We start from the raw sequence: 282976 nt of genomic DNA, 5'->3' as shown, positions 1-282976 counted from the left end.
ACAGTTGATGGACTGCAGTGACTTTTTATTATTATTATTTTCCATACTATGGAAGTCAACGGGGCCCATCAATTGTTTTGGTTACTGACATTATTCAAAATATCTTATTTTGTGTTCAGTAGAACATTGGGACGTGATACCCATTTAAATAAAAACATAGAAAAAGTAAAACAAGAAAAATAAAAGAAAAATGCTTAGTAATACAGACTTGTTTATCTGCGGTTTCATGTTCAACTTATGAATAAATTAAAGATAGCATTTTGAGAAATTTGAAAAAAAATTTGTTATATCATATCATATGATAATATCATGATTAGATCGTTGGTTAATGTAGCTATTGTAAATATTGTGAAACTCTTAAATCATATATGTCCATATATTTTCTCACATTTACATGTAAATAATATACTGTAGTTATTTAACATGCTATGCTATTATATTAAATATTATATTATATTATATTATCATACATCATCGTAACATTCTAAGAGGTTTATTTAGTTATCAAAATGATTCTCCATTTATGATAATATAATATAATATAATATAATATAATATAATATAATAATTATAGCAACATCACTAGCATAAATACGCAAACTCTTAACCATAATAGGATTCGTAAACACGCTTCCCTGCTTTTCCCAAAACTCAGCGGGAGGTGAAACCGCTGCACTTCCTGTCGCTAGTAACGTTAGTTGAGCTGTGAGGGCGGACGCGCGCGTGGAGTGAGTGAGTGAGTGAGTGAGTGAGTGAGATAGAGATGTAAAGATGGCGGAGCTGCAGATGCTGCTGGAAGAGGAAATTCCAGCGGGTCGCAGAGCGTTACTGGACAGTTTCACCAACCTCGACAGAGTCGCCGAATACTGCGAAAGTAATTACGTACAGGTGAGCGGGCGAAGCGTTGCGAAGGAATGCTGATACGCGCTGTTTTTGGAGTTGATGTGTGCTGAAGTGTCTGCGGTGGCTGTTGGTCATCTGTTGAAGCTGAGCACAAACTACTAAATACGTACACGCAACTGCGGCTTCTCATGGTTGAGAAATGCCGTAAAAGTTTATAGCACTCGTAGCTGAGGCTGTAAACCAAGCGAGTGCTACTTTTGCAAGAGATGCGCTCAGCTTTGCAGTGATTGCAGCGCGTTGGTAGTAATGATTACATGATTGTAATGACTGACGCACTGGAAAAAAACTTTGTTCTGTCTCTACGCGAGTAAAACATGCTGACAATTACAGTTCTAAACAACTCAAATGGAGTTTGTCACATACATTTTGACTTAATGGACAGATGACATTTGATGTTAGTCATGATCATCATAGCGACCGGACAAACAAGTGGTGGAGGAATCTGACAGACTGCTAGATGCTTACTGGATGGTTCCATACTGATTTGATTTATGTGATAGGTTTGTGATTTCTAAAAAAAAAAAATTATTCAGCGTTAAGCCTCAATGAGTAATTACCTCAAGGATTTGAATTGAGCTTGAACACAATTGATAATAAATTCTTGAGATTCTTATTATTTACTATCATATCTGGTCCTGGGTCGGTGCATAAATGTTGCTGTAACGATGTCATTGACGTAGTGTCATGTTTTAGGACAGTGCTGCATAGGGTCAGTTTTGGTCGTCGACCATTATGGATTTTTTGGGGGCCAATATTTTAGCAGGGGTTACCGATGGCTGATATGAAGCTGATTTATATATCTCACTATTTTCTTTAAAAATTGGAGATAACACTTGCTGCATTTTTTATTTTATTTTTCATAACATTTACTAAATTTGACAAGTAATTTGAAAATCAATCAATTTGAAAAGAAAAAACCTTTAAAAAAACTTTAAAATAAACAGATGTCATCCTCGATTCTGTAATCATTATAGTATTTTTCAGAAATCAGAAATGGTTAAACATAAATAAAAGGAGGTAAACACTGTTACAAACAGTGCATTCTGCAGACTGGCTATAGTCTGTGTGCACTGGAAATCATATTTTCTCTAATAGAGACCAGGTAACCCTGAGAATATAGGGGAAATGTCATATCTAGCCACTGAAGTGAAGAAAAAAGTAATATTTATAAAATTAATTTTGTCGTTATGTTTAGATCTTTATTATTTCTTCTTTTATAAATTACTACGTGTGAGTGTAATATTTTGGTTATACAGTATACACATCTGCATACAATTGCATGTAATCAGTTTATTTGCTTAAGAAAGTCGATTTGCTTAGTTTGCACTGTTGAAATAGAACAGAAGAATTGTAAAATCCAAAGACTTCAAGATGCGTTTAAAGGGCTAGTCTAGTGTTCAGAATGTTTCATTTTTTCTTTATCTGCAATGCATTCCTGAAGCTGTTTGCACGTATGCTCGATAACCTAAAGCAGTGTTTTTGTGATTCTCACTGCTGATATATCACTAAGCAGTTCATGGCAATATTTTCTTAGTAGCAAGGTCCAGTTTTAAATATTTAGATTCTTGGCTTTTAGAACAGAGATGTGAATGAAATGAGGGTACTGTTCCTGAATGCCGTTTAAATGGACATCTGTTGTATTTTCTGTTTTACTTTCTGATCTTATAAACTAACTGTGTTTTTGGATATTATAGACTTGAAATTGTTATTAGTGATCAGTGACCATCTAGCTTGGCAAGCCAGACCTATCAAGATGTTAGGTAGGGCTTGGGCGGTATGGATTTTTTCTAACCGCGGTTGAAAAGCAGGATTTTCCCGCGGTATGGCGGTAAACCGCTTTAAATAAGGAGCAAATATAGCAGACATATAATCAGGAGGACGTGGAAGCGCGGGTGCGATCTCTTGCGAGTGAACTGGAGCTTGTCTCAAATGAACCGAAACCCGGCGTAGGCTAGGCCTAAATGTCTACTTCTAAACAAAATTCAAAACGAAATGATAAAATTTTAGTCTACAGTAGCCTAGTCAGGTAAGGTCAGGTTTGCCGATGTGCATTATAGGCTATTTACTTATTTATATTTATCCCTGTGCGCCGATCGGAGACAGAGTTCACTGCTGATATTCTGGGGATACAAAATAGCCAATATACTAGGGGCTTTATCCTTTAAATATCTTTGCTGCATTGGATCAGTGTTCTTTCTAGAACAGCCAAGAGCTTTCTAGCTTTCTAGGAGGCAGCAGCTCCTCGCATCGCTCATAGACCATAAAACAGTCAGCGCCGCGAATGCGGTTTCTAAAATTGATCAAAAAAAGTTGGTGCGGGTGGATGGTGGACAGATAAGTTTTGTGATGCGGTTGCGGATGAAATAATAGCCCATCCGCGCATCTCTAATACGAATAGAATGTTATTATGTGTCATGGAACATTGCACTCCTCAACTCGCGAAAGATCGGATTTGATCCACCTTTGATGATAAGCTTTGTTTAGAAAACCTTGAATCCATGTAAGCCACTATATAATTAGACATAATCCATGTCATTAGAATCAACGAATCCATGTCATTAGAATCAATGAATCCATGTCATTAGACACAACGTGCACACATGTGCAGGCCAATGGAAATTATTATTATTATTTTTTTTTTTTTTTGATGACGGTGACGAGCTCAGACCCACGATTGGAGTCACGTGACCGCGGTAATGCGGTCACCGTCCCAGTCCCAATGTTAGGTCTGGGAACTCACAATTAGCATACCTCAATCCGAGGGGCGGGATAAATGGTTGTCTTTCAAATTCCCTCTGCACGCAATAGGACAGCGCTACAACCAACCAGAGCAACGAACGGCTGTGGCTGAGTGAGTCCCATGCGTTTTTCCACCAGCGAGCTAGTTGATATATATTAAACTTTTGCCGTATCCGGTCGTCAAAACTCCGAACACATCTTCCTTTTTTAAGAATGACTTAAGTGACGTTCTCTTAACTCCAAGTCATCCAGAGTCGCGGCCAGAGCCGATTCGAAAGACCGCTGTTCGCCAGCAGCAGCATCTTTGTTTTCAAGTAGCAGGGAAATCACGCGGAACTATGCGCGGAACCGTCACAACTCTGCCGTCATTATGTTAAGCCCGCCCACCAACTCTATACACGATGTGATTGGCCTGACCACAGTTTGGTTTTTCCAGCTCAAAAGTCTATGGAGAGTTGCTAGACCACCCTTTCTGCAAAATAATTTTTGCTGGCGCTAGGGTGCGTCTAGATTTCTAGGCTAGTGACCATCTATTCTACATGAGTAACTGAACTCATAAGCCTAACTAAAATGCCACGTTATAAGTGACCATTTGGAGCAATTCCGTGCGTCCACAGTCCACAAACAAAACACACTTGAAAGACTAGACTACTTACTGATTTCAGTAGTGTTTGCTGTTAGCATGTTGCTAAGCTAATTATGTTTTTCTAAGGATGTTTTTTTTCGTCTAAAAAACAACCATAAAACTGTATACCGATATTACGTATAAGTACATTTATTCTGCAGTTTATAATTTGGGTTGTGTAATATATTTTAACGTTTTAATCTCTCAAGACCACATATATTTTAAAATGTCATTTATTTCTGTGATGGTAAAGCTGAATTTTCAGCATCATTAGGCCAGTCTTCAGTCACATTCTTCAGAAATCATTCTAATTTGCGGCTCAAGAAACTTTTGTGCTGCCTAGCCTAATATTTTAGTGGAAAATGGGATACATTTGCATTTGATGAAAAGAAAGTTATAAAGAGCTTTCCACTAAGTGCGTTCTGGAACTGGCTTCTTTTTAAACAATATATGCAGTGCTGTCTTTGAATTTGGCTAAACAAAGCAGCATGATTTAGCTGCCTTCGGGAACAGCCTTTGAGTTGGGAGCAATCCTAATGCTGCCTATTAGAACAGGCAACAAGTCACTTTTTTATTTGTCTGATCTTGCCTTGGTTTCAAAAGCATATTTTATGTATTTTATGCCATCTTCGTGTAGTCATATTAGAAAATGTCCATGAGATAGGCTAAAGATTAGAGCTAAGCCTGGTTCACACTGGACGATTTTAAAATTGTCGGCCGATTTTCCAAACCTGAGAGACCCCACACACTGCGATAAAGAATTACGAGTCTAACAGTTTTGGTCGTACAGTGTGTGGTGCGCAGCCACACGGCAAAATCAACACATCACACACGAACCGATTTGACTCCCGAGCATTCCCAGGTCAGACGGAAAATCTTGCGAAATCCCTCGAGATCAAACGTGACTTCAGAGTAAACAATCATGGCGGACGAAGAGGATGCAGTGGCAATAGTTTGTTTTTAACCGAATCCATCTCCGACGTCCACCGGATTTTCTGTGCCACCGGCTGTTTTGATTTTGTTTCCCGGTGCTTCCTCTGTGCCTCGTCACCTCGCTTTCTGATTGGCTACACGGCACAGTCCACAGGCTGCGTGGCCAAAAAAATACAACATGTTGGATATCCCCGATTTGAGATCGGAGCGGTCCCGACGTCCTTCCGAGCAGACGAGAGCAGTCTTAACGCACCACACACGGCAGGAATATCTGATCAGATTATTTTACGATAATCGGATCATCCTTAAGATTGTCGGAAGGGGTAAATCGGGGCTAAAATCGGCCTAATTATCCTGTTGTGTGAACCAGGCTTTAAGTAGCCCTAGATGTAAATTGAACTTGAACATTGAACATAGCATAGTCTTTGTAACGAGTGTTACTCTCTTACTTTTCAGAATAGTTTGCATTGGGAACAAGCCTATGATGCCTAAAAATGCTGTCCTAGGTTGCTCATAGGTTTTGTAAAAGAACTAGAGAGAGAAGGATAGGTTGTGAAAAAGGAGTCAGGGTTACGTGCTTGTACAGATTATTAGCTCTGTTAATTACCTAGATATCAGATTGTTTGGCTACATCACATCAGTTGCTTATCTTTATAAGACCAATCATATGCTTGATTTCATTCCCTCAATGACGGTTTCTGGGCCTGCATGTCTGTGAACATCAGCCGTTGGCTGTGAAGTGTGAAGTTTCAGTACTTGGATTATCAGAGAAAGATAAAAGGCCTGTGGGCAAATTTTTATGTATTTAAGTTATTTGTGGTGGGGTGTCGTATCCATTCCAGGTTGTTCCAGCTTGTTTCGATTATCTCTTGCGATATTAAGAGTCCCATTTTAATTGGATCCATGTTTTTATGATGTGAGATGGCTCAATGGTCCACTCTGAACCCTAATGGAATATTGGAAGGTGGGGACGCCCTTCCAAAATGTTTGTTTTAATGGCTGCCATGGAGATAATGTAACACACTTTTCTTTGGGTTTCTTTTCCAAGTTGAGAAGGCACTTGAAAAATAGCAGTTTTTTTTATATTCCCCTAAGGAGAAGGGTTAGCAAATTACAGAATTTATTTATTTGGAGGAAATCATTCGATTTAGGTTGATTCATTGAGCTAAAGAGCACAGTGCTTCAACACCACATTCTTGAATATTTCACAGTATATGAAGACAAGGGCAAATGAAGCCAATACTTGCTTGCAGGTCAACTAGGCCCCTTGCTGTTGCTTCCAAAATTATGCTGTGAAGCAGACTGGGTTATTCGCTCACACGGCTCCAGACTTCTTTTCCACTGGTTGCACTGGTGCTACCAACTTTCTCAGTTGGTCGCACATGATTTGGTAGCACCAAGTCTTGCCGGTGTTTAAACTGCTCTCCCTAGAAATGGTGTGCTCATGCACATTCAAAGCGAGAACACATAAAACTGCTTGCGAATAAATTGCCCTTAAATGGTCAAAATACACACAGATGTATGTACAAAATTTTGTCTTAAGTGAACGTAAACGGTTAAAGAAAATTAATGTGTAACATTATATTGGATGCATGCATTCAGTCTTAAAGTGACAGCAGCCTAATAACCCCCATTTTTAAAAAAATTAATTTCTGGCCCTGAATTAATGTCTGTAAAAATCCTGATTGGAGCATCCCTATAAATAATTCTACATGATAAAAAGAAGGCTTCAAATATATCATTGTCAGTATTAACAGATTCTGCCTTCTTTGATCGACAATCGGTGATCGGCTCCAAATATCCTGATTGGAGCACCCTTTAATATCAGCCCATGCTCACTCTAGAGGGGACGTAGAAGTTAAAATTGTCTGTAATGAACCCCCGTGTTTATCTTCTCCGAGTGTGTGATTGATTTGTTATTATTGAAAGAATGGGTTTGTATGTGTTGAACTGCACTGGATGTACTCTGTATTCTGACCAGGACATTATCCCAAAGGAAAGTTTGTAAAGTCGTTGTCAGTGTGAGTCTTCATGAAGTAGTATGCTTCTCCTTTTATGGACAGGATGGCAGTTTGTTTTTCATCTCCTGGCACCAGGACTCTTTTCTGTGAGGGCAAACTCTAAGACTACTTACTGGAGAAGAACAAATATTTGCTTGTTGCTCTGCTTACTTTCTTCTCCTTGTATTGTTTTTCTGTGTCTATGTGCGTTGTTGTGGGCCAGAGTGTATCAAATCAGTCCATATGTTATGTAAGGGATAATATTCATTCCATCATTAAAGAGGATATGCATTGACGTCATTTTCCCGCCGGAACAGTGGCAAAAGGGCTGCTGCATGACTGGATTTAATAGGGGAAACTAAACTGTGAAAACACAAAGATTATCAGTTTAAACTAAAGGTTGGACTCTATAGGCTGCACGATATTGGCAAAAAATGACATTGCGATATTTTATTTTTCTGCGATATATATTGCGATATAAAAACAATTTCACCAGATGAATTGAATAGCTCTATTTGGAAAGAATAAATCATTCTAGAATGATGGGGTGGTTTTGTCATGGAGTAAATCCGCATAGAAACTAATATTAATAGAATGTTAACCAATGTAGTTTACTAGAGTTTAATAAATGGAACCTTATTGTAAAGTGTTTCCGATTTTTTTTTTATGTCACTTGAGTTCAGTGTTGGACAGATCCATTGTTTTAACCATTCATTAAAGTGAATCGGTTAAAATGAGTCATTAGTTCGCGAATTGGACGTGTCATTAACGGACCACGGCACACGTTGTGTGATTATCCCGGCAGTTTAGGACAAGATTTGTCTCAACACAGAAAACATTTCATCACTGGTCAAAAGTGTTTGTTTTGACAAAATATATTTGTTTTGTTTATTGAAAGTGTGTTTTATGTCATCTGAATGTGTGAATGCTTTTCAGAGAAGATAAGGCAACGCTATTTTAGCACAATTCACAACCAGCGGTAGTTCAGAAAAAGAAAAAGAAAACTTTGGTCTTCCGACCTTTCACCATTGTGTATTCTCAAAGATATTCAGTCAACTCAATTCATTAATATGCACGAGGGAGGGAGAGAGAGCAAGACAGTTTGAAGACGGTGAGAGTGCGCGCGCGACCAGGGCTTTCACTCTCTCTGCTCGTTAGGGCTGGGTATCGTAACCAAATTTTCGATACCGGTTCCTGAACGATACTTTTTTCGATACCAATTTTATGAAAGTTTTAACAATATAACATTACCTAAATTTTATTTTTATTTTTTCAGTTTGTTGACTTTTTTACATTCATATTTTGAGTCTGTAAAAAAGCACCAATGCTAAAGTTTTCTATGCTTCCTAATAATTTAACGACATGTATTCTTTACTTCAATGAGCTCATTGTTTCTGCCTTAACTTAATGCATTGTTTAACATTGAAACTGAATGAAAATTTATTGAAATGCATTACACACAGTCACCTCTGATAACAGATCACTCTAAATTGTAATTTAGACACATGCATTTTCTGTAAAGCTGCTTTGTGCAATGTGAATTGAATTAAATATAGGCTACTGGAGTGCGGGATATATGCCTAGCGCTCAGCACACATGAAGCTTGCCGCAAAGCACTGGCAGAAGTAGCCTAATGATTATGGATGTGTCGGGAAACAATAGCAAGGTGATATTTTAATTGTTTATTAATGAACAAGTGTTTACTGAGTGTGTTGTCTGCAAAGATGATTATAGCGATGCTGACTCGTCATTCCTGCAGTAACGTTAGTGAACGCGCACGCGCCTATGGATTAGGTAATCAAATGATTTATTTCTAATTGTTTCGTTTAATAGTAGACATATTTTGACCGTATATAGGACTATTTCTCATGCCTGTGAGGCAAGTATCCTATACGCTGAGTTTTCGACGGTTCATACGGTTCATTTGTGACGCGCTCCAGTTCTTGCAGTCGAAGACGGATAAACTTTCTACTCTCAAGTATATTCTGTGCGCTTTTAAGTGCCTTATCAGATTTACCGTGTTGCCAGTCTTGGCAGCAATTATCTTGTCGAAAATATTGCATCGCGTGCTTCTGGCATAGGTAGGTACACTTTTGATCATTTCCACATATTTTCTATCTATCTGGGTTGGGACGCTTACACACACACACACACACACACACACACACACACACTACAGCCCCACGTGCGACGAGCCACGTCTCTGGGCAGCCGCGTAAACTAGTGTTTTTCCGCCACAGCCAATCATGCTGCATGCTTATTGTTTCACTGACGTTGACGAGATTAACCACTTAGGTGCCGAAACTTGGTAACGAAAAACAAGACATTAGGGGTGTCGAAATTAATCGTTTCTACGATGCATCGCGATGCAGACGAGGACGATTCGGTTATCGGTTCAGTAATAGACCATAACCGGTTATAATGTACTGATGCTTTTCTGACGTCATTTGTCACGTATGTGCTTTGTTGTGATACCATACACTGGCAGAGGGAGGCGAGATGTGTGCGTATAATTAAAATGCTCCAGCTACTTTAAAAGCCTACATCTGGACACATTTCGGCTTTTATGAACAACCTGGTAAGCACGACCTGGAGAAGACACGCGCTGTGTACGCTCATGTCACGCACAAATAGAATAGGCAGGAGGTAATAGCTATATTAACTTGATAAACAATGTTAGCCGTATTCCCCCCGAGCTGTTACGCCTGGCAGAGCCGGTGTTCTGGCGATTTGTGCTGCCTTGTCGAAAAATGCTACCGTAGCGCGAATCGATAGCAGAGTCTGTCGATTTGTGCTGCCTTTGCAAAAAAATGCTACCCAAGGGCGAATCGATCACAGAGAATGTTGATTCATTCTCTATTGTTTCCATAATTGTGTAAATCTCACAATAATATGACATCGTTATTTAATTTAAATCAGGGTAAGTGTATGGGGAGCATATTTTGATATTTTAAATTAACTAGCAATTATCACATTTGATATAACAAGTAAAAATGACATTATTATATGAAATACAATTATAATAAAATTCGATGGTAAGAGTACAGTATACTGTACTGTTTTTATTTTTAAAAAGTAAAAAATTATCATCAAATATTCATCTTTGACCTGTCAAAATTTTCTGCAAGTCTCCACAGAAAGGATGCATAGATTTATGGGCGTGGTAAGCAGAAGAAAAATGAGTCTGCACATGCGCATAACCAGTAAGTAGCACATTTCGATGGGTAGCATGAATCGTCAGAACACCGGACTGCTTTAGAGTAAGAGAATGGGCTTCAACGTCACCCGAATCCGCAGCCAAAACAAATAATCCACCCGCCTCAATATTGTTCTCTGATTTAAGTATTCGCTGCCAGCCGATGGTGAAATTACAATTATTCTGTGATGTTACGGGTGATTATGAATGATCGTCATCTTCAACAGTGAACTCTCGACGGTTGATGCGCGCGCCTCTAGTGCTGACATAATATGTCATATATTATACACTGATGAATGAGCGCTGCTTTTAAATAAACATTTCTTTAAAACAAAATTGATTTGATAAAATTTTATTTTCTTAATGGCATAAACAGGCCTTTGAAATTCAAACTGGAATGTCACTGTTTCTGTCACTGCGACTTCCCGAACAGACGAACACACACGCACGCTCACGGATCACTTTTAAAGTACATTTGAAAATTGAGGATGCGGTGCATCGAAATGCATTGTGATACCGAATTTAACTGAATCGATGACATGATAATCGTAACCGAACCGTGAGACCAGTGTAGGTTCACAGCCCTACAAGACATGTTTCGATACTCGGTAGTATCGAGGCAATTCGGTCGGTACCTAAAAAGTACTGAACTCGGTACCCAGCCCTACTGCTCGTTCTCAGTTAAACAAGCGCAGCAGTCAGTCATCTACATCACTCACCGGTCAAACTTGTTGTTTAACCTGACGGGACTTGCAACTTGATAAACTCTCACTCTATGATGGTTAAACTTTGCAATTAAACCGCGAATAACAAGCGTTATGGGCCGGGGAACTGATGGCCCATAGCCTACTGATCATGAATCACGGATCAGCTATGATCCCTACTTGACATCGCACATCCTGCGATGTGACTATCGTGGATGCGCACATCGCGGTATCGATGCTAAAATTATATATATCGTGCAGCCCAATAGTGTTCCTTACAACTTACCAAAGATCCATGGATATTGACATGCAGCCAGGATTCGTGTTTCCTAAGTCCTGACATTTATATGTGCCTGATTTCGACGCCAGGAAAATACAAAAAGCAAATTTGCCTGTGAACGCTTTATAGAAATACAATATAGGTAGGTCTAAATCCAGGTGATCACTTATATCAATGTCTTATATATTTATAAATATATATATATATATATATATATACACACTCACCTAAAGGATTATTAGGAACACCTGTTCAATTTCTCATTAATGCAATTATCTAATCAACCAATCACATGGCAGTTGCTTCAATGCATTTAGGGGTGTGGTCCTGGTCAATATAATCTCCTGAACTCCAAACTGAATGTCAGAATGGGAAAGAAAGGAGATTTAAGCAATTTTGAGCGTGGCATGGTTGTTGGTGCCAGAAGGGCCGGTCTGAGTATTTCACAATCTGCTCAGTTACTGGGATTTTCACGCACAACCATTTCTAGGGTTTACAAAGAATGGTGTGAAAAGGGAAAAACATCCAGTATGCGGCAGTCCTGTGGGCGAAAATGCCTTGTTGATGCTAGAGGTCAGAGGAGAATGAACCGACTGATTCAAGCTGATAGAAGAGCAACTTTGACTGAAATAACCACTCGTTACAACTGAGGTATGCAGCAAAGCATTTGTGAAGCCACAACACGCACAACCTTGAGGCGGATGGGCTACAACAGCAGAAGACCCCACCTGGTACCACTCATCTCCACTACAAATAGGAAAAAGAGGCTACAATTTGCTAGAGCTCACCAAAATTGGACAGTTGAAGACTGGAAAAATGTTGCCTGGTCTGATGAGTCTAGATTTCTGTTGAGACATTCAGATGGTAGAGTCAGAATTTGGCGTAAACAGAATGAGAACATGGATCCATCATGCCTTGTTACCACTGTGCAGGCTGGTGGTGATGGTGTAATGGTGTGGGGGATGTTTTCTTGGCACACTTTAGGCCCCTTAGTGCCAATTGGTCATCGTTTAAATGCCACGGCCTACCTGAGCATTGTTGTTTCTGACCATGTCCATCCCTTTATGGCCACCATGTACCCATCCTCTGATGGCTACATCCAGCAGGATAATGCACCATGTCACAAAGCTCAAATCATTTCAAATTGGTTTCTTGAACATGACAATGAGTTCACTGTACTAAAATCGCCCCCACAGTCACCAGATCTCAACCCAATAGAGCATCTTTGGGATGTGGTGGAACGGGAGCTTCGTGCCCTGGATGCGCATCCCACAAATCTCCATCAACTGCAAGATGCTATCCTATCAATATGGGCCAACATTTCTAAAGAACGCTTTCAGCACCTTGTTGAATCAATGCCTCGTAGAATTAAGGCAGTTCTGAAGGCGAAAGGGGGTCAAACAGTATTAGTATGGTGTTCCTAATAATCCTTTAGGTGAGTGTATATTTATATATTATAATCGGCATTTAAAGCTTGTATAGTTTTTGTCAGAGTTGATTATTGAATAGATGAGCTGTCAACACAATAACAATACAATATATAGGGTATGATTTTACCCCCAAATTCAACAGATTGACACAAAATGATAACTATGATGATGATGACGTTTCGCACCCTGGAGTCCAGTTGTTTCTAAGAATTGCAGTGATGCATTGGCTTCTCTGTTCTGTAGCTTTCAGGAGTCTGTAAAAATATAGCCTACCTCAGATTTCTTGTCAAATCTATTTGTACAGTCGATCTCAAAGCTTTTTCCCGTTTTAGATGCGTTTTTTGTGTTTTTCGCTGCATTCAAGCTGAAAGGTCTATTCAACAAAGATTGCTAAAGTCAACCGATTTTACTAATAGACCTACCAATTCCCTCTATATAATGGCCAAATATTTTCAGCGGCCAAAATTTTAATGCATCACTACTGGTTTCATGTCTCTGCTATCACTCCTATGTTTTGTGTTTTCCCACAATAAATGTATTTGATTTTAGGCGTCAGAACATAATTAGTATAATTTTTTTTGATTAGCCAAAGATTACTTTTAACAGTATTTTTAAATTATTCATGTTTTTAAAGATTAACTTTATATTAGTGTTAGACGGCAAAGGTCATTTAGCTGAGCTTGTCATGGCTATTTTTATTTTTATATATTTTTGGCTGTGATTTCTTCTGTGTTTCGAAGTCTGAATTATTATTGTTATTTTTTATTTGTAAGTAGTGCTACTTCACCTTTGTTTTTATTTAATTAATTACTGCTAAAACAATCCAGTGTGAATTATATTTTTCTCACATACTAGAGTAAGTTTTTTTTTTAATGGCTTCTCAGACATGCTTTTTAGTGCTTAGTCATCTTGATGCCCATGTTTCACATTTCACTGTGCAGTAATTCACCATCTGAGAGCGATTACAGCATATTAGGAGATTTTTGCATCCAGACTCAGCAGTCAGGTCTTACTGTCTCGTCCTTCTCCACACACTGTCCATCACCCCTCTCGGGAACTTAGTGAGACGTAAAAGAGGCAAGCAGGCGTTTTTTTTGTGAATTGTATCCAGCTTCATGGTGCAGTACTGCCCTCTCCTCAAGCCAGAGAAACCAGACAACCAACTAGGTCAGAGTGTCAGGAACAGGCAGGCAAAACACTGGCTAAGAGAGCAACACACACACACACACACCCCGAAAGAACTGACAGAGATGGTAAGAAGGAGAAAAAGAGAGGGGGATGGAGGGAGTTTGTAAGAGTCGACAGTCAAGACAATTCAAACTATTTATAGAGCAGAATTTTACACAATCTTACAGTGAGAAATATAAGATATTTTTGTTTGACGCTTGACCTGTTATACAGCTTGCACTAGAGCCACACAATTCTGGATAAATTGAGAATTGACTTCAGTAGTATGGGGGAAAAAATACTATTGAAGTCAATGCCACTGCCATCAACTGTTTGTTCCCCAACATTCTTTAAAATATCTTCTGTGTTATATTTTGTGATTAGACAAAATGTTAAATAACACTGTCATTTTGTAAAAATGAAATCCAAATTAATGCTTACAAAAGTTATTCTGTCAAGAGCAGAGAGTGATTTTCTTTGATTTATATTCTTTGATTAACAGACAGCAGCAGGAATATTAGACTGCTGTCACTTTAAGAGCTTAATTTATGCATGGATACAATATACTGTTACACATCTTGCGTTATCTTTCTCAGGTTCAAAACTGACTGTGTTTAACTGAATACTTGCCAAGGTGGGCGTTTTGACAATTTTGTGTGTGTTAACTTTGGCCGTTTAAGCACAGTAAGCCACTCATTTTGGTACTTGCGACTCATAAACTGCTTGAGTGCCCTATGAGGCGGCTTATGAGCGCCACTTATATAGATCAGTGGTGTGAGCACAAAACCTGCGGGAATTACTCAAATAATGCGCTATAGTGAGAGGAGACGGCTCTGTGTCACTTCGCCATCAGAGAGAAGAGAGCAAGAACGCGGAGCTGACGTTATTGCCTGTGCTGCTGGCAACAAAATGGATAGGCTTGAAATCGATAAGACGCGAGACTGACAGGCCTGTTACCGATTCGAGCCGTTCATGTGGAAAATCGTCCTATTTCATCTCTACATATTAGAATGATTTCTGAAGGATCATGTGACACTGAAGACTGGAGTAATGATGCTGAAAATTCAGCTTTACCATCATAGTAATAAATTGCATTTTAAAATGTATTGAAAACAGTTATTTTAAATCAGAAACATTTAAATCCTTAAACACAAAACTTTTTTTAAGGTAGGGTACACATGCAAGATAATGATTGGTTTTGTTAAAATGTATGTATTGTGCATCCCTAGTTTTTATTTCTTAAAGAAATGTATTGAAAATGGTGTGTGTGCGCAGTGCCATATATCCTTTACTTTTAGCATGGCCAGTCTGTCTACTGTCAGGTACATTATCTGTGCTTAATGTTGGGTTCATTAAATCTTTGTTTCCCTGACAACAGATGCAGTAATTACACTCAGATGGCCATTCATATTTGGGGCATTGAAACCATATACCAAAAATAACCTGTAGTACTGTACATATATTTAAATCCATGTGCTGTTCAGGTCTCTTCTGTCTCTGAACTCATGCTGGGTATAACAATAACAGTCATATAAAAATGACACCGATCACCTATAAACTCTGCTGAAGCCACACACTTGCTTTCCACATTTGGTTGCTGCTTCTCTCTCTCTGTGCGAGTTTGTCATCATTACCGGCTCTAGTCTTGTATGTGGCTGATATACTGACAGGCAGCAGTTATAGTGACATGGACCATAATTCTCTTGCAGTGCTGAGAGAACATCGTGCTGGGGGACAGATGCTTATATTAATTTGGCCAGTTCTGGGTTCATCTGGTGAAGTTGAAAAAGAGATGAGTCTGTGTGTGTGTAGGAGGAGAGACAGTGTGGGCTGCTTTGAGTCTCAGTTTAGTCTTCCACATCTGTGATACATCCTCAACTGCACGTTCACATGACTACGCATCAGTGTTGTGGGTGCTGCTTTCAAACTCACAATTCATGCAGTCAAGCTTTCCATTTGAAGCAGTTATGTAAACTCTTATCTTTTTAATTATACAGTTAACAAGATTTCATTTAACACACACACACACACACACACACACACACACACATATATATATATATATATATATATATATATATATATATATATATATATATATATATATGCAGGTCCTTCTCAAAAAATAGCATATTGTGATAAAGTTCATTATTTTCCATAATGTAATGATAAAAATTAAATTTTCATATATTTTAGATTCATTGCACACCAACTGAAATATTGCAGGACTTTTATTGTTTTAATACTGATGATTTTGGCATACAGCTCATGAAAACCCAAAATTCCTATCTCAAAAAATTAGCATATTTCATCCGACCAATAAAAGAAGTGTTTTTAATACAAAAAAAGTCAACCTTCAAATAATTATGTTCAGTTATGCACTCAATACTTGGTCGGGAATCCTTTTGCAGAAATGACTGCTTCAATGCGGCGTGGCATGGAGGCAATCAGCCTGTGGCACTGCTGAGGTGTTATGGAGGCCAAGGATGCTTCGATAGCGGCCTTAAGCTCATCCAGAGTGTTGGGTCTTGCGTCTCTCAACTTTCTCTTCACAACATCCCACAGATTCTCTATGGGGTTCAGGTCAGGAGAGTTGGCAGGCCAATTGAGCACTAATACCATGGTCAGTAAACCATTTACCAGTGGTTTTGGAACTGTGAGCAGGTGCCAGGTCGTGCTGAAAAATGAAATCATCTCCATAAAGCTTTTCAGCAGATGGAAGCATGAAGTGCTCCAAAATCTTCTGATAGCTAGCTGCATTGACCCTGCCCTTGATAAGGACCAACACCAGCAGCTGACATGGCACCCCAGACCATCACTGACTGTGGGTACTTGACACTGGACTTCAGGCATTTTGGCATTTCCTTCTCCCCAGTCTTCCTCCAGACTCTGGCACCTTGATATCTGAATGACATGCAAAATTTGCTTTCATCCGAAAAAAGTACTTTGGACCACTGAGCAACAGTCCAGGTCAGGCGCTTCTGCCGCTGTTTCTGGTTCAAAAGTGGCTTGACCTGGGGAATGCGGCACCGGTAGCCCATTTCCTGCACACGCCTGTGCACGGTGGCTCTGGATGTTTCTACTCCAGACTCAGTCCATTGCTTCCGCAACTCCCCCAAGGTCTGGAATCGGTCCTTCTCCACAATCTTCCTAAGGGTCCGGTCACCTCTTCTCGTTGTGCAGCGTTTTTTTGCCACACTTTTTCCTTCCCACAGACTTCCCACTGAGGTGCCTTGATACAGCACTCTGGGAACAGCCTATTTGTTCAGAAATTTCTTTCTGTGTCTTACCCTCTTGCTTGAGGGTGTCAATGATGGCCTTCTGGACAGCAGTCAGGTCGGCAGTCTTACCCATGATTGCGGATTTTGAATAATGAAACAGGCTGGAAGTTTTTAAAAGCCTCAGGAATTCTTTTGCAGCTGTTTAGAATTAATTAGTTGATTCAGATGATTAGGTTAATAGCTTGTTTAGAGACCCTTTTCATGATATGCTAATTTTTTGAGATAGGAATTTTGGGTTTTCATGAGCTGTATGCCAAAATCATCAGTATTAAAACAATAAAAGACCTGAAATATTTCAGTTGGTGTGCAATGAATCTAAAATATATGAAAGTTTAATTTTTATCATTACATTATGGAAAATAAGGAACCTTATCACAATATGCTAATTTTTTGAGAAGGACCTATATATATATATATATATATATATATATATATATATATATATATATATATGTGTATGTGTATATATATATATATATATATATATATATATATATATATAAATGAAGATGGATTAGTATTCATTCATTAACCATTTCAGTCGTATCTGCAATACGAGAGAGACTGTCCACTCGTTTTCTTGGCAATGATTTTTCCGGAGTATAGGTCGCCATGTCTTTCTTCAACCTTTCGCATTACATGGCTTGGGACTCGCACGCACACAATTTTTTCCCGTCTATACTCGCACCTATACTGCATTCATGTGTTTGGCTGCTAATAATCTTTGCAGGAGTTCAAATTCAAAGTTTACCCAGCCCAATGATCTATAATGAATAGGCTAGCTGCTAGTTGATGCTTAAAAGAGATGTTCAGTGCAGGGATTTCTGGGTACACTATTGAGCACTAATTTATGGCTGCCCAATATACATTCTTGAATGGCTGGTAATATAAAAAGCAGTAGGTGAATGCAAAGTGATGCCTAATATATAGTGCCTAATATTATACACACATAATTTACTTAGACACGCATCTTGCTGAAATGAGTCTTGTTGAAAGCTTTATTGAAAAGAACCCTCTGAATGAACAGATTTGCTCAGTTGAGTTGTACAGCACTACTTGAGACATCCTCTGACAGTGTGATTATTGCTTCAGCTCATTTGTAAGGTTCATTTCTTTCATTTGCGCTGAGCTACAGTAACACTTCTGAAAGCTAAGGCAGTAATGTCACCAGCAGTCTGACAACCTGTTTGAAAGGCTCTTGCTGTTGAAAGAGGTCTCTGATGAGGTGAAAAGAGCTTTGAGCACTGTGCATTACCATGAGGAACAAAAGTGTCATCAGTGTCTTTTGTTCTACCCACCTGTTCATTTTCAGTGTAATTATTTGAGTCATCACTGAAAAATCAGTGTCCTTCTGCTTTGGCCAGTGCTGTGAGCATACATTGAGCACACTACCGTGCAATTACCCACGAGCCCTGCCTCCATTTGTGTGCGATTGAAACAGAGATGTACTGTGTTGTTGGGCTGAGCAGTAAATGACTCCTGTTGTACCTACTCTCTTTTCCAGTGCTGTTCATATCAAATAAAAGCAGCTGAAACAACGAGCAGACGTTCATCACCTCTCCCAGATCTGCCCTTCAGACCCACATTAGTGCAGGGGTCACATATTTTTTTAAGACTACTCCTGGTTAAGTAATGTCTATCACTTTTTATATTATTTGCTCCTCACAGGTAATTGCAAGAGTTTAGATTTTGAGAACTATTTGTATTGAGAGTTTCCAAATCCCAGATATATTTGCAGTTATTTGGGATTAATTATTTCTTTTTAGGTATGATGTTTCCCAGCCTGACAATACCCAACTTTGGTTAAAAAATGGTTTTAGTTGGAACTTGTTCAGAGATATTTCGATTTTTCTCTTTGTGTTCCTGTACTGTATCTTCAGTGTGCTTTTAATAGGTTTCCCAGATCTCTACTGAAAAGTGTAGGTGTGATAATATATTCAGAAGTTGTCCTCCATGTCTCTTTGTCCACCTGAGCGTCTCTACATGAGCGGTGCTTTACAGCGTTTGTGAGGGATGTGATTCCGCTCCAGATGCGGCTTCTCGTAGTCTTGAAGGTTCAGCTCTGTGTAGGAGGGTCTCTCCGCCCCCGCTCCCTCTGCTCAGATGTCATCAGCGTGGGTCAGCGCACTGCGTCTGCATATTAGTGTCAGTGTGTTGTTGTGTGTCCTGGGGGAAAACGGGCCTTCCTGTCCTACATGCCTGTCCACTGTAAAGCCCACAGCTTCTTCAGGGCCTGCAGTGTTTCAGTGCAGTAAATGTATGCAGTGGTGCAAATCTTTATGAAAATAAGTTAATCCATGCGAATGAATGATTTATTTTTCGTGTCATGCGTTTGGCTGCTTGTTAACTGCTCTGCTATGGTGCAGCACAAGAGATTAATGTAAGGGCTGGTACACATAGAATGCGCGGGACGCAGGACTACAAGGTCTTGAGAAGTTTTTTGTAAAAGTTCAACTTTTAACTTGAGCGCCGCGTATTTAGAAAGCCGTGTTATGAACAAGACGCTGCAAAAGACACGAGCGCGACGGTTAAAGTTGTCTGTCTAGCTCGTTCACATTGGAAAACAATGGAAAATGGGGAGTTTTTTGATTAGTTGGCCGATATTTAATCATTTTGATATTGCATCCGCTGATAATCATGCCCCCACTCTCTTTTAAATTTCGTGAATGTTAAAAAAAGTTCATTTAATTCAATCTGTTGGCTAATTTGCTATTAGTAATTTGTATTTTATTTTTAAATTTAGAGTTCTGACTTTAAATTGTGATTTAGATATCTTTATTATTATTGAATAACTTATAAACTAATAATTATTTATTACTATTTAGCATTGATGTCTATCATATTGCTGTAGTCACAATCTTTAAAGCATATTTTAATGGACTGGGATGGTTTTAACTCCTAGGACTGAAACTTTTATTTATTTTTTATAATATATTTTTTTTACATTTCAACCATTTTCTCGACATCATATTAGTCATGGTAGCTGGCATGGCATTAAATTACACTGTGAAATAACTGGTTAATCCTGCTAATATACATATATAACGGCATTAGGAACACTGCTCTCTAGATCTCTTTTCTGGCACTGAAAACACTTTATTAGTCAACCTAATAATTGTGTGCTTGTTTGGGGTAGGTTGGGTGCCACAGTGGTCTCTCGTCGAGTGGTCTGTTACATCTAATACATATCTGGTCTATAATATAGAGCACAGTCAAAAGTATGTGTGGTGAATGTTCCCTCCTGGTACCGTCCTGGGACAAAGACAGGAATTGTTTAGAGACACACTCACGTACGCTTTCTCTCTGTCAGGCTTGGGATCAAAGCCCGGGTCATGTGACTGCAGCTTGATGTCACAGAAGAACTGCTTAGATCCTGACATTCCACACCAGGGGCGTCGCTAGACCCTTTTTACTGGGGCATGAGTCCCAGTAACATACCACTGGCACTGTGTCCACTGGGTGTACACAGAATTATTACTGATAAATCCTTGTTTGACGGTGGGGATTACTGTTTACTGACCTGGAAATAATATTTCAGCAGTCATCTCGTGTGTTTTCTATCAGCTGCTTAGAATTAGAACCAGAATTGCAAAATTCGTAAATTGGTACTTGATGTAATTGATCAAACTGTTTTGCAAAAAGCTCTGGAAATGTTCGCAATTTTTCCGGACAGTTTACTTAAGCACTGATAAGGTAGATAAATTAAACCATTGTAAGAAACGAAACTTGCAAACCATTTGTCAGCAATAAAACAGTTATTTATTGTGCTTACAGCTTGTGAACAAATCCTTTTTTTTAATCCTTTTGATTTTGCTTAATTCTGACTTGCAAGGTCCCATTGTGATTCTGATTTGGTTTCATTAAACATCAATTCAGTAAAGAATATTTTAGTCGCAACAGCAATTTTGCTTTGTCGGGTTTTTGGATAACTATGTTGAAAACAGCTCCTGCCAATTGTTCATTCATTTGTTCAAAAGAAAAGCTTCAGCAAAGTGCAGTTCAAGTTAATCCACAGGAATGGAGGCATGCTAAGTCAGTCACAGATCCACTGAAGTAAGACTTTCAGACTAATTGTTGAGCACAAATCACTTCAGGTTCTCCAGTGACACAGTTTGACTCTAAAAACTGTTTTAATGGCTGAACAAATTTAATGGCATACTGACTGTTACTCTTTTGTTTCTCCGTCAGTCTCCAAACAAGCATGTCGCTCTAGAGGAAACCAAGAACTACACCACTCAGTCCCTGGCCAGCGTAGCCTACCTGATTAACACGCTTGCCAACAATGTGCTCCAAATGCTCGACATTCAGGCGTCCCAGCTGCGCCGCATGGAATCCTCCATCAACCACATCTCTCAGGTAACCTAGCGACACACCACACCCCCTTCTTACAGTCTCACACTCTGGGCTATTTTTACTGATGAAAGACTGAAGGCTCTAAGAGGTTTAGAAGTAAATGGCTGTTACCATAGTCTCAGCCTCAGACTACCCTGAGACAATGCCCACGGACTGTTGGCTGAATGTCTAATGCATAAGGCACACAAAATGGGAAACACTTTGAGAATTTAGAAGTCGTCATCTGATTGGTTGAGTTCTCCAGGAGTTCCAGAATACGTGTGTTGCATTCTTAACAGTCCGCCTTGAAACAAAGCCGTCCTGATGCCAAACCCCCTCATGGAAGAAGAAAGCCGTGGTGTTTACAACCGTGACAATGAGCGCTTATCAGAATAAGCTAAACGCTGGATTTTCAAAAGCATGCGAAGTTCACAGTGCCATTGTTGCAGTAAACTTGCACGACGTTCTTGAATTTATCATTTATTAGATGCATATCAGTTTATTATCGTAGGGACATCGACTTTACATTTTCACGCCCCTAAACATGATGCGGAACCAAGCGAACTGTGATTGGTTGCTTTACATGTCAGTCAGACGTCCTCTTGGCCGGTCCTTGGCCAATGAAAGCTGCGATGTAATCCAGACCTTCTGCCGTCAGTCTGAAGGTCTGGCTACGCAAGACTAGGTGAAAGAGAAACTATAAAACGCTCTGTTATAAATGGTTCTGTCACTAAAATAAGTGTAGTAATCTTCAGACTGTGGTAAATCCACTTCATGTTGTGCAAATCACACCTGTTCACGGTAGTTAAATCACTGTAAAGTTGCCTATTGCTTTGATCAAACATTGTTTTCAGGAATGACCACACATTTAATGTACAGATACTAATGATTGTCTTGTTTTTGTTTGTCTTTGGTTTGCTGAACAAACAGCACCCGTGTCCAGTTAGTTTTCGGTCAATCTCATTGATTCTGTAATTAAACAGCATCCCACAGACTCACGGTCTGTAATTGTACTGTAATTCAGCTGCAGTGTTACTGCAAGGGTCTAGTGAAACTGCAGGGGTCTAGTGGGACTGCTGTAGCGTTTTGTTCCTACCAAAGTTATAAGCGAATGTTTGAAAGATATGAACTTAAGTTTTTCCCTCTTTTGCACCTCGGTTTTAAATCACACACAGCCGCACAGGCATTCATAACGGTGCAGAGCGAGCGTTGAGCTTCCATAGGATTGAACTGAAAACACTCTCTTTGCTCCACTCGCTCCGTGCCAGTAGACTACTTTCACTTTCAAATTAGCCCCAATTCGGAGCTGGCAATTGCTTGAATGGTGGGTTCATTATTCTTAATGAGCAACACAACAACAACACAGTACAATGACAAACTTGCTTAAATAGGCATTTTTACATATGGTTTTGAAACCAAATCTTCTGTCATCGTCTTGTCAGTCAGTGAGGTGAAATCTGAATTGAGCTCATGCTGAATTAAGGCAGACACCGTTCAGTTTTTAATTGTAGTGTCTGTTCTCTAACTGAACTAAATTATTTTTATTACTATAAAAATCAAAACTGCGGTGGGCAAGTGATGTTAAGCGGTGTTGTGGCTGAACACCGGTAACACTGACTATCGCAGCGGGCCTAGGAACCAGATACATGCACCTCAAATATGGATAAAGGATATAAAAAAAACACACCCATTTGATAATATTTAATACTTTTTTTTAAAGAAATTAATACTTTAAGCAAGGATTTGTTATATTGATAATGTACATTATAAATGTAAAATTGCCCGTTTGTAAAAACAAGAATTGCGTGATCACACTTCTATACAGGGCTCGAAATTAACTTTTTTACTTGCTAGCACTGCACAGTTGCGGGGTCCACTTTTTTTTTAAGCAGCGATGGATGCGAAACAGATCAGACATTTGTTAAATTTACATTTCTCATGGATGATTTCTCTCTTCCACTTTTCATGCTTGCTTTCTTTGTCTCTATTTCTCTGATCTGTCTTCTCTCCACTGCCCTCATCTATGGACTCAGCTGCTTCTCTGGACTCAAGCCCTATTTACCATATCACTGTCACTTAATGCTGAAAATCATTTAGCTGTGTTTGAGATGCCAGCAGCAGAGGTTTATCCCCCTGTGTTTCGTCTTTTTTTATTTATGTATCTAACAGCTGTCAACAGCATGGGCTCTAAAGCGATTAAACACTGCGCCACAACATCTAATGCAGCTCATCTCATGAAGTGCTTTTGACACGATCCTCTCCCAAAATCGCCATGAGAAATGAAACCCTACTCTGCCGAAAGAGATTTCAGGCCTCTCACAACCGCACGCTTTAATATTTTGGCCTTAGACATTGTGTTTTGTGACCTGCTTTCACAAATATGAAGTTTAAAGAGACCAAACTCAGACCATCCTTTTTCCTCAAGTTGTTTCCTGCTCCAATGCCGTAATTAAATTTTTGCCACTGTAGCTTAAAAATTTCGGAATATGTAAATGACCTCTATTATGATTGGCTTTGGCATGTGAATATGGTTGTAGTTGTGAATCACGTCAAACCTGATTTCTGAATGATCCAGTTTAGTTTTAGTAGATTTGAAATCTCTTCAAACTTTTCAAATGTTTTTCTTTGTTCTTCTACTATTCAGACAGTGGACATCCATAAAGAAAAGGTGGCGAGGCGGGAGATCGGCATCCTCACCACCAATAAGAACACCTCCCGCACGCATAAAATCATTGCTCCAGCCAATCCCGAAAGGCCGGTGCGGTACATTCGCAAACCTATCGATTACAGCGCGCTGGACGATATTGGTCATGGTGTGAAGGTAGGACACAAGCTCACCAGCCTCTGGAGAAAACCTTTTTCTGACTAACATGTTTGTTTTGAACTAACAAATGTCAATATCTAACGTGGGTTTTCTTTGTGTCTGAGATGTGTCACTAACCTCTCTGTGCTTCCTCTCACCTCTGCTCTCTGCTTCGCTCTTGGTTTAAGTGGTTGCTTAAGTTCAAGGTAAGGGCTTTAACAGCTGTCCTACGATCAGGTGACATGAATGGAGAAGGAATAAGGTTTGATTCCTTAGTTCATACTTCTGACCTAAATACAGACTGAGAACACTGACATTCTGTATTTGATCTGTTTTAGGTATTAAGCCGTCATGAAATACAAAAATACTAGTCAATAGTGATTTAGGAGGTCCTGTAATCTTTTTTGTAGGTACATTAAAGGAGAACTCCGGGCAATTTTTAAGTTAATCTTGATCGTTAGACCTTTGTGAGTACTGACTATAGAAAAAAAAACGAACCGGATTGGTGCTTGCTACGCGGAGCTGCGACCGCGAATGCCCAGAGCTCCCACCCAGCTAAAACGGCAGTTATGGGGGCATCGACATAAAGAGCGTTTTTGAGCCTCTTAACAGACACAAAATGCAATTAAAATGTCTGTCCAACATGAACAGGGACCCTTCATGTGAACAATATGCGTTTAGCAACTTAGCCATTGTTTCAACTCACCTAAATAGTCTTTTAGACGGCAAGCTGTAGTCTCGCGCTGCAGTCCCGTGCTGTAGCCGGAAAAGGTAAACAATGTCCAGGTGGGAGGAGCGTTGATCATGTGCGACGAGTCTTCGTACATGGAATGGCATTTTTCTTCAAACGGCCCCGCTGTGTTGAGTGTGTGTAGTCATCCTTGTCAAAGTGTTCACTGCAAATGCGGTAATCTTTAGCGCGTAGTACTTCTACGGGAGTTTGCACATCAAGTTGAAATACAACTAGCCACAAACTGCAGAATCTCGAGGTCATGGAAAGGAAGACGATGAAAATATAAGCTCTTATATTTTCGCATTCTGTTGTCACAATTCGGAAAGGCACAAACACGAACCATTTCTTCTTCACTTGTAAGCAACTCTGATCATAACTCGTCGCACATGATCAACGCTCCTCCCACCTGGACATTGTTTACCTTTTCCGGCTACAGCACGGGACTGCAGCGCGAGACTACAGCTTGCCGTCTAAAAGACTATTTAGGTGAGTTGAAACAATGGCTAAGTTGCTAAACGCATATTGTTCACATGAAGGGTCCCTGTTCATGTTGGACAGACATTTTAATTGCATTTTGTGTCTGTTAAGAGGTTCAAAAACGTTCTTTATGTCCATGCCCCCATAACTGCTGTTTTAGCTGGGTGGGAGCTCTGGGCATTCGCGGTCGCAGCTCCGCGTAGCAAGCACCAATCCGGTTCGTTTTTTTTTCTATAGTCAGTACTCACAAAGGTCTAACGATCAAGATTAACTTAAAAATTGCCCGGAGTTCTCCTTTAATGAGAAATTGAGGAGTAGTAAATAATATTTGAGTTTGACTTAGCACATTTTGCAGGTCCGAAATTGAACCACCATTTGGCAATCATCCCTATTTCTTCTTTCATCCTCACCATTTTATAATTGTTGCATGTGGCTCAGAAGTTGGTCTGTTTAATTGTTCTGTTTGAGCTTTTCTTTGTTTTCTCTAAAAACTAAATAAGATAACTCTATCGCTGTCTTTCTCTCTGTAGCTGTTTTTTACGGCTGTACTAAACCATTGTCACCTTTGATGCAGCTTTTCTTCCTGTACCGTGAAACTGAGATGTTATCTTTCACAGCTAAAGGCTGTTTATGATGTTGATTTTTCATAGGTCAACACCCAGAACATGAAGATGGGCAGCCTTCTTCGCACCACACCTCCCACACAGAAACCACCCAGCCCGCCGATGTCAGGCAAAGGCACCATAGGGTATGTATACAGACCATAGCTAGGGGTCACGACTGAAAGAATCAGCCACTGAGATTGGGGTGGTGAACCACTCATTTGAAGAATTTGTTTAAATATAATTTATACTCAGATCTCTGAGGTCCTTCTGATCAGATCGTTTAGTGTTTTTCATAACCATTTTTCTAGAGCAACATCAATGAGGCTTTCATTTCCTAGTGAAAGGCTGTTTTTCAGTGTAGGTCACACACAGCATGATGTGACGTGTCTCTAGTCGAGTTGTGTAGGTCATGTCTTTTGTTTTGTCCTCAGGGAAAACTCAGTCTCATCCCCACAGATGACATTATCCTTCACATCCCTTGTTTACTTGTATGCCAGTGAACAGCCAGATTTACATTTGGCCCAGTAAAAAAGCGTGTTAAATGTGCTTTGGCATCTAAAATTGAGAAACTGTGAAACTGATTATGAAACAGATCAGATATGCTCAATCTTTAAAGAGTGTTCATTAAGCCGGAGCTCAGAGGACAGACGGTGTTTTCTGAACACTAGCTGTGCAGATTGGTGCTCTTTTGGTTTCCTGTGTAGCCCCATGATGGCTGGTCATTGCAGGCCAGATTGTGTACTGCTTTACGGCTCATTGGCAGAACTGTCACTGTCCCATTCAGACCAGTGCTGAGTCGTCATGAGTTTAGCATGTACTGTGAAGAAGACTGCAGTGTTATTTTACATTTGATTAGGCTACTTTATTCAATTTCTGTCCTTAATCCACCTAATCTGTGTCTAACTGTTTGGTCTACATGTAAAACCTGAAAAGCACTGTTTAATTAATTTGCATCTTTGTTCTATTGTTTATTTGTGCTATTGCTTATAATTTGATTATTCGTTCTTATTTTATTACAGACTGTTTACTTGACTTTAATAGTGTTTGAAATTTCTATTTTGTGTTACGCATTCCATGTAAAACAAATGTTTTTTTTCCCTTTTTGCTAGCCAATGGCAACTCAAGGTTCAGTGTGTCAGTAGAGGGTTGTGACTAAGCACATTACTGACTGGATAATTGTATTGTGTGGAGAAAAAAGTATTAATTGTTATACATATTTTAATTTATGCTGATTAAAACAATTACAGTAATTAGTCTGTAGTATTGTAGTACAGAAAAAAAAGATCTATTACAATTGTGCAAATGTCATTATGAATTATGATTACGTTACAATTACACTAAAACGACTGCACACATAACGGTAATTTGAATCTGGTGGTGAGATTACATTTATGGTGAAAATGTCACCATGCAAAAGGGCAAATTTTATTAATATATATGTTATGAGGAATTCTTTTGAGATTGTGAGTGTATTTATTTGTTTGTCTTCTGTTGCTACTGTCTTATGTATCATGCTCCGTCTCTGATTCTTTCTTATTTCATTTTTTTAAGTTATGTATTTCAGAAATGTACATATACAAAATCACAATTACCGGAAAAGGTATTCATTTAAACAATGTAATAATTTAATGCAGAAACAATGAGCTCATTGAAGTAATGAATACTTGTTTGTTAACTTTACTTTCTTAGTTTAATTTTTTTTATATGACATAAAAATGTAGCATTGGTGCATGTCTTCTGAAGTCTTTGCAGTAATACTCTAGCTTGGTTATTTAATTAAATAGGCACATTTTTGCCTTAAATAGGCAAAAAAGATTTATGTATGGCAGCAAATATTTAAGTTTTCTATGCTAGTAATGTGTCTGATCAAGTTTCCTTAAGGTTGATAAACTGCTGTCTCTCTTGACAGGAGACACTCCCCCTACAGGACACTTGAGCCAGTGAGGCCTCCTGTGGTGCCTAATGACTACGTCCCGAGCCCCACACGCAATACAGTGCCCATCCTGCAGCAAAGTCCTGTACGCACAGCATCTGTTAATCACAGGAACCGCACTTACAGGTACCATTATCTCTCCGTCAAAGCAGATCTCATGCTTCTCTAGCACTGCTCTCCATCTGCATGCATGTCTCTCCATCCACTGACTTATAGTCACTGTATGTACATGTATTTATTAGCTAGCATTGGTTGGTTTTGCTGAGAAACATTGCTTCTCCCCAGCACTTCTAAAACAAGCATCGCTGATTGTCTGCACAATTACATAATCTGAAACCTTGGCAACCGGTTGCTAGTGATGTTAGCAGTGCTCACATAAACGCATCATCAGTCATGGAGGATAAAGACGCCTGAAGATGCTCTCAAATGACCGAAGAGCCTCGCTTTCTTCGAGACGTCTCCCATCTTAAACTTTACTTTCTTCGTTTTATTTTTCCTGAGTATTTTTCAGATCAAGTCCAGTACATTGCAGAACAAGGTCTTTGAAGCTCCGACCTTTTCTTCTGTGTCTGAAATGATGTAACCGCTCTCACTTGTTCTCTTTTGATCTCTGTGCCATCTGCAGGGATGCCTGTAAAATCTTCATTTATGTTTTTGGCTGACACTTTTAGCCAAAGTGTTTTTTTTATAGTGGCGCTTCCTGGGAATCAAACCCCTGCCGTTGTTGTTGTTGTTGTTGTTAGCGGCCCATTTTTTACTAGCTACAGTACATTTTTGAAAATATTTTTGAGCTACAGGAACACCTCTTAATACACTCCTAAGCATTTCTCCGGTTTTCATCCTGAGCAGTGAGTGTATGCTGAAGTCCTCCCACATGCTCTGGATCACTGCTTGTCACTCAGTGCAGCATCAGAAGAAAAGCATTTGGTGCCGTTTCTGCCAGCACTCTCCCATCTGTCAGCTAGTTGGAAATGTTATTGAACATCTTGACTATGACATAAATGACAATGGTTGTTCCCTCCTAAAGTTTAGAGGGGCTGATCATTTGTATCATATACATTTAAATTTGAGAACATTTTAATATCATCAGATAAGTTAATAAACATTTAGAGTTCAGCATTAATCTTGCATAGGCTACAGACAGTTTGGAGTTTTCAGAGCCTTGTACACTCTGGATCTGCTCTGACACATTAGAGCTGTAGCACTTCAAGGATGGAGGTTTTGAGTCCAGCCTTTGTTGTGATCCTAATCCCATTTCCCCTCATTTTTATAGGAATGCACTGAAAACCTATTGAAAAAATTCAGGCGAAACTGCTATTTTTGGTTTTGGAGGGCCGAAATCAGTGATTAGCGCGATGGCACGATTTGACTGTTCAGCGTCTATTTTGTGCACACAATGTGGATAAGCTACAACAGTGAACTTTTCTGGCTGGTAAACCCTTTCGAACTACCATTTGTCCATGGCGATTACGTAATGTGTAGATGGGCTCTGGGACTCTGCCGTCTTTGTCGTGGAAATCTTCTCCGATTAGTTTTTTTCTGTTCAGTCCGTTAATGTCAGACGTGACTAAAAACATGAACTCACTGGAGAGCTGCTTTATGGTAGAAATTGAAGTTGTTTTTCACATTGAATCTTTAAAGTCGTCATGAAATCAAATTTAACCATTCGTATTTTTATATGTAATATTGTAGTGTTTATTATAAATGATTTATCTGTGCACTTCATTTTTTTTTATTTTATTCATGTACCCTTATAATCTTTAATCAAATACGTTACCCTTCCCTCCCCCCTCGAAACAACTTCTCTTCTGGTCAAAATCTATTACTAGAGGGCGTGGCTATCAGCCGCCTCATCTTGGTTCATATAAATATAAACTGGCATTCAAATCTGCCTCCATTTTGTTAGCAACGCCCAACCTCCAACGATCCAATCAATTCCCGAAGGACGAAATCAAGCCCCGCCCTACATTTTCTTTATAATTTCAGAAGCCGTTTCACTCGGATATACGTCACAATAAGGAAAAAAGCACAATCTCAACTTCCGTTTCATGACGACTTTAAAGACATTGTCTTTACATTGTCAAGACATTGTCTTGACTGGTGCGCTGAATTGCAGAGCTGATGCAAACATATCCACATTGCTATGATCAGATGCTTTCTTAACTATGGTTTTGTCACTGCTGTCATTTTTGTTTATTTTGTTATTGAACATGCAGCACATATTTACATAATCATCTAAACGCTGCTTTCAGCCGTGTAGGTGGCTTCGGGATGTTTACTAACAGTATACCAGGTATTTCCAGCTTCTTTTTACCTCCAGGCTAGTGTTGTTTTTAATCCTGGTGCTGGGGATCCACCGCTTTGCACATTTTGTATGTCTCCCTTATTTACACTTTATTTAGATCATCAGCTCATTAGTTGAGAGCTCCATGAACTGAACTAAGTGTGTCATATAAGAGAGACATACAAAATGTGCAGAGCAGTGTGTTTCCAGGACCACGATTGAAAACCACTGCTCTAAGCAAAGAACGTAAAAGAACTTTGCCCTGAGTATATCAGAATCTTAAGAAATGGGGATTTAGGAGGATTAAAGATTGGAGAAGTCCGACATACATTACCTGAGAAAAGTCAGTTGTTTCACCGAAAGATCAAGTCATGAAATTTTGATAAATAATAATTCAGTTAGCAGTCAGAACAATAATATGCATTTCAAAAATGGATGGATGAATTTCCATTTCATGCCAGCATTTAACAAAATAATTATTGCTGCTAGACGCAATTCATTCTTTTCTTCAGCCATGTAACACGTGTCTTGCTCCTTTTCTTCAGCTCTATCACCTGGCATTGCTTTTCATCTCTCTTACAAAATATTTCATGCAGTCTGTGTGCTCAGCTTTTGCCTTTTCAGTGTTGAGCGCAGGCTAGTGAGTGCTCTTCTTTCCGGCCACGAAGTCTCTGCTGTTGCTTCTCTGTTAATTCTGTTTCACAAATGCTGCCATCTCATGCTCTATATGTCATAGCAACATAGTATAGGCTGGTTCATTGTCCATGTGTGTTTTTATCATGTGTGAGCTCAGATGTTGGTCCATGTATGTTGGTCTCTCTCTCTCTGTGTCAATGTATGTGTATTTGAGAGTGCTTACATGACATGAGTGTGTATAACATATGAGGCACATGTACACGAGGTGTGTAATCTGTTCAGCAGTGGGAGCAGTGGCGGCAGTTATCCCAGCAGCCGCAGTAGCAGTCGTGAAAACAGCGGGAGCGGAAGTGTGGGTGTTCCCATCGCTGTGCCCACACCCTCTCCACCCAGCGCCTTCCCAGGTGACATCATCTCCTCACTACTTCACATGTATACCACATACATTTTCTGGCTGCAGTCATTTCTTTTTTGATAATTTAGAATAAGTTCTTGCTTAAGAAGTGTGATATGATCTTGATAACATCTGACTTTATATCCAAGATTAAATGCTACAAAAAAACAACAACTGTTCATTCAAAAGATAATGTGTCCATCCATTTACCCTCATGTTGTTCCAAACTTTATGGATTTTTTGTGTGGAATACAAAAGGAGTTTAGTTATATTTTCCACTGAAAAAATTGCATTCAAAATCCAGTCTGTTGATATTACAAGCAATAACTAATGAAATTGCAGTTCTTGTTCTGTTATGTGTCGACTGATATACTTTTTTTCATAAATCATAAATACAATCGTTTTCAATGGAAATATTGGTCTTATCACAAAACTATCAAATGTCTTTAGATGTAGAATATAACACATATGTTAGTAGAATAACGTAAAATAGACTTCTTTTCACTTTATTATTCACTTCCAGTTATGGAAAAAGCAGCTTGGATGACAGGTTGAATTCCTTCTTTTGGGGGTGGGAATTGGTGTATTTCAACAGTTTCTATTGTATTTCCACTCAAAAGACTGAAACAATGAATTTTCTGAATAAGGCTATAAATGAACATTACAAAAAATTCAACAGTAACAAGGTTGTTCAATCCTGCTCCTGAAGTGCCACTGTCCTGCAGACTTTAAACTGTCACTGCCACTGTCCTGCTGTAACACACCTGTCTGGGTGTTTCTAGTGATCATGAACTCCTTGAGTAACTGGTTAAAGTGTTTAATTGGGTCTGGAACTAAAATGTGCTGGAAGGTGGCCCTCAAGGAGCAGGATTGGACACCCCTGATATAAATAGTCTTCAGAAAAGCAGAATTGTGATTTTATGCTCAGCTTCGTAAATCATGCCCCCACATTACCTCCCTTTGTCAAATGCAAACGCATTTCTCATTTGGTTTCCTTCCTCTCTCCTCATTTTACCCTCAAGCTGTTAGTGCCAGCACACCTTCAGCTCCAACTAACTCCACTCAGCCTTCTTTCACTTCCTCTAACTTAACCCCCACACAACCCTCAATCCCTGAATCTCTCGACTCCACTGAGAGCTCTCTGACCCCAGATAAAGGCTCTCCTACCTCCCAGCCACCCCTCACTACAGCTGCAGCTAGTGCTACATCCAACACCGACCCTGGGACAGGTGAGTCCGCCACTGTCCGCATCATCTCCAGTCCATCAGTCACACCTTCTACCCTCGTGTCATTCCACACCTGCTGAGACCTCATGCTATTCTGTGGTGAATTTCTGGTCTTTGTGTCCTGCTTGTATTGTTTCCTCACGAGTCTCTCAAGCTGTTTTCATTGTTTGTTTGTTACAATTTTAACTTGGTACATTTGAGTCATCAACAAAAGTACCAATGTGACTTCTACTAGCAGCATGTTTCTCTGTTGCTTGATGACCCACAAAGTTATCGACTGTGGGATCTTTTTGGACTATTTTTGCTGACAGAGAAGGGTTAAAGAACTGTTGTATACAAGTTAAAATTTAGCATCTTTTGCGTTAAAAATCTGGAAACTCTGTTGTGGTGGGGGTCAGTTGGTTGTGGTGGACCCTCACTGGTTTCCCTGCAATTTGGCGAGAAGTAACAATTTATGTAAAAAAGAATAATAATAATTCTTTCACAGATTTTTTTTTTTTGACTTAAACTAGAAAAATAAACATCATACATTTTTCTTCTGAAGTTCTCATACATTTCATATTTTAGTGTTTGACAAGCTACAATAAATGTTTGTGTTTTTACCTTGCTGTCGATTTGACCCCTAACACAATCAGTGTAACCAATATTTGTATAGCATTTCCAAAAAGTATAAATAATGATTGTGAGCTGTCCTTGTGAAACTGTACTCCAGGGCCCATTGTCAAGCAGGAAATGTCTTTCACACCAACCAAATAAATCCAATTTTGGTCCACACCAAGATGATGTAGGCCTGGTTTCACAGACGGCGCTTTAGCCAGTATAAGGCCCTAGTTTAATTAGGATATTTAAGTACCTTTTTATAAACATGCGTTAGAAAAAAAAAATGTATGTTAAAACATCCTTTCAAAGAAAGCTGGTGTGCACCTTGAGTCAAAACACTGGCATATTTTAAGAAATGTCTGTGCAAGTTTCTTTCAGTTATAACTGCTCAAACATGCATTTTAATCTGGGGCTACTAGGCTTAAGCCTTGTCTGTGAAACCAGTGGCTAGTGTGAAAACCTCCTTAGCCCAGATCAGTTTAGATCATGACGTTTTTCATGACATTCATGCTTGCTTTTGTACCATTGATCCATTTGATCTCTATGGAAAAATACTTGTCCTTAAAAGGTCTGACTGTAGACCTCTAACATTCTTCTCCTTGATTTTTAACTCTTTTAAGGAATTATGGTGGTGTGTTTCTCAGAAATGAACATGATCAGTCTGTGGTAATTCTTTTGTCTCATGACTGTGTGTTGTTCGTGCAGGTGTTCCTCAGTTCTACAGCATGAACAGGCCCGTCCCCAGACAGATCTCACCCACAGTGGGAGGTTCACTGCCGTATCGCCGGCCGCCCTCAATCATGGGTCAGACGTCCATGCCCTCCAGCCAGCAGAATGGAGGGCCCTATTACAATCAGAACCAAGGTACCGCTCTCACTATTAATACCTCACGTCCCAGAAAGGATCAAAACACCCAGTTCTGCTTATTCGTCAAAGGCAGTTTGATTTTTTCTTTGATATTATGAATTCCTCATAGTCCCGTCCCCCCGCCTGCATTTTACTTTCTTTTAAAATTTGAATTTGACACCATTTATTTCTGTAGTAATATTTGTCATTGTTTTTAAAGGTAAAGCATGTATGATTTTTCTCAGTTAAATTACATTCTCGTATCCCAGTTTAGTTCATTGACTACTATTAGTAAGCCAATCATAGGTTTAAATCTCCCCCAAAAGTGTAAACATTGAGCCTATCAGGCACTATCTAACCAATAAGAGCGGTTCACTCAGATCTGTCAATCTCTTTCCAGCTCAACCTATAGCAAGAGTTTAGGTTGTGGGATCATGGATGATGCGTTACGTAGGAAAAGACATTCAGTTATAGAAGTTATAGAAGTATCAGGGCATTGTGATGCAACACTACAATGGACACTTCAATACCACACATCATCATGCTGATTGACAAATGTACCAGTTTATAATATTTTCTTTAATGTTTCAAGTGTTGTAGTCTTATACAGTTGTGGCACATGTCAAAAACAGCACGCAGTGAAGATGTGTTGGATGAGTTTATTATAAGCGAGACGCTTAAAGGGTTAGTTCACCCGAAAATGAAAATTCTGTCAGTATTTACTCACCCTCATGTTGTTCCAACCCCGCAAGACCTTCTTCGTTCATCTTCGGAACGCCAATTAAGATATTTTTGATGAAATCTGAAAGCTGGATCACTCCTCCATACTAATCCATAGGCTTCTTCAGGGATTGAACTTGCAGGCCTCAAAGTTATTAAAAACATCGTTAAAATAGTCCAAGTGACTACAGTGGCTCAATATTAAGTTCAAACGACGAGAATACTTTTTGTTGGCAAAAAAACAATGACTTTATTTCAACTATTCATTTCCTTCTCTGTGGGCCTTGAGTCAGTTCACTAGTTTAACAGTGTAGTGCTTCTGTTGTTGTACGTCACACGCATCACACACATGACCAGCGTCGGCCAATAGTGAGCCTACGTGTGACGTAGCTCTACGCAATCATACTAAGTTAACTGACTAGAGGCCCAAAGAGAAGGAAATGAATAGTTGAAATAAAGTAGTTATTTTTGTTTGTTTTTGCGCACAAAAAGTATTCTAGTCGCTTGATAAACTTAAGATTGAGCCACTGTAGTCACTTGGATTATTTTAACAATGTCTTTAATAACTTTTCGAGGCTGGCAAGTTTCAATCCCTGAAGAAGCCTATGGACTAGTATGGAGGAGTGATCCAGCTCTCAGATTTCATCAAAAATATCTTAATTGGTGTTCCGAAGATGAACGAAGGTCTTACGGGGTTGGAACAACATGAGGGCGAGTAAATACTGACAGAATTTTCATTTTTAGGTGAACTATCCCTTTAAGTTTGCTATAGACAGTTTTAATCTAAATTGCTTACTCATGACACACCGCAACATATCTAAAAGTATTCCTAATATGCTGGAAAGTATTGAAATAGCCTACACTTACCTGTTGAGACATCACAAGCACCCTTATGAGCTGTATTTGTGATTTGAGTTGGGTGAGGCGCAACTGGCCAAAGAGGCGTTTGCAAGGTTGTTTGAAACGACATACTTCACCTTTAATGATACATTGTTGCATTAACATCGTCAGAGTGTTACTTTAATGTATAAATGGGTTAGTGTTTGAACCTCTCTAGCTGGTGTAGATCCACCCTTCATCCTTTCTGCTATGAGGTAACTACTTCCTGTTTGTCAGACAGTGTTTGCACACTCAACTATCTACTGTCTTCTGTTTTTCCCTTACACATTCACTTTCTTTATCTTGGTTCGTTGCTCACCCCTCCCCCCTCCCCTTCCTCCCTCTTTGCTTTTTTGTGGTCTTGTGGACTAGCCTCTGTGGCCCCCCCTCCCCCCTCCATACTGCAGATCACACCCCAGCTTCCACTGACGGGTTTTGTGGCTCGCGTACAGGAAACCAGTAAGTGGCTTTGAGCTTCTCCAATGAGACCCTCCAGCATTCAGAGACACACACATACACACATTCAGATCAAAGCAGCTTGTCTAAAAGCACAAGAGCTGCTGTTGAAAGCATGGAAATATACCTATAATACTAGTTTTAGGTTAGTCAATTGATTACAAATCTACATTTTATTAAATTAATATCAATATTTCCAAAGAAAAAGTCAGATGAGTAAATCACTGAATACAGGTGCATTCATGTGTGTATGCATCTGTCTATCTGAGAATATTAGGAGAGTAACTTTCATCACTGTTTCTTTTTCACAGTAAACCATCCATATCATAACTGACTTCTTGCTCTCTCTTCATGGATCCATGAGCTTGCATGGCCTTCTCATCTGGAGTTGTGTGTATCCTGTTCATTTCTCTACTCTCTCACTCAGTTACAGATGCGCCTCCCCCACCTCCCCCTTCAGAAGAGCCGGTGTTTGAGGAGACACAAAATCCAGCTCCTCCTGAAGACTATGAGGAAGGAGAGTCTTCTGTGGTGGAGTACAGTGACCCTTACGCTGAAGAAGACCCACCCTGGGCTCCACAAACTTATCTGGAGAAAGGTACACTAAAAATATTTTGAAGATGCTGGTTAGATTAATCTCACAATATTATTGGCTAACTAGGGCATAACAGCATAGTTCAGTGATGTTCATGAGGACATTTTTAATGTGCTCGGTTAAACTTTATATTTGGTGTCTTTTGTGCTTGCATTAAAACAAAAAGAAATTGTTAGGTAAAATGTACTTATTGTGTTCATGTTATATTGCAAAAAACTTGTGCTGCTGCTGAGGGTGTAGTGGGTAAGTAAAGGAAGGGTGTGCAGTCGAATTATAGATGTAATTACAGAAATGAATTACAGCTGTAATGCCAAGCAGGTATTTTTTAAATAGAAGTACAAAACACTATGTGCATTGTAACAAATTATTAATTTAAATGTTAGTACATGCTATTCAAAGACACTTGTTATAAAGAGGGACCTTCTCAGTGTTGACATCATTACCATGATTTGTAAAAGGCAGGAGTTAAATGGTACTGATAGAGTATTATCTTCTTCAAAACTGAAAGCATCATTAAATTAGCAAAAAATATATAATAAACGCACTAGTATTAATTTCGTTAATGAAATCTATGATAAAAAAAGCTTGTTGACGACCTTTTTTTCTATGACTAAGACTGCGGAAGAAGCGCAGATGATCTGAAAACACCAACAAACGAGTAAGCTGGAGTTCAGCGATCTCCATTTTAGATATTCTGTCATACAGCTAGTCTGTTTCTCTTCACGAGCCACTTGTGCTGTTTGCTGCGACTAAATCTGTGATCAAACCTTCTCAGTGATTAACTGATAAATCCAAACATGGATCTTGACTATATTTGTGTAATAACTGCACCTTTTGCTATTGTTTTAATAGAAAAACAATTTAGTTTGGAATTATTGGATTACTAAAAAATTATTTCTGAGATAAGTTTCTTGTTTGACTAATTTTCATAATGTAGACCGTGTTAATTTATGGCAAATGTATCAGGAAACTAGACGAGTAAAATAAACCATGCATATGGGTTGACATTCTCTTGATTTGTGCCTACAGGTGAAAGTGCAGTAATCCTGATGAAATGTAAAAATAGATTTCTCAAATTAAAACAATCGTCGTGATTCTAATGTGAAGTTTTTATCAAACTAAAATACTCCCGATATTTCCTTGACTAAACATAACTAAAAAGCTGACAAAATGAACACAAACACACAAGTGGTGGGAATGTGTAGAACTGTGAATGATGGGCACTCAAATTTCTGCATGGATCATTGGTAACTTGCCGGTCTCTGTTTTTCCTGCTTTTAGTGGTGGCAATCTATGACTACATGCAAGACAAGGAAGATGAATTGTCTTTCCATGAGGGGTCCATCATCTATGTGATTAAAAAGAATGATGACGGTTGGTATGAAGGCGTGATGAGCGGCACTACGGGACTCTTCCCAGGAAACTACGTTGAGTCCATCATGCACTACACTGAGTGAGCGATTCCTCTGTCTGCCTCTCCTCCACCAAGCGCTAATCTTACACTGCAGAAGAGTGCACGTGTGCATACAAACCGTGCTAATAACAGGCCGTGCTCAAGGACGAGTGGTGCGACAGAAAAAAGGATGCAATATAAAGATGAACATCCAGATGTTACAGACCACATTTTTGCACCAAGGACTGGGAAAACTATTAGAGAACTAAAATTATATAAATAAAAGCCAATAACATGTTTACTTTTACCTTGAATGAAGGATACAGCGTTTGAAGTTGTGGATATGCATAGGCTAGATTTGGAGTGGGTACATTGTTGTCTGTATTTCTATATTTCATAACCTTGTCTATTCCATAGCATTTCTGTAGGCAGCACTGGGGCTGACTGATGTCTCTGAAACAGATTTATTTGAGCAGCCTGAGGTGGGTTCATCGTGTTTTACAGTGAGGTCACGTTCAAAAAGGGAATTCATTACAATCGTATTTTGAGAAAAAAAAAGAAAAAAAAGAATAAAAAGTGTGGCACTGAACAGAGTGAAAAATGAATAGTTGCTTTGTATTTATTTAATGTGACCGTTTAAGGTAATTTTTAATTTGTGCGAGTCTCTGTAAAGTGTTTATTTTATTTACTCTCCCATCTTAGAGAATCCGTTTCAGCCGGTTTGTTGAAGTAGTAAATATTTGTGCGACCAAAGTATAATTCATGGTGTCTTTGCAGGGTCTGACTCAATTGTATAAAGGTCGTACCTAGGTTTAACTTTACTCTTTTTTTTTCAAACCATCATTAAATACATTTATGGATTACTTTTGTTTATATATTTTTCCCTATGAGAATCAGTCAGCCCTTGACACACATGCAGTACTAGACATATCTAATAACCTCATGAACAGTTTGACTTTTTTTTGTTTGATTTAAATTTTGTGTAGTGAATGATGCTAACCAATTGGTTATTATTTGTTAAGTGTATGTAGTGCTTCATAGACTGCATGCTTAATAAAAATAAAACAAACATTTTTACATTTCATTTTTTCCTTATTTTATTTACAAGGTTCCCACAATAATGGAAAGCCTGAAATATCAGGAAATTTGAAAGTTGTGATTTCCAGTCCTGAAAAAATATGGCAATTATTAAAATGTAGTCATGTGAAATAAAATATTTCACCAGTATGGTTGAGGGACATTTGCATAATTTAAAGGGTTAGTTCACCCAAAAATTTAATTTGTCATTAATTACTCACCCTGATGTCATTCCAAACCAATAAGACCAGTTCATCTTCGTAACACAAATGAAGATCTTTTTGATGAAATCAGAGATTTCTCTCCCTCCATTGACAGCTACACAACTACTACTTTGATGCTTCATAAAAAGTGTTTAAATTTTCTAAAGTTACTCAATCAGATTTAATTTAAGCTTCTATTCCCATTTGAACATTGATCAGTGAACATAAATTGAGGCTCAACCGAACCTGCTTGACACACAAGAACAAACCTCATTGGTTCTTGCAGAAGCTCGAATGTGCAGCGTAACTTTGGTTCTTGCACGTGAAGTACACATGCTTGAGCTTCCATTTACCACAACTGATGTGTGAGTTGATGAAGGTTTATGTGAACAAAAGCCTCAATTCTTATGGATTAGTTTTACGATCTCTTTACATAGCTGTCTATGAAGGGACAGAATATCGCAGATTTCATCAAAAATATCTTCATTTTTGTTACAAGGATGAACGAGTCTTACGGGTTTGGAACGACATGAGGGTGAGTAATTAAGAATTTCCATTTTTGGGTGAACTATCCCTTTAAGTATGTTAGTACCTGAAACATCCAAAAAATGTGGGAACCTTGTATTTAATTAGTTCCTCATTCCGCTTTAGTTATTGATCCTTCTTATACCCAGTTTAAGACTTTCATATGACATGGACAATGTCCAAACATTATAGTATTAATCTGGGTGCTCTATAAATGTTTATGCTAAATATATTGTGCCATTTTGTAATGTTATTCGAAATGTGTATAAGCTACTATTTGACAATCACTGATCTTTTTTCTCTCCTGCTACTAAAACAGTTTTCCATTTTGCAGGACCTAAAGTCATTGACTCCATTGTGATACCTCCACGAAATTGAATCTGAATGTTATGTAAAGAACAGATGGAAGCTCTTTAAAGCAGGGTAGAGCCAGGTGAGCGAATCCCTCACTCTGCCCTACAATAAATACCTGGGAAAATGTGACGCTTAGAAGGCTTAGTTTAAAAGCACTGTCTGAAAGCACATCACTGCAAACAGCACAGAGAGAGATGACAAATATTTCTATTTTAACATAAATAGAGTGATTTTTGTAATCGATTAAAGCCCATTAACTCAATATTCTTGTGTGCCAATATATGTGTATATAACTAAATAAAAGTATGAACATCAGTATTTCCATGTGTGAGGATGAAACTGAATGTGCAAAATCTCTAAATGTGAACCTTTTCCTTCCCGTCATTAATCATTTGCATGTAAATTGCGCCTGATCGCTCTAAAACTGCACATTTTCAGTGCTTCCTTAAAAGACAGCCGCATGAATCCACATACAAAAATGAAAATTGTGTTGACCATAAGCTTTGTTTTTGACTTCTTTCCATACTGCTATTGATGAATGTGCTAAGGGGAGTTTCTAGTGAAATGTCATCTCAGATGGAGTTGAGCTCAGTGTTTGGGATACACGCCCATGTTCTTTTTCAGACTTACGTAACTTGGCAGTGAACGGGTCCAGATGGCTTGAGACGTACGTAAGAGTGCTGGAGGTTTGCACACTCAGACGCCCACGGGCTGTTCGCTGCAGAGACAGAGAAGAAGAGCAGTTATTCTGTTGCGACGCTACAACCACTATATCTTTAACATATGTATATCTCCTGTGGATTTACTCCACATCTTTATAAAGTGTTATATCATTTTTTAGCTGTAAGGATACCGTAGATATATATATATATAGCAAAAATTGCAACAACACAAGAAAAAAAGTGAATGTATGTGAGAACTGTGCAAACAAAAGCTCAGTTCTGTGAAAAGTGTCCCTGCTGTGAGAACAAGATATCAAAAGAGCAGTGCTGTTCATCAGAAGTTTGGGGAGAAAATGCTTGTCAGTATACTTGTGTTTCTCTAACAGTGGTTTTGTGTGGTTTTATTTTTTATTCAGGATAATGTTAAAATTATTTACATTGTCGTCATATTTTTGCTATAACTTGGGTAACAAGTGGGAATCAACTGATTAAAAAGTGTGGGCACGTTGTATTTAATTAGTTCCTCATTACGCTTTTGTTCTTGATCCCTCTTATACCCAGTTTCAGACATGGACAATGTCCAAACATTACAGTATTAACAAGTGGAAACAATAAAACGACACTAGCATGCATTCAGATAAGAGTTTACTATACTAGAAAAACAGTTCCTAGAATAAGGGTTTTATTCATAAACATAAGGTTGGCACATGCTGTAATGTGTTTTATGTTTTAATTTCACACAAGTGATTAATTATATGCCACCCAAAACAATTACCTTTAACATTCATTTTAGGATCTGTTTTGTATATATTTTATATAGGCTATGCTAGTCCATTTTCTTTCTTTTTTTTAGGTGCTAGGCTAGCACTTAATACTTGGGTCACTTTTCAAAACACTTCACACAACATCAGTCTATGTGGGCTAAACTGTGGATCATTTATCACTGCTTTGGCATAAAATACATTCAATGACTATCATTGACATTACAAAATTTATTTTAAAGTTCAAATCCTAACAAAAGTGAATGAGATAATAATTTGCCACATTGATACAGTTATACCAAATCTAAAAAATGAAATGCTTTTAAAACAATCAGATTTAACTGAACACCTGCACAGTTTGATTATAAACTATACAATTCAGGAATAATTTTGTACTGTAATGTAAACATGGACCATGTAATATACGGCAGTGAATGCTAAACAGAGAGCTGTCATTTCTTTTTGGAAAGAAATTTAAAAGAAGAAATAATTGTTGAATGCATTTTGGATGGGAAATGTACTGTTGTGCCAAGTTCAATGTTGGTAAGAACTGTGTGAAGGGATTTTTAAAAAAGTATTGAGAAACATATTCTAGGCTAGCAATTGTTAAAATAAATAAATTGTAATGGTAGGTTCCGCTGTGATAAACTCACCCATATACAGTGGTGTGAATAAGTTAGGCCCCCCATGCTAAAGTTGCCTAAAAAGAGGAATAAAAAATCATAAGTCATTGCCCCCCTATGTTAAATTCCCATAGAGGCAGGCAGATTTTTATTTTTAAAGGCCAGTTATTTCATGGATCCAGGATACTATGCATCCTGATAAAGTTCCCTTGGCCTTTCACATACCCTTCACCATACCTAGAGATCGGCATGGGGTACTTTCCATAAGATCATCTTTCAATGCAAATCAAACCAGCTATTAGGCTAACTGAAATAAAACCATAACAATCTCTAGATATGGTGAAGGGTGTGTGATGATGTGGGGATATTTTAATTCCAAAGGCCAAGGGAACTTTATCAGGATGCATAGTATCCTGGATCCATGAAACAACTGGCCTTTAAAAATAAAAATCTGCCTGCCTCTATGGGAATTTAACATAGGGGGGCAATGACTTATGCACCCTGTATTTTAAGGAAGAACATTTATTTATTTATGATACATTATTCATACACAAAGAAAATTGGTGTCCTTAAAGGTTGGATGTTTCCTCATTTTTCCAATTAAGCCATTAAGATCAATTTCCAAAAGATGCTTTTTTATTCCTCTTTTTAGGCAACTTTAGCATGGGGGGCCTAACTTATTCACATCACTGTATAGTGTGAAAACATGTTTTTTTTGTACCAAAGACATTAAAGAATGTGCATACTGAAATTTACACTCAAGAGAAGTAGAGAAATTAGGAGTGTATCAATTTCATATCACGGAGAACCAAAGATATACCAAGGATGACATATAATAGTGCTTAAAAACAAACAAAAAAGCCCATTCACAGACATTTTGTTGGGATGGGTGCTCAAAGAGGGAGAAATTACACACTATAAAACTGCACACACAAAAAATGAAGTACATACACTGTAGAGCAGTGAGCAGGCGTAGAGCAGAGGAGCTGGGTTAAGGGCGCTCTCACACTTTGTTCGATTGCCTGTTCCGAACCTGAGTTCGATTGCTCCCCCTGCCCCCGATGGACTGTGTTCACATTATATTTTGTATCCGAACCCAAGGGGGTAATCCATCAGCCGGAAGTTGAAGCCTCGCGGGAGCCGCCATTGTAGCAGAACTTCACCTGCTGTTAGCATTCCATTGACTCCCATTCATTTTGGGGTCACTTTGACAGTGAATAACTTTACATCTGAGGCGTCCAAAGACTTCATTTGTCCATTATATATTTCTAAATAAACACGACAATGTATAAAAGGCTCCATTACTTTGTATCTTACGTTATGGCCCCGTAGAAGCCGTTTTTGTTAAAAACAGGCTAACGATTGCGTCATAACCACGCGACTTTTTGTCGCACAATAGAGACATTACCGTATAGACAGGAGGAGAAGCTCGCAGGCAATCGGGGGGACGTCCCGTCAAGGGAGAAGCCCATAGATAATGAGTCCATAAAAGCAACGGGACAAAATATTTCAACAACGTTTTTGGGGAATTGGAAATAATTCGGTATGTGGCAAGTGAATACATATGAAGTGATTAACGTTGGCAATTTTCACGCACAGCTACTAGAAGATTTGCTTACAGGTTGCTTACATCATCAAGCTTAGTTTGAGTCGGTTTGAGTCTGCGCGTCAGGAACGGAAGTGCTAAAAAATCGCTAAAAATGGGCTTCAACTGTCTCAACTGAGTTCCAATGAGATGGCTCTGTCCACTTCTTATACTGTCTATGTCCGAACCGCGGCACGCTTGCGTCATCAAGCTGCAGCTGGCGCATAATCGTGTTGCTTGGTAACCAGCGCCGCTTTGAAGGAAAAGGCGTCAAAATGGATAGAATTGCTCGCGTCACATTTGTTGTTCTTTTTTTTTAACCTTTGTTTTTGTTTTCAAAGAAACGATACAGAAACACACTTGCGTTTGTCAGCTGCAAAAGTACTAAAATCGTTCCAAAGACAGCGGGCTGTCCGCCGAAGACAATTTTTGCGAAGGCAAGCAGAAATCATCTCTCTGCTTGCAGTGCGTCAATCCCGCTTTTCGTCAAGATAAGTGTATACACACAGACACACACACATTCGCTCACTCATTTTCGTTCACTCTTCTCTGATGTAGTGCACTCAACTGCCATTCACTATATAGGGATTAGTGAAGGAGTGAACAAGTGAGCGGTTTCAAACACCCAGGGTGCTTTCACACTTTGTTCGATTGCCTGTTCCGAACCCGAGTTCGATTGCTCCCCCCTCCCCCGATGGACTGTGTTCACATTATATTATTTGTATCCGAACCGTGGTACACCGTGGTGCATCAAGCTGCAGCTGGCGCATAATCGTGTTGCTTGGTAACCGGCGCCGCTATGAATTAAAAAGCATCAAAATGGATAGAATTGCTCGCTTCACATTCGTTATTCTTTTTTTTAACCTTTGTTTTTGTTTTCAAAGAAAAGATACAAAAACAAACTTGCGTCTGTCTGCCACAAAAGTATTAAAATCGTTCCAAAGACAGCTGGCTGTCAGCACAAGACAATTTTTGCGGCAAGCATAAATCATCTCTCTGCTTGCTGTGCGTCAATCCCGCTTTTCCTAAGTGTATAGGCTACATACACGCACTGGCGACTGTTCTGTCGACCACATTATACATCATCAATAGCGGTTCACTTCCACGGTTTGGTTCGATTGTGTCAGAGCCATCTACGGAGAGCCTGTTCACTCCCTATTAAGCCCTATTGTACCGAATTTTGGTTGTAGTTCCACCAGAGTTCCACTGGGGGGCGATCGCCCTGAGTGCAAAATGAATGGGAGTCAAGACGGCTAAATTTGTCTCTTTCACCCGATTGCCGCTGAGATATCACAGATTTGATTGTAGGTTTTGCAAGTTCAACATGGGTTATAGGTCGAAAGTTGAATGAACGAATACTTATGTCCTTTCGATGTCTTACAGGTTGAGTTGTTGTTGCCCATTACACGCTAGCATTCTGCTAATGAACGCTGATTGCTAGGTGAAGGACTAATTACGTCCAGAGATACCGCTTGATGGCATCGTGGCATCCGAAGCGGGACCATGTGTGTGTATTTTCGGCGTGGTCTTTTAAAACAACAAAACAAAAACTCTTCTAGCAAGTGTATTTACCTGTGTCAGCTGTGTTGTCGATGCCTCGAGAGAAAAGAAAGTGCAGATCGCGAAAGCACCAAAGTGACTGAAGGATTGCCGTAAAGCAGTATCTTTGGCCGCACGATGTGTATGACGTCATTGACATTTTAAAAGACTTTTTAAAGCCAATAAGTGACTCTAAAAATCTAACACCCAGCAATGATTGATTTCTTTGCATCTCCTTTCGTATACAACATTCAAATTACTAGACAAAAAATTACATCCTGAGAAAAGTGGATTTTGAGGGGTATAGCTCCATTGACCTCCATTCATTCTCCACTCGTCCTGTGAGCGCCCTCATATGGAACCAGAGTGGAACTGCAGTTCAGAAGCCGGAAGTTTACTGAGTGACAGTTCTCCCCTTATTAGACATTCTCTGATTGCGTTCATATCAGCAGCGAACCGTACTGGAGTTCACATGAACCGAAGCGGACCCGAGTACGGTTCGCGGGTGCGCACCCGAGTTCGGAAGACAGCGTTCACATCATCCAGACGAACCGAACTCTGACGTCATTCGAACCCGAGTGCGCACCAAAAGTGCTAGTGTGAAAGACTAAATGACTTGCATATGTATTTACCATACCCATACACTCATGGAGATGTTTAATACTCTAGATTCCCAGTTCACAAGAGAGAATGATATTTTAGCATCAACTAAAATATCATTAGCACAGGCAACAAGCACAATGAAATTGAGCATGCATTTACACTCCAATTACAGTCGCATGAATAATGGTACGAGATTCGTGTTTTAAATTTATCTTTCTGAATAAAGAAATGTGAAATGGAAAAAAAAATACAATTTTATGATAATTTTCTATATGAAACCAACACCGCCAGTAGATAGCGGCAAGTCTTAATAAGTGAGTCAAATATTCCATCATTCTCTGATTCGTTCAAACTGGCTGACTGATTCATTAAGACGATACACCACAGGGAGACCCAATTGTTCTGATTTTGTCGTGGAAGAAATTGAGCAAAAATCCTTACAACTGACATTAATGTGTTATATCAGCTCACGGTTTATTGAACTGTTGTGTTAAAACATTTGCAATCGTCCTGATATTCGGGGAAACAGCACTTTTGCTCGAGAGATAATTTTAGTCGGGTGGCGTTTCCGAACTTGCACGTGTGCGACGCCCACGCCATATAGTCGCTTGCTTGTTGTCAGGCTATTGCTTAAGTTAGACTGGCTCTATGTAGATATTTAATAGTGGTTTAATTTGACAGCAGTGCAAAACAATCCGGAAACTTAAGATAAACAACACTATCGTTACCTTGCTGTCACCTATGAATGCCGCTCCGCTCGATTTGTGTTGTGGCCATGAGGGATGCGCACTGCGTAGGGACAGGTGCTGCGAGAGCCAATGGGTGGAGCTTGACGTCCACACCCCCCTCGTGGACGTAATGGGTGGGGCTTAAAGGTCCAGCCACACCCATATAACCATAGGTCAAGAGATGGGAAGATGTCATAATCAGTGTGTTCGATATGAATCGGCGCTGCGCAGCGTATTTTTATAGTCATGATTATTATTGCACATTCGAACAGTAATGTCTTAAATATAATGCACAGATTGATATTTTGATATTTGCAATGTACAGTAGCTCTGGGGTTAGTATATTTATTTATTTTTGAAGACGAAATGAATAGCCGTCTTTTAGTATAGATTAATTAAATTGATCAAAAGTGACAAAAATGTTATCAAATATTTTTTTTCCAAATAAATACTGTACTTTTAAATATTATTTTTGTATCAGTTAATCCTGAAAAAAATGTATCATGGTTTCCTCTATAATATTAAGCTGCACATTGATCATTTCAACTGATATAATAATAAGAAATGTTACTTGAGCAGCAATTCACCTTTTGATTGATTTCTGAAGGATCATGTGACTGAAGACTGGAGTAATGATGCTGAAAATTCAGCTTTGCCATCACAAAATAAATGACAATTTAATTTAAATAGAAAATAATTATTTGAAATTGTAATAATATTTCACATGTCAGTAATGTGTTTACTACATTTTAAAGATTTATTACGTAATTAACGAACAGAATGCATTAGTGAATGTTGATGGTGTGTCATTTTACTTTTATTAAACAGAACAGATTTTGTTAAGATATAACCTCTGGCTGACCTGGCATTGAAGGTTTCTGTTGATGAAGTCAACAGGCAGTCAGGCAATTTTAACCTGCACAGGACAAATAGCAGAGTCATCCGTCAGGTTATACTATACAAAAAAAATGTAAAGGGAAAAAAAAGTATATTTATGTGTAGGCTAATGCAGCCTCAGGAATCCACTCAGATTAAGTATCAAGCATTTTCACATAGTAACCTACCGCCCTCTAGTGGTTATATTAATATAATTATAGTCAACAAAGCCAAGGTGATCGGTAATCGGTAAATCGGTAGTTCACAGAAAAATCTGTCATTATTTACTCTCACTCACATGTCATTCCAAACCTGTATGACTTTCTTCATTCTGTGGAACATAAAATATATTTTGAAGAATGTCACTAAATAGTTTGGGTTCTCATAGAATTCCATTGTATTTGTTGCCCATGGAAGTCAATGGGAATAGGATACTCACTATTCACAAATACGATCATTCTGTCATTATTTACTCACCCTTGTGAGGTTGCAAATCCATATCTCTATTAAGAATACAAAAGAAGTGTAAAGAGGAATGGTCACACATTTTTCCTTGCACACTCAACAACAGCTCTAGTAACATCTGTCAAGCTCCGACGTTCATGCACCAATTTGTAATAATTACTTATTATTTATTTATTTTACACAAAGAATATCTGGCAAGGAATATCTCAAATAATTTTATCTTCAACTTTGTTACAAATGTATAGCCCACTGTTTGAGTTTGTCACTTCTGACAAACAATTTTGTATTCTTATTTTATTTTGCGAGCCAGGCATAATGAAAATACATATTTTTTTCATAAATTCAAAGCGCGGATTGTATTATGGCTAATGACTAAATCAATTATTAACCATAATTTATTTGAAAGCCACTGCAGAGTAACTTTCGAGTAATTACAATCATTCTAAAATAAATTTTTAAATGTTTGATAATATTTTTTATTTAACCAACATATCAATAAAACAAAATTAGTCTTCCAATGTTTGCTAATGTACTAATTGTTAAGTGTTGACAGCTGTGTAATTAAACATGAATGGATTAATAAACAGACTCTTTTGATCTTTGTCCTCTAAGATCACGCTGGTATGTGATAATACGTATCCTGCTTAATTTCTGAATAAAATAGTTTGTCAGAAACACACCAGGAGAACATGGATGCTAATCGCCTTTTCAAACGCGGATGTTTTGCGGTAAGACAAATCTTAAGTCTGTAGGCTAGCCTACTGTCTCCCTGTGGTTGTTGCCGGTCAGGCATACCCTTCACAGCTTCAATATCTAATACTAAGATATATCTCACCTGTTCTTCACTTTCTCGAGTCTAAGGAATCCTCTCGAGTCCTGTGTATGTTGGCAGCATGTCTGTAGCTCCTCTGGGCATCAGTTGTATTTGCTGATTCATCTTCACTTCGGTCCAGCTCTCCATTATCCGGGACACGCGGCCTCCACTGGGCTCTTTCTCTCCAGGGATCATTCTATGTCAAGGAGCCTTAGATCGTTCCAGATTACTGCTTTGATTTCACAAAATGTGATTAAAACAAATGAACCGACTGACCTCTAGTTAATGCTTCAAATAAAGATGCATTTTCAATCAGGAAAATAATAAAGGGCCTAATCAAAAAATCGACTCCTTATTTCTCTGCACATTTCTGTGGTAAACTCACATGGACTGCCTGTTATGAAATTTAAATGTTTTAGTAGTTAATTGCTGTGGTACCGGAACATTCCTTTACAGTTTAATAACTCACAAAAACTTAAGTTTATATTTGTACATTTTAAAACTGTATGCATGTATTATAAAAAGTCTAAATGACTATCATTGTTAGTCATCGTAAATCAGAGGATTTACCATAATAAGCTTTTAATTGTATGATAAAGAACCATCAAAATAACAAGAACTTCGACAACATTGTGTGATTTACACATTTATATTGTTCATTTTAAATGTAACAGACATTTACTTCCCCATTTTTTTTTAACTAAAGGTTCCTGACTTTAAGAAACAGCATTAGCTCTGTACTCCTACCTGTAAAGTGATCTGTTCCTACTTCCTATATTTAATTGCTCAGACTTTCAAAAGCAAAGGATTTTTTGGAGATGCTAAACCAACAGGTACACATTTTCTCAACGTGCGCATTCAAGTTTGCTAGATGGATGAGAATGAGAGTAGGCACACAGTGTTTTTTTTGTTTTGTTTTTTGCATTGAAATTCAAGCAAACTTGACATGACACCTTTTATTGTAAATAAACATTACTGTAGGCTATGATCCTAAAACCCAACAAAGTGTGCAATCTTAGGCAACCATACAAAGGAAGCATGCATGCTAGATTAATGTCAGTACATTTTGACATTCCCGTGACATGAGAGAAAGAGGTTTCAGATATGTGACACATTACAGCACTGTGTAGACAGATGTCGAAATAAGGAGAACGACATCACTTCCTATTGTGTGTTTCACCCATGCAGAGCTAACGCAGATTGATAAAGTCAGGAACTGCAGCTGTATGTACAGATAGATAGCAATGTAACCAAGATAAACAGACAGCACATCCGATTCCAGACACAGACCAGTTACTCAAGTGGTAACCGGCTCATTTTCATCCTCGTCTAACATTTGGACATCTTCATGAAAAGCAAGGGTCCATATCGACACAACATAACAAATTTATCAACAATGATAGTTGTTTTTTTCTTTCTTTTGACATTTTAGTGGAAGGTTCAAAACCATTTAAATTAAACATGGACATTTTGGTAGAATACTTCATTTTGTATGTATGCTACACCAATGCAATTCCCACATCGGGATTTGCACATCTAATGGCAAGCAAGGGTGGCGTTATTACCAGGCCCTCACTATTTTTCTGAGAGTGGATCAACCAAATCGCTCAGACAAAATGCGCGCACGCACACACACAAGCATCGGTTCAACAACCCTCATTTTCTATTCACGTTTAACGTTTACAGTCAAGGGTTTCAAAACTAAACTTTAAAATAAGAATATATTTCAGGTATTAAATAATTTCATATAAAAAAGTACAAGTTCCCTCCCACCCCAGAGTTCCACATATATATTTTATCATACATATACATTATCCCCTTTCCTCACAGCAGTGTCCATGCAGTACCTATAATAACGTCAGTCTCTTTTTCTCAGAATTTTTGTATATCTGCTACACTCAATAGCAAAGCGACACAAACACGCAGAGAAGCTTATGTTATAGATGGTTTGGCTTTTTCATATTGTGGTTATAATCTGGGGTTAAAATGAGTATTATTTTAATGCAGACGTTTCAGCCGTTGAAGATAAACGGAGTGGAAAAGGAGAGTAGCATATCTGTACTCAGCATATGTCCCAACTACCAATCGCTTGTCAGTTTAGTGTTTTGGTCCCGTTTGGGTGGAGCCGGCGGAGGACCCCGCCGTAATGTTGCATAGCCTGAGATGTTGGCGCTCATGTATCCGCCTTTTTTCTGCTGGCCCAGCAGCAGCTCTGGAGGAGGGGGCGGAAGGGCCATATCGTCCATGGTGGCTACTGGCTCCAGCTTGGCTGAGATTCGTGAGGAGGTGAGGGAGCCATGTCGAGTCATGGACTTCCTTTTGAGAGTTCTGTTGAGGTCTTCCAGGAAGTTGGGCTGGATGGACAGATTGGCCTTGGGCGAAGTTGGTGGGATCTGAGAGTTAAAAGAGGACAGTGGCATCTGTTGAGGAGGTGGGGAAAGGACAAGTGGTTCGGGGGGGCCACTGCTGCGGCGGTGCATAGTCAGAGGTGTTGCTTTCTTCAAGGAGCTCTGTTTCCATGAGGATGTGGAGGAGTTTTGGGGTTGAGGGTTTACCACAGCCACTTTGGGAGCCCCAGTGTGCAGTTCTGATGGGAGAGGTGGAGGAGGCAGGAGTTCAGAGTCTGGCGGCGGAGGGGGAAATTCACACTCCGGAGGAGGAGAGGGGAAGTCTGAGCTGGACTGGAGATATTGACCTTGCTTCCCCTGGAGAGCCAGAGGCAGATTAGCCAAGTTGATCTTGCCTGGTTTTTGTGGTGCCCGAGCTACTGCAGAAGAGTCCTTGGAAGGTGATCCTGTCGTAGAGGATGGAGTTGAAAAGGAACTGGGTGGGGCTTGACTAGTTTGGGCAAACATGCTGACCAGATCCTCCACTTTCTTGGACTCCTGGTACTCAACAGAAGAGGAGGCCTTCACGCTGGAGTTGCGCTGTGGGGTTGGAGGGGGCTTCTTACCTCCTGAACCAGTAGAAGAATTTGATGATGTTGATGGGGACTTCTTGATTGGTGATCCCAGCTTGCTAGAAGGCTGAGGGGCAGGAGGCGGGCTTGGAGCAGGAGGTGGAGGGAATTCAAGGGTACTCTCTGGTGGAGGTGGAGGAAATTCAGGAGATTGTGGTTGAGCCTGTCCTCCTGGCTGCCATTTTGGTTTGTTTTTTACCACGGGAGGAGATATGGGACATTTGGATCCATCAAGAGTGTCAGGGAATTGGTTTACAATCTGCTTTACAAGCAATTGGGTGGGAGAGATGGGGGCAGATACAGATGAAGCTTTGGAAGAAAGGCTATATTGCTTGGGAAGGGTTGGTGGAGGTTGATTGGGACTGTGACCACTGGACAAGCTCTGCTGTTTCCTCATGGTGGCCGGAGGAGTTGGAGACAGAGACGGTGGCAATGGGGAAACGGGGGAAATGCCATGGCCAGGTTTTGGAGCCGTTTGGGGTGGAAACACACCAGTGAAGGTTTTAGGTGGGGCAAGTGGACCTGACTGCTGTGGCGGCGGAGAAAAACACACTGGAGGAGGTGGTGGAGGCTCTTCATCTTGCTGGACAGATGAGAAGTCATAGGCCATGTTAGGGAACTTCTGAGCTAAGAACTGCTGGAGCCCATTGGTGCTGAGGGGAGGTGGGTATTTTAACTGTTCTGGGGGAGGTGGTGGAGGCAAGTGGCCATTACTGTGTAAGTGAGATGGTGGCAGCTGGTCTTCCTCTGGAGGTGGAGGGGGAACGTAGTGGGGGCTGAGAGGGGCATGCTTCAACACTGCCATGGCTGACCCTGGCACTGGCATCTCTGGAGGAGGTGGTGGTGGTGGGGGTGGAGGAGGACTGCTGGCAGTTTCTGCCAAATTATTCATACCAGGTTTGAGAAACTGTGGCGGTGGCGTAGGGAGATTAGGTTGCTGCTGTACTACCAATAAGGGGGTCTGTTTGTAATGATTTTGAGCCTGGGAGATGTTTTGCAGCCTAGCAATGGTGCTGTATTTAGTGAACTTAATCGGGGTGGAGTGGTACGTGGGGTTGGGGAGCGGGGGAGGTGGTGGAGGCGGGGGTGGTGGAGATAGGGGTGAGGAAGGAGACACTGGGGACACACCGCTGTAGCTACTACGAGACTGGATAGACTGGTGTAGTTGAGGAAGTTGTAGAGGGTAAGAGGCTCTAGTAGGGTGTGTTGGTGGGCCATCTATTCTCATCTGTGGATATGACAAAAAAAACATTCAATTAGAACAGGAGTATGAATGAGATATTTTGACATTGATTTAAAAAAATGTAATGATACGTAGGTATTAGTAGTGTGCAAGAAGATATTCAGCAGACAGTGCAATTAAAAGAGTGAAATGACATGAAATGTTACAGGAAATGTTATGAAGTCTTATGGGAGGAACCAAGAACTGTTAATATTAAGATCTGCTCTTCCAAATTCAGACTCTTTTGTCCTTACAAAATCGGTTGATTGAGATGTAGAGCTTAATCTAAAAAAACACCAATTATGACAACAGCAATTCAGTGTGTGCATAACAAAACAGGAGTTTATCCTGTTTCATGTTGTGCTTACCTTCTCTGAGAATATCTCCCATTGATAACACACATCAAACCAAAACACTCCAACGATTAAGTAACAGGTTATTCAAAATACAACACCAGTGCATTGTCTGTTAAGAGTTAACACAAACTATTACAACAGGTGTCTCACACCAGTCCCCAAATACCCAACATTCACAAAAACTATTAAAATGAACCACCCGCCACACACATCATATCAGTGGTTAGTTGCTTTAGAGGTTCACTTGTGAGGATAATATAAAATATAAAGGGCTAGAGTGTGAGGTTTTACAACACACCTAACCTCAATCCCCACCATTCTTTCCAGACTTGACATTCTCATCCTGGGTAGATAAACAGAGAGGGGACCAGTTAATCAATATAACTGGGGACAGTGTGACATGAGTTCGATGTCCCACTTTCACGCAAAGGGTCTTTATTGTGACTCATATTGCCCATGCCCTCTGAGTAATGAAATTTGAAACCTGAAAGTAGCTGACAATATGATGTCATATCCAAATTTAACAAATTCCACTAGCATCGTTTTATTTAAATCTGAGTAAATTGGAACTCTAATTAAAACACTGACACCCTCAAACCTCCTTGTTTTCTCATTGTTTGGTATATGCGTTTGTTCTTTCAGGTTTTTATTGTTCCTATATATATACATAAACAAATATACTTTGCATCGTTCCTAACAATGACATTCAGCCATGACTGAATTCAATGCAGTGATGCACAATGGCCTCTGGTACCTAATAGCTTACATGATGTATAATATTGCAAATATTTTTTCTAATGGATTAGGATATAACAATGACACCATGATGAAGAACCAGAAGTGGAACGAAGCAGAGCAAGTAAAGATTTAAAATAAAGTTCTTCAATGGTCACCTTGGGTTCATCTGCCTGATTGCCTCTCTTCCAAGCCTCAGAGAAGATGGAGCTGACCACACTCTGAGAGCGCACATGACCAGAGGATGTAGTCTCCGACACGCCACTGTCTGATTGGCTAGAGTGGTTGGACTGAGATTCTGTAGGCATGAAAGAATAAATGAATCAAAAGTTGAGTAAAAGAGGTGAAACCTGATAATCTGTCTAATAGACATTGCACAAGCCTGTTAAATATGAAGCACTGTCTCATATCTCAGGTTACCTGTATTTCTGCTGAACTCACCTGGTAGACTGGAGGAGCTGGAACCAGACTTGATACTGGAGCTGGACAAGGAGGACCAATCATGAGCAGCCTCTGTGCGTCTCATAGCTTCCTGATAGTTCACATAAAGCTGCTTTCCATACTGCATTAGAAATCACATAGATTCAGCCACAAAACTAGCATTAAACACATATTATACATACATATTACATTATACACCAAGCGGGGTAATGTCATAAGATATTACCTTAGCAATGCGTATTCCGTTGACCCACTGATGCAGAGTTCTGACGTCATCACAGCACAGATACTTGATGTACTGAGATTTCTTCTGAATCTGAGGGTGCTGTGTGAGGAAATCAGAGACATTGAATTGTATTGTCTTTGTGTCAAGCATATAGCAATAATTTCATATCATCATATAAGTTATATACACATGATTTTCTATACTGTTAGTGGCTGACAGATGCTGTGCTATATTTTGAATGTGATTTTGCATGCTGGTGTATTATTGTGCTATCAACCATTTTGGATAAACCTATCTTTAAATATAAGTAAAAACAACAAAAATTGTATATGGTCATTTGTCAGACAGACTCTTCTTGTCTAAATAGGCAGGTCTTCACAAGAATAAAATGCAATGTGGTAAACCCTTTATGTTGTACTCAAAAATCTGTCTACATGAGACTAAGGCCAGACAAGTTATAGTGGATAAATGTTACATTAAAAGAAAGCCAAACACATGGTCAGTGTTTGGCTGAAAAAACATCTATATTTATGTTTGTCTCACTTCTGATTTCCCTCTGAGGGTGTCTACACAAACTGAACAAAATATGTTGTTTTGTAAATTGTAATGCAGACTGAGATCTGTCTTTTACAGATCCCAGCACTTTAAATGTCTTTATGCTTCAACCATACAGACAAATGGGAATCTGGAAAGTAGCTTATAATAAAGTCTAGAAATATGCAAGGGCAAAAGTGTTTTGTTTTTTTACCACTTTCACTACTCGCAAATGACTCTTTAGTCATTTAAGTAAATGCATTTTTAAGAACACACGGCTTTAAAAGATCCTCTTCCTTTCAAAGAACAAAACAACATCTGATAATAGACCATTTGGGTCTTTACAGCGATGATGTTTTTTGTTGGCGAAGCCTACCTGGTGACAGAAAATGTTAGTTCTGCAGTAGCAATCTATAGAAGCCATGGAATAAAATAATAAAAAAGGTAATCTCACAATTCTGACTTTTATTTTTCTCCACAATTCTGAGAATAAAAATCAGAATGGCAAAATATTAACCCAACCCCCCCCCCCCCCCCCCCCCCTCAAAATTGTGACATAAACTTGCAATGTGCAAGAAAAAAAATCTGAATTGTGAGATAAAATTATTATATGTTTAAATGTTATCCATGTAAAATGTTATAGATTTAAATATTATTTCATGCTGTAACTCTAGGGCTAATACATTAGGTCCCCAAAGAACAGCTTATGTGAATATTATGTAGACCTATTGTTTGAATCTAATTCATACTTTAAAAGTAGACTTTGAAGTAGATTATGAAAAATCACAGGTTTCATCAGTTCAGTCGGTGGCTTGCAACCATAAACTTCTGTGTTTAGTTTCAAAGAGCGGTTTCAACCACATATTCTATAAAAAATGAAGATTTTTTTTTGCATTCTGATTCTGACATCCAAAGGGACAAGACACTTTTTTCTCTTATTCTGTGGATTTTGCCCACTTTCCTACAATTGTTACAACTGTTTTTCTGACAACACAATGTATGCGCAACTGCAGTGACAAAACTGTAACGTCCTCTCCCAAATTGTCTATAAGGGGTGAACGTGATTCACCAAGTACCAGATGTTCCTGGATCAACATCTTAGTTGATCCTGGAACAACTTTCAGATCAACCAATCAGATTTGAGGGACAAGTTTACAGTTTATGTCAAGTTTAGGCTTCAACATCAGTGTTATTCACCTATCATTTCCCTCTGGTTTTAGGGAAAAGTTATGGGTAGGATTAGGTTTAAGGGTAGGGTTAGCGATAGGGTAAGGACTAAATTTTGGGACAGGAGTGTTATACCAGGATCAACAAAATATCTTGATCCAGGAACATGTCTTACTTGGCAAAATCACGGTGACCGTCTATGAGGAACGAAAACTTTCATGCTTTTTAGACGGTTTATAACTGCTTACAATAGAATGTCTGATGCAATGTACAAGGTTGATTGCTGTAACTCACCTTCAGGACCATGCAGTAGTCAGTTGGGGCTTTATACTTGCTGCGGTAGTCCTGACCCAAGTAAATATTAACATGATCCAGCTGCAGGAAGCAAACCAGGTCTCTAGAGGCCTACAGGTGACACCAGAAAACAGGCAAAAAAAATAAAATAAAAATTGCATGTTAGAACATAAAGGATTTTGGGTAACTGAACCTGTAGTAGGGAATGCAGGTAATAGCCCTACTACAAACTATGTATTGTCTTCATTCAAATGCTTGAATCTTATTCTCTAAAATATTATAAGAATGATTAATTATTTATTTTAAAATTATTTTAAAAACATGCCACACAGTTGACCTGCTGTCTAATTCATTCCTTTGTTTATACTGTGTCAATGAAATTTTGCTTTTAAAATAGAAAAATACCTTTTAGGACAAATAGACCTAAATTGACCTTCACTGTAGAATCCACTAGGGGGAGCACTCCATTTGCAGAAAGTTACATTGAATTAGTGCATAGAAACAGGAAAAATAGGTTTAATTGCATGAAATTTGCAGTCCTGAATGTTCTTTTTTGAAGCACTGAGATTCTGTACTTAGTCTTTCGAAGAGTCAGACAGGCATGCGTGTTAAGCATCAGAGTTAAGTATGAAACAGGATGCATATGTTAGTGATGCAGATGGGCAGCAGCTGTCAAACCCAGAGTGATGACCTGAGGATGTACAGCAGCTGCTCTTTTATCTCTCTCTCGATCACCCTCTTCCTCCCTGTGGTTTGTGGATAATAAGCAGTCACTGGCCTATGTCTACTCTGAACTTGACCTCATTAGCTGATCTCAAACATGGAAGAGACAGTCAATTGGCCCTTTATCTCCTGAAAAGCAAATTAATTATGAAATGTGACTGACAGCAAGTGTGTTCATGCTTTAGCACTACAATCTCATTCCTGATGTGTTTATTCATTTACGGTCCATCAAGATGTGCTTGTGTCAGGTTTGACATCAGTGATGTCTGGTACCGAATCACGATTCCCTTAATGTGAATATGTACTTTCACAGCAGCACAAAATGATACTATTTTAGTATCATGTATATACTATTATACTATTCACTAATATTTTCATTTTATTTGTATATTATCAGATTGTTTTATTTTAATTTGAGTTTGCTTTAATGATTTTGTTAAATATTTGTGTAATTTTTATCACATTTTTTTGTATTTCTATATTGCTTTCATTAAAAAGCAATTCAGTTTTATTTTCAGCAATTTTAGTACCGATCTTTTGATTTTAGTAGCGATTGTGTATTATCATTGCTGACAAGCTTTATAGTCTGAGTGTATCTACACATACATGTGACACATACACACACACTTAAGAGCAAGCATAAAACCAACATATGTGCACATAATCCTACATCTCTGCCATATGTATACATAATCTTAATTCCATTCTACTAGGAGATCTAACAACATAAAGAGATATTCTGGGATTATGGAGCATATGAGCATTTCGCTTTGGGAGAGAATCCTCAATGTTAAACTAAAATCAAGCACACATCACACACATGACCAGTGTCGGCCAATAGTGAGCCTACATGTGACGTACAACACAGAAGCACTACGCTATGACACTACGTCAACTGACCCGAGGCCCACAGAGAAGGAAATGAATAGTTGAAATAAAGTCGTTACTTTTGTTTTTTTTGCGCACAAAAAGTATTCTCGTCCCTTTATAAACTTAAGATTGAGCCACTGTAGTCACTTGGACTATTTTAACGATGTTTTTAATAACTTTTCGGGGCTGGCAAGTTTCAATCCCTGAAGAAGCCTATGGAGAAGTGATCCAGCTCTCAGATTTAATAAAAAATATCTTAATTCGTGTTCCGAAGACGAACAAAGGTCTTACAGGGTTGGAACAACATGAGGGTGAGTAAATACTGACAGAATTTTCATATTTGGGTGAACTATCCCTTTAATACCAGGTGGAAGCAGGGTCATAGTATAAGAGTGCTTGTGTGTCAATCAGCAAGTTTGTGAAGGTTTATCAGTTATCAAGTTGTGGAAGTGAAAAGATAATGAATTTCCGACTGAATGACCGACCCACAACTGACCTTGGCTTTACCCTTTGGCACGTAATATAACCCAGAGGCTCGTAACAGGAAGTACCGCTTCTTCCAGGATTTCTTGCCGTCATCTTTGAGCCAGAGCACCCCTTCCATCTCAGGAACACTGATGGAGCTTCCACAAAAACACTCCTGCTCAAAAACACACACACACCTTTATCAGCGAGTAAAACATATCTGACATGACCTAAATAAGTCATACTGTTTAAAGCACGAGAGAGAGGTTCACAGTCTTCCTCACCTCCAGCAGAGCCTCTTTATTTCTGTCTGCCATTTCACACGTCTCCTTACGCCCCAGCAAATAGTTCTGAGGAAACAAGATGATTCAGGGAGATGTTAAAGTGGCTAAGAAAATTATCAGTCTGTGTGATTTACAGGTATTGCACACTAGAGCATTAGCCAAAACAAATCTTTAGATATTTGAATGTGTTATTTGAGAGGGCATTCAACAAAGTGCAACGCAAGTAAACAAAGCGGTTAAACACATGGATTGACATCTTGTATTCAGGGTCGCAGCCAGAGACTGGGCAGTGAACACACTTTAACCAGCCTCTGCTGAGATCAATTATTCATTATAGTTCAGCATTTATATGACATTGACCTACATCAACTACATATGCCGATAAAACAACTGATCCATAGAGCACTGATGAACTAACCTCTATATGACTAATACACTCTTTGGTGACAGAACTGCACAAATCAATTTCAAGAATCATTTAAACATCAACCTACTTCAGTGCATGGCTTTAAGGGACAATTCACTCAAAAATGAAAATGCTTTAATTCTGAAAAAATTAAGGCACTCTTTTTGAAAATGTTGACTTTCACTGAAGCCTTCACTCATCATTAGACACACAACACCAGTGAATAACTAACTTACACTATGATTTAAAAGATTGAGGTTAGAAAGATTTTTTTTAAAGAAAATAAAACTTTTATTGAGCAAGGATGCATTAAATTGATCAAAAGTGACAGTAAAGACATTCTATTTAAAGTAAAGACTTCTATTTCAGATGATGTTCTTTTTATATTATATAAATATAACAAATATAATATAAATATGCTTTTTATTTTATATTATATTATCTATATCAAGCAGCAATGTTTGAACATTGATAATCATGGGAAATGTTTTTTTTTTATCAGCATATTAGAATGATTTCTGAAGGATCATGTGACACTGAAGACTGGAGTAATGATGCTGAAAATTCAGCTTTACCATCACAGGGATAACATACATTTTAAAATATATCCAAATATATATTTAATTTATTCTAAATTGTAATATTATTTCACCATTTCACAGTTTATACTGTATTTTTGATCAAATAAATGCAGCCTTGGTGAGCATAAGAGCATAAGTGCATTAAAAAACAATCTTAAAGGCAGCAAACTTTTGAACAGTAGTGTATAATACTGTATGTTTAAAATGTACTGCACAAGGACCCATTTTTTGCTGCTTTTTGGAGCTAAACAGATATGGTTACTATTGACAGATGGAGTATTACCTGAGGGTTCTTGAAAAGCGCGTATTTCTCAATGCGTTCGATGAACATAAGTCTGTTGGTGCTGTCCCTGGTCCAGTTTAGCAAGTTCTCCACCAGGTTCTCATGATCCTCGAAGATTCTCTCTGGAAAAACAAAGTGTGAACATTATAGAGATGAAGAGACTGTAAAATAAAAAATATATATGACTTGCTGTTCTTAAATCAACGAGATCAACTTCAGATTCTTTGACCAGTTATTACAGCGTAAGTACTTCCACTTCTCCTTGAAAAATTATCCTGATATAGAAAAAAATGATTGTAAACCAAAGATAGTCTAAATCATGCAGGAAACAGGCCTACAAGAGAGGTCAGTAAGGAAATGTGACATTTATCTAAATTATTATAAGTCTTCCTGGCACTGTCCTGCTCTCTATATAGAAAGAAAGTATGTAGCATAGGACAAGATGTAGCAAATTGCATGCAATAGACAAATTTGAAACAGGTCAAAACTTTAAAAACCCACTGAGGTAAATCAAATCCATACATTAATAACAATTTCTACATGGGTACTGCAAGTTCCATGAAATCCAACGTATTATTTAAACAAAACTTTATAATATATGATAATGTTTTATATATAGGCCATTATGCTGAGCCTAAGTTTGCCTTGTGCATTAAAAAGTATCCTGTCAGACATGAGATTCAGAAGTTTAGAAACCTCTGCCACAAAAGATTAACACAGTTCATTAAAGATGATACAAAATGAAAAGAGTGAAATCACTAATCTGACAGATTAGAGGTCTGTCCGTTAGGAAATTAAAGCTACTTGCGGAATAAATGATACCGTATACTCCTCCTGATCCTACTAGCTGGATTAAGCCAGATTTCCTCACACCTCAATGCTAAATGAGTGACTTTTAACCTCAAGATGCTCAACCCACAACAACAATGAGCCAATAAATACACCTGCCACAACAGTTGGACTATGTGCTGATAGCATGACAAAAATAATTCAAGAACAATATCAAAATTAAAACATGTTTAAGGTATGAACATACATTTATGTATCTATTTCCTCATGAATATGAGTGTGCACATGCACTCACTCACAAAATACCTCTAGAAAAGTCCTCTGCTGCTCTTTCTATTAAAGGGACTTTAGCATTGACCATCTGGTTGATATTTTACACACGACCACTGTATATCCTTGCCTTCCTCTCTCTGCCTTTTCTCCTTCCACTGAAAGAGCAGAGAGTGGAAAAACAGAAGCCCTGGAGATGTAGGCTACGGACACACGCATGATCGCTCAGGACCTACATAGAGAGAAGCCCAGCACAAGAGGCCTGTGACTCACACACACACATGTTCCGGGTTCAATACAACTCTATCAACAACATACCAGATACCACAGGAAATAAATTTGATTTGTCACTCAGAAAAAAGCAAAAAAAAAAAAAAAATACTGTTTACAGTAATGCCTTTACAATGGAAGTGTATGGGGCAGCGCATTCACCAGTGTGAAAGTACATAAAAATATGCATGGTTTGAAAGTATAATCTCAGGAATACCTGTATTAACATGCAAAGTAACATTACCGTTTAAAAGTTTGGGGTCAGTAAGATTTATTTTTAAATAATTAAAAATACTCACAATAATACTCTATACTAATATTCAGCGAGGATTCATTAATTAACTTGATCAAAAGTGCCAGGAAGGATAATTATAACATTATAAAAGATTTATATTTCAAATAAATTATGTTCTTTTGAACTTTCTATTTGTTTCATGAATTGTGAAAAAAAGTTCCAATCACAGTTTCCACAAAAATATTAAGCAGCACAGCTGTTTTCAACATTGATAATAATAAGAAATCATGGTAACACTTTAGTTTGTGGACCAATTCTCACTATTAACTAGTTGCTTTTTAGCATGCATATTACATGCATATTGGCGGTTTAAGTCAAGTCAAGTCAATCAGGTGAGTCAAGACAATCAAGTGAGATTGTGGTTGGGTCTCAGCAGCAGGAGGGATGTAGAGGTCAGTAAGCAGGGCTGAGTTGAGCGGGGGACGGAGGGGGGTGACTCTGGGACGCAAGAATCACTGTCTTGATGTTTTTTATCATTTACGCCCGTGTTATGGAAATCATTATGAACAGCAGCTACGCAAATTATTTTCCCTTTTTGCTTTTCTGCTGTTATCTCGGGACGCGAGTCCCGAGAAAAACGGTGTTCGTCAGCTACAGTTTGTATCCAGCCTATCACGGAGACTTCAGATACCCCAATCACAAAGCCTGTGAAGAGACGACTCAACACCGGCGATGTGGACCCTCTATGGTGGACGGCACTGATCCTCAACAACTCGTCTCAACACCGGCGTGATTACTTGGACTTCCAAAAGATGGAAATGGATAAATATTCTAAATGTTCCGATCCAATCTGCCTTGTAATGCTGCCCGAATCATAAATCATGCACTGTTCCTTCGTTGGCCAGAGGAGAACTGGCCCTCCGACTGAGTCTGGTTTCTCCCAAGGTTTTTTTCTCCATTCTGTCACCTGATGGAGTTTTGGTTCCTTGCCACTGTTGCTTTGGCTTTTGGCTTGCTTAGTTGGGGACATTTAATATTCAATAATATTATTGATCTGCCTTACTTAAGGTGGACGTTGACTCAATTTTCTTTTAGAAACAAACTCTGTTATATTATTTTCATGTTATCACTGTGAAGCTGCTTTGATACAATCTGTATTGTAAAAAGCGCTATATAAATAAAGGTGACTTGACTTGACTTGACCTTTATTTATATAGCGCTTTTTACAATACATATTGTTTCAAAGTAGCTTTTCAGTGATAACAGGAAAATAAAGCAACAAAGTTTGTTTTGGCTGTACAGCAGCTCTAGAAGAAAATAGCGTCATAGTCCAGCTTAAGTAAGGTCAGTGATGGTTCATTTTTATTGTAAAAAAGTTATTAATTTAGTTAACTTATATATATATATATAGCCACTCTGGAGAAAACAGTGATTATTCATCCAGCTCAGTTCAGTTCTCATATAATGGTGGCAATGCAGGCAGATAATTTCCTTATGCCTTCCACAACTCTTCTGACCATCATCAATTCTACTGCCTAAAATAACAACTTCTAGTATTACTATTATGAAATTAGTGGAACTAGTTATAGTAATATTTACCTAGTCTAGTGCTACCCCTCCCACAGAACGCACATGATTGTATGGGATAATTCTATTGGGATTTTAGACATAGATTTTGCTAATCTATACTCGCTGCTAATCTGCACCGATCAAATAAATTAAATAGGACTGTTGTTATGTTTTTGAAGACCTACGAAAAATGAAAAAAATGAAAGAAAATTGTGTTTGCAGCTGAATTATCATCCAGCTGTCGTTGTGCTCGATCTGGGGCAAGCCTGACCACATGACTTTAATCCCTTTTTTCATTTGTCTTTATTGATTCAATCTCTCTTTGGATGATACTTCAGACTAGTCAGTGAAGGAATGGTCTACCACGCAACATACCACAGCATGAGCACTACCTGCCAGACCAATGCTGTGCAGATTCAATGATGCACAGGTTTTTATCATTTTTCCTTGTTTACAAGGGTCTTAAATACATACATAAATGATACAGGGTCTTAAAATTCTATTTTTCGGTTTTCTTTAGCAATTAGCATCAAGTAATCAAGATATCCACAAACACAATTGTATATTCTGCTTTGTTTGAAGAGTTGTGCTAGTTAAGCTTTTGAACAGAAACAAAATTGTTTGCTTAAAAATACAGTAAAAACGGTAATATTGTGAAATATTATTACATTTTAAAATAACTGTTTTCTATTTTAATATATTTCAAAGTGCAATTTATTCCTGTGATGGCAATTACTGTCATTAGTCTTCAATGTCACATGAACCTTCAGAAATCATTCTGATATGCTGCTTTGATGCTCTTGAAACATTTCTTATTATTATCAATGTTGGAAGCAGTACAGCTGCTTAATTGTTTTCTGAAAAGGATACATAAAAAACAGCATTACAAATAACACTACAAATGTCCTTATTGTCAATTTAATGCATCTATGCAAAATAAAAGTATTAATTTCTTTATTATTTTTCTTTAAAAATCGCACTGACTCCAAACTTTTGAAATGGTAGTGTATAGATCTACACATTTTCCACTAATTTCTTCGGTGTAGCATATAAAATCTTTAGCAGAGATTTTTGTGCCACAAAGAAAGACCAGTTTGCTCCATGTTGGTCTATTACTGTGGTACGCATTCCAAATGAAAAACTACCGTACAAAAAATCCCATGGTTGGTCCATTTTCATGTCAATTACTGGGCTGTTCTTGGCCAGATCAAGTCCCAATTAGGACCACACAGGGGTCTTACCCGTCTGGAGTTCAGTGATGATTTCCACCAGAGACCAGTCCAGGCTATACCCGCAGTGAGATTTGTCCAGCAGGTTGTCCAGCACCTGACGCACAGTCTGTCTCTCATCCACCATCATAGTTTTTGAGCTTTCATCTGATAGGTGCACTCGGATTACCAACTGAGGGGAGAGACAGGACATGACAACAGTTATGCATGTTCAGGAGCACCACTAGGGTTTCTGAGCCCCCCTAGCTAACTTTCTGCATGCAAGAGTTACAAACATTTGTTTCTTTTCTATGTGCGCTTCCCAAAAATGCACTTCACTCGAACGATATTGTTAATGAAGTGCTGAAATGTCAATCACTCATCACTGTAACCTCATTTACGTTCTATAACTTTTGGTCGTAATGTTCATTTTTTTTTATTTACCTGATCATAAGATGATTAGGGGTTATTTACCTAAATATTCAAGGTAATTATCTAAATTTGGGTCTTATCGGGTCCAATCGGTAAAAGCACTTTTTTTTTGAATGACCCGAGACCCAAGGACGCTAATGTAAGACTCAACCCGACACTCATGAAAGTTTTGCACCGGAACCCACTCGAGTCTTGGGTTGGACCTTGGGTTTTCGGATCCAGGTGGACATGTGAAGACCTTTACCGGGGCCCTTTGAATCATCCTATTCTTCCACCCCTTTGACATTTTATTGGGGGATTTGGCCTTTTGTAAGCACTTCAGGCAAACATTCACCTTAGCTCTGAGAAAAACAGCAACAACATCAACTGCACACAAACAAGATTAAATGAAATAACCCTTCCACATACATATACCCATTTTAGTACAAAAAAAAATATTTCAGCAACAACAAAAAGCCTGTGAACATATAAACCACATAAGAATCCTCTCTCTCTCTCTCTCTCTCTCTCTCTCTCTCTCTCTCTCTCTCTCTCTCTCTCTCTCTCTCTCTATGACATTACACATATTATCGCAACTAAGCCACATATACAGTCATGTGAAAAAGAAAGTACACCCTTTTGGATTCAATGGTTTTACATATTAGGACATAATAAAAATGATCTGGTCATTAGCAGGTCTTAAAATTAAAAAGATACAACCTCAGATGATCAACAACACATGACATATTACACTGTGACATTATTCATTCAACAAAAGTAAGGCCCAAATGGAGAAACCATGGGTGGTAAACTAAGTACACCGTATGACTCAGTTGCTTGTAGAGCCGCCTTTAACAGTAATAACTCGAAGGAATCATTTTCTATATGACTTTATCAGTCTCTCACATCATTGTGGGAGGAATTTTGGCTCACTCTTCTTTACAACGTTGCATCAGTTCATTGAGGTTTGCAGGCCTTTGTTTATGCACAGCTCTCTTAAGGCACAGCATTTCAATCGGGTTGAGGTCTGGACTTTTACTGGGCCAGTGCAACACCTTGAATATTTTCTTTTTCAGGCATTCTGGTGTAGATTTGCTGGTGTTCTTAGGATTATTGTTGAATGGCCAAATTTCGGCCAAGCCTTAGCTGTCGAACAGATGGCTTCACTTTTGACTCTAGAATACTTTGGTATACAGAGTTCATGTTCGACAAGTACCCAGGTCCAGTAGCTTCTAAACAAGCCCAAATCATCACCCCTCCACCACCGTGCTTGACCGTTGGTATGAGGTGTTTGTGCTGATTTGCTTTTCTTGGTTTTCTCCAAACAAGGCGCTGTGCATTATGGCCAAACATCTCCACTTCGGTTTCTCTGTCCAAACAGTTTCTCTGTTAAGTCATGCTGCCATGCTATTTTTAGAGAAGAGGCTTTCTCCTGGCAACCATTCAAATCAAACCATACTTGTTCAGTCTTTTTCTAATTGCACTGTCATGAACTTTAACATTTAACATGTTAACTGAGGCCCGTAGAGTCTGAGATGTGGCTCTTGGGGTTTTTGCGATTTCTCTTATCAGTGCACGATCTGACTTTGAGGTGAATCTGCTGGGACGTCCACTCCTGGGAATAGGCAACTGTCTTGAATGTTTTGCACTTGAGAATAAACTTCCTTAATGTATAATCAAATTGTTAAAATAGTTCGAAAATAGCCATATAACCATTCCTAGATTGATGGCAGCAACACTGTTCTCTAAGATCATTGTTGATGTCTTTCCTCCTTGGCATTGTGTTAACAAACACACAACTGAATGCTCTAGAGTCTAGACTAGCTAACTTTTATTGAAATGATCACACTTGCTGATGATCAGTTAAGCAAAGACGCCTGACTGCTACTTACCCTCTAAATTCCTATGAAAGCAGTAAGGATGTACTTAGTTTGTCCCCCATGGCTTCTTCATTTTATTTTGTTAAATAAACCATGACACTGTGTAATAGGTCATGTGTTGTTGTTCATCTGAGGTTGTATTTACCTCATTTTAAGATCTGCTAAGGACCAGATTATTTTTATTATGCCCTAATATATATAACCATAGAATTCAATAGGGTGTGCTGTCTTTTTTACGTGACTGTATATGCTGATATTGTTGATAAAATGTATTTCTTTTTTTCTAACTGTCATTTCAGCAGACCTGATTTAACAATCAATTTCCGTCATTGCTCAAACATATACATACATATTTATCAGATCATAATTAGTGAGATCCTTTGAGCAATATCTGAGTGACAGCTTCCTCCTTGAGCACCACCGCAAATCCAGCAGCTTGTTACATTTCTACAAGCTTTTATTTCAGATTAACTGTGGATTTTAGGGGCGTATTTATAGTGGTTTCACTGTGAGAGAGCAGCATTTAAAGAGACACAGGCTCAGATTTTGCACTGTGACAGTGACCTGACCCAGAAAACATTCCATCAGGGCTGCTGCTGACCCACACACACATTCAGATAACAGACACGGAGGGACAGTAAGGCCACGCGGATGCACGTGCACAGACACTAACCCCCTCAATGTGTTTAAGTTGTCTTGATTATCTGGTCTTGGCTGTTTGCATCAACACAGCCCTGTTTCACCTCCTCAGATAACAACACATAACCCTCAGGAAGTCCTGACACAGGACATCAATTTATGACTGCACTTATATCGATTTGTATACTTGCCAACATAGACAGACGAGTCCAATATTATTCTTAAGTCCAATATTATTTTTAACGACCATTTCCAATACTGATTATTATTGATTGTATTGTCTAGGAAATTATATGCAGAATTTAAATTATAAACAATATTATTATTATTTTTATTTTTGGACAGCAACTAAATAATCATTATAAAACGGATAGTTCTGGTCCTTTATAATGATTGACTGAGCCATGCTCGAAGCCGTTGTAAAATACTCTATAAAAGCACACACCTGTGACCTCACTGCATCAGTATAACTGCGCTGCTGCGTCTCTGTGTCATTGCTGAAGAACAACTTTGGTAGAACATTTTTTGAATTATAACTTGCTTAATGCATAGCTGTTCTAAAACCACTGTAAACCATGGCTTCTTGAGACTTATTTCTTTTTTTGAAAACAAAAATAAAACTTTATTATTATTACTATTATTATTATGAAAGAACCATTAACCAAAATAGAAAGCGTGACTTTCGGTAAGAAATATTGGAGATCGTTTTGAATGATTAAAAAACAACAATGAATCATATTTATATTTAAATAATAAAAAATAAATATTATTATTATCCTTAATTATAATTAATAAGTATTATGTTGTATTATTATTATTATTATGAAAGAACCATTAACCAAAGAAGAAAGTGTGACTTTCAGTGAAAAAATTGGGGACATCTTTTTGGGTAATAATTAGAAAACAACAATAAATCATATAAAACAATTAATCTTATTTTTCATTATTATTAATAATAATGTTATTTTTATTATTTTATCATCATCATCAAAAATAATAATAATTGTTATTATTATATAATTTCAATTATTATTATTGAAGCATTAACCAAAGTAAACTATCAGTAAAAAATATTGGTCAACTAGTAGAGATTGGTTAATCTCTACCAGTGGTAACACAGCCCCTCTAAAGCCAAATAACTTGAATAATTCTGTGAATGTGTGCTATAAAATCATTTCCCAGGTCCCACGAGGGCCTGATTTAGCTGTGTAAGTGCGCTGCATTACACTGCGATGACCCACTTCTACACTACACCACTGCACATGCTGAAGCTGATATGAAAACTACTGTAGAGCACAGAAGTATGAGCAGTATAGGCTGTTAAACTGGAAATATTTGTGACCGGGCTTGTGTCAGTTCAGTTAAGATCTATTTATATGTAAACAAAAATCCGCTGATCATCTCACCTTTTTAACCTGAGCTTCCTTTATCTTCTCCAGAGCTACTCGGATCTTCTCAGCTTTTTGTTTGGCAGCTTGTTCCTCCTTAACGACATACAAGACATAAAAACACAGTCACCAAATGGAAATACATTCTGAATTATTGTACTGGTATGTGGGGTTCCTCACGACTACTATTATGGTTAAACATTTGGACATTTAATGAGCTATAAGACCAAGAGTGCACAATCCTCACATTTACCTGACTTTTCCAGCAAGACGCCATTGTAAAAAGGGTTATTTTGACCTTGAAGAACAGTTTATACTAAGTATAAAGAGGAAAATAAAGGCTTAAAAAAAGCAGCACTAAGACATCTGTTGGTAAATACAATCCGAGCGCTCTTCTCCTGGCATTTGCATCTAGTAGCCCTTTAGCAATCCCTAATACAGATTCACCTCAACAGATTACAGAAAGCTGCTTTTCAATAGACACATTTAGATTTATAGGTCCAGTCGAACAGAAAAATATCCCATTGCAGCAAGTCTGAAGCTAGTCCACATCTATTCCTGACTGTTCTGGCCATTGCTGAGGTGTGCAGATCCATACTCGAGGCAGTTTAATGTCCATGTAAATCCGTAATGGTCATCGGTGAGATTACTGAAGAATAAATTATTGGAATCTTTTTCCAACAGCATAATGATTCCCAGAGAGAAGCTCTTCTGCCCAAGAGCATAAAACGCATCTAATACAACCAGCGGAGAGGTGGAGGATGGGCAGATCTAGCTACACTCTACTACCTCTCGTCTACAGGCTAATCTCTCTCTCTCTCTAAAACAAAGAGATGATCCCTCCCCTTTTACTGTCAGATACACTTCTATCAAGCCCCCCCCTCCCTCCTCTGTTTCTGTGTGTGTGTATTTGTGTGTAGTTGCTTTAGTCTGGGTTTAGGATTGTGCCGAATCACAGTGTATTATCCTCTCACACTGAATAACACAAATACACATGAGAAAACAGCCACAGAAGTGCACATAAAAACTGACTGCAGCTACAGAATCATCATAAAACCTGGACACACACATGCCTCCTCATTTTAACTAACAAAATGGCAAATGAGGGAATTACAGCTCAAGCCTCTTAACAGTACACATCCTCCCCTGACTAATGCTGAGCACAGCGGCTACAGGAATATTAAACATGCAAATAGCATCATATTCATAATCAGAGCCATATACATTTACTTTTGCTTATTTTGATCAGATTAAGATAGTTTTTAGTTAATAGTGTGTTTTCTTCATGTTTCTGTGGCATGAGCTCACCGACTCATAGACGGCATGTGGAAATAGGACATAGCTGACACAGAAGCACGCATATTCAAAAGAAGCATGTCCCAACATATTCTTCTACAAGAATGGCCTGATCTGATGTTCAGATTCCAGATATTAGTATTGGCTTACGGTGATACCACTATTGAATTTCAAGGCCTTAATGCCAAAACTGAATGACCCTTTGTTTAAGAAGAAGAAGAAAAAACACTTGTGCTAAAGCATCAGCAGAAACTGGCCAGCAGCTGTTTTCCTGACCCATAATTCTACATCACCAACCACCTGGCAGCAGAAACTACAATTATCTGTATTAGATCAATATCAAGGCTTGTACAGGATCCAAGGTTTTTCGGAAATTAGGAGACCAGTGCAGCTTCTGTAGTGCGAGGAGAGAAAAAGACATCTCTTTGAACAGGTGTGTCCCCTGAGGGCAGACTTGGTTAATAAAAGTGGAGAGGATGAATATGATGAGAGACATGAACACAGGAGCTGTAAGTTTTAGAACCTCACAGACATTATGTGACGTCAGCATAGTGCGTATAGCGGTGAGTCACAAATAACAGCTGAATCTGAATACTTTTTCACAAGACTGTGAAGTTTGTTTACTTAAGGATAAAGTCAAGCAATAAACTTGACAAGAACTGAGTATTAATTTGCACCACCTTGTGAAAAAGTTTGCTTAATGTGCACTTCAAAACTTAAGAGTGTATTTAAAAAAAACTTGCAGATAATAATATTAAAGAAATAAAAGGCCACTTTCATGTCTGTTTCTTAATACACTTAAGTACTTTTTAAAAGTGCACCTTTTAAAAAAACGTTAAATTTTTTTTTACTTTAAAGTAGATTTAAAATTATTGTTATAATAATCTTTTTTCATGCATTGAAGTACATTTATTTTGATGTGTTGACTAACATGTAACATGCACATGTAAAGCAATTGATTATAACTTTAACTGTAGTGTGATATTTTATATTATTTTTAAAGTTCAATCATGAAAACTCTCGAAATAGATTTAGCATGTTATTAAATATGGCAATGTTAATGTATTTGGCCTAGGTGGACTAGATCCGTTACGCTGCTGCTGCAGAGCAAGTATGTACTTACTGCTAATGAATACACAGACAAGATGCTGTGAGCATTTAAGATCTGCTGCTGCTGCTTGAATAGACACATACATCCCGAAGCAGATCTAGGCAGGTGGAGCTGGGGGAGGTAGAGGGTTTCAGAAGAACTCTGATGGCAAGCTGTAGGACCAGTCTACAGCAAACACTGAACCAGACTATTTAAATGTTGAGCAAGCAATCTCATTGGCTGAAAGATCTATCTTAAGCAGAGGCCAATCAGCTTGTGCCATGTGATAATGATGTGATTGCTTGCAGATCAGCCCACACCCTCTAGAGTTTCATCACTGAAATAGATATTTAATATAATTTAAATTGCAGCTCCTTAACAAATTTGTACATGACATGACATACAATTTTGAATAAAAATTCAATTAAAGTATTTTTTTGTTTACCATAAATATTTGTCAGAATATTCAACAGTACACTTTAACTATCAAAGACAACAGAATTATGAAATTACACAAAGATGTACTGAAATCCTCCGTAAATAGTTCAAAAAGGCACTCAAGTTCAACTAATTACATTTAATATAAATTTAAACTATATTACATTTATTTAATTGTAGTAAATATGTAATTAACATGACATTCAGATAGCACTTATGTATATTTTCTCCGTTTTACTCTTTTTAAAAGTATGCTAAAGTATACTTCTTTTTTCACAAGGGCAGTGATGAACAGACAGTGTCAGAATAAGGACTGAAAATCTAGGTAATGAAACCTCCCGAGTGCAAAAAGGATTAAAGGCACGTTCACTCAACTCCCGCAACCAATCAGATCATCCCAACCGACTCCAAGCCTTGCTAATGCCGCCACAACACAGCTGACACACTTTAGATAGTGTCCACAGCAAAACAGAAAAGAACAACACAAGAAATGACAGTGAAACTTCACTTTCAGCACATTCGTAAACAAATGTCTCACAGATGATTCGCCAAAATGTAAAATATAGTTAACCATGAGGTTGTGTTGGGCTTAACACATTATAGATGTGGTTATCAGCAGTGGACGGCACTGGTTAGGCTTCCATGGTTCGATACGCCACATTACAGTTTAACAGGATGAGCTGATCTGAGCTAAGAAAGCTTAAATCCTGCAAACTTTTTAATGGAGGTTTGGTTTACAAACATCTTTTGTTGAGCAGGTAAATCCTCAAAAAAAGTGTAAACAAACACTGGTTGCTTATGGGAGCGCAACACTTCTGTGTGATGGGGCTGCAGCCTGCTGTTTCTGAAGAAACTCAATCTCGACCTAGAATCCATCTGTTGTGCTGATCATTGTCACTCGCTACCTTGCGGGTCTGTCTGCCACCTGTCCACAGCTGAACTATCTTAGGGTGTACCTATCTAAAAAAACAGGTACAATCAAACCCTGAGGGAGCACACAGTCATCACTTACATTCATTATCACAGATGTTGTGTTACATAAGCAGTGACGAAAACAAAGTTTCCTTCCATAATAGCAGAAGCAATGATGCTGATCTAACAGCAATTATAAATGATCCATTTCCAGTTTTCAACCTCATGTCCTTGTATAATACTTTTTCTCAGATGTCCAAATGTTTAACCTCTAAATGGAATGAGCTCCCCAAAATCCTTTAAACATCTTCATGCATATTTAATGATTTGATTTGGACACTTCGCAGTGCTGAAGAGCTGCCGATAACACACAGCTCAAAACGTGTTTCAAAAAATGCACGCATGAACATGCTCTCCAGATACACTTTAAGTAAGATAACAGTCATAGTGCAAAACAATTTGTTTTCACGAGGATATCTCAGATGCTACAGAGCCCCTAAGGAGACATGGTGATAAAAAAACTGAGATGGAGTAAAAATGATATTGCAATGCTTTTGCGTTCCCCCTAGAAAACTTGCACTTTGCTTGCTAAAACTATAACATTATCTTGCAAAAGAAATTTGTTCCTTCGAAAGCTATTAAAATACAAATTTTCCTCCCATTTCACATAATTTCCAAGCAAACGCAAAAGCATTACATTTTATCTTCCCAGCTTCCCTCCGTGCCCTGTAGGGGCTCAGAACAGAAATATCATTATGTGATTTAAACAACCCTCACTAATATGACAAATTAGTGGATTGATACAGTAAAGGTCATGCGTAAATGAACATGATAAAAACTAAAGATCTACTTACACCAAGATGAACATGCACAACAAGATTTTAAAATGAATCCATGAACCTCTTTACACCAAATTCTATGATTTCTGAAATATTATACTTTTTAATTCTGTCAGGTCAGTTTCCCCCCCCCCCTGATGATTTTGAAAAATTAATTAGCATTTATGCATTTGGCAGATGCCTTGATCCAGCACATTTGAGGACATTGTTAACTTTGGCTGGAATTAAACATGTGACTTTGGCATTTATTAAGAGAATTTTGTGCAGACAAATGTTCATGAATAGTTTAGCATTTGTGTTGTTTACTTGTCAGACTTGTTGTGAATAGGCCTTAAAAAGTAGTGCACTATGACTATATCAACAATACAAAAATGGATAGTTTGAGTTAATAGAGGCCCGAACATTCTTGTTTTGTAATAGAACAACACAAACATTGTATGTGATGTGAAGTATCCATGCACATCATTTCGCATCAACCATTTATTCTGATTAATCTAATGAACTTTGATTTACTGAACTGACTAGGTACAGATGAGGAATCAGCATGACACCTTTGTTTCATTAGAAGAGCTTCCTTTTGTTTTAACATAAAGAAAACTGATGGAAGAAAAATGGGTGAAAATGAATCATGCTAGCATGCATAGAGGGGTTAGGAAGCCACTAGGAGAAACTCAATATATCCAGAGGTGGAAAGAGGGCGTCACCTTGGTCAGCAAGTGAGAGGGCTTTCCTGCAATGCTTTTCAGAATGAGAGAGGTCTCCCTGTCCAGATACGAGTGCTTTGTGCAGAGAGAGAGAGGAGAGACAAGAGTCATTAGTGCTTTGATTAATAAACATTAATCATTGTTCATAGTGTGAAAGCATAGGGGAAAATTGTGAGCAATAATCACTGCAACTAGATAGAAAATGGTCCTATCAAACAATTGCATGTCTCATTACATATGATTTATTTCTCTATGGACAATCACTGTGGTTAGGTATAAGATGCCATAAGCATTTTATTTTGCTTGTTTTTTGTTGTTGTTGTTTTATAATAATACATTGAAATTGATGTCAAAAGAATCTGCTAAATTATTAAAATATAATAAAATACCTAATATTTTTTTTGTGTGTGTAATTTTATGTAAAGCTGTATATCAATAATTGCACATTTAAAGTACTTTATATGTATCTGTCATTTCAGTTGATCTTGAAAAGAGACTCTCGTTGACTGGGCCCTTTCAGCCAATCAGAAAACCTCAGAGAAGTTATACCAATAACAAAACACTGTGTTTTACATTTTCAGGTTTGTTTATATGACTTTGGAGGGTTTGGGAAAAATATATGTGGTTGGGGCAGGGTGTCCAGGTTTAGCAAAAGTTTGCAAACGACTGAATCACTTATCTATCATCAATCATCTGTAGGTCAATCATGTTTGTCAGTAAAAATCTGTGGGATAGAAGGATAGATTAGTGAAAACCCTCCACATCAATCTTCTCTGTTCAACCACAGCGCCAAAGGAAGCATGCAACTCATTGACTGCATCCAGACAGCTTTAAATAGCTTCCTAAATATTTCATCTGTGATCACACACTCATTCTGTTCAACAGACTAATTCACAAAAGCTGCCCGGACAAACAGCAACAGGGACAAAAATCTAATCGCCCAACAAGAAGCTGGCGTTTGTTGGCAATGTGAACTAGCCTTAATGAAACGAAATGGTGCGTGACGGCTTTCATTTAATTTAAGAAATAAAATGTAACTGATGCATTTATTTAACCATACCAACACAATGGGTTGAAAGTTAAACCTTTAAATATTTGGGTTAGACTACTATCAGCAAATAAATACAACCCAAACTGCTGCAAAATCACTTATCTGTGTAATTAAGTCTGCAGTGAGGGTAAAAGCCGCTTTTATTTGTTTTTTCAGTCAGGGATAGAAACAACTAATTTTAATGCTCAATCTGCTCTGCTAGAGGCCTGACGAACTCGGTTCCCTTCCAAAACCTACATAGGCAGCTTTTTAAGCACCCCAGAGACTGTTGCAACAGGTAGACAGCATAATCAAAGTCAATAATAATCAATATTCTCAACCCTTTTGTTCTCCAAGATCCTCTACTGCACTCAAAGAATATTCAAAGTCTTCTTCCAGTTTTTCATCGTTTACTGGATAAGGATTATGGATTTTTTTATTTCTACCACATAAAATATTTTAGAACGTATCATAACTAGAAAGATGTGTCATTATACAAATGCCCACAGAAACTTAATAAAATAAGATTTCACTGTAGTTCTAGAAATTACACTTTTAAAGATAAAGCTCCTATATATAGGTTTTTCAAAACAGTGGGAACACTGTTCCTTCAAAGAACAAAAATGTTGAAGGGGTGAATAATTAAGAAAAATCCTGATTTTTAGATTTGATTTTTATCTTATTTTAAATAACTGCATGTATCCTTCAAAGAGGTCCCATGTCTCCATTAGAGATTCTGAACAATACGAAGCATTGTTTACCTCTGAACTCGGCTGGTCATGTCCGTCCTGTAACCCGTCCTGATCAGACATGGGTTTATCGATGTCCAGCGAGTCCATGCTGGACGCAGAAGCAGAGTTAATACTAGAGCGAGAGGAATGGGCAAAGGGCCGCACCTCATGCTCTGTGACCGTACCCACGGACCCTGTCCTGCGATGATGATGATGATGGGAGGGCGGCCGCCTCACAGTGGAGGAAGAGTACGGTGCTGAGATCGTAGAGCCCAAGGATGTGGAGCTCTGCCTGGCTGCTTCGTCCATGCTTTGGGAGGCTTTTTCCAGCTGGGCAGTGATGTCATCCAGAGAGAAGTTGGATGCCAGCGAGGGTCTGCTGGTGGCGCTGCCCACTCTGACCGTAGATGCGGGCGAGGCACGGGTACTGCTGCTGGTGCTGCCGCCACTGCTACTCGCCCCTCCGCTGCTGCTGCCCGTGTGCTTAGTGCTGTGACTGCGGCCGGCGGGGGGCTTCTGCCGGACTTTGGGGTCGCCGGCCAGTCCGAGGCGAGAGGAAGCGCTGCTGGGCTTACCGATGGTGCTGAGCTCCTGCTCGATGGAACAGAGGTCTGCCATCAGAGCATCTAGATCCACTGCGTCACCCTGGTTCAGTGCCTCTGTAAGGAAACAAACATACACACATAAACAAACAAACAAACATGTAAACAGACCAGCTAATTTAAGCATGCCAATATATATTATGACTAAGGTAAGATGTATATGTCTAAAGAGTTTATTGTGTATGCAAATATCCCAGCCAAACTGGCAGAGTCTGTGCTAGTGAGGTTTCCATTTTTGTGAATTAAGTAAACTCCTTAGCAAACCCTGTCTGTTTTTGCAGAGTTCTGGGACTATTTTGTATATTCCTAAAAGAACATCACTTAATCATCATGACTTCTAAAGGGGAACATTTATTCTGAAATGATTATTAATTCATTGTGAGTTCGTGTTGAATACACTACCGTTCCAATATTTGATTGGTCAGTGAGATTTAGTTTTTTGGATGAAATTAACACTTTTATTCATCAAGGACACATTAAATTGACCAAAAGTGACAGTAAAGAAATGTATAATGTTACAAAAGATTTGTATTTCAAATAAATGTTGTTCTTTTAAACTTTCTATTAATCAAGTAACACACCAAATGTATCACGGTTTCTAATAAAATATTAAGCAGCACAACTGTATTCAACATTTATAATGTTAATGAGTAATGATGCTGAAAATTCAGCTTAGCCATAAAGGAATTAATTACATCTTAAAATAAATTTAAATAGAAAACATAATAACATTAGAATTTAAAGCCCCCAATGAAGTCAGTGATTGGAGAATATGTAGGCCCTTCTTCATGAGATCATAATGATTTTTAGGGAGACAATACCCAATGATCCTTGTGTAGTCAAAAATGACATCAATAATTTTGGAATCTAGAGCCCCCGCCTGAGGTCATACTGATATTAGAATATTAACAATATAACATTATCAATAATAATAGAATATTTTGTAATGTAGAGTGTATCCTGTGTATACCGTTGATGTTATAAACAGAAAAGCGGTAGGCCATGTTGGCCATGTTTGTCTCTTGTCTGAGAGGTGCTTTCTGCACCTTCTCTGGTCTCCCATCATCTAGACTCTAAAGATGACAAGACAGAAAAAAAAAAGAGCGATTAGACTTCACATATACAGTAGCTTCACCTGTGTCAGTACTGTTAATAAAACTGTAGAGGGATTTCAGGACTGTCTGATTAATTTAGAAAAATACAGATTATCACTGATGCAATTCCGAAAAATCCAGATTATCACTTATGTCATCCATTCCTTAATACATTTTTGTTGTATAACATTAAAAACTAATAAAAAAAAGCTTAAATAGTAAACCAAAATGCATCTATGAGGATACTGCACAAAACAAGTTAACTGTAAGATCGACAGATTCTTCACGCTGCTTAAAGCCTCATGAGTTGTGACATCAGAGATGTAATCTATACTGACAACCATGACATGTATGCAATTATTAGAATCACTGCACCTACAGGATACAAATTTACAGGTTTCTCAGCCTCACCTTTGTGAGTTTGTCGAGCTCTCCGAGCCATGCTCCAAACATTTTGTCCAGGTCCTGGTCCTCTTTATCGCTGTCCTCCTCCGCAGCGTGATCTAGCTCATCATCTGAAAACTGCTCCATCTGAAACAGAGCACAGGACTGCTCAGAATTCAGGGGAAATTAGACTTTCAAAAGGTGATTTACTCTAATTTAATCGCTTCCGTAGACATCAGCGTTTATCCAAACTAATTGTTCTGTGATAATATTAATATTTGTAATACAGAAATAATGATACTGTGATGTTGAAAAGACATTTTCATGTTTAAAACATACATTAGGGACGTTTTCTACGGGGAGGCAAGGGAGGCAGTGCCTCCTTAAAAGATTGGATGAGAAATAATCCATATAAAAAATAAACTATTACAAAATATGAAATTAAGTAAATTAACAGTGTCCAACAGTGACAGCAGCAGGTAGAGTTACAGCGGGAGTCCGCGTCTCTCTCCCCTGAGCCCATTGATTTTTAACAGACCCCCTAAAGCAGGGGTGCCCAATACTGCTCCAGCCAATCGAATGTCCTGCACAGTTTATCTTCAACCCTAATCAAACACACCTGAGGCAACCAATTAAGGTCTTTAGGATCACTTGAAAATTAAAGGCACCTTTAGTGTTAGTGTTTGATTGGGGTTGGAGATGAACTCTACAGGACAGATTGGGCACCCCTGCCCTAAAGCATGTGGTGAGTTTGGTGGGGGGGGTAATTGAGAATGAATGGGGGAAAGTCATGTGAGAGTCATGTGACCTCCATAGCGCTGATTGGATATGACTGGTTAGTGTGATAAATCCCGCCTCTTGTTTTCGTGCGTGTTAGCGAATGAACAAAATGATGCCATTAATGGGAGGACTAATAAAAAAGTAAACAAACAACTCGGCCACTTTAAATCAAACTTGAAATGGCTGTTAACATGATGACTGGGGGTTTTAGTGAGCAACCAGCTTGGTGAAAGCTGTACATGTTTCTAAAAAAAGGAAAATAAAAGCACTGTTTATCAATGAACATTTGACACTCGTAAATTTGACATATGAACCTAAACCATGCCTTATTCGTCAGGCTCTAATGCACATGCATACTAAAGCCTCAGATTTCATGATCAGCCACTGGCCTGAAATTTGAAATCACACACTGCCCTCTGCTGGCCATGAGGACACATACAGCCTGATAATGCATGACAGATTGCACAAATTAATGTTACTCAAGGCCAATGTTGTCACTACTGTAAATTATGAAGTTCTGATGAACATCACAAGCCCGAGTTTTCTTTGATCCAGGCACTCAAAGTATGAAAGATTTATCGATAACAAGAATCCCATTCTGTAGAATCTAACACTAAGCAGGACAGATGGAAACCTCGTGTGTGATGTACACATCTGAATATATCTGTGTCTTATCATCGTGTTTATATCAGATGGGTTGGAAATCATCCTCTCCTGTTGTAAATGGTTTTGGCAAGCTTAGCAGCAACACATTTCAATGGCTGTTATTACACAGAGCCAGTAAAACTCTACAGTGTCTGTACCACACATCAATCCTGATATGATAACACACACTTTAATAAGTAGTTTCACGTTTATCTGCTAGCCTCAATGAACAAAATAAGCACTGTTACACTGTGCGTAACAGAATGAGAGTAATCCTCTTACGTTATTAAAATTCCTCTCAGGTACTTTGGTCTGAAAACTTCCCGTCACTGGTGAGGAAACCTCGTGGACCGAATGTACCAGGGCACAGAAATCTCCAATGTAACAATGTTACGGGGGGAAAAAATTAGACATGGGCTATTTACATTAGTTTTGTTGGAACAGTTTCCAAGCCAGTCGTTCTGAAGCCAGCATTACATAGGTTATGTATGATATGCAGGGGGGGTCATTTGCAATCTGGCAACCCTGTAATTGTGGGTCAGTTGTTTTCAAACATGCAGAAGGAAACCAGCCAGTGGGATGATGAAGTGCGAGCCAGATGTTCCAGAATTTAGATCTTCATCAGAACAGCCGGCAAGATCATTAGAGATGGGGACCAGAGACCACCGCAAATGCCTTAAACACACCAGCACAGCTGGTATTGTAGATAATAATTATCAACATCACTACAGGACCAAAGACCACAAAAAAATGACTATATTTTGATGCTATCATTGTACAGTGATGATATCATAAATCATAATACCATGGTACTTTGATGTACATCACGGTTCAAAAGTTTGGGATTGATAAAATTTTACGTTTTTGAAAAAAGTCAAAATATTCACCATGGCTGCATTTGTTTGATCAAAAGTACAGTGAAGAAAAATATTACAATTTAAAAGAACTGCTGTGCATTTAAATATATTTTAAAATGTAATTTATTCCTGTGATGGCAAAGCTGAATTTTCATCATCATTACTCCAGTCTTCAGTGTCACATAATTCTAATACCGTATACTGATTTTCTGGTCAAGAAACATTTATTATTATTATTATTATTATCAATGTTGAAAACACTTGTGCTGCTTCATATTGTTGTTTCCAATAGAGCAGTATTTATTTGAAATATAAATATTTTGTAACATTATAAATATCTTTACTGTTATTTTTGGTACAGTAAATCTACATTTACATTTAATCATTTAGCAGATGATTTTATCCAAAGTGACTTACAAATGAGGAAAGCAATAGAAGCAGTTAAAATAACAATTTAACATCAATATGTAAGTGCTGTGACCCTTCCCAGTTTGGTCTAATGCAGCATATGTAATTTTTTTTTATTCGTTTTTTTATTTTTATTAAATAGATATAGAGTAGAAGAGAAGAGAAAGGAAAGTGTTAGTATTAATGGATCATGTGTTGCAGAAAAAGATGTGTCTTCAGTCGGTTCTTAAAAATGGCTACGGACTCAGCAGCTCTGGTTGAGTTAGGCAGCTCATTCCACCAGTTGAACAGTCAAGGTACAGTTCTGAGAAAGATATTTGAGCCTCTTTGAGATGGCACCACGAGGCGACATCTCCATTAAATTTTTAAAAAAAAAATTACAAGTCCAAAATTTGTTAATCTTATACAGTATAATAACTGTCAGCTCATGGGGATCGGGGGTTTATTTCGTCCTGGGTCAAATCACAACCCTATTCCTCCTCTCGTCCAGTCTCTACTTTTCTGTAAATACAGTCTAAAAAGCTCTCTATAGCCTCAAATATAGAGTAAGTGGTTCATGCTAAATTCTTAACTCATCAGTCTCGAGTTTCTGGAAAGTTTTCAGATTCAGATTCCACTTCTCGCATGTCCTCTTGGCTCATTTCCGCGGACCAGATCTTCCGAGCTACAGTATATCAGCAATTGTTTATGTTTAATGTGTGGAGAGAGAGTGAGCGAAACCAGGGAGAGAATTAAAGGGAAGCGTTTCGAGGAGCTGTGCTACAATTAGCTCCCTGCGGTTAGCAGCCCTGTGATTTGGGCCTGGACTGGCGGGCCTGGGGTGTGGGCCGCTCTGCGTACAGTACAGACACCCAAACTGTGGTCCCTGCTGACACACACTGGAAGAAGAGCGAGTGAGTATGCGTGTGTACATGTGACAACAACAACATCACCAGAAGGTCTATGATCGCACATGCTGCGAAGTCATGCCACGGTAGTCTAGTCTATTAGATGCTGGACCGGATTGCTTGGCTCGCATCTTGTCCGTTTTATGCAGATCCCGTCTGGAGAGACAGTGGCCACGTGTAGCGTCAAGCCTGCAGAGGAGGCATCTGTTTCCCATCACTGCCTTACACATTCCACACACAGCAAGCTCTTCGTCTTCGCTCTGATGGAGTAAAGCAGGCGCTCCTGTTGCCTCCTGCACGGGAGAGCTAGCAGCGTTAATACTTATTAAAAACAGCAACATGTGTCCTACCAACACTGTCACGCTCTCGCTGGGTTCACATTCTGTGAGCTTCTTGATTCCTGTTTCAGATTCCTTCAACATAATTATCATCAAAAGGGATTTTAAAACAAGCTACTGCAAGTGCACCATTACCTTGATGCGTCAACTAGAAACAATGATGATTTCAGGGTGCTGCCGTATTTTCCGGAAAATAAGCCACACTGGGTCAAAATGTTGAGAGAGAAAAAACCAAGACGAATAAGTCACATTATATTCAGAAAAATGTGTAAACAGAACACTATAAACATGTATTATAGTTCCCACTACTCCACAACAAATCCTTTCAATTTAACAGTATTCAGAACAGAACAGGAATGAAAAACATAAGGATAAAACAAACACGAATTATAGTTACATTGATCATAAACAACATTTATTATAAACGCCAAACCTAAACTGGAACTACCAGTGTGTGGGAAAATATCTTTGGCTCATTCGGCATGAATCCAAATGTGCACGTTTTATGTGCTTAATTGCATTATACAAGTTGCTTTAGAATGCAAGTCACAGCATGTTTCGGATGATTATTTTTTTACTTATATTGCGGAAAATACTGTACTTGATGGGTTGCTGTCGAGGAGTATCTAGTTCAGGGGTGTCCAATCCTGGTCCTGGAGGCCCAAGGTTCTGCAGAGTTTATCTTCAACTTGTCCCAACGCACCTGCCTGAAGGTTTCTAGTAATCCTAAAGAGTTGCTGATTCAAGTGCATTTAATTGACCCTTCGCTAAGCCACGCCCGAAAACTGCCACTGGCCAATCGTGTCTTAGCAACCGTAACTAGGCGCGGGAGGTCTGGCAAGCTTTCGAGCGAGGGAAACATGCCGAAGCGTTGTGCGTATGGATTGTGCTAATCTGATACCCGGTATCCTAAAATTTTGGACGGGGGAGTGGAATTTTTTCCTTCCCTAAATCTAAAAGCCAAGGGGAGAAATGATGTGCGTGGATCAAGCAGTGTGGGAGAGTCCATTCACAACTACATGTCCATAGGATTAACAAAAACACCTATTGCTTGGAAATAATGACAGTTCTTTGTTCATAACGCATATATTTTAACGTAAAATAAGACAAGACGGAAGCTCACTGACATACTTTAAAATATTTTTTTTGCATTTTGTTAATCGACGGCCTACTACCCCTGACTAACTTTAACCCAATCCGATCGCGCCTCTCCCGGTGTTAGTGTTATTCCACAAGATGTATGGATAAACTGTTTGATTTATAATAATTAGATTATTTTCACATTTCACTTACCCTGCTGTGCACGGACATAGCTGTTCCTCAATTTGTGTGTTTCCCATTTGAATGGTCAGCGTATGAGACGGCTGCTGCGTGCGCTGGGACTATAGGCTTTAGCTTAAATTTTTATGAAATTATTCTCTAATCGGTTGCATATTATGTCGTGGATATATCCCTCGAATGCATACTGCAGTCCCTTTTGTCTTGCTCTCTCCGATATTTCACATGTTCGCCAAAAATTACTAATTATCTCATTGGGAATGTCTGACACCGGTGGATACACACTGTAATAGACATGCCAGGCGCGAAAGCTTGTCAGGCGTAGCAACAGTAACTAGGGAGGGCTGGGCTTAGCAAAGGGTCAATTGGGTTTGGAACTGAACTATGCAGGATAGTGGCCCTCCAGAAGCAGGATTGGACACCCCTGGTTTAGTAACGAAGAGGGTTACCGATACCACAAGGGTGTCAGATGTTGTACTGTCATCTACTGACATGGATCAGCATGATCATCTCTGAGTTTAATGTCAATTACACTGATACTAGTGAGTTTTAGAGTTTTAGTTTTATCGGTCCAACAATAACAAAAAGCAACTTGGGCATCACCACTTAAGATTTTCACTATCATCAAATCTTTCCACCTTGTGTATGTCGTACCAATGTTTACACTCGTTTTGTTTTTGTCTTTGTTGGTCTTTCTCTCTAGCTTCAGATATTTTCTATTTCTTCGGCCATACAGGTACTGATTTTCCATTGGTAAAGCACTATAATAAGTGTCTATATAATAAGTCTAATTTTAGCTCTTCGCATAACCAAACAACACAGCATTACTAGCGTGTCTATAGAGTGCAAGGATTCTCTATGACGTTTAGTGGAGCACCGCACTATACATAATTAAAATAGAATAACAGTTTTGGAATAATAAAAAAAATAATCTACATAATATATATCAGTACAGTCTTTATCTCATGTGAGTGTCACCATTTAGATGACGGAACACAAAAACACAATTTAAATACTAAATTTCTACAACTTTTTAAATTTGCACCAAACTACTGAAATTACGAGCAGTATTATTAGTGTTACCAGCTTACCAAACATATTTAGCTAAGTGGAAAAAATAAAATAAGTAATTATAATGAATGGCAGTTTAGAAGTTACACATCATTTAAATTTGAACTGATAACAAATCATAAACAGCAATGGAAACATTAAATCTGAGGGCATTTAGCTGTGCATGTGTGTAGGAGGACAGTCTGATGTGAACAGGAAGTGTGCAGGATGTAATGGATTCCTCATCCCCCTCGTGGCTTGTTGTGTAAGCCATCCCTCAAGATGAGAGCCACGCCAAACTTCTACCATGTCACAACAAACACACACTCCCTAAAGCAGTTAATCAAAATTTGTGATTCATTGCGCTCAATGACATTTTAGATTATGTAACTAACAGCCCATCAAATTCTTAACTGATCCTAGGTCAAAAAACCGCATCGCAATCTAGAACACGCACAAATCTCCACCCAAAGCTGCCATTTCATAATAAACTAACCTGCCAGAGTGCCATAGGAATCCAACATCTATCTAAGATGTGGATTTCATAAGAACCCTGATAAAATGAGCAGCTAAATCCTAAAGAATACATTTAATGGTGAAAACTGTTGGGCAGCTCCACTGATGTGCTGCAACGCGCTGGAAATACCAGTGTATTTACTCAGTGATGCAGTCTGACACCAATGGATGGCAGGAAATCGGATGACCCTCGACAGACCAATCAGACCATCACAGTTGCTTGTTTTTTGACTCAAAGGCCGCTCAGTGTCCAATACAATATCTGAAGGTCCTCTATATAACATAATATTAACAAAACTAGAACAGTCATATGTATTAACTATATTGTTAACAGAAACTGGAAGTGTCGTTATAGGTAAATTAACCACAACTCATTTTCTGATTTCGGAGGATTCATTAATAACCATAGTCACTAAGGGAAAACAAAAATATACTGTATATATATATATATATTGTGAGTGATATTTTCTTAAGACCTAAGTGGCGCCTAAGGAGTCCACAAGGGCACGCGAGAGTGTATTTTGCAGACCTAAGGGGTACCAAAGGAGTCCATGAGGGTACGTGAGTGTGTACTTTGGGACAGGCTTGATGACATCATGCCACCGAAAGTCAAACAGCCACGAAACTCCTCCCCTCATTTACCTGATTGGACGTTTGCAATGATTCCTGGGTAGGTAACTCGTGTGGAGGGTGTAGGCTTCGCCGAAGTACGCATCGAGGGCACAAAGATGGCGCACACTTCTGAGCGCTAAAATGCCGAATGGGAGACCCTACGGACTCGTACACTTGGCGAGCACGCGCAATTTCAGGCCACGAGACCGCGAGTCCACATGAAGTATGCCATTTGGGATTCAGCCAATGTATTTATTTTTTATAATGAGTAACGTAAGATTGTTTTTTTTAGTACATTTCTCAACACTTACAACAGCCAGATATGCTTCTATTCTCAGATGATCTGTCTTTCCCATGATCCTAACTTCACGCTGTTTGCAAATGGACAACAACTGTGTGAATTGTGCTTCCTACTCCCTGACCTTATAATCTTTGATCTCTGGGTCAGAGGTCAGTATGTGTGATAAAAGTGGCACATGCCATGAAACCCTGGTGTCTGGTATAACTTTTAAACTGGGAATGCTAAAGACACCAAGCATCAATTTACGCCATTATCAAGCCCAACAGTGAAAGCATAATAATGTAATTTAAAGTGTATTGCTGGGGAGTTTGGGCCTATCAGAGGCTTTATGATCAGAGTTATTCTACTCTAAAGCAGCCTGTAAAAATGGATGCAAGGAGGCTTTGAAGTGGGGTTGTGACCCCTGTACATTCTTCCCACAACACATGGCGGGTCTCATAGAAAGTGTGTGTGTGTGTGTGTGTGTGTGTGTGTGTGTGTGTGTGTGTGTGTGTGTGTGTGTGTGTGTGTGTGTGTGTGTGTGTGTGTGTGTGTGTGTGTGTTATTATTGGGGGTATGGTAAAACCAGGAAAAGCACAGATACACTGACATAAACCATAGACCTGCAGCTCACCAATGCATCAACACATTCAAACAACTCTTTTAAACATTGATAATAATAAGAAATGTTTCTTGAGCAGCAAGTCAACATATTAGAATGATTTCAGAAGGATCATGTGACTCTAAAGACTGGAGTATTGATGCTGAAAATTTAGCTTTACATCATAGGAATAAATTACATTTTAAAATATATTAAAATAGAAAAGGTGTTATTTTAAAATGTAATTATATTTAATAGCAGTACAGTTGTTTTACTGTATTTTTAATCATATAAATGCAGCCTTGGTAAACATAAGAGATTTCTTTCAAAAATAGTAACCAATCTGACATAGATTTGGTTTCAATCATGTTGAAGGCGTTTCCTACAATTCCATGACCAGAACATTATAACCAAATTAATTCCAAATGACTGGCACTACTTGTACCTACTTGTTTGTATCAAACATCACACAGTGAAAATGGGAAATTAATTATTATTAGCATTAACTTATGCAAAAGAAATTTTAACTTACTGTAACTGTTATAAGCATGCATTTGCTGCCATGTTAAAATAAATTGGCAGCGACTTCCAATTAGTCAGTTCTACCCTGCACTTCAGAGTGCTCATTTCTTAGTGAGTATGGCCTCACTCTCAAGTGTAATTTCCCCCAAAATTGTGGGTTTATTTGATTAAAAGCATTCCTCTAAAATCATCAACACTACCTCATGTAACATTTGGAGGCAACAAACCGCTTTAACAACAAGTCTGTATGAAAGCTTCCAATTATACACCAACATCCAATGAATTTCCTGAAACATGACCTATGTCTTGGAAGGAACTGCTGAAACGTGGCTCAATCCAAGCAATCCTTGCCCTTTTGCATCCATGCAAACCTTATCCAACCCCAACTACTGAAACAATGAGCTAGCAGAGGTGAAATTTACATGGGAAGCCAAACCCATATAAAAAGAAAGAAAAAATGAAGGGAGACAACTAAAGGACGGATACAGAAGTGCCAAAAGCTAATAGGATTGTGCTTTTGAAAATAATTATATTTCGTTCGGTCACGCATATAATGTAGAAACGCACAGTTTACCATGGAGACTGAAGTATGTATAGCAAGTTTGAACTGTGATGGTAAAACCATTAAATTCTTTAGAAACCATTAGAGGATCACAATGCTACATTGGCTAGTTCCCCCTTACCTGGGTTTCAGCAGATCGGTTAGAACTTTCAGGATAACTTTACATCACCTAATTAATATTCATGAGCCAAGCTGATGGTTTATATTAAATCCCTATACATTTATGTTCTTAAAAAAACAGTCAGAAACGTTATGAAAGTAGAAAAACCTATAATCAGTGCATTTAGAGAGTATTTTCCATTCACAGGTCCAGCATTCATCTGATATAGACGTGGTTTATTCCAAAAGCTCAGAGCTCTGTGTCCTTGGGGGCTGCTTTAGTTTTCAGATCTCTGGTTTATTCACTCCAACTTCAGGAGCAATAAAGAGACAGAGATGGATTTGGTTTGGTTTGTTGTTGGGCTAAAGTACAGTAACCCATAAAGTACAGTAATTATGCCTGGGCATAATTTCAAAGTAGCATCCACTTTCCTTGTGGAGCACAAGTGGAAATGTTCCTCCAACCACTCCACCAACTCAAGTTCAGTGACTCTCAGTAAAACATAGAGGAACATTGAAGAGCGTTTTCCCACGACTACGACTACGGCACAGCTGTCATCCTCAGGGATGGGTGACTCGGGACACGACCGCAGTAAGCTCCTCGCACGAGGCAGATTCCAGCTGAGCTGTGGTGAGGATACAAGCAGAACGTCAACGTCAACAAACTCCTTCAAATAAGATCCAGATTTTCCTTTATTTCCTCTGCCTTCATCGCAAAGAGAAAAACAAATGTACTCGTGGTAAGGACGAGCTGGCCTCAGTCATCGTAGGAAAAAATGAAAATCAATCAACAAGAGAGTCCAACTCTCAGCTTAGTATTCCAGATGTGAATGAGGCAGCATGGAGACACACAAACACAACACATTTTCTCGCATGCGTACAAAACCACACTCAAAAATAGACCAAAAACATCAAACTGGGGGGTAAAATGTTTGACGAGTGAGGTTATTGGTTACACATTCAAAGTTTGGAAATATTAAGCTTTTCCTCCCTGCATTCCTCAAATTTCCTGCCTGTTTATCTCTGTTCTTTCTTGCGATTCGTGATTACTCCCGAGAGAAAGCGAGGAGTGTCAAAGGCAATGAGCCCAAGACAGTCTTCTGCGTAGTCAACATAAACATTACCAGGGCGATGTTTAGACTGAAGTTAAGGGCACAGTAGATTTGCGATTAAACTGTCTGTGAGTAGGCTCTTTGTAAATGTTCAAAACAAAAACAGAAAGAAAGACACGGGGGAGAGAGAATCCGAGGAAAAGAAAGGAGTTTTATCTTTTTTCAGTATCAAAAGGTAGGTCCCCTGGCAAATTCACTGTGTGTGGACACCACACACACACTTACACACACACACAGACACACTTACACACAAACACACACCCGCATCTAGATGGGGACCAAAATAGAAAAGCAAATCTTAAGAGAGGTTTGTGGTTCTCACGGGCAAATAAAAGCAAGTGACAGCACTATAAAGGTCATCACCAGAGATAAAGGATAGGTTGACTAAATAAACATTGGAGAACATTCACAAATTTTAACCAAAAATACTAGTAGGGTCAATGACAAGAGTGTTCATAGTGAAATAATACAAATCTTAGGAAACTTTAAAGAAAATTAGAATGTTTTCTTGGCAACTAAATGAAGTTACAAAAAGGTACTAAAAAAAACTAAGCATAACAAAATAGCAAACTAATAATAAAAAAAAACAATACTATAAATAGTATAGTAAATATAGTATATAATAAAATAAATAATGCTAAAATAACACTGACCTTGACACATTTTTATGAGGGTCTGCAGGCGGTCCTCTCTATGATGTCACTTCCTGTTTTAGGTTTTTGCATGCTGGTCGCACAACATGACTTTGATTTGGTGGACAATAGTTCTTCAAATACTAATAATCTGTGAAGAAGTTTTCTTAAAATTCATTATTTCCTCTAAGAAATAATAATAATAAAAGATTGTGCAATCTTTACACCAGACTTCCATGAAAAGGTTTTATTTTTCAGAATTTCATTCTTTGGCAAGCCTTCTTTCCTTCATTCAAATTTATCACCCTGACATTTTTTTACTTGATGCCCCCCAAAAATATCAGAATTACCTTCCCATCACAGAAGAGCTGTATTCAAGATATTGTATGTATAAAATTAACGTTATGGTATTTTTAAATAAATTAATAGATTTAGAAAAACAACAGCACACTAATGAGACCAGACGTAACAGCTTTCAAATGGTAAGTTGGATAAAGTGCATGACACATGGTGTCCTGTTAGTGCGAAAATCAGTCTCCTGCTCAACAGATGGTCTAGTTGTATAACGTAAACCATCTAAATCAAGTCAGCACAGGTTGTCAGAAACCACATACAACAGACACACTGAGGTGCAGGGATGCTGGTACTCAGCCAATGTCACTGTTTCTGGCACCATCCCTACATATGGGAACGATCATAGGCTGTATTCCCACTGATCCCACAGCACTGCTATGGCACTGAGATCCTTTAGCATTATTAAAGCAGCCATCTATCTACAAGACGGCCTGAAAAACAAAAGTGTCCGTGTGACTGAGTGCCACGTTGTGTTCGGGGAAAAACAGATTGAAATGTGAAAGAAGAGACTGAAAAAAAAAAGAGCAAGAATCCAGTTGAGGATGTGTGGTGGAAATGTTTAAGACCTCTCCAGCGGGAGCATTTTATCCAAGACTGGAATATGTCCTACTGAACAGGTCTGACAAACAAAGTCATGATTGCCTTTCCATTTACTGCACGGGGCCTGAATGGTTATTTCCACTACATTTTTTTTTTTTCACTCTCAGCAAAAGTTTACATTCGATGCCTCGTTCTTGTGAGCTCTACAATCCAGTCTATGAGATCAGCTGCTCCAAGGTCCAGTAACACGCTAGATAGATAGCTAACTTTAGTGTGTCTTTAGTAACACATGATGCTCTTTCACACAGGCCTATAGATCTTTGTCAAAATCTATCATGTCAATGCAATGTCAATTTGTCATCAATGTAATAACTTGCATTTTAAGACTAAGAAAAAAAGCAATGAATCTGACTTTTAGCCTCCATGGCCTGCTTAAAAAGCCTCCTGAAAGACATCTAGAGGTCTCATTCAGATCTGGCTCTATTCTAGTTCGGAACATCCACTTTTTTCACTGATCCACTGATCCAATCATCCACTGATCCAATCAATTCCTGATGAGTTCTGCCCTACACCTTTTTTTTTTTTTCAAATGAAATATTCAATTTCATTCTAAATTGGATTATTATGGATGCAAAACGAATGCCTAAGAAAGTTACCACTAAAATTCAATCAAATCAACCCTGAATGGTTACTAAAAGTCTTGAAGTGGAAAATGTTTTTTCAGAAAAGATTTGAAAAAGTTGGGACAGAGTGATTTTAAAGACTCTTTTCAAAGGTGCAAGGCTCAAATCTGGACCAAGGACCAAGTGTACAACCTTTTTCACTGGGCTATTCATATTTCATGACCAATGACAAACAAATAGTTGAACTAATGATTCGCTATCTGCTACTGCTAGTCAGAGACAGCTGGTGTTAGCAGACAGGACTTTCTTACTTTAGAGACCATCTATTTGGGTAAACTTTTCAGAAATTGAAAAGTTTTGTTCATAAAATCAATGAAATCACAGCCAGAGTAAAAATAACACTGGAAATCCACTGTAGGAAGACAGATGAGGTACATAAAACTGGCCATTGCTCTGGGCGGCTCTGAAAACACACTCATGCCGTTACGTAACCATTCGCTGTAATTGCTGTGTTCAATTGCTGTGTAATGTACCAGCCCTGTGTAAAAACAGTAGCCAGTCTACATGACCTTTCTGAGCTAAAGACAGAACCTGAAAACTGTCTCGCTCTACACCCATCACATATCACTGGACCGCACTTTTCCATTAAATAGTTCCTGGACAGAAGTACACTGAGGACTCAGTGTTTCTCAAGCAAATTCTGGAAAACACTTCAAAGGGTTGTGTGATTATTCATGGCTACTATAGAGTGTGTGGAGGATGTTTTTAAATACTCCATGACATCAATATTTTGTGGCTTTTACTCCATATGTGCTAGCTTTGAGGTCATCTGTATACTTGTGTACTCCTTAAAGTTGATCAAATTCATGTTTGTCTATTTACAGTTAACCAATACTTTTTATTTCAGGAAAGCAGACCAAAAATATTGATGATTTACATTATAACTGTGAACACAGGCTATAAATCAACCAATCAATCAATCAACCAACCAACCAATCACCTAGGCATTTAATCAGCCTAATATGCCCAGCTCACACCTTTTGTTTCAATTGGAAATATATCAACACAGGAAGAAAAAAAGTTTTTTTTTAATACACACAAGCTCAATATCTGTAAACAAAATTAAGTGCCACATCAACTGAACTCTTTGATCATACATTAATTCAGTATGTTAATCAGGATTCAGTAAAAGAAAAACATATCCTCTTTGAAGATGTGGAGTTTATTTTCCGACGGAATGCACTGGATTAGATGTTTATAAAATTAAAGTCAGAGTCAAATAATATCTCAGCGGCACCACAAAGTCTCCATTGTTTATTGCATCCAGAACCAAGTCTTCCAATCACAAAGCAACATCTAGAGCTCAACACAAAACCTTGTAGTGACCAGACAGATAGTGGAGCTGACAAGGAAGAATGTGAAAAAAATCAATCAATTTGTCACACAATACATGTTAAAATGTTTTTTACGCTAAGTGCAAAACTTGCAGTGCAAAGCAGAAATCTGTGATGTCGCCGCTTTCACAATGAAGGGATAAAGAAACCCATGATGTGTCAATTAATTCGGTCCAGGACTTTGACTCTTAACTAGTTACATGTTTAGATTTGTTGCAGACTTGCACAGATGGCACTATTTGCTCCATAAAAGCAAGAATTTCAGTGCTCCTTTCCTGGAATGAAGAACACTAAATCCTCAGTGCAGTTCCCTTTTCACTGCTCTCATTATTGTGAAACTATCGTCAATGTTTCCCAACTTGATGCCACTGCAGCGTTCCAGAGTCTGTACTAAAATAACCTTGTGAGTTAATAGTAGGAGATGTGTTTTTTCTCAGTCAGATCTGCCATTCTTCTGTTGCCTGTCATTTCCACATCCCAGACCAGGATAAACAAAGAGCCATCCAATACTTTCCCTGGTCAAACGCCTCTGTGAGGCTCATGGGAGACCATGGTCCAACCTCATGAAGTCATAAACACACACATATCATTTAACAGCATCTTCACATGCAAACGAACAGAAACAAAACTTGACATGAGGCTATCATTTGGTTTAAAAGACAATAGATCCATGATATTTTACAGATGATTAATGTCCATTAATTTGCTTTGTTTGGGTGGGAGCATGTTCAAGTGGTTCATTTGCCAAAAAAAAAAAGATGATAACAATGAAAAGAGGACGATCCTTTCAAACAGAAGCTAGGGAGAGATGAAAAGAGGTTGTTTCCCGTGTCTCCACAAGCAGGATGCTGGTCATTAATCAATGGTGTGTGTGTGTGTGTGTGTGTGTGTGTGTGTGTGTGTGTGTGTGTGTGTGTGTGTGTGTGTGTGTGTGTGTGTGTGTTGTGTGTTGTGTGTTGTGTGTTGTGTGTGTGTGTGTGTGTGTGTGTGTGATACTGTTGATTTGTAGATAGTCTCAATAGCCTATTTTTGCCTGTACCGAGAACAATTTTACTTCACCAGAAAATCAATACAGTGATAGCTATATAGAAATTTGTTCATAATGCTTCAACTTATGGCTGCATGATACTGAATAAAAATGTGATATGCGATAACTTGTTAAATGTGATATCCGATATGCGATACGATGTTGCTTTAAGTGTGTAAAATCTATTTAAATTGGATTTTAAAATATTTTAAACTGAAAATGATATAACAAATATATATGTTTCACATTCTTTCTGGGAAAAGAAACCATCACAACAATTTCTGAAAGTGAACAGCGGTGTTTTAGCATTACATAATAAGTAATGTCACAAATCTGAAATATCAACAACTGTTTACTCAACTTGGTAATATATTATATCAACCTGAAAATTTGACATCAAGAACATCCAGGTAAACAAAAACACCTGAAAACAGGGGTGGACGATTACTTATTTTTGTTATTTTAATTTATCTCTGTTATTAAAAATAAGAACAAAGAGGCAAATTACAAACAATAGAACAAATACAATAAAACAAAGATACAAATTAAATACACAGTGGTTTAAGTTTTTCAGGTAGGCCTACGTTAGATCTAACAGTAGCAAACAATACAGAAACTAAAAAATCAAATGTAACTAAAACACTGCATAGTCGACCTAAAACTGACTTTTCACAATGTTTTGAAGTAGCCTATTAAAATCATTCAGATACCGCAAGCCATTGTGATATGCACATTTGTGATATTTAGATATTTCCGATATATCATGCATCCCTACTTCAAATCATGAAAAAGAAGACAGAATGGAAAAAAAGGAAGCATGCATAAATATCAAATTAAATGTAAAATCATGGTATCAAACAAAACAAACGTGAAAGATGACGAATGACCAAACACTACATTTTAACTACACACAAAACATCTTTGTTTATGGTGGTAGGGTTGACAACCAATTATTATTGAGCCATAGATGCAATTTATTCCTGTGATGGCAAAGCTGAATTTTCAGCATCAATACATTATTCAGTGTCACATGATCCTTCAGAAATCATTCTAATATGCTGATTTCCTTCTCAAGTAACATTTCTTCTTCTTATTAATGTTGAAAGCGGTTGTGTAAAAAAAAAATCAACAAAGTTCAAAAGAACAGCATGTGAAATAGAAAGCTTTTGTAACATTATTAATGTGTTTACTGTCACTTTTCATAAATTTAATGCATCCTTGATGAATAAAAAAATGTTAAAGTATTAAAAATACATAAGTATAAAAAAATTCTTCCTGACCCCAATCTTTTGAACGATAGTGTATAATGTTACAAAAGCTTTCTATTTCAGAAAAATGCGGTTATTTTGAACTTTCTATAATTCAAAGAATCCTGAGAGCAAGAAAGAAAATTGTACACAACTGTTTTCAACATTGATAATAATAATAAATGTTTCTTGAGCACCAAATCAGCATATTAAAATGATTTCTGAAGGATCATGTGACATGTTTTGCCAATAAATTGCGTAAATAGTTTATGTGTTAATTTTACTTTGTATATACATTTTGCTGTGTTTCCAAATTGCACATCGTATTCACGATCCTATTAATTTTTAATCATAGTTCCGCCCCTATGATCTCACCTAGGGACCCACAAACCCATGGGCAGAACCTATTCTAATCAATATTCACAGCAACAACAACCCTTATAACAGAAATATTAATCCCACCTTATTGAAATAAACAAAAAATCCAGCAAAACAAATGGTGTAGATACAAAATATGGGAATCCACTGGACTGGGGATAGTTTGCGGTGACTGGCTGTAGGACAGCTGCTTGCCCATGACCAAATTAAACACTGGAACCAAAGCTAGGCTAAGTTTTCCAACCATTTGTCTCGTCAATCACGTGGTCAGTTCACATTAGTAAGAGAGCTCAGGGTTAAGAGGAGGAGGGAAAAGAAAAAAGGTCCTAACATCCTGCAACAGAGTGACAAAGCATCACTAATGTCATCATTCACGCACAACTGAGTGCTGTAAACGGGAGACTCCCTACGTGGGCTTGGCAACACTCACAATGGGACAGTCTTCACACACAGTTCTGCCAATTAGAAGCAGGAGGGAAAAGAGCAGAGGATCCTAAACAAACACCAAATGAACAAATTAGTTTGCAGATTAGATCAGCAATCGCAATATAGAGGTTAGATGCACAGGCAAGCTCAAACTGATCACTACTCGCTAAAATCATAGCCAAAAGCGCCATGCAAGATCTTTAGAAAGGATGCAATTTGAAATAATAAATGGAACTCTTTATGAGAGCATTATGCAAGACATGCAGCATCATAGCCCTACGTTCATGTCTAGAAGCCCCTTTATACATCTCAAGACCCAGAAGTGTGTGGCGTCTGCCAACGACACATACGGGCGATTCCCCAGACGTCACAACCAGCACAGATGCTCCAGTTTTCCAATCCCAGCTGCACAGTAACAGTGTCACACCTGAAAATGCACACGAAATACAAACAAGTGCTTCAAACCTTACCAAACCGAAACACAGGAAGTCACTCTTTTGGTTCACTAGCTATAAAGTCACAAATTGTCCAACACAAAGTGAAGCAGGAGCCATACCAAACCCATAGCTAAGCCTCTCTAATGTCAAGGCCATATATTTAACCTCTGGGTTCTGGCTAAGGCATAAACTCTAGCTGAGATAAAAGGGGGCAACACTGTCTGCCTCGGGGCACTTAGAGATACGAGGGGCTCTAATTCACTGAGGGTACAGAGACAGATCAGAGGCTGATACTACCATTAAATTTAATGAGTAAGAAGAAAGAGGAGTTTCCGCAGTGGACAGTGAATAAAATTATAGATGACAATTCTGGTGCAGGACAGTCCAGCTGAGACTCCATTTACACACAGCAGGGGGGTTCGTGTTCATCCACAGAGACATAATGTGCCACACTATGAATCAATACTGTTGCCCATTCTCTTTTCAAGTAAACCCACAGGCATTGAACATGGGCCAAGCTGGCAGAAGTGCCCATGTACACATTACAATGACCTGCAGTTCATCGACAGCAACGCTGAGCCTAATTTTAAGTTCATGCAAAAATGGCCCAGAGCTGGTCAGAACTGTTTTCAAATGTAGATCACTTGCCATGGTACGCTGGACACATTTAATACGGTTAAAGGATGTAGAGGGCTTTCATTTGTAGCAAGAAAGCAACCGGAACAGTGTAAATGTATACATTTATTGGACAAAATAATATAATATAATATAATACAATATAAACAATGCACAGGAAGGTGAGAGACATTGAGTTGAAAGATAAAAGCACACCGCAATCCTCCATTACGTGCTTTCCTGTGGGTGTAGTGACATCATTCCATCACATCCTGTACCCACTTGCTCTTTTCTTATCTCCAAGAATCCAGTACAATCAGAGCAGTCAGTTTGTATGGTGCTGAAAGGTCAAGGTGGAACAGAATTCAGTAGAATAAGTCTGCTAAGGTTAACAGCACTTCAGGATCTACATTTGAAAGAGCGCCTGAGTCAGCCAAAGGCCATTCTTCCACATAAAAACAAAGATCCTGGTCTGTACACGTTATGAATAGATCAAAAATATCACACCCTCTCCAGAGAGCTGCATAATAGGTAGACACACCGAGACTGGCCCTTGAAAATGAGACATTTGGATAGACTGACCACAATTTAGCCTAGAGATCCTGGAGATCCTCCATTGTTTCAGCCCTTAGTGCCCCATAAATGGCACATGGCACATTCAAAAATGGGTTTGTGAAAAGAGGTAATTCAATCAAATTCAGGAAGTCAAACTAAATAGCTTTTTATCTATTTTATATGGTAATTCTATGGGGTAAAAAAGTTCCAGATTTAGCCTAAATGAAGCTGTCACTCAGTAGAGAGAAGCTAGTATGGGAACCTGTCTTGGTTTATTACAGTTAAATTTATAAACATACATAAATTATAAGAAAAATATTTTTGGTCTTTGGTATTCTTGGTATTTTTTCTGCTTACATTAACTTTGCAACAAGGTTCAATTTGGATAAAATATATTTTCTACAATGAACTGATTGTCAATTCAACAAATTATGTAAAAAACATGACAATGTTTATTTGAACTGTTAAATCAACAAAGAAAGAGCAAGACTTCTTAAGATGAGAAAGGTTAAAAAAAATCACAATCTTAAGAGGTTCCAGAAAGATTTATGTTAATTGTGAATTTGTGTATTGATTTGTGACGTGCATTTGATCTAAGATATCTAAGGTCCTTTTCCAAAGTTTTCATGCATTTGTTGCATAAAAAAAGTCAGGTAACACTTTACAACAAGGTTTCATTTGTTAACATTAGTTAATGCATTACCTATACAATTATATACAACTATACATTTGTACAGCATTTATTTGTTAATATTACTTAAAATATATATCTTTTCATGTTAGTTCACAGAGCATTAACTCATGTTAACCAATACAATTTTTTATACTTAAAATGTATTAGTAAATGTTGAGATAAATGTTGTAAAATTTTGTTCTTTTTTAGTTCATGTTGACTAATGTAGTTAACTAATGTTAATAAATGAAACCCTGTAAAGTTTTAACAAAATGTAGTTCCAGAAAGAGCGATCCACGCGACGTGTCGGCGTTACGTAACAGCTGAACTCAAGGGCTGCTCTAACAGACGCCAGAAACAGCACACAGTAGGACAGTACGGCAGCCCGGGAGCAACACATACTTTCAGATTCTATTTCCATCTAAACCTAAACAATTAGAAATGTAACACCTTTGCACAAGCTGTGTGGGAAGCTGCTTCTTCGGCATCTGAGGAACTAAAAACATCTCAGCTTTTCTTCAAGGCTACTGACATTGATTTCGTACTCCTCTGACAGCCTTTACCAGTGAGTCATATCATTCCCCCCCCAAAAAAAATAAAAATAATTATAATAATATTAAAATATCTTTCTACATTATGGAAAAGTGCAGTTTAAGTCTGATCATTTAACATAATTTTCACTAGGCACGATACATCTTGTTCCTCAGACAACTGGTCCAGACACCTAACACAACTCCAACACTCTTTCCCTCCACCTCACTGATGGGGAAAACGACACTTTGTGTAATTATTGAAACATGAGACTGTAAAGTCTTTGCTAGTGCAGTGGTGGGGCCCCGGGGGCCCGAGGTCCTCTCCCACTGTCCTCTCTCATTAGCCCTGAGCTAAAGCAGGCGCTCTGAGGAGATGACCACACTTCAGCGACTCCCTCTGAGATCAGACATGAAGAGGGTGGATGGAGAAAAGAAGCACTGAGGTTTGCTCAAGGCGGGGTTCGAGGGGTTAATGATAGCGTGTGGAATGTACGGCAGGCGGCAGGTCTCAGACCTGATAACAGGGCGGACGACACACAGGGATGTAATTCAGGAACATCAGAGTCCCAGAGGAGAGACTGTGTCTACTGTCTCCATATATCCCCACATGCTTTCACTTTTCAAATGGAATTAGCAATGCAGACAGACTCTGTGGTGAGCACACTGGAGGATCCGAGGCTTAAAGCAGCGATATTTGAGATTTCGCTAACTTCTGGGAGGTTTTAAGGGTTGAGTCTGTCCACGGACGTTATGTTCCTTTAAAAACACGCATTGCATGTCTATGGAAATATTCAGAGTGTTATTGAAAAGTACAAGGAATGTTTAAAGAAAAAGTCAGTCACACACGGGGGATGAGAAAGATCACAACTTTGTCAAGTTCGTTGTTACAACCCAATTTCCAGAAAAGTTGGGATATTTCGTAAAATGCAATAAAAAAAAAGAATCTGTGATTTGGATTGGCTATTTTGGAGCGTGTTTCAGCCATCAAAATTTGCTTTTATGTACAAAACACAGAGTAAGTTGGTCAGTGAATATATTGGAAATCTTTTCTTTGTACTTTTGTCAGTTAAATAAAGGTTCAAGAGAATTAACCAACCACAGATTCTTGATTTTATTGCATTTCACAACATGTCAAAACTTTTCTCGGAATGGAATATAATATTCTACTTCTGATTCAAAAAGAAAATGTAAGTTAAAGATCAAGTGTGACAGTTTAAAATGCTTTGAATTTAGGCAGCATAAAAAAGGATGAAACATGGAAAAAAGAATGAAAAATGGATATTCATTTGAGACATGGAGCCAAAAACAATGTTAATGTAGGTAGGTAGGTAGGTAGGTCGATAGATCGATAGATAGATAGATTTTTATTTTTAAAAATAAAAATCTGCCTGACTCTATGGGAATTTAACATAGGGGTGTCGTGACTTATGCACCCTGTATTTACATTTATTCATTTAGCTGACGCTTTTATCCAAAGCGACCTACAATTGCTATGTCAGAGGTCGCAGGCCTCTGGAACAACTAGGGGTTAAGTGTCTTGCTCAGGGACACATTGGCGTCTCACAGTGGATTCGAACCCGGGTCTCTCACAGCAAAGGTGTGTCTTATCCATTGCGCCATCACCACCCCTTATTTTAGGGGTATAGTTTATATAGAGGTATAGTTTATATATACAGTTGTAATCGAAATTTCTCAACCCCCATTGCAAATCAGGATTATTGGCAAAATAGGGAAACTACTTGAAAGATTTGTGGTGTTAAAGTATTTCATTTTCATTTATTAGTACTTAATTTATAGTACTTCATTTATTTTTCAGTTAATTGTTTGATTTGTTCATAGCAAACAGCTGAAAGTCTGTAAATGTTTCCAATAAACCTGATTTGCAGTGGGGGTTGAATAATATATATACACAGTACAAGATTGGAAATAAATCTCTCACATATGTTGATAACCACATAATAATCGTGCATCCTTACATACAGCAGTCCATCACTTGAGATAGATTATAACAGCTAAACATAATACACATTTATAAAATATTTTGGCAAACAAACAAAATCATTCGATCAGTCAGCTGCTTTTATTGCCATAAGCTTACCTTTGGTTCTATGGTAGTGCCAAGCTGATTTCTGAAGAGAAAAGGTCCTCGATCAATCTGTGAAACAGAGAAGACTAATTAATTTGTATTCTTAATTAATTATAAAGTTGCCCTGGCCCATTATTCACTTACATCAAATAACTAAAAACCAGTCCACTTTAACCATCAGATGTGCAGGTTAAGAATACATTATGCAGTGCAGTACCTGGAGTGACAATGCAGCCCTGGCAACATTGAAAAGTCAAAGGGATGCATAAATGCAGCCAAGCAATCTGATATGACCACAAAGAACTGGCAAAAAGGTTGTTTATTGCAATATGGCGCTTGTGGTCGTGAAAGAACCTGAGCTGTTCAGAATGCTTCAATATTACAAACCCAAGATTCAATTAATGCATAATGCACATATAATGCAAGCGGAGTAGTTGTAGTACCATAGGATAAAAGCTCTTACAGAATAAAATTTCAAGCAAATTGAAATCAACTGATTGATCCCGTTAAAGTCTACACATAAGTCTATGGGATCACACGATGATGCTGACATGGGGATGGTTTCTAATTTAAAGCAGAAAAACACATAACATGTCATTAACTCTTTTCATCATCAGGATTTAAGTTAAAAATGATGTATTTTGCTGTATGCATAAGGGAAAGATTATATTTAAGATGACAAAATAGTTATGGTTTTAAATGTAATGGTTTTAATAGAAAAAATGTTTACTGTAGTCTCCCAAATAAAGGGATAGTTCACCCAAAAATGAAAATTCTCTCATTGTTTAATCCCCCTCATGCTATCCATGATATATATGACTTTTAGCAAGATTTTTAGGAAAATAATCACTCTGGAGTCCATATGTCATGAATGGGTGCCGCTCTGTTGATGCTGTGCCTGTGACGTTAATCCATACGACCCAGTGGATGAACCAATGTCTTCTGAAGCAAATTGATAAATGTGAAAAATACTAATATAAATCAATGCTTGCGGTCTTACCGTCATGCGAGCAATCGTGAGAGGGACGTTGTGTCCCTTGACGTAATTGTATAGTGACGCTTCAGAAGACATTGATTCATCCATTGGGGTCATATGGATTACAGTCACTATTGCTGTGTGTGGTTTTTCAAGAGTCAACAGAGCGGCACCCATTCAATGGCATTATAGGGACTCACAAAGAGTGATTATTTTCCTAAAAATATGTTTATCTGAAAGAAAGTAATGTGTGAGTAAACAATAAGATCATTTTTATTTTGGGCGATCTCTCCCTTTAACATTGCGCAATAAAACAAACTATATGTATAATAAGAATAGCAGCACTCAACAATTCCAATCTATTACACCCCATGTGTTCAAAAGGTAACAACAATTTGTGCCAAATAAATGTCGAAATGAATAAATGAATACGATTTATTGTTGCAGACTAATGCTAATTTTGTGAAAAAAGCATAAAAAAATCTATGTGGCATCTCATTATTTGACACTTTAAATATAGAGGAACATGTGAGTTATAAAGGAAGTATAGCATGTCACACTGCTGTCATTGCTTGGCATTTCATGTCAACAACCCAATTATTGTAAGTAGGGCTGAGGAGCTAAGGCACAGACTGTATACAACACCTCAGCTATGTTTTAAAAAATCCTGTATATTCCCTATAAGGTATACCAATGGCTAAATATTATTAAAAAATAATAACATATTAAATGGTGCAAGAGACCATAATGACCCTAAAAGGTCATTGTTACCATTAGGTTAAGCTTAAGTGCCTCACATTCTCCAGAAATGAAGTTGAGTCAAATCAACACCACTCCACTATAAATAAACAGTCAACTGTAGTGGTGTGTGTGGGTCAGTGGGTTAGGCTATTTATACATATGCTTTGATAGACTCTCACACAACCTTCTTCATCTACTACACAGCTGTTGACTAGACAACTGTTCTGGTTGAACTAAAAAAAAGACTAGCTGCCTCTGTTAACTTCCCAGAGTATTTATGCATTCATCTTCCAAAAAAAAACCCTAAACATAATGAAATATTCCACCAAATCTTAAATTAAGCCAATCTAAACCACTCACCAATTCACAAACACACTTTCTGCGCACCCAGTGAAGAAAATCACAACCATTTGCAATTCAAATTCAAGGATCCGCTCTCAGCGGCAGGAAGCCACATAAAGCCACATAAAGCCTAATGTTATGAGCTTGTTACATCTCGTTCATACTGATGGCAAGAGAAACAAAAGAGCGATTATTATCACTGTGACCTCCTCCACCAGTGGCCCGCATCCTTCTGTCCATGCAGATGAAAACTGATACACTTCCCTTTTCTAATGATTAACAGCTGAGCAAGAGAGAGAAATGATGATGCCAGGAGGACAAGAGCTGCAGAGCACTATTGCAGTACAGTTGCAGGTTGCTGGTCTGACTGGCACAGGGATGAAGGGTTGTGCCACAGGACATCAGAGAGGAGCAACAGAGCTGTCGTACAGCATCAACACAAGCAGTGAATACACACTGACCTAATACTGCCTCACCATTTACACACGACAGCACTAGTGAAAGGATGTCGTGCCATAGGCTGGTTTCATTCTGAAAAAGAGAAAGACAAGCGATATATCGGCCACAATATATCGGCCTATACCGATATGTTCATTTTTGATTGTTATCGATATCGGCCTGATAAGAAATTTGGGAGATATATTAAAGCCGATTAATAATGGATTATTTTCTTTCAGCTAAGACGCTTCTGATGAGCACTGTTCAACATGATGGTTTTGAATTGCTTGAAATATGATTGTAATCACATCAAAAAAGAAAAATACAGTGTGCAGCGCAAGTCTGTCTAATAGGCTACATAAAATTATAATGAGAACATTATAATAGTGTGCTTGGGACATGGCTTTTAATGGTGAGACTTTTGTAATAAAGCTCTCAAAAATTACATAAAAATTTGGATTTAGATTTATCGGCCAATATATCGGTTATCGGCTTTCAAATATAAAGAATTATCGGTTGTCGATATCGACCAAAATGTTCATATCGGTCTATCCCTAAAACTCATGCTTTTGATATAAAATATAAATAAATATAAAAATATAAAATAAATAGCTGTTTTTTCCAGTGAGTAGAAGTGTAATGCTATCCCATCTTTAATGTAGAGCAGCAAGATTCTGGATAAATTGAGAATCATGATTTTGTTTTATTAAACAGAGATCACGATTATCCCACGATTCTTAACACACAACTAAACAAAATAACATGTGATTTACTAAAGGTTCTGACAAATGTTAATTTCTGCATTCTATTTAAAATGTTTAATGAATCTGAATGAATTACTTAAAATCGGCTTGAATGAATGGTGGTGGCGACAAGTGTATCGCTATTTGACAAATCGCTATTTGAAGCGCTGTACATCAAAAGTTGATTTGCTATTTTGATCGTTACCATTGACATCAGCGTTTAGCCTATATCTGAACTATAAAACTTTTATCCAAGTTCTTCAGCGACGAATATTTGTAACACAGAAATAACAATACTGTGTGGTTGAAAAGACTGTTTGTGAAGCTGTTTCATACTACATGACAACTGCTCTCTCTGGATCAGTGACAGCGCCAATGCAGATCTGAACGTTTGCTGTGATCGTATCGTACGAATGATTGTTATTTAGGAATGAGATCGCATGTGTGTTTAAATCGAGATTGCACTCTTTTAACAATTAATCGTGCAGCTCTATTTTATTGTAAAATACATATTGCGCATAATGCTATAAAAAGTATCAAATAAATGAAAGTAGTGATGTTACTCCATTTACAAACCATAATTTTGATATACACAGTTTAAACAGAAGTCACTTTCAAACCAAGAAGCTTTCTGTTGGTCAACACTGCAAATTCGCATGGCCAACAAATTGGTGTGTGGAAATCTTTCCCTCTCATCTGAAATTCCAAATTGTGCAGGTTCCAATTGAAATTACTCGATTTTAACCATGAAAACCATCTTCAACTATCTAGCATAAGTATTGCTGCTCCCATGATACGACCTGTCCATGTAAAATAACACTGCTTTTATTAGGCTACTGCTATGACCGAGTCTTCACCTCATGCAAGTGTATATCATTTAAAAAAAAAATTTAAATAAAAGGTAGTATTCGTTTAATACCCAACACACCTCATGGCAATACGTAAGTCTTTTAGGTTTTGGCAAATTCTTATGAATTCGTACAAAAATGTAAAATTTTCTCATGAAATCCACGTTGCTGATTATTAATGAGTAAAAAACACGACAGCAACAGACCGATGTTTAATAAACAGTCACAGCAGCTTATGCCAGGTCATGCTGTCCAGTTTTCTTCCACAGATGAAGCAGGCAGCTGTGTGTATTTGTTGTATTAATGCTTTTGTGTATCTGCATACACGTCTCTGGCCCTACAGCTCTCATTTCAAAGTCAGGGCTGTGAAGAAGAAGCCCTGCTCCCCCCTCCGGACAGACACGGATTAAAAGAGGAACGGAGGGAGCTACTGACAGCCTCTGACTGCAGCGCCAGGGGCTTTAGTGTGTCACCTGCCTCTTCAACCTCCAGGCCTACGTCTGGAATTGAAATAATTAGCCTGGCAGAGCCTGTGAGCTGCTGGTGGTGTGGAGGGATGCAGCGGAGACCGAGAGTCATTATTAGGTCAATAGGACTCGTAGAAGGAATGGACCAGAGGCCATACTATGGCTTTGATGGGTGTTTAAACGATGAAAGCCACATGCACGCTCTCCCTCTCTCTCTCTCTGAAGCCTCTGAGAAGAATTACCATCACCCATTCAAGAAAACACTCTTAAGCATCATAGCTAGGGGTGGTAATTAGAACTCAAGCAGTTCACAAGAGAGAAAATAGAGCACTGTAAGTAGTAGGCAATCCACTGCTTTTCCATGTACAATCTATGGCATTTCAGCAAGCAATGTTTAAAAACAGAGGATTGTACGCAATCCCAAAAACCATTTCCATGAGACAAAATGTAAACTGTATTTTAAGTGCTTCAAGCGATCCCACCTTTAGGGAGTTCTGTTATAAAGTTCTTGTTTTTTAAATCTAAGCAGATTCTTAGATAGGTCACTCTATGACAAAACAGAGGGCAGAATAACTCATTAGCGCTATTTGCTAAGGCAATTACTCATACTTATTTTTGGAAACCCCAAACTCTAGGCTACTTATAAACACAAAATGTCTGACCTAGTTTGCGTTCAGTACTATTTTTTATCACTGAAAAAAAAGAATACTTTAATTCAGCAAAGATGGCTTCCACAAAAATATTAAGCAGAACAACTGTTTTCAGAATCGATAATATTAAGAAATGTTTCTTGAGCAGCAAATCAGCATATATGAATGATTTCTGAAGGATGATGTGACACTGAAGAATTGAGCAATGACGCTGAAAATTCAACTTTGCCATCACAGGAATAAATTACATTTTAAAATATATTCAAAAAGAAAAGAGTATTTTGAAATTATAATAATATTTCACAATATTGCTGTTTTTACTGTATTTTTCATCAAATAAATGCAGCCTTGGTGACTGGTGAGCATAACAGAATTCTTTCAAAAACATCTTATCGACCCAAACTTTTGAACAGTAGTGTATATACTTTTTCTTAAATGGTCAGACTTATTGTTTTATTCTGGCGGCCGATCGGTAAAATCAGTTTAAATGAATGCAAGTATCTTACATTAGCCACTGACTGAACACATTATGTGAACATGTGACTCTTATAAAGGGTGTGAAAAGGCTCTAGTCTCATATGAAAGACAAAGTAAAAAGGAAAGAACATGGTACATCTAGACTCTGCAATTTCTCTGGCCAGTGACATAGATGAACATACACGCAAAAATATGACTCAACCACCACCCACTACGACCTCCAAACAAGTCTCACACAAAAGCCTCTCTGTGTGCTTGTCTTTTATGGGAGAGTTATGCTTTGAGTGGCCCAACTCCCATGACCACATTTCAGACTTTCCTACCCAGAGTGTCCTAAACTGGGCCACATGGACAGAAAGACAGTCACACCTTCCCTGAGAGTTAGCAAAACTGGGGCGTGCTTTGCGTTAGTGTGGCCAATGATGAAAATAGCAGCAGTAAATAAGGATACACAAGAGACAATAGCTTATACATTAGATCATAGAAGGACAACACAACAACAAGAATGACCAGTGTAAAAATGGAGCTGGTAGAGAAACGACACAAAGCAGGAACAATACTGGTTGCAGCCATTTCCTCCAATACTAAAATAGAACCGTATCCGGAGGTTCGAAGTGATGCTATAGACTAGAAGAAAGTAGTCAGCATGTACAAACGGGAAGATTTTCTAATGTGCATCAGCAGAATGTTTTGGTATCAAAGTAAAAAGATTTCAACATAAATGTCATAAATGTAAAGACTCATAACCAACAGCGATTACTTCCTATTTTTCCCTCTGGGTGGGAGAGAAAGCATGAGAAGATACCTCATCCATATCGATCCTTCTGCAGGCCGTTGGCCTTTCCTGGAAATGCACAGTGATCTCAGTGCACTGGGATCTGCCGGTAGACATGGGATGGCGGTGTGTGTGAGGCATTATTCCAAAGCATCTCTCAGATTTAGTCAGCTACATAGTAGGTAACTTACAAACATGTCCACATTTAAACTATGCACCAAGAGATCTGCAGATAATGTAGCTGCATTTGTCATTGACATTAAGAACGTCCATTACGGCCCCGCGGTCAGCCGTCGGGCAAAGTCGGGACATTTTTGAACGTCAGGTTGGCTTGGGTTTTTCGGTGTGTTCCATACCGTTGGCTCCAGTCGGACACCGTCTGGGTTTTTTGGGCCGATTCAGCATGTTGAATAATTGGCGTCGGGCCATCGGTGAGAGAGAGAACTCTGATTGGCTGTTCAGCTTAGCGAACGAGCCAGTGAACGAGAATAAAAGCAAAAGTGAGCAAAGCGAGCAAAGAGGTCAAGCGGTACAGACATCATCTTACCTGAGCATTTGAATGCATGAATATTTTCATAATAACATGAGCCGACTGGAATAAAGAAAGTGATCAGCATGATTTTCAAAATGTTAAGCAAGCGTTGCTTTGTTTACGATTTGTAGGTATATCTGCAGTCCTAGCTCCATTTTGAATGACAAAAACAGACTATTGATACCTGCTGAAATAGAGAGGTATTTACTTGCTCGCATGCGCAGAACGCATGTGCTAGTTGACCGTCGCCTTTAGTCCTTTTGGTGTGTTCAAGCACAGCTTTTGGCCGAGACGCAGTCGACGAGACGCGACAACAGTCAGCTTTCATTGCCATTAGTTCTTTGACGTTGGCTTGGTGTGTCCCGGGCTTTAGAGTTTTTTTTTTATAAAAAAAAATAAATAATCAATTGTGCATGCATGCTCATTCTCATGTTTTTATATTTAGATTACCTTTAGCATCATCAAACCAGTGTTGCTTTTGTAAATTAAAACTATTAAAAAAATTAAAAGTGTATTTTATGATTTTTGAGCAAATAGTCATTTCAGGCGATGTCAGCCAATTCAACAACAAATGCGTCTAAAGTTGGTGTCGTCGTCGTAGGATGTCTGTGTATATAATTCAAACCTTGTTTGTATAGTGTGTAACCACACGTTTATAAATATATTTTTTAAAGATATTGTATTAAAAACTGTGCATGGTTCCTGTAAAGAGCAGACATCAAAATTTCTATGTTTATACAAAGGCCAGCACATCGACACGAAGCTGTAGAACGAGGGATATTGGCGTGCAGACAGAAACATCACATAAATGTAATTTCGTTTGTACGTAGCAAACGTTATCACAGTATTTGTTTTTGTAGTTTAAAAATATTGCGCCAACGTTATCACAGTTTGTGTGTGTCTGTGTGTGTGTGTTGCACATCCATAATTGCAAAGGGGGCGCGATTACAACTCTATAAGTACATACATGTATCAAATAACCATTCTGAGACGTCCTGGTCCATTCTCATTTGTGTTTCTTCTGCCGGAGTCTCTTCATCATCTGGGTCTGATTCCGGTTCAAACATGTACGGCTGAATTCCATACAAAACAGCGGGTCTCTCACTCTCAGCCATTCTGCTTCTACCCAGGGTATCTGGACACTTTTTAAAGTCAAATTTAAGGCTTTTTAAGACCTCTTTAAGACCTGAAGAAATCAAAATTAATACCTTACATTAGGTAAGACACAAAAATATGTCTCAATATTTTCAACGTTTTGTTGATAATTAGATGATATTTATATTGTGTTTGTGTACTGGTACCATGGCTGGTTTAGGCCTGTTGTTGACAGCTGACTCACAAAAATATATATATTTTTCATATTCTATGCAGTGGTCAGTTCACAGCAGTGAAAGAAATTAACATTTTGTATTAAAGTACAATATTTGCAACCTTAAATTGAGTTCCAGGGGCATTTTCACCCATATATGGACTTTTTTTTTTACTTAGAGGTATCCATCACCTTTTATGTCAAATTCTAACATTCAAATTAAATTATATTACAATAATAACACAATACCACTGTTGCCAGTTAAATTAAATCATTAAATCAAAATCCAGTGCAGAGAAGACACAGAAGCAGCATCAGAACTGGCATTAATATATTTACACTCCATTTACAATTGCATAAATAAAGCTATGAGATATTCAATTCTTTCAATTCTTCAATTCTTAATTCAATATTTAAATATGAACTGATTTCTAATTGTAACATTTTAATTACAGGATACTTTAAATGTGAAACTAAACCCGCCAGTAGGCGGCGGCAAGTCTCAGGGAGTCATTCATTCAACGGATTTGTTTAAACGGCTGATTCATTCAGGAAGTGCAAGTGATTGTTCATTGAAGCGTTAAAATTATTCATTCAAAACGCGGATTTCAGTCAAGAAATCATCACTGTCTTTTGCATTAAGACTTTGCTACAGTTTCATTTTGAAATTCTCGTCAGCGAAATAAAGGGAAAATAAACAATATTGACAATATTGTTTATAAAATGTAACTCACAATGTTAATTTAAGTTAACTGTTATATAAAATAAATATCATATTTGCTATTGTGCACGGGAAAACAGCCCTCTTGCTGATGTAACAATGATGTATGCTGATGTTGTATGATAACAACATATGATAAAATACAAAAACTTTATACGTCTATTAGGGAAAATATCTATAACATGCACTGACACATCACGCAGTGAAAGCAAGCAGAGACAATGCGATGTCAGCTCGCAGTGCACCCTCGTACATAGTTAACGTTACAATAAAACAATGACTACAATATCATAATAGACAATACAAATCGCACACCACTACACACATAATGAACTTATAATTGAACTGAAAATAACCAGCTTTCTTCTCCTTCTCTCCTGCTGTTTCGCGTAATGCTGCCATAAATGTGACGCTAAATGTCACGTGAACAAGCAAATCCACAAAGAACGAATAATAAATAAAAAAGTACGCTAATTAGATAGTTTTAATTTGGAAAACATTTAGATATGTCTAAGTCAAATTGCCATCGAAAATTTAAGACCTTTCAAAAGTAAAAATAAGACTTTTTAAGACTTTTTATGGCCTTAAATTTGTAAAATCTAATTTAAGACTTTTTACGACTTTTTAAGGACCCGCGGACACCCTGCTACCGACTGTTTATTGCCATAGGTATGCAAGTTACACCCTCATCCAAAGGCTGGGCGGGGATATGCAGTTCATTTACATTTAAGGTGGTACACACCAAAACTATGGAAGCTTATGTGTAGCAATATTCAATTTGAAATGTAATATGCAAAATGATGATGTAATATGTAAAATGACAATGCAATATGTAAAATGGCAATGCATTTCTCTATTTAAATTTACATTTTCCATTACATTTGTGCAATGTTTGGTGCAAAATGAAAATGATAATTCAATTATATAATTTACATTTGCCATTTCATACATATGTTTAAAATATGTAAATTGAATACATATTTTAACGCTTTATAAGTTGCAAAATTAAAATTAAAATGTATTCAAGAAATTATTAGATCTGTTTAAAATGTTCAAGCAAAAACTGTAGCAAAATGATAATTTAAATGTTATTTTTCTTAATTGCATTTACACTCACAGTTAAGACACTTGCGATTGCATTTTCATTAAATGTCCCGCAATGAATGTAGCAAAATTCAATGTGCAATTTGAAAATGCATTCCGAGCCGATCACGCCCCTGCCCCGCCCCCTCCCTCCCTCCCGCTCTTGTCAATCACTGCATCAGGGCGGGGCTCGGCAACATTTTGAGGTGTTGGAAGGAAACATGGCGGCGGCAGGGCTGATACGAGCGTACATTTACTGGCAGATGAAGGGGATCGTGAACAGAGAAATTGTAGTGTTTCCGAAGATTATTACGCGGCGTCTGCAGGTGATAGAACCAGTGCGTTGTTGGACCGCCTGGGAGAATGTTCTGCCTCATCACCCGTTTGATGTCAACATTATGCTGCGCTGTTGTTGTGTGATGCAGGACTCTGTTAATGATTGTTTCGTTTTGAATTAAATATCCTCATTGTCTGATACATATGCTTAACTTTATTCTTATTACTATTAACTATAATTACCAAATAATGTTGGAGATCCTATAGGTTTTCTTTACACATGCATTGGCCTAATACTCTGAGATCACAGAATATGATGGGTCAAATTCATAGCTACCGTTACCAAAAAATTTGACCACTCTTTATTTCTTCATAACTGACTGTAATGTTCAATAAAGTGACTCATGTGATGTACGACCATCTCCCATTTATATTTTATTAAGCATATTGATTAGATATATTGATAAATATACTAGATGTGTCGCGGAATCTGACGGGTCATATTCATACCGGAAAATGTGGCCGCTCTTTATTTCACCATATCTGAATGTAATCTTCAATAAAGTGACTCATTTGATGTTTAACCATCTCCCTTTTCTATTTTATAAAGCATATTGATCAGATATTTATAAATATATAGGGCCATCACGGAATCAGATGGGTTTCGATGCCATCCTCTATAATTGGTCTAAATATTTTAAAAAAACGAAGCTGCACAAACAAAACTTTAACAGGCACAAACGAACGAGACTATTTTATTTGGAGGATGTGGGGGGCTGGGTGACATCAGAATGACCTGTAAATATTCTTTAAATATCTAAAAAATTGAAGCAGCACAAACAATAAAGCAAAGTAACAGCACAAATGAAGTAAGTAAGGGGGCGGGGCAGGGGCGTGATCGGCTCGGAATGCATTTTCAAATTGCACATTGAATTTTGCTACATTCATTGCGGGACATTTAATGAAAATGCAATCGCAAGTGTCTTAACTGTGAGTGTAAATGCAATTAAGAAAAATAACATTTAAAATATCATTTTGCTACAGTTTTTGCTTGAACATTTTAAACAGATCTAATAATTTCTTGAATACATTTTCATTTTAATTTTGCAACTTATAAAGCGTTAAAATATGTATTCAATTTACATATTAAAACATATGTATGAAATGGCAAATGTAAATTATATAGTTGAATTATCATTTTCATTTTGCACCAAACGTTGCACAAATGTAATGGAAAATGTAAATTTAAATACAGAAATGCATTGCCATTTTACATATTGCATTGTCATTTTACATATTGCATTATCATTTTGCATATTACATTTCAAATTGAATATTGCTACACATAAGCTTCCATACAAAACAGCTCTTTTTAAAACAGGCCCCAAAAATGACATTTTCAAATGGTTATTATAAATTAACTATGGGGTATTTTGTGCTGAAACTTCACAAATACATTCTGGGGACACCCGAGACCAATATTACATCTTGTAAAAAGGGGCATAATAGGTGCCCTTTAAATTGTATGTGAAAATTTTAAATGAAAACTTAAAAAATAAAAAAGATAACACTAATAATTTAATAATACTTGTACGTTTACTAATAATTTTCAGTGTTTTCTTTTTCTTTTTTAGACAAAATAAAAATAATGATCAGCTTATTTGTATCGGACAGAATTAAAAAATTGCTACGCCTTAGGCAGGAGTGCTGAAGACCCATCATAACTTCACCAGACCTGCTTTGAAATTCTATCCCACAAATCCATGAACCATCTCTACTTTCACACCGCAGTCTTTATCACATTCATACACACAATGGTGTGTGTATGTCTGGGTTTAATCGCAGAGGAGCTGATTAGTTTCTGCGCACCACGGTTGGCGCCACTGGAGGGTCAGAGCGATCTGATTCAGAACACACACATGCTGAGCATTAAGAAGCACGCAATAGTGGAAATGTTTCAATGCTGACATGGTATCCATGAGCCAAATGACAACAGCACAAAGGCTTTGTTGTTGCTATGCATTCTGGGATTGATATATCTGCAAAAGGCATGCAAAAGGCATGCAAATGTACTCAAAATTTACATTGGGAAGTTGGGAACACACCCATGATACCCTAAAATGCTGCCTACACAGGCAGCTCACTTGGTGTGATAGAGGATTAAAGAACCTTTTCATTGGGCAGCCATCCCACTCGCATTAAAGCGGCACGTAGGTGATTCTCTGCAGAAAAAAATTTTTACGCTGGTTGAAAGTCTCCTCATATCCTGATAGCAATCACTCTGTTAAGCGGTCTAAATATATTTTAGACCATAGGATGTTCGTTCAATCGTTGCGTTCGGTCCGAACGGTCCTATGGCATGTCTTCCAAAGTGTGTTTGCATACCACTGCGCAGCCTGTTTACGCAGACATAATAAGTCATCAGTGCTTTCACATACACAGTGCAGACTGAGCGAGAATGGCAGGCATGCAGCAACAACAACCAGACTCTCATCGTGGAACCCCTGGCATGCAAGAAATATTATTACACACTGACAAGTTTTGCTAGCTAAACAAACCGAAAACTTGCTGCATCTAAGTCCGTTCTTAAGAATCTGTTTACGTTTGGTATTGTAGCTGTTACTAACTACTATAAAGTTTTCTCTAAAATTATAAATATGTCTATGGCAGGGAGGGTGGGATGTACGCTTTTAGTGCTATCAGGCTAAAGTAAGCATTTTCCCAGATGTCCTATGGCACCTTTAAGTTTAATAGTAAATTACTAGGTTTGCTGCTGACCTATTGTACGACTGAAACTGAACTCTCATCATTACATTTAGGTATCTACAACAGGATAACCAATGCTACACATGCTGCTACATGAGTTGGACAACCCCAAGAACAGGATGTTTTATCTAAAAGGCCAGTCGAGTGGATCATATCCATTACACAGATTCAATATCACATACACATGATTAACTCTTCATTTGTACTTTGTCTCATGAAATTCCCATACAGTAACAAGCCAAGAAGTGATGGCAAGAGATGTTTTTTACTGTTTAAAAATTCTTAGCCTAATGTAAATTATATGGAAGTGGCTTGGGTTTCTTAAAAGCAATGAAGTGCAGATTAGGGGCCGGTTAACACAGAACGCATATTTGTGGGTAAATGCACAAGATGATCATCAATGAATAATAAAAAAAAAATAAATAAATAAATAAAATAAATAAATAAAATAAAATAGTGAACTTTTATGTATAGGTTGTGCCTCTTCAAATATTAGGTTTCTCCAAGCTTCAGTCATTGTCGGGATACTCTTCAATCTGGTAGTATTATCAAAATATACTGTATACGGTGATGAATATATATATATATATATATATATATATATATTGATCAATATGGAAAATAATATTGTGTTCATATTTGATGCCATATCACCCAGCCCTAATTGCACCCTTTCGGACTCTGAGGACACAATGCGCATGATGCCCCTCTTCAGCCACCCAATGAGATTCTGTCTCTGGGATGGTGTTAGGAGGGTCTAGGCCATGACGTCACAAACGAGGTAAACCCTCAAAACACACACACACACACAGACAGACAGAGAAAGAGAGAAAGAGAGAGGGAAAGAGAGGGGAGAGAGAGAGAGAGAGAGAGAGAGAGAGAGAGAGAGAGAGAGAGAGAGAGAGAGAGAGAGAGAGAGAGAGAGAGAGAGAGCAGGGGCTTTGAGAGATAGTGTATAGTGAAGTTGTAAAGACTGACAAATGAATAATATATTTCAATATTTAATGTTAACAATAATTATAATTAAATATTTTTAAATATTCAGTTTAAAAATAGTGGGGTAAAATTTTACCTATTAAATGTAAGTGTACCCACCAAGGACTAGGTTTTTTTCATAGATAATTATTGACAGTTTATAAGAAAAATCATTAGTTAAAATGCAAGATTTATCTCTCATTTGAAAATGTGTTAATTGGTTGATGTACATTTTAGAATATAAAATTAAGATAATTTAGGAATAAAGTCATAAGTCTGGCATGGGCTTAATTGGTACTTTTGAAAGTGGGCGTAAAGGGTACATGGGCTTAATGGGTACACTTACCCTAACAGGTAACAATATGCTTAATCCAACTTTATGTGTGTGGGCTTGTGTGTGCACACACTTTTAGTGTCTAATACACGCTCCCTTTCCTTACTAAACATATAAAGACTTTCTGCCCCAACATCTAATTTCTCCTTTACAACTTTCAGAGAGTTGGAAAATTTCTTCTGAACTTTGGCCTAAATCTTGAACTTTTCTGACAATTTCCAGAAAGCTTCCACAGAATGACACTTCTGACTGAAAAGAACAGACAAAACCTATTTTTCAGTCAATAAACAAGTTAAACAAAATAAAGGTGTCAATCTGAACAAACTTCAACAATTTCCTATGAACATCCAGAAACATTTGTCTCTCCTTTACATCAGAGCTGGACGTGTTAGAGGGAAAAACAGCTGGGATGTAATTATGTCTCTCCTTGCATTACCACAGCTGTTCCAGACATGTCAAAACACGATCAAATGATTTTCTGTGTAAGGAGTTCACTCTTAGACCTGGATATATAGAGGATACTGTTACTCCCAGTGCTGAAACTAACTTTGAATTATGAGAGTAGATTGTGGATTGGGAAGCTAAAGTTTCAAATTAGTCAAGCTACCCTTTTGTAACAGTGGTTGCAATAAAAGTTAATACAAAAAAGTAGCTAACTGGTACATTACATTTGTTAAGAGGGGAAAAATGTCTTCTAATATAACAGATTTCACACATAGATTTCGTAATTAATGAAACTAGAAAACAATTTAAATAACAGTGAAAAGAGCAGTAAAATTTCTCCACTCATAACTCAAATGAATCATTTTGAACGTGTTGACTAACATGTATTGTCCGAACGGATCCACTAAAATGAATCACACCGAACTCTTTTCTTTTAAATTAAAATGATACTGCCAACATCTCTACATTTCTCATTCACCTTGAACAAGAGTTTGACCTTAACCAGCTGACACTGCTCACAGTCAGATACCTAGCTAGTAAAATAAACGTCGCAATGAATCAATAAACAGAGAGGGAAGAAGACCATAAACCTGCATCCTGATCTCCATCCTCTCATTCTTCCCCCGGTCCACCACACAGGGAACAGAGGAGAAAGCTTGGCACGACGGGAAACAACAACATTAGACGAGTGAACCAAAAGCAAATGAGGTTAGATTTTCCAAGCACGGATTTCAACATTATCAACACGCCAGAAAGTTTCTTCTATTCATACTCTCTCTTTTTACGATCTGGCCTTCTGGCAAGCCTACAATTTTGCTGCTTTTTATGAATCCTCTATAAAACCAATAACAAAATGGGTTGCGTGGTTACATCAAGGTAAGATCTCAGCGATTCAACCATTTACAGGTCAAGACAGAACAACTTGTGCCGCTCGGATTGCACCGACAAGGCCAAGCAGAAATTTGTTCAAGCTGAGATTTGGGAACACAGATAACTCTGTAGTTATCATGCAGTCAGAGACACGTCTGCCACTATTTGAGCTGACAGAGACAGCACAAGCAGTGATGGTTGATGCTCTATCATGCGAACTCTACCCCCATTGTCACTCTCTCACAATCTCGTCCCAGAACACACTTGGCTGCCTTACAAGATTAGGTCAGGACTGAAACAGTGGGTCGCTAGCATTAACAGCCGACCGCTACTAGGTCGCTTCTTTGGTCATGCTGAACAAAAATAACACAGTACCACTTGCAAATATCTAAAATATCCTTTAAAAAAACAACCCACTCTCCAACAACCCCCTAGAGTCTGACACTTACTAACTACTATCTCTTTGATTGTTATTTGTGCTGCTTTACATTTGATTAAATAACAAATCTAGGCTAGAGAGAGAAAATACATCAAATAAATACCAGAATGAGAGACTTTGCTTATTGAAATGTTAATGTATCATTTTTTATTTATTAAAGCAGCAGTAGGGAGTTTTGAGAAAATGTTACTTAGCCTGAAAATTTGAACAAGCACAACTTACAGGTCCAACCCCGTTTCTCTCTGCTATGCTACAGCCCTCCCTCCACAGCTCCTCCCACACAGCGGAGCCTGCCGTGAACGCGCAGGCTAGTAAACAGGACCACCGATGACGGCGGATTATAAACAGTTATGGAACATTCACTAATAGGGACGAAACATCAACAATATGCTTTACATTGACTATGGCCTGTCCATACTTTGACTACAAACTTTGTCCTCAAATCATTATGTATTTTGCAATACATGTAGCAGCTAACTTTCTAAAGTTGCACTCTTTCTATAAGTTATAAATAGCTAGTAAGATAACGTTAAAGGATTAGTTCACTTTTAAAAAAACTTTTGCTGATAATTTACTCACCCTCATGTCACCCAAGATGTCCATGTCTTTCTTTCTTCAGTCGAAAAGAAATTAAGGTTTTTTTTAAAAACATTCCAGGGCTTTTCTCCATATAATGCACTTCAATAGGACACAAACGTTTCAAGGACCAAATGACAGTTTCAGTGCAGCTTCAAAGGCCTTTAAACGATACCAGACGATGAATAAGGGTCTTATCTAGCGAAACGATCGGTCATTTCAAAAATAAATAAAAAAGTTGAAGTTTTATAAGCACAAATGCTCGCCTTGCTCTGTTCTGTGATGCACGTTCGTGATCCTGTTCGAACTCGTTCATCAAAATGAACAAATCTTTTTTCGAGTCATTTCGTTCGTTGAATGAACGAAATGACTCGAAAAAGGATTCGTTCATTTGGATGAACGAGTTCGAACAGAAGAGTCACGAACGACGGTACGCGCTCGCGCTGTGCAAGAGAGGGGTGATCAGCGCGTACACGAGCGTGATTGACACTGCTAAGACATTCCTCCTGGCTCTGATTGGTTGTTTCTGACCAGGAGCGGTGTATTTCTGCAAATGGCTATAGGACCACAGGGAGGAGCCAGAGGAGCTTGATTTTTTCACAGATTATCTGTCTGATATTCTACTGTCAGGACATAATGACAGTTTTAACAAATATTTGTTTACAAAAGCTACTTACTGGAGCTTTAAAGGGGACATGAACAACAACAAAAAAAATAATGAAGCGAATAAATGGACAGGCAGTGTCTTACTGATGCGATCTGACTAGAAATTTGTTAAAAATAAAGTTCATCCACTCTTCATCCACTTAATGTTAGGATCACAAAGACGGCAATAAAAAGACTGCGTTTTCTCACAACTTGGCACTTCAAAACATCTTGTAATCCTCAGAAGCATCTCTATTGTTTTGTTGCGAGAGTAATGACACGCACAAATAGGTGGGCGGGGCTAAAGAGGCAATGATGTAAAAAGTAGGTGTTTATCTTCTTCGGCAAAGGCAGTCTTTCGTCACACATGACGTAATAATGTGACAAAATCCGAAACGAGACGTTTTCTGAGCTTGGTATCAATAAAAGCGGTTTAGACTAACGATAAAGTTTTGGGTTCTGAAACTCTGAAAAGGATATTTTTATAGTACAATGACCAAAGAATGTCAAAAGATCCAGGAAATTTTTATTTCTCAATGCATGAACCCTTTAAGACATGATAAGACAATTTAAGACAAATTGTTAAGGTTTTGTTTTTTTAAAGAAATTAATCATTTTATTCAGCAAGAATGGATGTATTAAGTTAATCACGTAACATTAAAGAGATTTATGTTACAAAAGATTTTAATTTCAAATAAATTATTTTCCTTTGAAGTTTATTCATCAAAGAATCCTCAAAAAAAAAACTATCATTGCTTCCACAAAAATATTAAGCTGCACATCTGTTTTCAACATTGATAATAATTTGAAATGTTCCTTGAGTGACTTAATGATTTCTGAAGGATCACGTTGAGGCACTGAAGACTGAAAATGCTGAAAATCCAGCTTTGCCATCACAGGAATAAATTACATTTCAACATACATTCAAACACAAAAATGTTATTTTAAATTATAATATTTCACAATGTTACTGTTTTCACTGTATTTTTGATCAAGGAAAGGCACCCTTGGTGAACATAAGAAACTTCTTGGTTTAAATGAACAGTTAGTCCCATTCCAAACTCACATCATTGGTGCCAAATGTTGCCAAGTTGGGACCCTCAAACAAGCAGATTAGACCATGTGATGCCACAGTAAAGACCAGACAGTAAACAGGGTTCCCACACCTTGCCTTGGTTAACTTCAAATTCAAGGACTTTCCAGGTACCATCAAATTCAAGGACTTAACATTTCAAGTGACAGCAAGGTTGCATCGTGTAAGATACATTGTTACAGTTTTTTTCATCTGTCAAATAACTATGCAAAAAGCTTTTTTTTGCACTTATTTTTGGCCATATGACAGAGATCTGATATTCTATTTGTTGTATTTATGTTTTGCATGAAACTGAAGAATATTTTGTATATCCTATGAAAAAAATTATGATAATAATCAAATCAAATATTAAATAAAATAAAAATGTCAAGGTCTTGGAACTGATTATTTCAACATGACAACTTGACAGCTCAACAATAAACCATGAGAAAACATGAGATCAAGTATGTAAACTTGCAACAGAACGCATATTATTATTTTACATTATTTTACTAACCCCAACTCTTCAGTGTATGTTGGTGTGCCTTAAGCAGTCATTCTGAACCAGTAATCTTGTTTTTGACAATTCTGCAGGGATGGGATAATTTTTTTCATTTTAAATGTATTTAATACTTAAATTATGAGTACATTATTCTGTATTAATTTTTGTCCCATTTTTATTTAAATAATTTAGCACTTTTTAAAACTTTTTTAAATGCCATAAATTGTGTATGACAGATAGGATCAACATTTATTAAGCATATGATTTATATTTATAAACGATACATTAATAAATAACATTATAATCTATTAATTAATCTGTCAAATAACGTCTACAAAGATAAACGTTACATGTCTACCAAGCTCTGACAATGTATGGAATATTATATTATATTATATTAATCCAAATTTAAAAACAAAAAACCAATAGCCCTATATCTTTAAAAGCACGGATTTGTCTGCCACGGTATATTGCTTTAAGACAGAAGTCCAACTTTGCGTATGCAAATTAAACTTTGCAGTACGCTGTACGTTCATCATTAGTTACTGGACAGACATTGATACCTATTTTCAGATCTGAAGAGGACGTTAGCTCAAAATGGTTTTAAAAAAACCGCGCATAAGTAACGTTACGCCCGTTTACGGCGCATGTTCTCTAGACTCCGTCGTACTATGGAAACAAACATGCTAACATGCAATCACCCGGAAATGAATGGGTGGGTCTATGTAAAATAAGGGACAAATCGTATCACTCATTGATTTGATACGGGACACATCATTTTACCTTTAAATAGTAAAAATTTGGTATATTACGGGACGGGTGTCAACCCTACTGGCAAGCCATTCTTTGTAATCTTCTTTAGTGAGCCAAATATCTTGAAACTTGCATTATCCAGGCATCATGTTTCTGCGGTTTCAGCCTTTTCTTGCAATGTTTCACTGTGTCTGTGATACGTTGAGATACCATCGTAGTAGTTTTGTGCGTGTGTGAACGTCATGGCAATGTACAACACTAAGTACCTCACGCGGGAAACACAGCTAGTATGCATAGGCCACGAAGTGTTGGTGAAATAACACATTAGCGGACCGGATAGAATAATATGGATTTTTTTTCCAGAAAACTTCTTGTACAAAATAAATTCAAGCACTTTCACAAGGGCCTTGAATTTTTTTTTTCAGATTCATAAACTTTCAAGGATTTCAAGGACCCATGGGAACCCTGTAGAAATTAAACACTATATCTTACTAAATTGTTCCTTACCTCTTACTGAAACCATATCTGCACACTGCCAGAGGAGGAGAGCTGATTGGCTGGAACATCTTGAAATACTGAAATACATATGGCTGAAATACACCCACTTGTATTTACATTGGGTGAGGCATTGTTCCACCTATCTACCGAAACAAAAGCTCCTCAGGTGGCAACAGTATGAATCAGCAAAATATCATGACAAACAAACTACTTAGATGTTGATATACCACCTTTCATCAACAAATGCAACTGCTGACAACTTCATCACAATTTGGTGATCTACAGCACTGACAGACAGACAGACAGAAACTTCTCCTCGAACACAACAATATCAGAAAGCGCCGAAGGCAAATCTGCCTCACCACAAACACATTTAAAGCTCTCTATCAGCTCTGAACATCAATAATGTGGAACAACAATTAAAAAAAACGTATTACATGGAATACTTGATTCCGGTTTCTCAATCATTCTGCTGTCAACGTAATTTGGTGTAATCTGACCACTAAACTGCATAACACACCTAAAATGGGGGTTTTACAGTATTAAAGTGACATGTAAAGGCCAAGTATGGTAACCCATACTCAGAACCGAAACTGCATTTAACCCATTCAAGTTACACACGTTGGGAGCAGTAAGTAGTGAACACACACGCACACTGCAAACCATGGATACACATAACCGAACCAGTGGGCAGACATTTTTGCAGCGGCGCCCAGGGAGCGATTGGGGAATAGGTGCGTTGCTCAGTCACTTCCTGCAAGTATTGAGAAACAGATTACCAGTCTGACTCTCTAACCATTGGGCCACAACTGCCCCTACAAATATCATCAATATATGTCTAATTAAAAGAAATATTACGTCTACCCTACCATAAGGTCCACTGACTTATATCCCAGCTGTGCTTTCAGTTCTTGTATCAGTCGACAAGTCTCTTTCTTTTCACATAATGAAACAATATAACTCAAATCAATATTTAATTTAAATATTTATTTGGTAAGTGGCCATGTAATAGGCCAAGCAGGATAATATACAATCAGCAGGTCGTTACCACTCCAACCCATTTGGGGTGTTACAACAAGACACCTTTCCTTCGCATTGGGGTCCTGATTATTCCATCTGGTTTACTTTGTAATGAGCAGTTGACTGTACATTATCCCTTAATACGGTGCCTTATAATAAGAATGCAAGGGCAGAGAAACTTTTGTCAGTTATGCACAAAAGGAGGACAAACAGTACACATTGAGAGTGTCACTTCACACTCGGCTGATGGTAGTCCTTGAGCACAACTGATAGAACTCTGGTTATTCATTCCTTCTCTCCCTTTAGCCCGTGTCCTGTGGGAAACAGCCACTCCTCTCAGAGGGACGTGGGGATGAAGGCTGCCAAGGTCAACTGTGTCCATAAAATCTTGGCAGCAGTATAATGTGACACTTAATCTCATTGACTGTCAGTGGCTAAAGGAGCTCAAATGAAGGCTGCAGCCCGTCAAAAAGAACCACTCCACTATCTGTGGTCTTAAAGGATTAGTTAACCCCAAAATCTAAATCTGTCATCGTTTACTCACCTTTATGTTACACAAACGACTTTCTTGCCAAGTCATACAGGTTTGCAACAGCATGAGGGTGAGTGAAATTCTTCGCCCTCGTGTGAAATTTTCAATTCCGCGGATTCCTATTGAAATAAACCGTTTTTGTCTGACAAAATCTGTATGGTAAATGTGAACACACCTAAAGAGTTTGTCAAAGAAGGCGAAATAAATAAGTGAATTGTATAACACACAAGTAAAACATTGAGGTGTGGATCATATTGTTTATAAAAATGCTGTTCATAACAGATCATTGGGCACAGCCTCTAATAATGGCAATTCATTTAACTCAAAAACTAAGGCTATGTTCACACTGCCAGTCCAAATCCGATTATATGTGTATCCGATTGGAATCTGATCTAAAATTGACATCCACATTGTGTATCGCAACTGTTCAGATCTGATTTGTGTCCATGCCGCTCTTTCGGTTTCCGGAATATCCGTATTGGATTTTATGGCAGTGATGCAGCGTTGGCAGGTATACGCCAAAAACAACAACAGCAACATGGTGGGGTTTGCAATGTGTATCGCCGCGCTGGAGGCTGTTACACGTGGCTTTATTAAATGCTGTTGTGGCGGCAAAACCATAACCTTGTTGTTCCTATAACAACATCTGATGTTTACATTTTACGTGCCGTTAGAAAGTCACATAAACTACGCGAAATCCGATCAGAGCAGTCAGTCTGAAATAGATTTCAAGAAATGCGATTTGAATAGCATTTCAAACCACATATGAATGTAGCTCAAAACAGATTTGTAAACATTGCATTTGATGTGATTTTATTGCCTTGCTTAATCTGATCGGATTTCAATCGGATATGCACTGACAGTTGGATATGCAGTGATTTAGACTGACAGCCTAAATTATCAGGGCATTATTTTCCAACAATATGTCTTAAGTGACAGCATTTCATGGGGTAGAAAGCATGACAAAGAAGCTTTTGGGAGTTTGTAATTTGTGTCTCCAAATGGAATTGCAAATATTATGCTTGTTTTCAAACAAGCTTTTTCCAACCCCATGTACCATTGGTCAATCAGATAGTCCTGCCCCCAAACTCACACCATTGGCTGGGCTCATGTTGCTGTGCTGGTCGAGATACTCAATCAGACAGAGCAATGTTTTAAAGGACCACAGAACCACAATACTTCCTCTTTTCAGGGGAAACAAACAATCTACAAATGGCTTATTTTAGTGCACCGCGAATTACAGTAAAACAGGTCAAATTATTGTAACACTGAAAACCTACACTTCATCTTAAAGTCGGCATGACGTGAAAATTCATCTATTTTCTAAATGCATGTTATAGATCTTATTGTGATCAATTCTTCCATGCATGCGTTTGACCTCGTAAATTAAAAAATATCATTAACAGATCTTGCTTTGTAATGACTTCTCTCTGGTGCCGTATGCCTTCTCCAATCATTGCTTAAACTCTTTCTTACAATCGACTGAAAGCTCACATTCAGATCTGCCTCCATCTAATCAACAACTGATGCACAGAACCAAGTCCTTGACTGGCATTGTGACGAAAAGATCTGTTGCTAATTCAGTTTTGGTCATTGTAAATAATTCATGCATTTTGATAGCAAATTGAGTTCATGAACGCAATGAATCTCCCTCTCCAGCAGTTTACCTCTCACACACACAGATGAAGCCGTGTCACCGCCAGTGGCAGCTGCCAATGTTTTTTTAAAACAACACTGGTTGAGAGGCTGTAAACACTTTTAATCTTTTACCCAATATAGGCAGGTTACAATATAGGCAGTGCTGTTAGAAGGGAAGCCAATGCAAGGAGGGCAAAATCTGACATTGTTGTAAGACAGTTCACATTGATGTGAACATAATACAGAACCAAACACGCCTAAATAAAACATTGAATCACAATGCAAAGCTCAACAGGCCATGTGTACAAACACTCTGACATGAGTCACCTCGTTCCACCTCTACAGGTTACAATGTTATGGAGACGGGGGGGGATTATATGACAAATCATTCTGATGACAAATCAGGCTCTGGTCTTATATCTGTTACATCCAAGGGAGCAAACATCTGCATAGACTCAGAAAAGTGCCATTCATGAGCGATACTAAGCCGATGACAGATCCCACACACCTGACAACAATACATTCGGGCTGCTATACAGCAGATGTCACTTAAATGAGCTGATTCAAATTGGCACAAAGTCCTCCCTCCCTCACGAAACATTAGCAATATTGCACTTGTGCTGCACTGAAGATTGATGCGCATGGTTGACCTGCTCCTGCCCCAACAAAGGACGTCCTTTCGTCCGAGACTCGTGGGACGCTATTAATTGAAATCGCTTCACTCCCTTTCATCCTAGCTGGCCGCTTCCTCTTCGTCTGCTCTTTTCCTACGTCCTCAAGAGCCCCGCAGTCGTCTCCAGTTTCAGTACTGAGAGTGGGCGCAGTGCGAGCCGTCAGATATAAGCTCATGCTGCAAAGGTCAGCAACACAGAGAACCTACTGGATCTTTATCAGGACTCATTTACGATCACTTGGAACAAAGAATCTGTCAAGCAGAAAAAGATCCAGGCCGCTAGACTCTCTGCATTTTGGTCCACACTGCCAGCATCCACCCTAGTTTCACAATCACTTGACGTCATTCGGGTATAGTAGGCCAGCTCTAGAAAGAGGAATCCAGTGGGAATGGACCACTGGCTTGCTGCTGCACATATGGTGAGAGGTAATGAGAATTATTTCTGCACATACCACTAACAATGCATTTTAGGGGCCTCATACTATTACTAACAATGCATTTTGGGAACCTTTTAGCAACACTGAAGAAAAAATCCCCATTGTAATTCCTATATAAAAAGAAAAACAATTTCATTGTTTTACATCCCTCTCAGCACATATTCTACTGCTCCCACTGGATTAGACTGAAGCAACAGCAGTCTGTGCAGGAGAAATACATCTCAAGTTTAATGCATTACCAGCAGCAAGCGCAGTAAAGCTTCCAAAATCTGAAGCAAAGAGATTGCTTTTAGTTCTATACCAATGCAATGATACACATTTCAGATCTGAGCTCTTCCAGTCTGCCTCTAGCCTCTATACTGAAGTCATCAAAGATGCATAATTATGAAAGATGATAGTACATTCTTATATGACAGTCATCTGCAATCTACTGTAAAGTAGCATTAAAAAAGCCATAAAGACATGATTTTGGACTTGTGACCACTAGTACACATACCACTCTTTGGGGGTCTGTATTTTTTGTTTTTTGTCTCTTTTGCTCACCAACGCTGCATTTATTTAATCAAAAATACAGAAAACTATAATATTATGAAATAGTTTTACAATTTAAAATAACTTTTCTATTTTAATATATTGTTTAAATGTAATTTATTCATGTTATGGCAAATCTGAGCATTTTCAGCATTATTACTGCAGTCTTCAGTGTAACATGATCCTTCAGAAATCATTCTAATATGCTGATTTTGCTGCTCAAGAATTTTTTTTAATTCATTATAAATGTTGAAAATTATTAATATTTTTGAAGAAACCATAATACAGTTTTTCAGGATTCTTTGATGAATAGAAAGTTCAAAAGAACAAGATTATTTTGAAACAGAAATGCTGTGTAACAATGTAAAAGTGACCATTTTATCAATTAATAAATCCTTGCTGAATAAAAGTATTAGTCTAAAGTATTGTTTGTTCTTGATGTAAATGTATTTTTTTTTTTTTACATTTACATACATACATTTTTACATTGTTGGCCAAAAACGGTTTGATCATGCATGCTACATTTTTGTTGTTATGTGATCTGTTATGTGAACTGTTTTAGTGCTTACATGCTGAAAAACTAACTGGCAGGATTAATTGTGACAGCATACCTCATATAATGTTACCTTTCGTTTAAAGGAAACTTTCCGAAATAAAGCCTGTAAAATAAATATTGGCTGAAGTAAAAGTATACACAATCTCAGACAAGCTGGACAAATATGTGTGAAAATAGTCCTCCACTGCACGGGCACCAAGACTGGCACTAAACTCACAGCTGTCATGGCAAAGGGTGGAGCCTGAAGTGTGTGTGTGTGTGTGTGTGTGTGTGTGTGTGTGTGTAGGGGAGGTCCAATTTGGCAACAGCTCATCTGTGTGCAGTATGTGTTACTGCAGAACACACTCCACCAGCTACAATGAGGGTGAAAAAAAAACACCAATAACAGCAGAAACGAGACCAAGAAGGCTTATAGCGAAGGTTTAACATCTCAACCAGCCTCAAGATCCGGAACAACAGCAGATGTAGGCTATTCAGATAGATGGAGATGCACCCCATCCTCTATTTGACAGACTGATTAATCTCGCCTCATTATTCCAGATTCTTTATTCTATAGTGCAAAAACTGACAAATCAGCTAAATGTAGGCTACCATTAATCGTTTCAGTATTTTAATATCGAATACAACGTTTTTTTGTTTTTTTTTTACAGGGAGCAGCCCTGATATTCAGACATGAAGGCACTGCACAGCTGTCTGAATTTCAGGGCTGTTCCCTGGATTTTCCTCTGTGTATCCCTAGATACTAATGAGCTAATAATACACAGCCAGTGTGAAATACACAAGCCAATGCTCGTGCTCGGTTAATTAATGTCTTTGTTTCAAAAACAGGTCGCATGCAGCAGCGAGTATAAATAAAGAGTAACTAGGCGCTTACTGTCGCAAAGCAGCCGACGGTTCTGCGGCTTGTCTTGTCCGAAGGAAACGGTAACAATGGAAAAAAGCCGCTGATGTGTTGCGCAAATCCAGCGACAGAATCCCAGGTCCTGCACTTAAATCGAGGTTTCGTTGCCAGTGCCGACCGACCGCTTATATTTGAGGATGAGGATGGTGGTGATGATGATGAGACGAGCGAGCCTCCCGTTTCTCTCCCGCTTCCATTCCCGTTCTGAGCTGCGGACCGATGCGCGTTCCTGGCGTCTCCGCTTCCTGTCCAGCCCCGAAATCCATGTGATTGAGCCCTACCCGTTGTGACGTCATGCAAGGCATGGAAATACGACTCACTGGCGTTTTGACACAATGGCTTTCCCATAAAAAAATAATGCATATGTAGGCTACCCTGTACGAAATGTGCATTGCATTAGGCCGCATTTTCAATAGGCTATAGGACATTTTCGGAGCCCAATATATTATTTTTCTTGCATAGTATGACATATTGGCGTCCCTGACCCTGACGATTACCATATATTACAAGCAAAACACTTAAGTTGGTAACACTTTACAATAAGGTTTCATTAGATAACATAAGTTAAATACATTACATGGACTAATAATGAACTGCACTTCTACAAGGCAAGGCAAGTTTATTTATATAGCACATTTCATACACTATGGCAATTCAAAGTGCTTTACAGAAAGGAATTAAAATAATCACAAAATAAAAGCAAGGGAAATTAAAACAGTTATTAAAGAAATTATATGATACAGTTATAAAATGAATTAGAAAGTAAAAGAGTACAACATAAATGAATATAAATTTATTAATCTTTGTTAATGTAAATTTCAATATTTAGGCCACTATACATTATTAAAATCAAAAGTTCAAAGCTCAAATTTGTTAACATTAGTTAATGCACTGTATTTTTTATTAACTAGCGTTAACCAAGATTAACAGATACAGTAACAATGTACAATGTATTGCTAATGGTTAGTTTATGCTATTAAATAACTAATGTAAACAAATTAAACCTTATTGTAAAGTGTAACCGTAACTTTTTTATTAGGCTATGTTGTAATATTTACATTTAGCCTATAGTTGAGTGGTACAAAATAAAACTGGGCATATTTGAAATTAAATAACCTAGTGAAATTAATAGCAGTGCTATTGTTGCTTAAGTAAAAAAAATAAAATTGTCAGCAATATTTTTGGTAACACTTAAGTTTAGGTTCCAGTTCTCTAGTTGCTTATTAGCATGCATATTACTAGGATATTGGCTGTTTATTAGAACTCATAAAGCACATATTAATACCTTATTCTGCATGACCATACTCTACATCCCATAATACTGGTATACCCAATACCTAAACGTAACAACTACCTTAATAATCAGTAATTATAGGAGTTTATTTAGGCAAAAGTCATTAATAGTTGGTTAACAGTGAGAACCCTAATCTAAAGTGTGACAAACAAAAATTAAAAACAAAACCTTTATTCAACAAGGACGCATTTAAATTATTAAATGTAACAGTAAAGAAATTTAGAATGTTACAAAATATTTCTGTATCAAATCATTTTTGAACTCTTTTTGAATAAGAAAATGATTCTTGAGCACCAAATCATCATATTATAATGATTTCTGAAGGAAAATCAGCTTTGCTATAGCAGACATAAATGGCATTTTAAAATAAAGACCTGTTCAAAAAGAGAATAGTATTTCAAAACATTCGTTTTTACTGTATTTTTGATCAAATAGCCTAAATGCAGCCTTTGTGAGAATAAGAAACTACTTTCAAAAAAAATTAACTCTTACTGACCTCAAACGTTTGAATGCATATCTTTGTGACACCTTTATTAGCTTCATTAACTTACCTTAATGCCTCCACACACAAGTGTGTAGGTGATGCCACAGGTGGGACGTATAGATAAGGGGGGGGGGGGGGGGGGGGGTTCAAAGGGGTATGAAATAATAGTAGATGAGTATCAAGACAAGACGGCCTGCAGCCTAACCACATCACACAAGTGTGACTCATCAAAGCTATGTGAAACTGAGACCACTACAATCTCAGCATGACCATATTTCTGTGGTCTACATTCTTAATGCATGGTCTCGATTCTTAGTGAAGATGTATGTGCTCTGCATTCAGTAAAGGAACGGAGCGAAGATTAGAATGCCATTTAAAAACGGAAAATGTTAAAAATTAGATTTAAAAAAAAAAAATATATATATATAAAGAAAAGTGTTATATGTGTGTGGAAAAGTGGTATATAGAAAGTGCCATTTAATGGTTACATCTGTAAATGCAAGTGATTTTCAAATCTGGTTTAAAGGGTTAGTTCTCCCAAAAATGAAAATTATCCGATAATTTACTTACTCTTAAGCTAGGTGTATGAATTTCTTCTTTCAGCCAAACACTATCAGAATGATATTTAAAAATTTCCTGGTTCTTCCAGACTTTATATGGGAGTGAATAGTAACTGAGATTTTGAAGCCCAAAAAAGTGCATCCATCCATCATAAAGGTAATCCATATTCATAATTTCATGAACTATAATCACTGGCTTTGCAGTAATGGCCGTACACGAGTCTAGTTCCAGCGGAAGAGTGACCTCTGACCCGACGCATGACGTATTGATGAATGCGGAAGAGCAGAGGATAGAGCAAAACAAAAACACCGGTCACGAATCAGAATTCTAAAATGAGAATTTTAAAAGAGAAATGTGGGTTTGATACCCAGCCCTATTTGTTTAAACCGTTTAAAATTTGTTCTATTCTTATCCAAGTTTATACTTCCTGCCTGCATCCTACGTCATGCGTCAGGTCAGAGGTCACTGCATTACCGGAAGCAGTGATTATAGTTTATAAAGTTATAAATATGGATCATTTTCATAAATATGGATCATTTTCATACACAAATGCACCACTTTGCTTCAGAAGGCCTTTATTAACCACATTTAGCTGTACGGATTACTTTTATGATGGATGGATACACTTTTTTGGGCTATTTTAGTTACGACTCACTCCCATTATAAAGCTTTGAAGAGCCAGGTTTTTTTTTTTTTTTTTTTTTTTTTACAATATAACTGTGTTTGGCTGAACGAAGAAAGTCCAACCCGATCTCACAGCAATTCGTATGAATTTTACGAGTTGGCTAATTTGTACGAATGACCTACCCCTGACCCCGCCCCTAAACCTACCCATCACTGGGGTTTAGACAAATCGTACGAATTCATACGAGTGAGGTCGTACGAATTTAGCCATCTTTTACTCACTTGTACGAATTGGGCGTGAGATAGCGTTGTCATATACACCTAGGATGGCTTGTGGGTGACTAAATTATTAATAAATAATTAAATAATTAAATTAATTTCACTTTTGGAAGACTAATTGAAAGAAAAATGTGTATTGTTGATAATCAAGGCATAATTTTCCTTAGACATACTGATTTGGTTAAACAATTAGTAATTATTTCCTACTTGGAGATTTTGTTTGGATTTTACAAACATTACTGATCACTTTTTTTTTTTAAACAGTATATGTACATTATTTTAATCAGCTTACAGAGAATCAACACTGCATTCAGAGATAGAGAAACGTTTGCTTGCTCGTAAATGCAGTCAACAGTAGCAGAATGTTACAGAATGCTGATGGTAAAATGTACTTAACCACAAATGTAAAATGTAACCACAACACTGCAGGCGACACCTCTTCTTTCCTTTTGTTATCGTTCACTTCCTCTGAAATGCTGCATTGCAGACAGTGGATTTGTGTGTGACAGGTGTCACTTGCAGAAGAGTGCCGAGAAGTTTCGATGCTAAAAAGTGAAGAAAAAAAATGAATAAATCTCATTATGTAAAAATACGCAACCGTTAAAATGACTCACTTCATGAATAACCATTTCATCCTTTAAAGATCCTACACATGAAGGTTAGAAAATATCTATTGTGTGTTTATTGTATCAGTTAGTTTTCTTCTTTATCTCCCGCAAGTCTATGGCAGCTCATAGAACCGTTTGCGGGAAAAATATGAAATTTGGCACACAGACAGAGGACAGTCGAAACATTAACCACTGCAATTTTGGAGTCTCAAATTCAATCCCTCTAACTCAAGTTACCACCCACTGTCCAAATTTCCACTCTTGTTTATAATAACTTTTGAACCGCAAGGGCTTTTCCTCTGATTCTTGGCATAAGACGATTTGAATGCATTTTCTGTCATAAAGATGTTCCTGCCATTTTGAGTTGTTCGAAAAAAAACTAATTTTCAAACTGCTCCTAGACTGTTTGTCCGATTTTCAACAGAATTGGCTCAGATCATCTTAAGCAAAACGTTTTTTTGATAGATTTTGAAAGAGTTTTGATAGACAAAACCTTTCTTGTATGGCACATAAACAAATTTGTGGAGGGGTACGCCAAAATAGACGTGAGGCTGTATCTCTGCAACGCTTTAGTGTATTCAGACTAAACTTAGACCTGAAGCTGAAGCATGACCTTGTAGCATTTTGGCACAGTGCCACCTAGTGGTCAGGAGATATTAATATTTTATTACTGATAATAAATTATTTTTTGCTGATAACTTTGAACAGTTTGGAGTGTCTTTTGATTTGGTGTACCAGTCGAATGGTACCCGATTTTTCCATGTCGAACATTTTAGGTGTCGGCCTTTTTGAATTTTGTTGTTAAATGCTATATTTTATTAAAGCACTAGCATATCGTTACGGAAATTGGTGACCATGACTTGAAGGTAGGTACTCAAAAAGTCTAGAGACACCGGTCAAAATGTATAATGAAATTTCAAAAAAATGCTAATAGCTTTAAAATAACTTTACCTATTGGTCATAACTTTAACTGGTCATGATAGATTCCTCGAGTCATACCGAGAACATTGATACCACTTACGCCATGCATAGTCTGTCACATTTGCTGTCCGCCATTTTGAATTTTTTTGTTTAAAAACCTACTTTTTCGAACTCCTCCTAGTCCTAGACCATTGATCTGATTTTCACCAAATTCCAATCAGATCATCTTCAGACTATGCCGGCAAAAAAGTTATTAAAAGTTTTTTGATTGACCAAACCATTGAATAACACGACATGATGCCGAAATCATTCTGCGGCTGTAACTGCAATATTTTGGCATACTGACTGTCACCTCACACTGACCATACCAAATAAATTTGGTGACAGCGCCACTTATTGGTCAAAAGTTATGAGCAATTAAATCACGTTACAAAACAATTGTATCTGTGATTTTTTTTAAACTATTTAGACTAAAATCATCTAAAAATGTCAAAAACTTGCATTTGGTCTGATGCTCTCAGCCATGCTTGGAGAACTCATTATGGCTTTTTGGTGCTTGGCCCCTTTATGTTATCCTTTGTTTCTTCTTTTATGCTGAAATATAAAGTGAAATATAATTCAAATCATGGAAGTATTGCCAATTTTCACCTCATACTCACTGTTTTTATTACATTAAGAACAAAAGAAGGTAACCACAAGTGAACGAAATTTTTCACACAAAACAAAACTGTAAAAAAAATTATGAAAGATCAGCAATTTAAGAAGCCTTTCAAATGTTTTGCTGCTTTCCTCAGTCCTCTGTAGCGTTAAATTGTGACGCAGGTAGGAAGCCCCCACCCCCTCAGCCCGTCTGACTCGTGCATCTGTCTGTAAAATTACAGAAGTCATATTTCCCTGTTTTCACGTGCTAGGAGCAGCAGTGCAGAAATGCTTGAGCAGTGGATCATTGCAATGGCTGTTCTCCTTACCCTCTTCCATCCTGAACTTACTGAATCCTCCTCAAACTGCTGTCTCGACAAAGGTTGGAGAATTTCTGTTGCTTCTTAATTCGGTTGTGCAAGTTGATTTACGTGGTGTGCAGAATGTGTCCTTGTGGATATTCATAACTGAGTGAACTGAGCATGTCCAGAATATGAATCATAAAGAGAGGTTTTATAATATATAGCGAAATTAATATTACAAAATAAAACTTTGCATCAAAGAAACAAATCAGCAGTGGAGGAACCCGCCGACTCCACTCCCTGCGCACTGCACCACATCCTCAATCTTCGTCTTTCAAAAATAAAATGTGCATATATTTTTCCTTTCAGGCAGTAAAAGAGAAATAAAAATAGTGGATGAAAATGCAACAGCATTTGTGTCCTGCCCTGAGGTTGCAGAGGATAAACTCATATCCATCAGTCTACACAAGGGAGATAAACCAGATTTGCACACAGCAAATATGAAAAACAACACTCATCAATCAAGTCAGCAGTTTCAGGTGTCCAAACAAAACTCCTCTGTCTCATATAAGATTCTAAGGACTGAAGCCAATGACACAGGACTCTACTGCTGCACAATCCACACTGGCCACGGCGTACACACGACATCCCAGACTATACTGCTCATCAAAGGTAAAACAAGATACAATGAAATCATTTTAATTGACATTATGCCATGATTAGTGACACAACTCAGCAGTCATTGGTCACGTCCGCTGCTTAAACCAACCTAATATATTCTGCTGGTTTCCCACCCTGGTCAGATCTTAAACCAGCTAAGACAGCAATGCAGTCTTTTGGTTCATTAGTATAATGCATTGCAGATTATGGCATAAGATGTACTGTTATATTATACTGAAACAATACAGAAAGTGTAAAGTATGAATATATTTGGTTAATTCAATATTATGTATATGATTTCAGATGCTCAACAGCCCACAGAACTATCTTGTCCCACTGAGCATATGCCACTGCTACTTTCTATTAGCTATGGGGTCATGATTCTTTACAACCTGTTCATCTCAGTCTTCGGCTGTTACTTCGCAGTGAGTATCTATGTCATTCTGCAACCACACGCTTACTTGCATATGCAGTTCTTTGCAGATAAACCCATAACCAACGCTAAAGAGTCATATTTCGAACCCCACGAAATCAAGATTTAAAAATTGCTTGATTCGCTAGCTCTATGAAATTGCTGATATGCTGTTTTTATTTCAGCGTAAACTGAAGAACGCCGAGCCACCTGAGAACCCCTATATAAACACGAGACCAGGAGAATTCAGATGACGCTGATGAGCTCAGCATCCAGCAAATATCACCAATGTAGCACTAGCAATATGACATCTTCCATTGACTGTTACATTTGTACCTCCAGTCAGCTGTGCAGTACGGCCAGTCAAACAAGACAGTGTATTTAACAGATCTTGTTCTTGTATCTATTGCTGTATGTTCATATATGTATATATATTTACACTGGAACACTATAAAGCCCTGACTTTAATGGAAACCTGTGTTTCGTTGTTGCAAACATCTTAAACTCTGGCATTTTTTCCATGTGACTTGAATAGGATTTGAATTTATTTAGAGAAGCAATACAATCAAATCTTTTGCACAAGACAATAAATGAATTGTGTGTTGTTTTTTCAAATGCATTACAAGTATAGAATAGCCCACTTTATTTTTAGTGTCTGTAACTTTATCTGTAATTACACTATTGCACTTACTATTAGAAATATGCAAACCTGCACTAGTGTCAATAGCAACATGTAATATTATGTCAGTATAATTTGTTAGTGACAGCAGAGACAGGAAATGACAGGAAAAAGAGAAGGGTGGTGGGTGGCGGTAACCAGTGTTCTGCAAAATGTCTTGTGAGATTCACATGCAGGATCTGTAACGTGTGTTTATGTTAACGATAACAATAACCTTTGTAGCCAATGCAAATCTTAGTTTCACAGAACAGCATGCACAGTATGTGCAAAAATGAATGCGTCAATTGTAATGTAAGTACAAAGTAGGTAAAACCCCTTAAAAGTGTGAAACTTTGATACAATAATAAAATTCAAATTAAACGAAACAATATTTGATCATCCTTACATTTTATGTCTCTAATGAACAACGCCCCTAAGAGACATTCTAAATTGAATGTATTACATCGAATGCTTCAAATTGTAATGTACATAGTAGGCATACCCAACATTTTGACCCAACAGAATAAAATGAAACTTTGATACAATATAATTTTTTTTATTAAACTTAATATTTCATCCTTCAATTTTATGTCTTTAATGAACAGCGCTCCCAATAGAGATTATAAGTTGAATGTATTACATCAAATGCTTTAAATTGTAATGTAGGCCTACATAGTAAGTATACCCAACATTTTGACCCGACAGAATAAAATGAAACTTTGATACAATACAATTTTTTTTAATTAAACTTTGCATTTTATGTCTTTAATGAACAGCGCTCCCAAGAGACATAAGTTTCCAACACTCCTTATAATCTGATATGATGCAATAATGAGCAAGAGATCAGCTAATTCAGTATTCTGACCAGTTTATTGTACTAATTTGGAAAGTGCTGAATCTGTTTTCAAGTGTATATCTGATTTTAATATTTTCCACAAATTTAGTCAAATAATCTCTTGACCACTTGGCTTTATGATAGGCTGAGAGTCAAACCACACCCTTAACCAAATGTTCCATTTCCACTGCTATTGTACTGTTTTTGCTCGAGTCTCATTCTGCTCGTTGATTTTTTTTTTTCCCCTTGATTACACATATTGTGCAAATTGGCTACATTACTTGCAAAATTTTGAGCACTTTACGGGCATTTGCAGTCAGCTTGAGGTTTCCTGCCACGTTACTGATGTCACAAAGCTTTCCAGAACTCACTCAAGTATAAAGAGACAGGGGGGATATACCTCCACAGTTATTATAACATGCCACAATGATTATCACACTTATTATAACCGTTATAATATATATCCCGCTGGGATTCGGTAAGTACCTGCTGGGCTTCAAATGTTTGTTGTTGTGTCTTTGCTTTTCAGGCACAGATAGTAACAGCTTTACCCCTGTGGGCAGTGTGGCAAGGCAGCTTGAATAGTGATAGTACATTTTATTAATATTTTTTAATATATTTTTTTTTATTATTAGGATCTTATCTACTATCTTTTGTTATTTGACAGTTACAATGTTGCTATTTGCAAAATTGAAGTGCAGTGGGTCAAACTTTGGCCTATATTTACAACTTCCAACATGATCCGGATCCTCATCTTCAGCAAGAATTCCTGTTGGAATATAATTCAGTTAATTCAGATTAAAATCTTAATTCAGATTAAAAATCTAAACTGTTCTGTACTTAAAAAATGTAATGTTATTAAGTTCAAATTTTTAAAAATTAAGTTCAAAAGTTCAACAACAACAACAAAAAAGTAGCCTAAGTATATATATTGAGAATTCAGGCAACATCTGAGGTTTCATTCATCTTTTGTTTTGTTTCCAGCTCTACGCGTGTCTCAGCCTTATCGCGAGGAAGGAAAAGAGGGAGAAGTTCAACTCCACTGCTCCTTTAGTATAAAGTTAAGGCCAGAGGAAATGCAAGTATCCCTGTATAAAGGTTTACACGGCCAAGAGAAGATCTGCAGCAGTTTTGTCAACCTCTCTGAGCCCTACTTTACAACAGATGGCACAGTTAACTGCAGAGGGAATATTAGCTCTGGAAGAGTGGATATGATCATCACTGGTCTCCGAGGGGAAGACACAGACCTGTATCGCTGTGAGATCGAGATTCTTTTCCCACCTCCATATCTCAGAGGGGTTGGGAACGGCACCGTTGTTTACATACAAGGTTAGTGATAGTCTTGTTTTCAGTCTCTTGCATGTGGTTTTCTCAGTTTCACCTTTTTTTTTGTACGCAGTTGTTGATGTAGAGGTCTGTGTCTGTAACAATAAATAATTTTTGCATTATTACTTATAGTAATTATTGACGTTGCATTGACAAACAATCGAAGCCACTTTTTAGAAGCCACTTAAGTGTTATACTTTTTTTTTTATCCCAATATGTTTCCAACATGCATTTTAATAGCAAAATGTATGTAATGTTCACAGACCCTTAGCCGTAGTTCATTGTTAACGCTCTAGAGGGAGCCAGAGAGTAGGCTATAAAATCGTGAAGAAGGAAATGTTGCGGTTACCTGAAGACACATGGGTGGAAATGGGGCCTCCCCGCGTTCAATTTTACAGCGCTTTGTGCTACACATTTTGATATCAGCCATGGAAACTTTGACTTTACGTGTGAATGATGTTTTTCTTTGAAAATGTAGATTTCTTTATGACAAAAGGGTGCTAACGTAATATCCTAAAGACTAAAAGGACTGAGAAAAACAATCACCAAAGATGAGAAGGTAGCAGTTATATGACACCGGCTTCCTGTTTTCAACAAGTACAAGGCCTCATAAAAATTCCGATCATTGTATAAAAGATTTAAATGAGTAAATGATTCACATAGGCCTGTATATTGTAAGGGCAATGAAAGGGATGGGGTAGGGTGCCATCCAGAGGGCAAATTCAGTAATCACTCGTCTTCTTTTCTAGAAACCCCAAACTGTCCCACTGCATCCACCGTGAGCCAGAGTCAAAGCCAGAGGCAGACATCCGAGTGGGAAGCTGTCAAAAATGATGTGGGACCACTTCCACTCCTATATGCCATTCTAATCATCACTTCCTGCAGCTTTATTCTACAGGTGAGAAATATGTCTATTTTAATAATTTTCTTTTAAAGACTCCCCCTGCTGAAAAGATCAGCATGGCAGAACACCAGTAGGACATATGCTGAGTTTTTGGATAGATTTACTCAAATTTAGAGTTTGAAAACAATGTGAATAGATGTCACTAAGATGTCACTCATTTCTAACACAGATGGTCATCTGCAAATGGAGGGATTCTTCATCTATGACACCTATGCTTTCCCAAAAAGAGAGCTATATGAAATTCTAAGGGGGGAAATCTCCCCGTTTGCATGTACTCACATGTAGTATTCTCACCTGCATGTACCTGCATGTCATTTTCTCCTGCATGTATTTACATGTAATATTTTCCTGCATGTATTGACATGTTTTACAGTTGCATGTAATCACATGTATTCTCACCTGCATGTATTCACATGTATTTACATAACATTTCATTGTTCTTTTTTGTTTCGTTTTCTTTCAATATTATTAATTAAATAATAAATATATGTTTTTATGTTGGATCAGCTGTTGTTTCGAGGTTAAATAATGGGAATGAATAAAGAATCATTTTTTAACGTATTTCTAGATGGTGTCATAATTTGTTTTCTAGAAGAATACTTTGTGGTTATGATACTGTAAACCTCATTAGTAAATGTGGCTAGAAAACAAAAACTCCACACACCACTTTAAAAATTGATATTTTACCAGCTTTAGTGTGATTTTTAAACCAACAAACCTCATGTAACAAACAAATAAATACCTTTAAGGAAAAAATAAGAAACAACGCCTAAAATGAGCTGGTTGTATAAATGTGCACACCCTTTTAATAAGACATGTTGCTCTGTTTGGAATTAACCAAACCCATTCAAACCCGTACTGAAAAAGCAAGTATAATCCCCAAGTCGCTATTTGACATGAGTCTTATTCAAAAACACTGGCTGCTGTATTAAAAGCAAAAGGTGCTTCAATCCAGTTTTAAATGAGTGGTGTGTACATTTGTACAACCAGGTTATAGTAAGTCTTTTTGTTTTTCCTTGGGTTTCAATATCACATCAGAGGTCAGAAAACCTTGGATACTTGGTAATAGTAATAAGTAATGCAACAAATAGTAATGGCTTTTTTTTTCAAGTAAAAACAAGTTGAACAAGTCCACCATCAGTATCAATCATCTTTATTTTTTAAGTCGCCAAGGCATGAGGAAGACAAAATGATAAAGTCATCACAAATGTGTCACAGTTCTGTGAACCTCAGCTATCAATCACATAAACAGGACATGAGTACTTGATAACTTGCTTTGCTTTCAGATGTGATAGAGCTTCAACAGGATGTGGAACTGAAAAAAATATTGATTTACAAAAAAATAGGTCTGAATCGGAAACAACCATAACCACAACTAGGACATTAACATGCATAATGCATTTATTCGACTTATTAGTAGTGAAGAAAATAAAACCTGTTGAAATCATCTATCCGTTCTCTGGCTGATGTAAAATCACCTTCACAAACAATTAGCTGAACATTTGATCTTGACATATATATATAGAGTATATACAGATATACGATATAGCCTATTTCATATTAAACTAAAATTTCTAAGTATTTAATAAATTTTTTTTTTTAAATCAAAGCATTTTAAAAGTAAGCGGATCGAGATTGCTCATTCAGTAGGATATGGGTTTTTCCTAACATAGTTGTGCATCAAACATTTTCCTTTCAACAACTTTATGTTACAAGAAAGCTGCCCACTCATTTCCTCACTCACAGACGCGTTTCTCGGCTGGGACACCTAAGCACCTTAAGTAAAAACTCAATCACACTTTTTAAATAATATCCCACAATATGATTCATTTCACAATAATGATTCTTCAACTTGAGTGTTAAATGTTAAATCTTCTCTCATCACTCAATTAACTATACACAATAAGTGACAACTATAATGTTTCTGGGTGATATTGATCACCTCACCCACATACTTCCTGTTTTCTTACTCCAGTAAAAACAAACTGAAGAGCCTTGGCCACCATCACTGTCAAACTGAAGAGGAACGTTAACATGCCTGACAGGTTTACTCTGCTCGCTCTCAGCTTTTCTCTGATCCTTCACAATGGTAAGAGGCTAACCTTTCTCATTACTGTTCTGTTTACTTTCATTCCAGACTTGCTGAAAGAAATACATATAGTTTGGACCAGCTTAAATTCCAAAATTCAAGCATCACTAAAACCAGCATTAAGGTAGACAGAATATACATTATGCTGGTAACCAGCAATAAGTTAGTTTTAACTGGTCATTTTTTTGGTAATTTAAGCTTGTCATATTAGTTTAATTCAACAGGTGTAACATGTATGTTCAGTTTGTTTCTATTTGCCTATGTTCTCTGCCATTAGTTCACTTGTTTGTTCCAATAGTTGCTGATTTCGTGTCACCCGTTGTTTAATTAGTATTCTCATTACTCCCCATGTATTTAAAGGGATAGTTCACCCAATTTTTTTTTTTTTAAATTTGTTGTAATTTACTCACCCTCAAGTTGTTTCAAACCTGTATGAATTTCATTCTTCCGCTGAACACAAAAGATGTAATTTTGAAGAATATGAGAAAACAAGCAGTTGATGGACCCCATTGACTTCCATAGAATAGAAAAAAGAAACACCATGGATTCAATGGGGCCCATCAACTGTTTGGTAACCTATATTTTTCAAAATATCTTCTTTTGTGTTCAGCAGAAGAATGAAATTCATACAGATTTAGAGCAACTTGACTTGAGGGCGAGTAAATGATGACAAAATGTTCATTTTTTGGGTGAACTATCCCTTTAAGTTCTCCTTAGTTCTTTGTCCTGTATCGTTTATGGAAGAGTGTTGTGTTACTCCCTGATTTCTTGTGTACTCATTCGTGTTTTCTTTTATAATTAAGTGTTTCTTTTGGATTCTCCGTCATTGTGCGATTCATACACCCAGCATTGCTTAACAACCGGACAATATAGATGTATTGAAATAAAATTTGTATTTCCATTTATTAATTAGAATATGGTCGTACTCTGGTTTTGGCTGTCAGGACTTTTACATAACCAGATTAAGCCAATGTTCTGGTTTCTGGAGATCTGAATAGGACAGCTGTCATTTGCCTGTTTTCATTTTGAATCATGTAAAGACCTTATTCTAAATATCCACCATAGCTGAATATTCATTTATACAAACACATGACCCAAAGAAGCTAATTCTGGGTTATATTAGATTTGAAATTTGTGCAGGTTGTCACATTGTTGTGTGCAATTGAAATGACATGAATGAGAAATTACCGGAATTATAATAAATAGCAAGAGCATTTTTAAGAGGAGAATTTCAGCAAAATAATGTGCATGTAAACTGGCTATACGAATATATTGCCAAAAGATGTGGAGCATGTAAATGTCATTTTCAGACAATATTGATTTTAATTGAAAAAATGATGTGCTTAAAGCGGTCAACGTCAAATAGTTTGCTCAAAGTAAAAAATGAATTAATTAATTCAATTTCGTATTTTTTATTTCAGTTTGTTGTTGGAATGTGAGTGAACCCGTCAACCAGACGCTCAATGACGATGGCTCAGTCAGTGTCTCGTGCATGTTTTTAGGAGAAGAAAACTTTGAACTGGAAGCCAAGCTGAAAATGAATGATATTGATGTTTGTGAGATTTACGAAAAAGACCAAAAAAATGACAAGTGTAAATGGCAGTACAATAACAAAACATTCACGTTCACCTTGATGAATCCTGGGGCCCTACACAAAAATACATTTACCTGTGAGATAACCAGAATAACTCCAATACCACTCCAAACTAAACGAGGGCCGGAAACAAAGCTTTTCCGAGGTAAGTTCACCCGGACAGTTATGTATATAAACCAGTTTTATATACCCAGAAATTGTATATTTGACTGCTTATAAAAATGTAGCTAGTTTAAACCATTATATAAATTATTTTTATTTTAAGGTTGCAATAACCGTCGGGCTCCACCAACAAACAGCTGTTCATGCAGAGCTGAAGACGTGCCCGCACCCTCAGACGTGCCCGCACCCTCAGACATGTATATCCTTATAATCGGCTGTCTGCTCATAGTGCTCGTGATGGTCAGTCTCTACAGCCTTATTGTCACTGTGCTCTACATGAAATTGAAGGTAAACTTACAGACTTTTTATTTTATGGTTGTATACTGGTGTTGTTTTATTAGTGTCTTTACTACTGAATATCTTGTGTCAGTGTCTGTATACATATCTTGTTGCATTCATTTATTGAATCTAGAAGGAGAGGCTGTGCTATATTGTGAATATACTACATGCTGCGTTCACACTTTGTTTTAATTACTGTAATTTCGAGATGACAACACTTGCATCGCCTAAATGAATCTCCAGTGGTCAGCTGGTCAGCTCTAATTCCCAGCTTACAAGTTTTACGAGGACATGAACGCTGATATCTTGTAATTATGGTAATAATGACATGGCGTGAATTACTATATTCACAATACAGCAAACCCGCAAGAGCCGGTAACACTTTACGATAAGGTTTATCATTAGTTAATGTATTAACTAACATGAATTAACCATAAGCAATACATCTGGGTTACAGTTTATTTTAAGGTGTCTTTGTTACACTGTAATTGTACATTCAAGTAGTATAGTAGTAATATTAATTAATTACATGTACTTACTATAGGTTTAGGATTAAGGTTTGGTTTAGGGTTAGTTGCATGTAATTATGCATAACTTATAGTTATTTCTACAGTAACTACATGCAACTACATATGTAACACATATAGTAACATATGTAACAATGACACTAAAATAAAGTGTTACCTACGTTTGTTACTGTATTTGTTCATCTTCGTTAACGTTAGTAAATAAAAATCCAGCTGTTTATTATTGTTCATGTTGCTTCACAGTGCACTGACTATTAAAATCAAGTTGTATTTGTTAACATTAATGTAATACTAAATGTTGAAAATAACATTAACGAAAATTAATAAATGCCATAGAAGGGCAGCTCATTATTTGTACATGTTAACTAATGAAGTCTTATTGTAAAGTGTTACCCAAGAGCCTTAAACTTTTAAAAATAAAGGTTCCTTATTGGCATCGATGGTTCCATAAAGAACCTTTAACATAAACAGAACATTTAAATTCCAAAAAAGGTTCTTTATACGCCTTTTTTTTTACGTAAGAGTGGGCGCGGCCATTTGTATGAAGTTTCTGGCTTCTGGTATCATCCGATTGAGTTATTTTTAGCTGTACAAAACAGCTTGTTATACTGATTGATATCGCAAATGTATTTATTACCATATTATTGTAATGTATTATCACATAGCGCAATTAGTTTTACCACTTACTGCACTTTGTTAATCGTCTAGTCATTTAATATAGCGGCGAATTAATCGGAAGTCTCGCACATTCAAAGAAAACCCACATCGCAAAATAAGGTGGACAATGGAAAAGGGTTCATTAGATTTTTTAAATGTTCTTCACACTAAGAATTTTTTTTCCAACATTTTTTTATGGCATCACTGAAAATCACCCTTTTGAAATCTTTATTTTAAGAGTGTACTGCATTAAGAAAATGATTGATGACACAAATTTAAGCTATATACTTTTTTTTTGTTAAAGAAATTGCATCCTTTCACTAGAACATTGTTCCTGTTTCGCATCTTCTGCCCTCTGTTGTCATACCTGTGTGTACTGTGTTTTTGTTTTGTCCTTTGTGTGCAGGCATCACTTTAGATTTAATAAAGCGGTCAAATTAGTATATTTTTAAAATCATTTTCAATTCTTTGAGATAAAAATTAATTAATTATAAAATATTTGTTATTCTGAGCTTAATACAATTGTGCTGTTTTTTGTCTTCCTCTCCAGGGTGCAAAGCCTGATCCTTCTGACACTCTGACCTATGTGCCAATGCAGGTAAGGGCGTTCTTCTGCCATGCCAACACTGTATGTGACTGTTTGCCAGTAATGCAATATGACCGTGCTATACCTGTGGCTGTTTGGCGCAACAATACTTCAAATACATATGATTTTACTGTTTCAGAGGAATCTAAAACGGCGTGATCCAGACAACACAGAATACGTGGACATGCGTGAAGTGCAGAAACGGGGAGGATCACACAGAGATATGAACCACAACTCTCATATGATGATTGCCTGAACCCATTTCTAGTGGAATCACGCTTTAACTGCTCTAGGACCGGATTGAATATAGTTAAGCTACACTAAAGAATATCGTAGGACAAAACGGTTGCCTTTACACCCAAGGACTTTTCTAAATGCCTGAATCTGCATATTGCTGCTGTGCCCCATTCAAATGCTCCCATTACACTGTCTTGTTCTCGGTTGCAGATGGTTTTATCTGCTGGCTAGTAAAACCTCATGCTGAATAGTAGCTATGCCAAGCTTAAATTATATGAAGTACTGCATAAAGTTTATAGCTTGGGCATTATTTTATTATTTTGATCCTATGGACCAATAATCAATGATATTATCAGTTTTGTTCAATACAAGAAAATGCTGAATTTTTCTTTTTTTCAAAAATTAAAACATTTTTCAAACTGATTTGAGGAGACCATTTGTATTTTGTTTTTAAATATATACAGAGATTATATTGAACGATTAATTAAATTTGATGATTATTTGCTGATGAGAGCTTATATTAAATGTGTTATGTGTATCTAGATATGCAAGGCTTAGCTTCATCTATTTAGGAAGGAAATTCCGTGATACAAATTCTGTCAGGACCACTATCGTCAAATACGATTGGCAATTAGCATACAGTTAGTATTGGCGGTATGGTTCTGTTCTCGGCAAGAACTCCCTGCGCATCCGTGCAGCCTAGCATGGATAAGAGCAGGGAGAGCAGCAATAACGCCTCTTAGGGTAAACAGAACAGAACCAACATGAGTGTATTGCAGATATCATTCATTCAAGATTTTAAGTACAACATAATTCGAGAATGTATTCTGATTCGAGGGGAATCAGAATCCCAAAATACTGACTGACGAGAGGAGGAGCTGGGGATGGAGGAGGGTAATGAGCTCCTGAGAAACGCGATAGCTGCTAATAATACTAAAGGACATGATACTCCTCATATATGACATGACTTCCATACTTATGCAACAAGAGATAAAGTCTATATTGACAATTTTTCAAAATGAAGAATCTCTTGATGATGATCTAAATTTGGGAGTACCATCAAAACATTTGACACTCTGTGGAACAAACTCAAGAGTTACCCGTAAAAAAGACAACAACATTTATGCCTACGCTTTCGCATCTCACTCTGCATAATTTCCACATCATGCAGAAGCTATAACCTATGGACCAAGCAAGTTTGTTGACACAAATTAACAATATCATTCAACCGCAAACCACATCCACTCTCTTTATGTAAACACGCATCTTTCAATCTGCTCTTTCTATCTGTTTTGAGGATTGAAGATGTATTAAATAATAATAAAAAAATGTAAATAAAATAAAAATCACACTGTAAAACAAATGTTTGAACACTTTTTAGTTGAATAACATAAAAAATATAGCAGCAACTTTTATTTAGCCTACAATAATTCTCTTCCTAGTGCAACAGTGTTACAAGAAATCACAACTATTTGTAAAAGAAGGGAAGTAATGTAAATAGTTTATATAAAAGTGATCTAACTTCAAAGTAGATCAACTAATAGTCACAAATGTTCCCGCCCCATGGTCACAGAACGAAAATACTAAACGTAATTTCTTAAAAATACTTTGTATTAAAAATCTTTATATTAACTGGCTTTCTATTAATGCAGTACATTGAGCGACAACTGTCTGTGGTCCCCAGTGGCCACCATTATTGGCAGTTTAGTGTTAAAGCGATAGTTCACCCAAAAATGAAAATTCTGTCAGTATTTACTCGCCCTCATGTTGTTCCAACCCTGTAAGACCTTCGTTCATCTTCGGAACACGAATTAAGATATTTTTGATGAAATCTGAGAGCTGGATCACTCCTCCATTCTAATCCATAGGCTTCTTCAGGGATTGAAACTTGCCGGCCTCGAAAAGTTATTAAAGACATTGTTAAAATAGTCCAAGTGACTACAGTGGCTCAATCTTAAGTTTATCAAGCGACGAGAATACTTTTTGTGCTTTTTGTGTACTTTTTGTCCTTTAATGTTAGTTCATGATAGTTCTTAATGTTGATTATTAACTTTATTTTAATAGCCTATAAAAATTGGTAGAAATTTACATAAGCCAAAAGGCTTTAAAAGTATTGTAAATTCATGAAATATTGTGTGGGATGACCTAGTGTTATTAATGGCTACACAACCTGTTCCAGGTAGGCCTACATTAAACACACATTGCTTCCATGGAGAGAGTATAATCCACTTTTCCTTAATCCTAAATTAATTTATATAATATAATAGGGGAGAGCGGGGCACAACCTAACACATTTTGGTTTGGGCTCAATTATTAAAAAAATAATTAAGTTAGATTCATTTTTCTTTTTACACAAGCAACATACACATCTCTGCTACAGATTAACACTTAACGTTTTTTTCTAGGACCTACCATTTTCGTACAGTTGCACTGAAAGTGACAGAAGTCTAAATGTTACAACTTACCCCATATGCGGGGTTAATTGTAACAGACAGAGAGGTTAGTTGTAACACACATCATTCAGTACTATTGTATCTGTATAGTTTGATATTGTTTGTGCATCTGTATAGATAGATATCCATACATCCATCCCTAATCCAATCATCATTCTGTTATGGATCAATATCATGGATAGAGATATAGGAAAGGGCTGCAGTTTTGCAGTAAATAAATAAATAAAATCATCAAATATTGTAATTGCAATTGAATTACATTTGTGTGTGGCAGCTGCATGTAAAATTATTATTATTAATAATACCATTAAAAATAATAAAAACGAGCTTAAAATAAAAATGTATGGTTTATTGCATTAAAGAGTAACTAAACACTAAAACAACTTTTTTTTAGTTACTTATCTGTAAGAATGGAGCTTCATAAATGCTGTTCATTGATTCGAGTAAATTTTTTGACATTTGGGTATAAAGTGTTTTACTTTTCAAATATATGGTGTAAAAACGTCTGAGTGCTGCCCTCTTCAGGTTAAACGGAAAGCTCCTGCAGTAGGGGTACTCTCTGACGTAGAATACTCTCTGACGTCACTCTGTCACGCCCTTGGTGCGAGCTCACCACGCCCTTGGCAGCCCCTGATATAAAAGCATCTGGTTCCGTCAAAACTACTGTAGCGAGTCAGGAGTTGGAATTACGAGTATAGAAAATGGATAGATATATTAGCATATAGTTAGCATAGCATTTATATAGTTATTTAGATTATTTCGTGTAGCCTAGGTAGTTAATCTCGCCTATCGCTCCAGTGTGCAACCTGCATTTTACGTGGGATTGCTTCTCCAACGCAATGGAGGTGGAAATGGGCTTCTCCACAGAGCTCGCGCTGCCAAACGCACGTAAACTGCGCGTATCTGCCAAACGGCTTTGACCAGGGGTTTAGTTACCCTTTAAAAACAGGCTAAACAAGTGATCAATGCATAGTAAACTAAAAAAAAATAAAAAAATTCCAACATTGTTTGTGAAAGTCCAAAAAAGTTAAATATATAAATAAATACTCAAACCTGAAACGTTGTGTGGCTCCCGTTTTCATTTGATTATCATTGTACACTTGGCGGCTTAGTTGTAACACTGTGCTACAACTAATCCCGCTGTGTAAAAAAATATTTTAAGCCTAGCTAACAGTTGCTAGGAGTTGCTGACATGTTTCAAAACGGTGCTATATTTTAGCCAACAAGACAGTGATTAATGTCAGATAAAGTTAGATTTGGTGACGTACACACCAAACTCAGAAACCGAAAAAAACCTATGATGAAAAAATGTACTTGCATGGTGTCAAAACACTCTTTGTCCAGTATCTTCACGAAATCTTATCAAAACTTTCCACACATTCGCGGGAGATCGTCTTCTGGCAGCAGGAGAAAAAGAGCGGAAACACACCCCGCTTGATCCTGACTAGTTATGTAAAACGTCCGCCTTACATTTAACCCCGCGTTAGTTAGGTTGTGCCCCGCGCTCCCCTATCTTTCTCTCTATATGGCTCTGGGACGGACGCAGCGCGTAAACTGCGCGTATCTGCGTAGGAAAGCTGTGAGAGCGCGAATGACGGGGCGCAACGTCTCCATTAATTCGCGCATGTAGTAATTTAATGTTTAGAAGCACTTAATCGCGATTAATTTAATTATTAGCATTTTAAATCGATTACTGACCGAAATCAACGATTCACGATTAATGTTTCAATCAAGATCGATGTATCGTCAAGATTTGTAATCCTCTGCATCCAAAAAAAAGTCGAAATGAAGAGGGAATTGTTACACACCTAGACAGAGCTAGTTGTACCACTGACTCTATTATTTTCGTCATGATAGTGTTGCAACTTGCCATAGAAATGCGTCAGCGTGCAGCTCCGGATAGAACGGGTTGCCATAAACGGACACAAAAGCAATGATTGGACAAACAATTTTTGGTCCTGTGGCTTCCACAGATGATGTAGGCCTACATGTTTTAATATTTTAGATCACTTCTATTATTGATTGCTATCATCTGGATGTGACGAGAAGAGAATTTCAACCAGCAAAACAAAAAGTGTTAATGAAAATGCCTAACTTTAAGTTAGTCCAACATAAAAAAATGACCCCATTATTTTTAATAGCCTGACTTTTAATAGTGTAACTCCGAAAAAAAACTCCCCCCCCCCCCCCCATACTACTTGCAAACTAACTTTTCACAGTGCATTTTGTGATGGTTATTTCTGCCATGTTACTCTGGTGATGTACATGCATGCCAAAATGTCATCCCCATAAAGCATGACTGTTATTTACGCTTTTATTCAGGCATCTTCACTATATGCTTCCTACAAAGGGTTCATGTACTCTTGCTGAACCGGATGTGATTCCTGCTCCGTCTCAGTGTTGTCGTTGCGTGGCCAATCAATGGCGGACGGAGCCTTTGCGTTAGTCTGGTAAACGTAGTCTACGTTTTGCACAAAATACAGGCCTACTCGAATACAAATCAGCCAATCAAATATTTTTAGTCGCTTTTTCGTTCCAGCTCAGACCTCTGCCCGTCAGCATGGATGTGAATTTGACCATCTCTTTGATGCGGGGCCAAATGGGCGCTGTCATAGAGAAAGCCGTGAACGTCGCGGTGGAGACCGTGTTAGGAGAGATGATCCGGGTGGTCGGGCTCAAATTTGAGGAGATCAAACGGGAGATGACCGCTAAAGAGAAGGAGAATGAGAACATCCGGAGAATGTTGGAGACGTCTCGCTGTCAGATGAAAACAATGCGCAAGTACATTAGCGTCCTGGCTGCTAAAGACGCCAACCATAGACTGTATCAGGGAGATGGAGACATGGCATTATCCACAGGGATGCACTGCAGAAGAGTCCCGACGAGCACTGTGTCAGTGTGTGCCAAAGCCCCAAACCCCTGTCCCAGACCGAGAGTCACTGAACCTGCCCCTGTAGCTGGACCCTCATGGGTGAGACATCATATGCACATGTCCAAAGAAACCTTAAGAAATGAGAATAACATTGCTGATTTCCACATTGAAGAGATCCATGGATCATCAGTTAATAAAGGTATGAAACGTCAGCTGATAACCGTGGGTGATGCAGTACCTTTTCATATTCCCATCATGTATATATTAGATTAAAATAACAAAGATGATATAGAAATCTTGTTTGTTAGTTTTCTTTAATCAACAGTATCACAACATAGGGCTTAAATTGTTAGTTCACCCAAAAATGAAAAATATCCCATAATTTACTCACCCTCAATCCTAGGTGTAAATGACTTTATTCTTTCAGCCAAACACAGAGTTATATTTTTAAAAAAGTACCGTGGCTTTTCCAAGCTTTATAATGGGAATGAATAGAAGCATATTTTAGTTTTTTCTTTATTAATAGTACTGGTTCTACGGGAGTGGTAGAGATATCGATGAAGAGGAGTAACAGCTTTTTAGTAATTATAAAAGGAGCGCTCGTTGTGCGCTTTCTAATATCCATTTCCCAGAATTTGTATAAAACTTGTTTTTCATGCTTCTAGAACCAATGGCCACGTACACACTGCAAAGTTTTGGGAATTACATCCGCATTTATGCGGGATTCACTCTTGAAATAGCAATGATTGACATTGATAGCCATAGCATTGTTTGTTCCTGAATAAAGCAGCCCTTTTCACTGAAATGGTTGAATAGTCTGCTGACTGACCTACTCACTCATAACAGTCCTTTGCCGCCACCTACTCGACATAACTATGTAAAAATCGTATGTACTGAAATCGTTGAAAAATCCCCCCCAACACACAGACTGACAGCCTGTTTTGTCACAATTTATATGTTTAATATCCAATAAACTAGTTTCATGCATTTAATCAAGTCTTTTGGAACAAACATTGTCACAGTGTCACATCAATCATTTTTAAGGTGGAAATACTACATTGGTAAATAAAGCTAGAATCATTATGTTGGATGTAGCCTATACACTGCTGTTCAAAAGTGTCTTCTGCTCACCAAGCCTGCATTGATTTGATCCAAAATACAAAACAGTAATATTATGAAATATTATTATAATTTAAAATAATAATACAATAAAATATAATTTATTTCTGTGATTAAAGCTGAATTATCACCATCATTACTCCAGTCTTCATCACATGATCCTTCAGAAATTATTCTAATATGATGATTTGATGCTCAACAAACATTTATGATTATTATCAATGTTGAAAACAGTTGTGTACAATTTTTTGATTTTGATTTATTTATTTTTTCAACTTTGAAAAGAAAGTTCTAAAGAAGTAAATTTATCTGAAATGGATTAATACAAAAAAAGTAATACTTTTATTCAGTTAGGTTGCATTAAATTGATCAAAAGTGACAGCAAAGACATTTATAATGTAACAAAAGATTCTATTTCAAATAAATGCTAATTTCTATCATTTCTATTCATCAAAGAATCCTGAAAAATAAAATGTATGATGGTTCCCAACATTGATAATAATCATGTTTGTTGATCATCAAATCAGCATATTAGAATGATTTCTGAAGGATCATGTGACACTGAAGACTGGAGTAATGATGCTGAGTTGACTTTTAAGAATCTCCTGGACATGCCTATGTTAAACTAATGAACTTCCAAATACTGTATCCTGTTTGCCCAGTTGTCCTGCACTCTTTGAGTAAAGCTCCCGCACCTGGGTTCATACCCAGTCTCATCTCTACAGTATCATTACAGCCTGATAGTATTTTTCCATCCTTTTGCTATTGTTTAAGTAATAAAGTTTTGAAGATAGATATCCTTTTGAAGTTACTGACTGCTCATTTATCAATACGTTCTGAGACATTATGAAATAATTTTTCCTGTGCCACTGTTGAATCTGACAGTGATACTATTTAATATAGCCTAACTCTGTGTTTGACTGAATGAAGAAAGTCATATACACATCGGTGAGAAAATTATGGGATAATTAGAATTGAGTGAACTAACCCTTTAATTTAAAATAATTTCATTACTTTGGTTTAAGTGAGTATTGTCATTTATGCCGCTAAGATAATACTGGCAATTTATTAAGAAATATTCCAGATGGTAATTTTTGTTCTCCAATTGAAATGTTTTCTTGGGAATATCACTTTTAATTTGCATATTTCCTTTTACTTTCTATCCCGCTATCATTCTGCAGTAAGTGACACAATTTTTGCTGTTTTAGAAGTTGATTAGAATACTTTTGTGATGTTTTGCTGAATTATTTGGTTTGTCTTGCGCTTTAAACATTCTATTTTGCTTAAATAAATTACAGAAATGGATGTGATTGTCCAAAATTTCAGGTGTCAATCCCTCACTGAGCAACTCTAGCTCTATATTTCCATCCTGTTGGGATTCATCTTGTTAATTTTCTTGCCATTGTGTAAATAATTTCTTAAACTTCACTTTCATACACTACAATTTTAATAGCAATACTTCCTTATGTTATAACACAAGCATACTGTACTCATTTTAAAGTTACAGAGCTCCATAATAGGAATGATCAATACTATTCTACTGTTAGCGATGATACAAGCAAATATCGCCACAAAACAACAAACAAATGTCCACGCAAGAAAAGCACTAAGGGGCTGTTTACATGAAGTAAACCCTTTTATACACTACACTTTTATAGAAATACCTCCATAAAATATAACACAAACATATTCCTTTTTAAGAAGTTACAGAGATCAAAAGGTGTTGCATAACAGGAATGAACAATACTATTCCATTATACGATATATATATAGAAGTTTATTGCACTGTGTATTGTAATTGTGTCATTTACTCAGAATTAGTGGTAGGCATTTTTTTTTAAAGGCAGATATTGATAGTTCGAACAGGGTGGTAGACGACATATACTTTTCAACGATGGCACATATCATATGCACAAATTACTGATTTTCTATACACATTTATTTTATACAATATTGATTTACTATATAGCCACTGCAAGTGTGCCTACATAGTCAACTTGAGAATCAAGTATCATTACTGTAATATTTGCAAACGGAACGGAGCATAGTTTCAAAGTGGGACAAACTGACTATTACTAGTTAATCTTTGGCTAATACTTATTGAAGTTTGTTCTACACCCGAAATGAAGTGTAGGATTACAAATGTATTTAAATGTTTTAATTTAGGTTCAACAGTATTTTAACTGAGAAAGTGCACACACTGTTTTCCATTTTTGAGGCAATCAAGGTTTCGGACATTAACCACTTGTCACATCTCAAAGTCAGCTGGGCCTTTTGTTGATTTAATCAGGCTGATTGGATTATCATCTCAAGGCTCTGAGTTACACTGTTACCTGATGAAATCAGGTAACCAGCTGAATCATGTACTTTCCTTTACATGTTTTGTTCAAGAGTCCCCTCCTCTGAAATTAATCCCACCCCCTTGAAATGTATATAAACTGCAATGTAAAGTTCCCTTAGATTAGACTTGGGTAAGATTTTGGATGCAGCAGACTACAGCAAATAAACAATCCTGCTTAAAAGATACAACCCCAACGTCTCCTGGTCTTCGCTTCTAAGCCTCCTACACTTAAGAAGAAAAAGTTTACAACAGATGCCACTTCTTGAATTGTAACAAAAGAAAACTAACAAATATAATTTCAATCCCCATAAATGTTAGGTTAATATTTTATTAAGTATATAAGGACAGTTATGATGGGGACATGAAAATGAATTTCATCACTTAAATGACCCACTATCACTTCTCAAAAGTTCAAGGAATTTAGGAATTTTGTAATATGACTATTATTTTCAATCAGGCAGTGTGTATTGTACTTTCCTAATGTTTTCTCTCAACTCAAAAGAAAGTGAATTTTGTTGTTTCCATAGTTGATAACTCAAGCCCTCACCTGGTGGACAGTCAGGGGCTTCTGTCTGAGACCAGTGATCCAATATGGGGTCAAACCCCTCTGGCATCTGCAGAGACTGGGCACACAGACATGCCCGACAGCAGCGTCCTCTCTGCACCCATGATGGCAGATCCAAGCTTGTTATCCCAGACCACAAGCACAAGTACAGTGACCTTTGGAGCACCATCGCTGAAGATCAAACAGGAGGAGGCCGAGGTTGAAATTGTCTGTGTGAAGGATGAACCTGCAGAAACTGGCAGCATGTCTAGGCTTGAATATTCCAACCCTGAACTTCACCATCATGTGGGGGAACCAGAGCTTGGGCTCTCGCTAGACCTACCTGCATCCTATCAAGCTCTTCAGAGTCCAGGCACTTCAGCAGACCTTGCAATCCCAGCATTCATCAACATGGACCCAACCACCTGTAAGTATAAAATTAACATTTTTACACTGGTTTATTTGGGGTATTATGAACATGTAGATAGTAGAGCCTTTTCTCAGGCTTTTAAATCCCAGATATCACACATATATCGCCAAGACATGTTTTTTAAGTATGGTTGACACAAAAAAAATTGTGTAAAAGCTTCAAAGAATAATTCCATTAAAAAATCTTTTTTTTATTTTATATACTGGACAAGGGAATAATAATGACAGTATGAAGGTTTAATAAAGCTGACTTTTTCAATCATGTTTGATAAAGGGGCTATATGTAAGAATTTTCATACATGAATTGCTTTTTAAATTGCCAATGTGTGAACAACTTGTAACAAAACGTAAAAAACGTATATATTCCATGAAAGCCTTTTTTTTTTGTGTGATGTGACAAAGGATGTGACATTTACGCGCACTCCCAAGATCCTCTCTTCTGTTCAATGACACATGAAATGAATGCAAATACAATATTCAGGATCATGCTGAAAAAGCTATTGTGTACCGTAATGTCAATGTGTCATTCAAAGAAAAGAGATTAATTCAAACTATAGTCTCAGATAGCCAGATCTATAGTCTCAAATATACTTTAAAATTACACTGTTATGATAGTTTGATTATAGTTACCTCATCTGTCAACATGATGCCGGTCAATCGCAGGGCTGGAATCGTCGGTCTCAGCAGCATGAATGATTTTTGATGATTGTTAACAGAACATTGCTGCAAATGTATTTCAAATCTTTTTACTTCCAAGGGAAGAATGAAAAAGAACTTCGCCGAGAGTATATCAGGGCTTTGAATCACGTTCAGTCTCTTGTATGTTAGTGTGAGTATGAGCAATAAGTTGCTGGCTGCAGTTCACTTAACGGCCACCGGTGTCGCTAATAATAAGGGTTTCTGAATTCTACGTATAGCACCTTTAATAAAGTAAGATAAATGGTAACCATTGGAGTACATTGTAGCAGTGTTTTTTTTTAATAAGGAATACAACGGTTTAGTTCACCGAGAAATGAAGATTCTGTCATTAATCACTCACTCTTATGCCGTTCCAAACCCATAAGATTTTTTTCATCTTTAAAACGCAAATGTAGATATTTTTTTATAAAATCAGAGAAAATAAATCCATATGAATTGAGCAATTTAATCGCAAGTCATTTGAAGACGCGATCGATTTATTCGATTAACAGATCTAATTTAGTTTTTTTTATACATAAACAGTGAACATACAAATAGAGCTCTGAAACATGGCAAACGGAAGCCCAACCGTATGTATTTATTATATAAAGAGATCGTGACTCTTCAGAAGACTTTGGTTTAACCCCTTAATACGTAGCCTATGGATTTCTTTTATGATCTATTTATGAACGTTTTAAAGCGTCAGAGTTTTGGGTGAATATGTCTTTCAATGGAGGGACAGAAATCAATCAGATTTCATAAAAAAAAATCTACATTTGTGTTCTGAAGATGAATGGAGGTCTTATGGATTTGGAATGACATGCGGTTGAGTAAATGATGACAGAATTGTTAACAAGCCCTTTAAACTTGTTTTTCAAAATTCTTATTAAATTGCAAGAAATTTAAAGTTCTGATCTGTGGTCAAACTGATTATACTGAAGTGGAAGTGCACCCAAAAAAAGTGCCTAACTTTAAGGCAATCAAGACAAAGCTTTTATAATTACGTAAGAACTAGTGTAACCATGTAGAATTAACCAATAAAATACTTACTCTCATTTAATTGAAAAACTGTATGACACAAATGTCCTAAAACAACATCAGAGGGATATTCAACAATTTTTTCTGAGAAATTATCTGATCGTGTGGTTAGTGGTATATTTTTGTTTTGACACTTGGTTTTGATTGTGTGGTCCAAACCCGTCGGCCACAGACCTCTTTTCACATTGTTCAACTCTGAACTGAGGTCCGTGAGCACTAGCTGCAACCACTGTTTACCCCTGTAGCAAGAAGAAAAGGCACCAAAAATGGAAATCATGGTTATCTTCACCAGTACCAATGGTTTGTCACTTTTGTTTTACAATCAAAACTTACAAACACCTGCCATGGATGTTGCAAAAGAGATGCAAATAGTGAAAGTTGCTTTCTGAAGGCAATTTCTACAGAAGAGCAGCAGTGAGAAATTCATGAGCTGTTCATAATTACAACTTTGGCTGTATTGCTTTAATACCAGTTGCAAAAGTGTACTGCAATCCACATGAACTGTACCTTACCTGTTTATTTAAAAGGTTATGATTTCAAAGCTCAATACTCGGTTTTGCGGTCTGAGGAATTTGGTGTATGGCAGTGGCGCTGATGCTGTTAAAAGCCATTTTTAGTCTTACACTGAACTTCAACCCTGTAACACAGAATTAAGGTTTGAAATTTACAAGGTTGAAATGGTCATAATATCTACATTTTCTTTGAATAACAGAATCAATATTGACAGTACTCACGAAAGGCTCATTGTACATATGATGAATTCATATTCATTTGGAATATGGAGAAGCTGAGCAAGTCTTCATATTGGATTCCTTTTTTCAGACTCTGTAATGGCAAAAACAGCTGCTGAAAAACAGAGAGCATACAGAGCGAGAAGGGATGCTGATCCTGACCGCAGGGAAAGGTACCTCCGAACTGAGCGAGAGAGGTGGAGAAGAGATGTTGAGACAGGGAAAAAGAAGAGAATTGGTGACCTGTGTGAGAAGGCTCAGAGATGGAGGCGCAAGCAGTGGAGAGAAGCCAAAGAACGACAGAAGAGGAAACCATTTTTCAAAATAATTGCCTCCCCTCCAGACAGCCCCGAACCTAGTCTGATGGTGTTACTGCAACCACGAAGAGGACCGCAGACAGATTGACAAGTCAGGGTCAGGACGTCCCAGGTGCAACTCTTCATGACCTTACCTAAACCAACATAGCCTTAAAAGTCAGGTGATCATAAAAGCACTTGAGTCCATCAACATTGAGGCTCCATCGGGTGGCCATTCATGGAACCAAGTAAAATGACTTGTGACCAAGTCAATGAACTGCATAATATTTCAGATGTAACTGAAAGAGAGAGAGGATGACTGAGATTCTGGGTAATCCATCCATTGTTTATGATGGATCTTAAACTCCACTGACTGAACCTTGTGACATCTTGATATTTAAATTCAGAAAGATGGGCCATGCTAAATGAATATGTTTTACATATTACATGTGTTCTGCGCTGAGGTACTTTGTAATGAGTGGTCAAAATTAAAATAAATGAATTAATTGATGTATGATTGAATCGATTAATGTATATTTCATTAACAGTAGACACTTCAACCCTGTTATCATTTTTAACTCTGTTGAATTGGATTCAGCCCTGTTACGTTTTTCCCCCATCACTGTGTTTTTGTAATATTCTGCATACTTAGAGAGTATCTGAAGTAAACTGAAGTAAATTACAATGTCATGCTTTGCAATAGCATTACTAAATATCTTTAGAATACGGGATCATGTGTTAAACTGTAACAGAAATATATTTTATGTTTTTTGTTTTTTTCAAATAACTTGAGGCGGAAAATGTTTCTTCTTGAGACCAGCAATAATATTTTCATGCAATAATGAATGTTGATTATTTCATGAAAATGGTATTTAAATGTTTTATTTGAAAAGGCCAGGTACACAGGAGTTTTTGTTTGCTATTGTAAGACTTTGAAGTTACATCATTAAATGTTTCATAGCACAGGCCAGATCATGGAATACTTTGTTCAAAACATTTTTTAAAGGAGCTTTCAGTGAATGAGACTGATCATCCTTTTCTAATGAATATTCATGTTAAAATTGTCAGAATTAAAAAAATACAACTTTTTCGAGCTGTTCATGTTTTAATACACATTGCAAGTCATTCAGTGAAGGGGAAATCTCAAGAGAAATGCATCAACATGAACAGGTGAGTCTAACTGCTTTACTTGAACTTTAAAGGTCACCGTGTTTATCAAATATTAAGACTTCTAATTACTGAACCGATATTCGTGGTTTTGAGACCGTTTGTTTTATTTCTGTACATTTTTAAACATTTCAGAATAGTGTTTTTAAATTTATACCATTTCAAGGTATGTTAATATAGGTTTGGATAAGATAAATTATTGTAAAGGTAACAGGGCTGATGGTAACAGAGTTCAGCTAGACAAGGGAAGATCATGACACTATACTTATTGACAGAATTGAATGTGAAAACTTTACAATAATTTTTAATAATCAGACCAGCGTTTACTGTACAAAATGGTAACAGGGTTGAAAGAAACATAAAAAGGAAACATGTCCTTGCAGAGTTGATGTTGCCATGTAGACCAAATCCTATAATCTATGACACAATTTATTTAAGAGTTAGGAGAGCGTTATGATGGCAACAGGGTTGACATGTAACCTGAGGACACAACTTCAACCTAAACCGACAAATATATTAAGAATAAAGGCTTCGTTCTAGCTTTTACTTGTTTAATATTAGTTTTAAATCTAATGTGCGTGTTTTCTAAGCAAAAAGTTGAAAAGAAAGCTTGGGAGTGACAGACAGACAAAGAAAATTGTATTTATTGTCTGTTCTTCGTTAACAAAAATGCCTGTAATTATGCATAGTGAAAGTATTCCTCATTAAAGTCGTTTAAAAACAAAAAGGTAAATATTGGACCCATTTAGTTTTTGAAGAAGTTTGGGTCAGTTTTATTTTTTCTTTGATTAAATAGTTAAATTAAAGCTGCTTTTCGACATAAATCTAACAACAGCCAATTCAATTTGTTTTTCTGAAATGGATTACTGTTAGAAAATTTCAAGTTTTAATGTTTGTAAATTTGTTTTACAGCCATGTCAGATGCGAGCCCAGAGAGTTTTGAAAATAATAGATGTACAGGTAAGTTGAATCCCTTCATTTACAATGTCGAGTTAAGCTCATACATTTATAAAGGTTTACTGTTCAGTGTCAGTCCCTGCTAAATCACCTGTGGTATTGCAGGTGAAGAAAGGGCTATTCTTGAGTGGCAGGGAGAGATGGACTGGAAAATCAACCACCTGACTGCATTGGTTCAGTGTCTTGTGGGGAACAAGCACTTTGAAGCCCCACTGCAGACGGAGGATGAAGACGAGGATTGTGTCTTGCCTCTGATGTCAATGGAGGATCTTGACCGGTTGGAGCAAACACTTTTAGACAAAGGGAAAATGCAAAAATTGGTAAGATTCTTTGGAATTATCTAAATAAAGCAGTTTTTGGTGAATTTTTATTTACATACTATATTCAATCTCTGTTTTAGTTGAACAGATTGTCTGTTAGTGGAGGTCAAACTATGAAAAAGACCGTGGGGAGAATTTGCAACAAGGTCTTTGCCTCAAACTTGGCCAAACAGCTCAACTGGTGCGGACGTGGAGACAAGCGAGGCTTGAGAAAAACAAATATTGGAGTACTAATAATAGGTATGTCCAAAACGAATGGAATTCTTTTTAGAATAAAAGTATTGTAGTGATATCATAGTTACATATCTCAGTCAAGTCACATATGAATACATTGTAATTTTAACATTTGCAATGTATTGCTCTGGAACTTGTTTCACTTGTGCTGACTAAAATTTTACAATTGCATACATACACAGTCAGAACTTGTCTGTTCAGGTAAAGTTCAGTAATAAATGAAATTAAAGTGTTGTTTTCTTTGTTTGTAAACTAATACCTATCTATTTAACATACAGCTGCAGCTATGAGGAACAGTGCCCTCCTGACTCCCACAGAAGCAGAGGCAGAGAAATGCATCAAAGACTACCTGCGTTTGGCCCCAGGAAGGACATCCTCCTAAACTATTGTACAAATGTTAGTTTTGATTTATACATTGCTTGTACAAAGAATTACTGTATTGCATACTGTTAAATAAATATTTTAATAACTACTTGATCTTTTGTGCAGAAATAGTTAATTAGGGTTATTAAAGTGTAGGGTACAGTCAGTGTCCATTTTTTTTTAAACATCAGGATTTTAGGTAAGGATTTTAGACAAAGCTTAAGCCTAAAATGCATGTTTGAGCTGTTTTAACAGAGACTTGCACTGGCATATCTTAAAATATGTAGTGCCATTGTTTTGTCTCAAGATGTGTATATATATATATATATATATATATATATATATACACACACACACACTTTTAATTTGCCATAGATTTAAAAAAAAACTATTTTTAGAAAAGCATACATTTGTAAATTTGTATAGTCTCCGGGGGGGTTGAATAAATTTGAACACGAAAGTTTGGAGCAAATTTTTCTTTTCATTTTTCATCAACTTTACATTCCCAGAATCACACATATAAATATGTATTAGAAAAATTCTTTAATAGTTTACTGATGCCTCAGTTAAATTGTTTTCATACAATTTTGTTCTTGGCAGCAAAATGTCTTGCAGGTCAAGGGGGTTTAATTATTTTGTTTGCAACTGTAAATGTCCTAATTGACCTTTGGCCTAGTCCTGGCTTAATCTAAGCCTTGTCTGTGAAACTCGGCCTAAGAAGTTTAAACTTTTCCCTTGGTGTGAAAACTACAAATATTCCAGGTAATCTTTCAAGTAATATCATATATTTAAAAAAAACCTATAAAACTACATCAGGTTTATATTGTAAAACCAAATGCATTCTAAAAACATAGTTATCTTGGCTTTTGTGAATCTGAAACTTGCTCAGCAAACATTGATAAGAAGATACTTGAGGTTAACAGTTATCAGGAAACTGACAGGATGTGATGTTGCAGTAAGCAGCCAAAACAGTTTTCAGGAGAGGAAAAAGCTGACGTGTAAAATTAAAACCATTGCTTTCACCGCACATGTAGAAGCTGCGTATGCACGGAATCACAACAGATCTGCCGGTTCGTGAGTTTCATATGAATTGTGATTAATTGAAGTGATTCTTTTGTGCCACCCTGTGACTCTGAACATGTGGCATTGTCTTAAAGTGAGAACTGACTGTTAAATAATGTGTTATAATAAACTTCCGGGGGGCTTCTCTAATATTTCACTGTGCATCTCTTTAGGTTTGAGGGTGTTTGCGTATATTTTACTTTTTCAGTTCTTACTCGATCATATAGAAGTTTTGAGATGGGCTTCAGTTGGCCTAAGTCAATATGGAGTACTTATGAGCGTTAATGTAAATTATATTAACATCATATAAAACAATAACATGCTGCTATTATTTGAAATAGTGGCTCAAATTTTGGTGAGGTTCAAATATTTGTATTAATACATTTAATTTCTCACCTCTCTGTCCATATTTAGATGACGACTCTCAGCTGTGTGTGGCAGGGGTCCAAAAGCAGGTGCGTCCGAGACGTAAGGACCTGAACCTGTATGAAGAGTACAAACGCAGCAGAACTCTGAGTCTAAGAGGCCGGAACACAAACCGAGGGCTTGGTACAAACCGACGGCGTGAGCTGGAGCAGACTCTACCACAGGCTCTACTTGCAGATCTGGTAAGGGAACGAAGAGAAAAGACTCGCCTTCGAGTGGCCCGCTGGCGTGCCAAACGCAAACTACAAGCCTGTTTGATGGCCTCGCAGGCTGCGCAGTTTAACGGCGCTCCAGTGCAGAGTTCACCTGCCCAGCAGGGCGGCCTGATCTCTTACCGCAAGCGAGGCGGGGTGACTGCGCAGCGAGGTGGGCTTGGGTTGAGAAGGGGACTGTCTGAGGCTGGGACATATAACCTGCTGCTGCAGTTCGGGCCTAGTCCTACCCAATCAGCACCAACACACGGCATCAATGAGGGTATGATGCCCTCAGCGCTATCACAGAACAGACCAACTTACCAATAATGCAGTGTTTACTTGCTGGCAGAAACTCACACTAAGTAATGGTGGAACTTGAAAAAAAGTTGTCAAATGGTTAATTATGTTTCTAAAACTAGAACTTACAAACCGAAACCCCATATACTGATCTGTGCAAACCTCAAATTATTTAAACCTTTGGCTTTGCAAACCTAACCAAACAATTCTACCCAATTAGATTACATTATGCATTTAACAACCGTGACTGTATAATAAAATACATTCTACAATAAACTGTGCTGAATAAAATGTAAATGAGGAAAAGTACAAAACATATTGTCCAAGGATATTGTCGTCATCAGTAAAGAAAGAAAAAAATGTCACTCTGCACTGTTAACTTTAATGTCCTAGTTATGTCGGCCCACGTAGCTTGTTGAAATGTTTTTGACCGCCGTGTCCAGGGTGTTTTTGAATAATAATTTGGTCCATTCGTTCAAATATACCCATGTTCATCATTGTGGCCTAAAATTTCTAGCAATTGGCATTGTTGGCTATAACTATGACAGTTGTCGATCAGATAATTTTGAATGCCAGTGTTTTCTTAACGTGCACACAGTGCAAATGTGCTGTATAAGCAGATTAGTGTGTCTGATTTTGAGCAGACAAACGTGGTTTAACATACACTTGTGTAAAAAGTGGTGAGTGCTGTTTATATAGTGTCGGGAAATGAGTCTGTTTTGGTGGCTGATGTAATGGTATGTTTTGGTATGAAAAGGTTTTACTGATAAAATGCTCACACATATTTTCTAGGTAATGGGGAAAACTGTAAACCAAGAGCTAGATCAGTTTTGGTATCGATTCATTTACAGCGATCTTACGTTTTTGGTTTTTTTTAACCACAGTGTCTTACTAAAAAACGTGCAATAAGGCATTGTGACAGTTGCTTTCATAATTCAGAAGCTCAGGACCAAAGGCCACAATACTACATGAACATTTCACACTTATTCTTGTCTTTGAACGAGAAATTTCTCAAGCTTCCTTTTTTTATTGGAAAAGATTACATTTAATTCATAGTATTCTGAGAAGTGACTTTGAAATTCAGTCAGCTGAGAGAAAACACACTGATATCAATATAAGGCAATACACAATGTGTTTCACAAAGACTACAAAGAAATTTTATTGTAACCCTCACAACTTTACATAGACTCATTGGGGTTATGCTCGCTTGTTTTATGTAATTGTATTTACACAAATGTCAATTTTTGAGTTATTACTGTCATTTTTAACGTCACTACATAATCATTTCTCAAGTTTTGAAGCTCGACAGTAGAATAGTTCAACTGTTTACATTAGGATGTGATTAAAGATGAATAAAAAATTTCTACAGTTTTCATGTGCTATCTTCAATGTTATGCTGTTTAAAGATCATTAAATGTTTAATGTTGTGTATGTTACATTTGTTGGTGCATAATTAAATACAATATAAGATCTTAAAATAAAATAAAAGATTGTTCCTAAAATCAACCAAGTTATGTTCCTGAGTAAGCAATTACATGCAGACAAATGTTTAAATGTGTGCTTCAAGAGTTCAATGCATTAAATCAACAAGAAGTTACATTTGTGCTGCTCCATTGTGTCCAATGGCTTTATATGGGTGTTTAATTACCCATTGACTATCTTACTACTGATCGCCCCTGGTAGGGTGTAGAAGATGAGAACCAGGAACAAGGTCACGATCAACAGCACCAGTCCAGCAATGATGTATTTCTTGTAGTTCCCCCAGATCAGGTGAAAGAAGCACTTGAAAGGATTCATAAACCAGGAGAAGGATGTGTCTGGGCGACTAGAGAAAAGAGAGATAATTAAATAATTACAAATCATTTACACAGTAAAACTACCCACACAACCCAAAAACAAATATTTTCATTTTTTATAATGATATATTTTTCTTATTATATAGGCCTATATATTGGCTATTGCCTATGTACTAACTGATTGGCAACCCTAGTAAGAATGGGAGTGAACCCTAGGTGAGGGATAGTTCACCGAAAAATAAAATTTCTGTCAATGATTACTCGCCCTCATGTCGTTCCAAACCTGTAAGACTTTTGTTCATCTCCAAATGAAGATCTTTTTAATGAAATCTGAGATATTTCTGTCCCTCCATTGAGAGTACACGCAACTACCACTTTGACGTTTGAAAAAGTTCATAAAGAGATAATCCATATGAATTGAGCAGTTTAGTCAAAATTTTCTGAAGCGACTCGATCGCTTTATATGATGAACAGATTGAATTTAGGCTTTTATTCAGATTTAAACATTGATCAGCGAACATAAACAGAACCAGCTTGATGCTCGAGAACAAACCTCTAGCAGAAGCGTTACATAGCTGTCTATGAAGGGACAGAAAACTCTCAGATTTCATCAAAAAGATCTTAATTTGTGTTCCGAAGATGAATGAAAGACTTACAGGTTTGGAACGGCATGAGGGTGAGTAATTAATTACAGAAATTTTATTTTTGGGTGAACTATCCCTTTAAGTGTATTAGTCACATTACTTTGGCTTCTCTAAAGGCTCTGGCTCTTTGCGTGCACGGCCCACTGGATTTTTCTCTGCCTCTTCAACTGTCACCAGGTGGAACTCCGCTTCTACCTTCCCCTATGGAAAGAACACAGTTTAAACACTATAACAGTTTTACTAGGTTACATCATATGTGTGTAAATGTACAGTACTATACATACTATTGTTTCGTACAGAACAAATGTAAATGAACAATTAAACATGCCTCAATTTATCTCATGTAATTGCATTAAAAATACATAAGTCAAAGTTTCGATTGTCCATATGCTTGCAAACATGGAGCTATTGTTTAATTATAGAGTTTGGAGCTGTAAAGTTTAGTTCACATTTTTTCATTGAAATAATTTAATTCACACACTGTGAGTTCGCCAGCTTTAATGAAGGGCCACCAGCCTTTGGAGCGTTTCTGCTGAAAGATAGAGATGTTCTCTGTGATTTCTGTCAGCATTTCCATCTTACAAGCTTTAGCTGATTTGGCTCCATGTGGAAACCCATGCAGGTCCAACTCCACTGAGCCTGAGAAAAACAAAAATGACCTTCAAGTGTTAATATCAAATATTTTGAGCCAAGGTTTAAGCTAGCAGTGCTCCTACAGCACAGCAGGAATGACTACAGAGCACTTCTAGGGAGGATGTGATGCAATGCATTTAAGCAATGTTAAGCAAGAGAGATTTCTTACCCAGGAAGTCATCAGAAGAAAGCCTCTCAAAGTCCCACACCTGCATAACAAGGACTGCAGGGATCTTCTGTTCAGTTTTGTCCAGAGAGTAAATGCTTTCTCGCTTTTGTACCACCACCACTTTCTCAGCTGGCAGGTAGTTAAAGGGGAACACAAAGCGCCAGTTGAAGTTGCCTTCTCCGGTCAGAGAATTGTAATGGACATCAGTTTCCTGGCCGTCATCTTCAAGACCCTTCAACCAGCTGAAGAAAAACATGAAATTCCCCAGAATTTTGATATTGGAGGAAAAATATTCTTTAATCCTAATGTTATGTATTAGGAATATTAGAAAGCATTAATTCATTTTTTTTATTAATATACATTTCAGAATCTACACTAGAGTTAAAAAATTGGGGTTGATAAATGTTTTAATGTTTTTTTAAATGTCATAAGTCTTTTATGCTCACCATGGCTGTATTTATCTGGTAAGAGATACGGTAAATAGTAATACTGTGAAATATTATTACAATTTAAAATACATTTCAAATTTTTAAAATGTAATTTATTCCTGTGATGTGATTACTCTGGTCTTCAGTAATATTTTTTATGGCAATCCTGATATTCTTTAAGATTCTTTGATGAATAGAAAGTTCAAAAGAACGTTTATTTAAAACTGAAATCTTTTGTAAATGCTGTAAATGGATTATAAATGTATTCACTGTCACTTTAAATCAATTTAATGAGTCACTGCAGAATAAAAGTATTAATTTCTTTAAAAAAAAAAATCTTACAGACCCCAAACTTTTGAACAGTAGTGTATATTGAGAGACCTTTTCAATAAATAAAAAAAATAAACTTTTTTCCTGTTTATTGTGATGATCTAATGTTACCCTTTGACGTATATGTCACTCGACTGCTGTCCTGTTATGAAGTTGGTGTCCTCTAGTATTACATCTTCAGTGTTCCAGATAATGATTCTCAGTTCATACCTTTATAAAAAAAAAGAAAAAAAAATGATTGGATAAATCACTACTAACTTAACTGTACAACCCAGTAAGATGGTTTTGTGGATCTTCACTTTACCCTTTGGGTTTGCGAGGGGAAATGTCCACAGGAGGGCCAGGATGAGGCATATCCATTGGAAAAATGTCCACCCACATCTGCAGATGGCCCTGAGGAATATGAAACGGACAACTATTACAATCACTCTCACCTTTTGCATTCTATATAGTCCATTAAGGTTACATAAACCTCTAACAACAAACATTACCTGGTCTATTCCTGGTTTGTCTTTGAGGTAGAGTGCGCGAGTTTCAATATGCTCTGGGACCAGTTTACAGGCCCCACTGGTCATCTCAGACCACCTGTGCAGAACCTTTAGAGCCAAGTGCTCGTACGACTCCACCATTTGATCTGTGGAGCAACAGCAAACCCATTACTCCTTTGGCTATTAATCAACAATCAACATCATGATGTAAACCAAAAGAGTGACATACCTTCATCAGCAAATACCGTTTTCCCCGTGAAGACTTTGTTTCCTATGGTAATGCGTCCTGGAGAAAAGCGAGGGTTGTCCAGTCTGTTTTCTTTGCAAAGCTTAATCAACAGGTCCATTGGCTTGATGCAGTCCCTCCATGCATTATAACCCTCACTAGGTGACACGAGATCATCAATTGACGCACCAAGAGTGAGCATCAAACTAACTTGAAGAGAAGAACTGGATGTTACAATATAAATACTCACATGGCATATTCCGAAGGCAGACCGCAGGTAGCTCGATGCCTGCTGTAAAAACGGTTTTCCAAATCGATCTGTGTTTCTCCAATCAAATCATCCCCACCGACAGTGTCATAGTCATAGATGAGAATAGTTAGCAGGGATTCCTTGGGGAAAGTGGCTTGAAATTCAAAGGATCTGAGCAGGAGAGATAGATTGAGAGAGAATGAACCTCAATGAAACAGGCAGTTGATAGAATTTCAAAGTGAATTTCTCAATCATTGTGATTGTTCACCTTCCAAACACTGGGTTGAGCTGCTTTGGGATGTAATTGACTCTGTCTTTGATCTCAGTTTTCCCAAGTTTCAGCACTATGTAAGGATCTGCTTTGCCATCTGGATCCGCAGGGTGCAGGTTGAAGGCCTTAACATGCATAAGAGTGACAATTGACTGTATAATCTGGTGGTCACCCCTGTTGAACACAACCTAAAGACCAGCAAAGCTGCTCACCAACATTTGTTAATTCTCATAAATCCAACACAAATCAACAGTTTGGGGATGGTAAGATTTTTTAATGTTTTTGAAAGAACTCCCTTGAGCGTGCTAAGAATGCATTTTTTTAAAATTAAAAATACAGTAAAAACATTGTGAAATAATATTACATTTTTAAAATGTAATGTATTCCTGTGAAGGTAAAGCTAAATTTTCAGCAGTCAATACTCCAGTCTTTAGTGTCACACGGTCATTCAGAAAAATCCTTCTAATATGCTGATCTGCTGCTCAAGAAACATTTCTTATTTTTTATCAATGTTGACTTCTTTTTTCCAGGATTCTTTGATGAACAGAAAGTTCAAAACAACAGCATTTATTTGAAATAAACATATTTTGTAACATTATAAATGTCTTTACATTTACATGTCTTTTTGGTCAATTTAATGCATCCTTCCAAAATAAAAGTATGAATTTCTTTAAAAGAAAAAAAAAAGGTTGTTCTGGTCCACTAGCCAAACCAGTAACAGACCAGAAATAACCAAAATCCATGCAGTTACGTTTTTTTCAGTGACATTAAATCAATTAAAATGCATCAACAAACGATAAATAACAATGTCCAAAAATACAACCAATAAGTCAGTTTGCATCAATATTCCTGAATAAAAAATATGAAAGGCACTTACCGCAACTATGTAAACGCGGATCAGGACCTCTACTGCAGTGTTTGGAGGAATACCCTGGTTTATTTTAAACTGCCCAGAATCCATATATCCATCCTCCCCCTCGTCATCCGTTTCTTGCAATTTGCACAGACAGAACCTGCCCTGATGGCGCAATCAAAGAAATTCTGTGGCCTGGATCTTAAATAGCCTCCATTTATGTTATGGTTCTACATGCAAAACCAGTTTACCTTGAACTTCCCGACAAATCTCTCATCAGCAGAGCCGTCCTCCTCATTGGCCTTTCCTCGATAGAGTTCAAAGGTTTTTACCCAGTCGTCAAAAGGCCCAAACTCTACCTCCAGCTCTTTGTCATACACCTGGAGTGATAAAAAAAAAAAAATGCAAGCTCTGTTTGATGAATAAATACAAATGTAATGTATAGACAGTATTTGCAGGGAAACCAAGCATTGTAATGACACATTTTACCTGTAATGATGCAAGCCTGGGCTGTTCTATCACACTCTTGTAATTCACCTCCTTTTTCTTTTCCTTAAGACCTGACGCTAAACATACCGTAGAAAATAACATAAAATAACTTGCACAGTCTTTAAAGGTAAAAGAAGCAAAAGATTAAAGCAGCAAATAAATATGCTTTTATCACTTCCACCAAAGAGCAATTTAAGTGTCTTACACAACCAAAACAAACCAACAGACTGACAACTTCCCAATGTTACTGTTCGTACACTGCAAAATTAGTAAGCTGTTATACACTACCGTTCAAACGTTTGGGGTCAGCAAGATTTAAAAAAAAAAAAAAAAGAAGATAAATGAATACTTTATTCAGCAAGGAAGCATTAAATTGATCAAAAGTGACAGTAAAGACATTTATAATGTTCTTTTGAACTTTCAATTCATCAAAGAATCCTGAATTAAATGTATCATGGTTTCCACAAAAATATTAAGCAACACAATTGTTGTTAAAATTGATAATAATACAAAATCAGTATATCAGAATGATTTCTGAAGGATCATGTGACACTGAAGACTGGAGTAATGATGCTGAAAATTCAGCTTTGCCATCATAGGAAAAAAAATACATTTTTAAATATATTAAAAGAGAAAACTGTTATTTTAAATTATAATTTTTCACAATATTTACTGTATTGTTGACTTGTGAGCAGAAGAGACTTATTTCTTAAACTTAAAAAAAAAATAAAAAAAACGACCCGGCCCCAAATTTTTGAACGGTAGTGTATGTGCACAAAACACCTAAATAGAGGTGCAGATCTGGGCACACTGGGATTGCAAAATGTTGTGTGATCTCTTGTAAGCAGAATTAACTGAAGTTTTAAATGACTATGTGGACAATTTAATTCCATTCACATTTTTATGCTAATGCACAGTTTGCATAGGGAACAAAACACTCTGCAATCCTGTTGACCGCAGCAAAGGAGGAGGGCCAAGCAATGGACAGTCTCCCAGTCATTCTTACCCAGATTGATCAATCCTTCGGAAATAATGTTCTCCAGAGGAGTTACTGAAATACATCATAATGTGGGCATGTTTGACTGGAATCATGTAGACATGTCATGCTCCAGCTTTAGAGGACAAGACTGATTCTGGAATAAACTCGGATATCACTTACTATTTTCAAAGAGCAGTGGAAATGGATTGTTTTCTTTTTGCTTTGCCTAAGAAAGAAGTTGTGGTGCAAAAAAATTAGTAAGCAAAAAACAAGAGCAAGACAAATAAAACCATCTGCTGCTCACAAACATGTTTAGAAGCTTACCTGTTGGATCTTCTGCATCGATGCATAGTATTTCGACCACCAATCAATGACGTTATCAGCAGACTCGTCAGCCGTGGTGCGTTTCTTCCTTTTAGTAGATCTGCGTTTGCTCTTCTTCGACACCTGACATTGACAAATAGTTTTATAGTACATTAGTAGTGTGTGCATTTGCTTATATGCTTTTACTTGCACATATGCATTTTCTGAAATTAGGGGCATAGACTAAACTGGAGGGAAAAGCTGGACTTTTGACAATATAGGTGATAATATTCACAATCTGAGGTTCTCTCAAAATGTTTAGTTTATCCAACTAAAAACAAACCTTCTTGTCCTGGATGTCCTGGAAGTCTGGCTCAGTTTTGGGGGGAGAGTGGATTATGTCCTCCTGCTCTATTTCTATGGCGATCTCCACGTTTGGAGGTGGCACAACACTTTGCTGCAGAGACAGCTGAGCCACTACAGACGCAAAACAAACCATACTTTTAATTAGATTTAGGCAATCAGTATTATTAATTGCTCAGATTCACTGAGGAATTTTATCATCAAGGTTTAGGGATTTAATAAAATTACAGACAGATATGTCTTCAGGATTGAGCATCCCTGCCCAAGACCAATATATTATATTATCGCCCGGTTTCACAGACTAGGCTTAAATGATAAAATGCATGTTTGAGCTGTTTTAACTGAAAGAAACTTGCACTGACATTTCTTTTTGCCATTGTTTTGTCTCAAGATGCACACCAGTAATATTTTTGTCTAAGGCATGTTTATAAAAGCTACTTAAATGTCCTAATTGAACTGAGGCCCAATCCAAGGTTAATCTAAGCCCTGTCTGTAAACCAGGCCTATATGTTATTGTGGGCTCTGAATAAGCATATTTTCCCAAGGCATTGAGCATTTGGTACTAGTTGTATTGGTTAGACTGTTAGATTTTTTGGTTGAAGAAATTTGATGTTCAGAAATGAATGTAGAGTTGTGGTCTCGGTTTATTTTTCATTTATTGCATTTATTAGGGCTGTTTTTGTGACTGTAACTGGGACGTGCGTTACCTGCTATGTTACTGGGCTCCTGTTGGGGCTGTTGGATCGGTAAAGGGATGTGTTTGAATAATGCCAAGTTGTTGATCATATGACTACCCACAAGTGTGCTCCGTCCAAAGGCCCTCCAGTCCACCACGGTGATGGTGAGAGGAGGGAGGAGGTATTCATCTTCAGGAAGCTCCTACAGACAAACAACAGAGACATGCTGAGATCAGCAGAACATCAAGCGATGGATCAGATGAGCAAAGCGATGGGGACGACACCATACGTGTCAACATTAAACACAGGACCTGTTGTTGTAGCAGTCGACTTACCACATCAAAGGCATCAACAAGTATTGTGAAGTTTGGATTTTTCTTGTAACTCTGTATCACTGAGGAGTTGACGCCTGCCCCTGCACACTTGATAAAAACTTGGGGTCGATCGACAGATAAGAGCTGAACTTTTTTCAGTTCTCTGAGGCCCCAGAACAAAACCTGCAGTGCACATGAATACAAACTCAACAACACTTGTATTCAAAGTACAGACAAAACACTATTAGTGTACAGTGAAAAAGCTACATTAATTTACTTGAAATGGTAGATCCATGTTACACTTGCCAAAACACACATTACAAATGAAAATGTCAAAAACAAGTGTGACACCTAATAAAAGTGAGACCTGGTATATAGACAACAGAACTATTTCCAACTATGACCATGCAGTTTTTCCTATGGGTGAAAACACAGTTCAGATGAGAGGCTTTTAAAAGACGCCTATAAAGCTAAAACGAATTCACAACACTTTTGGGAAATGGTAGTTGAGTCGAGATGTAGTGATTAGACACCAGCAGAAAAAAAGCAAGACTAAAAAAAGGTTTCAGAAGTATATGTCACACGTTGACACATGAAAGATGATTAGACTTATACAGTGCACCGTACTGGTGGAGTTAAACCTGAATTATTTAAATCTGTATGGTATTTCCCGTAACAGTTCAAATAAATAAATATATAAAATCAATAGTTTATTAATTATTTTTCAGAATAACGATGGACTTAGAATTCAAATGACAAACAACCACTAATCTCTCTAAAAGAAAACATAAATGAAGCATTTATGATCAATGTATGGAATAAAATGGCTCCAAAAATACAAATCTCACACTTTGAAAAGATAAATAATGTTTAAAGTAATTCACTGCTTGGAATCTATGCATTTGTACAACTGTCAGATAACAATAATGTTACAAATGTTACAAATAAACAGCTTTCATAAGAATGTTTTTTTGTACTTTACATATAGTTATAGATTGTGCACCTCAATTCTGTACTTGCAGAGAACAGGCCGAATGTATGAAGGTACAGGGATAACCACTCCATCTGGCTCATCTAAATCAGGGAGAGTGTGTTCTCCTGACTCTGAAATCTATAGCATCATAGGAAAGATAAACAGCAGACACAATATAAGTTTCTGCATTAGTAGAAAATACATAACTCATTATTAATATTAGTAGTAGTAGCAGCAGCAGTAGTAATAATAGTCATAAATATCTGATTCAACCACATCTGTAAATGCATATAACTGTCATGTGTTGCGCTTTTAAGACTGGACCTGAATGAGTTCAAAGGCTCCCAGTATGTCTCCTCCTGACAGGCCGCCACAGAACAATGGACTGTACTGCAGCTGAGGAGGGACGTATCGCTCCTCTGAAAGTTTGACAACAGGAACAGCCACTGTCGACCCCAGGTACTCTATACCCTGGAGAGAGCAAACCATTGTGCCTCAGGTCACAGCATTTAAGACAGATTGTGAAAGTTTTTCAGCTGCATAACAAGCTTAATTCAATTACAGAACCATTAGCATATAGCAGAAGTGCTATATTTGTGGTCTGTATACTTAGGTGAATGTGCTTTCCTTACCACTGCATCATCATCATACACTTCAATCACAACTAGCGGTGGCTCCTGGACTATGTCGTGAAGATCTCCATACAAAGATACGTTATTTATCAGGATCAGCTGATTCCACGTGGGTGTCAATGTTTGCTTGATGATCTGAAAAATTAAACAAATTTAAACAAATATGAATAACATATATAAGGTTATTTCTCTTTGTGGCAATTTTATCTTTTGTTACGAATTATCCAGAATCAAAAGAAGTATTTGTAAAATAGGTGCTCTCACGTTTCTATACATTTTCTAAAATGTACTTTGATATCCGATTCACTAACTTAATTAATAATCTTCTCTCTTTACCTCAAAACCTTGCACTTTTTTTAGAGAACCACAGTAATATATATATATATATATATATAAATATATATATATATATATATATATATATATATTAGTCACTTAAAATAAAGCATCTAATGCTCATCAAGCCTGCATTTATTTGATCAAAAATACAGAAAAAAAAACAATGTTATAATATTTCATATAATTATAATAATATTAATTTAAATTATTATAACGTTTTTTGTTATGCAAAGCTGAATTTTCATCCGCCATTACTCCAATCTTCAGTGTCACATAATCCTTCGGAAATCATTCTAAAATGCTGATTTTTTGCTACTATATTAGTGGTGCAGTCAACAGCATCATTATACATTTTGTGTCTGGAATGTCATCACATAAACTCATGCTTACAGCAGTGCTTTGGCTATTGGACAGAAAAGACACCCAGGCAAAGGGGTCTGAGAGGCCGGTGTTGTCTGCTGCGATGAGACCACGAGCCTGGTACATATGAGCCCTCAGCTGGAACATGTGCTTCTCTGTATACCAACAACAAACAGGGCCAAACAGCAAGACAACGTGTCAATCAGTGTCTTACAGAGAAAAAGAAACCGAGACAAAGAAAAATAACTCTTCCTAGCAACCGAGCAATCTTGCCTGTGTACAGTAAATGCTCAGGAGGAGGGCCAGTCCTCTCCTCAGATGAGATGCCCCCCAGCTCAAAGCCTGATGGGAGATTGTTCAACATGTGGGATGAATCTCTGCAAGTTCCCAGCCATAAGTACACATCAAGTTTAACCTGGACGGTCCACCCCGGTCCACGCTTCCCTGGAGGCTGAACGACACATTTTTATGTTTCATTTTAAAAGTTAGAAGTTATAACCAGAGCTTAGCATTTGATATCAGAGTTCAGACCTTGAGGAAGAGGGTCTTGATCTTCCCACAGTTTCGGCCTCTCTGATCTGGGCTTTCAGAGAAGAGCAGGTGACGAGCAGGGATTCTGGCATACGCCAGACGCTTGTTATTACTGACCAGACACACAAACACATCTGGTAAAGTGTGTTGAGGCTGAGACAGGCGTGAGACGAGGAGGAATATTAGTAATGATGTAGACTTACATTAGGTAACACTTTATTTTAAGGTGACGAAGTTACATGTACTTACAATAGTAATAATAACAGTAAATTATGGATAATTAACTCTGATCCAAACCCTAACTGTAACTATAGTAAGTACATGAAGTCAATTAATATTACTCAGTTACATTATACTTTCTTAAATAAGTACTATGACACCTTAAAAGTAAGTGTAACCTTAAATTATACATATGAAAGTTCAAGGATTTGTATATAACAATGACAAAATAACAACCTCTTCCACCAGAAATCTGAGTTTCTTTTTAATTTTCTGGACTTCCAGCAGCATCTCTTTTACAGTCAAAGATCTCCTCTTGGGCTCAAGGAGTCCTCCTGCTACTTCAGTCATACTCTCCTGAAGTAAAACCAAAGATTAGTCAAATATACATACACTACCAGCCAAAAATGTATATACACTTGACAGAATTTATGCTCTAATGATCTTAAAAATCTTTAAATTTTTATCGACCTAAATGCTTGACATTGGTTTTGTAGACAAATTTAAAATTTTATCTACAAATACATTTCGTTACACATTTGTTTATTACATTTTGGTGTTGAAATAAATTAGTTATGAGGACTAAATAAGGACAAGATAGAGGAAAAGCACAACAGTGCAAAGTTTTAACAAATAGAGGTCTTTTAAAAACCTGCATAAAAGACACCCACCAGCTCCTGTTTGCACAGGGTGAGCCTCTTTTTATCCAGTAAGGTCAGGTTGCTTCCCTTCACCTTCTTTTCAGCAAATGCAATAAACTCCCTGTAATAAACATACCGTTACATCCAGCATTAACATAATTGGGATACAGTTGTAGAATTTCATTAATGAGTGGAAACCAAGCATTTATGAAGGGATAGTTCACCCAAAAATGAATCTACTTAACCTCATGTTTTTCCAAACCAGAATGACTTACTTTCTTCTGTGGACCACAAAAGAATAATGTTTCCAACTGTTTTTGTCCATACAATGAAAGTCAATGTTGTTTTGGACCTCATTGACTTTTACTTTCATTGTATGGACCAAAAAAAAGAAAAGAACTGGACCACAGAACAAAAAGTTATAAAGGTTTGGAATGACATGAGGGCGAGTAAATGATAATGACAGAATTTACATTTTTGGGTGAGCTATCATTTTATAGGTCTCATAAACAATATTGTTTTTGTTATCTTGTAAAATCAAGCACTCTGTTGTACTAGAAATCATTGTAACTTTCTGAACGCAGAACTTCCTGAATTTACACAATAGTGACACCTATTGGGTGTTCAGAAACTTAGTTCACCCTGTCACGTCTTAACAAAACTGGAACACTTGAATAGGCCTATTTTAAGGGGACCTCAGGTGAAAATACTTATAATAATAGCCTACTAAATTTAAACCCTTTGACCCCTACTAATTGTAAAGAGAGGAATATGGGTTCTGCTTTTGTTCAATCTTTAGGCCTACCTGGCATCTCTCCTAAATTCCCGAAGAACATGGTGCATGAGAGTCGACGCCTCTGGAGACAGCATTTTATCCAGTTCTGCCACCTTAGAGATTCCCTCCTCCTGACAAACATTAAAGGGATAGTTAACCCAAAAATTAACAGTTTGTCACCACTTACTCACCCTTAAGTCGTTCTAAACCCGTTTTAGTTTCTTTCTTCTGTTGAACACACAAGAAGATATTTTGAAGAATGTTGGTAATCAAACAGATGACGGTAGCCAATGACTTCCATAGTAGGGGGAAAAATACTATGGAAGTCAATGGCTACCGTCAACTCATCTGTCTTTTTAACAACATCCTTTAAAATATCTTCTTTCGTGACCAACAGAAGAAAGAATTTCATCCAGGTTCGGAACAATATGAGGGTGATTAAATGGTGACAAAATGTAAATATTTCGCTGAACTATCCCTTTAATTGAAAATAACCACACGAACTACAAACTAATAACACGGCAATGTAATAATAAGGCTCACATACAAACATCAAGGCAATAGTGTCCAGCATGTTGGCATGATGGAGTCGGTAAGCTCGATCCTCCCAGCTGCTATAAACATACACACAGGGCTTTTGCGCTGCGATGGGCAAGTGCATGTAGTGCCTGCACAAAACAAGATTATGAGTCCAGTTTTGCTCATGAATAAAGTATTTCCCATTATTTAATGAAGGTATAAACTTGATCTGAGCACCTCTGAGCATCTCCGAAAAGAGGTCTCTCTGGTGTTGTAGTGGATTTGCACGTCATTGTTGCCGCGGTGTCCAGAAGAGGAGTGGTAACTGACACATCTTCAAGCCTTTTCTTTGAAGGAGGAGGCGCAGCGCCGTCAATGAAGTTCCCAAAGTTACCTGAATAAACAAGTACACATTTAAAGGGGTCATATTATACCATCATATTGTTGTCAGTTCTTCAGGTGTTATGTAATAAAGACTTCATATCATGCATTCTTTAAATATTAAATGTTTTGGTTGCACTTTATTTTACAGTATGTGTACTATGTACTTGTCTAAGAAAATACTGGTAATATAAGTTAACTGCAGGTTAAGGTTAGGTTTAAGTGTAGGTTCAGGGTTAGTACCTAGTTATAACTTTTCTGCAATTTAATGAGTTACTTCTAATGTAATTGCATGAAATATTGTATAGACTATTCTATATAAAGCCATTTTTAATTTTTGTATTTAACACCACAATTTAACGTCTAATGTTAAAATGTGTTTCTAATGTAACCTCCCTTTAAAAAGTTTGGCCAGTTCCAGAAATAGTTTTTGCAGTTTAATATACATTTTTTTAAATAATTAAAAAACAGTTACATGTCTATAATTGTATTGTTCAAGTGGTCGAGGTTGATATGTGATTTAAAAAGTAATTATTAATAAGTAATGCAATACTTTTTAGAGAGAGTAATTAGTACAGTAATCTATATTCACAGTTGAGGTTGTAATTACTAGCTAGTAATTAATTACTTTTTTAGAGTAACTTAAACACTGAGTACATTCGTTTTTTGTATTTTTTAAGTAATTTATTTATACCACATATTGTGTGCAACTATGTTACCACATGATTTACAAATGCCACTCAAAAAGAGATGTATCCAACAAGCTCAACTGTTTAACCCTGTTATTAAGTTATTTCATGAAAAACTGAATGAACGGAAATAATCTTGAAGATTAAGCAAACAGTTAAAGAGTTTCAGACCCTATTTTAAACCGATTTGTGGAAGGTGCCATTTATGTTGTTGAATGAATAAATCCTGTTATGTTTACCAATGGTGAACTCAAGGAAGATTGGTCTATCCCCGATTCTTCTGTCAATCATTGAAGCCTCGAACACACAGCCAAAGAGCAAGAAGGTTTCCATGTCTTCATCATTTATCTAAATGCAAGTTAAACAAAGACTTGGGAAGCTTCAATATAATGGACATGTATGTACAAAGGAAAGGAAAAAAACTGACAGATTAAAGAATGGAGTAAAAAGGAGAGTGACTGCTGCAAACCTTCTGTATTGGCTCCACTGGCATCACCTCAGGTCCTATAGTTTTGGACTTCTCCTCATCACCTCCAGGTCCTGCCCCAGTTTTGGGATCTTTCGCCACTGCTTTCCCTCCCTTGGCATCTTTCAGACTGATCTTTGAAAACAGGGATTTAGATTCAGCACCTCCAGACAGGATCTCCACACCGAGTTCTATGTAAACCCTGCCTCTGTAGGACACCCCCTCTCCAACACCCTCGTTCAGCTCCTGGCTGTCGTCCACCAGTGTGGAATTACGAAGTGAGCCGTAAAGGTTGATCCATGCCGGTCCGAACGTGGGCAGGAAACCTTGAGAAGAGCAATGAATGATGAAAGAATATGGTAACTGCCATCATTCGGGTTTGATATTTTGTATATTGTTTTTTTAAAATGACCAAGGTGTCCAAATATTTCAATTCAAAATCATTCAAAACTACTACTTTTTTAGCAATGTAATGAAATAGCGAACCATTGTCTCCATCATTGTCGTTTGAGATGGTGTGCAGATCAATGTAATGAGTCCCAATTGCCACATCGTTCATGCTTCCCTCATCCAGAACCCGAATTTTCAGTCTTTGACACAGTGGAGGAAACATCTCCTTAAACACTACTTGCTCGTTCCATACTGGTTCTGCTGTGCTCTTCTGAGTAGACGTCCTGCCCTTTCATTCATGAAAGAAAAAGAGTTTCAGAAAGACATTTTGGAAGTCACAGCTCTTGCTATAGACCTTATGAGCAGCAATCTTTAATTGGCTGGTGAAGTGGATTTACTTATCTTAGAGTTAACGAAAGTTATTATGAGAAATATAATTTTGGAAGCGGATGTCATAACAAATGTCAGAAGACTGGGAATATTTTAAAACGACCAGTTCATTCATTAATCCATAAGTTTACCTTCATGCTGTGGAAATACAAACCGGAAGACAGAACACAACAAGGTCGCTTTGACCCGCTCAAAACAACCTGTTGTTGTATGGAAAGAAATACGTAACGATTCCTCATTTAGTGTAACTAACGACATCAGGGCAGGGTCATTTTTGTTTGCTAAAACTATTTCAAATGGTTTTCGATAATAATGAAATGAAGCTGAAATAAAAAATCCTATAAATAACAAAAAAACACTTAAACAAGAGTTAGAAAATTTGTCTTGGCATTTAAATATTAAATTAAACAAAAAAAAGTACAAAATTAAGCTACATAGAAATATTTAAAAATGAATAAAACTAATAAACTAATAAAAATGACGACAAGAACCACTGAAATCATTAAAAATGAAGTTTTTGGTGAACAACCCCTTTAAGTGTGTGTGTGTGTGTGTTTTGTAGTAAGCACTGGATTGTGAGCTTACAACTTGACCGAAGAATGACACCTCTACGTAAGGATCTATGAGGGCTGTCGTGTCTCCAACAAAGGCTTTGGTCACATTGGCCATAATACTGGAGTTTATTCTGGGAAGACCTTCTGCTCGGTACACTATCACGTAAAACCGAGCCCATGGCCGTTCAGGACTTAAGCCTTCAGGAATCAGGAGGTGTCTGGGAGAGGACAAACGTTTTTTTTAAACATCATGAGATAAATTCAACATCCAGTCTTGAGATCTGAAAAAAACCTGAGATCTTACTTGTCTATCTGTTCCTCTGCATCACTGAACTTCTGGGAAGGTAGTGCAACATCTCCCTTTCCTGACACGCTGATATCACACTTCAAGTGCCCTTTGACCCCTGTGCGGATGTCAGCGGGGTCTGTGAGCATGGCCCACTTATTGATAAACTGATGGCCTGGCACAGCAAGGGCAAGATTTATTGTTTTACAAGCAGAATAACCAATATTCCAAATCTGAGACCAGATTCACAAACTACTTCACTATCTCTAGTTAAAGAAAAGGTGCGACAAACTCCAAGCCAAGCATTTACCAGGTTGGGAGTAAACCGTCCCGACATCAATCTTGAAAATTCCCACACAGTAGCTCTTCATGATCTTTGAGTGCATGACCTTTGGGAGAAGTACACTAATGTGAGCTATTCCAGGTCGTGTCAAGAAATCAGTTTGTTTACGTTATGTACTTACTGATAGTTTGATGACTTTGTCAAAAAAGATGTCTTGATTGCAAAAGAAGTCAAACACAAAATACTGTTGGGAATGAGATGAACATTGTTGTTAAAATTATTGCCATTTATACCATTATTTCAGAAAGTGTCCAGCAGTTGAAGACCGTATGATCACCTCATTGTAAAATGGAGCATTGGTTCCTTCTTTCGCAGATGATTGCTTTTTCTCATCTCCAATTTCAATCACAACACAAGGATCTATATTATCCCCGACCAGCTGCCTAGCCTCTGTTATATTGATGGAGATCTTAGGAAGAACACAACAGATTTTTGCCAATCTTTCAATAAAAGTAACAGTTTTAGCATATCAAAACAAATCAAGAAAGGTTAAGGTTTTTTACTCAAGTTATATTGAATTCTACCTGGAAATGTTGTGGTTTCCTTTCAGCTTCCAAGATCCTGACCATAGGTTTAGACCTTATACGTACAAAAAAAAGTGAAATGATGAAGATGTGGTACAGAAACTACAAGAAAGAACACATTACGCTGAGGAAAACAAGTATTGCCTCTTAGTATTATCAATCTGTCTGAAGGAAGCGTGTGTCGAGGTGGACGCTTCGGTGAGTTCAGGCTGTGGTACGTCTATCACTTCTGGATTGCCAGGATTAGTTTCAGACTCTGCCTCTAAAATATAAAGATTAAACCAGCTCAGTCAGAATTGGTTTACAAGCATTTTAAACCTTCTGTAGCGCTCACGATCAGATGTCATAAGTCTGAATTAATGGATTTAAATTCTGTGTCAACAAAGCCATGCAGTAAATCCCTTAATGAAATGTTCTACATCTTTACTTGTGTAACGTCGTGTTTGCTTTAATGGCCTTACCTAGAGCATTTTTGTTTGCAATTACAACACCCTTGTGTCCTTTCCTTGGTTTCTTCTTCCCTTTTATTCCAAACTTTTTGCTGCAAAAACACATAGGAATATCAGATCATTGTAAACAAAGCCTCTCAGTCTCCACACACTGTAAATCCCATGACCATATTTTGCCTCTCTTTCACACATTTTCCTTATAATAATGATCCCAAGTAGATAAGAATTGGGACTAGGAATAGAAAGGTTGGAAAGGTTTCAGTTGAAACTGGAACTTTCACCATTGGGCCTACTTCTAAATGTGTAAGTATTTTACATGTTGTTTTGGATAGAAGCATCTGCTGAATTATTAGACATCAAGGTTTTAGTTTTTTTCATATGCAGCAATATTACTGGTTTAACTGCTCTCTCACTGTTGGATAAGAATTAAACCTCAACCGAAATGAGCTGAATAATGACACTATTGTCTTCTGCTTTATATAGCCGAATCATTTTTTGGTCATACTTTAGTCTAGGGTCCAGTTCTCACTATTAACTCCGACATTTGCCTCAAATTCATAATTGCTGCTTAATAGTTAGTAAGGTAGTTGTTAAGTTTAGTTATTGAGTAGGATTAAGGGATGTAGAATATAGTCATCCAGAATAAGGCATTAATACGTGCTTTATAAACACCCAATATCCTAGTAATATCAATACTACCATATATAGTTAATAGTGAGAATTGGACCCTAAAGTGTTACCCATTCCACCCCCCCCCCCAAAACTGATTATATTTGCAACATTGACACTATTATTGAACTAATCTGAATCAACATTGAACTGACTCAAGCTGAATATTGTCACTATTATCTTCAGTAGAGCTGCATTCATAATGAATTAACTTTACAGTTATTGAACTTAACGGAATCATCACTGAACCAAATTAAAATTATCTTGCTATACAGCTGATTTACAGCAGAAATTGGATTTGTCTCATATTTGATGAAGTTTACATCATTAATTCTATCACTTTCCTGTTTATTATTAATATGAAGCTGCTTTGAAAATTTATATTATATGAAGCAAGTGCACGCAGGAGAGCTTACCCTTGAGGCGCAGTGCTGTCTTTGTCTCGGTCCATTCTTTCAGGAGGAATTCATTCATTCAAGGGAAAAAATCCAGCTCAGAAACTGTGACTGTAACCCACTCCATCCAGCGAGACAGTGAGTGCACTTCCTCCTTCACCCTCTGTTTGACTTTCTGTTGCTGAACTATTGCATTACAAACAAGGGTGGAAGACTGTGGTATGTGTGTTTTTAGGAAACTCAATAGAGGCCATATACAGCATTTTAAATTTCAGAATAAAAAATGATTGTAAATACACCAAACACTTCGCAAATAATCTTAAAAATGAATAAAAATCTTCTATAAATCTTCTTTTGCCGTGTTTTACATTTTAACTCTATAGTATTACAGCAAAAAAAAAAAAAAAAGTGCGCACACAAACATTCTCCCTTATCAGAATGAAAATATCACTGAAGCCATAAAATGCGCATGGCAGTCGAGCTTCTCCTTCTGTACTTTGGTGGTGTCACTTTACAGTAAGCTTCTATACATCAGTTAATGCATATCATGAGCTAATCAGACAATTTTACAGCATTTATCAATCTTTGGTTAGTGTTAAATATATTTAAATAAAATTGTGCATTATTAGTAATTGAAAAGGATAGTTCATCCAAAAGATGATATTTTGAAGAATGTCGGTAACCAAACAGTTAATGGGCCCCATTGACTTCCATTATATATACTGTAGTGTGTGTGTATATCTATATATACACAATACAACTCTGTGTTCAGCAGAAGAAAGAAACTCATATTTGGAACAACTTGGGGGTGAGAAAATGATGACAGTTGTCATTTTTTGGGTGATCCTAATGCTATACATGTTTTACCACAAATAGAAATGAATAAAGATTGTTATCCTACATTGTTACTGTCAGTTTCATGTTAAATATTGATTTAGTTTAATTTTGTTTGAACAGCATTCACTTAAAGTGCCAATGTCTTAAGACATTAGTCATTGAATTAGTTCAAATAATAAGTGATTGAAAATATTAGTAGCAATTAAGATATTTAAGGACAAAGGTGTTAGCTATATACTGAAATAAATGTAAGTGTTCAACCTGGTCTGAAACACAATTGATACAAATAAGGTTGAAGTACTAAGCAAGTCATAAGTACTTGACACTGTTTGCTGACAGTGAAAAGCAGGATGTACAAGGATCCACCTCTGGTAAATATTATATGCACCAACAACTCAAACATTTGCCATCACAAGGCTGAATTATTTATTTTCTTATATCAAAATATTATGAAAATAAAATACAACAAATAGCATTTTAAAAATATATAAATGATGCAATTATATTTATATATTATAAGCCTTTGATGCAGTTCAGAATCACTGTTGTAGTCGAAAGAATATACATTTTAAATAGTTATATTCTATAAAGCCGTTTAATCAGTTTGACTTGTTTCCATGCTGTAGAGCAATGGTTTTCTAAAAGCGTGAAGCCTGAACTTGCCTCAAGTTAAAATGTGTTCTTATTGATTAGTGGGTCAAACTTTATAGTAAGTGTCCTTAACTATTATGTACTAAGATTTGAATTAATCATTTGATACAATGCCCTTATTGTGCACATGCATGTTTCTACACTGTTCTTGTATTTTATTACAAGTTATTACATCTATAATTATACTGTTGACCATTCCCTTACACCTTAACCTAATCATACCACTAAAAACCTAACCTGTATCCCACCTCAATAGCTGTAAAAATGTAATATTATCACTTTAAACTTTAAGTATTATCACAAAAATGTCTATATCCAAAGGAGGAAAATATCCTACTTTAGCTATCTTGGTACATCTGGAATCATAGATTCAATGCAGTCAAAGCCATTTTGAGAAAATCTTTTACCAGGACAACTTTGCCTTTTTGACAAAATAATATCAAAGTATAATCACTGCATTAATCATGTAATTATGCAATATAACACTGCAAATCCACTATAAGTAAGTCTGCACAAACACCACAGTGAATTTTGGATTTAATGTGACTAAATGATATACATCTGTTTATTTACAAAGTGAGGATAAGGGGGTCAAAGAAGTTTTATAACAATAATGTTATAAAAAGAGAGATTTTTGCCAGAAGGTTGTCATTATTACATGGCATGCTTAACGTCTGTAGTTTTAGATTATAAAACTGTCTGTAGATTATAATTCTTTAATAAATTACACAAATATAAAAGTAAAATTGCAAAATAAGATTAGACATGTTTAAAGTGAAACATCAAATCCCAAAGTGCTCGCAACATTAAACATATTTACACTTTCTGTCTTCAAGCATTCATCTTCAAGGCTCATGGTTTCTTTTGCGACAAAATTCTGGAAAACAAAATGATGGAAGAACAAGCATTATTGCTTTATTCTTCATTAACAAATGTTCTTGCACTCAAAGAAACACATATTTAAAGGAATAATCTTTCTCTTTAAAATATTTGCTGGTTATATGAAAGATGTATCAAACCTAAAGAGCTAAATAGTCCATGCACTCCAGAGCAAACATTATAAATAACACAACAGATACACTATTAGAAAAAAATGACACACAACCCATAACTACGGTACTCTTTGAAAAGGTACTACACAAATAAATGTTCTTTATTGACATCTATGGTTTCATAAATAACTCAACACACAAATTATTCTCAAATATTGCACCCACACAAATATAGCTGCATAATTTATCCAACTGGCTAAATAATACACAGAAGCAGAAAAAAAGAGGAGTATTTGCTTTATAAGCCAAACCTGAGAAAAAGGAACCATAATAAATAATTTTCATTTTGAACAGAATGAAAGCCTATTAATAAAGACTGCATCATTTTATAGTTAAATGACCCAGGGATTAAAAATGGCCATTTTAATGGGTTTCAATAGGGAACATTTTTGTCCTTAGTGTAACTATTTTGTGTGCCTAAATAGATTTATGAAAGGAAATGAGGGTGAAATGTTAAAATTCCAATAAAAAGAAAATGTATGCAGTTGGTGTTCACACAGGCAAAATAATTAAAAATAATAATAATTAAAAAAAAGTCCTTAAAGGGCATATTGCAGTTTTTTCTGCTTAAAATTAATATATAAACTTGTCTGAAAATACCACATGAAAAGTTAATGCAGGATTTAAAATTGTTTTTGAAGACATAAGGGCACAAATTTAGTAGAAAACTTCAAGTCATGTCACCTTCATTTATATAGCGATTTTAACAATATGGACTGTTTCGAAACAGCTTTACAGTGATAATAGGAAATTAAAGTAACAGAGATTGTTTTGGCTTTACAGCAGCTCTAGAATAAAGTTATTGTCCAGCGAAAGTTAGTTTAGATTGATTCACCTTCATCGCAACGATCATTAGTTATTATCTTAGTGGCCGCTTCACGACACCGTTCTAACAGAAAACCCTTAACACGCTCAGGCCAGCTCATTTGCAGAATTATTTATCGCTTCCGCATAGCCATGTGAACCGGAACTATTTTGACAACGTTTTATCTGTACAGAGGTAAAGGGAAGGAGGCCTTCACAGGGGAGAGACTAGTTGACACTTCCGGATTGCGTTGCCGTCGTGTCCAGGCGCAGGTCCTTGATCAGATCTGGATACGGCGGACTGCGGACATTTGACAGTTCCCTTGACCGTGTTGAATTATATTTTTTTTCCATCATCGCGTCATATTACGTAACAAGAGGGAGTCGCTTGCCGGGCTCTGCGTTCACTTAGCGCAGAGTAGGTTGGTATTCAGTAGGAGCGGTCCTGATTCAGTGTGTTTTCTGTGGTTATTGTATTTCCATTTATCATCGTCGTGGGAAATTATTGTGAATTATGGCCTGTCAGGACTTCGAGTCCACAGGTTTCCAAACAAGAAAAAGGATGGTGCTATCTTCCGTCGGTGGGTGCCATATGTGCAGGTGAAAAGACAGGACTTCGCTTCCGCATCTGCTTCGAAAAATGCGGTAGTGTGTAGCGTTCACTATAGATCGGATCACTATAGATCGGATGATTATAATCCCTGCGATATGATGGAGTTATATGATGACGGTGATATGGGCACTGTCACAGCATCTTCATCGGGGTGCCCGGTCCGTCGTCAGAATGTGGTTCGGCCGCCGGCAGGAAACATGATGGTCACGGATCCGTCAGAGATCACTCATTGTACATCTGTTTTACAAAATGTGCCTTGTCGTAATTTAATTCATGAACATATCCTACATAAACTTGTAATGTAATGCATTTATGTGTTTGTTATTAGTCTGCAGCCGAAACTTATTATTATCATAAATAGTTATATAATTCATTTTCAAGCTTTACAAAACCACCTTAATGTTTGTGTTGGCTGTTTCTACATTATACAGTAAGACAGTTGTGATAGTGATTTTTTTGTATTCATTGTCACCAAAATGGGGCCATTCAAAGCCTTTATAAAGTCCCTCTTTCTCTGGAAGCTGTCTCCTAATGGCTGACAACACATGCAGGTAAGGGTCCAATACTTTGCTATTGCCTGATACATGATAATAATCTGTACAATATTGTGATCTGAGCATAGTGTTATACATAATGTTGGCTAGCGTGGATTATATCTATAAGCTAACACTGGTCTCTCACACCACAACTCAATGTGTCTCCTCTGACCGTTCTGTCTAATCCTGGCCTGTCCCTGCTCTCTTGGCTGCATAGCAGGCTCATAATTAACTTATATGGCTGATGTCCGTCATACAAGTAAACATTTACAATTTCCTCAGCGTCCGAACTTTCGTTGCGATCTATTGCTTTTCTATGGTTTTCCTTGACCGCACTCCCTCCCGTTACGTCACTTCCGGTTTGGCGGTTTTCAGATGAGGGAGTAAAATGTTCTCAGAAAAACGACTCTAGAAGCCTTAATAGCGTTTTATAAGTATATATTTATATTTAAGTCTAGTTCCTACATTATTTCTCTATTCATTGACTGGGTACTCTAACCTGCAATATGCCCTTTAAGGATGCACAAGGGTTAAAGAACTGTTGGACTGAAAGGAACCAAAAAATAGTTCTTGTATGGTACCACTGAGAAAACCCCCCTTTGGAAACTTTATTTTTAAGAGTGTAATATATACCATTTAGGATCTAAAATGTACATTTTAGGTAACAATATGTTACTTTAAGTTACTAAAATGCACCTTTTAGGTATAAATATAAGGTACAAATGTGTACCTTTAGACCCAGTGACAGCTTTTGTACCATTTATCTGAGAGGGATGTTAATCTGAGAGATAAAGAAAGAGAAATACAGCAAAAAGGAAAAAAGACAGTCTGCCTACCTGTTAACAGAGGATAGGAAGTGAGGATGATGGTGGAGAGGAAGCTCTCCACTGGAGTTAACAGAAAAGTGCTTCAACGCCTGCAGGAGTCAAAACCAGTGCCTGAAGCAAATCAGAGAGTGAGACGATTCCCTTCACCACATCCTCTGTGTCCACCAGCACTAGACGGTGAACCTGAAACAGCATATGCACCTTAGCCAGTGTACAGTAGACGCCATGTTTCACTTGATGAGATTAAAAACAAGCCATCAGTTCTTTGATACTCTAGTATAGACCATATGTAGCCCGCCCCTTTTTAGCGCTGTGCTTGTGTTTTGTCTTCCAGTTTGTATTTCCACAGTTAAGATCTTATGGATTTATGAATTAACCGCTCGTTTTAAAATCTTCCTAGTCTACTGACATTTGTTATGACATCCGCTTCAAACATTACAATTCTCATGATAACTTTCGTTAACTCTACAAGAAGTAAATCCACTTCACCAGCTAATTACTCTTTAACAGCGATGCCATAGAAATATACAGTTACCGCAAAAACGGAAGTTCAAAGACAAAATTCTTAATATCATGTAACATGGCAACTATTTGTTCTAATACCTCTGCCTCAGCGATGCGATCAATGATGGTTTCGAGGGTCTCGTGAGGGTAACACTTCAGCACCCCCTCAATGCAGCACCAGCGGCCCTGAATGGCTTCCTGCATCGTCATGTTCAGGTTGTTGTAGCTTTGCTGTGCAGCCAAATTCTGTTGAAGAATCAGGAACACGTAAATGCTGATAATACTGACAAATACCAAATTTAAGCTTTGTTTATTACATCTGAAAGCCATTTGCTGTAACAATCATTGAAATAAGAGGTGTGGATGTGAGTCTACGTACAATGACATCAAATCTGGAGTAAAGAGCCACCACTTTCCCTAAAGAAAATGAAAAAATATCAGAAAAAGCTACATGAAATATACTTTTGGTTGAAGAAAAACAAACAGCCGTACTCCGTACCTTGCTCGTTGATGACGGGCAGGGCTGAGACCCTTCGCTCTACAAATATTGATAAAGCGTCATAAACTGTTTCGCTCTCCCTGATAGTTGCGATGCTCTTGAATGTTCCGATTTCCACTTCCTCAATCCGCTTCTGTAGAAATCGTGGCTTGGGGATCATAGAGCCCTGAGATATAGAAAGCAAATATTCAACATTCAATACAGAACTATGGTGACAGTCAACATAATGTAACATATTGAAAGTGCCAACACATTCTCATGGTAATTCATAACTATTTTTTGTTTTGTCTTTTTCATTTGTATGTTTTTGTAAGATCTGCTTACACCTCACTTAATTTTTTTTTTAAAAAGATACAAATCTGCTACTTTTTATCTTAAATTTTTGACTTTTCTGACCTCACAATTGCGAATTTACATCTTGAGACGTTTTTTCTCAGAAATGGGATATAAAGTCAGAATTGCAGGATGAACTCTCAATTGCAAAGAATATGCAATACAGTTTTAGTTTATAACTCACATCTAGCAATTACGAGTTTGAAAGGTAATTCTGAGGAAAAAAAGAGAACAATTCTGACTTTATACTCGCAATTGCTAATTTATGCGAGATGTAAACTAAAACTTGCAATTGCGAGTTATAAAGTCAGAAATGCAGGATATAAACTCGCAACTGCAAAGAATATAGTCAGAATTGAGAGATAATGATTCTCTCGCAATAATGACTTAATAATTACTGTTCTTGCACTTTATAACTCGCAGTTGCGAGTTTATATCTCACAAAAAAAAATTTTTCTCAAAATTGACTTCTTTCCCCAATGTTTCCCAATGAATTCATTCGAAATTGCCACCTTATAATAGTTACATTGCTACATGAGATTGGGTTGAAAGGTGGATTGGGTTATGTTCTGTTAGCAAATATTTAATTATGTTAAAAGCTAGTGGCGAGTATGCAGCATTACACAAAATGCAGTCAGCCATGATTAACTTGTTCAATAACAGTGCTGGTTATTCAGGTCACATAATATGTCAGCTCTCATGAGGTGATCAGCTCCTTTTAAAAGAAAAGTGTGGTCACATCAGCAAAATCTGCTGGCAAAAAACTCCATTGTCTAATGTCAATAGTTTAGTGATGTATGAAGCAGCACTCATACAGTAATTAGTTATTAGTAAGTAATTTTTTCATATCAATCAAGCTTTCTGTTGGTCAACGTGGTACATTTGCATGAAAAACTCAAGAAATCTGCATGGGGAAAATGTTTGCCCTTTAGTGATATTCTCGGTTGTGTGGATTCCTTATTAGAAAGACTGGATTTCTCCCATGATAATTCGCCGAACAATGTTAAATTTAGACAGCTTTTATTGAGCTTCTCATCTGACTGAATCACCATCTCACATGTGTGGAAATCATTTTAAATAGTATTCCTCTGTTTTATTTATAAATGAGTAAACTTTTTAATGAGGTAAAAATAACTGAGTGCACATTTAATGCAAGGTTATATAAAGAGAACAACATAAAAGCTCTTACAAAGATGTGTAAGAACTTGAGGATGCGTTTATGGGTGAGTATGTGGAGGACGTTCCCTGATTCTGGATCTATGACGGGTAGCCGGTGAATCTTGTTCTTCAGTAAAGAATAAATGGCTTTGAAGAGGCTGACAACAGAAAACACAACTCTCTGTCACTAGAAAGATTAAAGAAAAGAAAAAAAAGCAAGCAAAGTGCGGTAGAAGTCCTGGTTTACCTGGATTCAGGTGTGATGCTGATCAGGGAGTTGAGAGAATACTGTAGATAGATCGCTAGAAGAGGGAAAACAGAGCTTCTAATTTAAAACATTACAATAATACATATACACATACATATTTATTCTCAAAACTATACACAGTCACCTCTCCATGTTTCAATCTTGTGTTCCTCCAGCTCATAAATCTGAACCTAAAACAGAAAAAGAATCTGATCTGATCTTATCTTTATCAATGTTGAAAACAGTTGTGCTGCTTAATTTTTGTGGAAACCTAAGTTCAAAAGAACAGCATTTATTTGAAATAGAGAGCTTTTGTCACATTATAAAATGAAAACGCTCAAAAAGGTCAATGTGTGCTTGTTATATCTTATGCTTTTTAATGCAATAATGGTTTAAATGTTTTTGGAGCGATGAGAACATCGATACCATGAGGATTATTCAGTAACAATTTTCACAACTAAATCCAGTTTCCCCAATATTTATCTAAAGCCTCCCTGTGGTAAAAAGAAATCAAGCTTTTAATACTGTTTATATGTCAATGTGGTGTTTTTAATATGCTTTAAGACAAACTATTTGCAAATTCATAAGTCAACACCATTGCGGAGTATTTTCTCCACAAAACTGCAGTGAACCTAAGATGGTCTCAAAAATGCAGTTTAAAATCGTTGGTGTTTCTGACATCACAAACTACCTTGTAACCACCAATCACGTCAATGTGTGGTCGTCAACGAGTGGATATCTGAGCTGGTGTGAGTGAGTGGAGGCGGGGCCAATTTGCATATTCATAGAACTGCATATACTAAATGAGGCAAGGGTGTAGTTACATTCAAGCTATTTTAAGACATGAGGTAGTTTTTTTTTCAAGGAAGAAAAACTAAATATGTCATTTGGGTGATCAAAGGTGAGTTTTAAGGTATACAATTATTGACTACAGGGGGACTTTAAATTTGGGAAAAAAGGTGTTAGATAGTGTCTTTGGTTACCAAGGGTGATTTGTAGTAACGATGGAGAATGTTGATAAAGTCTGTAATGGTGAGCATCCCTGCAAAGACAGAAATAGCACAAGGACAACATAAACAGGAGCACTCAGGTTTAAATTCAAATGTTAATTCACACAAGCCGATCTGGAACTGACCAGACAATACTGAACTTAAAGTTCTTAAGCAAATTAAAGTACCAAGAGGCTAACATTACCATAAACATACTAACTCTCTCACTATGCAATGAAACACGTTCCTGCGCCCAAGTTTCCTTTCAGTAGGAGGATATGCTTTCTCATTAGCATGGCTATTATTACTCCCAGAGAAGGTTCAAGGGATTAGAGCTCTACCCTGCCATTTCCCACCAGATACCATCGCCCAGAAGTCACACTAAACTTAGACGCTGGCACGGACGGAGAGGATAGGGTGCTGAGTATGATCAATCAGAGCTGTGTCAGCACACACACGTACAGTATGTATACATGATGAATCTTCGCTTGTAAACTACCATTTCAAAACTTTGGGGTCTTTTAATGTTTTTGAAAGAAGTCTCTTATGCTTACCAAAGTTGCATTTATTTGATCAAAAATACAGTAAAAAAAACAACAACAAAAAAACAGTAAAATTGTGAAATTTTATTACACTTTAAAATAGCTGTTTTCGAATATAATATATTTTAAAGCGTCATTTATTCTTGTGATAGCAAAGCTGAATTTTCAGCATCATTACTCTAGTCTTCAGTGTCACACGATCCTTCAGAAATCATTCTAATATGCTGATTTACTGCTCGAGAAACATTATCAATGTTGATCAATGCAGTTATGCTGCTTAATATTTTTATATTGAAACGTTGATACATTTTTTCAGGATTCTATGATGAATAGAAAGTTCAAAAGAACAGCATTTATGTCTTCACGGTACCATTTGATCAATTTATTGCATCCTTGCTGAAGAAAAGTATTGATTGATTTCTGCAGAGCAATTACTGAAAGCAATCAAATATGCGTCACTGTCACTTGATGGTGGATCTGGTGAAGAAGCTGTCAACGATCATAATATTGATTTTGAAGTTTTGACAATACGTTTGAGATATTGTGGAAAAGAGCCCAGATGCTGACTGTACTGAGAAATGAGCTCTAAAGAGGACAGTGATGGTATAAAACATCTGCTCAAACTGAAACCTCTCAAGCAGATCCATCCATGTTAGATATAGATCCGGGTCGCTAAAGACCTGAATATGTAAAAATGATTGGAGAAACATTCATGCATTTAAGGGTCAATGCTGTGATTTAGTCAAAAGCAGCTGATCATCTGTAGAAGGCGATTTGTGTGATTATTGTGAGCAACTGTTTGGGAAACCAGTGCATTCCAGAAAATCCCTGAAGGAGTAGTATGTCGAATGTCATTCACTATCTACGCATTTTCTATCCTACATATATAGGACCCGAAATCAAATGGATGGTAGAGCTCAGATATAGTGGTTTAATGGGATTGCTGAGTGTTTTAGCATATGTGAAACATGTTCGCTTTTCTTAACATGGGTTAGGATGTTGCAGTGACATTATAAGATTTCAGTAATCTGATGCAGGCTCACAGCTGACCAACCACACTTTGACAGGCTCAGCAGAACCCTAACGTTTGCTCACCTACGAAACACTGCAGCTTGTTGTCCCATAAAGGTGCCGCTCTGACGCCGTTTGCAACCATTGCAAAGAATGCTTTCTTCACCTGTACACATCACTCACATATTTCACTGTTTATGCTCTCTGAACATTTCAATCTGGAATATATATGAATACTGTTTATGTAAATCAATCTAAAACACTGTAGTGAGGGATGTGACTTCAGCACATTAGCACACCTGCAGTGTTGTGTCAAAGATGACCAGTTTGGAGCTTGTTGGAATGGCATCGTAGCAGCAGTGACTCATGAAGAACTTGGCGTACACGTCTGAGTCAGGGTCTTGGAGAGGCTCTTTAGAGGGAGACAGAGAGGGAGACCCCTGCTGCAGGTCGGTCAGTCTGCAGCTGTGACAGTCCTGAAACACTCATCTATCCATATTTCCAGTTAATCCATTTCAAAAACTAACATATGCTGAAATCAATCAGATTTATCAAGGCATAAAATCTCCCCAGCAAGATTTTTTTCTCTTTTCTGAAGATTCATGGACCAACACTATTTGTGGGAAAAGAAATGGAAGAAATTTGTTTTTGGTTAAAAACAATGGAAATATAAGACAGCTGGAGGAGCCTTTTACTTCACATTTGGGACCAAAGGTAGCTATAGTGATGTTGTGTAGATTTGTGATAGCAGTGATGGACACTAGGTGCGTTCACGACATGTCAGAAATATCGTTAGTATGAGATTTCGACTTGTAAAAAGCGTTCACGTCCTTGTAGAACTCACAAGTGTACAACTTGTAAATTCAGAATTTTCAGGGAGCTACAACTTGTACCACGTGAGCGCTGTACCACCTGATGGCTGCAGATTCATATTGACATTGACAGTTTTGCCACTTGCCAGAGAAACGCTTAATTCCAAACGCAAGGATGTGAACAACTCAGAATAGAATTGCATGTGTTGTCATCTCGTAATTACCACATGGTGTGAAAGCAGCACCTTCACAAATTTCTGTGGTTCTTACGGTGCGGGTCCACTACAGCGGCAAAACTCCGCTCAGTGCCGCTGGCAACGCTATAACGCCTCTGCTTTGGGGTGTGTCTATTGCGAGTGCGTTTAATCTGTTTTTCAACACAAACTCAGTATAATCATTAGAGATACACACAATTACATTCGGAAATATACAAGCTTTGTTTCCAAATGCCCCAAGCAAAGATTTTCTGTCAATTTTACAAAGTTTTATAAACCCAGCGAGTATAATCACAATGAACACATCCAAAATGATATTTTTAACATATAACTGCAAAGTGTCTAAATTGTAAACAAAATGATTTACACACTAAATCCAGCATAAACTCCGGCACAATTTGCATATTTTTAAACTCAAGACAGACGTCATATCCCGAACCTCACAGCAACTGGCTGCCGACTGCGTTTTTTGCTTCCCAACCTTTTGACGCTCTCAATGCTTGCTTCGGTCCGCTGTCAATCCCAAAATGCATAGCGTGAGCGTGAAGCTCGACTTCCATAGGAATATATTGAAAACGCTCACTCCGTGCCAGTGGACACGCACCGTAAGAAGCTGAAGTCGTCTCAGTTGGGGGCACTAAAATAACTATTATTTTTTAACTCACTTTCGCTACAAAAGCAAAATACATAATCCGCAAAATCGTTTGTATGACTTTCCAAAAGGCGAAAAAAATACATTGAGAGATTAATAATCACATTGGTCATAGAAAAAGATGAGAAATTAGCCATTTTTGCAAAGTTTTTGGATTTAGTCTTAAACCCCTTGAAGGAGACAAGTTGACTTCTTACTCAAACTTTTTTGGCTTACCTTTACTGGAAAAAAAGAAAATGATTTAATAGATCACCTTAATATTTCGGTACATTTTAAAAACGATTATATCAAATTAACTAAAATTAATAATTAATTAAATAACTCAAATAATACAATAGGTCACTGGAGTTAAAAGCTAAGAAATGGCTGTGTTAATAAACACACAGGATCTACAAAAGATACTGATAGATACCTGTCTTCTTCATGGTGAGCCCCTCATCCTCCACAAAGGGGAACTAAAAGAGAGAAGATATGGACTTTCACTATAAGGATAGGCTCAATATGCTCAAAAAAGCAGTCAAGAGAAGTGAAGAGGACATAGCATCACCTTATGTAAACAACTATTACATCAAAAATATCAAAAGAAAATGTCAGCAGCAATAATGTTATTGATCTGTATATTAGCTCCGGCCTTGTGCCTACAGCCGAATCCCAGCCATAACGGATTGTGACTGATATTGCTTAACTGCAGCATATTCTGCCACAGAACCCCACAGAGAAGGGTCTATTATCTCAACAGTATGACTAGAAGGATAAATCAGGTTGCAAATAACATTTTCATATGATATTTTATATTTCTGACAATTCATTTAACCCCAACCAATTCTCATGCAGCAAAGTCTAAACTTCACTCACGTGTTAACACTAGTCTTTTGTTGCCATGCAATCACTGTTTTATTTTCTTTCTTTCAGGAAAAGCAAATGTAGTTAATTATTATCAGAAATAATGTTTTCATGCTACATATTTCTACCTCACCCTGAACTTGATCTACACAGAGGCCTTGTCTCCATGCACTGTTCAGATCTCCAAAAATAACCTCAAACATAAACACAGTGTGCAAAGCAACCAGAAAGACTAGCTATGCATTTGTTATCTGTTGAATGCACTCATTTTGTAACGTCAACACTGAAACAAGCCAGGGGGGGGGGGTCAGTTTGTTGATAGAATTTAGTTTGTAAAACTTCAGCAAACATCAAGATAATCGTTAATATGATGATGTTTTCAAGTTTAAGCTGTCACAACAGTTCCTGGAATAAGATTCACCTCATCAGAAACATTGCCACCTTACCTCTGTCAGGGGGTCCATGTTCTGGGGTCCCACCGTGAGGCAAACGCTTTCAGTGCTTGAGCTGACCTGACCGGAGCATACTTCAGCTGTAGGCTACTCCCACCTCTGAGTGCAGTGCACAATCTAAATCAGGAGAGAAAGCCGGCCCAGGCACGCAGAGGGCTGAACGTGAGAGAGGGGGAGGAGAATCACAGTTGTTGCGACTGTGTGTGGCTGTGTATTCACAACACCCCTGCATTAGACCTGGTCCTGGACAGCATAATCAGGAGTCTCATATACAAGATGTGCGTGGGATCCTTACTAAACGTGTACGTGCGCCCGAAAGCCAAAAATGCCATACGCAAAAAAGTATTCAGAACTTTAAAACCAGAACCTGCACAGAATTCACTTTATAAAGATTGTGCGCACATGTGTCTACTCTTCGAAATAACCATATATAATACAGTTATTACGTTCCTGTGTATTTTGCGCGAATGAGGATTGGTGTTTGGACAGATATTATGTTTTGCGGTAGTATGCCATACGGAACCGTTGCCACGGACCGTTTTAACATCCGCAGTGGGGCTCGACAGCCTTAAGGCCTCGTTATGCTTCTGCGTCAACTCCACGGTGTAGCTACGCCGTCACTCCTACGGCGTCGTTGCCGTTTTATGGTTCTGCGTCAGGTTGAGTTGCATCGCGGTGCATCTGACCAATCACAGCCCTTGTGGTCTGCGTCGCATCGATGCGTAGTTACAATGTTTTGGAGGTGCACGTCGAGCTACGGTGGAGGGGTTCGCGGCGACGCAGAGGGGTCTGCGGGGGTCCGCCGTCGATTCGACGCAGAAGCATAAAACAGGCTTTAGTCAAACGGGTTGGCGCGTATGGTCGGGTTGTGGAGAGGTTGTGAGAGATTGTGGTTAGGTCAAAGGAGCAGCCCCAGCAGCAGGAGGGATGTAGAGGTCAGTAAGCTGGGCTGAGTTGAGTGGGGGACGGAAGGGGGTGACTGGGATGCCAGAGTCACTGTCGAGCCCTCTTGAGGTGTCGTGGGCTAGTCGACGAAACACTGAGGACGGAAGGTGCCCACTTGAAAACCCTAGAGATGTCCCCTACTCAGCTCAATCCAGACGGTTGTCATGAGAGGACCGCACAGTGGTTGCAGCCGTTGTGTGTGCAAATACACTGCAGCTATTAACACCAGACAGAAGGAGGTTCACATCACCATATGGAAAGAAGCGTAAATGGATGGAGAAGCATAGGTTACTGTAAAGCTACGTCTTAAGGCCTCATTATGCTTCTGCAGCAACTCCACGGCGTAGCTACTTCATCAGCATGAAGTTCTAACATCTACTCTCGTGTAATGGAAATCATTTTATGGAGCTTACAACGCCTAGTTTTACTATGCATATCCTCATCTGCATACCATTTGCATATGATTATTCATCCATGTGATAACCTGTTTAACGGTGGGCCTACAAGACATTAGGAAAATATGAAATATGGATGTGCCGTCCACATTACATAATAAAAATCATTTAGTAGCCCATCCTTGCCTTGTTTTTGAATAAATAAATCAAATAGTGTAAAATACATTTCAGAGAAAGGTTTTCCTCAATCTTTTCCACTGGCCAAATAGTATTTTTAATTGATTAAATATTTTTTATGGAAACAAATAGACCTGGTTGTGCATTTGCACGAAACTAATTTCTCAGACAATCTGCTATTATCATGATAAGCAATTATCTCTGTAGTTAAAACATAAAAACACAGCATGCCAGAGGAAAAGTTTTCAGAAGCATTGCATCCACAACACAACAAATATTTCTATTTATTGAATATAAAAAATGTTGTAACTTCTCAGTAATGATATCATGTAGTTTAAGTGTTTAACTCCATTAATGAGAATTGTATATTTAATCTAAATGTTTATATCAGAAGTATAAGAGTTTAAATTATTATTTTATTTATTTAAACTGTTATTGTGAACATGCACTGTAGGCTATTTATGATTAGGACTCATAATGATCGATTTACGGTTTTACTTCATCTACCGTTAAGAAAGGCTATGTGTGTCAGTATCACTACACGGCCCAACGCGCTCGCTGGCACGGACATTTAAGAAGGAATGGATATTTGCTTCAAGTGATAGTCTTAGTGAGTGAAATTATATTTCTATTATCTTTCTGTAAATGTATAATTTTCTTTAGATTTTCTGTTTAAAAGTGACCAAAAAGACATTTAACTCCAGCTCCAAAACGTTCGCATAGGTCAGAGTTTACCCGTCAAGTTTTTATAAATCAACTTATGCGTCGGAAGTGGCGTAGGCCTACGCCTCTTTCAGGGTCTGTTTTGTGCATACGCCACGGTTATAAATGAGGCCCCAGGACCTCAGTCAAAACATGTGTAAAATGACTTAACCTTACCCATTACAAAAAGTCATGGGAATTTAAGACATTTGTGACTTGCTAATTTATTAATTAATGTTTAATGGAAGATTAAACTAATCAGCTAAAAGCATACTGTTGACATTACGGTCCACTGCTACAATGATCACAGTATGTGCCTTTGGACACTGTGTTCATCATTTTGCTCTCCGAGATTACATTAGGCCACCGAGGGGAGTTTGCATTAGCAGTAGTCAACACCATTTGGTAATGCCAGGGCTACTTCAACCCGGTTCATGCTGCTGGTTCGAGGATTTTTTTCTTCTTGGTGTGAAGATCAAGGAATTGATCATTCACTGTAATGCACTGAAAGTAAAGAGTTTCTTAAAACATCTATTAGAAGACAACAAAGCGGCTCCTACCTTAAAAGTGTGTGTTGCCGCCATATCGTCATTTTGCTCTCCGAGATTACATTTGGCCACCGAGTGGGTTTCATTGTCACTGAATACATGTGTAGACTATAATTATAAAGGCCAGTTTTCTTTATAACTCATTACAGTACAGTAAGTGTCTTTCTATTTATGGGCAATAATGTAACAGAAAGCTGAGAAAATAATTATAATTAAAAGGTAGACTAACTCCTATAACTTCAGGCATTGGTTTGGCTCTGCTCCTCTGTGCGAATAAATGTGGTTCGCGGCACAGGTGTAAAAGTCTAAAAAATATATTGCGCGACAAAATCAAGATATACAGTGTTAGGTTTGTGAGGATGTAATCACTGTCATGCAGGTTATCATATGACACGTAGTGCCATTCAAAGGCCAGTTTTTGATCCGTTTTACGTGCGATTTAGGGTTGTCAAGATTATAAATCATCTACTATTGACTTCTCCAGGCTGATGTTCTTACTGTTTGAGCTCTTACGGCTCTCTGTTATCCTAGCTCAACCAGGTTTAGCCCTACTGCAAGTTTAAAAGTGTTGTGCATCAGCAGCGACTGAGGCACCATTGACAAAGAGACTTTTGCTTCCCACTCTTCAGAAATGGCAGAGATGAAAGACTAGTATCAGCCATGCCTACACCAGTGGATCAGGGTGACTTTCAACTTCTGCGTACTATGGAATTGGATGTCCTTTCTTTGAGGGCATCCAATTTGCATTTCTATTGTGAAGCATTGGTGGAACCTGCCATGCAATCACAGACTCGGCCAATTCAGACAGTGTTTTTCAGACAAGATTCTGATGCAAATGTGTTTACAATGCCACCATGTCAGAACTTCATGACAGAATTCTCCAATGCACTAGTAGGTTCCACTGTGCTTAGGAGGAGGTCAAAGACAGCCCATACTCCAGCTTCAATGGCCAAGGCTGATTCCATTGGAATCGTGCGCTGCCGCTGCCCAAGTGCACTATGGCCGTTTCTCAATACCAAGTACGCAAACTTCGGACTTGCGTCCTTGGTAGTTCAGACTTGCCAAGTTGGACTCAGGAGAACAAACTCCCGAGGACGCAAGTCCGGTTATTCTGCAAATGGAACAGCTGCGTTCTTGATCGCTTCACCCAGCACGCTCTGGCTACTCCGGTTATCACACTTTATGTATATTTTAGCCAGTAATATGGTATGGAAAATCTCTTTGGATATGGAAACATGGTATAAAATATAACTCTGCTTCTTTTCATCAACAATAAAATGAAATGTGTAATAAAACACCACTCTGCAACTTTTCATGTAAAAAAAAAATCTTAAACATATTAATGGCCACACAAATGTGGTTCAGGCAACGCACATTGATTATCTTCACTGCATATATTTATAACTACACGAAATATAAAACACAACCCTGCTTCTTTTTGTTTTCATTTTAAAAATATGAAACATTTTTGATCATTGAAACTGACATTTAACAAACAGAGACAGGGTTGTGTCATTTTATTTTATTATACATGTACACAGTGAAGAGAATGTATAGTAAAATAGTAAAAAAAGTTTTAATGATCAATAATATCCAGTATAAAAGTATAAGTTGCCTAATTGGTATAAGAAGCAATACAATGAGAAATAAAGCAAACAATTCAGTCAAACATAAGTCAGCTCTCTAATAGACTACAAAGTTAAAGTTAAATAGCCTAAATATATAAAATTATGAAACTTCACTTTGCCCTCAGCCAAAACGTTTTGCCATGGAACAAACTATAGATTAATGAGACCAAAGATCGACTTATACACAAGACAAATTACATCTCATGTTTAACCACTAGACTAGAGAGCCAGCGGCAAACATCCGAAGGACTAGCCGAAGAAAAGCTGTTCCAGTCGGGGTTAATGAGCACTGAACTCCCGGTGATCGTCTGGATCTCACAACTCCGAAAAAGTCAGATACATTTTTCAAATAGGCGCTATCTTTATAAATAAACCACAGATTTGAGCTTTAAACAACTACATTCTCGCCTGAAACACTATTAAAATTACATTTCGTGACACAATAACAGTAGTATTTCTATATTACTATAATAATATATTATACGTTTTCTCCTCTGCTATTGACGCTTACTGGTTGGTGCGAGATGCATTCTGGGATACCTGGCTGTCTCAAGTCCACACAAGTCACCTCTCGATGCATCCTCGGTAAAAGGGGTGGATAAAGAACACATCCGGGGATTTGAACTGGACTTGGCTAGATGTGAACTTTGAATTGGAACCGTACTTTGGCAGCGACTGATGACGTTTCACAAGTCCACAAGAACACAAGTACAGACAAGAATGCATATTGAGAAACGGCCTATCTGGACGTACTGACTCATTATTGTAGAAGGCATACGAGTCAGTAGCTTATGTAACTTGAGCAGAGAATACTATCTGCCAGCTGCTTCTTGCCCTAACCCTGCCATCAAATGTGGACCCTTCTGTGCCTCAGTTCCTACGGACTGCTCTATTGACAATGGGTCATGTGACTCGTGAGCTTGGGACACTCTCAGAGATTGCATCACCACAATGCTTCTCAACTTCAGATGGCACAATGACAGAAGGACTGAAGAGCCATAGAGGGACTGAAGAGCATACTGAAATTAAGGGGAGTGTACCTAGCGCTACAACACTTCTTACTAGCATTGATAGGCCGCCATGTGCTTGTTCAGTCAGACAACACAGACTGTCTTTCATTTTAATCATCAAGGTGGCACCAGGTCTCTCGCATCTTTACAGCTAACTTGCAAGAGGTCAGATGGTCTCTTTACCAACTGGCTTCAAAAACTGGCTTGTCAGATGGTCTCTTTACCAACTGGCTTCAATAAGCGCGGTTAATTTCCCAGGAACGGACAATCAAATCACGGATGCTCAGATCAGGGATCAGCTACGTCCGGGGAAATGGGGCTGTATGGCTAAGCAGAAGTGGACCTGTTTGCATCAGAACTGACCACTCATTGCCAGGGGTGGTTTGTGAGGACTGAAAAGTCCAGCCCACTGGGACAGGATGCATTAGCCCATGAGTGGCCATGTTGCCTGCTGTATGCATTCCCTCCATTTTCAATTCTATGTGAGATTATACCGAATATTCCTGTTACAACACAAAGTACTTTTAATGGCACCTCAATGGGCAGCCAAGCCATGGTTTTCTCTTCTTCTAAATCATTTGCAGGGCCAACCATGACAGCTTCCCATCAGAAGAAACCGCTGTAAGTTAAATGGGCATGTTTGGCATCTGGATCCGGCTCATCTTCAGCTTCGGGTCTGGCCACTGGGTCCAGTTCACTGTTTTTGTGGTTGTGAATCAGCAGTAGTCAACACCATTGGTAATACCAAGGCTACTTCAACACGCTTCATGCTGCTGACTCGAGGACTTTTTTTTCTTGGTGTGAGGATCAAGGAATTGAACGTTTACTGTAATGCACTGAAAGTACAGAGTCTCTTAGAAAATCTATTAGAAGACAACAAAAGCGACTCTGCTCTGACATATCTGCTCATCATGCTCCAGTTGATGGTCCTTCCTTGGGGTCCTTCCTTGCTAGTAGTTTTCTAACAAAGCATTTAAAGGCTGTTTGTTTTATGTCTTTTCCTGTGTGGGACTGCTCATACTCAAATTCCTTTGTGCACGACCTTCGAACCATTGGGTGTCGTGGACAGTTATTCCTTATAAATGAGTTGGTATGTGTCATCCATTAGTGCTTAGCACCGCCTGTGGTGGTCAGGAGGAATGAAAACAAATGCTAGTTACACATGTACTGTAACTGTGGTTCAGATGACCGCCAGAGTTCTTTGTGATTTGGAATGCACCAGAAAGCATTCCGAGGCAGGGCACCGGGCTACTGCGGATTATATCCCTGCTCTTCAGCCTACGTCATGGCGGGACTTAGCTGTTATCTTTTCATAACCTATCTGGCTGGCGCAGCGATAATAAACTTGTGCTTAGCACCACCTCTGGCGGTCATCCGGAATTTACAGAACCACAGTTAAACATAACTAGCATTGTGTTTGTTTTTACAAAAGGTGATTCCCCGGAGGTTTGTAGTTTTGCATGGTCCACCTTCACGCTACTCCCACACCTTACATCAGAGGTCTTCAATCCTGCTCCTGGAGGGCCACTGTCCTGCAGAGTTTAGTTCCAACCCTAATCAAACACACCTGAATCAGCTCATCAAGCTCTTCAGGATCGCTTGAATATACAAAGGCAAGTGTGCTGAAGCAGGTTGGAACTAAACTCTGCAGGACAGTAGCCCTCCAGGAGCAGGATTGAAGACCTCTCCAAAGCTATGTTTCTGTTTACGAATATGATGTGACACGTACAGGCAACTGACGCATATCCTGTCCCGACTCCTCTTAACTATAAATCATTATTATAGGTTTAAGAGCATCAGGATTAAGTGAAGGCATGGTTTAGAAAATGCATTCTTTTGGTACTCTTATTACAAATATTTTTTTTTTTAAAGAGCATTTCTAGTTTTTCTTTTTAACAAATGAATTTACAGTTACATTTTTTCAGGTTAAGAAATAACACTTAAATTTAAGCTACCTCATTTTTCCAGGTTTTACCAAGAACATGGAAACTCTGCTTCTTAAAAGAAAGAAAATTGTAACTAAAATAAGAAATATCATTTCTAGGGCCCCTTGGAAGTTTGTTGGGGCTCCCAGACTCCTAGTTGAGAACAACTGTTGTACACCGTTTGCACAATTCGCTATGAGCAATAGTAATTGTACCACCTGTTATAAAAGTAGTAAATAGTAACTAAATGCATACTAAAGGGAATCTGCCCCTATGAGACACTATTCCTCTAACCTACCCATGCAGAAATACCAGTCAGTAGGGGTGTAATTATACATAGTTATTGAGATTTCGAAATATAAAAATGTGACCATTTGTATTGTTGATGTATCAATATGATTTGCGATAATTGATTTAGTTGTATCCAAGACTCAGCTTACTGTATTTATAAGGTATAATTCACCCAAAAATGTAAATTCTGTCATCATGTACTCACCCTCATGTCGTTTCAAACCTATAAAATTTTCGTTCAACTTTCAAACACAAACGAAGATATTTTTTTTTAAACCTGAGAGATTTCCGTTCCTCCATTTTAAGTCCATTCCTCTAAAACTTAAAACAAATATCGTAAAAATAATCAATCAAGTGGTCTAATCCAAAGTCTTCTGAAGAAACACAATGGCTTTATACGATGGACACATTTACAACCACGCGCATTCTGTAGTAAACACGGACATTCAAATGCTTGCATGATGCGCAAAAACAACATGAGAGTGAGTAAATGCAGAATGTTTATATTTGGATGAACTAACCATTCACAGTTTGGGAAAAGTCATTTTGACACTTTCTTGCAATTAGAACTGAAGCGCATACGCTCTGGAACGGCACTCCTCAAAGTGAAAGCACAAACATAATTTAAATCACCATATCACATTCAGTTATAGTAGTACGAGGTTTATTCTTATATGTACAGTGCATGAATAGTAGGAGGTGGGACATAGCGAGCACAGGGAGGGTATTTGCGGCTTGTCTGTGTAAGAGATCCAATGCCTGCATTTAAAGCACAAGTACTGCGTGAGAAAAAAAAAGAAAGTTTAGTTTCAGCGACATTTCTACATGAAACTACTATATATAATGTATAATAATGCAATGGGGGAATATTTGTGGTCCTGATAATAAAAAAAAATTATAGATTAATAAGTAATAAAAATGTATCGAATCGTGGCATGAGTTTATTGTTACACCCCTACAGATCAGCCAAGTTGTTATTGCATAGAACAGTTGTGATATGCTCAAAATAAATCACAAGATCCACAGATCGCTCTGAATATTCAATACTTTTGAGGACCTAAGTAAAATGGTTACCAAATAATTAAACAGTCATATTTCAAATAGCAATTTTAATTTTAAAACCCTAACCTGAGCATTTGTCTCCCTTCTGCCAGGCATACAAATTCCATTAGAAGACATGACAGCGAATTTTTTATTTTTACAATAGTATATCTTTCCAAACTTTATATTTCATCCCACACATTTAAAATAATCTGCCCAAAGATGCCTGTACTATACATAGACCTTTGATGTAAACAAAGCCAAATTATTTATAGGCTCATTTGGAAATGCAATCAAACCCCCAAACAATAGAGCTCTTTCCTTCTGCCACCCACATGCAGTGTATATACACCTGTGTTCCAGCATCAAACTACTGCTTTTAACACTCATCCATTTGGCCAGTTATTTTATTTAGTCTGCTTTCCAGTTCTCTCCCTTCAAATGCAGAACTGCACAACTCTAAGAGCTCTACTAGGAGCTTTAGGTGAGATGTTAAGTATACACACAGTTTAGAAGCTCTGAATGTCCAGGGTTGTGGGGGTCGAGCTCAAAGGTCGTCGTGAGAAGGCAGGCTGTCACTGACCAGGCTGGAGCTGGAGGTGGGACTGGGACTCAGGCTAACAGTACTCAGCAAACTCATGTCTGGAAGACTCATGGTGACTGACTGAACCTCCCGATCAGACAAGTCCTCGTCTTCAGCATCAGATCTCTGACTGACCATCACACTGAGAAACAGAGAGAGAGACATGACATAAGAATGAGAATAAGGTCATGAGAAAAAGTTTAGATGCAAGTTGTCAGTGAGGGATGATTGGAAGTACTGTATGTACATACCTAGATCTAGAAAGCTGAGATCTATGTCCATGATACGACTTGGAAGACCACTGTGAATACAAGCACATATATAACAAAAATATAGTTACTCAATTTATTGATTTTATTAACTTCAAAATAGAGTTCACACAAGCAATGACCAATTAATTTCCACTATCTTACTAGTAGTTTTAGGTAAACATGATTTAAAAAAAATATATCACAGAGATTGCTGGGGATGATTCTATTCTATTTGTAAGTCAGGTACCAATCTACTGTATAGAAATACGTCACATTACAGGACTTTATGGTTTATAAAGCACTTTTCTTTATGTATTCAAGGCTTGACATTAACGCTTGGCTGCCTGTCAGGACAAATGAATTTTATGAAGGGACAAATAGAAGAGAATTTTACGTGCCTGACCGGACAAGTAGCCTGATTAAAACGTCAATAACAAAAAAAAAGAACTAGGGAATCAATAAAACGAAAGAATGATTGTGATTTTATTACATTTAGTCTATAAGTTGCGATCGATAGTGAATAATACTGAATTACTGACTGTAACAAGGTTGCACTGTTCAGTCACGTGCAGCCTCTCGAGAAATGGAAACAAATGAGCACAGCTCACACAAAGAAACTCCTTTAACAACATGCTGCCTGTAAAAATTTAAAATGTGGAGTTTTATATTTTTAACATATGATACAGTTAAGCAATCTCACAGGAATAGTGCTGTTTTCCTAAATACCATTACGATTGAAAACAAGACATTAACAAAAGATTGAAAACAGGTGAATAAACAGTTAAAATTAAGTCACTTACGTTATAGACGCAATATTGACTGTTTTTGTACTGATTCAGCAGCGAAAATGGTTCCAAACAAAGATGACAGCAGAACCGTAGCGCATCTCACAGCAACACACAACCGTGTTTTCATTACTGAATGATTCAGCGTTTTGAACGAATCGGCTGAGTCAAAGATTCAATGACCCATTCATAGACAACTGTTTCATTCTTGAATGAATCGTTTGTTTGAACGAATTATTTGAATGACTGCCTCAATGACTCGTTCATTAAAACCGTCGCCTGCCGCCACCTACTGGCGGTTAAGTGCCAATATGTTTAAAAGTACCATTCCTTCCAAAGTTTCTTATTTGTATATTCAAAAATATTTAAAATAAACACCTCATTACATTATTCAATGCAGTTTTAATTTTTCAGTGTAAATTATTCAATTTGATCAGCCCTACCTGTAGTGTCTTATTATTCTAATTGAATTTGATCAAACTTGAGTATTTAAAATGAAATTTGAAGCATACATTTAATAAGATTTGGGGGGGAAATGCCCTTTAAAGGTGCAGATATGGCAATATGCAGATTTAAATATGTCAAAGCTGATTGAACACTGATAAAAAGACTTAATGTCGAGCCCTTATATTGTATCCAAAACCTTGAATTCCAATAGTGTAGCCGTATATTATAACAGTCGGTTAAAAAACAGCAACTATGGTGCGGCTGCACTCTCATCAGTACTTACGTGATGAACAGAATCTGCCAGGTTCCCCAGGTGCACCCTCTTCTCACACAAATCCCTCAGTAGATTGATAGCTAAATGAAGTATTGAAAGAGTCAAAATGGATAGCTACTCAAACCAAGCCAGATGTACAAATTAGTGATCGACCGATGTATCGGTTTACCGATATTTTTCCCGATATTTAAGCATTTTCCCATAATCGGGAATCGGTTTTGTAATATCGGATTTTCCGATAAACGGCGCCATCTTGTGGCCGTTTTGAGAATTCCGCCATTGTAGCCCGCGTCTGAGGAGATCAGTCAATAACAACTCTGTGCACAGGTAAAGTATATGTTCTACTTGCTTTGCTTTAATTATTCAACTTTATTTAACATAACAGACATGCAGAAATGAGATTTGAGACATAAATGCCTGATATAGTTTATTTATGCAGCTTGGTTCTAAAAAATTGAGACGAACTCATTGAGCCACGTAGCGTAATCCGTCATGTCCTTCCCCAATAAAGACGTAACTTTACATGAATTAAATAAAACAGACATGAATGAGTGCATGTTGAAAATAAAAGCGCTGAATTTAATTCTCTATCTGTTGTATTTGCTCACCATTAGTCTCGAAAAAAAAGTTTGTTCATATTGCTGAGCACTCACTGGGTTGATGATCAGGAATGCTCAAGCACGGCCACTGAATGAAACTTTTGACAAGATCATCTTGTTTAAACACCCTAGATTATATTATCATTTACTACATAGAAATTATTTCGCTAATACACATCTAAATATACCGCTTTGTGGAAATTAATTATTTATTATCTGCACGCGCGATCGCGGTTGAGTAACGTATAGCCTAATGTTATAGTTCTGTGTAAATGCATAGATAAACAGCACTTTGTCATAAAGCATTTCATGATCTAGACCGACAAAAATATTAATAATAATTAATAACATACTAGTTGGAAAATGCAATGATGTATATGCTGTTTTGTTTGTTACTTTCCTGATGTTATAGGCTATTCCAGCTAATATTATGCAGTGAATTAATATTACCCAGTGAATTATTCCTCACTCTTAGTTTAAACAAACGGCACATAAACCTTCTAAAACTGTTTAAAATGAATTACATTTCTGCAAAGGTGATATGACTCCCCTGTCAATTATTTTTTCCATATGAAAACATTAGACTTTTAACATTTATTTTGCCTATTGTTAACATTGTTGCCGCTGATGCTTATAAATGATATGTATAATTTAGATATAAATTATATAATGTAATAATATAAATGTTTTTATTGTAATTTGATTAGTTTACCATTTATGAAAACAAATAAACATATCCAAATATGTTAGAATAGTGTTTTTGTGCTTTATTTTTTACCTCATCAAAGCTTTTATTTTTAAACAAAGACACTTAGTAACAGTGCACTTAATTTTTTCGACTCAGACCCCTCTATTTATTTGTGTATAAATATAAAGGTTTTTTTTTTTGTATGCAAGGAGGGAGTGATTGTTATAAATAAAATGGTTTGTTCAGTTCATTTGTGTTGTAATAATTGTGCCAAAAACAGAAGTATAACAGTAAATAAATATCGGTTCTGCATATCGGTTATCGGGCACATACACATGCAAATAATCTGTATCGGTATCGGTTATAAAAAATCAATATCGGTCGATCACTAGTACAAATCAAAGCATGGTGCAATGAAGACACACACCTTTGCTCCTGCTGAGCCAGTATTTCTGTTCCCATTGGTTGAGGAGGATGTTGAGGTAGCGTGGTTGCTCAAAGAAGCGGAGGTACCGGGAGGAAACATGAGAGGGAAAAACCCGCTCAAAATCTCCTTTACGAGTCAACTCATCCTCACTCTCTGCCAGTACACGCACATCATCAGGAGTCAGAACATCCAGGATTGTGGCACAGAATTCCTACACAGACAAAAACATATTTCATAAAATGTGTGAGGAACTGAGGTAATGCAGTCATTAGTATACAACAACAATAACTGTAACAATAGTATACAACAACAATAACAATAATTAGTAGGGGTGGGAATTGGCAAAAATGTGACGATTCGATAGTATTGCGATATTTGGGCCACGATTCAATATTATTGCGATTCTCAATATATTGCGATACAGCAAGTATTGCGATTCGATTCTGCGATATTGCGATTCACGTCCCCCATATTATTCAAAGGCATTACAAAAAATAAGACCGCTCACCTCACTTTAAATGTCACATTTAATTCTGTAAACATTATCTTCTACACATTAACTGAAGTGCAAAAACTGAAAAACTTGTTCTTGAACATTCGGGACACATTGCAACACTGGTTTCATCACTTGCCCACCGCGGCACCGCAACAAAAACAAAAAAAAAAAGTTTAAAGCGTTAAAAATGTTTAACGCAATTACGCAGTATCCGTTAAATCCTGCCTGTATTACACACACACACACACGACCCACAGAAAAGACGCGCGTCAGTATCAAGTTCTCTTTCGGGCTTGAACAAACCATAACACACAAATTATGCCAAAATGTCAGTTTTGTCGAGTGTTCTCATAAGAGCAATCTTGAATTATTTAAATAAACGTAGAGATTTGTGAGAAAATGGGACGCGTGTCAGATCGCGTCTCTGTCCCACATTGCACTGCATTAACGAATGTACAGCGTATGTACGCTCAACGCCTGTCGCTCACTCGTTTTCATTCACTCCTTCAAGTGAACAGTATTAGTGGACTAACGTTAACTTAGGGAATAGGCCTAACTTAGTGAATGAGGGTTTAGAGGGCGATTTCAACCCATGTTCTCAAGCAGTGAAAAATAGAGGACAATGACAACGCGCTGACAGACAAGACCGAGCAGGAAATATTTAATATGAAACAAACAAAACTCACTGAGCTCCCAGCACATAACTTAAAATTATTTAAATACAATAGAGTAACATAAAGCAGACATAATAGAGTAACATAAACCTGAGAATAATCATAAAACCGAAATTTACCCACACTTTCGATTTGAAAGATGCGGAGCGTCGTGTACAACCGTAATACTGAAGCCATTTTCATTTGAATTTGCTGTCGAATGTACGACAACAAAGCACCGCAACAAGCGCCACCTTGTGGATGTAATACGCAAATGTAAATGATCAGAGTAAACTCTAAGAAAACCGGAAAGTAAAACAGATAATTTTATAATTAAATATCGCAATACTTTGCGCTACTGTATCGATATAATTGTGTGCGCAAAATATCACGATACTGAACAGAATCGATTTTTTCCCCCACCACTAATAATTAGTAACAATAACTTCCAGCTTGGATGATTGTACAGTGCTTTCTGTGTAGTTTAAGTGACCATCAGTGATAAGTATATGATAAAGAAAGGGTGTGTTTGAGTACCTGGTCTCCAAAGCGCTGGCTCAGATAAAAAGCTCTCTTTACTTTCTCATCAGTCGAAATGTCGGATCGCCATCTCTCTCGCACCACTCCACATAAACTGAACAATATAGAGTAAAACTTTAATAAGAGGCAGAAAATAAATAATTTAATAACAACAAAAATATAAATGAATAATATGCACTTACACCACTATTCAAAAGTTAGGGGTCGGTAAGATTTTTCAAATTTAAAAAAAATAAATAATAAAAAATCTCATGCAACACCAAGGCAGCATAAATTGGATCAAAATTACAGAAAAAAACTATAATATTGTGAAATATTATTACAATTTCAAATAACTTTTTAAAATGTAATTTATTCCTATGATGTAAAGCTGAATTTTCAGCATCATTACTCCAGTCCTCAGTGTCACATGATCCTTCAGAAATCATTCTAATATGCTGATTTGCTGCTCAAGAAACTTTTTCTTATTATTAGCAGTTGAAAACGGTTGTGCTTCTTTGATGAATAAAATTTTTAAATATAATAATATTATAAAAGTAAGTATATCACTTTTTATTTATTTAATGCTTCGTTGCTGACAAACGGTATAAAGTAGTAATGAAGTAAAATAAAAATAAAACTTACAGACCCCAAACTTTTGAGTGGTAATGTATAAAAATACCAATTAATATACAGCAATACAAGTCAATATACAAAATTTGAATATGTAAAACCAGAACTGACCTGCTGGTGGAGCTGCTGGCACTGGAACTGGAAGGCTCATTGTCTTCTCTCGATGGCAAGACAAAGCCAGCAAGGTTCAGCAGGTCCCGTATCATCTGACCCTTGATGCTGACGTCCAGCGGTGTGTTCGAATGCAGACTACAGAGAGAAGAGGAAACATTATGGTAACAATATTTAATACAGATGGCAGGATTCTGTGGAACTCAACAGCTTGGAAAAATTTAAATTATGAAAACTAAATGAACATATTTTACTGGAAAAATCCTCTGGTTCAGTGCATTTATGAGGCCAAATCCTAATCTTGCAGGAACTGATAATGTTGGGGACTAACTATAAGTAGTACTAGTGACGCTACTTGAAATTTAAACTCTAAATTTATTATGGTCCATAAGAGTAACCCTCCTTTGTGTGCCAAATAAACACTGATTCACACACTTTGATTATTCCAATAATTAATATAACCAAGTAATATAACATTCCACCTTACATCAGTGTAACTTATCATATGGTTAGTAACTTAGAAACTAATGGCTTGACCTAAAGTTGCCAGACAACTGTAAATCCTGAACAGCTTCAGCTGTAGGATTTCCTGTATGATGTACCTGGGTGAGATGTTCACCTCCAGTACCCATGGCTTCAGATTCTCATCCAACATGATGTCAAAGCCAAACAGCTCATGACAGCTATAGGCAGACCGTACATGCATCTTCACCAGTGAGTTCACATAGGGGTCAGACCTGCCATGGGAAGAGAGAAAATAATACACTTAAACATAGTGTGGACATATATAAGGACAATCTGCAAATACAGAACTAAACTAGAAATGCAGTACACTTACGCAATGATTGTTTTGATGACCATATCTTTGATCTTCTCCCAGATGAGAGTGGTGTTGATACCCTGAGAGCCTAAGTATTGCCACAGTGCCTTCAAAGCCCTGTATTAAATAAAACCTCAATCATTAGACTGTATTACGAATCTGAGATCAGTTCTAATATTTGACTTATAATGGTTATCTTGAGGCCATGAGCTGGCTGCTGATTATTACACAAACCACCCTACAAGTGCAGGACAGACTCACTCTGAATACCTGTGTAATAACTCTTTATTCTTACCATTTATGGCCCTGACAGGCCTTGTCATCGCTGTTACTCTGATACTCAGAGTTCTTCTTATTTACACTGTAGTTTGTAAGGTGCATAAACTTGTTGTTGAGGGTCTTCATAGAAGGAGAGTATCTGTGTTGAATAAAATTCAGAAAATATCAGTTTAAATGAGCAAACTCACCACATTTGCAAATTTTTGGATTTGTTGAATGACATATACTCACTTGCAGCTTGCAAAACGTACTAGTCCATCGTTAAAGATGTAAACACGGAGTGGGTCATAAGAAGTCACATACACATAGATGCGTAGATCAAACTTATTCCCACTGATGAGGTAGGGCTTGTGAAGATACCTGCAGAAATACAGACCACATCGTTTAAAAAAAATCAGAAACCTCCCTCAACGAGGAATCCTATATGATCCAAGGTTGTCCAACTAACTTCTGCACGAGGAGCGGTCTCTTGCGTGGCATTTGGCTCCACTTGTGAATGACCTGAATGCCAATTCCACGAGCAGATGCAGGCTAAACGAGAGAAATGGCAGCACGTCAATGACAAGAACCTCAGAAAGTAATTTCACAACAACTCTAGTAATGTAATGGTACCGGTTTGACAATCCATTTCTGCTTGCATCCATCCTCCCAGGCCTTCCTCAGCAGCTTGATATCCTGTGGGAGAATGAAGGAGCGTGGGAAAAAGCCAAACTCTCTTTTGCCAAAGCGTGCCTGCATCTTGGACAGGTTTCTCCAAAGTCGGTCCTTCCGGCCAATCTGAAAGGAGCCTGGAAAGTGGTTCAGCTGCCAAACAGAAATGCACGCTTGTTAATACTCAGTTGACAGGAAGTATAATGCAATTATGAAAGGTATCAAAATAATATCAGCAACTAGACAGATAATTTTCAGGTCATTTAATATGAGAAACAAACTTGATGGATTTCTATTACACAATGGTAATACACTAGGGCTGCACGATTAATCGCAATGAAACCGCACGCGATTTGGCAAAGGCTGCGATTATTTTATGCGCAGCTTGTCAGAGCAGTGCAGCTGATCGGTAGTAAATGCTGCTCCATCTGAACACCAGAGGGCGCTCTAACGCAGACACGCCAAATACACCCCGCTGCAGAAATACAATAACGCACATCATTCCAGGAAATCCCTATCGCTGTAGCTGAATAAACAGAAGATTGAAACGCTTTTTTGATTAAACATGACCTATAAACACACAACTGCCTTATTATGTGTAAGAAGCCACATCATCTCACAGAAGGATGCTCAACTGTCGTAATGAAGTGAGTTTGGAGCAAAAGCATGTTATTAAATGTCTTTAGTTAGACAAGAGGCTCATAAATGCTTCTCATGTTTGGAAAGATGTTTGATGCGTGTTGCTTTTTCAAATGCACGCTATAAGCGACTCAAACTCACAGTGCTTTCATATGGAGCAGCGTTTACATAGCCGTACATCAATGACAAGCTGCACATAAAAAATAATCGCAGCATTTGCGATTTCATAATCGCGATAAGCCAAATCGGTTTAAGTGTGATTTCATGTAAATTGCGATTAATCGTGCAGCCCTATTATACACATATGATAATCTTACCAATCTTACCTTCTGAAACTCTCTAATAGCATTGAACCCTGGTGACTTCATATGGTGACCCCAGCAGCCCAGCCAATCATGACTCTCTAGAATTAAGAACAGCACATGACAACAGACTATACCCTGGAATACATGACATAACTTTTGCAGTCTGGACGAGTAAGCAATAGTTGCTGAAAATCAGAGCCAGTCTGCAGATTCTTGCCAGTTAGAGTTGGCGGATTTCAAAGAAAAATGCACACTGTATAATGGGCACAGACTATGAATCCATCCAGTCAGATTATATTAAACATGTTTGACACTTAGTGATTTCAGAACACATATTGATTTAATTTGTCATACATTTCCCTGCATTTCTTCTCTAGGTTGCTTCATAATCTAGTTGTCAAATAAACATGTCATTGTATATTAGTATGGATGAAAATGACATTTTGGTTTTTGGCCGAAATGGAAAAACAGCCGAAAATATATGTCGCAGTGATGCTGTGCTCAATATTCCGCTCTATGCACACGTGCTCCACTCAGTTGCTCACGGCCCATGCGAACGCTCCACTCATGTCAGAGCTGCCAACTCTCACGCATTCACTGTGAGACTCACACAATTGACCCTTTTCACACGCTCTCACGCCACACATCCATTTTCTCACGCAGGGAAAAATTGCGAAAGAAAGAAGACACGGACACTGAGACAGACAAGATAGAGCAGGTTACTTTTGATATGAAACCAATCAGATCCTGAGATTCTGTCAATTTTATAACGAAATTCAAACAATAAATACGGTTTTGCGCCTTTTAAATGTGACGTGACAGATAGCTAGCGCCTGGCGGTACGTGAACCGATAATCTACCAATAGCCTACCAATCATTACCAGTCTCATTCACTGATCCCCTCCCTGCTACGCTCTGCTCACATGCTCTGATAATAAAAGCTTTGTAGGTCATACTTTATTTGGATAATTGGTCAAAAAATAAATCTGTTAAATCTGATTCTGTTGCACAGAACTGAATAAAGAATAATATATTTATAATTAATATATTTGTCCAATTTTAGTGTGTTACTACGTTCAATAAGAGTGTAGTTATTTTATTGGCTTGCATTTTTTTTTAACTCAGTATCATTGAAATTCATTAAAAAGTCTAATATTAATACAATTATTTAAAAAAAAGCTATGTTACAAATGATTTTTGGTTTTCAGCCAAGTGCATCCAGAATTTTCGGCACAGAATTTTCATTTTGGGGCATCCCTATATATTAGTAATATTGATGAATTACTTTGTTCCTCTCCTGTAAAGTCGCTTTGGATAAAATTTTCTCCTCAATACATAAATGTAAACGTTATGTCCTAGTAACGAGGTGCATGTTTATGAGTTTGTTGTGTTTGGAAGGACTTGAAAGTCTGGTAGTGTGTGATACGGAGTCATTTAGTGTATGGTGCCCAGTTTTTTCTCTGTAACCATTTACAAGTGTATAATGCCTAGCATTTTAAAATCTGTTTTTATATAAAAATTCGTGTAGTGTATTCCAGCCTTAATGCAAGCAGAAAACTACTCCGAAAACAGTTTTAATTTTGAACATTGCTAAAAACAACATTGCAAAACAGAAGCGATTGACTCACTCTTGGTAGCTTTGAAGTGCGATCTGGAGATGGTGTTTTTCACCACATTGGGAGTGACTGTAGTTATCTTCCATTTGAGTAGCTTCCTCTGTTCAGCAGGCAACAGCTCCACTGTGAAGTGAGGAGAAAATGTTACAACAGTGTTTAAGAGCTGTTTTTTAAAAGAGAAAAATGTGAGAAATGTCTGAAAAAGGTAATAACGAATCCTAGTGTCATATGTATATACAGTATATATTGTAATACATGAAAGATGCTTTAAAGGGATAGTTCACCCAAAACTGAAAATTAGCCCATGATTCACTCACCCTGAAGCCATCCTAGGTGTACATGACGTTCTTCTACAGACAAATACCATCGGCGTTATATTAAAAAATGTCCTGGCTCTTCCAACCTTTATAATGAGACTGAATGGGTGTATGTCTCTGGAAGTCCATCAAAGTGCATCCAATAAAGTGCTCCACACGCCTCCGGGGGTTAATAAAGTCCTTCTGTAGTGAAGCAATGCCTTTGTGTAAGAAAAATAACCATTTTTAAAACTTTATCGACTAAAATAACTAGCTTCCGGCAGACGGCCGTGCACATCAATTTATGCCAAAAGATTAACACTTGAACTTGACACACAGCGTAATGACGAAACGTGGTTGCCCAGTCCCGTTTGTTTGAACCGCGAGAGGTGTCAAAGCTTACGCTACACCAACATCGTCAATTGTTACTCTTTTGGCGTAAGTTGACTTGCGTAGGCCGCCTGCCGGAAGCTAATTATTTTAGTTGATAAAGTTGTAAATATGGATATTTTTCTTACACAAACGCATCGCTTCACTTCAGAAAGACTTTATTAACCCCCGAAGATGCGTGGAGCACTTTAATCATTAGTCAATGGATGTGCTTTGATGGACTTCCAAGACATACACCTATTCACTCTCATTATAAAGCTTGGAAGAGCCAGGACATTTTTTAATATAACTCCAAATGTATTCGTCTGAAAGAAGAATGTCATATACACCTAGGAGGACTTCAGGGTGAGTAAATCATGGGCTAATTTTCATTTTTGGGTGAAATATCCCTTAAAAGGCAGAGCTTTTTGTGTATGCCAACCTCTTTCATTTGCAGTGCTGAAGTACAGTGTGGGGGACATATGAGGGAAGAGACTGGAAACAAGTGCGGGTCTCTCCACCAGATCCCCCTCCACATCAGCACTAATAGGCTCCTCCACACTAAAGAAAACAAACAAAACAAAACACGTATAAATATATTAGCAGGCCGACAACAGAATCTACACACTCAGAATGTATTCAGAACCCCTACTTAGAAAAATCTACACATTCCGCGACACTTAATTTAATAAACATTTTGGCTCATTTGAAGATGCTTTCAGCTGGCAATAATAGTGTAATACTCTCAGCTCTGTTGAACATGCATAATTACTGAGGGGAAAAAATTAGCACAAAAAACAGCAACTCTAACTGACATACCCATTTTGTGATCATATTACAATTGCGATAAGAATCACAAACCAGTTTTGAATTCTTGAAATACTCTTATACAAAGATTATTGTACTATATGCTGTCAACAGCCACCTTCCTCATATAAAAATAAACCACTTCAAATAGAGATTCAAAAAAAAAGTAGCAAATATTTAAATCGAACACCCAGACAAACATACATATAATAAGTCAACTTAATAAATCAGTGGAAAACGGATACAGAAAGCAACATAACTCACGTGACAGTCATGTAGAACCGCTGAGGTTGATTCAAAATGGCCTTACACTCAACATGGGCATTTACTTTGAGTGGGAGACGCAAAACACCAGAAAACACCTACTACAAAAACCCTCATGACAATGGCTCCATGGGCCTGACACTATTCACTAGAGACTCATTTTTCCTGTTATAGAGGGATAGTTCTACTTCTATCATACACTAACAATTGTGGGAGCTTTCTACAGGCCTCTGGGTTTAAAGCTTTTCTCTGACAGCAACCACTAGAACAAACAAAAAAATTGTAAGGTCCTCCTCTGTGTGTTGGTCATCACCATGGTGATGTCAGGTGACTAGAAGAGAAGCATGTAAAGTCATAAGAAAAAGTATATAAGAGATGTAATCTAGCTTACATAGTCAAGTCAGCCTTACTTTGCATTTAAAATCTGTCAAAAGTAAGCCTTTGGCAGATCACCAGCAACAAGCACAAAGCCAGGATTAGCTAACAGAAAGAGATCTTTGAATCAGCAAAAAGATAAAAAAGGTTATTTGCAAAATACTGTAGCTGAACTACAATTCTGATGAAAAAACTCTAGACCTCAGTGTGTGTACAGGGAAAATTTTGTGGAAAATGTATCACTCGTATATGTGTTTTGTGGCAAAATTCAGCAGCTTGGATTTTATAAATGAATCATAAATATTAATCTACCAGGGCTTGTGATTAAAACCTTGCTTAAGTTTTACCATTAAGAGGCCTGACTTCACTTTACAGGTGGTGGATTCCCACCACAATTTCTAGAGAGTTAAGAAGCATGAATAAAACAGTGTGATTCTTCCTTATATGCTGAATGTTTTAAAGATAAAAGCCTAATTACTTGGACGAGGCTGCCATGGACGTTGTTGAGGAGACATCACAATCATCTGAGGATCAAAAAGTAAAAAATTTTTTTTTTATGAAAACAGTCTGACAAAATATAACATCATTCAAAAACAATTTGCTAAAAGAGTTCTGACAACACAGGTTCATGTATGCTGAGGTTAAATCCACAGAACGAAGCAGTTCTGTTACCATCATCACTGAAGTCATTCTCCAGCTGATCCGGAAGCTCCTCCTCATCAACATCTAGTAGCATTTCCTGTCTTAAAAGTGATTTACGATAGAGAAAAAAAATGTTGATGATTGACATCTGACATGTGACTTTTATATGAGGTGCACAATATAATGGTGCTTTAAGTTAGGTCCAAAATGCAAAAGGATTTGTTCATTCAAGTTTTAATGATACAGTCAACCCAATTTGTTGATCTACCATCCAAAAGTTTGGGGTCAGTAAGATTTTTTTAAAGAAATTAATACTTAATTTCCTCTGCAAGGATGAATTAAATTGACCTAAAGTGACAGTGAAGACATTTATAGGGTTACAAAAGGTTTATTTTGTTCTGCTGAACTTTCTATTCTTTAAAGAATCCTGAAAAAGTGTATGGTTTCCACAACAAAATTAAGCAACACAACTGGTTTTCACATTCATTATAATAAGAAATGTTTCTTGAGCAGCAAATCAGCATTAGAATGATTTCTGAAGGATCATGTGACTATGGAGTCACTATGGAATTATGTTGAAAATTCCCACCCAGGGCTTGAAATTAACTTTTTGAGGCACTTGTCCTTCGGACAAGTAAATTTATGTTTCACTTGTCCATGCACAAAAGTCACTTGTCCGGGTAAAGATTTATAATTTTATCTAGGGCTGCACGATTTGGGGACAATGTCATATTCCTATTATTGAGATCAATATTGCGGTTGTGATATGCGATTGCGATATAATAAACAAATGGTTTCATGAGTCAACTTGTTTGGTTCTAAACCAAATGCACACACAGATTAGTGATAATTCTGAAATTAGCAATAACAACTAAATGATTGATAACACCTATAATGATCAATAAGCCATTGATGTTTGGATAAAAATGAACTGTCTAACAGGTAGGACATATACAGAAATTGAATAAAGTTATCAAACAGTCTGCGCAGCATAAATTATAAATTATATATAGACTACTCCTTATTAAAGCTACACAAGTTCTTTAGTCAAGAGCAGTGAGTAATTTTCTCTGTTCCCTTTGTTCTTTCATTAACTTTACTGACAGAACACTTTATTGGTAGCTGGCCCTTTAAGAGCAACCGCTGTGGACAGAGACGCGGATCTCACACGCGCCTCATTCTCTCACGAGTCACAACTCTTTATGTCCATCATAAGACTGCTCTTGTGTTATGAAGATACTCGACAAATGACATTTTGGCTTAATTGTGTGTGTTGATGTTCGTTCAAGCGCGAAAGAGAACTGTATTCTGGCGCGCGGTCTGTGCATGCGCATCATGGTGCGCGTCTTTCTGCGAGTCACATTCAGGACATTCACAGGCCATTCACATTCAGGACATGTCTTCGTTTCAAATCTGTAAAATTAAATCTGTAAAATAGACGTAACGAGTGGCACATAACGTGAAGTAACATGGCATTTTATTTTGTTTGAAATTTAACTTGTCCGGTCGGACAACTAATTTTCTCTTCTACTTGTCCTACAAAAAATCCACTTGTCCCGGACAAGCGGACAAGCCTTAATGTCGAGCACTGCCACCACAGGAATAAATTACATTTAAAAATATTTTGAAACAGAAAATTTATTTTAAACTTTAGTACTTTTTCACAATATTACTGTTTTAACAATTTTTAATAAAATAAATGCAGCCTTGGTGATCAGAAGAGACTTTTTCATGAACATTTTACAGAACCCCACATTTTTAATAGTACAATTAAAAGCACACACCTCTGAATCTCTGGATTATCTTCCTCCTCTCCATTAAGTGTCATGGGGCTTGTGTCCATCTGAGAGGCCTGACAACTTTCCTCTTTTGTGAGATGAATGGCAGATATCTGGTTTGTGACGGTGTAAACAGAAGGCGAATGAGGAGAGGCCATATTGTGGCCAGTCACCTCTGGAATGGCACAATCACCTCCATGCATCTTACCATCACAAAAAACAGCAGAAGGGCACTTCTCATCCATTATTTCAAAACTGAGGGCACTGTTGGTTTCCATGGGTGCAAAACAAGCCTCCTTATCTTCATTAATAAGGTAGATGGGCACGGAACTGTCTGTGAGATGTTTTATGTTGCTCAAAATGTTGAGTGTCCTGTGCCTTGCATGTACATTGAGTTTTTGAACAGCGGTGAACTCTGCCTCAGAGCTGATTTTTGTCACTCTCTGAGAAGCTTCACTGGCACCATGTCCTACGCAGCAATCCAGCTCATTTGCTCTAGTTTCTTCCATTACGATCTTCTCAAACTGCCTCAGATCCTTTGCCGCCTTGCTGTGGTTCAAAAGCACATCCGTGCATACGTTTTTTAAAGGCACGCTCGGTTGGGGAGGCTTGATTGCATCTGCTTTGAGGCCTCGTGCATATGTCCCATTGCAGCCGCTTATGATATTGGCAGGACTGTGAAGGTCATTGGTCTCTTGTTTGGAGTACGAGGGCATTTTGGCATTTGGGGGCCGCATAACGCCATTGGTGTTATCCCTGAGCTTGTTGCTCGTCCAAGGCAAAGACTGATTAGTAGGCATGATCTTCTCAATTACAAACCTTTGAGAAGAAGACTTGGGTGGGGAGGGACAGGCAGGACTAACAGACAGCTGAGGCGAAAAGGCCCTTTTACCTAACAGTCCTGACTTGAACCTAAATGATTCAAGGTTCCAATGGGGCTGAGTGTGGCTATGGCATGCAGCAGGAGTAGCGTTAATATGGGGCAAGCTCTTCGATCTAACACTGTGTGTCCTTAAACCATTACTTGCACCATTCAAAGAACTCACGCTTGTGCTCTGAGCGCGGGTGACTCTTATGGTAGGCACATGTGGATAGGCACGTTGTGTGGGGATCCCTGAGACACAGTAGGGCTGATCATACAGCACTCTCACATTCGGCTGAGGCAGGAAATCACCTGCGCCGCCCTGAAATCTCTTTCTGTCAGCGTTGAAGGAGATTCGTGCATTGGGTGAATGGACTACAGCGGACTTGGCTTGGACAACGAGGGCAGGCCGTGATGCCCCATTCCTTGCGTCTTTAGCTCCACTGGAGGCCATTAATTGCCATCTCACACCCCCCTGGCATGGGTTCAGGCACACACATAAGTGAAGAAGCGAAGGGTAGACGGGCTACAACCGTAAAACAGAGAGAAATAACACCAGTTATTGATAAAATGCTCAATGTGGAGCTTTAATACCATTTTGAGCCTTTCCGCAGGGCCATAACCACCATAGAAATTTTATAATTATCAGATATGATCACATTGTCCCCCTCAATATTTGATATTCTTGATGATGCTCTGCTGCACTTCATTACGCACTGTTTTATTTGGTGATTTTAAGCTGGTCTGCCTCAGCAGTCTAATGTCAAAATGATTAAGAAGGCCTACTAAATCAAAGGTAGCGGGCTTTACTGTTCACAGAAGACACATATGAATTACAGACAATGTTAAACAACCAAAAATAATAACAGTGATACAAAATACTCGACTTTTTGTCAAATTTCAGTTTTGAAAATATATTTCATTTAGAGATTCATAAGCCTTTTTTCCCCCAGCATAGGTATATAATTAAGAGTGAATATCTATATATATATATATATATATATATATATATATATATACACACACACACACACACACACATACATACATACATACATGAAAAGAAATAGACATCTTTTCATTTTTAGTGGCCATATAGAAAATCCTGAAATGGAGAACCTACATATATCCATGAATTTAACCTAGACCTAGAACACAAATGGAAAATCTGGATTTGCTCTACTCTAAAATATTTAATAGCATATGTCGCTTTATTGTGTAGAGTAAAACATGCTTGCAGCAGGCCAGTGTGTTATCACTCTCTGTATTTAGGGTTTTATTGGAGACTTTTTATATAGATAATCACTTATATTTAATCATTCAAAAGGTTGGTATCTGACATGTAGATGTCAGTCTGGCTAGAAATCACTGTGAAACTATTTTTTAAGAGACAAGGCCTTAAACACCATGTCTTGAACAATGGGGAGAGACCAAACCTTTTTTGCCAGGAGGTGGTGTAGCCTAGTTATGGTCCTTATTTAAAGGAATTCAATAATTCAAGGATTTAAAGGAATAAAGAAAAAACAGCACTGGATAAATAACGAATGAACAGTACATGTAACGTTCCCAAAGTAACGTTACCATACTAACACCATGTTTTTTGAACATGTGCCATACTATTCTTAAATGTAACGTGGAGTAATGTTAAAGTAACGTTACTTATCTGATACTCTGTTTAGTCTGATAATGAATTATACGTGCACTTGGGATGATGGGAGCTATGAAGCTCAAAATGTTTTCTGTAGGCAGCTCACAAGATTTTGAGACATACACACAGTGTTAGATAGCTTGATATTTTCACACTTAACTTAGTCTGAATCCTATGAGACTCTTCTTAGACCAACACCTCCCCTCCCTTCAGACATTAAAACCAGCTTGTTCTAATGAATAATCAATAGTTTGGGCTTTCAGTGGTCTCACACTAACGTAAAGTCTACATACATGAACTGTGCTATATTGTTGTGAATGGAGTCTAACGTAAGCAGACATACAGCCTGTGTCATCAAATCATTGTAACGTTAACCTGTCTAGCTAGAAAGTGATTTTAGGCATCATGGCCGTAATAAATGATATCTAAATAGACAGCGTACTAGATTTTGGGACACAGCCAAAGCGAGGGTAACGGTTAGCCTGTTAGCTCAGCACACAACAGTCGCCTCACACTGGGCTAACAATACTTGTGACATATATCACCAGCGTCCTCGTGCACGGGACGAACCCGTTTTGTTTAACACTAACGTTTATGCAACACAGAGACTTATGTCTATTTCAGTAAGTCATAAAAGCGTCTTACCGGCTCGGGCTGACAGGGTAATTTACAGTTTCGCCTCAGAGTCTCCCGCGCGCTCGAGAAGCCCGCCTGCCGCCGCCTCGTGCTGTTTTCCCTCCTCGTGCTGCTGCCTGTCTGTCTGTCTGACAACCACACACACACACACACACGCGCGCGCGCTGTAATTCAAATATAATATTAAATGTGAATATAAAAATCATATAAAAGACGTAAAACGAAAATTGGAAATGTTGTCTTTGGCAACTAACTGAAATCATAAGTTTAGGTACTAAAATTATTACTAAAACGGACATTAAAGTAAAAGTTACTTTCAGAAAGTATACTGTAGAAATACTGGTGTGAAAACGAATAAAAAACAAAAAAGAACATAAAATTAAAACTGAAAATACAAATGAAGGCTATATAGCTAATTTAAAAAGATGAATAATAGTAAATAATAGTCTATAAATAGATACTATGTAAATAATCCTTAAATAACACTGGTCTGAACCATAATTTACATCTCTAGTCAAACTTAGATGAGGTAAATAACTTAAAGCCCAACCATACCTAATGTATATTGCCTATATGTATACTCACTATAAGTGTGACAATAATCTGCATAACGCATAATAGATGTTTTCTGTTGTAAAGCCTGAGCGTAACTGACTAAACTCATCCAATATCCTTTCCAGTTATTGAAAACTCTTTTACAGAATGAAGTAACCCAGTACCACCATCTCACATGCACTTAAAATTAAATATGCATAGTGACAAACAACCTGCAATTCAAACTCTCAGCAGGTCACCATGATGTTGTGCCCTTAGACACACACACACACGCACGCACGCACGCACGCACGCACGCGCGCGCGCACACACACACACACACACACACACACACACACACACACACACACACACACTTAGTGAACAAAGCAAACACAGTTGCTATACACACATTCTGTTTAAGGTACACTGGTGGCTACATTAAGCTCTGCAATGTAAGCCTATATCTTTCAGGCTGAATCAAAGATAAGCTTGAACCCTTTCAGCGACCTTCATGAAATCACAATGCTGTGCTATCATGTAAGATTCTTAGGTGAGAGAGAGCTTGATCAGATATTTTCTTCAGTGAGCCCCAGACTGACATGACACTGGATAAGGTTACATTACCATGGAAAGAGTCAAGACAATGCACACAAACTAACTAGGCCATGGTTACTACTTCAACCATGGCCTAGTTAGTTTGTGTGCATTGTCTTGGGACTCAGGGGGAATATATCTGAGAATAAATAACATAAAGGAATGCCCTGGATTATTATAATTTAGGTTGTGTTCTGTTGTGTAAGTGTATTTTTAAAAGGTCATGAACTGAGAAATAAACTTTTCCTCGAGCTTTTGACATATAAAATTATCAATGATCAATCGAACTTTACAGACCACATTGCTACCCCGTCCTGCAGATTTATACAACATAAGGAAGATCAGGGCCTTCCTATCAGAGCATGCTACACAACTCCTTATCCAAGCTCTTGTTCTATCTAGACTGGACTCCAAAATGCTGCAGCTAGAAGGGTCTTTAATGACCCGAAGAGAGCACACGTCACTCCTCTCCTCACTAAATTGCACTGGTTGCCAGTTGCCGCTCGCCTCAAATTCAAGTCACTGACCTTTTCCTACAGAATAACCACTGGCTCTGCTCCCTTTTACCTGAACTCATTACTTCAGACTTACATGCCATCCAGAAACTTGCGCTCTGCAAGTGAACATTGTATCGTGGTGCCATCTCAAAGAGGCACAAAATCTCTTTCTCAGACCTTTACCTTGACTGTTCAACTGGTGGAATGACCTGCCTAACTCAACCAGAGCTGCTGAGTCCGTAGCCATTTTCAAGAAGCGGCTGAAGACGCATCTTTTTCGGCAACACTTGATCCATTAATAACACTCTCTCTTCTATTCTATAATTTAAAAAAAGTAAATGTACTGCGTTAGAGTAAACTGGAAAGGTTCATAGCACTTGCATATCCTTAGTTTAACTGCTTCTATTGTTCTCATTTGTAAGTCACTTTGGATAAAAGCGTCAGCTAAATGAATAAATGTAAATGTAAATATATAAAAGGTCATCATAAGAATATCCAGCAAATTTCAGAACTGAAAACTTCCTTGTTAGTCCAAAAACAGCTTTTATTGTTACCAAGCTCAGACCTCATAGGTGAAAGACCACCTCTACAGGAGAAAATCAACGACTTCATCATTGCAACTTTACTTTAGCCCCACCCACTGTGTTAGTGAGATGATAAATAACATTAGCTTCCAAAGGATCCTAATGCTTGGAATGTGGTTATTTTCAAAAATGCGGAGGTTTCAGTTGGTAAATGGACTGCATTTATATGGTGCTTTCAACCAACCCATGGCCACCAAAGCGCTTTTGCCTCACATTCATACACCGACGGCGTAGTCAGCCATGCAAGGCACCATCCAGCTCGACCGGGGTAAGGTGTCTTGCTCATGGACACCTCGACACTTGGTCAGGTGGAACTAGGATGGAACCACCAACCTTTTGGTTTATAGACAACCTACATGAACCACTGCGCCCCAGTAAATCAGTCACAATTTCGGCACAGGCATTACAAACAGACTTGTACTATATGGACAGTAATGCCACAACATGTAAATAACTGTGTTCATTCTAACGCCTGATCTGTCACCATGTGATTACTGATATAGAATGATTCATGTGCAGTCAGATGTTCTTTGTCTAAGTATGTGTCAGTAAATCAAACCAGAGACTAAACGGTCAACTTCACATTGTTTCTCTTAGGAAAATAATAATCTGTTATTTAAACTGTGATTCAATTATATATAGAAAGCGATAAAAGAACTCTTCCTTCGTTCACACTCTCCTCTATGTTCGGCCTGAGGCGGGAGCTCAAGATGGCGCCAGTGTGTTCATCGGCAGGCCGTTACTCTAGGTGTGTGCAGTGTATCCCGCTGTTTCTGTTCGTAATTGTGTTGTTTATGTGCCTGTCAGCACATAAAGTTACATCTTTAATTACATATGATCGTCAATTTCTTCTTGCCAGTTGGACTACTGCCGTGAGGGTTATGATGAACGAGAACGCGGATCTTCTAATCCTCCGTTCCTAGCCCGTCTCCCATCATACATTCGTCGAGTCCCAGGCTGATCTTTGCACAGAAGGAGACGGGCGAGACGACACGGGAAGCGTGGCGGCACTATGGTGCGATTAATAATATGGTCTTTGTTTCCTGTTTACACTCAGTGTATTTGGGGTCTATATGACCCCAGACATAAATAGAGCTATTGTACAAAAAAATATAAATTTTAATAATACAAATTACATATCATTTTTTTTCGTTGACTTCTCATCTATATTTTTATGCTGTGTTTTGGGGGATATGAAGTACTTTTTTACCTTTTTACTGCAAAATTCATCAACAACACCATTAGCATAAATATGAAATATTACATTTTTATGAAAAAAACACATTAATGATGATCAAATTTAAATAGGAATTGTTTCTGGATATTGATCTAGGTGTTAGATGCATAATTCTGCCATCTGCTGGTTAGATGTTTTTTTGTAGATAATATATTTTTAGCCTTAAAGTGTAATTACCATATACTTCCAGCAGAGGCCCCATAGAGATCCATTCATTTTTCTGGATGTGACTTACTGCTCTTATAACAGTTTTTGTTATGAATATATATATTTAAACGTTTAAAATACATTAAATCAGTATTTTGTCAAAGTTGGAATTACTTTTGTTGTTGTTTGAGGTCTTTTGAAGTATCTTGTTATTGCAATAATGCTATATAAATTTTGCAGTAATACCAAATAAATTTGCAATAATGCCACAAGTTACCACTAAAAGAAAATACTTGATTGCAATTTCATATTATTTCAATGATCAAAATGTATAAAATGAATAACTTTACAATAAGAAATTAATTTTTAAAAGGAAATAAAAACAAAAAACAAACAGCTATAGGCAGATATGAACAGGAGTGAAGAGTAAACACCTGTGTGTCTGTGTGTGTGCACATGTGCATGTGTACGTGTGTGTGTGTGTGTGTGTGTGTGTGTGTGTGTGTAATCATGCTCATTCCACATTTTTTCTCTAATGCCAGGCCTTCATTTATGTGTGAACATTTTTAGATTCATGCTGGAATTATTTATTTTATTTCTCAATTTCTATAAAAATGCTCTCTTTTGCTGTCACACCTGTTTGTTTCTTTGTTTCTTTGTGTGTCTCTCTGTGTGTAGTTATATGTGTGTAGTCATGTTATTTCCATATTGCATTTGTGCTCTCATACCATACCTTCATTTGTGTGTGAAAATTTTTAGATTTATGCAGAAATTATTGATTTTATTTCCCAATTTCTATAAAAATGCTCTCTATTGTAGTCACACCTCTCTCTATCTGTGTGTGTATTTGTGTCTGTGTGTGTGTGCACATGTGTGTGTGATAATGTTCATTCCACATTGTATTAGTGATCTAGTACCAGGCCTTCATTTATGTGTGAGAATTTTCAGATTTATGCTGGAATTATTGATTTTATTTGCCAATTTAAACAAAAATGCTTTCTATTGGAGTCATACGTTTATGTGTGTTTGTGTGCGTGTACACGTGTGTGTGCAAGTGATCATGTTCATTCCACATTGCATTTGTGCTCTATTACCAAGACTTCATTGCGGTATGGAAATTTTCATATTTATTCTGGATTTATTGATTTTTTTTGACAAATGAAAAATAAAAAACACTTTTTTTTCGATTTTCCCATTCATTTCAATGTGGGGTCATATTGACCCCAAAGGCACTGAGTGTGACTTTTTTTTACACACCTTTAGAACAACCGAATCAAGCCCAGTTTTTTTGTGTGTGTATAGATAGTTAATGTAGAAAAAGTCACAAAATTATATGCAACTGAGATGAAGGGAACCATGTTTATTTACTACGAAAAAGTCGATTGGGGTCGTATAGACCCCAGGAGACATAGTAGGAAAGCTCGTCGCAATCGTGTTGATCCATTGGAATCTCTCTTGGTTAACGTTCCTTCTCTCGGCTACGTCTCTAACGACGGATTACTATTTTATTTTAAATAATACATCTGAATTAAGACCTTCGTGCCTCTGGCCTCAGAATTTGGATATGGCGTTCAGATTGTTACCGGATCAAGCTTTGTTAAGATCAAGCTGCAGGCCGGGGTATATCTTTGGCACCAGAACTCTTGATCGCGCTCCTTCACAGATGTTGAGCAACGGCGCAGTCACTGTCTGCATTACTTGACTCAATCTACGGAACCAACGACTGTAAAGATGGCTCTGCTGAATGTAAGATCGATATATATATAAGACATTTTTAATTAATGACTTCATTTCATCACGTGATATGGATTTTTTACGTTTTTTACTGAAACTTGGCTTAATTGTGATGAACTTGGACCTCTTGCTGAAACGGCACCTGATGACTGTAATTTTGTCAGTTCTCCTAGGACATCAGGTCGTGGTGGGGGGTAGCTACAGTTTTTAAGAACAGTTTTAAGTGTCGTTTTTTATCAGTGGACAATTTTAGTCGTTTTGAAGTTCAAGTGCTTAAGATAAACAGATGCACTTTTCTGTGCATAGATTTACCGACCTCCCTATTAGCCTATGATAAGATGTTTCTGCAGGAATTTTTTGATTTTATATCTTCTCTGGTATCGTATTATGACTGTTTATAATAGGTGATTTTAATATAGCCTACATGTGTGTTGTCCCTCTCATCCTTTGGTTAATGAATTCCTTCAAATCATTGATTCTTTTAATCTGACTTTGTCTGTCACAGAGTCTACTCATTAACAAGGCCATAGCCTACTCTTGATTTGGTGATTTCAATAGGTCTCTCTGTCAGTAATATAGAGATTGATGAAATATGTCTATCAGATCATAAGCCAGTATTATTTAACACTGTACTCAATACTACAAAGTTAATGTCAAGTCTTGTGATCGTCCAATCCGGTCTGTTAATTCTGCTACATCTAAACAGTTCGAAGAAGCTTTTGTTAGGGATGTTTGCCCTACTGTGTCTTCATTCTCAGAGATGTCTGTTGATGATCAACTTTATTTTTTTAACAGTCGGTGTGGCAATGTTTTGGACTCAGTTGCTCCATTTAAAATTAAGAAACCTAAGTTAAGGGGCATAGCCTAATAAGGACACTCGTGCCTCCAGACAGGAATGGAGGAAAGCTGAAAGAAAGTGGAAAAAAGATAAGCTGCAAGTATCCTATGAAATCATGAAAGATTGCATGGTGAGCTACCGGCACTCTGTTAAGGCTGCTAGGGAAAAATATTTTTTCTAACTTGATAGCAAAGCATGCTCACAGCCCAAAGACTCTGTTTAGTACAATACATAATGCACTTAATCCCAACTCACTCTCAATTCCTGATGCTACACCTACAATCTGTGATTCATTTTTGAAGTTTGTTGTTGATAAAATTAATATTATTCGTTATTGTATCCCCAAGTTTGACTTGAACTCATCTGTTAATGACCCATGTTCGGCCTGCTTAACTGAGTTTGAGCCTATTTCTTAATCTTTTCTTGTTGAGCTTTTCCATAAAATGAAGCTTTCCTCTTGCCCTTTGGATGTGGTGCCTCCTCGTCTATTTAGAGAAGTGTTATGTGTAGTTGAACCTTTTGTTTTAACTATTAAATAGCAGCCTATCTCAAGGCGCTGCTCCATCAATCCTGAAAAACGCAGTAGTGAATCCACTCCGTAAAAAGGCCAGTTTAGATCCTTTTATTCTAGATAACTATCGGCCAATTTCTAAATTACCATTTTTATCAAAAGTAATGGAAAAGGCTGTCTTCCATCAATTGACTTTATTTTTAAATGATAACAACTTATTAGATAAGTTTCAGTCAGACAATATCACAACAGAGTCAGCTTTGCTGAAGGTGTTGAATGATCTTCTGTTGGCTGGGGATTCAGGTAACTGTGCAATTTTGCTCCTTTTGGACCTCAGTGCAGCTTTTGATACCGTTGACCATGCTATCTTGCTTGAACGGTTGAATAAATGCGTAGGAATTCAAGGTACCGCATTGAATTGGTTTAAATCGTATCTCTCTGATAGAACATTTTCTGTGGAGGTCGGGAATTTTTCTTCCTCTTCTGTACCATTAACTTGTGGTGTACCTCAGGGTCCAGGGATCTATCTTGGGTCCGCTGTTGTTTTCGCTGTATTTGCTCCAGATCAAGAAAGAGAGAACATATTTCGCCTGTTCTTCCCTCGATTCATTGGTTCCCGGTCGAATACCGTGTTAAGTTCAAGGTCTTGGTGTACAAGGGTTTAAATGGCCAGGCTCCTCATTACATTACAGAACTTCTTCTCCACCGGAAATGTTCTAGGCTATATAAGGTCTTCAAACAAGTTGATGCTGACTGTGCCGCGATCTAGATTGATATTAAAGTGTGATTGTGCCTTCTCTGTTGCTGCTCCACATCTGTGGAATGATTTGCCGGAACACTTAAGGCTGTCTTCCAATGTTAATAGCTTTAAGTCCTCACTAAAGACTTCTTTTTTCTCTCTGGCTTTTGGTTCAATGTAATTTTATGAATTTGTGTGTTTTTTTTTCCTGTTTGATAATTATGTATTTTATTGTCTGAAGTGATTGTACAGCACTTTGGTCAGCAGTGGCTGTTTTAAACATGCTCTATAAATAAAAGAGGCCTGCCTTGCCTTTGCAATCGTTGAACTGTCAATAAAACAGTGCAAGTTTATCAGTGACTGAGTTCTGGACTCTCGCCAAAACTCCCGTAATAATCAACGAATCTCTTATTTACATCGTGTTTGCACTGTCAGTTATGATGAAAGCATTCGTTAGTGTGCAGAAATCGAGTTGCAATGACGAGATCACTGCATTCAGGCGTTCAACATGTCTGTGATCGTCTACATGCATCGTTAACTCCACGGCGTAGCTACTCCGTCACTCCTACGGCGTCGTGGCCGTTTAATATGGGATGAATATAGTATCAAAATGATTAACACGTGCAAGCACACTTATCAATGAACTTGATACATGTTGCAGAAATGTTTTATCCATGCCTTTCAACTTGCGTGTGCAAAATTCAAAATTGAATGAATGTGTAGCAATTTGTACAAATAGAGACATTTTTGTGAATACAAATGTTTTCTTTTGTATTAGTGTATCATAATTTGTGCATGCAACAAAGAAGATGTGCATGTGTGGATCAGGTGACGCGCGTGCATTCACTGAGTTCTTTTCTGAGTCGATCTCATTTGATTCATTTGGATTTTGAGACTTTCTTTTCGCTGTTTTTAAGCATTTCACAACCCACACACAAACAACTACAAATGAATAGGCCTGGTGCTAATTATTAATGTGTGCACAACTACCCATTTATTTGACAAATTCACAAATGTGCGTCGCTACATTTAAACTAATACAATACAACTAGTGTGTGCAAAATCCAGAATCACATGAATGTGCAGCATTTTGTACAAATAGAGACATAGTTGTTAATACAAAACCTCAATTTTGTATTAATGTAGGCCAGAATTTGTGCATGCAACAAGTAAGATGTGCATTTGTGGATGAGGTGACACGCGTGCATTCATTGACTCGTTTCTGAGTCGATGCTATTTGATTCATTTGGATTTTGAGACTTTCATTTCGCCGGTTACTCGGTTTCGCCTTGCACGATCCACACACACACTGTCTGAGAAAACCTGCTACCACTAGATGGCAGTATTCTGCTAAAACAGACAACGGCAGCGTAATCAAGCGTGATCCCCATTTAAAACGCATAAATAATGTGAGTGATATTAAATTGAAGCACCAAATTAAGTAGCCTACACAATAGGCCTAATACCTTATTAATAAAGCATACTTTATAGAGGCAATCAGATTATGAACAGCTCACATAGAAAACCATTATAAAACGCTTCACGTGCAATAGCGCATTGCATGTTCAATAAAGTGTATCGGCTACTGAGTTTTAATATCACCGTCTTACTGCATTGACGTTAAGCTTTTTCATAGGCTCTATGGGAGGAAAACTATATAGCCTATAAAGACAAGAGCCTATGAACTCGACGCGCGTTTCACGTTAATGGCATTTCCTCCTGAGCCTGTTAAAAAGAAAAAACTTAACATGAAATTTCGCAGTTGCGGCTTATTTTTTTATAACTGGGCCTACATTGTAGCAAACATTTTCAAAACAGAACAAAACAGACATTTTTAAATTCCAAAGCTTCAAGCTTTGGAATTGGAAAATGTCTGTTTTTAAATGTTAAAAGACGAATTTCGTGGTGGTCTGCGTCGCCTCGACGCGTAGTTACAATTTTTTGGAGGTGCACGTCGAGCTACGGCGGAGGGGTTCGCGGCGACGCAGAGGGGTCTGCTGGGGTAGCTACGACGTCGATTCGACGCAGAAGCATAAAACAGGCTTTAGCTTCATTAACGTATCTGTAAATAACCGAGATAACAAATGTTAGCAGTGTTGTGCTGAATGATTCATGTAAATACTGTAGCACCAAACTAACGGAGAGGTAGCCTACTCTTGGTAAAGATGGTAAAAAGGCTTGTACTGGAAACGTATGCAAAAACGTATGCTGTACATATTTAATTTGATCATGAACCATTAATTACATATTAAAGCACAACATTTTAGACTACTTTCTACCAAAACAACTGGGGAGCTTTGTGTGTTTTTTTTTTATTTTTTTTTTTAGAAAAACATGTAGCCTTTTCACTCCTCTTCAACAATTAAATGCACCTGTCACCGAATGTTGACTGTTTGTCCGAGTGAGTGGAGGGGGCGTGGCTTAGCCATATGTCAATTAGGCTGGGAAAATATAAGATTTGTGACCTTACATGTATCTACAAACGAAGGCAGATTGTGTTTCCAATTAAGTGTAATTAATAGCACCATGGTTTGCAATCATGTCAAGAAACTTTCAGACAATCTGAGAAACTGCACATGCAAGACGTGTTTAATAATACCAACTTTTAAGATCTCTTTATAATTAATATGCTTGGAAATATCAGACAGGATGTGGCAAAAATAATACTAGATAAGTCAATTATGGTTTAATGTGCAGGAGACCCGAGGTCTGTTATTCAGAAAATAGGTTCTTACTGGTCCGAAAAGTTTTTGTTGTTGTTTTTTTGGTCAGACAGCTTGTAGTCAAGTTGAATGACTGTGTGGACTGTTGAGGCGCACTAATTCACAATAAATGAGAAAACAGCGCTACTCTCTGGTCAAATACAGTAGCCATGTGGTTTCTACAATCTGTCTCTCTAAAATTAACATTTTTAATTCAAATTAGCATTATTTGCAAAATTAGGCTATATCACCTTCATCTATTAGTCAGCTACTATTCAAATGAATTCATAAAAAAATAGAACAGCCTATAAATATGTCACCATACGGACAAGACTTTTCCCACATCATTGTAATATCATAGCCTATATATGGAAATAAAAGCATTTTGTCCCTCTCCCCCTTATAGCCTACGGCAACGCTGTTACCATCCTATTGATTAAAGTGTCCCCTAAAAAAGTTGTCTTATTTAGTAAGTTTTTTTTAATCTTATTTATTAATCTTAAATAAGTAGCAACTGATAGCCCAACTGAAAAGTGGATATTTTAGAAATTCCTAAATTTAATATTACATTTTCTAAGAAGCACCTTTAAATTTCATAATCTGCACAAGGCTTGCAATATCAAATTAACTTAAAACTTGTATGATAATGTTTAAAATGTCTTCTTGATAATGGGAATTATCTGACAGTCATCTCCATCCCCTCTCTCTCTCTCTCTCTCTCTCTCTCTCTCTCTCTCTCTCTCTCTCTCTCTCTCTCTCTCTCTCTCCCTCCTTCCCTCCCTCCTCCGTTTCACAGCATGTCAGAGCCTGTGGGATGGAGTTCCAGCACATTACTTTCCATCTGGATGCTGCTCTGAGCACCTTTAATGAAGAGAGCTGCATCTCTCCAAACTTCACAAGACTCCGGAGTGTCCAACAAACACCTCCAACGCTCTTTTAAAAGTAACTTTGCCTATAACACACAACCGAGGACATCAAGAGAGATCTTTACACAGCCAAAGCATGAAGCTCCAGTGCGTTTCTCTTCTTATCTGCGCTTTACTCATTGGCGAGTGCTGCGGGTCTCGTCTGGACCGCTGGGTAAGAACTGGGCTTCAGTACCTGAAGCTCAACCTGTGCCGGAGGGTATCCTTACCGGAGAGCGAGTGCAAGAAGATGTCCCACCTGCACCTGAGCGGGGTGGTCGTGTACGTGTCCGAGTCCGGCTCGGGGAAAGTGCTCGCGATTCTGCCGGATTCCTACTCGAGCGGTGCGCTGCAGTCCAAGCACAGCGGCTTATCGGCGGACGCGAGCGCGGATGATGTGAGCAGGACGAATGAAGAGTTGTACCCCGGCGCGAGCGCGCATGACGCCGTGCTGCTACTGGACCCCAGTCCTGGAGAGAGCTTCGGACACCCGGTCGTTCTGTTCTATGTGGACTTCAACATAACCAAGAAGAAATGTGCTCATATGGACGGCATTTATCTGGGTGAGTGAACCGAATCTGACTGTAAAACCTGAGAATTAAAATTACAAGTGCATAGAAATTTTGCTTCAGTGAATTAATTTAAAATGATGTACAACAACGACCATGCTACAAGTCTTGCACTAGTCCTTATAGCATACTGCTGAACCCAATAAATTAACCCATTTATTACTGTTTTTTCCCAATGAGCACATATTCTACTCTCAGATAGCCCAATGAAAGTTTCAAAACAGTTGCAAGAGAGCGAAATGTAGTATAATTTCAGTATCTGAAATGTTCAGACACTCAGTAAAGACCCAAATTATTTTGACTCTGATATTGTCAGTGAAAAGAGATTATCAAATAGGCTAATACATGCATAGGCTAGGTCTTTTTTGTTTAGTTTATTTAGTTTACATGTAACAATACTTAGAAATCGAGTTGAACAATTAAAGAAATGTGAATGGACTTGCCATCAATGTGACTGACATGTTCACGTCACGTGTATGATGATTTATATGAGACAAAATACATTATTAATAGACCCAAAACAACCATCCAATATGGATAATGTCGACAACTCTGTGTAAAATAGGCTACACCAACAAGTTCAAACCAAAAGTATGTTTAATGTTACCAGTGTGATTAAACATGTTCCTATTTTGAGAGTTCCAAATGATTATTTCTGTTTTCGTGCACATTAGCTTCTATCAGGACACCTTACTAATTATAATGACATTATATGTCATTATAAGAAATGACTATAATACCATAATAATGTGTTTTTACAGCAGCTAAAACGGCACAAAATAATTACGCATAAGTAGCATGAATTACACTGTAACAAATACTATAATGCATAATATGTATTTACTTTGTATCCATCGAAATAAAACTCTTAAGGGATGGGCACTGAGGAACAGGAAAAACATCCTGCAGAAGTGAACAAGCATCACAGAAGCGTGCAGACACGCAAAGGTCTAGATCAGACTGTAAGTTGGGTAAAAGTCTTCCTCAGTGATTTCAATAGTGAATTATAAAAAGCCAGTTTAGATGTTTTGCAACACTTTTCCGGGCATAAACAAAGGTGACACGAAGCTGTGTGAATTAGTCAGCGAGGTCTGCACGAGGATCTGCTCTTAGGAAGTCGGGCCACAGACCCCCTGCAGGGAAAGTGGAGGGCAGACGTACGACTGAGCTGAGAGTCATGCATTCACAATAAGAGTGGTCAATAATTCATTCCTGACTGATAGTTCAGTTCTTAACACTGGGTTCAGAGCCCAGCTGTGCCCCCGGTTCAGGGGAACAAGTAAACCCATCACTAAACTTGCACATTTGTGCCATCACTGCTGAAAGAGACAAGAAAAGTTGTTGTGATAAAAGCTTATTCTAATACATTTTGTTTTCTATACTCTTAATTAAATGTTATTTATGGATATCAATGGTTCCATGAAGAACATTTAACATCCATTGAACCTTTCCTTTATATTAATAGGTTCTTTATAGTGGGAAAAGGTTCTTTAGATTATTCAAATTTTTTTCACACTAAGAAAAAAAGGACTATTTTAAGAACTGTTCACTGAAAGGTTATTTGGGGAACTGAATTTGGTTTTATCTATGGCATCGCTGTGAACCCCCCTTTCTGGGCACATACTGTTTTTCAACTGACTGTTTTAAAGTATTTAAGTAAGTTTTAAAGCCTCATATTGGCAGCTGTACTAATAAAATCCTGAACAAAGACATTTAATTTCAATATGATTTCATAGGGCTGCATCTGAAGCTGAAACATTATGCTGGAAGGAAGGAATCAAGAGAGATCCATATCCAATACTAAGATCCTGGCTACTTATGTCATCATCTGGTCAATGTTTGACGGCAACATAGATGTGTCCCTCACTGGCTATGATATCCCATAATGCTCTGTGTTTGGTTAGGCTGTTTGTGAAAAAAAAGGCAAATCAGTGTTGAAAAAAGTACATTGATTTACAAATGATATTTTCATCATTATTCCTCCTACTGTTATTATTCATCATTATTATTCCTACAAAAGTTTGGGGTCGTTAAGATTTTTAAATGTTTCAGAAAAGTCTCTTGCTAATCAGGTCTGGATTTTTTTAATCTAAAATACAGGAAAACAGTAATATTGTCAACATGATCCTTCAGAAATCATTTTAACATGCTGATTTGGTGCTCAAGGTACATTTCTTATTATTACCAATGTTGAAAACAGTTGTGCCTTAACAGAATCTGCCTTAAGCTTTGGACACAGCCATGGCAATTATGTAAATATATTTAAATCAACTCTCATTTAAAGACAATTCGTGAAGACTAAGCACACATGTTGTCCTCAAGCCTTCCTCAAATGAAATAGTTACAAGAAATATATTTGGTAACTGAAGACAAAATTGAAGCTCAGGAAGGGCTATAATGAGCGGACACATTAGAAATGATAAACAAAAAATGCTCTGATCTCAAGGCAGCAAGGCTTGTGTGACTCAGTTCAAGTCTGGAATCGTTTTCAAGTCTCATTGTGTCCAAGCTTGACCATCTCATCTGAAGATGTGGTGATAATCAGAGACTGGAATGAAAAGCTGGGTTTAGTTCTGGCCACATTTAAAGTCATCCCAAGTCTTTCTGCATTTTTGTAATGGGCCTCCGGATGCGACTGACCACAGAGAGAGACTCATTAGAGCTACTGATGCTCTCTATACCCCACATTCCCAAATCACGACAAGTTAAGGAAACCTTTCATTATGAGAGGCAATTTTAGTTGCTAAGTGAAATGGATTTATAATGGCTTGTGATTACACCTCCTGCACTACTGTCTAATTCAGGTTTCCTCAGCGTGAAACTGATTAAAAATTACTTGGCGTCAAAAGCCAAAGTGCAGCATGTGTTTGGAGATAGTTTGGAGTTATGGCAGATTACTGAAGGAATGCAAGCTGCTCTGCCCAGACTGATGCTATGCCTGTTTAAAAGTCATTATTATTGCTTTTTCTGAAAGGACAGTTTCTCTTTGTCACTTTCTCAGGGTAGAAATTAACATTGCAGGCAGCTCTTTCTTATTAAAGCCAGGTGGACGATCACATGACAGCGGCGGAGCAATAAACCCTTGACAAATGACGCTGAATGTTCTCATTTATCCGGGTCATGGGGTTTTCACACAAACATCACGCAAATATTGACACTGGCATGCTCTTGAATGATCACCAGGCAATAAAACGAAAACATCCCTCATTATCAGAGATTGTTGCTTGGATAAACGTTTCAATAAAAAATTACAACTATCTAAGGCCCTTTTTTTTTTTTTTACGTTTTAGATGCTACAGACCCCAAAATATGATCATCCTTGTGTGCGGGACCCCTATCCTAAAATTTAAAAGGCATATATCTTTTAAAAAAAACACCCAACTTATACACTGAAAAATCAATATTAAAAATCTAAAATGACTTTTTTAATAGATTTTAGTCTTATTTATTTTTTTTAATAGTATTTTTCTAAGCTTTCCCACAGACCCCCGTCGCTCCCTTGCGGCCCCATGGGGGTCACCTGAGCCCAGTTCGAAAACCCCAGCTGATTGTATTTGTAAATTAACTGTTTCATTCTATATATATATATATATACAGGGGAGGAATGCTTGACGATGGCTGTGAAAACCCGCTGCCAGAACCAGCTGAAGCGGAGGAGGAGTCGCAGCGATCGCATGGCGAGCCGAGCAAGGGCCCGCAGGAGTACGGTGGCCAGACCCAGCCGTGTGGAGCACAGCAGCGGACTCTGTGAGATTCACTTTCTCCCTCTGGTTGTGGGAGTGAAAGACAGCAACCGAACACAATGCCTGCGCTGTGTAGGTGAGTCAGCAAATTGTGAAGTTGAAAAGGTTTAAATATCTCTGAAAGGTCAATGACAGACTCTAAGAAGGAGCAAGTGATGGAAGCATTTGGTTGCACTTAATTTCAAAGTGACGTAGTTACATACTTAAACAAGTACTGAGAAATATTAATTAACTACATGTACTAACTGTAGAGTTATGGTTAGGGTTTGGTTTAGGGTTAATTACTTTGTAATTATTCATAATTTACTGTTATTACTTTAGTAAGTAAATGTAACTACGTCACCTGAAAATAAAGTGTTTTGTTGTTACTGTCACAAAGACGAGTGTGATTTCCTAGAACACCTATTTAAGTAAAGTATGAACTACAAAATAATTTTCAGTACTTTTAAAGGTGTGTTCAAGTCATTTTGGAATAAAAATGGCAGTAAAATGTAGTTAAGCAGTTATTTTGCAATATATTTCTGTTTAATAATTCCTATTTATAATTCCAGATATTAGCTCCTAATAACTGACCATTGTTAATATCTTAATGCAAAAATAATCAGAAAATCAATTAAAACATAGTTTATAGCACAGTTGAATAACTTTCAAATGGCCAGCTGAATAAACTATATGCTCATTAATAAGGCATTTGTTGTTTCGTCTACTGATCGCTCAAATGACATTGCTTCATTTTGATGTTGATAGTGTTGCAAATGCAAAATATTTTAGTTTAATAATTCCTATAACTGACTGTAATCTGAAAATAAACAAAAGACATACAATATAGTTGAATGTACACTGTGAAAAATTATTATACGACCAATAAGTTATGACAACGTTTTTACATTGCTTTAACTTATCAAAATAAATTAAGCAATTTTCAGCTTTAAAAAAAAAGTAATACAAGATTAAATTCATTTTTAAAGTCATGTAATATAAGTTGAAATGACTTAAACATCCAAGTTGATTGTACTTGACAATTTGAGGTAGGTATAGCATAGCAGAGTTGAATACATTTTTTAACAATGTAAAGGCATTTTCACCACAACTGTTACTTGTTATATTGTGGTTTCATCTATTGATCCCTCAAATTACACAGATTCATTTTGGCGTTAATAGTGTTGCAATAAAACAAAGTGGCAAGTACAATCAACTTGGATGTTTAAGTCATTTCAACTTATATAGAATTCCAACTTTCTATAGGAATTCTATATATTCCTATAGAAATAACTCAATTTCAACCGCTAAAATTTGCTGAATGGTAAATGTGACCGCACCTTAAATGACAGTATAATATTTAGTGTTAACCATGTCACGTTTGGGTTTGAAAATGACAAAAATGAAGTCATACTGAAATTCTTCTCTCCTACTTTTTGATCCTGCTCACTTGAAACCTAAAGCTAAGTGATGTGGTTGTTGCTGTAGATCACCCAGACTTTGCCAGATGCCCACAGCCTTTGCCACTGACCAGCCCCAGCGCGCCCATCTCCAGCTGCGAGCTCAATAAAAACACCCGACGGTGCCATCAGCAACGCCTAGCCACACACCTGTCCTGCCGCCTCTACCAGACCTGTGATCATGCAGTTCTCTTGTCAGGTACAAAAAAACACACTCAAAGAACTCGTTTGTATGATCTGACCCTAGATCCGCTTATTGATGTTTGAAATGCTGCATGGGCGAATACTTGGACTTATCAGCCGTCTCAGGAATGCAGCTTTTTACGCAACCTTTGACCTGTGCACGTGCAGGTGGCTGGCAGGAGCAGATAACATACCAGCGGCATGCGCAGAACCTGCAGCTCTTCTACCAGATGCTGAGGAACAACGGCTTCCATAAGGACCACATAAAGACGTTCTTTGCTGGGAACGGACAGGTAGCAGGTCAGAGGACATTTCAAGTCATTTCAGTTTTTATTGAGGTATGCTTTACATTCAGGTTCAATAATTGCCTGTATTTCCACAGCTAAAGAGACAGAGGGGATGTATCCAGCAACAGAGAAAGAGGTCATCAGGAATCACATTTCCTACATCTGCCGAAAGCAGCACTGCGTGGATTCTCTGGTTCTGTACTTGAACAGCCCCACACGCAACGACGGCACCATGCTGCTTTGGGACCGCAATAACAACGGCATTGTGAGTGTGTGCGTCTGATCAGACATTCCGGTGGTCATGTACTGTAGTAGAGCTAGTATGCATCGGGACTGGATACAGTGAAGTTAATGTTCAAACTTCGTGTCACAAAAAAACATTGACAATCACTACAGAACACAACAATTTCTGCCCAATTTTTACAGTGGCCTCGGTTCCCAAAGTATTTTTCTCTTTCATTTTGTCAAAGATTAAAATTTTTATTAGAAATGACAATTAGAAAAGTTATATAAAAACTAGAAAGAAGACTAAATGTACAAGAATTGTGTATGAGACAACAAACTACTCATCCCATGAAGCATTTTGAATGATGTAATCAAGTCAAAAGCAATGATATATTTAAAAAAAAAAACTAAACTTAAAACAAACCTTTAGAATTATACAATTACACAGATATATACAATACAGTACAGTTCAGTTATTTACAGAAATTAATACTTTTATTTGGCAAGGATGCATTAAATTAATCAAAAGTTACAGTTTTATATTTTATATTGTTACAAAATATCTCTATTTTAAATAAATGCTGTTCTTAAGAAATGTTTCAGCATATAATTCTGATTTCTGAAAGATCATGTGACACTGACCACTGGAGTAATGATGCTGAAAATTCAGCTTTGCCATCACAGGAATAAATAAAATAAAAATAAAATATAAAATAAAATTGTAGATTGAAAAGATAAAATCAGATTGTGTCATTTGATAAGTACTTGGAAGCCAGAGAACTTTTGGCACACTTTCCATGTCCGCAGGAACAGCAGCCTCTCGTCTTTATGACTACGATTAGTGTAGTTCTTCACTCAGAATGAAACTATTTAACACAACTGTTTAAAAGTAAATTGAAATCACACTGATTTACGGCTTTCTACAGAAGCATACATTGTCACTTTATCTCGGACATCACGGTAGGTCTGTTTTTAATGATCTATTCGCTACCATAAACAAATCTATTTCTAATGGAGGATTTTTTTTTTAGATATATTTTTACTTTCAGAACCTCACTGTTGAGCTCTGAAGTGGTTTAAAAACCCTGTTTTTTCTTGTAACAGGATTGTATTTTCACAGTCAGGCCTACTATGTTATTCTGAAGGTGCTGAGGTAGATTTGTTTTAAATGTGGGCTTCCTGGAAGCACAGAGAGGACAGATGAGTAAGAAGAGTTACTCTTATCTTCCCGTAAATGAATCCAACGTGTTTCCCCAAGCCCACCACTTCAAAGTGCCCACTAACCAAAGGAGAAGAGTATTACGCTATGGAAGATGACTTCTGGTTGACTCTCATCCGTTCATTTGGTTTCATTTTTAGGAAGGGATGAATATGTAGACACTCTGCACTTTGGTGGTTCTTGTGTTACGAGTATTTTCAGGGCCGCTAATGAGAGCGCCACCTGTGCAGCAAATATCCAAGAAGGGGATGCTTTATCAAACCGTATTCCCTTAATGCAAATGACAACCCAGAGCAGACTCCTCACTTAACAAGAAAGATGAGAGAGATTAGATCGAATTTCATAGAGAAATATGGCACAATATTAAGTCCCCAATCTTATTACTAAACACAGACAGGTCCTTTTATCAACTCACAATAGATCAGCCATCCACCTCATGCCTCTTTCATCTATCATTAATACAATCATTCCAGAAACTATGCGCACATTTAATTATATTGCTTTTATAAAGTACTCTCATGTTGCTTCACCAAAATCCCACAATCCTTTGCTAAAAGGTGGTCAGTAATCCCGGCCATATGTTTAGAGTAGGGCAAACAGAAGGGAGCAGACTGCACAGTAAAGCCCACCCTTCCACGACAATAGGGACAGACTCTCTAGGGACAAAGGCAACAACCTGATCCCCAGACAGGGATGTAGTGACAAAGGGGGCTTGAGAGACAAGGACCACACAGGATCAGGGCCACCAGAGGCTCGGCTTCCCACAGGAAAGCTGCTCATTTCTTCTTAAAGTAGAAAGAATTCGACAAACTGTTCATTTCAACAACTGCCTTTAGCATGAATGTCAGGGCAAATGAATGAAGTTACTCAGTCATTTTAGTGATAAAACTGAAAAACTAATTGAGGGGGAAAATATCAAATTAATGTTATATTATTCTCTCATAATTGATTTGAATATAATTTATATAATAATTTCATATTAATATTATTCATATAATATTTTTTTATTAATAGTTATATACACTGTTAGGGTTAGTAATCTATATTTTAAGGAATTTAAAGAAATTAATACTTTTATTCAGCAAGGAAAGGATCTATCAAATTGATCAAAAGTGACGGAAGACAACATATAATGTGTAATGTTACAAAAGATTGCTATTTCGAATAAATACTGTTCTTTGAAACAAATGTTTATTAAAAATTAAGCAGCATTAAAGGGAAAATTCTGTCATCATTCACTCACCCTCATGTTGTTCCAAACCATTGACAGCCGGTTCCTGTAACTGCACGTTTATGCTTTTTGAAGCATGAAAGTGGTAGTGTAACACGAGAATGAACCTCATTGGTTCTCGCACATCAAGTGAACATGCTTGAGCTTCCGTTTACCAAAACTGATGTGTGAGTTGATGAATGTTTATATGTTAATAAAAGTCTAAATTTAATCATATGTTCATCATAAATGTTCATCATATTTCTCAATTCATATGTATTAGTTTTGTGATCTCTTCATTAATTTTTTAAAGCGTCAAGGTGGTAGTTGCGTAGCTGTCTATGGAGGGACAGAAAGCTCTCAGATTTCATCAAAAAGATCTTAATTTGTGTTACGAAGATGAACGAAAATCTTGACATGAGGGCGAGTAATTAATGACAATTTTAATTTTCAGACGAACTATACCTTTAAGAAACTGTTTTCCACATTGGTAATAAGAAGAAATGATTCTTGAGCATCAAATCAGCATATTAGAAGTATTTCTGAAGGATCATGTGACATTGAAGACTCGAGTAATGATGCTGAAAATTCAGCTTTACCATCACAGGAATGGACTACATTTAAAAAAATATTAAAACAGAAAACAGCTATTTTAAAATTGTAATATTTCACAATATTAATAGTATATTAATAATATTAAGTCAATAGTAAGTTCTTTTATGCTCAAGACTTTGATTATTTGATCAAGAGACTTCTTAAAATAACAATAAAAAAAACATACTACCTTCACATTTCGAACGGCAGTGTATTTTATATTATAATATTGCTGTTGCCATAGTTTTATTAAAGCATGATCCACTCAAGTCTCTGCATTACACAGCTTTTACCTCAAGTTGTGCTTAAGAACAACCCTTACCCATTGTAAAATCAATGTAATGTACAGACTTTCATGGATTTCTGCTTTAATAAATTGCATTATAAAGGGAAACTATCTATAAAACATGTCATAATGTATGACAGGAAAGCTCTATATGATATGTTTTTTTTTTCTCCAGGCAGATCTGAAGGAGCGTTACTCCATGGGGGAACTGTTGGCAGATCTAGCCGGATGCAAGGCCAGTCGGGTGCTGCTCTTCGTGGAGCAGAGCTACAGTGGGGCCCTCAGCAAGAGACTGATGGGATCTCTCAAACACGTCAATGTCGTGCTGCTCAACGGGCTGCCCTGGGTGCAAACAGCTGAGTTCTGGTCCTCTCTGCACCCATCGGACTGCCTCATAGACCACCTCAGTAAGGTGAGACTTTAAAAGCCTTTACACAGCCATACCTTATGAATCTGGGCTGTTCGGATCACTCCGTTTTAAACTTTTTTTATTGTACGGAAAAAGGTATTCACCTTTTCATATGAGTCTTGCTTCCGGGATCATCCGCATCCAGTTATTTTAGCTGTACAAAAACAGTCCGTTATGCTTCTTGATATAGTATTTTTTAATAATCGTAGTTTTAAAATTTACTGCACTGTTAATGAAAGAGCTAACATGATCAAACAATGAACATATCTATCTTTATTAAAATAACGATAAAGATTAATATTAAATGAATGGCTCCCTGTTGAATTAACATTAACTGTTGGGACCTTATTGTTCTAATTAACGCATTACTGAAATTCCTACAGCTGCTCTTTTCTTTGTGAAAAGTGAAAGGGGATAGAGACTGCCACTCTCCAAAATGACAAAGTAGTTCTACGTTTATGATGACCTACATCCTACGACTCATGTACTTTGCTAAGTCTTATCAAACATGTTCTTTGGAACAGACCCAAATCCAAAAAGTAATTTCTAACTGAAATAGTCACAAGACAAATGGTTTGGCGTCGATGCGTTATTCTTGTAGTCGATACAACTTTTAGATTTCAGTTCTTCTGTGGAATAACAACTCATCTTCTGTCAAGCTATCTTATGACTTGAAGACTTTAAATTGGTTCTCTCTTCGCCTAATCCATCACTAGAGTTCTGTGACGTCCCGACTGGGTGATGCTGCTCTGGGTCTCGTGAACGTGACTTTGGCCGGTGCTCCGTGTAACTCCACCCCACCCCTCACCGAGGCCGAGATGAGGAAGGAGTACATGGGCTGCCAGAACCTGCCTACAGCTCTGTGGTACCAAAAACGACCCAAGACCGACAACAGCAACTGACCGCTTCCAGGACGCTTCCTGACAACTCTACTGTTTCCAATACGTAATTCGGACACTCCAGTGGAGTACTTCCATGGAAAACAAGTACCAACGAGTAGTCCTAGAAGTATGATTTTGTCCAATGCACAAACTTCAAATCCACGACCAGCCCTTTCCTCTCACAAACACACACACAAAATCTACCTGTGTGTTCGCACTTAATTCACCTTGATGATGCACATAGATCCTGACAAGCTGTTGAGGAACGGAGACTACATAATGTGTGCTTAAGAAGAGATGGTAATGCAGGACAGAGAGAGAGAAAGCGTCTGACATGTCCTCACTGTGAACCTCAGTTCCGCTGCTTGCCGCTCCGTAGAAGGCGTCCCGTGGGGAGCGTCCCATGCAAACTTCTCCTCTCTCTGCCTGCCGCGGGGGTTCAGCGCAGGGGCATCAGCGCTCCTTCAGCAGAGTGCTCTTCCGTGGGTCATCGCACAGGGCGCGCCTGGAACTGAACAATGGTGACAAGGCCACTCTGAAACACACCTCGCACTCACTTGAACATTTCAGGACAAATTTCCTTGTCCCTCTTCAGCTCAATTAGGGACAGGGCGGTCCAGCATGATTTAGTAATGAGAAGTGTTCCCTCACCACGTCTGGACCCTAGCAGACACTGGGCTCTGCAAGCATGTATTTAAGTCAGACCTCTTATTCCACGCTGAACTAACCACTCTGTCCACAGTATTACCTTATCGCCGCAAACATTTAAACGCCAACCAATGATAATGTTGACAGTGACGAGAAGGTATTTCAGGCTCCACGCCAGCTCCTGTGGGAATTTCGTACACATTCTTTAGAAATTACATACAGTAGGACGACATCTGCAGTGCATCTACACTCTTCAGAAACATACACTAACATTCAAAAGTTTGGGGTCGGTAAGATTTTTAATAATGTTTTTGAAAGAAGTCTCTTATGCTCAACAAGGCCGCATTTATTTGATCAAATATACAGTATAAATGGTTAAATATTACAATTTAAAAACGAATCTCTTAATTTATTTTCATCCTCCAGAAATCCTTCTAATATGCTGATTTGGTGCTCAAGAAACATTTATTATTAATGTAGAGAGCAGTTTAAATAGAACAGCATTCATTTGAAGTCACATTATAAATGCCTCTACTCTAACTTTTGAGCAATATATGTATCCTTACTGAATACAATTAGTACTTTCTTTAAAAAAAAACAAAAAAAACATGTACTAACGCCAAACTTTTCAACCAACTTCCACATGGAATTCCTTCTTGCTTTCCCCATTATATTGATGTGAGCAGGTCAAAGTCCCATGAAACCTCAGTGCATTGTAGTCAATTATTAACTCTAAGTCCAAGCCTAAATCATTACAGATAAATATCTGTTTTTGTATAGTTCAGAAATGTGTTATCCTGTAAATATTTCTGTCATGTTCTACTTCATGAATGAATTATAATGTCAGTTGTCTTAAAGGAATATACATGTACTTGTTTGTGTTAAACCATAGCTGGAGTGAAAAGATGTAAATACTCTAAATAAATTAACTTTTGTACATAGTCAGGGTTGTATTTATTTACAAACTTTTGTTTTAAAATGAAGTACTTGACCAACTTTTGCACATTCCACATGAAAAAAAGAAAAACATTACAAAATTCAGCTAATGTTTTCATGAAATGCAGCAGCCAATCATTAGAGGGTATCTTCAGAGTCAGAATATTCTTTGTATTCCTGAATGTTTCCATGGTTCATGTAAGTCCCTTAAATATCTTTCACCTTTAGAAAAGCAATTTAAAAATAGTTCATAATTCAACTCTTTATAATTCAATACTTTCAAAAAAGAAACTTTTCTAAATAATATGGAAAGACACCAAAAAGAAAAGTTTACTGCATGTCAAACCCAAAACTGAATATTCTGTCATCATTTACTCACCCTCAAGTTGTTCCAAACTTTTATGAGTTTCTTTGATCTGTTGAAATATTTTGATGAATATGGGTAACCAGACAGTTGACTGTAGCCATTGACTATAGAATTCAATAGCTACCACGTCAACTGTCTGATTACCAAAATTCTTCAAAATATCTTCTTTTGTGTAAAAGTTTGGAACAACTTGAGGGTGAGTAAATGATGACAGAATTTTCATTTTTGGGTGATTTATCCCTTTAAGTTCAGCATGTCATTAATATTAAAATACTGGTTTAATGTAAAGTAGATGATGAGTATTTTCCATAAAAAAAGGAGGAGATTATAAAAAATAAGTCTCAAACTAAAAATGTGAACAACAGAGATATGATAGATCTTTGGACTTTACCAAGTGTAAAGAGGTTTGGTTTGGTAAAGCATCCACACTTTGGTGAAGTTTTTGACCTTGTGCATGTTATCTACAATTCCCATATTTAGAAATTCCTATATTTATAAAAAAAAAATAGAGATACTTCCATTCCTCCTCAGTCTATTATGATGAATAAGAGTGTAAACAAAGGAAGTGATATAAAAACACTATGTAACTTAAATGACTGAATATAGTCACCACATGACAGTACTTTTATACTACTGCTGTTTCCTAAATATTAAAGGAATACTACACCAACAAAAATTAAATTTCTGTTATCATTTACCTCTATGACTTTCTTCAGTGGGAAATAAAAGGGGATATTTTGAGAAATGTCTGTGTTTTTTTTCTCTCCATACAATGAAAGTCAATAAGGACCAAACGGTCTAGTTACCATCATTCTTCAAAATATTGTCTTCATTTTCCACAAAATAAATAAAGTCATACAGATTGGAATGACATGAAGGTGAGTAAATGACGACATACATTTCTTTTCGGGTGAACTAACCCTTTAACATATCTAGAGGTACTCAATGATTGGTTGATCTTTAAGCAGACCTATGTAATTGTTCCCTGAGAAACACTCTTCGTAGTTCATTACTTCTGTGCAGTCTGGTGCCCCTCTGTCTGAGATTAAGTTTAGAGCTCAGTGGGCTCTTTTACCATTTTCCTGATTGATTTCACCCATCATCATTCATCATCGCTGCTCCATCAGCTTCAGTCGCTCTGCTATGGCTCCTGCGGTTGTTCTTCTGTGGAGACCTCTGACTCTGGGGTTTGCTGCTGTTTTAACCACATAGCTGCGTACAGTCCCCCCATGGCCAGCAGCTCCTCATGCCTACAGACAAAGAGCAGTCAGAGACATAAGCAGAAAGACCACAAGAGAAATTGCAACATTAAATATGGTGGCTGTAGAGTCCAAAACACACTGCACAGACAGACGCCGACCAGCAGCAACAGACATTTCATTGGGTTTTGTTGGATCAGTGTGTCTGTTGATGTTGGTTTTCGCCAATTGAACATTGAATCTGCATTTGTCAGGTCGAGGAATGTCTCAAAAGTGACGTACTGGAATCTGGTGATGGTCTATGTTGGTCAGTGTTAGTCGGTAGAATGTGAACTGACCTTACACCTTGGAAGCTACACCTTTCCGTTTTTATAAAAAAAAATAAAAAAAAAGGTCAATTTGCTTGACTGTAAACTAGACAGAAAACAGCAGCCCTGGGGATTGCAAAGATGGCTGCCAAAGTGGATTGGCTCATCTTAAAAGGACTTTAGAGCAGTTTAACTTCACAGGGGGCCGGCTTTCCTCTGGCTCCAGAAATCACTTAAGGGCAAGGAAACTCTCAGGACCATCTCCATTCTCTTTCTTTTCTTTTCTCAGATTGCTAAAACAGAGAGTTAGGAGGGTCGGTCTAGGGTCAAGTTTGTTGAGGCATCAATTACTTGGAAGTATGAAATCAAAAGTGAAGCAGACACAATATGGGGCACTGAACTCTGGGAATGAGAGTGTGGAATATGTTCTCATCATAATGTAAGGTCACACCAGAAGTTTTAAACAGATACCAGGAAGCATAAATTAATAACATCCATTAATAACAGCCAGTTCTTATCCTCCAGGATCCCCACACCTTTTGGAAAAGATAAATAAAATAAAAAGTCTGAATATTTCTTTTCTGAGCATAAGTAGAATTAGTCATTAAAAAAAAATGTACATGACTTTTCCAGGCCTGAAAAAAAAAATCCCTTTAAAAATTCCCTGACGCTTCCAGCTTTTCAATGACCATGTGAACCCAGCATCCACCATCCTTGTCAAACCTTTTCCCAGAGATTTCGCAGACCACAGACGTCTCTTTTCAGGAAGCAGCCTGTTAAGGGGCAGCACAGGGTGTATCTATTAATTCCTCCATTCTAAAAGCATTAACCCTTCACCTTCCTGAATGGACATTCCCACCTCGCTCCGTTCCTGTGAACGTGGGTATTCCGATACGCTGTTCCTGTGGGTTAAAAGCCTGTGTGGGTCATGTTTACATCGCAGTGTCAGTCAGGGCTGAATGTGCGAGGTGTGGAGTTACATCCCTGACGGCTGTGTCTTGAGGACGGTCTGTTGGCTGTAGCTCATATATCAAAGGGCAGAAGTGAAGGACAGGGAGCACAGGGTTAACATCGGGGCTGAACGACCAGGATGAATGAAGAAGTCCATTAGTGGGATTCTCTGTGTGTGTGCGTCAGGTTTAAAGGAAGAACTCTCTATCTGTGCGTATAACACCTGAGGGCCTGCAGCGAGACAGGACACAGCGATCGGGCAGGGCGTGGACTGCTCGGACACTGAGAGACTATATCCTGTCTCTGGGAAGATGAGGATACACTCAGACGGCCCTCAGGTTAAGACTACAGATTGACTGATAACAAGAACAGTGCCTCTGGGACACACTCACACACAGATCTTAGGTTTCCCAAGGATGAAGAAGACCCTGTCTGTCCCAACACGTCTTCTATGGTTCACTCTCCACCGAACCAAAGGAATTTCCCTCAACCAGGACAGAGAGGGTGTCACATTTCCTCTTTTATATGGTACCGCCCGGGATCTGGCCGAACAGAGGGGGAAAAGGCCAAGCAGGGTGTGTTGTTTGAATCTTTACAGTAGGTTTGTCTCTCAGGAGGACAAATGCACTCATACACACTCTACTGACCTTCCTCGTTCTGCTATCCGCCCGTCTTGAAGAACGAGGATCTGATCGGAGCTGATGATGGTGGATAACCTGAAAATACAAATGAATGTTACATTAAATAAAGAATACTAAATCAACATTCAAAGTTAATCTTAAAAACACCAAATCTAATAACAGTTAAATGTAATATTTTGGAAACCTCCATACTTTACATCATAATTTTGTGATGTCTAAATTCACTGTTAACAATTAAAACACGTTTTATTTTTAATATATTTTACAAAACAAATGTAGAAATTAAATATTGGCTGATTATCGGTTATTAGCCTATATCTGAAAATAAATGTTATCTTATTGGTATCAAACAGAATGTTAATATTATTACATTGCCAATTAATATGTAATTTTGCAAACACAATATTGAGCTGATAGTTGCCAGCAAGGAGTCAAATGGTGAACTAGCATGCATACCCAAAAGGAAAAGCAAAAAAAAAAAAAAATTCATACAGGTTTCCTGAAACCAGTCATCAGGCCATGGCACGCCAAGCCAACAGAAGGCCAATGACACGTTGTCATCGTCAGACTAGTTCTGCGGTGTGTTCTGCACCACTGGCACATTGTTTGAGGATTTTTTATTTTTGGGCCAAATGAGCATGCTGAATTGGTCAGTGAGAGTTCACTCTGATTGGCCGTTCAGCTTAGCAAACTAGTGCATGAGAAGAAAAACAGAAGTGACGAAAGCAAATGGTGAGCAAGATTGGTGTGAAAAAGGGCCTGTCCCAATACCCACACTTTCAGGACTTTGACCACTTATCTACTTACAGGGATTGGACAATGAAACTGAAACATTTGATTTTAGATCACAATAATTTATCAGTATGGTGTAGAGCCTACTTTTGTGGCCAATACAACATCAACTCGTCTTAGGAATGACAGATACAAGTTCTTGACAGTGGCCAGAGGGAATTTGAGCCATTAAACAGTGGCCTGGTCCCTGGCCAGATGCTGGAGGAGGAAAACATTTTCTGACTTGCTCCACCAAAATACCTTAAAGTGGTTCAAAATATTTAGATCTGGTGACTGTGCAGGCCATGAGAGACGTTCAACTTCACTTTCATGTTCATCATAAAGTCTTGCTGTGTGTATTGGTGCATTATCATGCTGTTACCTGGCACCCTCTTCAGGCTCCAATGTTTGAACCATTAGGTGCACATGGTCCTCCTAAATGGTTTGATAGTCCTTGGAAGTGACACACCCAACAAGCACATTAGGGAATGTCATGATATTGCAGCCCAAACCATCACTGATCCACCCCTATGCTTCACTCTGGGCAATGCATGTTTCACATGTCCACAACCCAAGATTTGCACTGTTCGCACCAACGAAACTGACATTTGGCATTGGCACGAGTGACCAAAGTTATGGCTATAGCTGCCCAACTATTGACCCAACTATGGATATATTGATATATTGAGTTGGGCAGGTGTGGTTTTATGTTTTTGTGGATACAATCAAGGTTAGTACAAGGACATCCCTTTCAGACAGATTTCTCTTGTTGGATGTGGTTTGTCCTGCGTGGTGGTATGCCAACATTATCCTGTATACCATAGCTCTCAATACACCGCAAAGTTTAGCTGTCCTAATCAAAGTGAGATGTGCACCAGCAATTTGTCCTCTTTTGAACTCTGAAATGTCTTCCATTATGTTATGTTGATTGCAATATTTTACATACAGCTGTGTTATTACTCGGCTAATTCAACCTTCACACTCTGCTCTAACTGATAGAATATAAAATCAGTGAAGATTGGCCACCAGGTCGCGCATATATACATGTAGGTGTGAAACCTCCAACAATATATTGGCCAGTGTTTCAGTTTCATTGTCCAACCGCTGTACATACAATATTTTAGGTCTTTGACCCTAGTGTTTAAGTGGTTGTGAAGCCCACAAGTGTGTAAAACTTTTGATTACCTGATGGGCCACACTTATAGTGTTGTAAAAATGCATGTAACGTTTTTACAGAATTTAAAATTCTATAAAATTCTTATTTTATACTTTGCTCTTTAAAATAAACTTCTAAATGTATGTTCAGTAGTCCCTACGAACCAGATGACAATTTAATGGTGGTGCTTCTAATTAAGCACTAAAAAAGCAGTTGCAAACATTTAGCAAAATACACATACTCATATCTGTACCAATAAAACGTGCAACACTTTACATAACCAAATTATATGTAATATCTAATTAAATTTAACATACACTTGAAAGTTTTACTGGACATCTTACAATTACAGGGCACAAGAGTTCCTGAACATGATGAATAATGGGATATGCTAAGCTTCAAACACTGCTTTGATGCGGCATTAAAGACGTAGATTCAGTGTACGTTTAGGGCACGGAGCTTTAGCATTTATCAGACAGGAGATAGTTTTGTGTCATTGCTTGCTAATTTCCTGTCACGTGCATGTGCTTTCAAGTGCCCGAGTCTGTAATTGTCGGTATTGGGTCAGGACCACTGGTAAGCAAGCGTTGCTTTGATTATTCTTTGTATAGCTGCAGTTCTAGCTCTTCCAATACTCTTTTTGAATTTACTCTTCTTCTTTTTTTTTTTTTTACTGCCACCTGCTGGTATGGAGAGTTACGTTGTTGATCACTGACTATAGTCTTGGCGGTGTGTTCAAGTGCAACTTTTTGGCCTAGATGCAGATGACTGCTAGATTTTGATGTTGATTTGGTGGCTGTGCCTTTCATTTTTTGGAACAAATGGACAGTCCAACCTTAAACTCTCGTCATTGGTTGAGTCAGTTTTGCTGTGTCAGTCTGGTCAGAATGCTCAAAGAAAACAGAGCAATGCTTTGATAGCTCCACAGAGCCACAATGTTTACAATCTAAAAGTAGCTTACTAGTGGTTGTCAGCATATAAAGTTAGAATGGAGAAAATATTTAAAGTTCTTTAGTAAGAAAGGAAGAAGTAACATCAAAAACATTAGACTTCAACTTTAAAGGGCACAGACAGGAAACACATCACTTACTCTGCCATTAAAGCCTGTTTTTATTTCTGCATCACATCAAAAGTTAATCCTTGTTTGCATCCTGTTCAGAAAACAGAGCGATTCAGCCGTCGTTGTACTGTAAACGCATTCCTTATTTTAAAGCAGCTGCGGCAGCGTCTTTAAGCACTAGATCCCCCTTAATCTAATCCACACACACTGCTTCTTTAATTCACACCCGAAACCTTCTGCAGGTCAGCCTCTCAGCTGCCCTTCATCTTCAAACAAAGGAGCGGAGACTTCTTTATTGATCGCTAACCCCAGAACCACCACCCCAAAAACAGATCAAAGTGACACCACTGTCTCAGAGGCTGGACAGGATCAAAGCTTGCAGACTCAGATCCTGATGTGTTTACAATTTTCTAAAGAGGAGAGCAATGAGAGACAGAGGGAAAAACATTAGAGAGAAGGAAACAGAGATGCCGGGTGGGCAGAGACACTTTCCGAACATGACGGCAGGAGTACAAGAGTGGTGGAATGTGTCACAGAAAGACAAAAAAAAAAGGTGACCAGCAGAGAGGAAGCGAGCGAGGTGCTTGAATCAATGTCAAACGTGTTCGCTCTTCTCATAAAACACCTACAAAATAATTCCACACTAATGACTATCAGGCACACACGTGTTTTCTGTTGAGGACATAGCAGACACTATCTGACAGTTATTAAACACTATGCTGTGGACTAGAGGTGAAACAATTCCTGGAAAAAATAGTTTGGTACATATTTGTACTGCGGTGCATTTCATGACAAGAAAGAAGAAAATCATAAATGTATTAAATGTGAATAAATTGCAAGGTGTCCAATTGTAGTTTGAGTAATTAGCACTGAATCACTGTAGAATTTGAGAGGAGGAGAAGAAACTACAGGTGGACGTACAATTGAATGAATTAGACAACAAACAAAAATGCAAATACAAATGAGAGTATACCCGGAATGTGCACGCATTGACAAAGATTGCGTGCACAAAATATGACCGCTTTAGTGCTCTCAAATATGAACTTCTATTAAATGAATAATACATTTATATTTCTATAAATACATGTGGATGCAATACATATATTAAATGAACATATGCTAATTTATATTATATTTATATTATATTGGGTCTGTAAGATTTTTTAAAATGTTTTTGAAAGAAGTCTTGTATGCTCAAGGCTGCCTTTATTTGATCAAAGTAAAAATGCATTAAAAAGAGCAATATTGTGAAACATTACAATTGAAAATAACCGTTTTCCATTTGAATATATTTTAAAATGTAATGGCAAAACTGAATTTTCAGCATCATTACTCCAGTCTACAGTGTCACATGATCCTTAAGAAAAAAATCTAATATGCTTATTTGCTGCTCAAGAAATCTTTTTTTCTATTATTTTCAATGTTGAAAACAGGTGTACTGCTTAATATTTTTGTGAAAACTGTTTTTTTTTCAGGATTCTTTGTAAAATGATACGTCTTTGCGGTCACTTTTGATCAATTTACTCTTTGCTAAATAATAGTAGTAATTTATTTATTTATTAAATTTTATTATTATTATAGTTATTTTTTTACATTTTTTAAATCTTACTGACCCCAGCCGTTTGAGCGGTAATGTATTTAAAGACGTACATTATCTCATAACTCCTTAACTCTTAAATTATATCCATTAATATAAAAGTGTTGCAGGACATTCCAAATAAACGCATTTTTGTCAAGTGAAGGGAACTCCCTAAAATCTATCTTGATGAATGACAGCACTAAATACAAGTGTAAAGAGATTTTGTGGTCAGATCACTGAAACCACATCCAAAGGTGGTCATACACACATGTAATATCAGATCTGTAGTGCAAACACTAGTTGACAGTGAAGGAACGTCTGCTCACCGGTCAACTATTCACTGCTCTGAACAGATGTTTTAAATGTTGCAGGCTATGTGCGGCTTTATATGACAACCAACTGAGTGAAAAATTGGATAAGAGCATACATTTGAATTGACAAGACTACGCAGAACTTCTTCAGTATCTCTAAAATCAACATGCAGTTACACTGATGTACAGCACAGGTGCTGAAGTTTATCTAATAAACATCCCTATTTTTCAATTAAGCTGCTTTAATTTCATTTTAAAAAAAGTTAATGTGCACAAAATATTTTGATTTTCAAAGTCGTGGCAAAAAACTGAGAACTGCTGTAGAGTAACTGTACAGTTAAATGTTTAATCAAATGAAAAATTTAAATATACCCAGTCTTTTAAGCTTGCAGATATTAAAAACACATTTAATGGACCAAACCACAAACACATAGGTGTGAACTATGAGCTCAGCTTGTATGTCATGAACAGCTTTATCTCATTTGGGAGACAGCTGCTTGCTATTGTTTGGATTATCCTTCATACACCTTTCATTTCTTTGGGCTAGGGTGTTATTCTGAAGACACTGGGTTTAAGGACAAATGGATCAATTTAATTAATGCTAGAGATGTGGCCCAGATGGCCCAACAAAAGCTTTTATCAATACATGATGTTATCTGAGGGATAAAGCCTTGAATTCAGAGCAGTAGACAATATATTTCAGGGCCTGGACATATTGGAGCATCAGGACAGATATAAAGGTGTGGTCACATTAATGTAATTTCACAGACACATTTTCCATTGTCAATAGTGTAGAGATGTAGTAAAGCACTTTCAAACCAAGCAGCTCTTCTGTTGGCCAACGTGTCCGTGTGACCAGCTTGAACCTTTTGCGAAACTTTTTCGCCATCATTCAAATTCCTGATCACGTGGATTTTGAACAACGGTAAATGTGACTGCACTTTATTTCTTATTTCTGATAGAAACATGACTTCCATCAGTAGCGCTGGGAGTAAAGATGAACAAATAACTATAAAGCAAACCAAACATAAACCAATAAAATAACTATAACGATAACTATATTAGCATCCACATCAGCGGACGATATTTTTTCTTTATTCTAAGCGCGCACTGCAATTTTGTCGTCTGCCACTTTAAATGCTTGAGCTCTTAAAGCAGGATAGATTCTGATTGGCTGTCAATGTTAATATTCACTCATCAGCAGGAAAAAAAATCATTCTAAAAATTTATTTCAATTATACAGCTTCTGTGCCGCTATCGTTATAGTTGTGGTGTGGACTCTGCTATTCTTTTATATATAGAATGATTTTTAAAACTATATATTTATTATTATCATTAAAGTTAACATCCATGATGTGAACAGGCCTTAACTAACCAAAACTAACAAAGTTACTTAACTGCGTTGAGAAGAATGTGGTATATAGGCTACCTTTATTTGTAAAAATATTATATTAAAGAAATGTTCAGTTCCATGAAACAGTTTAATGGTTTTAACAGTAATTTAATAACTTTAGGTTATAAGAGGCTTGAAGATTGTGAAGCTACAGTTTTAAAGTAATTTCTCCAATACTGACCATCAGTTTGATTTGCATTAGCAAGAATTAGACCTACCTGTGTGCCACGACGATAGTGGTGTGGTTGGCACACACCTTAGCAAGAGAAGCCTGAATGTTATGCTCCGTTTGACTGTCTAAAGCAGATGTGGCCTGAAAGTAAAGTATGCGAAGCAGGATTAAGTACATACCCACATAAATTGTCAACCTTCAAGAGAGCCTTTACTCACTTCATCGAGCAAAATGATGCGAGGGGATTTCAGGATTGTGCGAGCGATGGCCACTCTCTGTTTCTCTCCACCACTCAACTTCAGACCCCTTTCTCCAACTTCAGTAGCATATCCTATCAATAATAACCAAAGGATTGTTCAGGGAAAACTAACATTTTGTAATCATTTACACACCCCCATGTTATTACAATACTATATGATTAATGACAAAAATGTTTAGGGTCAGAAAGATGAATACTTTTTTTCAGCAAGGATGGATAAAATTGATCAAAAGTGACAGTAAAGACATTCATAGTGTTATAAAAGATTTCAAATTCAAATAAATCTTGTTCTTGCTGTGCTGAACAAATTATTTTAGGAATCCTGGATATAAAAAAAAAAATGAAGCTCGTTTTCAACATGGATAATAATAAGAAATGTTTCTTGAGCACCAAATCATCAAAAGCATTAAGGACCCTATCTTGCACCCAGTGCAATTGACTTTGTACACGGACGCATGTATCATTTGTATTTTGCACCCGCGCAAAGCGGACTTTTCCCTCCACAGACGCACGCCGGCAAACTAGGGAATGAACTTGCGCTCCCTGGGGGGTTCAGTGCAAAAAAGGAGGCGTTTTTCGGCGCAAACAATCCCTGGTGCTATTTTGCAGGTCCAGAAAACAATTGCGCCACTGACCAGAAAAAAACTAGTCTAAAGTCAGTGGCGCGTTGCCCGTACATTCAGATGCTATGTAAAGCGCGCATGCTTTGCCATTATACAGAGTGTGAACAACGCGCATACACTGTAGATGATTCTCTCATCTACACAGATGCATTTTCCTTTTTGCAAATTATACATTATTATAAGGAAAAATGTTAAAACACGAGGGAAATCATTGTTGTGTCCATGACGATGAGAAAAATAGGCATAAAGCTTACACATTTACCCAAATTATTATATGCTTGTTTAACCGAAGCTAATTTGGGTGGGTTTGTCCCATCCTCAATGTCACTTCTCTTTCTTTTACGGCCCTTGACGATGAGAAAAATAGGCATAAAGCTTACACATTTGCCCAAATTATTATATGCATGTTTAATCAAAACTAATTTGGATTGGTTTGTCCCATCCCCAATGTCACTTCTCTTTCTTTTACGGCCCTGACGAGAACATTGATCTCCTCGGCTGAAAACCGATTCTGAAGCGCGCCTGGTAAATCCGCCATAATAATAACAATCCGCCATGCAACATGTGCACCTGCTCTTACAGGGTTTGTTGGATGACGCTCTGATTGGTTTATTTCACGTTGCGCCCAAACCACACCTATGAATAATGAAGCTATTTCAGATCAATCCCTTTTAAACTTGCGTCGGGCGCAAGAGTCATTTATCCCGCCGGTAAAATAGCAACAGCGCCCAAGACCCATTCCCAAAGTTACTTGCGATTCGCGCTTGATACTTGCGTTTCAGATCGTTAAAATAGGGGCCCTAAAAGTCTTACTGACCCCAAACTTTTAAATGGCAGTGTATGCATTCCAAGGATGTACCTATGCTTTGGCTGCATCATAAAACTTGAGCAATTTCCAATGTAATGCTGTTATTCTGTGAACAGACAAAATAAATGACTAAATCTAGCTATGAAAATTTAGCAGTCCTCTACCGTCTGGAAGGGATAATATCTTATGGTGGATATCAGCAGCCACTGCAGCCTCTTCCACCTCCTGGTCACTTGCAGAGATGCGTCCGTAGCGAATGTTTTCACGGATGTTGTCATTGAAAAGGACGGTATCCTGAGGAACTACACCAATGTAGGATCGGAGGGAGTTCTGTCTCACCTGCATGTATGAAGATGAACATGCCAAGAAAGGTATAAGTCATTCAAATAAAGTACTTGTTAATCAACTAGAAATTCTGTGTTGTTGTACAGTATATACAAATGATTGAGGCATTTTGTTTAGACATTTGCATGTAGTCTTCTAGTTTTTATCTTCACACAAAGACTATCTAGCTGTACGCAGCCCTAAATTATAACAACAGGTGAATCGTGGATAGGTGGGGCTCGAACTTTAAAGTATTTCACCACCTGAGGGTTTGGAGGTCTCCACTGCCTTTGAAAGTTAAGGAGCCAGGTGCTGGTGGGCTATGAAGGGGTCCCAAGCTCTGAAGATCTGAAACCCCAATTATAAAGCAGGGTGACAATCTTCACATGCTGCCTGTTATTGGGAGGGGTGCGGCGATAGACCCCTGCCGAGATCCAAAGCCTGGCAAACTCTGTGAGGCAGTGCCAGCTGACATCAAGGGTTTCGAACAGAATAAAGAGGAGCAGAGACAAGACAAAGTAGGTCTGGAATGGGCACAAATTTTAAGGAAGCGCTAAGCTGACCCCCTTTCAGCAATAAATCAAGAGTCCCGCTGCGGAGACGGTCTACGTCGTTTCCATCTGAATAACATTTTATGATGTTTCTGCTTTAAGTAAAATATGTCTTGGCAGCGGTACAAAACAAGCCACTGTTTGACAGAATGTTGACATTTTATATCCTAACAAATTTGCAACCATAATTTGCAAAATTGATTTAAAAGCAAGAAACAACACAAAGCCATATTCGAAATGATCTTCCTCTGGTATGGTTCTCAAACTTTTCACCACTTCATTAAGGGTGTGTTCACATTTGTAGTTCGGTTCGGACCAAAAAAAAAACCCATTTAGTCCTGGTCCGTTTAGCGTTCACATTGGAATTTTTAATTTCGAACCTAAAGGCATAACTATATGTTTACAACCTGATTGGTCACATTTTATTAAGTATATTTCGGGACGGAACTGCATATAATGGTGTTTTGGCCAGCTGAATACTCGTGAAGAGCTTGTGAGAAGGAGTCAAAACAGCAGCAGGAATCCCTCCGTCACACACACAAATGAAGATCTGCTGTGAGGAGACGCGGTTCGGATGCCTGTACCGAAATGTGATGAGCAACATTGCAAATATGACGAGAAAAAACAGGTATGCTTAAGCATTCTGTCCTTTTTAGGGTCACATCTTGTGACATCATGACCTGTTTTTGGTTCATTTACATGTCTTTGGTCCGTGTTGCGTTATATATCATTCAAACTGCACCAGAGTTCGTTTGGAAGTGAACCGAAGACCCATCTTTTCAGCAGTATCAGTCCGCTTGTTTTGTGCGCACCAGGGTTCATATGGCAGCGTTCAGACTTATTCAAATGAACTGCACTAACATAATCGCACCGGGGTTTGTTTTAATCGTATCAAACATGCCAAAAGTGAACACACCCTAAATCAGATCATCCAAATAATGTGTCATATTTTGATTAATACCAATATATTTTAAATCCTTTAACTCTTAAATCTCAGTCCAGAAATCATTATCGATACACTTTGCTAAATCTAGCGTTTTCTATCAAAAGCAGGCCACTTTTAAAGCGTGTGTCGAGGGCAAATACACAACTACATTGTGACTGGTCTCATCATAACTATCCACCTTTTGGATTGCAGAAGAACGAATGCTGGTTATATATTAAATCAGGGGTGTTCAATATAAGTTTCCAAAGGTCTAGTCTCTGTATTTTCTTTCCCAGCGGAGGTCCAGACAATAATTTTTTTCCAACAGTTAGCTATAAAATTCCATGTGGACAGCAGCAGTACTTTGAAAATAAAAATCCGGAGTGTTCAAAATAGTCATCATATGAGGATATTGATGCCAAAGCGTTGGGGTGTCTGAGAATTTATCTCTAAAAATATTCAAATGCAAAAGCAAGAAAATTGGGCTTTGAAGCCATAGCTATTAGAGGGAATGTCAAGGCATCTTATCTGAAGAATAAACAGAAATGTGCAGACATAAAGTCTATACAAATCAATATTCAATTAAGGGAGATTATCCATACAGATTAGATCTTGTGGCAATAAGGTCATAGCACAGGTATCACCAACCCAATGATTGTCTCAGCTTGATAGTTATGAACTTGTGATAACATCTAATATGTTCTCTGTGTCCTAATGTCCCAAAAGAGCCTTGACTGTTATACTGAAATTAACTAAAGCTATTATCTGAACTTTGGTGCATACAATTGAAACCAAAGATGTTTCAGATGATTATTAAATCATTTGGCAAATGTACTGTGATTCAAACACCATAAAGTGAATGCTTACAAGTGAAGGAGGGAGACTTTTAGACAACAAGCAAATATGTCCCCCCAATCCAACTCTAACACTAGTGTCTGCTGTAGTTCACTCTAAACTAAGCCATTTTTATAAGACCCAATGTTCTGATAGAAAGGTAGTTAATCAGCCTATGAATGGCTTTTTTTTTATAGTCTATATTTGTGTCTGCCTATTAAGCTGGGATAGGAAAATAATTGAACATTTTAAAATTACACAGCTTTAGATTTAGTCTATGTAGCTTTGAGAAGCTTTCGTTTTTTTCTTTTGAACTCAGCTCAGAAAAACTAACCCAACAAACCTCAATAAATGTACAAACAGAATCGAACTAACTGCTGTAAGACAAAGTGACCGTAATCTTACCCACAACAAGGGTAACTCAAAATGATTCTTAGATCACATTAAAGAAAAGCCCCCGTCTCCAAGCGCTGATAATAACAGAGCGAGTGAGCGAGAGCGAAGCGTGTGGTGCTCTGGCTGTTCAGTCGACCATTAATCCATGTGGCGAGTGGAACCAGCCTCAGTGTTTTCACTTCAAACGCCTGACGAATTAGATCTCCCTTTGAAGTTTGCTTTTTTGTTTTTTCTTTTGTTTATTTTTTGCCTGTTTTTTAGTGTGCTTAATTCACCATCTTTCTATTCCTTCTTCCCATTCATTTGGCTCTTAAAAAAAGTCAATGTCCTTAATTTATGAACTAATTAACATCAGACTGGGCCGGGTGAGAGAGGGCTTACTGCAGCCATGTGAAACACAAATGGCTTCCCAGGTCTTTATGGGAGTGTAGCATCTGTCCCCTCACAATACAACTTTTATCCTAAGAGACGGCACTTTCACTCTGGTTTCCGGTCCTATTTGCAACAGTATTCTCAATCATTTTGAGAAGAAAGAATAAAAAAAAGTGAAACAAGACAGCACGTTTATGCCATTGAAGTTAAAAAAAAAAGTCTAAGATGAAGAAACAAATTAGACAAGATTGGCACAATTATACATTACAATATTTTGGAAATACTGCACTTTTAGTGAAAGTCCATCCTCTTAAGCATGATTAAGACATTTACTTTCATTATGTCATTTAGATATTGACTGTATTTGAGTATCTTTTCCTTCTTGCGATCATAAACGCCATTTTAAACTGAATCAGGTTGAAATCAGGAGGTTGCCATCAGTGAGGAACACTGGACTCTCTCTTCAGACAGACTCATATACAGTAGTATACAACAGTAGTGACTAGTCAAGTGGTTCAACCACTACCACTAGTTGCACTTGTTCTATATGCTGAAAGGAGTAAAGGTGTTCTGGTATATTTGTGTGTTCTGAGTGTAAAGGTCCAATATATTTGGAATTACAAGTGAAAATAAAGTGAAACTGGAGTGCTTTGCGCTCCCAATATAGCATGTAAGCAAACTACACAGAGGACTTTTAAGATTACATGCAAGCCAGAACTGTTGCAAACTGCTCAGAGACCCTGAAGCTAACTAAATGCTGCCCAGAGTAAGACATCTGTTTTGTACCATTTATGACAAAGCATCAATGGCAATACGCAAGCTTCCATTAACCAGGACGCACTCTTTCTCTAGTTGCCCACCATGATAAAGCTGCACAGTGTAACATTTATATAAGATAAATTGTATTTTTATTTGCATTTATATAATAGTTCAACTACTTAATGACCACTCAGTGTAGCTAGAAACATCATTTTTTAGATTATTTGTGACACTAAGTCAACTGGTTATGTGTTTCACATGGCACAGCACGTGTAGACCCTCAGACGGGGAAAACAGGCCATATCAGATGCTCAAAAATTAGAGAAACCCAAGCAAAACTGTGATATGCAAAACATAAAACATGCTACAATTGAATCCACTTGGCGAGAAGCAGACACAAGTATTGTTCTGCATAGCCAAGCAGATGTGTGCACAAATCAGGGCTGGAACCGTTTACTTGAAAGACACAAAAAAAAGGCTGGGAGGGAACTACCCATGTGCTCCTAACCTGGACCAAATGTACGCAAAACATCTTGTTTACACGAACCTCCACATGCTGCTCTGTTTAACACTTCACAGGATTGTTATAGACTCCAGTCTCTTCTACTCGGAAATCCACTAAGTCAGACGTAACATCAATGAAGCACAGTGCCTCAGAAATACAGAGGTTCAGCGGGGGCAAGGGGTCGTTCTCTTTCAGTCTCCTTTCCATCTTCTGTTTCTTCCTACAGTTAAATGTTATTATGTTACGTGCAAAAAAGACAACGCCACAGACAGAAAAAATGTCTCTGGTGACCACTTGCCTTCTGTAATCAACTGCAACAGAATCAATAACCAACTTTTATGACGTGTTCCATATAGTGAAGTATGACAGAAGCACATCTGGATCCCAGCATGAAGGGTCATCAAAATTTTACTGCTCCAGCAGTAAATATCGATGAATGGTTTTCTATCAATAAGGCTCATTTCTAGTACTCTAAAACAAGCAGCTTGGTGACTAAACATGTTAAAAAATAGTTTTTGCCAATTCAACTTTTACACTTTAAAAGGTATACATAGTACTTCTGAGGAATATATGTTTGCAATGATATACACTCACATGGGATGAGGAAAAGTGGTGTTATTCTAAATAGAGCGGGATGCCCCCACATGGGAGACGCCATGTTGAAATCACCAGTTGACCAGTCGTGTTATTGAATTGACAGTTACTACAACTACTACTACTATTAATAATAACAATAATAAATATTCACTTAATTAAGGACAAACCATATACATAAAAGTATAGCTTAGCAAAATATGCAAACCTAGTGAAGCGATAATGCAAACCACAACGACTCGCAGCTCCTATGCCGCAGATCGAGAAAAGCAGCCAGACTTAAACCAGCATGAACCGAACCAAAACAATACATTTCAATTGAACCCAAGAGTATCCATCATATGAATGTATATTGCATGAGATGGAAAGAACAAATGAAATGACAAAAAAAGACACTTCATGTATATAGGCCAGAAGTGTCAGCAAAAGTTTTCTGACAGGAACAAGTGCCAGTGAAAAGCAAACAAAAATTGAAAATCTAATGAGTCCACTGGAAAGTGAACAGGAAATTATTGGTGAAAGAGAAAAAGAAAGGTATCAGGACATGTTGCAGGCTGAACTCAAACCTAAATCATCCATATGAGCACCATGATTCTTACAAACAACCAAGAATACATATTACAAAATTCTCTTACAACACTTTAAATTTTTTTTACATTTAATTTATACAAAAGATATACCAAAATACAAACAAAAACTGTGGAGACTGATATAAACGGTTCTAAACCCAAAGACTTATCTTATGTATGCTAACATTCAAAAGGTTGGGGTGGTAAGATTTAAAAACATTTTTTTTTGAAAGAAGTCTCTTATGCTCAACAATGGATTATTTATTTGCTCAAAAACACAATAAAAACAGTAATTTTGTGAAATGATACTACAATTTAATACAACTGTTTTATATTTGAATATATTTTAAAATGTAATTTATTCTTGTGATGGCAAAGCTGAAGTTTCAGCATAATTACTCTTCAGTGTCACATAATCCTTCAGAAATCATTCAAATATGCTGATTTGCTGCTCAAGAAACATTTCTTAAAATTATCGATACTGAAAACAGGAAACTGTGATTTTTGTCAAGGTTCTTTGATGAAAAGAAGGTTCAAAAGAACAGCACTTATAAAATAGAAATGTGTTTAATATAAATATCTTTACTATTAGTTTTGATATATTTAATGCATCCTTGCTGAATAAAAGTAGTAATTTCTTTTAAAAAAATCTTACTGACCTTTTGAATGGTAGTCTAACTCTAATAAACCATGCAAAACACCCAATGGATTATTACCAAAAGAACTAAAGGATGTCCTCTAACAAGGTGTTTTTATAAAGTGCTAGAACATAACCTATGGCGATTAACCACCTTCCTCAAGCACACTGTTGGCATCACAGAACCAGATTTTAAGCACGAGCAGTGCTGTCTGTCAGGTGCATGACGTGTGTGTGTGTGTGTGTGTGTGTGTGTGAGCGCAGCAGAACATGTGGCCCATCAGCTGTCGGTGTGGTGTCTGTGTTTCTCTGCTCCCATCGCTTACAAGATCAATGAGCCCCAGCGGACGCCCCCCCACCCCACCCTCCCTAATACACGCTGGCAAACAACTTACATTTCCTACCATCAAAAGACACTTCTAATACCTTTGAAAAGAAACAGTTACGACCCTCAACGTTTCTTATTCGAAAGTTCCACATTTTAACAAAGCTTTCATGTTAGTCGTTATTAGCGCACTACAATCTATTCCGTTCCCCCGTGCCTTACGCCCGACCACGCTATTTCTTCTCTCAATCTTGCTTGCGTTTGAGCCGTTTGTTTGGTTTACGAGTCAGGAAACTGAGAGAGAAGGAATGCACTTGTGCATTTATTTCAATGACAACATTCATAAAGCAACACTCTTTCAGCTGTGAAGTAGATGAGGAATAGCTCTGATATTTCTGAGTCATATTTTCCCCTCGTCGTCTGACAAGATGAACGTCTCGCATGCAGCTTTCACAGACACAAGGGAGTCAATGCTGCATGGAGAAGGTGGAATCAGTGACAAGCAACAGAATGAAAACAGCCTTAAGGAATCCACTCCATCAAAGGCCTTGGGATTCAAATGTTGATCTATTATTTCCATCAAAGTGCTTACCTGAGAAAATGAGCATGAAGAATGACCAACAGATGTTTCTTGCTAAGAGGGTCTGTATCCTGTGACTGATTTGTAGAATATAACAAGATTTGTAGCACAACTGCTTGGCCATGATGACAACTACTTGTATTTTCACTTCTAAAGTTACAGGGAATCTACGAAATACTACCTGATATAAAACACATAACTTTAAGAGGGACTCCTCCATTTTAATGAGGACAAGTCTAAATTAACTTTTTGTCCTGCTCCTGTCCACAAAAGCCTGTAGTCTACGTGGATATAACGAGCCAAGTCCTGTTAGATTTGTCTCGTTCATAGGCTTTTTTATTCAATTCACACACAAGCAATGCTTCAGATTTTGTATGCTAGTGCCTTGTTACATTTGTCGCAGAAGGCTCAAGGAATGCTTTAGTTACTGTTGCAAACAGCAAAAACACTTGGATGTTCTCAAAACATTGAGAACATCCAACTCTGTGCCTGTAAATTGTTTGTTCTTTGTCACACAATAGACAAATAACATTCTTCACCTTACATTTTTGTGTAACCTTGTGATCATTTTTAGACAAATTTAGATTTTGCTTGAGTCCCACAAGTCATTTCTTTCTCCCAAAGAACTGTCTGATTCATCTAACCTTTAGTCAGTCAAATTTAATTTTTATTTAGCACTGTCTTTCGCTGATGTCCACAACCCTGTTAAAAGCCATTTTTAGGCATTGTCATCAAACTTTGTCTGTTTGGACTGCAGTTGCCTTTGGCTGTCGTAGTAACAATGCAAACTTATGTAGGTTATGGAGACTTCATCAAATAAATCTTTTCCCAAACTTATGTAGGTTCACTATACGTAAAACTTCATCAATAAATATTTTTCCCATTCTTTGTTTATAAGGTCTTCTTGTTTCGACACCTGACCTAACAACCCATCGCACAAAAAAACTACAAAAAACGCACATCAAATATGATATAATCGTTCAGACTGAGACGAATTAAGGACATTTTCAAAGCACCTAAAAAAACAACATCGATTTTTGATGCCTGCCTGAACAAGTCTCAAGAGCCAAAGAGTGCATCTTAGTCAAAATTATATATCTAATAGTTAGTTTCACGCAACATACTTCATATAGTACAGTACTTGGCGAAAGATCTATTCATTCGCCAGCTCATGCTTTAGATGTCCAAATGCTAATGTTCCAGTGAGTTTAATGAGTTGGATCTGGCCAGTAGTGAGAGGGATGAGATGCTGAACTGATGACAGCTGCTCTATAAAAGTAAATCTCCCCTCATGCCTGTACTGTGAGAAAGCGCTCACTCCCTATGAGAGTACTGGCACGCTGACCTACCTCATGCTTTCTGCTGCGCTCCAAACACATTAACGCAGCAGGAATGTTTGGCCATCGTGTGCAAGTGTGAAGGCGGTTGTTTGAATGCTGGGTTGTTGTGGTTCATGGATTTGACATGATACTGGAGAGGCTGTGAATGCGTGTGTAGGAGAGGACGAGAGAGATAGGACAATTTACTTGTCAGAAGTACTTCCTCCATGTAAATGCCAAACCACAACTTCCATCTTCAAATACTCTCAGCCAATCGATTATTTCAGCTCTCTCAAGAGCAGAAGCACATAGGAGGTTGCATAAACCATGTTTCCTGCACTACTATTCAGGTACTGTGTCGCTATTAAAGCACCTCGACAAAGCAAATAAAAAAATATTCATAAGTTTGGGGTTAGTACGATTTTTAAAAGAAATGCCCTTTATTTTAAGCCCTATTCATCAAAGAATCCTGAAAAAATGTATCAGTTTCCACAAAAATACTGAGCAGCATTAACGGCTTTCAACATTGATAATAATAAATGTTTCTTGAGCAGCAAATCAGTATATTAGAATAATTTCTGAAAACTGGAGTAATCGCTGCTGAAAATTCAGCTTTGCCATTACAGGAATAAATTATATTTAAATTATGTTAAAAATAGAAAAGAGTTACAGTAAATGCAGCCTTGGTGAGTATAAGAGACTTCTTTCAAAAACATTAAAAAAAAAAAATCCAAACTTTTGAATGGTAGTGTTCATGTAAGTAATTAATTAAATAATGAAATAGATTGTTACAGAAAATTGTCATGTAATGGCCAGTAACATTAAGATTATATTCTATAAATTCAAAATAAAGGGCCAAAATCAACTTTTTTAAATGCTAAAACTGAATTTTGGCCCATGAAAACAGACATTAATTTTAAGATTTGCTAAAAATTACTTTTTAACAGTGTTATTAAACGACCAGTAAAGATTGATTATATGTGAGTGTTAGGTGCATTTCAACACAGATAACCTAAATATAAATTAAAAGAACCCTCTAATATTGGATGATCACATCAGATTGGACTACCAGGTTGCATGTAAACAGTTTACAATGAATGCATCTCATTATAAACAACTACTCGTTCCCCCTCCCTTCTATATTATAAATATTTGCTAAACATATCATGTCATGCTGCATAGTCCTGTGAGTAAAGGTAACACAACCTTCTGTCCTGGATCGGAGCAGCAGTCCAGAAGTGAATCTAGCAGTTGTGAGCAGAGATCAGCTCTGTGCAAGAGGCCACCGTCTCCCTCAGGACACTGGAGTAAAAGCAGCTTAAAGCTCCATATTCATTATTTACATCTCTCTCACTATGATTAATTCACAGGGGGGCAGGTTTACTTGGAAATAAGAGGGAACCGTAAATCATATTCCCAGAACATTGTCATGTGTAGTGGAGGTTATATGATCTATGGTTGCATCTTACATCACTGGTGTCACTGCATAGTAGTTAACAGTGAGACAGCTTGTACGGTCTGGTATAAGATCACCTCAATCAGGCTCCTGTTACACACTGTTCAGCGTTGTACGATCACTAAGAATTTGTATTCCCATGGCTATTCAGATAGGGTAAACTGAACAGTCAGGTATGTGTAAGCAATGGAAATGTTTCGAGAGTAGAGCACCAAAAGTCTCCCAGATATAGATATACAAAAGATAAAAGTCTCACCCTGTCCTTGAAAAGACTACACAGTTTATGTGTGAGACACTAGTAACAACATTATCAATGCTAGCACTGCACTACGAAGAACACTTTGACATTGAATTGTGACTAGAATAACTAAGGAACAATCTCTTCTCAAGCAGCCAGTCTGAAGCAAGCTTGGTAGGAAATTAATTTTTCACATTTTAATGCAAGTTCTTTGTCCTCTTCAGTCAGTAAGACACTCTTCTCTTCAAACACCCGCCCTGTCACTATTCAAACCTTACATTAGAGGTCAGCAGAGATGCAGACGGGGTCGAGGAAGATTTCTGGTATAATTTTAAAATGTTTTTTTATAGCCACAGTCTAGACCTTTAAATAAACTATGCGGCTTCTCTTGTGCATGAAATATGAAGAGAAATGTAGGCGACCATGTGAGCTGGACGCACAGGTGAACTTAAATTTACACCAGTCTGGTTTGATATAAAGATTAATGAATACGCAGATAGGGTGACCAGATGAGATTGGCTCGACCTCCACGGACAGTTTTTAATTTTTATCAGACAATAACAACTCAAGATTTTGCTCTAGTATAATTTTCGGGACAATCAGGGCCAGATTCGGGATTCGGGACAACCGCTTAGATTTCGGGACTGTCCCGAATTTTTTAGGACATCTGGTCACCTTATCCGCAGAGGGGTAGATTCATATTGATTACTTTTATGATGTTTTTATTATCCTTTTAAAGCTTGAAAATGTTGATTACATAGACTTTCCATCAATGGATGGACAAAAATGATGAGAATATTAATAATTTCTTCATTTGTGTTTCAAAGATAAGCCTTATGGGTTTGGAATGACATGAGGTAAATGAAATGTGGACAATTTTTATTTTTGGATGAAGTAACCCTTTAACCTTAAATCTAACCATTCTCTAAAATCTTATAGATCCGGTTATGGTAATTGTAAAAATCGTTCTATCCACCTTATTGTGCAATGCAGAAGTAAGCTATTTTCTGTGAATGTTCGAGACTTCCAATTCATTATACACTATAGGTAAATAACTAGGAAGAATAATGCATTAAACTGTAAAACTATTTGTGCTACAAAACAGTGCTTTATAATTACGACTATACATTAAAATAATACGGTAAGAAATACCAGTTTGCAATATCAAGCAGCATAACAAGCTGTTTTACACAGCTAAATTTTTTTGGAAGTGGATGATACCGGAAGCCAGACACATTCAATTTAAAAATGGCCGCACCCGCTCTTTTGTGAAAAATAAGGTGGATAGAAGCTTTTTCACCTGACCATAAAAATGTCTGTTGTCCTGTTTCCTGACCTTTGAGATGTCCTGACCATCGATGAGGATGCAGCCTCCTTGCACGTCATAAAAACGGAAAAGCAGGCGGATGATGGTGCTTTTTCCTGATCCGGACGGACCAACCTGTTAAATAAGATATTAGCGGAGGTGAACATCTAGCACCTTTACACAGTTTCTTATTCTGTAAAAGTTTTAGTGCGCTATATTCACAAATGTAGAATTCTGATAACATTTTACCAGTGCAACTGTCTGACCAGGCATCACCGTGAACGAGACTTCACTGAGAATCTGTTTTCTGTCAGGAAATTAAACAAATCAGATGTAAAAACATATGGGTACTACAAGAAAAGAGCTCTACCAAAACATCTGCCTTTATCGATATTAGCATGACCTCACCCAGCAGTGTAACTAAAACACACGTTCCGGAAATCAACCCTTCCTTCTGTGAACGACAGGTCTCCTGCATTCACATCATCCTTTACCTACAGCAGAGAGGAATCTGGAAGTTAGAAAAAGCAATCTGGGCATGCATGTATCACAGGAGACAAGGAGGGCACTGGGTTGGGCAGCGAATTAAGCAAACCAGAAGAATGCATTAAAACTGATTTATTGGCAAACACGTTGAGGCCTCTTTCTGGTCAAGTTCAAGAATCAGTTTGCAAATTCGCTGTGACAGCTTTTGGGAATAAATAAAAAGAAACGTGAAGATCAAATAAGGGTTTTAGACTGATTATTTGCATATGAATGGAATCTAGAGACACGGGGAGTGTCGAGGAACGGCTGGCTGTTGGTTGCGTGACTTTGGGGAAAGGGTTCCCAAAGGACGGGGGTAACTTGAGTCAGTGCAGGAGGTCATGACAATAAATCAACACTCACTGCCCCACAAGACTAACGCTGGCACGTACAGAGGGGCCGCAATGCGGCTTTTGGGAATCGATTAGATGGGTATTTGTGCTGTACAAACTACAGCAGTCAACATCTTACGGGCTCGATGTCACTGATATTGTGTTCTCAGATTTTCTGCTCTCCGCTCACAAGCCTATTTTATTCTCTTCCGGAGCCCTCTCAACTCACTATTGCACCCGTTACATTGTCACGGTTCTACTCTCCACAGTTTAGCACAAACTTCGATCTGTGCTTTGCTGAACTTTGCTTACACTTGCACTTGGATCAACCATTATCTGACCTGGATGCGGATCAACATCTCAGCCTTTTAAATTCTGCCTGGCTTAAGGTAGCAAATGTGGCGGCTCCCCTTAAGCCTCACAAGTGCAAACCAAAATCTGAACTGTGGCAAAACTCTCACACTCGTCACCAAAGGCAAGTTTATAGAAAGGCTGAACGCAAATGGAAACGGGACAGGCTACTTATCTCATTCCAAATGTTCAAAGACTCTCTAACATCATACCAGAATGCTGCCAGTGCCAAGTCTGCGAAAGCTGCTTATTTTTCGAATTTAATTGAATCCAATCACTCTGACCCAAAGGTTCTGTTTTCAGTCATTCGGTCTGTTGTAAATCCATCTGTTAACACATTGTCTGTTGCCTCAGATGCTCTATGTGAAGACTTCCAAAGATTTTTTATTAACAAAATCACTAAATTAAGACTTAGTGTCTGCCCTAATTTAACTGTCCCCCCAATCTTGTCACATGCTTCTAGTTTTTGGGAGGTTTTTCCAATCAACCCCCAGACACTGAAGGACGTGACGGTCAAGCTCAAAAGGTGAAAGCACGGCTAGCCCAAAATTTCCTCTTTCTAAATGAAGATTAAACTGAGGTCTTTGTTTTTGGCACAAATAAAAATTCTCAGTGTATTTCGAGTCTATCTGCTTTTAAAACCCCAAGAGTGCGGAACTTAGGTGTTCTTGTTGACCAGCCTTTAAAATTTGATAAACACATTTCATCCGTAATCAGTTCCAGTTTCTACCAACTTCGTCTACTGTCTAAAATCAAAGGCTTTCTCACTCCGAAAACTCTGGAAATGGCTGTTCATGCATATATTACGTACCGGCTAAATTACCGCAATTCCTTATTTTGCGGTATAAGCAAGTTCTCAAATTGCCCGTCTTCAGTTAGTCCAAAATGCTGCGGCCAGACTTATTCATAGTCTGGGCAGAGATTAGATTTTAAAATTCTAATCTTTGTTTTTAAATCTCAACATAACATAGCTCCTGCCTATCTCTCTGAATTTGTTCATCCCAACACTCCGTCCAGAAGCCTAAGATCCTACGACCAGGCTCTGCTTGTAGTCCCTCGAGTTAGACTCAAGCGTAGAGGGGAGTGTGCATTTGCGGTGGCTGGGTCACGACTCTGGAACACAATGCTTCTAGAGATTAGAACGGCCCCTACCCTGTCTGTCTTCAAGTCTCTGTTAAAAACCTACCTGTTCTCTTTAGCATATTGATCTCTTTTCTTAGGTTGGTTTTACTATTTTAGATTTGAGTCTGATACTGCTTTGCCACTTCTGTTTTACTATTTTATATTTGAGTCGGATACTGTTTTGCTACTCCTGTTCTAAGGTTGCTCTTAGCTTTGCTTCTTTTATTTGTGTTTTATGTGTTGTTATGCAGGTTTCATTTTATTATATGGTTGCATGTAAAGCAACTTGGTCAGCCTAGTGGCTGTTGTAAATGTGCTATTTAAATAAAATGAACTTGAACATTTGAAGTGGATCAAAACCTTTCATCAAAGTTATACATGCATTTTAAACAATACCCGTTCTTGTCTTAGGACAACTTTGATGACATTTTTTGATCCATTTCCAATGTTGACTACTGTAGTTGACTAGTAAAAGTACTATTTGGAAGTGATTTACCTTTGACTTGACTACAAAATGACTCAAAACGTCCATCTTTAGTGACTACTCACCTCTTTTTCCTCTGTTAGTAGATCAAACATGCTCTCCATGTCAACAAATGCACTTTGGATCATTCTGTGCAAACAAAACATTTCTTAAGATTGTTGGTTTAAAGACAAAACTTAAAAAGAATTTGAATTCCTGAAATTAATGTTCTTAAAAATCATAGTAAATATAATCTCTTAAATCTCTTAAAATGATAACCTCCAATTTATGTAAAATCCCCAAAGATTATGTTTAATGAATTTGTTGGGTTGTTTCAAATATTAAGCATTACAACATAACACTAGCTACATACAGTAAATATTACATATAACTAGGGAGCAATCTGAAGTGACACTAATGACAATGATTAGTCATGAGTATGTGGGGCATAACTTTTAGCTGAATTCAAAATTCAGTAACAAATAAACAAAAAAAATAATAAAATAAATTTTATAAAAAAAAATTGGCAGCATTCAGCAGATATGTTCTCACACACTAGATTCCATCACCAACGCCTGTCATTTTCTTTTTAAAGTACCCATGTGGTGAATATCAAGTTTTTAATGTTGTTTATATGTGTATGTGGTGTTTATAGTATGCTTTAAGACAAACCATGAGCAAATTCATAAGTCAACACCATTGCGGAGTATTTTCTCCTTAAAACTTTAGTGAAAAAAGACTACCTTGTAAACAATCACATTAACCTGTGGGCGGGCTTTAGCATATCATTACTGTGCCGTGAAGCAAGGGAGTCTCAAGAAATGGCAGGTTATCCTGGTATATTTTTTCTGATATGAAAAATCATATACATTTAGCAATATAGCGAGCACCCCAGATCCCCCTTTTCTAATCTTACCTATAATATGTACCAAACCAGTTGAGTGGAGTGTAGAGCTGGATAATATATGTTCCAAAGAGAACATAGTCACCAACCTATGAGAGCAACAACAGCGCATGAACGACAAAAGTTATGCTCAACATCAATAAGAATTCGATTTCTACATTTTATGAGTAGTGATTACTGTACTTGAAACTTGTCCACTGTAACATAGTATGCACAAAGCAGCGATCCGGCCAACAGCCCCAATCCAATAATCAGGTTCTGGGTTTGGTTCAGGAGGGCCAGGGAAGCATTGGTTGTCCATTCACATGCCTGAGCAGAAAGAGAATCCAACTCAGTGTCTCTAAAGTCAACTGCTTATGAAGTCAAAGTTTAAGTGATCGCATTACCTGATATTTCAGGATAGCATCCTCAAAGCGCCTCACTTCAAAACCTTCTGAATTATAGTACTTCACCTAAATGGTATGACACATTTTGTAAAATTTGCAAGCGTAACACTTAACACTCCATGGCCAACCTAGGGAAACTTTGTTATGGCATTTGGTCACTTACAGTTTCAAAGTTGAGAAGTGAGTCCACTGCTTTTGACTTGGCATTGTTGTCCTGTGTGTTCATTTCCCGCCTGTACTTGGTTCTCCATTCAGTGATGAGGATGGTGAGAGCTGAAAACAAATGTCAAATTGAACTATACATCTCTTATAATATGAAGTGTGGTGCTGACAGCACAAATATAAGTACTGCACTTACTGAGGTAGAGGAACATGCAAACAAAGACAATGAGGCCGAACCAGGCACTGAAGTACGTCACAAAATAGATGATGGCAATGACGATGTCAGCAATAGTGGGCACAATGCTAAACACAATATAGCTGTAACACAAATAAATAAACAACATTTAAAGATGAAATTCGAGTTTTCGAGTTTTAATGCATAGCATGTCTAACTGACCAAGTTCTTTAAAAGAGCAATAGGGAGAAAATCGAAGGAAATCATCAGACCTTAACAAGTTGTTGACGGAGGAGGTCCCACGGTCAATGCTGCGCAGGACATCTCCGGTGCGGCGGCCCAGGTGCCAGCGCAGAGAGAGGCCATGCAGGTGACCGAAAAGACGGACCTGCACCACACGGCTGGTGTACTGCTGGACACGTGTCCACAGGAAGCTGCGCAAGTTACTGACAAACCCTGACGTTCCTGAGCGGAAAGAGACAGTTAATGGTTTGTACAGAGTTGTACTGTTTAAAACCAGCATCGTAAGCCTCTTCCTTACAATATCAATATAAATGTCAACCCTCACCTACCCCTCCGCCCTGCAAGAACTTAAGGAGGACGTAAACACAGACCGTGATGGCCAGGGGTCTCCAGCTCTCCAATGCTGACAGCTGGTTCACTGGAATATTAAAAGTGCATAACACAGAGAAGATAATGGTGCATTAACACTTGTGCTAGCTCAACTGGTAAATGTTCTTGTTTTGAGTCAGGGTTAGCTTACAGATACACTGGCATTCAAAAGTTAGGGGTCCATAAGATTTTATTTATATATTTGAAATAATTATTTTACGCTCACCAAAGCTGCATTTATTTGATCAAAAATCCACTAAAAAGTAATATTGTGAAAAATTGAATAAATCCCAGAAATGTAATATTTTAAAATGTCATTTATTACTGTGATGCAAAGCTGTATTTTCAGCATCATTACTTCAGTGTCACATGATCCTTCAGAAATCATTCTAATATGCTGGTTTGCTGCTCAAGAGACATTTCTTATTATTATCATCAATGTTGACAACCATTGTGCTGCATGTTAGTAGAAACCTTGATAATTTTTTTCAGGAATCTTTGATGAATAGAAACGCATACAAATGTTATTAATGTCTCCACTGTCACGTTTGATCTATTTAACGCATCCTCGCTGAATAAAAGTGTTCATTTCTTTAAAATAAACCCTTACTGACCCCAAACTTTGAAACAGTAAGATTTTTGCTGAACGGTCACTTTAACTGCATGAATATCCCCAAGGCTCTCTATAGGAAGCACGTACTGAGAACACATTTCACTGCTGTGTTTTCCTATTAATAATGAGTGTGTGCAGAACATCTTCCCTTTAATCACACACGGACAATAAAACTTTAACATCCTGAGTCATGCATAACTACATGACTTCAGTTCAACACACCAAAATTTAACAACTGCCCAAAACCGCTAACTCACTGACTTTTACGTGAATCCACAACAAAACATCCAAAAGGATGCCGTCTGAGCCAGGAGCCACAGCATAATGCATCTGAAAAGCCAACACATCGGTCTGTCCTGGGAGCTGAGAAAGATTCTCAATGCGATTAATTTACATTCATGGCCGTTTTGATCGTGCGCTCGGAACCAAATGAGGAAAGAAAAGGTGGAGGGTTGAAGAAAAAGAGGGGGGGGGGGAAAATCAAAACAATACAAGAAAATGCCCAGGGCACAAGCAAAAACTCTCTTCCTCTCTCTTGAGTAGAACTGGATGGTGAGAGAGCTGATTTTGATCCTTGGCATAGGGGCAGAAAGAGCTGCGGACAAAAAGGCCCTTGTACCAGCGTGTTAACTCGGCTAAAAGCCCCTAATGCCCCCTAATCGTGACTGGCAGGGTTGGTGACCTCCCCTATTAACCCTCTCAATCTCTCTCTGCCACACAAAAGCTCACTTTTCTCCCAGCGTGGCTTTCATGTGCCTCCAAATGCAAAGCTGTTACCCGTCTCTGATAATGAAGCACATACACACCAGCGACTTCAGGAAGAGATCAAATGAACAGCGTACACTTAAAGAGCGAGGATGATAAGAGAGAATGAATAAATGAATCAAGACAGGGAATTTCAAAAATGGGGGCGAAAGAAAGAAAAAAAAGAAACAGAATGAAGGGTGGAAACAAAGTTTCTTGAGCCACAGAAGAGTTTAGCATAGTTGGGTTTTGTCCCACGTTTCTTTTGTGGAAGTTCGATACTTCTTGGCTTACGTGAACCAAAGGCTTTGACTTCTCTGGGAGGTTTTAGGGGCTGCTCATCCATCCAGCTGGCCCACAACAAGGGGCTGAGAAAACTGGCAAAGGAGGGGCAACCGGACTTCACAAGCATGCTCCCCCATATACATTCTTGACTTGTTTCAAAGCTGCCTTCACATATAGTTCTTCATCAACAGATATCTCTGTTTTTAGCCATTTTAAAGATGTAGCATTTGAATTATGTATCTGTTATACCATTTTTTAAACCTAAAAATTGCCTCAGCACAGTTGCATGCCTTTTCAATTATTTCTGCAAACAAATTTAATCATTTATTCATTAATGCACAAAAAATACCCATGTTGAGCAGCTCCCACTTTCCCAGGTAACAGGGCAAATGTTAAAAGATGCTGTCCTCTACTGGTCACGTGTGGTAATGCAACAAAAAGTGAAAAGGTCTTTAGTTTTACAGTTTTTTTCACAATCACTAGGATAGATTTCTAGATATCAGTTGATGTTGTTTTTTTTTGTTTATATTTGCTAGGACGCATTTCTCAATACTTAGGTCAATTTTCAAAACTCTTCACACAGTGAGCACAACATCAGTCTATTAACATACTGAATATATTCTGAATCTAAAAAAACTTTTAAATACTATTAAACCAATTAGATGTAGTTAAACACCTATAAGTTTTAGTTGTTTAATTTCATCTAGGGAAAACTTAGGAAAAATGTTGTACTTTAATGTAAACATTGACCATGTAACATACTGCAGTGAGTTATAAACAGGAGAGAGATGCAATTCTTGTTTTGTGAAGAAAAAAAAAATACAAAAGAAAACTGTATAATGCTACCTGGTAGTGTTTTTAGGTCGTGTGTTATGAGTGACAGTAGTGATTTATGGGTGGCAAAGTGTGTTTGCTGGGAGACAACCTATTAGTGTTATGGAAGAATGGCCTGATTTCAGACAAGAATAAAGTGTTTTTGTAGTTTTAGTGCATTTTGGATGTGAAAATGCTGTGCCAAGTTGGTTAGGAGAACTGTGTGAAGAGTTTTGAAAAAGTGACCCAAGTATTGAGAAATGCTTAGTATCAATGGTAAAAAAATAAAATAAAAAAATAAACACCAACAGTACTGTCTGGGCAATGTCAGATTTTTTATTATTATTAATAATTTATCTATTATTTATTATTAATATTCGCCCCATAGAAATTATTTTTAAGAGTTTTTTTTTCTTTTCATCTTTATGTGGACATTTTTTTCATTCATTTATGTCAATTGAACCAACTGGCTTTTTGTTAAAACAATATATACAAAATGCAAATACATAAGTAGCTGTAAATAACACACAAGACAGAAAAACATTTTCACTTTTTCAATAATTAGCCAGACGCCGTGTGAGTGCTGTTCTTTTGAACGTTCTATTCACTAAAGAAAAAAATCGTATCACGGTTTCCGACACTGAATTGTCTGGAGTAATGATGCTGAAAATTCAGCTTTGCCATCACAGCAATAATTGACATTTTAAAATATATTAAAACAGTTATATTAAATTGTAACATTGTTTTACAATATTACTTTTTTCACTGTATTTTAAACCCTTAAAATTGTTGACGGTCTGCTTTTAGGTGGGGCATTTTTGTCCCTGCTGTGGAATGACTGTACACACCACTTATATATTAGAACTGTATGTATTAAAATAGATTTGAAGAAAGACATTTGATTGAATTGTAAATGCATAGCTGAAGAGTGTAGTCTCACCGATATTCCTGCTGTAAATGGGTACAAACACATTGATGACGCGCTCGAGACCAAGCAGCCCAACACACAGAATCACCAGAGCCTGCAGCCGCACACTTCCTCTGGGCCACATGAATGGCACCAGCAGACACACTTTCCTCCTGAAGTCCCGCCATGCTGAGTTAGAGATCACCTCCACAGGGCCTTGTCTTTGAGGCTTCTGTTGAAGAGTAAAAGAATTAAAAACAAAATATTAAATAAAATAAAATGAACCCTTGGGCATCCTTATGGCCATTTTTGTCTTTTTTAGCATTTTGCCTGTGTTAATGCCAACTGCATACATTTGGGCACAAGTGTGTATTTTTATTGACATTTTTACGGGGGGAATTTTCCTTTAATAAATCTATTTTACACTAGGTACACAGAATAATTACACTTTGAAACCCATTTAAACTGCATTTTTTAATCCCAGGGCCATTTAACTATACAATGATACAGTCTTTGTTAATAGGCTTTCATTCTGTTGGCAAGGCTTCAAAAAAATATAATATTTTTACCAGATGGTGCCATTTTCTTGGGTTTAGCCTGTAAAGCAAATATTCGCTTTTTCCTGTTTTTTGATTCTGCGTATAATAGAGCCAATTGGATAAATTATGCAGCTATAATTGTGTGGGTGTGTTGGTATGGATGTCGAAATGTGGTTTGTATGCGTGTAATAAAAACAATTGTGTGTGTCTGTGCCCGTGTAATATTTATCTATACAGAGAGAAAAACTGTACTGTACTGTACTGCAAATCACAAAACCACCCACTGTGTGTACCAGTGGAGCTTTGCTGGCATCCAATGGGCAAAATTGGAACCGCACACAAACAAAATCTAACTGAAAGCAACATTTTTCGAGATATAAGTCTCAAATTTGGAACACAGCTTGCTTAGATTTATGGCTTGGATTTTCTAGGAGTTTTTGAGTTCAACATGTTTTATTAAATATATATTTTACATAAAAAAGTTCATAAATCGTTTTCATAAAACTTAAACCTCTATAACTTTTTTTTTTACTTAAACAAAACTCAACCACAGGACCTTCTTTAAAATTAGACCAAACTTCAGTTTGTGCTCCAAAGCTTCAAAATATGATGTTTTTTTTTACATGAAAATTTTAATCATGGTAAGTTACCTTTTTTATTTATTTTTTTATTAATGCACAAGTGTTTTTCAAAAAAGGGCCAGACGATGAATTGCTATTCTTACCTCTACAGTCAGGGCAAATGATGCTTCTTGCTCCGTTTCATTTCCCAGTGCATTTAGTTTCGTTCGTCGTTTAGAGTACTTTTTTGCCATTGTTTGACTTCGTAAACAACCAAGCTCTCACAAATACAGTCTGAATGCATTATTCCATCGAGTGTACTGCAGTCTACGGATTTGCGCTAACATTAGGCTTTAAAGTGCATGTGTGCGCTTGTACTGTACTGTTGACCGTCTGTATTCAGCTGAACGGGAAACAGCTTTCACATGACCGATAGACTTGTGGTCATGTGGCTCATGTGTTAAATGAAAACGCTGACGCTTTTAACCACTGAAAAGACTGTCTTCCTCTCTTAACTTAGGTATTGTAAAAGAATAGTTTTCGTTTCGAGCAGCAAATGTTGCTTTGCTAGCGGTTTCTAAAATAATGTTCCTCTAGAGGGCGCTATGCGGCTCAAAATGGCAGATTCTCAATCAAATCACACGGCTTGTTTGGCTTAATAAAGTTGTGTGTTATCTACATTGTATAGTATTTTAAATTAATTCTAATTCCAAAGATTGGCAACTGAAATGTTAATTTAAATGCATCTCAGCCATTACTATACAATTATATGTAAAAATGAGTTACCAATTAATGGAAAGGACTTTGATTGGTCCATTCTTAACAGCGCCGAGAAACGTAACAAGTATCATACGAGAGACAGGGTCGCTTGTCTTATTTTATATTGTAGCAAAGATTAAATAGACTTTCATTATAAGATATACTATTATATTTAGTCAAATTACAAAAGTTACCTTTTAATGTAGGCTAGGTAAAAGTAAAAAGTAGCCTACTGTAGCCTATTAAAAGAAAAAAGGCGATGAATTACCGTTTGTTTATTTCCTATTTTTATATGATCCATCCGACTCGTCAAAATACGTGGGGGTTTAGCCCAATCTAGACACAGAATATAAGGCTTAAAAATCAGTCTGACATTATTTATTTATTTATTATGACAATGTATTGATAACAGAGCGAGTTCCTATAGCGATCTGGTCTTAACAAACACCACTACATACACACAAAGATGAAGAATATAGGCCTAACTGTGAATGAAGATAATAATGGTATAGAATATAGTAGGCCTACATGTAACATAGAGCTCATGCTGCTCTAATTGATTTACTGCTGATTTCAAGTGTTGTTTTTTAAATGAGCCTCAACATTCTTTGTCAGTCCAGCAGCTTGAGTTGATATTTGAAATTAACACAACTGTTTCTGAAGCCTTGATATGTTCACACTTGCTACAAGCTCTTCACAACTACAATTTGATAAGTTTCATCAATTTGTCTAGTTTTGAAAGTGTTTCATCAGTCAATGATGTCATCGGTCAAGAAGAACCAGGGCTCTTCCCAAACACCTGAGGGGATTCTTGGTGGAGGATGTCTCTTCCCGTCCAGACCCCTGTGAGCTTTCACAGCTGGCAGCTGTAAGGTTAGTCAGGTTAGATCACACTTACAGCTATACAAAGCTCAAAGACCCACAGGTTTGGAAGAGCGCTACTAGAAGAACGCTACTCTCCGTCCAGTACATCCGTCCAGCGGTCTCAGTCTCTTCAGTGTGCGTGTGTCAGCAGGAAGAGCCTGTCTCCATCCACGGCTACAGCGTACAGGCCTACCAGGACATCTACATATCTGTGGTGGAGCCCATGATGAAGACACGCAGCGGTCGGCGGCGTCCCTACAGTCTTAAACTAGGACTGAAGATCAAGCAGCGACTGTGGGAGACACTCAACTGCCCTTCAATGGTGGAGACGGAGTATCCTGATGGACGTGTCCTGATCACCGAGAGCTTCTCCACAACCAGCAGAAGCTTCGCTCCTCGAATCCACGTGGACATCAGTGAAGAGCCCCTGCCTGAGGAACCCCGAAGAAAGAAGCCCAGACACTGAGTCATCACAGTGTCACATGGAGCCCGGAGTATCACACAGCCGGACCGACACATGTAAATACTGTATATAGTTAGGAAGTAACTTTATAGTTTTATGAGTAAGTTTTATTTTCTTGAGTAAGTTTATAGTTTTATGAGTACGTTTTATTTTCTAGAGTAGGTTTTTTGCACAGTGTTGTGTGGTTGTTAGGAAGTTTTTGGTTATTGTCAAAGCATTGATATGGTTTATTGGTTCTAAGTGTTTTTTAGCACTTTGCTTCGTGGTTGTTGGGATGTTTTGGGTGGTTTCCTGTGTGTTGACATGTGTTTGCCAAGGTTCTTTGTGCGGTTGTTAGTGTGTTTCTTTGAGGTTGCTGGACTCTTCTGAGTGTTTTTTCATCCGTTGCTATCCAGTTGTCAGGATGTTTTGAGTCGTTGGTTGATATGGTTGCTTTTAGGCAGTTACTGTACGTTAGGGAAGGTTAGGGTCCCTCACACGGTTTGCAGCTTGACGTGCTGTGAGGGCTTGTGTGCATCAGTGATGCTGAGAGCTACGCCACTGGTACTTCACAACTGCTGATAGGGTCACCCATAGAGGACAGGTCTCAGCTGAGATGCCAGACGAAGACAAGCCACCTGATTCTGGACAACCGACAATTTACCTGATGTTTCCGGCAGAAGATCGTAGTCTTGTTTCAACGACAACAACATCAGAGTTACCTGAAGGAAAGAAAATTTAAACTGATTATTTGTGGAAGCAAAGTCCCTTATTCTATACTATATATATATATGTATATATCTAGAATCTATAGTCTTTGGTAGAAGTCATCAATGGAAGCTCACCAATCGAACAGAAGGTAAAACAATTTAATATTAACAAATGCTGCATTTTTCTTAAGCAGCATTCAGCAAACCAAATTAGAAGACTGCTAATTATGTTATATTATAATTTCTTAAATGCTTGATATTTGTGATAAATATGAAATAAATTAACTCTAAACTCAATCTAAACTAAGACGCAATCACATAAAAAGAAAAAAAAGAAAAAGAGCATATATATATATATATATATATATATATATATATATATATATATATATATATAATTCAAGTTGTTTCTTTCTAATTATGTTTTGTGTCTGATTATAATTGTAATGTATACAGCAAGAAAAAAGGTGAAGGTGAAGGTTCCTGAAGGTGAGTTTAAAGAGTGATCAGAATTTGAATCACAAACACTGGATTCAACACATAGTTTTGAACATGATATCAGCCTGCGTCACATTTTTTGACTTGATAACCAAAAAATGAATAGGTCGTCTAAGAATTTAGAAGAGGAAACTTGTCCATCTTTGTATAAATCATCAGTGATGAAAACATCTAACAGTGTAGTGCATCACTTACCTGTCATTACTGATGTCAATGGCTGCTACTGAATGACAGAAGAGCCATCTAGAAGGACAGAGAAAGACACTTTAGAAGCTCTTACATGTTATGGCAAATAGTTTTGACTTACACATTATCAGACTAACAAGAGTTTGAGAGTCAGTTTTACTGACTCACATATTTTACATCAACTTCAATTCTGCCCTTATTCTATTTTAAGAGACTCCGGTGATGTGCTTATTTTCATAGTTTGCAGCACCCCCTTATAATGCAGCTAGATCTTTTGCCATCCTGGGTACTCTATACTTTTTTTTTTAATTCGACATGTTGCACAGTTGGTTTATATGAGGAATCAGCTGGAATTGGTGGTGGTGAACATGTGTGCTGTAGCTCATAATGTTCTGTGCCTTCCACCTGGTCTGCTGTTCATGTTATGATACTAGGCTTCGTAGGCCCACTCCAGGATTTTAGAACAGATAGACAAGGTTTCTGTTCTTAGCTGTGAGAGCTCTGAGAGAACCAGCAGACAAAAGAAAATACAGAATACTCTCAGCATAAGAGCTTTATAACGTGTCAAAGATGAGTTTTAAGGCCAATGCCGACAATCGCCAGATTACAGCATGTCACTTTTCCGACAGGGGTAACACACTGATTCAATGCCAAAAGACTCAGACAGGGGTAACACTGATTCAACAAAATCTGACAAAGTGCCTGTTGCCGCCTGACTCTTGGCATCTGTTGATGACGGTGTGGTGGGAATTGGCTTTTAGACAAAATGAAAAAATATTTACATTAGTGAATGATAATGGTATTGATAATGGTATTTTGTTCCTCAACCTCCATCTCCACCTTGCCATAAATTATCATGGATCCTGCATTTGATTAAAATGATGCATAAAATTTAGCATCTACAGTGTTAAAGTTAACAGTTTTGCATTGTAACAAAGAAAAGCAATGTGTCATACTGAATCGGCTGAAAAAGCCACTGCAGTAAAAACTTTGACACGCCACCTGTCTTGATTCAGACCTGAAAGGAGGATACAGCAAGTAGAGGCTTTCTGAACAGTGTCATGCTACTTATCTTGTAATGGAGAAATCTTTAAGGTTGAATTTAATTCCTCTGCTAGCATAAAGTAGCAGACACATTTCAGGCCGATGTGGGTGAAGAGTGGAAGCCGGTTAATGAGCCAGTGGGTGACTTATCGAATGTTGGTTAGTCCAAGGGTTTGACAGTGGCAGTCTGAAGGCATATGCGGCTGAACCTTTCCAAGACGGTGGACATAGACCGCCTGTCGTTCTTGGATAATCATGTCTGTCCAGATGGGCTTTTTATTCTCTGTATAGAATAGAGTCTTGTTGGAATACTGAACTCAGTATACTCAAAGATGACCAAAGCATTCTAACAACAACATTAATGTGGAGAAATTACATTGTTTTAATGTTGAGAAATTACATTGTTTTAATGTTATGGTGTCAGTGAGTGAGCATGAGGATGAAACAAGAAAAAATATGGAAAGGTGGGAGATGCTCAGTAATTCTTCAATTATACTGTAATCTTAACGGATAACGAAAGAATAGACATTTT

General features: G+C 37.7%; 11 protein-coding genes and 1 long non-coding RNA gene across 40 annotated transcripts; 6 read left to right on the top strand and 6 right to left on the bottom strand.

The window, feature by feature from the left end:
- The first annotated feature begins 672 nt into the window (after positions 1-672).
- Positions 673-40647, top strand: abi2a (abl-interactor 2a). Of its 14 annotated transcripts, none has more exons than XM_077216131.1 (12): positions 726-888; positions 21447-21614; positions 24235-24411; positions 24582-24599; positions 26254-26351; positions 28118-28267; positions 31347-31465; positions 32478-32684; positions 33987-34145; positions 36099-36185; positions 36610-36780; positions 38059-40647. In XM_077216131.1, the coding sequence occupies exons 1-12, from the start codon at positions 772-774 to the stop codon at positions 38232-38234; spliced, it is 1647 nt and encodes a 548-aa protein (XP_077072246.1). In that variant the 5' UTR covers positions 726-771; the 3' UTR covers positions 38235-40647. The 14 variants fall into 14 exon arrangements, with proteins under 14 accessions (XP_077072247.1, XP_077072248.1, XP_077072259.1 ...); XM_077216129.1 differs by having other exon boundaries at positions 31344-31465; XM_077216132.1 differs by lacking the exon at positions 24582-24599 and having other exon boundaries at positions 673-888; positions 31344-31465.
- Positions 40648-47680: 7033 nt separating this feature from the next.
- On the top strand, positions 47681-49313 carry LOC143723966 (uncharacterized; the record flags this gene model as incomplete). Its single annotated transcript, XM_077216923.1, has 2 exons — positions 47681-47779; positions 49125-49313. Coding segments are annotated over 2 exons (198 nt in total), but the record flags the coding sequence as incomplete, so codon positions are not given.
- A 305-nt stretch (positions 49314-49618) lies between these two features.
- On the bottom strand, positions 49619-127177 carry raph1a (Ras association (RalGDS/AF-6) and pleckstrin homology domains 1a). 4 transcript variants are annotated; one of them, XM_077216192.1, is made up of 17 exons: positions 126891-127175; positions 100390-100446; positions 78338-78457; positions 77803-77905; positions 76261-76889; positions 74470-74544; positions 69209-69286; positions 64906-65065; positions 60532-60653; positions 59262-59327; positions 59009-59152; positions 56920-57030; positions 54925-55023; positions 54699-54819; positions 54416-54555; positions 53826-53865; positions 49619-53172 (listed from the first exon to the last, which is right to left on the bottom strand). In XM_077216192.1, the coding sequence occupies exons 3-16, from the start codon at positions 78455-78457 to the stop codon at positions 53827-53829; spliced, it is 2007 nt and encodes a 668-aa protein (XP_077072307.1). In that variant the 5' UTR covers positions 100390-100446; positions 126891-127175; the 3' UTR covers positions 49619-53172; position 53826. The 4 variants fall into 4 exon arrangements, with proteins under 4 accessions (XP_077072307.1, XP_077072306.1, XP_077072305.1 ...); XM_077216191.1 differs by having other exon boundaries at positions 53838-53865; XM_077216190.1 differs by lacking the exon at positions 53826-53865.
- A 5403-nt stretch (positions 127178-132580) lies between these two features.
- LOC143723828 (uncharacterized) lies at positions 132581-134745 on the top strand. The gene is made up of 4 exons (XM_077216629.1): positions 132581-132709; positions 132999-133301; positions 133593-133714; positions 133887-134745. Exons 1-4 carry the CDS (start codon positions 132616-132618, stop codon positions 133953-133955), a joined length of 588 nt encoding a protein of 195 aa, XP_077072744.1. The 5' UTR covers positions 132581-132615; the 3' UTR covers positions 133956-134745.
- A 787-nt stretch (positions 134746-135532) lies between these two features.
- LOC143723965 (uncharacterized) lies at positions 135533-143978 on the top strand. Its single transcript, XM_077216922.1, has 9 exons — positions 135533-135672; positions 136179-136523; positions 137270-137418; positions 137475-137494; positions 139416-139513; positions 140935-141252; positions 141373-141557; positions 143283-143330; positions 143458-143978. Exons 1-9 carry the CDS (start codon positions 135621-135623, stop codon positions 143572-143574), a joined length of 1332 nt encoding a protein of 443 aa, XP_077073037.1. The 5' UTR covers positions 135533-135620; the 3' UTR covers positions 143575-143978.
- Positions 143979-148387: 4409 nt separating this feature from the next.
- Positions 148388-162582, top strand: LOC143723635 (uncharacterized). 4 transcript variants are annotated; one of them, XM_077216300.1, is made up of 7 exons: positions 148395-149079; positions 152868-153311; positions 158136-158183; positions 158286-158500; positions 158581-158740; positions 159013-159130; positions 160574-162582. In XM_077216300.1, the coding sequence occupies exons 1-6, from the start codon at positions 148569-148571 to the stop codon at positions 159114-159116; spliced, it is 1482 nt and encodes a 493-aa protein (XP_077072415.1). In that variant the 5' UTR covers positions 148395-148568; the 3' UTR covers positions 159117-159130; positions 160574-162582. The 4 variants fall into 4 exon arrangements, with proteins under 4 accessions (XP_077072418.1, XP_077072414.1, XP_077072415.1 ...); XM_077216302.1 differs by lacking the exon at positions 160574-162582 and having other exon boundaries at positions 148405-149079; positions 159013-159209; XM_077216303.1 differs by lacking the exons at positions 158136-158183; positions 158286-158500; positions 158581-158740; positions 159013-159130; positions 160574-162582 and adding an exon at positions 155852-157147 and having other exon boundaries at positions 148388-149079.
- LOC143723636 (uncharacterized) lies at positions 155546-158402 on the bottom strand. Its single transcript, XR_013197156.1, has 3 exons — positions 158272-158402; positions 155764-155854; positions 155546-155666 (listed from the first exon to the last, which is right to left on the bottom strand). It is a non-coding gene; the product is annotated as an uncharacterized LOC143723636 (long non-coding RNA).
- On the bottom strand, positions 162211-180983 carry fer1l6 (fer-1 like family member 6). Of its 2 annotated transcripts, XM_077216297.1 has the most exons (42): positions 180836-180983; positions 179763-179842; positions 179446-179563; positions 179302-179356; positions 179055-179186; positions 178899-178961; positions 178745-178823; positions 178453-178609; positions 178180-178366; positions 177301-177493; positions 176818-177140; positions 176588-176696; positions 175516-175672; positions 175307-175427; positions 174790-174890; positions 174015-174105; positions 173581-173700; positions 173125-173277; positions 172867-173044; positions 172624-172748; positions 171895-172029; positions 171587-171733; positions 171293-171400; positions 170311-170472; positions 170006-170177; positions 169279-169412; positions 168957-169079; positions 168813-168858; positions 168660-168704; positions 167654-167730; positions 167416-167544; positions 167189-167329; positions 166309-166436; positions 166041-166211; positions 165794-165948; positions 165568-165710; positions 165381-165469; positions 165188-165286; positions 164319-164560; positions 163998-164155; positions 163617-163717; positions 162211-162901 (listed from the first exon to the last, which is right to left on the bottom strand). In XM_077216297.1, exons 1-42 carry the CDS (start codon positions 180868-180870, stop codon positions 162721-162723), a joined length of 5463 nt encoding a protein of 1820 aa, XP_077072412.1. In that variant the 5' UTR covers positions 180871-180983; the 3' UTR covers positions 162211-162720. The 2 variants fall into 2 exon arrangements, with proteins under 2 accessions (XP_077072412.1, XP_077072413.1); XM_077216298.1 differs by lacking the exon at positions 168660-168704.
- A 1070-nt stretch (positions 180984-182053) lies between these two features.
- On the bottom strand, positions 182054-194539 carry prkag3b (protein kinase, AMP-activated, gamma 3b non-catalytic subunit). 4 transcript variants are annotated; one of them, XM_077215883.1, is made up of 13 exons: positions 194386-194538; positions 193509-193551; positions 191717-191829; positions 191502-191583; positions 189859-189917; positions 189021-189066; positions 188876-188930; positions 188660-188786; positions 187138-187303; positions 187018-187055; positions 186738-186884; positions 186144-186317; positions 182054-183179 (listed from the first exon to the last, which is right to left on the bottom strand). In XM_077215883.1, the coding sequence occupies exons 1-12, from the start codon at positions 194401-194403 to the stop codon at positions 186201-186203; spliced, it is 1011 nt and encodes a 336-aa protein (XP_077071998.1). In that variant the 5' UTR covers positions 194404-194538; the 3' UTR covers positions 182054-183179; positions 186144-186200. The 4 variants fall into 4 exon arrangements, with proteins under 4 accessions (XP_077071998.1, XP_077072001.1, XP_077072000.1 ...); XM_077215886.1 differs by having other exon boundaries at positions 191717-191860; positions 194386-194476; XM_077215885.1 differs by having other exon boundaries at positions 191717-191857; positions 194386-194476.
- Positions 194540-202659: 8120 nt separating this feature from the next.
- On the bottom strand, positions 202660-221625 carry ttll4 (tubulin tyrosine ligase-like family, member 4). Of its 4 annotated transcripts, none has more exons than XM_077215879.1 (20): positions 221516-221625; positions 218569-219748; positions 218367-218473; positions 216613-216683; positions 216419-216464; positions 214937-215055; positions 213842-213952; positions 212235-212311; positions 211231-211422; positions 211067-211149; positions 210850-210978; positions 210635-210757; positions 210358-210456; positions 210122-210256; positions 209520-209657; positions 208794-208890; positions 207108-207318; positions 205403-205473; positions 203888-203937; positions 202660-203778 (listed from the first exon to the last, which is right to left on the bottom strand). In XM_077215879.1, exons 2-20 carry the CDS (start codon positions 218599-218601, stop codon positions 203601-203603), a joined length of 2070 nt encoding a protein of 689 aa, XP_077071994.1. In that variant the 5' UTR covers positions 218602-219748; positions 221516-221625; the 3' UTR covers positions 202660-203600. The 4 variants fall into 4 exon arrangements, with proteins under 4 accessions (XP_077071994.1, XP_077071991.1, XP_077071992.1 ...); XM_077215876.1 differs by having other exon boundaries at positions 202660-202791; positions 203560-203778; positions 218367-219748; positions 221516-221624; XM_077215877.1 differs by having other exon boundaries at positions 218367-219748; positions 221516-221607.
- Positions 221582-278468, bottom strand: abcb6b (ATP binding cassette subfamily B member 6 (LAN blood group) b). 3 transcript variants are annotated; one of them, XR_013197119.1, is made up of 19 exons: positions 278106-278353; positions 276876-277074; positions 273437-273529; positions 273141-273333; positions 272890-273011; positions 272695-272804; positions 272532-272597; positions 272329-272454; positions 272158-272234; positions 271328-271391; positions 268857-268942; positions 268698-268755; positions 268479-268583; positions 256923-257097; positions 255287-255399; positions 255115-255209; positions 248633-248701; positions 246603-246777; positions 221582-221630 (listed from the first exon to the last, which is right to left on the bottom strand). XR_013197119.1 is itself a non-coding variant. In XM_077215881.1 (18 exons), exons 1-18 carry the CDS (start codon positions 278193-278195, stop codon positions 246669-246671), a joined length of 1950 nt encoding a protein of 649 aa, XP_077071996.1. In that variant the 5' UTR covers positions 278196-278468; the 3' UTR covers positions 245155-246668. The 3 variants fall into 3 exon arrangements, 1 of the variants encoding a protein (XP_077071996.1); XR_013197118.1 differs by lacking the exon at positions 221582-221630 and adding an exon at positions 245304-245382; XM_077215881.1 differs by lacking the exon at positions 221582-221630 and having other exon boundaries at positions 245155-246777; positions 278106-278468.
- LOC143723457 (uncharacterized) lies at positions 232414-245865 on the top strand. Its single transcript, XM_077215882.1, has 7 exons — positions 232414-233094; positions 236698-236919; positions 238311-238481; positions 238634-238765; positions 238848-239017; positions 242462-242698; positions 243412-245865. Exons 1-7 carry the CDS (start codon positions 232629-232631, stop codon positions 243595-243597), a joined length of 1584 nt encoding a protein of 527 aa, XP_077071997.1. The 5' UTR covers positions 232414-232628; the 3' UTR covers positions 243598-245865.
- Positions 278469-282976: the final 4508 nt, after the last annotated feature.

This window comes from Siphateles boraxobius, unplaced genomic scaffold (assembly GCF_051911475.1).
Source record: "Siphateles boraxobius isolate OS27281-9 unplaced genomic scaffold, OSU_SipBor_1 7, whole genome shotgun sequence".
Classification (NCBI taxonomy): Eukaryota; Metazoa; Chordata; class Actinopteri; order Cypriniformes; family Leuciscidae; genus Siphateles; species Siphateles boraxobius.
The sequence above is the reverse complement of the archived record's forward strand: the minus strand, read 5'-3'. Positions and strand labels throughout refer to the sequence as shown.

What these genes read in the sequence shown, in the direction of transcription:
- fer1l6 (XM_077216297.1), bottom strand. Translation starts at nt 180,870, where the DNA reads ATGGACCGAGACAAAGACAGCACTGCGCCTCAAGG. An exon ending in GACGGTTTACTCCCAACCTG is followed by an intron (nt 178,610 to 178,744) that starts GTAAATGCTTGG and finishes TTGCTGTGCCAG; the next exon opens with GCCATCAGTTTATCAATAAG. An exon ending in CTCAACCCAGTGTTTGGAAG is followed by an intron (nt 166,212 to 166,308) that starts GTGAACAATCAC and finishes TCTCCTGCTCAG; the next exon opens with ATCCTTTGAATTTCAAGCCA.
- prkag3b (XM_077215884.1), bottom strand. An exon ending in AGCATCACACCTGAATCCAG is followed by an intron (nt 188,787 to 188,875) that starts GTAAACCAGGAC and finishes TTCTGTTGTCAG; the next exon opens with CCTCTTCAAAGCCATTTATT. An exon ending in TCAAGTTCTTACACATCTTT is followed by an intron (nt 187,304 to 188,659) that starts GTAAGAGCTTTT and finishes TCTATATCTCAG; the next exon opens with GGCTCTATGATCCCCAAGCC.
- raph1a (XM_077216190.1), bottom strand. Translation starts at nt 78,457, where the DNA reads ATGGAGCAGTTTTCAGATGATGAGCTAGATCACGCTGCGGAGGAGGAC. An exon ending in ATGACCAGCCGAGTTCAGAG is followed by an intron (nt 74,545 to 76,260) that starts GTAAACAATGCT and finishes CTCTGCACAAAG; the next exon opens with CACTCGTATCTGGACAGGGA. An exon ending in CATCACTGAACTCCAGACGG is followed by an intron (nt 60,654 to 64,905) that starts GTAAGACCCCTG and finishes TTGTTTTTCCAG; the next exon opens with AGAGAATCTTCGAGGATCAT.
- abi2a (XM_077216129.1), top strand. Translation starts at nt 772, where the DNA reads ATGGCGGAGCTGCAGATGCTGCTGGAAGAGGAAATTCCAGCGGGTCGC. An exon ending in GCGAAAGTAATTACGTACAG is followed by an intron (nt 889 to 21,446) that starts GTGAGCGGGCGA and finishes TTTCTCCGTCAG; the next exon opens with TCTCCAAACAAGCATGTCGC. An exon ending in TCCACCCAGCGCCTTCCCAG is followed by an intron (nt 31,466 to 32,477) that starts GTGACATCATCT and finishes TTTACCCTCAAG; the next exon opens with CTGTTAGTGCCAGCACACCT.
- LOC143723457 (XM_077215882.1), top strand. Translation starts at nt 232,629, where the DNA reads ATGAAGCTCCAGTGCGTTTCTCTTCTTATCTGCGCTTTACTCATTGGC. An exon ending in ACAATGCCTGCGCTGTGTAG is followed by an intron (nt 236,920 to 238,310) that starts GTGAGTCAGCAA and finishes TTGTTGCTGTAG; the next exon opens with ATCACCCAGACTTTGCCAGA. An exon ending in TGGGAACGGACAGGTAGCAG is followed by an intron (nt 238,766 to 238,847) that starts GTCAGAGGACAT and finishes GTATTTCCACAG; the next exon opens with CTAAAGAGACAGAGGGGATG.
- abcb6b (XM_077215881.1), bottom strand. Translation starts at nt 278,195, where the DNA reads ATGGCAAAAAAGTACTCTAAACGACGAACGAAACTAAATGCACTGGGA. An exon ending in ACTATCGTCGTGGCACACAG is followed by an intron (nt 248,702 to 255,114) that starts GTAGGTCTAATT and finishes TTGTATTTTCAG; the next exon opens with GTTATCCACCATCATCAGCT. An exon ending in CGGATAGCAGAACGAGGAAG is followed by an intron (nt 246,778 to 248,632) that starts GTCAGTAGAGTG and finishes CTTTGTCTGTAG; the next exon opens with GCATGAGGAGCTGCTGGCCA.
- LOC143723965 (XM_077216922.1), top strand. Translation starts at nt 135,621, where the DNA reads ATGATTATCACACTTATTATAACCGTTATAATATATATCCCGCTGGGA. An exon ending in TGCTCTACATGAAATTGAAG is followed by an intron (nt 141,558 to 143,282) that starts GTAAACTTACAG and finishes CTTCCTCTCCAG; the next exon opens with GGTGCAAAGCCTGATCCTTC. An exon ending in TGACCTATGTGCCAATGCAG is followed by an intron (nt 143,331 to 143,457) that starts GTAAGGGCGTTC and finishes TTACTGTTTCAG; the next exon opens with AGGAATCTAAAACGGCGTGA.
- ttll4 (XM_077215876.1), bottom strand. Translation starts at nt 219,676, where the DNA reads ATGGCCTCCAGTGGAGCTAAAGACGCAAGGAATGGGGCATCACGGCCT. An exon ending in GAATGACTTCAGTGATGATG is followed by an intron (nt 216,465 to 216,612) that starts GTAACAGAACTG and finishes TTTGATCCTCAG; the next exon opens with ATGATTGTGATGTCTCCTCA. An exon ending in CAGCACTGCAAATGAAAGAG is followed by an intron (nt 213,953 to 214,936) that starts GTTGGCATACAC and finishes CTCACTTCACAG; the next exon opens with TGGAGCTGTTGCCTGCTGAA.
- LOC143723635 (XM_077216299.1), top strand. Translation starts at nt 148,569, where the DNA reads ATGGATGTGAATTTGACCATCTCTTTGATGCGGGGCCAAATGGGCGCT. An exon ending in TGGATCATCAGTTAATAAAG is followed by an intron (nt 149,080 to 152,867) that starts GTATGAAACGTC and finishes TTGTTTCCATAG; the next exon opens with TTGATAACTCAAGCCCTCAC. An exon ending in CAACATGGACCCAACCACCT is followed by an intron (nt 153,312 to 160,573) that starts GTAAGTATAAAA and finishes GTCCATATTTAG; the next exon opens with ATGACGACTCTCAGCTGTGT.
- LOC143723828 (XM_077216629.1), top strand. Translation starts at nt 132,616, where the DNA reads ATGCTTGAGCAGTGGATCATTGCAATGGCTGTTCTCCTTACCCTCTTC. An exon ending in AAACTGCTGTCTCGACAAAG is followed by an intron (nt 132,710 to 132,998) that starts GTTGGAGAATTT and finishes TTTTCCTTTCAG; the next exon opens with GCAGTAAAAGAGAAATAAAA. An exon ending in GACTATACTGCTCATCAAAG is followed by an intron (nt 133,302 to 133,592) that starts GTAAAACAAGAT and finishes ATATGATTTCAG; the next exon opens with ATGCTCAACAGCCCACAGAA.